Genomic DNA, 212,697 nt, shown 5'->3' with positions numbered 1-212,697 from the left:
TCTAAATTCCATGTGTATGCGTTAATATACTATATTTGTTTTTCTCTTTCTGAATTACCTCACTCAGTATGACAGGCTCTAGGTTCATCACCCTCACTAGAACTGACTCAAATTTGTTCTTTTTTATCGCTAATATTCCATTGTATATGTGTACCACATCTTCTTTATCCATTCATCTGTTGATGGACATCTAGGTTGCTTCCATGTCCTCAGGTCAGTCGCTCAGTTGTGTCTGACTCTGTGGCCCCGTGGACTACAGCACACCAGGCTTCCCTGTCCATGACCAACTCATGGAGCTTGCTCAAACTCATGTCCATTGAGTCGGTGATGCCATCCAGCCATTTCATCTTCTGTTGTCCCCTTCTTCTCCTGCCTTCAGTCTTTCCTAGCATCAGTGTCTTTTCAAATGAGTCAGCTCTTCCCATCAGGTGGCCAAAGTATTGGAGTTTCAGCTTCAACATCAGTCCTTCCAATGAACATTCAGGACTGATTTCCTTGAGAATGGACTGGTTGGATCTCCTTACAGTCCAAGGGACTCTCGAGTCTTCTCTAACACCACAGCTCAAAAGTATCAATTCTTCAGTGCTCAATTTTCTTTATAGTCCAACTCTCACATTAATACTGCTGTGTATATTGGGGTACATGTGTGAGTCTGATAGGATTTTAAAGTTTCCTTGACTATCTTCTAATGCAGTGGTTCTTGGGTCACACTTTAGTCACCTGGGAGTCATGATTCTAGACCAATGAAATAAATCTCGAGGGGTCATGGGAGGAGAGGGAATCAACATATTTTTTTCTAAGTTCCTCAGTGATTCCAGTGCAACTTTAAGGTTGGAAGCCACAGTCTGCATTTCACATGCTGACATACTGATCACAGATCCTAGAGAGGCCCAATGGGTCAGGGGCAGCTGAAACCCCGGGACCTCGTCCAATGACCCCAGTATGCCATATAAATGCCCTTTTCCCCCTCTATAAGCTAAAATGTGTAAAAGGTTGAGAAGCTCAGAATAATGAATTTGTGTACCTAGCTATTTTTTTTAGGGGGCCACACCCTGAAGCACTGGGGAGCTAGCTCCCTGACCAGGGATCAAATGAGGTCCCCCTGCTTTGGGAATGCAAAGTCTTAGCCACTGGACCACTAGGGAACTTCCTAACCATCTAATTTTGATGAATTGCTTTACCAAAGTGATAATAAAATATATTTGGGTTTATTATCATTTAAATTATCTGTTAACTGTCTCAAATTACTTTACCAGCACATGGAGTGTGTTAGCAGTACTCAACTTGTATCATTGAAGAACTATATAAGAACTTTTAATTAAAAATTCTTTTTTGCTTTGTTACTATTTGGGCATTAAGGAGCTTCCCAGGTGGCTCTAGTGGTAAAGAACCCTCCTGCCAATGCAGGAGACGTAAGAACCACAGGTTTGATTCCTGAGTTTGGAAGATCCTCTGGTGAAGGGAATGGCAACCCACTCCAGTATTCTTGCCTGGAGAATCCCATGGACCTCAGAGGAGCCTGGAGGACTACCATCCATGGAGTCAAAAAGAGTTGCACATGACTGAAGCAACTTAGCATGCCTGCGTGCACACAGGGGCATTAAAATAAGACACATCTTAGATCCACTGATCTTAAATCTGATTTTGAATTAATTGAAGACCTCAGCAGATATGTGGTCAGGTTGGGATCACAGCAGATATGTACTCATGGGTACACAAGAAAAGTGAAAGACGTGAAAAAGTTTCTTATACCTTTACCTAAAGTATTAATATGGTTGGTCATGTGAAGATATGAAATGCTTAGAAAACTGTAGTGGGTGGCAGAATAAACTACCTCTCTCAACTTGTGAGACACGCACAAAGCTATGTGCCCAGCCTACCTGGCACAGGGCATGAGCTAACAGCAGGAGCCCATAAAGCCCATTTGAAAGTCATTATGAAAATGTGCTAGCCTCTGAGTTGTGTCTCTTTGTGACTCCACGAACTGTACCCCACCAGGCATCTCTGTCCATGGAATTCTCCAGACAAGGTACTGGAGTCGGTAGCCATTCACTTGTCCAGGGGATCTTCCCAACCCAGGGATCAAACCTGGGTCTCCTGCATTGCAGGCAGATTCTTTACCATCTGAGCCACCAGGGAAGCCCCAGAGTCATTACATTCAGAATAAAATTCATGATTCCTTCTGTCCTTTCCGACTTTTCCTTTCCTCACTCCCTCCTTTCCTTCCTCTCTCTTTCTCTCCCTCCCTCTCCCCTTCCTTCCCCCTGCCTTCCTTTTGTTGCAATAGAACAGTTCCAGTCAGTGTGGGCAACACTTCCACAAAGTTCTACCTGAGAACATTTGAGGGTAGTTTCTACTTCTCTCCTTGGAACTAATTTTGGTGTCTGTGCCTTCCTCCATTTGTTCTTTCAGCTTTCCCTTTCCTACTAGTGACACCTAGTGGTAGCCCTGGCAAGGAGTTTTGTTCCCAATCACCACAAACACCTATTTCTCTGTCATCTTGCCCCTCAATATCTTTGTCTATAAATACTTTCAAATGTCCCTTCCCACCTTTGTGAACGCCTTGCTTTTTTTAAAAAAAATTAATTAATTTATTTGGCGCTGCTGGGTCTTATTTGCGGCACATTGGGTCTTCCATCTTCATTGTGGCATGTCAGTTCAGTTCAGTAGCTCAGTCGTGTCCGACTCTTTGCGACCCCATGAATTGGAGCACGCCAGGCCTCCCTGTCCATCACCAACTCCCGGAGTTCACTCAGACTCACGTCCATTGAGTCAGTGACGCCATCCAGCCATCTCATCCTCTGTCGTCCCCTTCTCCTCCTGCCTTCAATCTTTCCCAGCATTGTGGCGTGTAGGATCTTTTTTTCCTCAGTTGGGCCATGCAGGCTCTTGGTTGTGACACATGGGATCCAGTTCCCTGACCAGGGATCGAACCTGGTGCCCCCCACCCTATCCCCACCCCTTGCATTGGAAACACAGGGTCTTAACCACTGGACCACCAGGGAACTCATCCCCTACTCTTGCTCTTAGGATCAAGCTGTTTGTAGGCAAGTTTTTCTGAGACCAAACCTTTCTTTCTGAGAGGTTCAAAAACTGCCTTCAGTAATAATCCAAAGTTCGTCTTGCAAGCTAGTGAGAACTTTGTATGTTGCTAGCAACAGCAGCAGCAGTATCACTACAGGAAAATTTGAAGAGTACCCACCAATTGAATTTGCTACTTTCTTCAAACCAGAAAAGGGTGATAACACAGCCTGTATTTGGCCATTGGGATTATGATCATGAGATAGTGACGATGACTTTATATACCACCTATCTGCTTACAACTCCAAAATGAAAGTTTACACAACATTCATTTCTGCGGATGTCTGCATACTTTCCCCACCTGGATATTGTGCCAGAAACAGTGGTGTCTCTCAGATATCCCATCTCCTAGCCCGCACTGCCCAGCCCCCTTACAGTCAGTTGAGGCTGTGTGACTAGTTTCGACCAGTGTGCTGTGGGTGAAAATGCAGAGTGTCGCTCCCAGACCGAAGCATAGGAAAGCAGGTGTGTCTTTTTATATAACAACTGAATTTCTAGATGGTGGAGTCTCCATCAGTCACCACCCCAACACACTCTCATCAAGCCATAAAAGACATGTAACTTATGTGAGAGGTGAACTTTTTTTATGTTAAGGCACTGACATTTTAAGGTTGTTTATAACTGCAACAGCATAGTTTAACCTGATATCCCATAATCAGTTGTCTCCAATTTTATATGTTCAAAATTGAAATATTAAAATTCTCCCATAAATCTGTGCTTCCTTTGTCTCCTCCATCTCTGTGACAACACTGTATGTTGACATGCTTAAGGTAAAAACTTAAATACCATACTTGAGATCTCCCTTCTCCTCACTTCTCCTGTGCAGAACAGTTAACATATCTGACCTGAGACTACTATCCTTAAAAAGCTCTGCTTGCAAGATTGATCCTTGGCTGGTGTCTGGTAACTTGGCTGGTAAACATCTCCTACACTTATGTAAAAATTTCCCTAAGAAATAAAGGTGACTCACCGTACCTAAATTGTACAGACAATATGCTTTATGCTAACCATGACCTGGGCTTCCCTGGTAGCTCAGCTGGTTAAGAATCTGCCTGCAATGCTGGAGACCCTGGTTCAATCCCTGGCTTGGGAAGATCCCCTGGGGAAGAGATAAGCTATCTACTCCAGTCTTCTTGGGCTTCTGTGGTAGGTCAGTCAGTTAAGAATCTGCCTGAAATGCAGGAGACCTGAGTTTGATCCCTGGGTTGGGAGAAGGGAATGGCAACCCACTCCAGTATTCTTGCCTGGGAAATCCCAGGGACAGAGAAGCCTGGAGGGCTACCATCCATGAGGTTGCAAAGAGTCAGACATGTGACTTACCATGCAGATTTGAGTGGCTTAAATGTGCAGCCAAATGGACTTGCTCACAGTCTTCTGGATTTAATTTACATACCCAAACCACTGCCTTCTGCCTTCAAGGTGCTGCCTTGAGAGGAAAGATGAGATTGTACTCTGCAGACATACAGATCTGTAGAAAGGAGGAGGGGGCTGAGCTGAGCATACCAAAAAGGGAGTGAAGGGTGGTGATTAAGAAAAAATTAGAAGGTTTCTTGTTCACTTTTGACTTCTGTCTTCCAGGTAGAATGCCAAGTCCTGGGCATGAAGCAAATGATATGTAAGCCAGCTGTAAGTGGTGGGTAGAGAAAGGAGTTTGGTCACTGAATATCAGATAGTCTGCCCTGAGCCTCAAGCAAAACACTGGCCGTAAGTACCAAGCCAGACTTGGCAAATTTGTGAAGCGTCCCATATTTTTTTAAGAGGCTTCCCTGGTGACTCAGATGTTAAAGAGACTGCCTGCAATGCAGGAGATCTGGGTTCTATCCCTGAGTCAGGAAGATCCCCTGGAGAAGGGGATGGTAACCCGCTCCAGTATTCTTGCCTAGACAATTTCATGGATAGAAGAGCCTGGTGGGCTACAGTCCATGTTGTCTAATGAGTCAGGCATGACTGAGTGACTAACACACACATGTTGGGCTTAGCAAATATATGTAGAGCTATGTGGGCCCAGCAAAGGCACAACCCAGAGGGCCTTAGAATGCAGACTGTTGCTCCTTGACTTTGAACCTTGTTCAGAACACATTCATTCCACTGCACTGGGTCTCAGCAGAGGTAGGGAGGCTGCAGAGACCTCAGAAATCCTTACTTAAGGACTAAATTATAGGAAAACTATCTTGCTTCATTAGCTTTTCAGACAACACTAGATAGAATATTGCCTGCAGTTGGAGGCAGTAAAGTTAATGAAACTTAACTTTCAGATCCCCTCACATTTGTGGGCCATTGCCAAGGTCCTAAGGGACCCTGGTAATGAGTTCACATGGTCATCCTCTGTATCATTTTAATGTAATTTGGAAACATACAAAGTTACAGGAAAGTAATACAGGGAATTCTGTTCCCCAACAACCACTGAGGTTATGCTGCCAATCTGATGCTCCATCAGCTCCTAGTGCTTTAGTGTGTGTTTCTTCCATAAGAGGATACTTTTCTACAGAACCACAACACAGCCCTCAAAATCAGGAAGTAAACACTATCTAATTTCAACTACTAAGCCTCAAATCTCCTCAAATCTAGTTCAGAATCAAGTTGGCCTTAGTTGTCTTATCTCTGTTTTTTTAATTTTTATTGGAGTGTAGTCGCTTTACAATGTTATGTTTAGTTGTCCTGTCTCTTTCGCTTCTTTGTCTGGGGTAGTTCCCCAGGCTTCCCTTAATGTTCATGACGTTGACATTTATTCTATGGAATGTCTCTCAGTTGAGGTTTGTCTGGTGTTTCCTCGTGATTAGATTCAGATCATGCATTTGAGGCAGGAACGTCAGAGAGACCGAGCTCTAAGCCACTGTAGGGCCTCCCATCCACCCCCTTCTCTCTCAGCACAAGCGAGACTCACTCCACCACCATGTCACTATCTACAGCACTCTGAGCCACGAAGCATCACCCCACTCCTCCAGCCAACTAGCATGTCTCTGCACTGCCCTACTTGCTGGCTTTAGGAAAAAGCTGTTCAAGAAGGAAAGAGAAGAGGGAAAGGAATAGTGGTCATATGCTTCTGTAAAAATGTACAAAAGTAAGGTGATCTCAGTGGATTGAGGCCATTGTCTCTTTCCCTTCAATCACTCAGGCATTTCAGGGATTTGTCTTGGATCTATTTATATGATTTGCATCCAATTCTGTGTATAGCTATGTTTTTGCTGGTTGTCCTAGTGTAGAAATGACTCCAAAAGTGGCTCTCACAGTCCACTGTGATGACTCTTCGGTCATCTTTGCTGACATGGAGGTCAGGGGTAAGGTTCTATCAAAATGTGAGTATGTGCTGTACTGTCTGGCTCAGAAAGCATGGGAATCCTGGAGGAAAAAAGTTGACTTGAAATGATAGAGCCAGAAACTACTCTAAGGAAAATTCTGTCATCAGCACAGTGTTCTTTTCTCATAGACAGAGTACACATGGGATATGCTCAATAATACAGCATTTAAATTGTGAATTTTCACCATACACCTCTCTTGATGGGAATCATAGGAAACAGAATTTATCAGAACTCCTATGAATATACAAACCTGCATTAGCACTACAAACTGTTTTATGCTTCCTGTCAATTGAAAAATGCTTAATGCGAATCAGGACCACAGTGTACTGTCACCTTATACCTGTCAGAATGGCTATCATCAGAAAGTCTACAAGTAACAAGTGTTGGCGAAGATGTGGAGAAAAGGGAACCCTTGTGCACCGTTGGTAGAAATACAAACTGGTGCAGCCATTATGTAAAACAACATGGAGGTTCCTCAAAAAGCTCAAAAATAGAATTACCATATGATCTAGCAGTTCCACTCCTGGGTATATATCTGAAGAAAAATGAAAACACTAATTTGAATAGATACATGGATCCCAGTGTTCATAATTGTGTTATTTACAATAGCCAAAACATGGAAGCAACCAGGGTCCCATTGACAGATGAATGGATAAAGAATGGTATACCCCACACACAGTGGTATACTACTCGGTCATAAAAAAGAATGAAATTGTCTTGCAACAACATGGATGAATCTAGAGGGTATTATGCTTAGTGAAATGACAGAGGAAGACAAATACTGTATGTTATCTCTTATATGTGGAAGAAACAATGAATGAATATAAGAGAACAGAAACAGGTTCACAGATACAGAGAACAAACTAATGGTTACTAGTGAAGAGAGGGAAGGGAAGAGAGCCAAGTTGGTGGTAGGGGATTAGGAAGCACAAATAACTACGTATAAAATAAATAAGCTACAAGGATAAGTTGTACAGCACAGGAAATACAGCCAATGTTTTGTAATGATTTTAAATGGAGTATAATCTATAAAAATTTTGAATTACTATGTTGTACATACTTCAGCAATACATGAACCATGAACTTCCTGATGTTCAAGCTAGTTTTAGAAAAGGCAGAGGAACCAGAGATCAAATTGCCAACATCCGCTGGATCATGGAAAAAGCAAGAGAGTTCCAGAAAAACATCTATTTCTGCTTTATTGACTATGCCAAGCCTTTGACTGTGTGGATCACAATAAACTGTGGAAAATTCTGAAATAGATGGGCATACCAGACCACCTGACCTGCCTTTTGAGAAACCTATATGCAGGTCAGGAAGCAACAGTTAGAACTGGACATGGAACAACAGACTGGTTCCGAATAGGAAAAGGAGTACGTCAAGGCTATATATTGTCACCCTGTTTATTTAACTTATATGCAGAGTACATCATGAGAAATGCTGGGCTGGAAGAAGCACAAGCTGGAATCAAGATTGCCGGGAGCAATATCAATAACCTCAGCTATGCAGATGACACCACCCTTATGGCAGAAAGTGAAGAGGAACTAAAAAGCCTCTTGATGAAAGTGAAAGAGGAGAGTGAAAAAGTTGGCCTAAAGCTCAACATTCAGAAAACGAAGATCATGGCATCTGGTCCCATCACTTCATGGGAATAGATGGGGAAACAGTGGAAACGGTGTCAGACTTTTATTTTTTGGGGCTCCAAAATCACTGCAGATGGTGATTACAGCCATGAAATTAAAAGACGCTTACTCCTTGGGAGGAAAGTTATGACCAACCTAGATAGCATATTGAAAAGCAGAGACATTACTTTGCCAACAAAGGTCCGTCTAGTCAAGGCTATGGTTTTTCCAGTGGTCATGAATGGATGTGAGAGTTGGACTGTGAAGAAAGCTGAGCGCCGAAGAATTGATGCTTTTGAACTGTGGTGTTGGAGAAGACTCTTGAGAGTCCCTTGGACTGCAAGGATATCCAACCAGTACATTCTAAAGGAGATCAGTCCTGGGTGTACATTGGAAGGACTGATGCTGAAGCTGAAACTCCAGTACTTTGGCCATCTCATGGGAAGAATTGACTCATTGGAAAAGACCCTGATGCTGGGAGGGATTGGGGGCAGGAAGAAAAGGGGACGACAGAGGATGAGATGGCTGGATGGCATCACTGACTTGATGGACGTGAGTTTGAGTGAACTCCAGGAGTTGGTGATGGACAGGAAGACCTGGCGTGCTGCGATTCAAGGGGTCGCAAAGAGTTGGACACGACTGAGCGACTGAACTGAACTGAACTGAACACCTGAAACTAATATAATATTGTAAGTCAACTATATTTCAACTAAAATAGTTTTTAAAGACTAACTGCACTATAAGAAAAATTTAGTTATCTATTCTTTTTTATAGAAAATATTGTCATAAAATGTGAAGCAATGGCTAAAGAATAGGTAGACAGAAAATGTAGGATAAAAGTATTTTAGAGGTATTTCTGGCAATTGATTAATGAATGTTTGCTATTTTCATGTTTTAATTTTATATTTTTATGATTATCTGCCAACTCTAAATAAATATTCACTTTCATACCTGATTTTTAATTATTTTGTGTACCCAGTTATGATGTGGATCTTTCTTTAACTGCATTTAATCTAGAAGGCATCTGGCCCTTCACCTGTTAAAGACCACCAAAGGGCCTTTTAACAGGAAATTGGCCATGACAGGCATGCGTAAGGTGGCACTACATGGGCTGCTCCAAATTCCATTTTGCATTCTGGCCCAGAGAGGGAAGCATGAAGGGATTTCTTGGATTTCTGTAGGATGTCACATGCTCAGTCACTCTGCAACATGCAGAGTCAAGATGCCTCTGGAGAAAGCCTGCCTAGAAGCAGATTGCTTCGCCAAAGTCACTGAAAACAGCTGCTGAGGCAAAGGACTGGAAACATATGTTCTAAGAGAGCCCCATGACATGATGGAGGCCCTGCTCAATCCAGTAGGAGGGCTCAGAGTGGAAATCGCCTTGAAGAGATCTTTAATCACTAAGAGGGAGACTGAGGCCTCTACAGTACTTTTGTACATTTCTAAACTTGCAAGAAGGCAGGAGTGATTCAGTTCCGTTTGTCTCAGATAACCGCATAAATGCATAGATGGATCTTCCTCTCATCTGAGGTTTTTTAAACATGATGCCAAGTAAACCTCTAATGAAAAGATTTCTCCTAATTGAGTTTACCTTCACAGTTGGACCATCTGCATTGACAAACTGACAGCCAGTCTGGGAAGCTGAGACCAAGATCTTTCCTTCTCTCAGATCCTAAGTCTCTGCTGGAAATCTCTGAGGACACCAAGTACTTGATTCTGGGAAAACCATTTTGTTTAGCTATTATTCTATGGGTGGGAAGTGCTTTGTTTCCTAATTTTGATAAGTATATGAGGGGCCATGCTACAATAATATTCTGCTTCCTCTTAACACTTCAAACTCTTTAAAAGAATGAGACTCATCAAAATATGGGAACTGAACAGATGGAACCAAAGAGATCCTAAAGAACTGACTTATTCCAGGAAGAGAGGAGCTGCAGCTGACTCTGCTGAGGGACATACAGCTCTCCCTGGCTTGGGAACACCCCCAGAAGAGACTACACGGAGTTGACATTCAAGGATGTCTTTTAATTTTTTTCAAACAAGGGCAAGGCATGTGCACTTTAATTTTTTGGATTTTGTTATCTTTGGGCTTTATCAGAGGGTTTCATCCCTGAATTTCATTTTCTCCCAAAATATTGGTTTAGAACACACATATGGAAAAGGCTTTTTGTTTGTTTGTTGTCAGTTGGGTCCCTCTAACCCCAGCAGGCTCCCCACATGGCACTAGTGCTAAAGAATCCGCCTGCCAGTGTAGGAGATGCAAGAAACGTGGGCTCTACCCCTGGGTCAGGAAGATTCCCTGGAGAAGGAAATGGCAACCCACTCCAATATTCTTGCCTGGAAAATTCCATGGACACAGGAGCCTGGTGGGCTACAGTACATGGGGTTGCAAAGAGCTAGACGTGACTGTATGTGTGCGCATGCACACACACACATACACACGCTCACACAACTCCAACAGGGGAGAAAGTCCAATAGTGTTAGTCTAATTGAAATCCCTTCACATGAGACCCATAGCTTAGGGGCTGTGTGTTCCCTACTAACACCCTGTCAAGCCCACAGTTCCTGTCATGCATATGCTGCGTGGTAGTGGTGGTGGGGGGCTCTGTATAGTGTCAAGGTCTCCACATCACTTGTGAACAACATTTTAAATCTTGAACACAGTGGCTGACTTCACCCTTTCTTGTTAGGGAATTGGTTAGGTTTATGCAACTTGCTTCCAGGATAACCCAGTATTTCTCTCCTTCTTTCCACCTGGAATATCACGTGTCCACGTTTCTGACTTTGCTGTTGCTTCTGAATCTGGCTTCCCCAGGTCTTTGGGAGCCAGACTGCCTCTGCCATCTGCTTTTTAAGACACTGCCATCCTCAGGTATGCAGGGTCCTGGGCTTTGCATGGCAGGATATGTCTTCAGTACTTTGGTCCCCTCTGCTGTGTCCTATTCCTTCTAGGAAGGCTTGGTTGACTTTCTGACAGTTTAGCTTCCTTCTTACATTAACCTCTTTCTTTCTCTTTGCCATGTGTCTGCCAAACTGAGTGCCTTCCTTGCTCCCTTTTACTTTCTTCTGTTTTCTAGCCCAGACTTTTTTTTCTGAGTCCATACAAATAATGATCCTCTGTGCAAAAACAAACTTTTCTTTAGCCGACTGATCCCCACAGGAAATAACTTTCCATCAAATCAACATATAAGCCAGACCTGACCTTGTCCTGCTGTGTTCAGCCTGGCTTTATCTTTGTTTGTGGCATCTTGGTCGTGTCTTCTCTAGGGCTCTAACTCAGCACATTTTTCTTACCTGTTTCCTTAAGGTGTGGCCATTACCAATATCTACAGCTACAACTGGACCACAGCCTTGTCTAACTCAATGAAACTATGAACCATGCTGTGTAGGGCCACCCAAGATGGACGGGTCATGGTGAAGAGTTCTGACAAAATGTGGTCCACTGGAGAAGGGAAGGGCAAACCACTTCAGTATTTTGGCCTTGAGAACCCATCAACAGTATGAAAAGGCAAAAAGATAGGACACTGAAAGATGAACTCCCCAGGTTGGCAGGTGCCCAATATGCTACTGGAGATCAGTGGAGAAATAACTCCAGAAAGAATGAAAAGATGGAGCCAAAGCAAAATAAACAAAAACAAAACAAAACACCCATTGTGGATATGACTGGTGATAGAAATAAAGTCCAATGCTGTAAAGAGCAATATTGCATAGGAACCTGGAAAGTTAGGTCCATGAATCGAGGCAAATTAGAAGTGGTGAAACATGAGATGGCAAGAGTGAATGTCAACATTTTAGGAATCAGCAAGCTGAAATGGATTGGAATGGGTGAATTTAACTCAGATGACCATTATATCTACTACTGTGGGCAAGAATCCCTTAGAAGAAATGGAGTAGCTAACACAGTTAGCAAAAGAGTCTGAAATGAAGTACTTGGGTGCAGTCTCAAAAAATGACAGAATGAGCTCTGTTCATTTCCAAGGCAAACCATTCAGTGTCATACTAATCCAAGTCTATGCCCCGATCAGTAATGCTGAATAAGCTGAAGTTGAATGGTTCTATGAAGACCTACAAGACCTTCTAGAACACCCAAAAAAGGATGTCCTTTTCATTATAGGGGACTGGAATGCAAAAGTAGGAAGTCAAGAAACACTGGAATAACAGGCAAATCTGGCCTTGGAGTACAGAACGAAGCAGGGCAAAGGCTAATAGAGTTTTGCCAAGAGAATGCACTGGTCATATCAAACAGCCTCTTCCAACAACACAAGAGAAGATTCTACACATGAACATCACCAGATGGTCAACACTGAAATCAGATTGATTATATTCTTTGCAGACAAAAATGGAGAAGCTCTATACAGTCAGCAAAAACAAGACCGGAAGCTGACTGTGGCTCAGATCATCAACTCCTTATTGCCAAATTCAGACTTAAATTGAAGAAAGTAGGGAAAACCACTAGACCGTTCAGGGATGACCTAAATCAAATCCCTTACTATCACAGTGGAAGTGAGAAATAGATTCAAGGGATTAGATCTGATAGACAGAATGACTGAAGAACTATAGATGGAGGTTCATGTCATTGTACATGAATCAGGGATCAAGAGACAGGGAGACAGGGATCAAGATCATCCCCAACAAAAAGAAATGAAAAACAGCAAACTGGCTGCCTGAGGAGGCCTTACAAATAGCTGTGAAAAGAAGAGAAACAAAAAGCAAAGGAGAATAGGAAATATATACCCATTTGATATACACCCATTTGAATGCAGAGTTCCAAAGAATAGCAAGGAGAGATAAGAAAGACTTCCTCACCAATCAGTGCAAAGTAATAGAGGAAAACAATAGAATGGGAAAGACTAGAAATCTCTTCAAGAAAATTAGAGATACCAAGGGAACATATCATGCAAAGATGGACTCAATAAAGAACAGAAATGGCATGGACCTAACAGAAGCAGAAGATATTAAGAAGAGGTGGTACCGAGATCCAGCCCCGGTAGATCCAGGGAATTCGAAGGGGAGACGGCTTTGGCGATCAGGATACGATAGAATTAAAGATATAAAGAGTGGTTAAATAAGGATAGCTCAGTGAGAAAATTCAGTGAAGAAAGAGGCTGAATAACTTGGTTTACATGGAAAGCTAATAAAATTCCAAAATAAGGAATTTGCATCACCTACATAGGCCGCAGGCGTCCTCCCATTCTCCTGAAGAAGAGGAGACACTAAGGCCTCCCTGGTCAGATCTTAGAAGCCCAGGCATAATTAGTAGGCTTGATGAGCCTCCACATCCCAGATGAGAATTCAGCCAGAAGGTGAGAGAAAGAATGACATGAGGAGACCAAGTTTCGGTGAACAAGGCCCACACTTTATTTTCCAAAGTAGTTTTTATACCTTGAGTTGTGCATAGAGGATAATGGGGGAAGGGGTAGAGTCATGCAAGGACAGCAGTCCTTGATCCCTATCAAAGCCAGGAGTTCAAACTTATCATATGCAAAAGTTTAGATGATTTACATCATCTTCTGGCCAGGGGGCTTGTCAACATTTTAAGATCCTTTCTTCAGAAAACTTATTTTTCTCTAAAGGTGATTATTCTAAAGTCAGGCGCCACCCTCCGAAAGCATTAGATAAAGTTGCATTCCTATAGGGCAAAGGTGTGGTGGGCTATAACAAGAAAAGAATTAACTCAAGGGTCCAAGGTTACAAACATTAAAGCTACTACTTACATTCCTATACACCAATTATATTAATCAATACACTCCCAGGGACACAGTAGGTAAGGGATATGGAAACTTAGCAGCAAACATTGGCCCAAAAAGTGAAAAACCCTTCACCAATACAATTTATAATCAATCTTTTAACTGCTCAAAGGAATCTGTGTTTAGACAGTTTAGAACATCTCCTGCCTCTCACAGTTGGGAGGCTCTGAACAATCACATGTGGCCAGAAGAACCTATTCAGGCAGGCTAGAGGACTTCCAAAGGAGTTTGTAGGTTGAAACACTCTTGTCATGCCCAGGAACTTTATTAACTGGAGCTGTAAGTTAACTCTTGTTCAGAAAGAGGTGGTGGGGGACAGCCCCCCGTAAAGTCAGAGGTGTAGGCGAGAGCACAAAGCAGTAAAGTAGGCAGACTCTGGTTTGGGGGTAGATGCTCGAGAATTTCCAGGGGGACTCCTGAGGCTTGATCCCGCCTTTGCATATGCCGAGCCTCTTTCCTCATGACCTTTGCTACGGGCGGAGTTCCTCATGCTGGCTCCCGGCAAGGTGGCAAGAATACACAGAACAACTGTACAAAAAAGAGCTTCACAACCCAGATAATCACGATGGTATGATCACTCACCTAGAGCCAGACATCCTGGAATGCAAAGTCAAGTGGGCCTTAGGAAGAATCACTACGAACAAAGCTAGCAGAGGTGATGAAATTCCAGCTGAGCTATTTCAAATCCTAAATGATGATGCTGTGAAAGTGGTGCACTCAATATGCCAGCAAATTTGGAAAACTCAGCAGTGGCCACAGGACTGGAAAAGGTCAGTTTTCATCCCAATCCCAAAGAAAGGCAATGCCAAAGAATGCTCAAACTACCGCACAATTACACTCATCTCACATGCTAGGAAACTAATGCTTAAAATTCTCCAAGCCAGGCTTCAGCAGTACATGAACTGCGAACTTCCAGATGTTCAAGCTGGATTTAGAAAAGGCAGAGGAACCAGAAATTAAATTGCCTACATCTGCTGGATCATCAAAACAGCAAGAGAATTCCAGAGAAATATCTATATCTGCTTTATTGACTACACAAAAGCCTTTGACTGTGTGGATCACAATAAACTGTGGAAAATTCTGAAAGAGATGGGAATACCAGACCACCTGACCCGCCTCTTGAGAAATCTGTATGCAGGTCAGGAAGCAACGGTTAGAACTGGACATGGAACAACAGACTGGTTCCAAATAGGGAAAGGAGTTCGTCAAGGCTGTATATCATCACCCTGCTTATTTAACTTATATGCAGAGTACATCATGAGAAACCCTGGCCTGGAAGAAGCACAAGCTGGAATCAAGATTGCCAGGAGAAATATCAATAACCTCAGATATGCAGATGACACCACCCTGATGGCAGAAAGCAAAGAAGAACTAAAGAGTCTCTTGAGGAGAATGAAGGAGGATAATGAAAAGTTGGCTTAAAGCTCAACATTCAGAAAACTTAAGATCATGGCATCTGGTCCCATCACTTCATGGCAAATAGATGGGGAAACTGTGGAAACAGTGACAGATTTTATTTTTGGGGGGCTCCAAAATCACTGCAGATGGTAACTGATTGGAAGAAAAGTTATGACCAACCTAGATAGCATATTAAAATGCAGAGACATTACATTGCCAACAAAAGTCCATCTAGTCAAGGCTATGGATTTTCCAATAGTCATGTATGGATGTGAGAGTTGGACTAAAAAGAAAGCTGAGCCTCGAAGAATTGGTGCTTTTGAACTGTGGTGTTGGAGAAGACTCTTGAGAGTCCCTTGGACTGCAAGGAGATCCAACCAGTCCATCCTAAAGGAAATCAATCCTGAATATTCATTGGAAGGACTGATGCTGAAGCTGAAACTCCAATATTTGGCCACCTGATGTGAAGAACTGACTCATTTGAAAAGACTCTGATGCTGGGAAAGATTGAAGGTCAGAGGAGAAGGGGAAGACAGAGGATGAGATAGTTGGATGCCCTTACCAACTCAATGGACATGAGTTTGAGTAAGCTCTGGGAGTTGGTGATGGACAGGGAGGCCTGGCATGCTGCAGTCTATGGGATTGTGAAGAGTCGGGCACGACTGAGTGACTGGACTGAACCGCTACAACAACTATAATTCTTTCAAACTCACCATTAATACACCCTAATTTTCCTAGTTTCCCCTCTTAAATCTGTCAAAATTTCTGTAACTTCTTGTCATACCTGCCCTAGTCTTTTAGGAGGTGATTTTGATGTAGTAGCCCTGAAGATGGAGTTATGAAGTCCAGATGTGACTGCTGGAGGACTGAGTGTGTGTGTGTGTGTGTATGTGTGTGTTGGAGGTGGGGCCATTTCCCAGACAAAGAGATATTGTGATGACAGAGGCTCAGAAAAGGTGCCCATTAACATGTTGAGGACTCTGAAAGGTACCACAGTAAAGAAACCTGGTTGGGAAGAGAGGAACAAATTAGAAGGTATTGTGAGGAAATACTCAGAAAAATTAAGAATGCGTGATATCTCGTGAGTCAACTGGCTTGGTCTCTTCAAAAGCACAGTATCTTTTTTTTTTTTTACAGGTCAGTGAGAATATTTTAGAATAAAAGAGACTAAAGAAACAATGATCAAATGTAATTCTATTTTGCTTCAAAAGAAAAAAATCTGTTCAAGTATATTGAGGGCAAAAGGGAAGTTTTGAATCTGGACTGGGTATTAGGTGATACTAGGGAATTATGGTTAATTTTTTGGTGATACCTTTATGGTTATACAAGAATGTCTTAGGAGGTGCACACTCAAGTATTCAAAGGTGAGGTGTAATGGTGTCATAATGTCTGCAACTAAGTCTCAACAAAGTCTCAAAAAGTCTCTGCAACAAAATCAACAACAAAAAATATGTATCAAAGCAAAGAAGGCAAAATGTTAACAACTACTGAATCTCAGTGGTGCATATGTGGGTGTTCTTTTGTGTTATTTTTCAAGTTTTCTATCTACTTTATAATAAAAATTTTTAAAAAAAGAAGAAGAGGGAAACCTATTTAACCTAGTGTTCCAAACGTTTAACTAGGAAACTCTTTTTTCCTTTAAAATAGATTAATATGGAAGCATCTGGTGCTTCACAAAGTACACTTGGACATGTTGGCCTCGAGCAGGCTCTCATTTTAAAAATATACTCTGATAAATGCTCAGTAAAGAGTAAAAATTTCAAAATATGTGTTAAAAGCTCCATCCAGCTAGCTGATGAAATGCTTGCTATATCACTTACAATGGGGCCATTCCAATGCTCTCAGCAATGGTATGACTTCACTGGCCAGAGAAATGAAGGTTACAACTTGCACAGTGATTCTTTAATATCCAGTATGTGTTACTCAAATCCTTTGTCTTAGGGTAACCTTAATGATGATAGCACAGGCTAAATTGTCAATCGTCTGTATCCTTCTGTGCTTAAAGAATTAGATGAAGTGATAGATCCATTAGAGCACCTTAAGGAAGATAAACAAATCGCATCATAATTGATGATTCTTAGTAGGGATTAAGTTATAAGGAGACCCCATAGTTTCTTGTGACTGCCTAGATATTTGGTTAAATATTTCTTTGTGTGCCTGTGAGGATATTTCTGGATGAGATTAGCATTTGAATTGGTAGAGTACAGCAGATTGTCCAGTGGCCCCCAGAAGCTCTTACCTCTAGTTTCATTGTCCAAAACCAATCAACTAGTAGGAAGACTGGAATTACCTTGGTTCTCTTGGATATATATCCCAGAGCTAGGGATAACATTATCCTGGTGGATGGCGTGGCAATTTTAAAATGTAACTAAAAATTCTTTGACACCTCATTCCTTAGAAGGTAGGGTTTCTGTTCTCTGCCTTTGAATCTGGGCAGATTTGGGGCTGCTTCACAGATGATATGCTTCTGTGAGACTTTTGAGACAAGACTGCACAGAGCCATGGGGCTTATTTGTTGGGGGCCAGAGTGAGGTACTCCGCCTGTGACAAAGGTCATGAGGAAGGAGGCTCGACATACGCAAAGGCGGGATCGAGCCTCAGGAGTTCCCCTGGAACTCCTCGAGCATCTACCCCCATAACCAGAGCCTGCCTACTTTACTACTTTGTGCTCTTACCTACACCTCTGACTTTACGGGGGGCTGTCCCCCACCACCTCTTTCGGAGAAGGAGTTAACCTAGAGCTCCAGTTAATAATAATTCCTGGGCGTGATAAGAGTGTTTTAACCTACAGACTCCTCTGAAGGTTCTCTAGCCTGCCTAACAGGCTCGTCCAGCCACATGTGATTGCTCACAGCCTCCCAACTTGAGAGGCACAAGATGCTTTAAACCCTCTAAAAACAGGTTCTTTAGAGAAGTAGAAAACTATTAGTATAAGTATAATGGGCTAATTAGAAATTGTGTTGGTGAAGGGTTTTTCATTTGTTGAGCCAATGTTTGTTGCTAAGTCTCCATATCCCCTGCCCTTACACACATTAATGAATATATAGAATTAACCTTTGATATTAATCACGTTAGACCTTAGGCTAAGTAAATTCTTTCCTTAACTAAAACCCACTACACCCTCACCCTGTAGGAATGTAACTTTATTTGGGTGGCGTCTGTTTTGAGAATAATCAGCCCTGGAGAAATAAGTGTCCTGATTGACTGACCGCTGTCACAAGCAGAGGGTCGTAAATTGTCAGCAGGCCCCCCTGGCCAGAAGATGATGTAACACCCCTAAGACCTCTGTATACATTTGTATGAAGCACCTGACTTTGATAAAAGTCAGGACTGCTGACCCCGCGTGACTTTTGCATAACATCTCAGTGTATAAAAGTAGACCATGGAAAATAAAGAATTGGGATCAGTTTCTCGAAATACTGGTCTCCCCATGTCGCTCTCTCTCTCACTCTGGCTGAGTCTCCATCTGGAGCGCGGAACCCGCCATGCTTACTTATTATGCCTGGGCTTCTAAGATCCGACCGGGGAGGCCTCAGTGTCTCCTCTCCTTCGGGAGAACGGAAGGACGCCTGTGGCCTACGTAAGTGGTGCAAGCTTCTTGTCTTGAAGTTTTATTGGTCCCCCGCGTAAACCAAGCTACTCAGCCTCTTTTCTCCACTGAATTTTCCTACTGAGCTATCCTTATTCTATTACTCTTTATATCTTTAATTAATATCTAATTGAAGCTATCGTATCCTGATCCTCGCCTACGCTGTCTCTCCTTCGAATACCCTGGATCAGCCGGGGCTGGTCCCCGGCACTTATTCACTAGAACACTTGCTCTTGGAGACTTGAGCTGCCTATGGAGAAGTTTGACTACTCTATGGCCATCATGCAATGGGAAAGCCAAAGCCACATGGATAGCAATATGCAGGCACTTTGGCTGATGTTCCTGATGAGTCCAGTTTTGAATATCCCAGCCAAGGCATCAGACATATAAGTAAAGAGGAAGCACTCAGATGATTTCCAGCCCTGTGAACACAATCAAGATTCTTCTAGTAGGAAAGAGAATAAGAAATGTTAATGTGGGCACCCAGAAGGCCTGCCGCATTGTGGACCCCTGCTTCTGGACTGATGTCCAGAGACATGAGGTTTCTCTGACACTTTCAACTTTTAGATTAGAAAAAAAGAAGTGTTTCCTGAGGTTAGGGACTTCTTTTGGAGAAAATATAAGATGTATCCCACAGGCATGATTTGGCTCAGACATCTTAGATCTCTGAGGATTTCACATTCTAGACTTGGTTCTGCTTAAATTCACACCAAACTCCCCTGGAAACACGGGGCCTAGGGAACAGAAAACTAATGAGCAAAACCAACCTAGTCTCATTTAGTACAAGATCAATATATTAATTTCTGTCTAATTTAGCTCAAAATATTAGTTGCTGTAATAAACATTTCAGTGGCTTAAAGAAGACAGAAACATATTTCTCTCACATAACTCCCTGGCCAGTTTAGGTTGTCTGTGCCCCACAAGATCCTGAAGGAATCTCTAGGATGTTGTTCTCATCCAAATGGATGAACCTGATCATTGTCGCTTCATGTGACTGTCACCTCGTCTTCCAACCAATAGGAAGAGGGAAGAGAGCATGCAGGAGCACAAGCCCTATGTCTCAAGGCCCAAGTCTGGAAGCCACACATGCCACTTTTGCTCACGTTTCATTCCCAACAACATGTTACATAGATGTACCTAGCTGCAAGGGAGACTGGGAAATGGAGTCTCTGGCAGGATAGCCACTTAAGAAGGGGAGAATAGATTTTAGTGAAAAGCTGACAGTCTCCTCCATGCCTAGCAAGTGAGTTCTTCACTTGGATAGTTCAGAGGCTGAAATGATGAAACTCTCTGAAATAATCATATACTGGTTTTTCTAAAACACATTTCACTCTTCTGGTAGCCATTTTTTTTACCCCACATCCATCACCCCTGTCCCCCGCTTGCGGATGATGAGGAAAAAAAAACCAACCAAACAAACAAACCCCTACAGCTCTGCCACTTACTAGCTTTTTGATCTTGGGCATGTTATCATTTTTAGCCCCCATTTCCTTATCTGTAAATTGAAGGTGGTTATGATACTTTCCTTTTAGTTGTTATGAGGGTTAAATGAATTGGTGCTTGTAAAGTGCCAAGCTTCATGGAAATTATTTAATAAATTTTAGCTGTTATTATTGTTGCAGTCCCCATTGTTTATCTATGAGCATTTTGAAGGCAGACAATAGTCCCTTGATAGTAAAACCATACCCAGAACTGCCAGGGTTTGGCCATAGAAGATTTCACCTTTTGGAAAAAGGATTAGAGCTGGGGCTCTAATTCTGTTCCCTGAGCTTGGAGTTCTCTCACTTCAAGCTTGTGTGAAGCCTCATCAGATTATATGGTAAGCAGTTGAATATCCCAATTTGACACGTGGTAGGAGACTAGAACCCAGGTCTTATGATATCTGGGCCTTTTGACTTTCATTTTTAATGCATTCAACACTACTTTACTACTCCACCCAGGTTTTAGTTATCAATTGCTGTGAAGCACACCACCCTAACACTATGATTTGTTATTTCTCACAAGTCTGTGGGTTAGCATGGCAGCTCTCCCTTTGCTCTCCCCTGGGCTTACTAATGTGAGTGCAGTTAGCTGGAACTGGGCCCCGTTAGAATGGCTGAGTAGCTGGCTTTTACTCTCCCTGTAATCTTTCATTCTTGGCTGTTTCATGGCATGGTTGTCTCAATGCAGCTTTTCTGAGAAGGCAAGCCCTGTGCATAAATGCTTATCAAGAGCTTGTCTGTGAAACATCTGCTGATGTCCATTGCCAAACAAGGATACATGGCCAAACCCAGACTCTGGGAAAAGATTACACAAGGGATGGATATCAAGAACAGTGACTCTCTAGGGGCCAATGTACAGTAATATGTGTCTCTGTGTGTGCGTATGTGTGCACGCTCAGTCACTCAGTCATGTCTGACTCTTTGAGACCCCTCTGTCCATGTAATTTTTCAGGCAAGAATACTGGAGCAGGTTCTTACTTCAGGGGATCTTCTGGACCCAGGAATCAAAGTCATATCTCCTGCATTGGCAGGTGGATTCTTTACCACTTGAGCCACCTGGGAAGCCCTACCTCAGCACATTTAGGGTCGTCACTTCCAGATCTGGTCAAAGAAAATATAGTAATAGTTGGCCTAATTTCCCACCCAAAACCTAAACTTTAAATGACATATATGTCTGTGATAAGTGATACAGTATCTTGCACAAGATAGATCTTTAATTAGTAAATACCAAGATGAATGAATGAACGAATAAATCAGTAAAATTACCAATGGCAAGAATTTGCAAATTTTCTAACATTAATAGTTACAGGTTGAGATGTCTCAATAAAGTTCTTAACATAAAAATTATATTTCTTCATAGAATATGAATTCTTAAAATACAAGAGTTACATCTTTGATTTTCTTCCATCTGTCCCACTATGCCCAATATGAGTCCCTCAATACCTATTGGCTAATGAACTATATAAAATTACACTTGGAATGTTCCTATTTCTTTGATAACACACAGTAAGAGAATCAAATGAGATACTTCTTCTTGCCAGACTTCTTCACTTAGAGGCTGCCTGCTGCTACAAATAACAGAAAATTTAGTTTAACTGCCTTGAGCAATAAGAAAATGTACAGGTTTATTTAACAGGACCTGCAGAAGGTGTGCCTCAGTGGTGTTTAACATGACAACTCAGTGAAGTCATTAAGAATCTTAAGTTCTTTTCATCTCGTCACCCTGCTGTATCCTGTATTGGCTTCATCTTACAGCTGGTGCCCCTCATGGTGAGAGGTGGACTGCCAGCTGCCAGCCACACATCATGCTCCCTCATTTAATGTCAGTGGGAGAGAGATGGAGAGAGCTTGCTGGCTCCCATGGCTCTCTCAGAAGAGTTAAGGACCCCCTTCCTAGATGTCCCTCAACAACCCTTCCCCCAAGTCTCGTTGATCTTAACTGGATCACATGACCATTTCTGAGCAGGACATGGTGGTAAGCGGGGGTGGACTTATTTTGATGTGCTTAGATTCATTAAGGCCCAGTCTTGGAGTGGGAGAGGAATCAGCTTCCCTAAAAACATGACTGTTCATAAGAGGCATAGATAATAAGAACCTGAGCACAGCTAGAAAAGAAAAAAATGGATTCAAGGAAGGCAACTGACAATAACTGTGGGCATACTACCAGCTGAAAGGCCTGATTTCTCTATTACCATGTAGCACCATTGAGTGCATTCATCTTACATAGATTCTCCAAGATCTCTTGCTTCCTTCCAGGTAATATTACTCAACTGGCTTTTATTCCTCACAGCCCAGAGCTGGAGAATAACAATAGCTATGGTATATTGAATACTAGGGTGAATCCAAAGAGACAAGCTGGCAGGACAATCCCCCTACCCATCAATCAAGTATTTTACATACATGAGTCCTAAGAAGTAAGGTAATGAAAATATCATTGTATTGATGAGAAAACTAAGACTCAAAAATATTCATCAAACAGACCAAAGTCACAAGCTGCTATGTTGTAGAGATGAAACAAGTCCACATCTTTAGACTCCAAAGACTCTGCCCTTTTCATCATGTTACATTGCCTCTCAACTTTGCAAAACATGTTTCACTTAATTAAACTATTCATTTGTATTTGTATTTTATTAATATCTTCCCTTTAATTGAGTCAGAACATTTTAGGAATGAGAGAGAAACTCCTCAAATTTTCTACTTCCTTTAGTGTTTCCTAGGAAGTGGCTTAGATAAAAACATGTTTTAAATCTATCTTCTCTTTCACAAATGAGCTAGACTGTTGTATTTTTAGTAAATGATTTATAGCCAGTTGTTTGGAGAAGGCACTGGCACCCCACTCCAGTACTCTTGCCTGGAAAATCCCATGGATGGAGGAGCCTAGTGGGCTGCCGTCTATGGGGTCGCACAGAGTTGGGCACGACTGAAGCGACTTAGCAGCAGCAGTGGTTTTAGTTATACTCCTGGCTGTTTGCTACATACTTTCTGCTTCAAATTATGTAACCGGTCTTGTTTACTTATTTTAGCTGTATGTTACTGTGTGGCTAGCTCTTTTTAACTGCATAGAATACTTTTCAGTATTCCCCAGTGGCTCTATGATAAAGAGTCTGCCTGCAATGCAGGGGCTGCAGGAAATGATCCCTGGGTTGGGAAGATCCCTGGAGGAGGGCATGGTGACCCACTCCGGTATTCTTGCCTGGAGGATCCCATGTTCAGAGGATCCTGCTGGGCTGCAGTCCATAGGGTCACAAAGAGTCAGACAGGACTGAAGCAACTTAGCATGCACATCTGATGGGCCACCCCCCTATTCTCCAGGCTCTCAAAGTTGTTAGATGTTCCTCAGTGCCCTGGCACCCTTCCTGGAACCCCTGTTAAATTCCATCTGACTGTATTTGTGCTGAACTTGTCAGATTGTCTTCTACATATGATTACAAAGTCTTTGAGGGAAAGATGTGTCTTATTCACCTTAGCGTCTCCAATGCCTAGCAGGTTGCTTGGCACAAATAAGTAGTAAGTGTTTATTAATGAATAAAAGTAATGCTATAACCTAGATTTAGGTTCATGAAGACAATTGTGTTCTTTTCTCTTTAGGTGTCTTATTCTTGGTATATTGCATGCCTCAGCAGGATAAGAAGGATTAAAGAGGGGAAGGAAAATCTGTAACTCTGTAACATTTTTGGACATGATTTTGGAGGGAGGTAAGCCAAGTTTAATGAACATATCTTTTTGTAAATCTTTTATTCCAGTCTATCTATGCCTGACTCATATGATGATTAATCAACAAATGTGTTTTGGGTGCGTACTATATATCAAACATTGTCTAAGAGTGTGAGATTCATCAATGATCAAAACAAAGAAGGACCTCAAAGAGCATTAGCTCCGCCAGTGAACTTTACCAGTCATTTCCTCTTTCTGAATCTTAGTCCTGCCTTTGTGCAGGAACCCGAAACACTGTAATGGAAAGCTTGCAGATTCTCAGATGAAAGACACTGGTAAACACATGGATATTTGTTCATCAGCGCTGCTACTTCTCTCTAGAACCAAGGACAGTTAGGAGGAGAAGGAGGTCACTGACTAAATCTGCTCCTTGACTTTGTCCTCAGCAGTCCACATTAGTAGACACTGCCTTTGTTAAAAAAAAAAAAGAGAGAGAGAGAGTTTTATATATCCGTGCAGCATTGGGAGGTTGCAGCTTTCTTTCTAGCTGCCAGTCTCCCTAAAGCTCCACCTGGGACTGAGCCTCTCCCCTATGCAGCACCCAGGTACTTCCCTTCTCTAGTCTGCTAGGGTTTTTGTGCTGAGAGTCTCCACCTGTTCACAGCATCGCAGCTGTAGAGGCTGGTCTGGACACAGGAACCATTTCCTACAGAAACTGGGCGTCTTTGAAAGATTCCAAGGGAAGCTTTTATGTCTCCCTCCTACAATCCCAGCTTCTCCTTAGTGGAAGCTAGACTAAAAACAAAGACCACGCTGATTTTTTTTTTTCTCCTGAGAAAACACAGTACCATGGTTTTTTTTTTTTTTTTTAAGTCCTAATTGCTTGGTGGGAAATGTTTTTATTTCACAAATACTCTGTGGCTCTGAAGTGACAGCAAGATTACATTTCTGATAGAATCACCGGTACAGTTTCCAGGCTCCCCAGGGAGAACAATGTGAGGCTATTCCTCCCGGAACTAGAGGCGCCTTCTCTGGTCCCGACGGTACAGTTAAACACTATCCCAAATAAGTGAAAACAGGGGGTGGCACATAAAAGAATGAGAGCTCGGCACTTGAGCTAAAACCAGTGATCTTAGCCAGAAGACTATGGGAGCAAAAAAGAACTGCAAAAATAACTCTTAACTTCAATTTTTCAAATTCCCAACGGGTCACTCTCTCGTCTCCAAATGGGGGACATGTGACAAGGAAAGGAGAAAACCTGGAAAAGTGTAAAATGTAAACAATACATAAAGAAATTACAATAGGGGAGTGGAGGGCAGGGGCAGCTTCAGGGTGAGGCTCTCAGAGACCCTCCTGCTGGCTGTGAGCTAGAAAGACCCGGGCCGGCCTCCTGTTGCGCGGAGGCGGCGGCGCAGCGACAGATGACCCGTCCCAGGCCATCGAACAGCCTAGAAGACGCTTTCGCAGGAGCAGGGCGGCGGCCGGGGGCGCGGCGGCGGTGGGCGCAGGTAACCCTGTTCGGGCTGCTCCCGCCGGGCGTGGTGGTAATGCGGGTGGGGCCAGCGGTGGCGGTGGAGCGCCTGGTGGCCCCGGGTCCCCTCCTCGTCCTCCGCGACTCCCTCCGGCGGGCAGCACAGCGCGCCCAGGCGCCTCCGCAGGCGCCGCCGGAGCCGACAGCCGCCCGCCTGGAAGAACAAGTAGACGAAGGGATCGAGGGCGCTGTTGGCCACCCCCATGAGGCGCAGCGCCACCGCCAGGTCGTCGGTCTCCCAGTCCCCCACCGGTCCAGACGACCACGTGGCCGCCAGCCGGGCCGCGAAGTAGGGCAGCTGGCACCCCACGAACAGCAGCGCCAGCACCAGGCTCATCTTGAGGCTCTGCACCTTGGCGCGCGGCAGCACGTTGGGCGCGGAGGCCTGGACCGGACTGGCCGACCTGGGTGCCGCCGCCGCCGCCGCGGATGGGGCTCGGGGCTGGCGCGGCCACCAGGTGCGGAGCAGGCGGCCACCCGCGACGCTCATGACCGCGGCTGGCGCCGCGAAGCCCGCCAAGGCCTCGTAGAGCGCGTAGAGCATCAGGTGCCAGCGCGGCAGTAGCGTGAAGATGTCGTGGCAGCGGCGCTCCCCGGGCCAGGCGCGGGCGGGCGGCGGCGGCGAGGGGGCGCCCCCGCGCACCACGAAGGCGGCGGGCAGCGCCAGCAGCAGCGCCAGCAGCCAGCCCAGGGCGGCAAGGGCGCGCGCGGGCAGCGGCGGGCCCTGCGGACGGCGCACGGCGCGCTGGCGCTCGAGGGCTATGAGCGCCACTAGGTGGGCCGAGGCGGCGCGGCCGGACGCCCGCAGGAGGTGCACGCAGCGGCACGCCAGGTCTCCCGCGGCCCGGCGCGGCTCGCCCAGGAGTTCCCAAGCCAGCTGCGACAGCGCGGTGCCCCCGCCCGCGTACAGGTCGGCCAGGGCCAGCTGCACCAGCAGGAAGTCCATCTTGCGACGCTTGGGACCCGCCCAGGGCCCGCCGCCGCCGCACAGGCGACACAGCACCGTGGCGTTGCCGGCCACAGTCACCACCAGGATAACCCCCAGGAAGACCAGGCGGACGCGGCGGCTGGGCAGCCCGGACGGCGGCGGAGGTGATGGAGGTGGGGGTCCTGGGATGGGGGCTTCTTGTCCGGGGGCTCCCTGTCCGGAAGTCAGGTTGAGACCCCAGCCCAGCGAGATGGGTACGGAGAGGTTGGGCGCCGGCGACGGAGTTGAGGGGCTGAAGGGAGCCTCCATCCTTTGCCTGGAGGAAGAGGAGGTACCAAAAAGGGCAGGCAGGGCGCGGGAAACCGAGGTGGAGGAGAGGCTGCGCGGAGTTCCCAAAGTTAGTTGAAAACGCACACGCGCGAAGAGGGAGATGGATGCGGGCAGCTTTGCGCTTAGTTGTTTTTATAGGTTGTCCTCGTCATTTGTCACTCAAATGGGGGTTGTACACTGGAGGAACACACATGATCCCTCTTCTCCACCTTCCTCTGCGCGTCTCCCCTCCCAATCCGGGTAGATCTCCTTCCAGTCTCTGCCGCAGCCCCGCGCTGCCCTCGCGGGAGTCGCAAAACCCTGGGCTCTAGGAACCTCTCCTGTTGGCTGTTTACATAGAACTCAGCCAGACACGACTTAGAGACCGAACAACGAACAGCCAGACAGAAGGTCGCTTTGCCCGGCCATCGTTGACCTGGACCAGCACCCTGGGGAGGAAGGTCCTAATTGAGGCTATACCCCACAAAATGGTATTAGATTGGCAGCAGGAAAAAAAGTAGAAAAGGCACTGGTTTTGATTAAAATAAAAAGAGAAAGATTTGAAATGCAATGGGATCTGCACTAGCGTGGGAAAAACAGGAACACAAGAAACCGAACAGCGTTTTGAGCTGAGGAGTCCAACAGATAAATCTTCCTCTGGCCAACAGCCAGAGTGTTTTATTTGGAGAGAGCTCAAGACAAGGGTATTGGCTGGCAATTAGGAGTAGCAGTGGTTTGCAGATTGTTTCAAATACTCCCCATTACTAGAAACAGCAGATCACAGCTGTTCTCCTTGATGTAAAATTCATGTCATTAGTCTGAACAGGGCATTAATAGGTTTTATGCAAATAGAGTAGTACATTTATTGCTTTTCTCCTAATATTTTCACTCAGTGCTGGATATCTCATCATGGCTCTTCATTCTCTTGATTCTGTTTTTCAGCAGATGGGAGGTTGCTAGGAATGAGTACGCCTCCAATAAGACTAGAGAAAAGGTGACTAAGAAAATGATAAGGCGGCCAATTTTTTAAAAAGACATCCAACTCACAGGAAATGGTTTAGATTAAATGCTATCTCTTTTTATTTCAGCCCTACCTCCTCACAAATTTTAGTTTTCCTGTTGGAAGCATCAATTTGTCTTTTATGCACCCTCCACACTAATTAGGGTGACAGTAGACTTCCTGTGCTTCCTGGTCTGGGTGTCTGTTGGGGTTCATGTTTCCAGGCTGAGATGTGCAGGATAGGTGGATTTGGTGGGTGCTGCGGATGTCTCTGCCAGTTGCAATGGGAATCTCATTTCCCAAGCCGTTGTCCTTTGACCAGAGAACTTTGCCATTTTTATTATATCCCCAGTGCCTATCACTGGACCTGACATATGGTAGGTGTCAGTAATTTTTTTTTGAGTTGATGAATTAATGGACATGTGATGCATTTCAGAAAAATTTGAGCAATGTTTCTACCTTGATTATAAATCTGTCAACCTAAGGGGAAAATTGCCTGTTATTCCTATGCCAGTATGATCCAGAAGAGCTCAGGGAAGCTCTGGGGAGGTATAGGAATAGCCATTATTGTTGGAACATTTAGGAGGTAGGGTGATAGGCTTGGGAAACGAAACTCCTGGTTTAATTTCACATTCTCCCCTCAGAGGAGTTTGCCCATGACCTCTGTCTGTATCACATACATCATATTAGCTTATGAACCACTTCTTCCAGGGAGCTGTCTCTGAGCAATACTCATAACTCAGTGATTCTTCTAGCCAATATCACCTTAATATTTCTCAAGATAATTCTATAGTTTGTCTCAAATTTGTTGAAATGCTTTCATACAGCAAAAGAAGATTCTACCAGAAAAATTACATTTTACAGAACTTTGCTAAGACCTGATAAAATATTGATATAAAAAAACCCAGTTCTTCAGGAAATTCTTCAGGGAATTCCCTGGTGGTCCAGTGGTTAGGACTTTACGCTTTCACTGCTGAGGGCCTGGGTTCAATCCCTGGTCAGGGAACTAAGATCCTGCAAGCCATGTGGCATGGCCAAAAGCTTTTAAAGAAAAATTAAAAACATAGATTCTTCTCAAAGTAATACCTGCACATAATTGGAAAATCAGCTAGAACTAGATGGCTGGTAACAATGTGAAGTTTCCCATCCACACATCCTCACGTCTCCTTCCCTTCTTCTAGAGAGGAGCCAATTTAGTTCTATTTCTGTTCTGGCATTTACTTAATTTCATGATTCTAAATAGTAAATGTACAGTACTATTTATTGCTTCATTGATTTTAGACATTATCTGTTGGTTTCTCATTAGGTAAGGACACAGATTTAGCTCTCACACCCTTTCCCCATGGTTTCTCTTTTTCCATACTGTTAATACAGTAGTATTGTAATTTTAGGTTAGATCTATATTCAGTTTTCACATTATTTTGAAATGAAAATAATGAATGTTGTAATGTACTATGAGTATCATCATTTTCCCTTTACATTAATAATTACTTTTTCTTAAATTTCTTTATTACAATAGGTAGGTCTTCCTGTACCTTAAGGATTCCCTCAGAAGCTAGTCCCTTGTGTATAATTTCCACAAGGTGAGTTTCATAACATGATATAGCACCTCCCCGTTTTTTCTTGGAAACCTTCTTACCAAAGACCTCCATTCCTCCCAGCATGGGCTGGTTTCTCTCTAGGCCTGCCGCCTAATGATAATCCCAGAAATGTCCCTTCATTGTCATCAGAGAAACTCTCTGCCTTTCTCTTCAGTTGGAGTTCCTGTTTCTTGGATCTCCTTTCTTTTTCCTTGATTTCTTCCCCTTTGGTAGAACACAGCATCCAATATGTCATAAAGTTAAAAGACTGGACAGAGGCTGAGGAGAGAGCAGAGAGAGCCCTCAATGTACCTGTTACTTGAGTCACATGGATTCAATCTGGACAGGTTGCCTTCTGGTCCAGATGCGTCTGGGCACCTCCTTCACCATCACCCTAGAGACTCACTTAGCTTTGGTTACTTCTCCTGCTTTCTAACTTCATGTGTTTTCTTCTTTATTGGTTTATTTCTTTTCTTGGGTAGAAAGCATCCCTCAGTGGCTTCCTGAAAAAGGGTAACTTTTTGGGACCTCGCATGTCTGAAAATTTCTGCCTTTAACCTTCATGCTTCGCTGATGACTTGGATGTGTTTGCAATTTTATACTGGAAATATTTTCTTTCTAAATTTTGATGGCATTTCTCAATTGCCTTCTCTCTTCTAAGTGTTTGTGTGTAAAAGCCTAAAGTCATTCTGACTCTTGGTTTGGATGTTTTTCCATTCTAGAAGCTTCTTGATTCTTCTCTTTGTCGCTGATGAATTTCACAAAGATGTGGTTTGCAATGAGTTTATTTTCATTCTCTGTGCTTGACACAGCCAAAAATCATGAATTATATTTGATTGTAATATTGCTCTAGTGGTCGTTTATCCAGAACAGTTTTTCCCAGACTTTCTTTTTCATTTTATGACACACAGGGGTCTGAAGGGCCCATGACAGATGTTTTGCAGAATGTCTGTAAAGTTGTATTTGTTTCCATAAAATTAAATCTTGATTAGACTTCTGGGGCTGAAATAAGACATGTGTAGTACTGTGTCATCAGTGCATTGTTTGTGGGGCACGCGGTTTTAGTTTGTCTTAATAGTGGTGATGTTAAACTTGACATAATCTTTTTAAAATAAAATATTTTTATTATATAAATAGCACATATTGCATAAAAATTAGACAATAACAATCACTAAATATCATCCACATATAATACTTAGATATAAATCCTTCAGACTATAGTGACCAGGTCTGTTTATTTACAGAAATATGTCATACTATATACAGTATTTTATATCATGCTTCTTTTTCCAGTTAACATTGTATTTGGACAGTTTTCCATGGCCGTCATTAAAAATGTGATATAACTATCTGTTTAACATGAAGTGAATTGCAATTATTTAAATAAACCCTTATTTTGGGACAAAGGTTTTCCAGTTTTCACTTTATAAATAATTCTGTGAAGAACATCTCTTCACGTACATCCTTGCACACATATTCAATTATTGCCTTAAGGTAAAATCCTAGGATTGGAATTGCTAAGGCAAAGCATGTGCATTTTTGAAGCATTTTAATACATGGTGCTGAAATGCCCTTGACAGAGGGCACAAGCAATGGATAGTCTTTTAATGCCTAAACTTCTTCCCCATAGTCTTTGCAAAAATAAGCCTAGTTATTGTTTTAAATTTTTGTCATTCTCCTGGATGAAAAAATGTTTCACAGTTAGTTCATCATTTTAAACTTCAGATACAATTCACAAACCGTAAAATTCAGCTTTTAAAAGTGTACAGTTTGGTGCTTTTTAGTATTACATAGTCAGAAGTTTGTGCAACTATCAGTTCAGTTCAGTCGCTCAGTCGTGTCCAACTCTTTGCGACCCCATGAATCGCAGCACGCCAGGCCTCCCTGTCCATCACCAACTCCTGGAGTTCACTCAGACTCACGTCCATCGAGTCAGTGATGCCATCCAGCCATCTCATCCTCTGTCATCCCCTTCTCCTACTGCCCCCAATCCCTCCCCAGCATCAGAGTCTTTTCCAATGAGTCAACTCTTCTCATGAGGTGGCCAAAGTACTGGAGTTTCAGCTTTAACATCATTCCTTCCAAAGAACACCCAGGACTGATCTCCTTTAGAATGGACTGGTTGGAGCTCCTTGCAGTCCGAAGTACTATCTAATTCTAGAACATTTTCACCATTCCCAAAAGAAACCCTTCACACATTGCCTTCATCCCAGATCTCCTGGCAATCACTAATCTACTTTCTGTCTCTATGGAGTTGTTTATTCTGGACATTTCATATAAATTTAGTAATAATAGTATGTGGTCTTTGGCTTTTTTCACTTACCAACATGTTTTTAAGGTTCATCCATATTGTAGAATGTAACAGTACTTCATTCCTCTTGATGACTAAGTACTATCCCATTGTACAGATGATACATTTTGAACTACACAAAACCATTTATCTCTTAGCAGCTGTTGGATTGTTTCCACTTGTTGAATATTGTGCACAATGCTAGTGTGAATATTTGTGTACAGCTTTTTCTGTGAACATCTCGCTTCCATTTTCCAGGATAAACACCTAGGGGTGGAATTGCTGGGTAATATGGTAATTCTGTGTTTAACTTTTTGAGGAAATTCCAAACCATTTTCCAGAGCATACCACTTTATATTCCCACCAGTAATATATGAGTGTTTCTATTTCTTGCTTGTGTAGATACAGATTTCCAAATGATGCCATATTCCTTCTGCTTAAACAAGGTCCTTTAATGTTTCTAAATAGTTCAGATCTGCTGGCAACAAATTCTCTCAGCTTTTTCTTCATTTTTGAAAAATTTTTACTACATATACAAAATTCTAGGATGACAGTTTGTCTTTGAAGAAGCTGCACCATTGTCTACAGTTTTCAGGTTTTGGTGAGAAATCTGCTTTCTTATCTTTGTTCCCTCGTACAGAATGTTTTTTTCTCCCCCTCTGGTTGCCTCCAAGATTTTTCTCCTTGTCTGTTTTTCAGCAGTTTGAGTAGGATGTGCTTATGTGTATTTTTGTCTATATTCTTTTTGGGCTTCTGTAAACATTTAGGTTGATTTGTTATCTTTTATTAGTTTCAGAAAATCCTCAGAAATTATCTTTTCTATTTCTTGTGACATTTTCCCTCTACTCACCTTCTGTTATTTCAGTTGCACTCATATCTTTTCATATTGTCCCACAGTTCTTGGATGCTCTGCTCTATTTTCCCTCATTTTTTCTTTCTTTTTTTTTCCATTCTTTTCTTTTTTTCCTATCCCATGTCTCCTCAGAGGAGTTTGTTACCCTATGAAATTCAGAAATTTATTCTGAACAATTTCTTTTGGCCTGTATTTAAGTTTACTAATTCTTTTTTTCAAGTTTACTAATTTTTTGTTTTGTGTTTGGGTGGTTGCTAAGTTATTTGAAGGACTTCTTCATCCATGATAGCATGTTTTTCATTCCTGGTAAATCAATTTTATTCCTTAAAAAAAAAAAAAATAGTTTCCACTTCGCTGCTGAAATTCCCTATCTGTTCATGCATGTTACCCACATTTTGCTCCAGATCCTTCAATAGATTAATCATAGTATTTTCAAGTGACTTTTCTCATAGATCCAATTTCTGGGCCATCTCTAAGTCTGGTTCTGACTATGTCTTCAGAATGGGTTTTTTGTTGCTTCTTTGCCATGTCAGTTTGAACACATGCCAGACATAAGTTACGGAGGTAAATAGTATTTACTCCAATGGGCATGCCTCTTCAGCCGTCAGGCTTAGGGTGGGGGTTGACTAAATGTAGGCAGTAGCTGAGCTAAGTTTGGGTTTTGATGTTGCTGAAGTTATCGTTATTCTACTACAGACCTCAGACCCCTCCATCCTGGGGCTGTTCTGCTTTAGTGAGAGGTCTGGAACGCTCGAAGTTTTTTCTCAGTGTTCCTGCTTCACCCCTACCTTTCAGCACACCATGGCCATGCGGGGCGGGATGGGGGGTTTCTCTCTCCATGTTTCTTACCCTTCTCTCAGAAGTAGTGACACCTAGACAGCATAGTAAAAAGCAGGGACATTACTTTGCCAACAAAGGTCCATCTAGTCAAAGCTATGGTTTTTCCTGTAGTCATGTATGGATGTGAGAGTTGGACCATAAAGAAAGCTGAGCACCAAAGAATTGATGCTTTTGAACTGTGGTGTTGGAGAAGAATCTTGAGAGTCTCTTTACTGAGAGTTTAATGCATATAATTGTAAGCATCACACACACAAACGCAGACAATCTAACCAGTGTAGAAGGGATCAATCTGTTTTCCACATTGAGCTTCTTTCACCTACTTTGTAATTATCTCTCTTTTTTGCTCATGGCCCCTCATCACCAAATTCTAGTTTGATTCAGTGATTTACAGTATGCTTTAATAGCCAGTAAGGATTGTCCGTGGAGAAGGCAATGGCACCCCACTCCAGTACTCTTGCCTGGAAAATCCCATGGACAGAGGAGCCTGGTGGGCTGCAGTCCATGGGGTCGCTAAGAATCGGACACGACTGAGCGACTTCACTTTCACTTTTCGCTTTCATGCCTTGGAGAAGGAAATGGCAACCCACTCCAGTGTTCTTGCCTGGAGAATCCCAGGGACGGGGGAGCCTGGTGGGCTGCCATCTATGGGATCGCACAGAGTTGGACACGACTGAAGCGACTTAGCAGCAGCAGCAGCAGCAAGGATTGTCCGATCTCAATATTCTCTCTCAATAATTTATTAGATACTTCAGACATTCAATGTTCCTTGAAAACCTTAAGATCATTTAGTCCAATGAAAGAAAAACCTTATTGGGATTAAAAGCTGTATTGTGTGAAATGTATGCATTAATTCTGGAAAAGAGCATTTTAGTATTAGATCCTACTATCCTGAAGCGACTTAGCAGCAGCAGCAGCAGCATCCCAGAACATGCTGTCATTCCGTATCTATATCTTGTTTGTAAACTTAATAGAACTTTATAACTTTTTTCATCTAGGTTCATGCCTCCTGTTAAACTTTAAACTGTTTTGTAGAATGTCATATTGTGAGTGGAATATTTTTCCTAATTTCCATTTTTATCTAGTGATTGTTCTTACAGATGACATTCTTACAGATAGGTATTGATTTTTGTATTTGTTTAACAAATCTCACCTCAGCTATTTAACAGATCTCATCAATTATAGTAGTTTTTAGTAAGATCCCCTGGGTTTTATGAAATGGAAAACCACAAACAGTAGAAAGAATACAGATCTACTTTTTTTTTTTTTTTTCCTTTTTACAAAGAGAAATAAAAACATATAAAGCTTCCAATTGATGTGGATGCTTCTGGTCCAAGACCATAGTTCGGATAACAAGGTTCCAGACCCATGGTTCTTGCATTTTGCTGCACATTAGAATCACCTGGAGAGCTTTAAAAAATCTCAACAATTGGAGGTGGGAGCCAGGCATTAATAGTTTTTAAACATGCAAATTGCAGCAAGCTGTGAATCCTTGTTCTAGACTAGCAGTTAGCAATCTGTAGCCCACAGGTCAGATCCTGTGTTTTTGTAAACAAGGCTTCACTGGAATATAGCCAGGCTCATTTGTTCACGTATTGTCTGCTTTCATGCTGCTACGGCAGGATTGAGCAGTTGTGAAAGAGATCCATATGGCTCACAAAGCGTAAAATACTTAGTATCTGCCTTTTTCATAGAAAAAGGAAAAATAAAGAGGGGTAGAGTTCCTTCGTCAAACTCTCCTCTGCAGGCTTTTGCCAGAATTTACTCTTTCTAGAAGGCTCAGCTTTTTTGAGCCGTCTACTCCTTTTCACCCCTTGCCCGGCCATGGACAAATGGGTTGGTTTTCTAATACAGTGTAATATCTGAAAAACTCAAATTCCTAGCATATCAATTGAACAAATATTTACTGAATTTCTACTACATGTAAGGTCCTTGGGGTACTTTAGGAAACAAAAAAGGACCAAAGGCCATTCCTGTGCAGAGCCTCCATTCTAGTGGGGTAGGAGGGGTGGGAGACAGAGTCAACAAATGGTCTGCAAAACATACACTAAGCTGGAGGGTAATGGTTTATATTGCAGAACAATAAAGCAGGTAAGCCCTCGTGATGAGGTTAACATTTTAGCAATGACCTGGAGGAGATAACAAAGTGAGCCCTTTTGACATCTGAGAGAAGAACTGCATTCTAGGCCAAGAGAGTTGACAGGCACAAAGGGCTTGAGATCATGCTTGTCTGACATGCCTGGGAAAGGACAGGGAGGCCAGTGGGGCTGGAGCAGAGTGAGCAAAGTGGAGTGCGGGAGCACAGGTACAGCGAGAGGCCAGATCACTTAGGGCTCTGTAGCCAACCAGTCCATCCTAAAGGAGATCAGTCCTGAATATTCACTGGAAGGACTGATGCTGAAGCTGAAACTCCAATACTTTGGCCACCTGATGCGAAGAGCTGACTCATTTGAAAAGACCCTGATGCTGGGAAAGATTGAGGGTGGGAGGAGAAGGGGACAACAGAGGATGAGATGGTTGGATGGCATCACTGACTCAATGGACAAGAGTTTGAGTAAACTCCGGGAGTTGGTGATGGACAGGGAGGCCTGGCGTGCTGCAGTCCATGGGGTTGCAAAGAGTCGGATGTGACTGAGCGACTGAACTGAACTGAGGCCACTGTAATGACTTGAGCTTGTGACCCAGAATGTCACCTGATGTATCAATAAACAAAGGATGTTATGACCATCAAGCCATCAGCCACCATAGTTGCCCCCACTCCCTGTGCATCCTGAAGGTATTCAGGATCTAGAAAAATAGGATACGGGCCCTAGATAGTTCAAGTACGTATCAAAGGAATGATGTCATTAAGCCCAGGTTCTTGCATCTCCCCATACATAGGCCACCTCACCTGTCTCCTGAGAAACCTGTATGCAGGTCAAGAAGCAATGGTTAGAATCAAACATGAAACAACAAACTGGTTCAAAATTGGGAAAGGAGTGTGTCAAGGCTGTATATTGTCACCCTCCTTATTTACGTATATGCAGAGTATACCATGTGAAATGCTGGGCTGGTTGATGCACAAGCTACAATCAAGGTTGCCAGGAGAAATATTAACAACCTCAGATATGCAGATGATACCACTCTAGTGGCAGAAAACAAAGAGAAATTAAAAGAGCCTCTTGATGAATGTGAAAGAGGAGAGTGAAAAAGCTGGTTTAAAACTCAGCATTCAAAAAATGAAGATCATGGTATCTGGTTCCATCACTTCAAGGCCAATGGATGAGGAAAAAGAAACAGTGACAGACTTTATTTTCTTGGGCTCCAAAATCATTGGGGATAGTGACTGCACCCATGAAATTAAAAGATGCTTGCTCCTTAGAAGAAAAGTTATGACAAACCTAGATAGCATATTAAAAAGTAGACAAAGGTCCAAATAGTCAAAGCTATGGTTTTTCCAGTAGTCATGTACAGTTGTGAGAGTTGGACCATAAAGAAGGCTGAGTGCCAAAGAAGTGATGCTTTCGAATTGTGATGCTGGAGAAGACTCTTGAGAGTCCCTGGGACTGCAAGGAGATCAAACCAGTCCATCCTAAAGGACATCCACTCTGAATATTCGTTGGAAGGACTGATGCTGAAACTGAAGCTCCCATACTTTGGCCACTTGATATGAATAACTGACTCATTTGAAAAGTCCTTGATGCTGGGAAAGACTGAGGGCAGGAGGAGAAGGGGGTGACAGAGGATGATATGGTTGGATGGCATCACCGATTCAATGGACATGAGTTTGAGCAACCTCTGGGAGATAGTGACAGACAGGGAAGCCTGGTGTGCTGTAATCAGTGGGGTTGCAGAGTTGGACATGACTGAGCAACTGAACAACAACAACAGTACATAGACAAGTGCTAAATTTATTAACTTAGAATGTTGTTTTTCTCTAATTAACATGTTCCTACTGCCTGCTTTTTTGTTGCAAAAACTCCTATATAACCTGGCTCTTCCCTTATCTCTTTGGGGCAGTCTCTCCTTCAGAGCTATCTGAGAGGCTGCTTGCTGGGCTTAGGTCCTCCACAAGTCTGCCAATAAAATATAATTCTCAACTTCTAGGCTGTGCTTTTTTTTTTTCCCAGTAAACAGGTCTTTACAAAGTGAGAAACCAGTGGAAGGTTTGAGTATCCATCAGTGTGATCTGCTCTATCTTAACAGAATCACTCTGACTGCTATGTTGAGAAGAGACTGAGGAAAGCCAAGGGCAGGCTCAGGGTGACCTCCTAGGAGGCTATTGCAAAACTCCAAAACAACAGATGGTGGTGAACCGGAAGAGGGTGGTAGCAGTAAAAGATGAAGCCCGAAGATTGTCCTCAATCCAGCTATTGATGAGTGTCAGGTCCTCTCAGACTCTGGCACTAGATGATTTGTCTTGGTTTTGCAAGTTTTTCTTTTTCTTTTTTTGCTTTCTTGGTTGGTAAGATACCATTTTGGATTAGATACAGTCCTAAAACATAATTTTACCTAATTATGATCCTATGTTGGTGGTGGTGGTTTAGTCGCTAAGTCGTGTCTGACCCTTGTGACCCCATGTAGTTCATCAGGTCCCTCTCTGCGTGGGATTTCTCAGGCAAGAATACTGGAGTGGTTGCCATTTTCTTCTCTGGGATCTTCCCAACCCAGGGGTCAAACTTGGGTCTCCTACATTGCAGGCAGTTTCCTGCATTGAAAGCAGATTCTTTACCAACTGAGCCACCAGAGAAGCTGTGTTGAATATGATTATAACATTGTAGATGCTTGGTAAATTCTAACAGTGAATGCATCTTAAAGGGTTTGAATAGAATGAGGTGGATTATATTTATCTTTATATGCCCATGTTTTCAGAATCACATTTCTACTATTATTGCTTTATTTTTCCCTATAATAACATATATACTACACGTTAGATATTTTTATATCCCTTAGGTTCCATTAGGAGATAGGAGGTAGATTTGTATATTTTAATTTTAACCTCAATAATCTAGTACTGAAATCTTTCTCTTAATAGTTTTACTTCAGAATACATCTGAAGTGAAATTTATTTCTGAGAAATTCATACATAAATGCAAAGATAAGCTCATATAAATTCACTGAAGAACAATAAACAAAGGAGATGAACTGGCTCATGAAGAAAACTTCTAAGACAGTTTGAAAAGGAAAGTTAGGTTAAAAATAAAAAGAAATTAGGTAAAATTGTTATTTGCAGATAGACTTTTTACCTGAAGAATATAAGATACCAACTGGAAAACTACTGGTACAAAAATATATTGTATTGTTGGCATAAAGTAAATATATAGACATAGAGTTTGCATATATAACTAACTGGTTAGAAGCATCTATTTAAAATATCACAGATGATAAAATACCATCAAATGATAAAATAGCTAGGAATAAAGTCACCTCTGGCTACACATTAGGGTCATCTGCTGGGTGGCTTAACAGACAAAACAGCAGCAAGAACAAAACCACCCAGGTGCCATCCTGGAATTCTAATCCCACTGCTGTGGGATGGGGTCTGAGTGAAGCCGTTTCAGTCATGTCTGACTCTTTGCGGCCCCATGGACTATAGCCAGCCAAGTTCCTCTGTCCATGGGATTCTCCATGCAAGAATACTGGAGTGGGTTGCCACGTCCTTCTCCAGGGGAACTTCCCAACCCAGGGATTGAACCCATGTCTCTTATGTCTCCTGCGTTGGCAGGCAGGTTCTCTACTGCTAGTGCTACCTGGGAAGCACAGGGATGAGGCCTAGGTGGCATTTTTTAAAGGTCCTTACTTTCTAAAAATGTCTATGAAGAAACTGATTACATGAAGAAAACTTAGAATACTATTGAGTGATATAAAGAAATCTTAAAGGGGAAAGTATACTATATTCTTTAGAATAACTGAATATCATAAAAAATTCAGTTCTAATTTAGGCTATACACTTAATATGATATCATAAAAAGACTACCAAGATTTTTCATTTTTGGAACTAGACAGGTTGATTCTAGATTTATATGAGAAAAATAAATAAGTAAGAATAGCCCGGACAATTCTGAAAAAGAAAACTGATTCACAGGAAACCGTCCTACCAGATATTGCCTACCCCACTTATAAACAAAATAGAACGGTCCACTGCAAAGTAAGAAATGTTTTGAAAGGACCCAAATGTCAGTGTGACTTGTATATAATAAAAATGTCATTTCAGATCAATAGACGAAAAGATCATTTATTCAATAAAAGTTGTTATATAGCAAAGTGGCATTTTCTAACTGATGGAATAAATATTACTTTTCTCAGTAAGAGGTCAATTGGGTGGTCATCTTAAAAAACACAAGCTAAAGTTAGATCTCTAATATGTAATACATTCCTATGGGTTAAAAACCTAAGAGTGAAAAATAAAACTCTAAATGAAGATAGGTAGGAAAAGCCAGTCTAAATATGACACAAAATCCCAAAGCCATAAAAGCAAGGATTCATAAATCGGACTGCATGAAAATACCAATTTCTACATGTCAACAAACACTAGGGCACTAGTCAAAATACAAATTATGAAAAGGAAAAAGATATTTGCAGCTTCTCTAACAGACAGAGGGCTAATATCTAAAGTATGTAATAAAAAAGACAAATACCCAACAGAAACTAGGCAAAGTATAGAAATAGAAAAGGTCATAGTAAAGAAAATTCCAATGGCTATTAAACATATGAAAATATGATCTACTTTACACATAGTGAGGAAAATAACAATAAGATATCTTCTATCTGCCCAATTGGCAATAAATGTGAGGACACATGTTTCTAGTAGGAGTATAAATTGATATAATGTTTGTAGGGATAATATAGTAGTGTCTAGAGTGATTTTGCTAGATACAGTCTTGCCCCAGCGATTTCACTTCTAGGTGTCTTTGTTAAAGTGAAGAAAAAGAGAGCAAGCTGTGGAACATTTTGCATGGTATGCTGCCATTTGTTGGGGGTGGAGGAGTGCTGTCTCTCAAAGGATATATAGGAAGGTTGTTACAGCAGTTGTCTCCAAAAAGGGGAACTGGATGGTTGAGGGATTGGAAAAGAAAAGAGGCTTCACACTCATTGTTAACCCTTTAGTACCTTTTTGAAATTTATACCTTGTGCATATATTTTGCCTATTTAAAAAAATAAAATCAGCCATATCCATGGTCTGTGTCCCATAAAATACTCCAAATTCTCCCATCAAATACATTCAAATGACCTATGTCCAATCAGATAAAAATAACTCATCAGACACCATCAGATACTCAAAAGTAACTATTTTATGGTTCATAAGTAATAATTTTAATAATTGTTACAATATTCTATATTCCATAATATTCAGAGGAACACAACTTTATGTTCTAATATTTGTTTCCATCCTTTTAATACTCCCATTAAGTTGTTAGAAGTTGCTAAGAATAAGGTCTTGATAGTAATCACTTGGCACCCCACTCCAGTACTCTTGCCTGGAAAATTCCATGGATGGAGGAGCCTGGTGGGCTGCAGTCCATGGGGTCGCTAAGAGTCGGACGCAACTGAGCGACTTCACTTTCACTTTTCACTTTCATGCCTTGGAGAAGGAAATGGCAACCCACTCCAGTGTTCTTGCCTGGAGAATCCCAGGGACGGGGGAGCCTGGTGGGCTGCCATCTATGGGGTCGCACAGAGTTGGACACGACTGAAGCGAGTTAGCAGCAGCAGTAGAAGTAATCATTTTGAAAATATATTATTTTATAATGATTGGTATCTTATTTTAAAAGAGTACATTCTTTAATTTAAAATCAGTAATTATTAAAACTGACATTTAAAATGCATAATGAATCATGATTTTATAACATATTTCTATATAGCTCTAAAACATTCTTTTTTTTTTTCAAATTGTTTTTGCATCAGAGTGGGATTTAAGCCACTGATCGATGGCATTTTCATACTTCTTTGGTTTTTTCAGCCAGTCCTGGTGCCACCTAAGGTTTGCTATGACATTTGAATAGTTTTGCCCTATACTTTGTTTCCACTTGATAAACTGCTCTTTATTGTACTGGTGGACAGAAGCAGAAACCTTAGGGTAGTTAATAATGGAACGAAGCTTCTGATCCAACGAAGAAGTAACTTCTGGAAACTTTGCAGCAATATTTGTTAATTCATCTGGATCTGAAGAAAGATCTGAAAGAAAAAAAAATTGAATAACTGTCAAAACAGTTACCTGCTTAAAAAACATATTTTAAATGTCATTACTCTGTAACGGATAATGCAGTATAGTTTATTTTTCTTTTCAGTTCTTCTTTTTTTTTTTTTTTGCAGATGAGCCGGCAGGAATCACGCAGCTCAGCAGGCCCTGATCACGTGACTCTGCAGGCACTGACCACGTGGCTGATCAAGCACAGATCACGTGACTGAGCATGCACTGATCTTCAGTTCTTCTTAGTGTAGTAAGCTGAAGGGTGGTATAAATGGAAACTTAATATACCAAGAGTTAAACACCTTTCTAAATGTAGGTCTCTTCCTTCTTATCATTATCCTTCTATCACATTTTCCCCTTTATTCTTAGATGGCAGAAACAGTCAAACTAGTAGGCTGGCTTAGCCTCAGTGCTTTCTGTTTTTGATACTTTGCTTACTTTGACGTGCAAAAAATATATATATTAATGCTTATATTGTTACATTTCAACAGGCCCAAATGTTCCAGCTGTAGAATTCTTTATGTAGCCAAGTCATTTTCTTGCAACTTCCCTTACTCCTAGGTTTTCTGTTTGCTTTTAAATACATTTGCAACCCGTGCTTGGATTTTTGAAAATTACATTCAGTGATACTATTTGAGCAAATAGGCATGGAAATAAGAACTCTCAATCACTACCATCGAGAAAATAATGATAAACATTTCAGATAACATAAACACTCCTTTGACCTACAATGTAGGAAGACAGAGGATATAACTAGAATGCCAACCTAGTTGGAAAAATAGCAAATTGAAGCTCTTATGACAATTTGCCTGAGACAGTAAATGAACAATGAGTGCACAGTGAGGGAAAAATCCCTGCAGGCTTATTTGAGTGCATTAGCCAGAAGATTGCTGATGACACGCATGATTTTGCTGGGTGATTTCAGATGGCACCTCTCTGAGAAAGGGAAGCCAGTGAATAAACCCTAGAGAATATAGGAAAGGCAGGCTCCCCCACTGATTCTTTTCAGTCACATCTGCTTTTTGCAGAACATAAACAATGAATGAACAAGAGATGTCCATTACTCAACAGAATGAAAACCTAAGTACATTTTTGAAGCCAAGAATCTCCTCCTTTTAGAGTTAAGGATGGGTCGATCAATTCAGCCTATAAAGAATTATTTTGAATTAATAATTTTGGCATTTATAACTGGGAAAAAACTTAGGGAGAAAGGAATATTAAAAATAGCTTTAGCACATTTTATGTGCAAAAAGGTGTCAAAGAATAAGTAAAACCATAAATCTAATAATGCTGCTTGAAAACACATTCAGAATAGTGATTCTACCACGTTTTTGTAGGGGAGAAGGAGCATAAATTTTGGAGTCAGACGTGGGTTGAAATCCCAAGCTTTTCCACTTCTTAGCTATGAGACTTTGCATAGGTATCTGAACCCTAGTCTTCTCTATAAAATAAGGATGATAATATCATCTTGGAGGGGATTCCCCAATGGCTCAGCAGGTAAAGAATCCATCTGCGATGCAGGAGATGCAGGTTCAATTCCTGGGTCGGGAAGATCCCCCAGAAGAGGTCATGGTAACCCACTGCAGTATTCTTGTCGGGAAAATCCCCTGGACAGATGAGCCTGGCGGGCTACGGTGCATGGGTTGCAAAGAGTCAGACACAATTGAAGCGACTGAGCACACAGCACATCATCTTGCAGGGCTGAGGGGAACGTTAAATAATAAATGTAGGATGTCAGCCTCCATAAGATAGGAGTTAATCTTCCAGAACAACTAAATCTGAGGTACAATGAGAGGGCGCTGACTACTGATTGGGGAAGATAACCATGAATATCAGAAGACACCTTGATCAGAGAATACAGCCGTGTCAGTCTTGAGACCCAGATCAAAAGCCTTAGGGCACTTGCTTTGGAATTCAGATGCTGATTTTCAAAGAAGCGGCTTCTCTCCAGGGCAACATTTTGTAAATCGACCCAGTGTGAGAAACTGCAGGCATTTATTTACTTTAACAAAGATTTGGTTCAGTTGCTCAGTCAAGTCAGACTCTTTGAGACCCCATGGACTGCAGCACGCCAGACTTCCCTGCCCATCACCAACTCCTGGAGCTTACTCAAATTCATGTCCATCAAGTCGGTGATGCCATCCAACCATCTGAACAAAGATTATTGGCTCCCTTGAGCAAATACTGTATAGGTCAACTCATTAAAAATAATCTCTACCTAAAAAATAATATCAGCAAACTTACCGAAGAGTTGAGGCAATACTGAAGCACCATCAGAGTAGGCTATATACTTCCATTGGTTAGTTCGAAGCATGTAGGTGGAAGCATTTACATTGCATCCATGGAATTCACTCAGAATCCATGGTGGGTGTAGGTTTTTAAATTTTTGTTCATTCTTAAACATTTCTGACGATGATGGCAGCAGAGAGTATCCGCTCAGGTTCTGAGGCAGAGGAATTCCAGCAATATCTACATGACAAAAATAAGACTTTTTTTTTTTTTAATTGCATCCCGTAGCATGCGGGATGATCCCTGACCAGGGGGTGGAACCTGTGCCCCCTGCATTGGAGTCATGGAGTCTTAACCACTGGGCTGCCAGGGAAATCACAAAATAATACAGGATTTTAAAATAAGTCATTCTTTCATTCGTTGAACGTTGATAAATGACATCATTAAAGGTCACAGAGACTAGAGATTATATATAGATTTTGTAAATTGCCTAGATTCAAATGCTTACTTCCCAGCCTTGTGACTTTGGGCATGTTGTTAACCATTTGAACCTCAGTTTCTTCATCTGTAAAAGGGAAATAATAATAGTGCCTGTATTTCACAGATCTATTTTAGGTTTAAATCTGATAACTTACGTAAAATTCTGAGAATAGTGCCTGACACATAGGAAACCCTCAATAAATATTAGTTAATATCATAAGTCCTTCATTTCTGAATGATTAAGAGATCACAGGTATCTCTCAGATTTGTTCCACAGAATATTAACAAAATGTATATGAGAAAGGAGTCTAGTAGTTACATATGTTTGCCAACAATGGTTAAAATTAAATATATAATTTTTTTGTAGATGTAAATTTATTGCTGATATGTATCATAAATCTTCAAGGTATATATTGTGCCATGTATCCCAAAGTTATCTGATGACAGAATTTCTGTTTATTCCTAAGTAGCATCTTGAGGGACTAATATTTTGCAGAACATATGTTGGGAAATCCTGGATCATACTGATTTAGAGAAAAATAATCTATTTTTTCCGTATCAAATATAGACGACAGCCCACCAGGCTCCACTGTCCCTGGGATTCTCCAGGCAAGAACACTGGAGTGGGTTGCCATTTCCTTCTCCAATGCATGAAAGTGAAAAGTGAAAGTGAAGTCGCTCAGTTGTGTCCAACCCTCAGTGACACCACGGACTGCAGCCTTGCAGGCTCCTCCATCCATGGGATTTTCCATTTGCTTGGAATTCAAGCTATCTTTTTCCTATAGAAAAATAGGGAATTCACTGGCAGTCCAGTGGTTAGGACTCTTGTGATTTCACTGCCATGTACCCAGGTTCAATCCCTGGAAGGAAAACTAAGATCTTGCAAGCCATGAGAAAAAAAAAAAAATACTGTTAATTATGGCTGGGGACTTGGGGTGGTTCCAAAAGGAATCTGCAGTTGCCTCCCCCACAGTTTCTCTGGTTTCAATGTTCCATGTTTTTAGAAACATTAATTTAGAAATAATTTCCAATGAAAAATAGAAAGTAATATATCTGCAATGCTAGAAATTAAACAAAATTGAATAATAAAATTATTTTAGCTTGACTGTACATATTTAAGCGAGCTTCCCAGATGGCTCAGTGGTAAGGAATTCACCTGTCAATGCAGGAGACCCAGGTTTGATCCCTGGGTTGGGAAAATCTCCTGGAGAGGGAAATGGCAAGCCAATCCAGTATTCTTGGGTGGAAAATTCCATGGACAGAGGAGCCTGGTGGGCCACAGTCCATGGGGTTGCAAAGAGTTGGCCACAACTGAGCCCACACATAAAGGTATGTGAGGAAACAGATTAATTAAAAAAGAATAAGGAAGTAGACAAAGGCCTCTAATATAAATCTTCTAAAGGGACTTGTTTTACATATGAAAGTGAAGTCGCTCAGTTGTGTCTGACTCTTTGCGACCCCATGGACGGTAGCCTACCAAGCTCTGCAGTCCATGGGATTTTCCAGGCAAGAATACTGTAGTGGGCTGCCATTTCCTTCTCCCAGGGGATCTTCCCAACCCAGGGCTTGAACCCGGGTCTCCCGCATTGTAGATAGACGCTTTACCGTCTGAGCCACTATAACTTAATTAAAAAAACTGTATCTTCCATTTCCTTGGAAGGGGCATATTACAAGTCCTAATCTTCTGCCAATCATCCATCATCAGGGACTTTTTTGAGAAAGAATGACAAGTAAAGAAAGGAAGAGAAATATTTGAGATAACTGGTTAATAACAAAAGAAGTAGAAAGAGCAAAGATGTTAAAGAGAGAAAATGCACAAGATGCACAAGAGAAAAGATAGCCCAGGACTTCCCCGGAGGTCCCACGGTTAAAAATCTGTCTGCCAACCAGGGGATCTGCATTGCTTCCCAGGTAGGGGAAGATTCCATGTGCCACGTGGCAACTGAGCCCCTGTGCCACAACTACTAAGCCCGCATTCTAGAGTCTGTTCCCCGCAACAAGAGAAGCCAAGGCAATGAGAAACCCATGTGCTCACTGCAACTAGAGAGTAGCCCCTGCTCGCCGCAACCAGAGAAGGCCCTGCACAGCAACGGAGACCCAGTGAGGCCAAACTTAATTAAATCATTAAAAAAATAATAATAATTTAAAAACTAACAGGATGGCCCAAGATGAAACTAACTGAGCTGCAAGACAGTAGGCCACTTCCTGTAAGGGTTACTGTAAGAAGGGGAGAAGGAAACGGCACCCCACTCCAGGATTCTTGCCTGGAAAATCCCATGGACGGAGGAGCCTGGGGGGCTACTGTCCATGGGGTCACAAAGAGTCGGACACGACTGAGTGACCTCACTTTCACTGTAAGAAGAAAGTGGCCCGGGAACAGGCTGGGTCAGGCTGGTCAGTGTGCCAGCCGTCAGCGGGCACCACTGGGAGGCAGAGGAAGGGAGAGGAGGGCTTTGGAGACGGCTGGAAAGCAGGGGCCAACTGGTATACACCCATGACTGGGGAGTTTCCTGTATTTAGCATCTTAGTCAACTTTATACTTAGAAATGCCTTATTTCAGGTCTAATCTTAGCCTAATTTACTAAAGAAACTTGTTAGACTAAAGAAAATTTAAATAATGCTCTTGTGTTTATTTGTGTTAAGCTGGGATAAGAATCCATTTAAGTATATATATATATATATAATTTTTTTTTTTTTTTCCCATTCATCTAACAGGCTAGTTGCTATTCCAGATGTAGGGAAACAACAGTGGACAAGACAGGTAAGCTCTCAGACTCTAAGAGCTTACATTCTAATGTGGGGAGACAGATAAATCTGCTAGGTGGTAATCAGTGCAACGAAGAAAAATAAAGCAGGGTACAAGGGCTAGAGAGTGATGGCAGGAATGTGTGTGCGCGCCGTGTTATACAGGATGGTCAGGGGAGGCCTCTCTGATGAGGAGAAAGGGCTGCGGAGAGCCCAGCAGATCTCTGGAAGTGGAGAGGAAGGGCATTCACCCAGGGAACAGCACTTGTAAACACCGAGGCAGGAAGCTGCTTCATCCCATCTGCTCCCCAAACACTAAGGCGTCCAGCATGGCTGGAGCAGGGGACGTGACGGTAGAGTTGTTTGAGATGAGTTGGGGGAGGAAGAAATCACGCTGGACTCACAGGTCTAATCAAAGATTCTGGATTTTACTCTAAATGATTTTGAACAGAATCATGTCATGGTTTAGATGGTAACTACTGCATGGTGATGCAGGAGATGTGGGTTCGATCCCTGGGTCAGGAAGATCCCCTGGAGGAGGAAATGGCAAACTCACTCCAGTATTCTCACCTGGAGAATCCCATAGACAGAGGAGCCTGGTGGGCTGCAGCCCATGGGGTCACAAAGAGTCAGACACAGCTTGGTGACATTAATATAAAAATATTAAAAAACATAAAATATTAAATAATATAAAAATATTAATGTTAATAATATCTCACATTTAACCATTTACCATTTTCCAGTCATTGTTCTAGGCCATGGAACAGTCACTGTTATTTCCATTTTATTGATAAGAAAACTGAAGACCAGACATGTTAAGTTTCTTTCTCAAGGGTATACAGTTGGTAAATGCTGAAGGAGGTATTTGAATTTAGGCAGTCTGACTCTAGGATCTCTGGAGTCTTCAATACTGCTCCACAAGCCTGGATCTACTGTAGTTATTCAACTTTACAGTATTTTTCAGCCAATTAAAAACAAAATAATCTATGTAAAATGACCCTCCCAAACCTCCACTAAGATCCTGTAACAAGGAAGATTTTGCAATTTAAATCATTAGTATTGAAGCATTCTTTTAAACACAACTGCATTTCTATACAATTACATTTTCACAGTTTAAACATATCCCGAATTTATCCTTTATGTGAAAAGAAGGCAGGTATTTAAAAAAAGGCCAACTATTAAATGAAAAAAATTCACATGAAAATAAGTTTAAAAGAGAATGTCAAGACAATTTTCATTTAAAAATATTATTTCTAACTGAGCTAAAGGATGCTGATATTAGATTATTTGAGAAGAAAATATTTTGGGGAGTAATTATTTTAAAAAACTATTTTATTGAAGTATAGCTGACTTACAATGTTGTGTTAATTTCTGCTGTATAGCAAAGTGATTCTCTAATACTATATATACACATTCTTTTTCATATTCCTTTCCATTATGGTTTATCACAGGTTGGGGAGTACTTTTTAAAGCATAATCTCTGAATTAATGATATTAACTTTATTACAGTATAAAGAATTCCTGTTCAGAGAGATGGCACTTTTCTGCCAGTCCTAGAAAATGACAATGGGATAGGGCCTACAACGATACTTAGACTAAAAGAACTCTTCCTACTTTATCATCAAACATCATTTCATAGAAAATAATCACTCTTCCAAAATATCTTTAAAAACTCTTTATAGACACTTTATCAAAATCTGTATGTTTATTAAGCTTAGATAGAATACACTGTCTCATAGGTCTAAATTTAGAGTTATTAATCACTACTAAAAGTAGCTTTAAACTCTAAGTACTTTCATTTTAAAAGGCTGAATTAAACATCAGATTAAACCCAGACCATCAGAATTATCTTTGCCTTGTTGACTGGAAAGGCTGTTTAAACAAGGCAACAGATTCAGTTTATGCTAATCCTGGTTTAATTGTTAATAGTATTCTTTTACTCTAAAAAAATGTGCTGATTTGGACAATAAATTAGGTTGATACTTTATCTCAATAACCAACAAACCACACCAAAACAAAAAATTATTTATATACTTTAAAAGCCTACAGTTTTCTTTTCAATAATACAAGGGGGCCATTGTCATTTATCATTTCACTTTTTAAAATAAAATTGACTATTTTTTACCCAGTTCATCACTACTAGATATTCATACTGTTTCTAATTCTTTAATATAATGTAATATTATCCATGGAGATAAATCTTTGTGTGCATCTATAAGTTAATTTGGACATGGAACAATAGTCTGGTTCCAAATCAGGAAAGGAGTACGTCAAGGCTGTATATTGTCACCCTGCTTATTTAACTTATATGCAGAGTACATCATGAGAAATGCTGGACTGGATGAAGCACAAGCTCGAGTCAAGGTTTCCAGGAGAAATATCAATAACCTCAGATACGTAGGTGACACCACCCTTACGGCAGAAAGCAAAGAAGAACTAAAAAGACTCTTGATGAAAATGAAAGAGGAAAGTGAAAAAGTTGGCTTAAAAATCAACATTCAGAAAACTAAGATCATGGCATCTGGTCCCATCACTTCATGGCACATGGATGGGGAAACAGTGGAAACAGTAAGAGACTTTATATTTTTGGGCTCCAAAATCACTGCAGGTGGTGACTGCAGCCATGAAATTAAAAGACATTTGCTCCTTGGAAGAAAAGTTATGACCAACCTAGACAGCATATTAAAAAGCAGAAACATTACTTTGCCAACAAAGGTCTGTCTAGTCAAAGCCATGGTTTTTCCAGTAGTCATGTTTGGATGTGAGAGTTGGACCACAAAGAAAGCTGAGCACCAAAGAATTGATGTTTTTGAACTGTGGTGTTGGAGAAGACTCTTGAGAGTCTCTTGGACTGCAAGGGGATCCAACCAGTCCATCCTAAAGGAAATCAGTCCTGAATATTCATTGGAAGGACTGATGCTGAAGCTGAAATTCCAATACATTGGCCACCTGATGTGAAGAACTGACTCATTGGAAAAGACCCTGATGGTGGGAAAGATCGAAGGCAGGAGGAGAAGGGGATGACAGAGGATGAGATAATTGGATGGCATCACTGACTCAATGGACATGAGTTTGGGTAAACTCCGGGAGTTGGTGATGGACAGGGAGGCCTGGCGTGCTGTGGTTCATGGGGTCTCAAAGAGTCAGATACTACTGAGCAACTGAGCCGAACTGAATAGGTTAATTCCTAAAATTGGAATCTTCTAGGTCAAAATATATGCATATTTCTAAGTAATTTGGAACATAATGCCACATTTGCCTCCAGGAAATCTGTGCCAGTTTATACTCCCAGCAGCAGAACATGAGAAGGCATATTTCCAATATGAGCTTTTCTGCTTTTTAAAAGAATCTTTGCAAACTCTATGTGTGAAAGAAAAATGGTGTCTTCTTGTTTTAATATTTTTCTGACTACTGAGTTTGAAGCTCTAAAAATATATTGGCCATTTATATGTCTTCTATTGTGAATTGCTTATTTATATATTCTGGTCAATTTGCTTATAGGGTATGTCTCTTTTTCATAGACTTGTGAGAGTTCTATTAATATTAACCTTTTATCACTTATAAAAAGGTTAATTTTAGATAAATAATGTTACATGTTGTTTCCCAGCTCCAGCAAAGGTTCTTGGTTTTTTATTTTTTGGCCTTGATGTGTGGCACGTGTGGGATCTTAATTCCCGGACCAGGGATCAAACCTTCACCCCCTGCAGTGGAAGCACAGAGTCTTAACCAGTGGACCTCTAGGAAGTCCCCTAAGGCTCCCCCTTGCATCTTTCTGTTTCTACCTTATCTCTGATTAACATCTGGTTAATAGGATGCTTCAGTGTTTTATATAAAGTTCCATGCCTAGATATTCTCTTCATTCTCCTCCGCCAACCTTATAACTGTAATTTTTTCCCTTTTCATAATAAAAATATTCGTTATGAAACACATTAAGCCTTGAAGATGTTAATTTTCTGTTTAAAACTGGAGAGACACTGATCTTTGGCTTTACTTACTTGAGTTGGGCAGGTCTGATCAACACACGATGTAAATGCTGTTAATACAATATATTCTGCTGGGAATGTGACTCAGAAGGAGTCTATTAACAAACTCCAAAGTTAAAAACAACAAAAACCTATGCAGACCTATGAGTTTTTTTAAAACTGTAATAACTGACCAATTATAGAAAAAAATCTACAATTTCAGGGAACTTATCATAATTTCCAGAAGGGTATGGAAGAAATGCAAAGGGGTTTCTGGGAATGTTTTGTTTGGCTAAAGAAATGCTCATTGTCATGTAACATAAAATAGGCAGGGATAGGAAGGTGTCCCCGTAGGTGGATAAAAGACAATTCCCTCATTCCAAACAACTTTATTTAGTATTTTCTTAAATAAACTGTTAAGATACATACATTGTGAAATCTTCCAGTTTGCAGATGATTTTTAACTTTTATGAGGCTGGCAAGTAGTGATAATGGTGTATCAGACTTGTAGAGAAAATTTGCATTATAGGCAAATATAAAACAATATTCAAATAAAAATGATTTAAACAGTGCCTATTAATTAACTAACACATAAAGTGATAGAATGACTAGAAAGAGATGAGAACTCATCACAGACGGCTTCCTACAGATACTGGACTATTTAGCTGCTAAGTCAAAAAAGACAAAATGCCAAATATCACTATGAAATACATTGAGGGAAAACAGAAAGAATCATCCCAGCCTTTAACAGTCTTTTGCAGTTCTGATCACTGTACCTCAAGAAAGCAGAACAAGGGTAAAAGTTCAGCAAATTTGGGTGGGGAAAGTTCCATATGAGAAAAAACTAGGGGAGGAAACTAAGGAAATGCCACTGTAAAGAATCATTCACATAGCTACATCTTCATACAGCTACAAAGACGATAATAAGGGAGACACTTCAAATATACATAATCACACACACACATTTTTGGATGAAAAACAGAAGTGAGGAAAAGTAATAGGTATTGCCCGGAAATTGATGGAGCCAGCAAGTGGCAAAGATATGACTGTGTGATAATTGCTTTGGGACAAAAGGGAACCAGAAAATGATGAGTAAGAAACTGAAGAGATTAAAAATACACACCAGGCAAAAGAACAACAAAGAAGTGTGGTCAAATACGCAAGTGATGTGAAAGAGAAAAGAAGGGCACTGATTTTTTTTTTTTTTAATTTGATCGTGAGGCTTGTGGGATTTTAGTTCCCCAGCTGAGGATTCAACCTGGGACCTTGGCAGTGACAGGGAGTGCAGAATCCTAACCACTGGACCACCAGGGAATTCCCGGCACTGATTTAAATGCACAGTAAAGAAATTTAAGACCCCGTAACAGTCTTTAATTAAATAAAGATGAAGATTTTGTAGCAGAAAAAAAAAGGAGATAATAAGATTTTTCTTATTTAATTTCCAGATGTTTGTTTCACATTTTAATTTATACATATTAAACACATATATCTTATGCTATGCACATTTTTCTTTCACCAAAATCTATTTATAAATTGATGGTACTTTTTGCAATCGATGGTGCCTTAGACCAGGGTTTTTGATGTTACTGAATTTAAGGGCCCCTAATCGGAGAAGGCAATGGCACCCCACTCCAGTACTCTTGCCTGGAAAATCCCATGGACAGAGAAGCCTGGTAGGCTGCAGTCCATGGAGTCGCTACGAGTTGGACACGACTGAACGACTTCACTTTCACTTTTCGCTTTCATGCATTGGAGAAGGAAATGGCAACCCACTCTAATATTCCTGCCTGGAGAATCCTAGGGACAGGGGAGCCTGGTGGGCTGCCGTCTATGGGGTCACACAGAGTTGGACATGACTGAAGCAACTTAGCAGCTAAATTAGAAGCTAACAGTTCTATATAACTTCTTCTAAATTTATGATGGCTTTATTCTAGTATGTTTAACAAAAATTGCTCAATACCCACATCCAAATGTTGCTGTTCGAGACCTATGGTTACGCTTATAGACATTGAGAAGCTAGTAAAATAAGTCATACAGAACAATCTAAAGGTTCTGAGGAGAAATATGCACAGAGCATCAACATTAAGGGACATGTAACATTGTGAAAATTAGTAGTTTCAAAGTGGATGGAATAATCCAGAAGGGAAATGCTTACATTTTAGGTAGGGGATGGTAGAGAATCAAATGATACACAAATCATATCTATAAAGTTATAGAAATGAAATCTTATTGGCTTACTTTATTGTCATATCCTGGTTGTGAATCTTTTGGAGGAAGAAGGACTAGAGGAAGTGAAGGCCAAAGGAACCTGAGGAATATTATCCTCATTTTTCAGATACAGATTTGACTCACAGTTAAATCAGTTGCTCAAAGTTATGAACAAGTCAGCAGGGGCCCCTAACCTATCTTGTTTATTCATTTCCCAGCATTATTACAAATAAATATTCACAGAATGGCATTACTTACCGAGCATAGTAGGGTAAATATCCACAAGAGAAACCACACTTGATACTTGTAGGTTGGCCTGAATTCCCGGCCCCATGATCAAGAGTGGGACATGGGAGCTAGCTTCGTACATACTCATCTTATAAAACTGTCGGTGTTCCATGGCCAGCTCCCCATGGTCTGAGGTGTATATGACGATAGTCTTCTGGAGAAGACCTAACTGGCGCAGAGCCAAAATGATTTCACCTGCAATATATATAGAAGTAAATCTTAATTAGCTTTTAGCTCACTTTTTTTCTATCATAATAAGCTCATAATGATTCTACCCTCTAAGAATTTGTCAGGATGTTTTTTAACATCTGAATGTTATCTACTGTTTTTCAATAAATAACTTATGCCAGATTTCATGTATCTGCTTCTCAGTGAATGGACTAGAGAGAGCAAGGAGAAAATGCAGTACCTAAGGATAAGTTCCTTTATTTGGAGGTCATCCTGGCTTGCTTTCTGTGTTTCTGTCAGGGAGTAGGGGAAAACATTACCTCCAGGGACTTGAATGAGAAAAGAAAGGCATGAGTGGGTATCTGCACTGTGCATGTCTCAGGAAAGGATTGGTGTCACCATCCACCCACAACTGCTGCCCAATGGGAGGAGATAAAAGGGGTCAGAACTCCTCCTCCTGATACCCTTTCTCTCAAATTCCCCATTACTAGATCATGCCCATGAAGCCGGCTGAGTCTTACAGAAATCCCACCTTTAAAAAAAAGGCTGGAAGAAGTACAGACGATATATGAATGTGATTTGGCAACTCTTGGACACTAAAATTCCTCTGACCAGTCCTGTCTCTAAGGGACATGAAACTTCCTCATTTTAATTAAGAGAACACAGTAAGACACAAGTCTAGAGAGAAGCATCATTTCTATTTTGGCAGCTCCTGAATCTGGCCTGCAGGGGTCTGTATTATTTAAAAACAAAAAAAAAAAAAAAAAACCATAGGCAATTCTGAGGTCCAGTTGGATCTGAGACCCAGTCTCTGAGGAGTTATTTATGGGGTGCAGACCATCAGAATCTTTCAACTGGACAACTGTACTTGCTTCCTAATTGGTTTGCTTGCCTCCACTCCTTTTTCCCCTTCATAATAATCTTTCTAAAATATCTGATCATGTCATGCCAGCTTAAAACTTTTCCGTAGCTTCCCACTGTCTCACTCTTGTATAAGTTTAGCACCTTCAGCTAGCTGCCCCTTAAGCCTTTACTTTTCACAATCCTGAATGACTGACAACTCCCTGAATGAATAATAATCAGCTTGTACTTCCTTGCCTTTGTATACACTCTCTGCCTTCCGTGTTGGATGCCCTTTCGTCCACGCTACATGGCAAATCCCCATTCTTCCTTTATGACTCAGCTCAAGCATCACCTCCCTGGTGAAGCATTCCCTGTTCCTCCAGGTAGAATGAAGTCCTCTGTCCCCAGGACCCTATAACTTGTATACTGCTGTAGTTACACCACCATGTTATAACTGCTGATGTTTATACTCATTCCATAAATGTTTACTGCCTTTTTACCTATGTGCCAGGCACCATGGATGCAAAACTGGGCACCTCGGATGCAATGATGAATGAGAAGGAATGTCTCTCCCCTCATGAAGTCCACATTCTTCAAGGGAAATGGACAGTAAAGAAGTGAGTAGACAAAATCATTAAAGATTATGATGTAAACAAACAAGATGATATGGGATAGAGTAAGTAAGATGATGGAGCTGTTATACTAATTTAGAGTGGCTGGGAAGATAGGATAGCCCAGAGAAGGTAATATCTGGGCTGACAGCTAAAAATTGAGAATACTTAAGGAACTCCCTGGTGATCCAGTCCTTAGGACTCCACACTTCCACTGCCAGGGGCCTGGGTTCAGTCTCTGGTCAGGAAACTAAGATCCTGCCAACAGTTTTGTGGGGCCAAAAAAAAAAAAAAAAAAAGCCAGCCATGTAAAAAAGCAAAGGGAAGGGCATCCCAGGCAGTGCTCAGATGCTCAGTCATGGCCGACTCTGCAACCTCATGGATTATAGCCCACCAGGCTCCTCTGTCCATGGAATTTTCCAGGCAAGAATACTAAAGTAGGTTGCCATTTCCTTCTCCAATCCCAGGCAGAAGGAGCAGCAAATATAAAAGCCTGAGGTGGGGTAAGAGGTTAGAGTGCTTTTAATTTCTTAATAATATTCAGCTTAGTACTACCAGTGCCCAAAGTAATGTGAACAGTACATGCTAAGTCACTTCAGTTGTGTCCAACTCTTTGCAACCCCATGGACTGCAGCCCGCCAGGCGCCTCTGTCCATGGAATTCTCCAGGCAAGAGTACTGGAATGGGTTGCCATGCCCTCCTCCAGGAGATCCTCCCAACCCAGGGACTGAACCCATGTCTCTTGTGTCTCCTGCATTGGCAGGCGTGTTCTTTGCCACTAGTGCCACCTGGGAAGCGCAATGTGAATGGTAATGAATACTATTCAGGGACCAGACTAGTATAGGTGTAACAAAGAGACACAATATAGTCCATGAATTTTGTAACATGAAGTGAACTGTTGCATCTTTTTTCTCTTAAGAGACTTAAAGAGGTATTCCCACACTGCCTGCAGCAATATTTTATGTACATATAATATTTCATTTTTGTTGATCTGGATGAATGGATAGCTGCAAACTTTCAAAAGTGATTTCCAGTGTGCAAATGAGTGAATATTCATTAATAATAGAAAATATTAAAGTACATTTCAGTAACTGTATGGATTTATGATTGAAGAAATTCATTTAAAATCTTATTTGTATTTAAGATTGAGTACTTGGAAAGTTCTTAGGACTTTTAAAACATATTATACTTGCTTTATTATAGTTTATCTATAGGGCTTTTTGGCTTTCTTTTTTATACTTTCTATTTTTGCTTTTTAAGAAATAGCCATTTATTTGTTCATTCCCAAGGTTTACTTTGTTCAGAAGAAGTGCTACCCACACTTCACTAATTATAATTCTCCACTCCAAAGTGCAGCAAAATAAATGATATGGTTTTATAAAAATAATTTGTCCTAAAATGGAGATATTTTAAACCAGGGTTTTTCCACATCTGAATGGGAAATTGCCATAAGTCTATAAGTGGACAAGTAAAACATTATCTTGATGGTTATCTCATGGAGGCAGGTTTGGTTTTGAGCTGAGTTAGGGAAGGAAATTGAATATAATTCTGGACCATAATGTACACGGGGAAACGGATTTCAGTTTAAGTCTTGCTCTCACTGGCCAAGGAAGAATGGATGTATTTTGCAATTATTACAAGTCTGGGAGAACTCACAAGATTTGCAATTATTACAAGCCTGGGAGAACTCACCAGATTCTATGTCTAATCTGTTTCATCTCCTAGAACTGAAGTTGCCTTAATTCAGGAATATGTCTTGTTTCCAGCAGATTATAATTTTTTATGATCTTTTAAAAATATATGAACAAATCTAAGCATCTGTGAATTTATGAATAATTAAAATAGAAAAGACTTTTATTCTATTAATAATACAAATTACCCAATTTTTATAGGTATCAGGAATCTTTCTAAGTCTGAAGTATCTCAGCAACTGTTGTAAGAAATTATCTGAGGATATTCATACAGGTCACTAACCAGCATGATCACAGTTTGTTGGGAAAATATTATACTTTTTCCTCATCTAATTGCATTTTAATTGTACTACTTACCAAGCATAGCATCTGTCTCAGCACACATAGCATAATAAAATGCTCTAATATTCTTAATTTCCTTTTCTGTAAACTTCCCGGTGCAGTTTTTGGTATATGAAGAGTAATAATCTACCGGGTGCATTTCTGACAGAGGTGACCACTTTGGGATTTTGATGGCATCATACGACACCTAAAGGGGGAGAAAACAAGTTGTAATAATCCTTCCTTCCAACTAGAATGTAAGCTACACCAGACGTTTCTTTAATTAGGTTAGCAGAAAAGAATGGTTATGAATTATGTAAAGAAAACAGCAAATCAAATGCCTAAATTAGGAACAGATTTTTAATATTCCCACTAACAACAAATATCAGTACATCAATTTGTATACATGGTAAGACAGCTGTGAAATTATTTTAAGGATTATACGTGTGGAGGCTGAATGGAGGCCCAAGATGGCGGCACGCTGGGAGCGCAACATCTGCGTTTCTAGAGTCTTCCCAGTGCAGGTGGCTTAAGACCCGGCAGTTGTAGAACCCCATAGACTAGTCGTCTGGCAGGAACTTTGACCTCAGAGGTAGCTCTGAGTAAATCCATGTATGCAAGAAATAGATACAAAGACAAACCTCCTGACTTTGCATATCGGGCACCAAATATCCGGATTTTAAGCAGTACATTCAGATAAATCTTTATGGAAGAGTGAGTCTTAACTTTAAAGACCCTAAAGCAGTGAGAGCTCTGACTTGTACTCTCCTAAGGGAAGATTTTGGACTTTCTACTGATATTCTGCTGGAGAGAATAATTCCTTCAGTTTCCTTGAGACTCAAGTATATTCACTGGGTAGAGGATCTGGTCGGTCATCAGAACTCTACAAAAGTACTCTCTGAAGAGGAACTGACATCTGTACTGGGACATCCTGCATCTATCCTTTACTTGGAACAACTTTAAATGGCTGGTATTTCATGCAACAGAAGTAGATGATATGCGATATCAAGTATGCAAAGAAGAATGTGGAATGGAATAACTTATCTGATTTTATAAAGGTGGTAAAAGTACCACAGAAGACACTCCTGATGGATGCTCTTAAGGAAGAATCTGAGATAATCTGTGACTTTTGCATGTGCAACCCTCTCTTTTTTGCCAGTCAGTTGGAAGCCAAGGTAAAATATCTTCTCCTTTAAAGTAGTTGAATATTTAAGTTTTCCTTGTTTGCAAAAATAAGAGCAGCTTTTATTTTGGAAGTTGTATCAGTTAGTGTGCTTCTGGTATCAAGCACCTGAAAATCCAATTCCAGATTGACTTCACAAGAAAGTTTACTGGTTTATGTATTTGAGAAATCCAGCAATAGCATGGACTTCAGGAACAGTTTGATCAAGGAGTTCATCATAGTATCAAGGCTGAGACTGTTTTTTCCAGGTTCCCCTTGGCTCTGACCTGGCCCTTGGTTGTGTCTATTCTCAGGGAGTAAACGCCTGGAATCCTTGAAGACCCCTACCAAGTTCTGTAAATACAGGAGGTATCACAGAGATCGTGGCAGAAGGAGGTGAATTAGAGTTTGTTAGAAGGATCATCCATGACAGTTTACAACTTAAAGAAAGATTAAGGTGGTATAACTGTATGCTGAGAAAGAAATGCTGCCTGGCTCCTCTGAAGGAAGAATTTTGCATATAAGGGGTTCCTAAAGTCACTTACTCTGCCAAGGTCATTGTCTGCCAAGGTCAGACAATGAGATGGGCTTTGGCTTGGAGTTTTTATGATGATGTAACAGTACCATCACCACCAAGTAAGCAAAGAACATAAGAGAAGCCAAGGAAGCCCATTACGTTCGTTGTACTGGAGTCTGTGATGAAAGAACTAGCCCTCAAGCATCATCTCTGGGCTCTGAGACAGTGGAAGGCATAGTGGTGTGATGACATGGATTGAAAAAAAACTTCTCACCGATCTGAAGGTCTAGAATAAATGAGTTCCCCGTGAAAAGGAGGAAGTTAGCCCTTTTCTTCTAACAGCCATAGAGATAACTTCTGGATTCACTAAAGGAGGAAGAAAAGAGACTGAGTAAGACGACTGAGAGGTTCCCCCTGCTCCCAAGAACATCACTGAAGCCTTGGAAGAGAAAAAGTCCCCCTTCAAAAAGTCCAGCAGTAGCCAACATGTGACTCGGGGCCCCCAGGAGAGTGCGCTGGGAGAGCTTGTTCCACGGGAGGTGAGACTACCACTGTGGAGGGCCGCGGCAGACTCTCCCTGGAGGAAAACCCAGAACCCATGGAGGGTGAAAGGAGTGAGGAAAAGGGAGAGACCGAGGTTCTGGAAAGGCGTAAAGGCTCTAGCAATGGAGCCCAGAACCACAAGGCTTCTGAGCAGTTCAGCAACCCAGGGTCTGAAAAGGAGAACCATCTCCAAGGAATGGCTGGACATTACCTATTCAAGTGTCTGACAAACGTTAAGGAGGAGGTAGATGATGCCTTAGTTGAAATGCATTGGGTCCAGGGCCAGAACAGGGATTTGATGAACCAGCTTTGTACTTATATACGTAATCAAATTTTCAGGCTTGTTGCTAGTTAACTCCAAAAGTTTTGCACAGTTGGAAAGTTCTATAAGGCAGCTTGCTTTGGAGTGTGGCCTGTGGGGTGGCAAGCTGAATTCCATCATTAGCTCACTGGTAGCATTATGTGGAATTATCTTAAAAAAACAAATTAGTCCATTTTTAAATATCCCTCTTCTATTTTTTAAATTACAGGGCATTGTAGTATGGCAGTTCAGTGGAAGAATTGTGTTTATCAGCATCAACAAAAAGCCATTGGTAAACTCATAAGGGATTTAAACCTGACTTAAGCTGATCACCTTGACTTCAGACTGGTTTTCTGAGACCAGAAGGATAATTTTTGTAGTCTGATTCTGATCAGAACTTACAGAGCATCATGCCCTCTATGTCAGCCTTGCTTGCTTCCTGAGGAGGGGTGACTTTCTCACTCCTGCCCCCCATGGAGGTGGTGTCAGGGTGAACAGCCCTGTACCCTCTTCTAAAATCATTCTTAAGACTGAAGACTTTGGGTACATATGATTGATGACCCCTGTATCAATTCAGAGAAAGGAACTGGCCCACCTAATGGTGGGAAAATCAGGGAGAGAAAACTCAGTGATGCCAGGAAGAAGGGCTGGTATCAGGGAGCGCCTGGAAACGTTGGAGACATCGGCACATTCCTGACTCTTGTCTGTTTTGACGTTGCTTATTTCAGAAACAGAATTAGGTAAGCAAAACTGCCAGATGTGATTGAGATACAGCAGAATGAAGCCATACCCCTACCTCTGACCTGTTTAAAGTAATTTTGTAGCAGTTAAAAAAAATTATATGTATCAGTGAAAAACATGAGCTATATTAGACAGTATTCTAATCCATAATAAGCGTCAATCACTTTGCTATAGTTGTGTGATCAATTCAAAACTTCAGAATCAATAACCTAAGAATCCAAACTCTTTTTTCCAGTAGTTCACTAGTAAAAATGCCAATATCCAGTGAGATAGCCAAATATTGGTTAAGAACAAATACAACTTTTTAATATATGTAAATGCTTACAGTTTGGGTGAAAAATCATTAAGACCAGACTTAAGTCATATATATCTTCCAGTCAGATAGCTTTAAAAAATTCAAATATATACTTAACTGTTTACTTAAAAACTATTTGACTCATTTCATTAGGCTAGTACTGACTCCTGACAAGTTTTTCAACATAGAGCCAGCTGGAACTTTTTAAGACACAAACTTTGACATTATTTCCTTTAAAACATAGTTTCTGGATAGAGGTTTTAAAGTAACTTAAATTTGATTTAAGGTGACACATTTCAAAACACAGGCAGTCCTCACTTTGCATAACTCAGGTATGCACATATATTAGTTACCACAGTTTAAATATTAATAATATCAGTTCCCCTATAGCAAGGTTCAAATTTCAGCTACTGTGAACCAAAATTTCAGAAATGGAGACCTGATTGAAATAAAAATGTGTTTATTTGGGGTTTGCACTTTCCAGAGTTTCACAGGATTACAAAATGGGAGAGGCTTATAAAGGCAAAAAGCTGCAAGGCCACGGTCAGTTCCATGAGTTGTTTATCAAGAATTGTAATTGGATTTGGTGAGCAGTAAGGATGCTTAGGTTGTTTGGGGTTTGAAATGACTGCATAGTTACAAGCGGAGACCTTGGGAGCAGAAGGCTGCAGCTGGCCCGTGTTGTTCTGAATACAGCTGGTCTGCTGCTGCTGCTGCTGCTGCTGCTAAATCGCTTCAGTCGTGTCCGACTCTGTGTGACCCCATAAACGGCAGCCCATCAGGCTCCCCCGTCCCTGGGATTCTCCAGACAAGAACACTGGAGTGGGTTGCCATTTCCTTCTCCACAGTTCAAAGACAGTTCAAGTTTTCAGTGGTGCAGAGACATGTCTGAGACCAGATCCTCAGTGGCTGCTTGACTCCAGTTTGTATGCCTGACTCTGATTTGACTACTCTATTATAATATCAATTTGTCATCATTACCATGGAGAAGGCAATGGCACCCCACTCCAGTGCTCTTGCCTGGCAAATCCCATGGACAGAGGAGCCTGGTAGGCTGCAGTCCATGGGGTTGCTAAGAGTTGGACACAACTGCAGCAGCAGCAGCAGCAGCATCATTACCAAGGTGTATTGACTGTGAGTTGCCTCATAAAGAAGAAACTTTCACATTCATATCCTGCTAGTTCTTTAGTCTACAAATCACGATGTAGATTACATCTGTGTATCAGTGATTAATCATGTCATTTCTTTCTGCATTTGTCAGTGACTGGTTACTGCACATCTTTTATTCCGTACATAAACAGACTGCAAAGTATGTAGGTGGTCTGCTTCCTCATCTCCCACTGATACATCCATGTGACATTAAAATGGATAATCAAAAGAGGAAATTGGTCAACAAAGATGAATATATAGTAAAGAGATAAGCAATAACACTGGAAGTGAAATTCTAATCAAACATTAACTGGAGTTATAGACAAAATAGCTGGAAATGCTGGCCTTGCCACCATTCAGTGCACTCAAGATACACAGCCAGAGGAATTCAGTGAAAACATTGACATCAATGAGGAAGGTGTTTATGGAGAAAAGGATGAACATGACCTTGAGGAAGTGACACTAGCAGAAATCTTCACATTAAAGGAGCTCTCCGAAATATGAAAGTACAAGGGTCAAATGTTGGAGGGTGACCCAGATTTAGAAAGAAATATGACAAATTCCCGAGACACAGAGAAGATCTTGCTCTATATATTAAGTTACACAATGCGAAGGCAAGCACTGTTCAAACTACTCTTGATTTGGATTTTTTTACAAAAACAAAAACATTTTAATTCTTAATGTTTCCAGTGTTTTCAATTGCAGTGCATTAAATAAACATCAGTTTTACTATGTTGTCATTTCCCTATACATTTATAATCCAAAAGAAGAGTTTTAAATGTTTTGACTAAATGTTTTTTAGTGTCCTAGAAAAATGGTCGTTTTCCCAAATGACTATTAAGAGCTCTTTGTACAGTTTCAGCTTGCACAGTCATTATTACTCTCCTTAGCTGTGCAAAGCGAAGACTGCCTGGACTTCCTAGAGAAGGTCTTTTAAACATATACGTGCAATGCATATAACAGACGTATTATATTCAATGTGTTCAACTCAGAAGCAGTTTCTGAGTTTTAACACATCACATTTTTGTAAAATGGTCCCTTTAGTTTTTGTCAAGTTAGATTTAAGGTGATTATACAGTTTTCAAAATTTTCTGTAAAATGATAATAAAAGAAACAGTGGGCAAGTAACAATAACATATAGATAAAACGTTAGCTTATACTTTTGAGGACACGCAGTATACACCTACCTTTTTAAGCCAATAACGAGATGTGTGAAAAGTTGAAGATCCAAAATTTTCTCCTGAAGATGGTGAAGGATACGGGTGTGGTAAATTTAATCCCAAGTACAGAACAAATGGTTGAGTGGAATTACTTGCCTCCTTTCGTAACCACTTTACCGCTCTGTCTGTATTCTTCCAGTCCACTTCCATCACTCTTACTTTAGTCTTTTTAGGGGCAAGATTAGCCATAGGCCTGCCTTCCTGTCTGAGTAAGAAAGCAACATCTCTTGTCCAGGCTTCCACACGATTGCTGAGGGGCCAAAAGAGGACAGATACATTGTAAGGTGTTTGAAAAGTTTTTAAAACTAAGTACTCTTGCCTGGAAAATCCCATGGACGGAGGAGCCTGGTAGGCTGCAGTCCATGGGGTTGTGAAGAGTCAGACACGACTGAGTGACTTCACTTTCACTTTTCACTCTCATGCACTGGAGAAGGAAATGGCAACCCACTCCAGTGTTCTTGCCTGGAGAATCCCAGGGACGGGGGAGCCTGGTGGGCTGCCGTCTCTGGGGTCGCACAGAGTCGGACACGACTGAAGCGACTTAGCAGCAGCAGCAGCAAGCATAAATATAAGAGAGCAATATGGAAAAGAATTTTTAGACTTGGTCATGTAAATGTTTGGACTGATTGTATGAGGTCTCATTAAGAAAGATGCTGAGCACTGCAAATTCAAAAACCAAGAAAAAAATAACAAGAATCAAATATTACCTTATATGTTCTTCAAAATTAAGAGAGATTATTTATGAAAGTTACTTTTTCTCTTAACATAATATTTAGTAAAATAACAAAATACTTCAAACTCCTAGTATTGCTTCTGAATTTTAACATTTTTTTCTTGTTAGAATAAGAAAAGTAGTATTTCTGACCAAAGCTACTATAATTTCCTCCTATCACCAAATCCTTATATTTATAAAATTCTTACCTCCCACGGGTACCTTATGTGTTTCTCAACTCTCATGTTCTACATTGTTTCCAGCCCTACCTTTTCTTACTATGAGAACAATTTTGAATATGACTAATGGCAGCCCACTCCAGTATTCTTGCCTGGAGAATCCCATGGACAGAGGAGCTGGGGGGCTACAGTCCATGGGGTCGCAAAGTGTCGGACATGACTTAGTGACTAAACAACAACAAAGCTAACTAAGCCAAAATGTCATGCAGATTTCCTGTCCATGATCAACTAGATATGTTTTCTTTACCTGGTAGTTCAAAAGCTAAATGATACGATCAATTAAATTTCTTCAAACATTTTATCTTATCACTTGATAAGTAAGTAGTAGTACTACTACTTTTTCTCAATCAATATAGATTTTTAGTTGGCATAACTGTTTGAGTTCAGTTCAGTCACTCAGTCGTGTCTGACTCTTTGGGACCCCATGGATTGCAGCACGCCAGGCTTCCCTGTCTGTCACCAATTCCTGGAGTTTACTTAAACTCTTGTCCATCCAGTCGGTGATACCATCCAATCATCTCATCCTCTGTCATCCCCTTCTCCTCCTGCTTTCAATCCTTCCCAGCATCAGGGTCTTTTCCAATGAGTCGGTTCTTCACATCATGTGGCCAAAGCATTAAAGTTTCAACTTCAGAATCAGTTCTTCCAATGAACACGCAGGACTGATCTCTTTTAGAATGGACTGGTTGGATCTCCTTGCAGTCCAAGGGACTCTCAAGAGTCTTCTCCAACACCACAGTTCAAAAGCATCAATTCTTTAGCACTCAGCTTTCTTTATAGTCCAACTCTCAATTCCATACATGACTACTAGAAAAACCATAGCTTGACTAGATGGACCTTTGTTGGCAAAGTAATGTTTCTATTTTTTAATATGCTATCTAGGTTGGTCATAGCTTTTCTTCCAAAGAGCACTTACCTCAGTTCAGTCACTCAGTCGTGTCCAACTCTTTGCGACCCCATGGACTGCATCACGCTTGGCTTCCCTGTCCATCACCAGCTCCTGGAGCTTGTGCAAACTCATGTCCATCAAGTCAGTGATGCCATCCAACCATCTCATCTTCTGTCATCCCCTTCTCCTCCTGCCCTCTATCTTTCCCAGCATCAGAGTCTTTTCCAATGAGTCAGTTCTTTGAATCAGTTGGTCAAAGTATTGGAGCTTCAGCTTCAGCATCAGTCCTTCCAATGAATATTTAGGACTGATTTCCTTTAGGATTGACTGGTTGGATTTCTTTGCAATCCAAGTGACTCTCAAGAGTCTTCTCCAACACCACAGTTCAAAACCATCAATTCTTCGGTGCTCAACTTTCTTTATGGTCCAACTCTCAGATCCATACATGACCACTGGAAAAACTATAGCTTTGACTACATGGACCTTTGTTGGCAAAGTAATGTCTCTGCTTTTTTTCAAAGCTTTTCTTCCAAGGAGCAAACATCATTTTATTTCATGGCTGCTGTCACCATCTGCAGTGATTTTGGAGCCCAAAAAATAAAGTCTCTCACTGTTTCCATTGTTTGTTTTCCCATCAATTTGCCATGAAGTGATGGGACCAGATGCCATGATCTTAGTTTTTTGAATGTTGAGTTTTAAGTCAAGTTTTTCACTCTCCTGTTTCACTTTAATAAAGAGGCTCTTTAGTTCTTCTTCACTTTCTGCTTAGGGTGGTGTCATCTGCATATCTGAGGTAATTGATATTTATACCAACAATCTTGATTCCAGCTTGAGCTTCATCCAGCCTCGCGTTTCGCATGATGTACTCTGCATATAAGTTAAATAAGCAGGGTGACAATATACAGCCTTGACATACTCCTTTTCCTATTTGGAACTAGTCTGTTGTTCCATGTCCAGTTCTAACTGTTGCTTCTTGACCTGCATACAGATTTCTCAGGAGGCAAGTCAGGTGGTCTGGTATTCCCATCTCTTTCAGGATTTTCCACAGTTAATTGTGATCCACACAGTCAAAGGCTTTGGTATAGTCAATAAAACAGATGTAGATATTTCTCTGGAATTTTCTTGCTGTTTTGATGATCCAGCAGATGTAGGTAATTTGATCTCTGGTTCCTCTGCCTTTTCTAAATCCAGCTTGAACATCTGGAATTTCATGGTTCACGTACTGTTGAAGCATCATTTGGAGAATTTTGAGCATTACTTTACTAGCGTGTGAACTGAGTGCAATTGTGCAGTAGTTTGAGCATTCTTTGGCATTGCCTTTCTTTGGGATTGGAATGAAAACTGATCTTTTCCAGTCCTGTGGCCACTGCGGAGTTTTCCAGATTTGCTGGCATATAGAGTGCAGCTCTTCACAGCATCATCATTTAGGATTGGAAATAGCTCAACTGGAATTCCATCACCTCCACTAGCTTTGTTAGTAGTGATTCTTCCTAAGGCCCACTTGACTTTACATTCCAGGATATCTGGCTCTAGGTGAGTGATCACACCATCGTGGTTATCTGGTAAGATCTTTTTTTGTACAGTTCTTCTGTGTATTCTTGCCACCTCTTCTTAACATCTTCTGCTTCTGTTAGGTCCATACCATTTCTGTCCTTTATTGTGTCCATCTTTGCATGAAATGTTCCCTTGGTATCTCTGATTTTCTTGAAGAGATCTCTAGTCTTTCCCATTCTATTGTTTTCCTCTATTTCTTTGCACTGATTACTGAGGAAGACTTTCTTATCTCTCCTTGCTATTCTTCGGAACTCTGCATTCAAATGGATATATCTTTCCTTTTCTCCTTTGCCTTTAGCTTCTCTTCTTTCCTCAGTTATTTGTAAGGCCTCCTCAGACAACCATCCTGCTTTTCTGCATTTCTTTTTCTTGAGGATGGTCTTGGTCACTGCCTCCTATACAATGTCACAAACCTCCATTCATAGTTCTTCAGGCAGTCTGTCTATCAGATCTAATCCCTTGAATCTATTTCTCACTTCCATTGTATAATCATAAGGGATTTGATTTAGGTCATTCCTGAATGGTCTAATGGTTTTCCCTGCTTTCTTCAATTTAAGTCTGAATTTGGCAATAAGGAGTTCATGATCTAGGCCACAGTCAGCTCCTGGTCTTGTTTTTGCTGACTGTATAGAGCTTCTTCATCTTTGGATGCAAAGACTATAATCAATCTGATTTTGGTGTTGACCATCTGGTGATGTCCATGTGTAGAGTCTTCTCTTGTGTTGTTGGAAGAGGGTGTTTGCTATGACCAGTTGTTCTGGAAAAATTCTGTTGGCCTTTGTCTTGCTTCATTCTGTACTCCAAGGCCAGATTTGCCTGTTACTCCAGGTATCTCTTGACTTCCTGCTTTTGCATTCCAGTCCCCTATGATGAAAAGGACATCTGTTTTGGGTGTTATTTCTAGAAGGTCTTGTAGGTCATCATAGAACAGTTCGACTTCAGCTTCTTCAGCATTACTTGTTGGGGCATAGACCTGGATTACTGTGATATTCAGTGGCATAACTGTTCAGGAAGCAATTTCTAAGAAGCCTGTTTTTTATGAGTTTTGTTAAGGCAAACACCTCTGAAATACATTATCAATTAAGAAAAGAGCTTAAAAAATTCAAACACCAACATAGAAATAAAGACTTTTTAATATTAAAACATAACACTCCACATAATGGAAACTTCAAACCACACAAAGTAGCTAATGGTTCATAGGTGAACTAAATAGAACTTTTATCTGCCTCTTGAAGACAGATAAATAAGTTTAAGCAACTGTAATAAAAACAATTTTTCACAGTAGATACTCAGTATCATGCTTAGTCACTCAGTCGTGTCCAACTCTTTGTGACCCCATGGACTGTAGCTCACCAGGCTATGAAATTCTCCAGGCAAGAATATGCTAGTGGGTTGCCATTTCCTTCTCCAGGGGATCTTCCCTACCCAGGGACTGAACTCATGTCTCTTGCCCTGGCAGGTGGATTCTTTATTACTGAGCCACCAGGGAAGCAGATATTCAATATAGTTTGAGAAAAGTAATGAAAACCAGAATCTCAGCAGAATTACATTTAAGAGATTCTAGTTAATTCTGTATAGCAAATGGAAATCCCTAAAACAGTAAGTATGGTAAAAGTTATCACACTACCAAACAATGTAACAGTTTCTCAATCTTTCGTTCATATCATTGCTGAATGAGAAAACCCTGTGTGATCATTATTATTGCAGAAGAGTGGGATGCTAGGGGTTTATCACACCAGCAATACTTGTGGTAGAGCTCTACGATTTTGTGGTAAGCAGAAATAGCTCACTGAGATTCATACAAGCTGTTTAGGAACCAAAGTGCTTTCTTTTCAACCAAGGAGTATTATATGGGAACAAATGGCTGAGAAATGATTACAGGGAACAAGGAAATTACAGGAAACCTTCTAATGCAACCTAATTAGTTGTCCAGTGTGATATTGTGATTTATAATGAAAAGTATATATTTGGTTTCCATCACTGATTCTGATACAATTTCCTAAATTCCTCAGAATTTTCTAAGAGATGAAACCAACCAAAGTGTCTTCTGTTATGTTAATGGGGTTACTTTTGCACCTTACCTGAGTTGGGGCCTGTTTGCCCTAAACAACAAAGAGATTAGAGGGTTGACATTTTTAGTCCTATTGCCTGCCTCTGACCTCCAGGGAGGGAGGAGATTGGAGAGGGAATCGAAATTGATTTCAATCACCAGTGGTCAGTGATCTCATCAATCACGTCTCCCTATAAGGGCTTGCCAGGTGGCGCTGGGGTAAAGAGCCTGCTTGGCAATGCAGGAGATGTAAGAGACACTAGTTTAGTCCCTGGGCTGGGAAGATCCCCTGGGAGGAGGGTATGGCAACCTCCATTTTGGTTAGAGAATCCCATGGACAGAGGAGCCTGGCAGGCCACAGTCCATAGCATCGCAAAGAGTTGGACGTGACCGAAGTGACTTAGCATGCACACACACCTCCCTATAAAATCCAAAAAATGAGAGGGTGGAGGGAGGGGTGGAAGAGGGGTGGGCTTAGAAGAAGGCATGAAAGCATCATGCCCTTTCCCCAGGCATCTTTTACATTTGGCTGTTTCTGAATTATATCCTTTTATAATAAACTGGGCTTCCCTGGTGGCTCAGACGGTAAAGCATCTGCCTGCAATGCAGGAGACCTGGGTTCGATCTCTGGGTTGGAAAGATCCCCTGGAGAACAAAATGGCAACCCACTCCAGTACTCTTGCCCAGAAAATTCCATGGATGGAGGAGCCTGGTAGGCTACGGTCCATGAAATTGCAAAGAGTCAGACATGACTGAACAACTTCACTGGTTCACTGGTTCATAATAAACTGGTAATCTAGTAAGTAAAATGTTTCTCTGAGTTCTGTGAGCCACTGTAGCAAATTAACCCAAGGAAGAGGTCATGGGACCCTCTGATTTTACAGTTGGTCCAGTCACAAGCATAGGTGGCAGACCTGGACACGTGATTTGTGTCTGAAGTGGGGTAGTGGGGGCCGTCTTGTATACTGAACCCTCAACTTGTGGAACTGAGCTAAATTTTAGGACACTCTGGAGTTGGGGGCAGAGCCCTGAATGGTGATCAGAGCTTCCACTAGGCTCTGGATTGACACAGGTGTAGACTGTTGCTCTGGTCGGGCTAACCAGCCTCCTCAGTCATGAGTGAGCCTATTACATCTCAAGGAAAGATCGTGCTTGAAAGATGGCTATATTGAACTCAGATTGCCATCTTTTGCCACAGCAATGAGTAAGTGTGATTTCATTTAATCCTTCTGGCAAAGTTATGCCCCTTTCTTTTTTTTTCCCTTTTAATAGTTCTTTGTTTCTAAGGTTATTTTTGGCCCAGGTTGGTCCCCTTACAGATAAAAAGGCTTAAATCAACTTAATTTTGGCCCAGTCATACTATTACAACTAATTTCAAACTTAGCTCCATTTTTGCCATTTTTTCTAAATAACATGTGATTTACCCTCCTATCTTAGTGGCATCTTCTTTTGTCTGTTTCTGAATGTGTGGGCTTTGGGCATGATTCCTGTGACTGCTGGAAGTGGAGTATAACAATGCTTTCATCATTACTAGGGCAGCAGAGACAGGATTATGGTTGAAGGTAAAGGTTCCTCTGTCCTAATTTTCCCTTTTGCCTCTTTCTGGCTATCCCAAGACTCCTGAGTAACCTAGCTGATCAAGAGGGTAATACTTTGATTGATTAGTTGACCCATGTTCAAGCATTGTGCCTAAGTATAAAATAACAACTTTTTTATAACTTAAAAAACATTTAGCACTTTTTATATATTCAATACATATTAATGCATGTGTACATGATAAGTCACTTCAGTTGCGTCCAACTCTTTGCGACCCTATGGACTGTAGCCCACTAGTCTCCTCTATCCATGGGATTTCCTAGGCAAGAATACTGGAGTGGGTTGCCATTTCCTTCTTCAGGGGAATCTTCTCGGCCCAGGGTTCGAACCCGTTGCCTCCTGCAGGCGGATTCTTCACCGCTGAGCCACCAGGGAAGCCCAGTACATACTAACAGTTATAATCAGCATTGATTCACCATTCACTCTCACTGCTCCCTGGGCCAGCCTGGGCCCTTGTTACGCGGATGCGGTATAAGCAGTAGGTGGTCCAGGAGCTGCACCTCTCAGTTCAGAGTCCCTTTTCCCAGCCCAAAGTTCCCTTGGCAAGTAACACTAATGAGGAAAATAGGGAAAGACAATATGAATATACAACTGCATCCATTGACGGCAATGACTGTGACAGAACTGCCATCAGCACCTGAGAGCTCAGTAGGGAAAGAATCTGCCTGCAATGCAGGAGACCCCGGGTTGATTCCTGGGTCAGGAAGATCCACTGGAGAAGGGATAGGCTACCCACTCCAGTATTCTCGGGCTTCCCTGGTGGCTCGGCTGGTGAATAATCCACCTGCGATGCGAGAGACCTGGGTTCGATCCCTGGGTTGGGAAGATCCCCTGGAGAAGGGAAAGGCTACCACTCCAGTATTCTGGCCTGGAGAATTCCATGGACTGTAGAGTCTATGGTGTTGCAAAGAGTCAGATGCGACTTTCACTTTTTCACTGTGACAGAAAGATAACTCTTAAAGTTATAATTTTCTCTACTAAACAACCAATGTTTTCATTCCTCTTTAACCGGGTCAAACTGTTGCACCAGGAAACATTATGTTTTGACCATGTGCTTAGACCTGCTTTGTCTTACTGCTCAGCATGCCTCCCCTGACCTCCTACTCTCCGTGACTTGCTATAACCTCCTCGAAATAGAAAACTTTCTCATTAGTTGCTCACTGGGGGTATTTGGGACAAATTTCTTTTCATTCCATTTCTGTGTACTTTGTCTGGAATATTAAGAGTGTGCTTTCAATCAGGACAATAATAATAATAATAAAAAGGCTTGTATTTATGGTGAGGAATGAAAACTACCTGTGCTTTAGATCAGCAGTCCCTAAACTTTTTTTGGCACCAGGGACTGATTTCACAGAAGACAGTTTTTATACAGACCAGGGGTGGGGGCGGGGGGATGGTTTCAGGATGATTCAAGCACATTACAGTTTGCACTTTATTTCTGATCTCATGCTGCCGCTGATCTGACAGGAGGTACTAGGGGAGCTTGGGGATCCCTGGTTTAGAGACTTTGATTCATTGACTCCTCTCATTATAAATTTACACTCTTACTTTGGCCACCTGATGAGCTGACTTATTTGCAAAGACCCTGATGCTGGGAAAGATTGAGGGTGGGAGGAGAAGGGGACGACAGAGGATGAGATGTTTGGATGGCATCACTGACTCAATGGACATGGGTTTGGGTGGACTCCGGGAGTTGGTGATGGACAGGGAGGCCTGGGTGCTGCAGGTCATGAGGTCGCAAAGAGTTGGACACGACTGAGTGACTGAACTGAACTGAACTTGAAAATAGGCACGAACATACAATGTACAGTTTCCTACATGCCAGCATTTCTTAGAGTGTGGCCCAGCCATCTCTGGGAGGTCCCCAAGAAGCTTTCAAGAGGTCCACGAGGTCAAAACTATTGTCATAATGATAGTAAGACTTTTTTTTGGTTGCTTTTTTTCACTCTCCTGGGTGTACAGTAGTAGAGACAACTGTAATGAAGCCTCACGTGGGAGCTTGGATGTGGAATACATCTATCTCAAAGGAAACTGTTCTCTATAAACTTAGGCTTCAATGAGTCATTTTGCGCATGTATACCAAGTGCCTCTCCTAAGTGGTCCAAAGTTTATTTTACCTCTTTGAGGAAATGCAAGTGAGGCTTCTCAAAGGGATACAAAAGTAACCACGTGTTTCTGATAAAGGCATTCACAATTGACTATACCTTGGCTTACCTCCCTCTGAGGTCCAGTTCCTTATATCTTTGCTACTTCAAGCAGCATCAGCATCACCTTGTTAAATAAGCAGAATTTCGAGCCCCGTCCCAGACCCACTGAACTGGAAAGGGCATTTAATGAGGTGCCCAGCAGATCTGCATGTATGTCACATTTTGAGATGCACTGCTCCACATAACAGTGTACCAATTTTTATGCTTAAGAGCCTCAATTTTTAGATGAGATAATTAAAATAGTTTCCATAGTAGCCCATGAATAAGAACTGGATCTATTCCAAAAAACAAGGTGATGGCTAAATGCACTGTCCAATGATCAGCAATTTTATTAATTCTTTTTTAACAGCAAAATCTCCTAATATGGATGGAAAATAAAACTAACATATTAGCAATTAATTATTGCATAACTCTGTATCTATGCCATTGTTGTGTGGGTTTTCTGTGCCAATGTGCCAAATTCTGCCACTGCAGTATTGGATACAGTCAGCCCACAGGTAGCACTGGGTGAATTTACATAGCAACAATAACCTTTGAAAAAATATCACACATTAAAATTGATGAGAAAATAACAGTTTTCTTTCAAAATGAATTAGGAGGCTAGGCATAAACCTTCAGCTTCCTAAGATTACTAAATAATTAAAGTGTCTCAGACTTTAAGAATTATATGGAAATGGATCTCTTTCTCTCACACAAAGAATCATTGTTCTTGACAGGGCATTAACAGCTAATGTGTCTTGAATAAGTCTCTTGCATGGAAAAATTACAATTCTGAATCATGTCCTTGCAAATTTCACTATCAACCTAATAAATTCAATGAGAGAAAATGGGATTCATATTCATACCCATTAAATGTTCTTCTCTCAAAGTTGAGAAACACACCATTTTTTTTAAAGGGACTCACAAGGCTGTCATCTATCTTTGCATATATTCATCATCACTCACAAAACAGTCTGTTTTAGTTGAGTGAATAATAATAGTTATTAATTCTGTGTTATTTTATTATATATTTATTGTAAATACATTTATGCAATTATACATTATTATACAATTGTATAATAGTAAATAAATTTCAAACAAAAGGTTTGTTTCTCTTGATGTTGGGGGGCACTCAGGGGTTTCATGGACTTGAGGTTGTGAACTTTTTTGTAACCATTTTCTAGTCTGTTAGTGAATTCATCACTGTGGAAGCATCAATTTTTAGAACTTTGAATACCTAGGTGACAGTGACTGTAGCCCTTAACAGAATATTTGCTGCAGTTTGGTTTCAAATAAAGACAGGCTTTTTGATTTAATTCAAGAAATAGTTACTGAATGTCTACCATGTGCAAGGCATTGTGCTAGGCTGGAACTTGAGGTAACTCCCTTAGCAATCAAAATAATACTACCACCTCACATCTCCTCAAGCATAAACTCCTTCTACTACTATACTTCACAAAATTAAAAGACGATTTGCTACCTTGCGGAAAAAGCAACTGGGATAAAATAGTTTAGTTTTGATTATACCTCTAATGGTTTAGATCACATTGACTACTTACATCAGATAAGGAGGAGATTTTCATTACACTTTTAGAGTAATTTAACATCTCAACTTAAGTGACTAACATTTAAAATTTTTTGTAAGCTGTTGCCTTTCAGTATTATACAGAAAATACAACCTGGACAAAATGTCATCATATACGAAAGATAAAGTGGGTGGATTATCCCCCAGTAAATCTTTCATTAATAATTAACTAAGTAGTCTCTGCATTGAACATGTTACCATGTCCACAACCCTTACTGAAGAGGTGACCCAGATGACTACACTGTGTAGGATTTAAGGTTTCTCCTATCTTGTCAACTGGCCAGGGGTGGGCACCTGACCTGAGGACCAGACCCTTGGGTCCTTAATCTGGTCAGTGATTATGATGGAGTCTGGGATGAAACATGTGTTGAGCCCATCATCCTTGTTTATAGAATTTGAATTAGGAAAGAAAAACAGGTAACTGGTGATTCTCTAGAATGCAGCTATGAGGTTGAGAAAGTCAGTAAAAGGAGATGGATCTTGAGTCAAAAAGCATCGTGCAAGTCAGAGTTCTAGCTGGAAGTAATGTAGCTGAGAAAAGACCCAGAGCTGAGGAGACAAACAAGTCATAAGTTAACAACAGAGAACCAGGATAAAGTTCTCCTGACTCCTGCTTATTGAGGTCCTTAAAGCTGTATTAGAATCAGAATTATTCCCAGTTCCATCTTTTGAAGCTTCCCTGGTAGCTCAGATAGTAAAGAGTCCGCCTGCAATGCAGAACGCCTGGGTTCGATCCCTGGGTCAGGAAGATTCCCTGGAAAAGGAAATGGCAACCCACTCCAGTATTCTTTCCTGGAGAATTCCATGGACAGAGGAGCCTGGTGGGCTACAGTCCATGGGTTCCCAAAGAGTCGGACATGACTGAGTGACTAACACATTCATTTATTCCATCTCTTGAGATCAGTGTTAACAACAGTCCCTGTTCTTAGGCTGATAATCCAAATTCCTTTTCACTGCATAATTAATCTTTTGATCCATTTGCAAACCTTCAATCTATGTTTCTGAATATATGATTTACCAAGCCTATGAAGATACACAGTGACTTTTTTGGAAATATTTTATCTTAAACCTAACGCAGGGCCTAGAAGGTAGGAAGAGCTTAATCATGATTGATATCATTATCCTCTAGGTCACTCTGATCAAATAAATTCATTTAAACTGGGTAACTTTCATGGTAATGGGGGTATGAATGACATCACTGTGGGAATTATTTAAAATCTCCTGGGTAACTAAAACTTGGCAGATTAGCTCAGTGAGTTGCTGGACATGGTATACTAAGACAGCCAAGTTGTTGCTGTGATGTTTTCCAGACCACCTGCCCTTGTGTGGACAGAATTTCCTATTATGTGGGTTCTAATGAAAGGGGAAATGCCCTTGTCCATTACAGAAGCTGAAGTGTGGGTGATAAGCCCTCTGGCTATGACCCCAGGCACCTGGGGAGTAGGCTAGTGACCTGGGTTGCCCATTTGACACCCAGGTCCTGGGATTCTGAATCTTGAGAGTGACAAAGACATAGGATCAGCTAGAGATGCGTGATAGCAGCAGTGCCATAGTTGCAGTGATCTGACCAGCCTGTTTCTGGGCGTGACTTTGGGGTGCTCTCAGACTTGGAGCCTTTTCTGATTCCTGTTTTCTGAGTCTAGGTCTCCAGCTTGGTTGATTCTAAGGATCGAGTTGAGTGACCTAAGGATTTTTTGTTTTTGTTTTTTTTTATTTCTTGCTCAAGACTCAGTAGAGGGTAACCTAAGATTTTAGTGGGCAGTTTCTAACATGAATACTACCTTAGAAATCTTGTCATTTGGGTTAAGTGTCAGCACAAAACTCATCCAAAAAAGTAGTTGTTTTTTTTTTCTTTAAATTACTTTGTTTATTTGGGTCTTCCAGGTCTTAGCTCTGGCATGTAAGATCTGGTTCCCTGACCAGGGATGGAACCTGGGCCCCTTGCATTAGGAGTGCAGAGTGCCAGCCACTGGACCACCAGGGAAGTCTCAAAAGTTCATAGTTTTATAAAGTGGATCAGTATTTTTATCTTTGCATCTACCTATATATATATATATATATACACACACACACACACACCCAAAACTGCTTAAAAAATCAATTTATAGAAACAACAGTCAAGCTCAATATAGAAATAGGCGCTAAACTTCGGAGGATCCAGCAACTTTGTGTAGATATTCTGAGACAGTTTTGCTGTCGTAATCCTCCACTTCTTTTGAGGCTTGATACCCATAAATAACTTTACAAAACTATTACAAAATAGGATTGACATTTTCTCTAGTGCAAAAGGTACTTTTAAGAGTCTGTAAGAAATGTCAGGGGAAGGACTGGACATACTGTCCTCTTAAAGGCATACTTTCAGAGCTTGAAAAGACTAGATTCTAATTGGAGCTTTTGTATGCAAAAAAAAAGAAAAGAAAAAGTACTGCATATAACAATGAGAATTCTGAGAATTCTTATAGAAAAAAGCTACAAGTGATCTCAGACTGAAACACATTACAGGAATTGCTGCTTGAAGGCGTTTTTTTTTTTTGCAAGTAAAGAAATTTTAATTTTTAGTAATTCAAACATGGATATTTCATATGCTAAATATTCAGTTTCTCAATATTCAGCTTTCTCACTTTGGCATTTATTAACCACAACTCTTTATTACTTTGTGAATTTTACAAAGATGGTAAATAATATCTGTTGTGATTCTCTCGAAATTCAAATATCTCCAAGGTTTGATTACAAAAATTTGTCCTTGAAACAGTTACTTTTTGGTTTATTTTCAGTCCAGTTCTATAAGTCTAAGTGCATCCTCTAATTCTTCCAACTTTCCAAGCCAGATCTATCTATAAGGTCATGGTAGGATATTTCTCAATCAGATTTGAGAGAATTTATTAAATTCCCATAATCTTCTCCCAGATCTCTTTCTGCAATAATTTTTTGTAAAAGTTCATTAGGAAATTTAGGAAAAAAAACTGATTAACAAAAAGCAAATAAAAATCACTAATTCTACTACAGATGGACAACCACTGTAATATTTTGGCATGTACCTTCCCAGTTTTATCTAGTGTGTGTATGTACAATATATATTTCAAAAAAGGACATGCAACATACTGTTTCATAATTTTTAAATTAAATTATATGTTTTTGGAATACCTTTGTGTCAAATGCCATTAGGTATTCTCTATCAGTTTTTAATTGCTTTCTAATATTTTACTGTGTATATATCTACCTCAGTTTATTTAATGAATTCCCTGCTCAATTTTTTAAACATGTGTTAAGTATTTGACACTTAAGATTTGGGTACTTTTAATGAAATAATGAAAATAATAAAGTAATTTTTGAAAATAAATACATTTCTTCAAAATGTTTTATAAAAGCATATGACAGAAATAAATATCCTTTGCCACTGATTATAAAATTAGTTCTATGGAGGTCATGTGGGGCCAGTCATTTTTAGAAAGCTGAATTTTCCTGCAGCTTAGTTTCTTTAAAAAACACACAAACTCCCTCACATAGTTAATAATTTGGGTTACCACTGTACTTTGCTTCCTAACTACTTTAATAACTAAGGATTGTCATGATGAAAACAAGCTATTATTCTGGTTTATAATATTTGCCCTTAGACTAAATTAGATCTCAATTTTTTTGTAGTTCTTTTGTCTGCCATTAATGAGTTTTGTTCTTCCTGTGTTGACAGATACCAACTTTTAATTCCTCATCTGCTTAAGCAATATTCTTGCACATAATTTTTTTAAAGCACATTCTTGTCTTGCTTGAGTCTAAAGAATACAGTAGATACTGTGGTTGTTGCTTTATTTTTAATATTAAGAGTGCTGATTTACCTATGTACTTCCAGACATTTTAATATTCTTCTTTAGAAACTGTAGGATGAGTTAAATTTTTAATATATTCCTTAGAGAGTAAGTATCTTGCTTTTTCTATTTTTTTTTTTATACCTTACTTTTGAAATTCTGCATTCTGGCATCATATTAGAAAAAGAGCCAGATGCTTCCTGGCTAACTGGAATAGGATGTAGTCAGTGAAAGAGCCAAATGGCAGGATGGAAAGACTGCTTAGAAAACAAGTGAAACGTGAAAGGAGACAAGTTGGATCAATCAAGTAATTACACGAACTCCAAAATCTGATCTAAAATCACCACGGGACTTGATTGGAGGGCAAGAAATATGTTCAAGGATGAAAAGAATAGAACAGAACTACTCCAAGGTTAACTTTTTTTTTTTTTTACAGAACAAAACTTTTATGGAGATTCTCATATTCAGCTTCTCTGCTGAAACAGGCAGGCTGTTTTCTGCCAGTGCCTCAGCTTGTTCAAGTCCTTCTCACATATTAAAGTTTTACCTTTCATGGCTTCCTTACAGAAATTCGGGCTTATCCAGTGTCTTCCAAAGGGTTTTCGGTTTCCTACTTGGTTGCATTTGTTCAGAAGTCTTCTTCCTGTCCTCCACCTAAGCCTATTGATGTTCTACTTTTGCAAGTTTATCAAATCTAAAAGGCTAGTAATATGAAATGTACTCTTTTGAAAAATATATACTATTAAGAGAAAACACTCCCAAGAAGACTATAACAGAATTTTGTAGTCATCAATTGTAAGATGCATTGCAACTTCAGATATGTTAAATTGTGGGGAAAAAAGTGTGCACCGTAGAATAGACAAAATGTAGTACTTTACAGCTTTTTCTCCCACCCCTTGAAAAAAAATCTGGATGTGTTTGCTTCTTCCTTTAAACATAACTCACCGTATTTTGTCCTATACTGTAATTTTTTTAGACTTTTAAAAAAAAAATCTCATGTTTTAAACCGTAAGTCACTTTAGCCAGGTCATATCTGGCTAATGCTAATGTTAAATTAAAAAGTGAAATCTCCACCTTATTAGATATCTTCAGGTTCTTTGAAAAGTAGATTGGAATAAATTCCACGAATGGTCAGCACTGGCAAAAGGGCCCCCCCTTTTACACTTCACTGAGAGCAGCTATACACAGGACCTTAAACTTGAGTAATTAAATGGGAAAAAAATCTAAGAATCGTAATGAAATTGTAGACTTAGAACTATCACTGGTATTCCAAGAAACTGGCATAGGAGTTATGGTAGAGAGCATTCTGAAGATAGCCCCAGTAGCTGCTTCAACCAGAATTTGCTAGATATCAGAAGCAAGGGTTCTGGAGCAATAAAATAAAATAATAGCAGGCTTTTTCACTATCAGCAGTCATTCTGGCAATGTACTCAGACTAATGCAAGCTGTTTTAGATACTGAATTTCATTAAAAATGACAAGGTATGTAGCTGTGGGGTTCTAAAAATGCTTCTAAAATGACCAGAGGAATGGATATCTTTTTCCATTATAAGGAAAAGAATAAAATACACTCCTCTTTAGTATGGATAAATCTGATCTAAGTCAGGTAGGATCCTGTTGTTATTGTTCAGTTCCTAAGTTGTGTCCGACTCTATGACCCCATGGACTGTAGCCTACCAGGCTCCTCTGTCCATGGGATTTTTCAGGCAAGAATATGGGAGTGGGTTGCCATTTCCTTCTCCAGGAGATCTTCCTGACCTGGGATCAAATCCAGGTCTCCTACATTGGCAGGGAGATTCTTTACCACGGAGCCACCTGGGAAGCCCCACGTACGATCTTAGATTATACAGTTAAAATAAAAGTAGAAATGGATGAGATAAACACAGACTTATTCATTGGGCTGCAGAATTGAAAGGGACCCTATGGTTGCTGTTCGAGTTCTGCTGCTTCCCTCTTGGCCACTTAGGTTCTAGTTAGAAAGCCTGTGCTTCTGGTCTGGAGGCCAAGGGAACAAGAAGATGTGAGAGCAGCCCATGGTTTGCTGCCTTTTGCCGGTTGTCAAGCTCAAGCTAAAAAGTTTGCCATAGCAATTGTCTCACTTGGGAAGTAGGCTTCTAATTTTTCATTTGTCTCATGGGATTAAGTACGGCCTATTGTGACAGGTTTCAGAAACACATTAAGACACATGAATTGAGAACATTTATGCAGTAAGATGAGAACAACAGGAGTAAGATGAAGTGCCAGGGCATCTGATTTTAGCTTTTAAACTTTTAGCTAGGAAAGATAGGACAGCAGTTTGCTTATATTTGCTCCTGATTTGCTTAAATTTGCCACTAGAGTATAAGTTCCATGAGGCTAGAGACTTTTGTGTTTTGATCACTACAGTATTCCCATCACTTAAAAATAGCATCTGGGACTCTGTAGGTGGGTTAATAAGTATTTTCTGAACGGGTGTTCCATACATGATTTTACCCTTGTAACTTTAGTAAGGATCATCTTAGTCTTAGTATTTTAAGGAATGTTACTTAATGTTTACCTTCTTTAATGTACTGATCTTAGAAATCTAGTTTTTAATATATCTATAAAAATCAATTACTCAAGACCTTCTAATTCTATACACTTCCAAATTAACATTTTCTTTGATTTTGTTGATTCTAAAAAAAACTGAAATACTACTGTTTAAGTGGATCTGAACCCTTAGAATATGGGACAATAAATAAAATTCAAAATGCAAGCTGGTGACTGCAACCATGAACTTAAAAGATGCTTGCTTCTTGTAGAAAAAGTTATGCTCAATCTAGACAGCATATTAAAAAGCAGAGACATTACTTTACTGAGGTCCATCTAGTCAAAGCTATGATTTTTCCAGTAGTCATACACGGATGTGAGAGTTGGACTATAAAGAAAGCTGAATGTTGAAGAATTGATGCTTTTGAACTGTGGTGTTGAAGACTCTTGAGAGTCCCTTGAACTCAAGGAGATCCAACCAGTCCATCCTAAAGGAAATCAGTCCTGAATATTCATCAGAAGGACTGATGCTGAAGCAGAAGCTCCAATACTTTGGTCACTTGATACAAAGAACGGACTCATTGGAAAAGACCCTGATGCTGGGAAAGATCGAAGGCGGGAGGGGAAGGGAATGACAGAGAATGAGATGGTTGGATGGCATCACCGACTTGACAGACATGAGCCTGAGCAAGCTCTGGGAGCTGGTGATGGACAGGGAGGCCCGGCATGCTGCAGTCCAAGGGCGGGCAAAGAGTTGGACATGACTGAGCGACTAAACTGAACTGAAAATGCCAGTGATGCCTTGCAGTGTGACATTCCTAAGGCCATGATGATGAGTATAAAGTATTTAGCTTGAGATCATGGTTCCTCGCCCTTTGCACTATTGACGTTTTCAGCTTGTTCGTTTTTTGTTTGGAGAAGTGGGTGCTGTCCAGTGCATTGTGGGTTGTTTGGCAGCAGCCTTGGCCTCTACCATCTAGATGGCAGCAGCATTCCCCCTGTGCTGTCAACCAAAAGTGTCTGCAGACACTGTCAAAAGTCTTGTGGGGGTGTCAAAAATTGCCCTTGATTGAGACCACTGTTTGAGACTTTGGGGATGTGATGATGAGAGGGTAACAGGCAGGAAGGCCAGGGGTCTCCAAATAGAGGAAATAGCCTGCAAGTGTCAGACATTTTTATCTCTCTTAAGCGGCAGGAGGAAACAAACTAGCAATATTTTTTCCTTCTCTATACAAATTTAAAGAGAGGTTTCTCTTAAAATATTGTGTTGCCATAATGACACCCGGTTTCGCCTGAAGTTAGCTATTCTCGAGTCTAGAGATAACCAATGCCTTTTTCTTATGGAAATGTTTGTCTTAAGCTATGCTAATGTACTATGCCTTTACCCCAAACTCTGTCTCCAAGTCGGTTCCGCCTCTTGGCCCAGAACCTACTTGACAAACCAGTATGGATATTGTTCCCCTAATCTATGTAAATGAAACTATTTGTATGGTGGTCTGCCCTTCTTCAAGATTCAAGTTAATCATTTTATGGCCCAGGATAAACCATTTATCCCAAAATGCATCTTATGGGTGAGGGGCCTGGTGCCATTCTGAATTTTAAGACATTGCTTTCTTTCATTGACAGACTGCTAGTGACTATATAACATCCAGCTGAAGACTAGCAGGGGGGTATTCTTTCTGCCCCCTTCTGATGCCTATGTCAGAAGCTTTCTCTATCTCCTTTATACTTTAATAAAACTTTACTACACAAAAGCTCTGAGCGATCAAGCCTCGTCTCTGGCCCCGGATTGAATTCTTCTCCTCCGGGGGGCCAAGAATCCCGGTGTATTCGCGTGATTCAACAACAACCTTTCAATGACAAAAGCTTTACCCCATAGAGAAAGTGATCAAAACACCTTAAGAATTAAGTACACGTTTCCTTTCAATTGCTAAGAAGATACAGAAAATTTGAACCTAATTAGACTTATTATGAGCACAACACCTATAATGTGAGAGGGCAGATTAATATCAGGATTTTATAAACCATGTAACCGTACTCCAGTGAGGTCATAGAACTTCAGAAAGAAAGAATTTTTAGAGTCATCTAGTATACACTCGATGGCACCCCACTCCAGTACTCTTGCCTGGAAAATCCCATGGACGAAGGAGCCTGGTAGGTTGCAGTCCATGGGGTCGTGAAGAGTCGGACACGACTGAGCGACTTCCCTTTCACTTTTCACTTTCATGCATTGGAGAAGGAAATGGCAACCCACTCCAGTGTTCTTGCCTGGAGAATCGCAGGGATGGGGGAGCCTGGTGGGCTGCTGTCTATGGGGTCACACAGAGTGACTTAGCAGCAGCTTAGCAGCAGTGTACACTCATTCAGTGAAACTGGCATCCTGAGTAGATAAATAACTTGCCCTGGTCTTATAGTTAGTGTCATCTTAACGAATGGTACCACCAACACGTGTTTAACAGTTATCTGGAAGAAACAAGCATGTAGCCTTTAAAGTTCCCAGTCTGATGTAGTGTAGTATATACAGGAAGGGACACATAGCTGGATTAGTGTCCCTAAACTGGTACAAGAAGAAAGCATCACATGATGTCGAGAAAAGAAAGAGAATTGGAGCAATAAACTAAAGGGACTTGTAATCCTGGCTGAAAATACAAACAGGTTCAAAAATTGCTTTACCACTTTCAGTGGTAAAGGTAGCACAATGTTATAAAAACTAGTTTTGAGAGTCAGTCTATCAAAAAACACTGAATGCACCTATTTATGATGTTTTATAGTGAGAGACCTTTTTTTAAAATTTATTTTTAATTGAAGCATAATTGCTTCACAGTACTGTGTTGCTTTCTACCAAACATCAACATGAGATATGTTTTCCCCCCCTGAAACTCGTCTTTAAACTTGTACAGAAAAATCTGAAAGATACTGTGCTGTAACTCATGCAGACATGCCATTCACAGCAGCCTTAACCTATGTGTCAGTCAAGTGCCATATGTGGGCACATACAGCAGGAATACAGTCTTGACAGTTTATTTAAGTTTCCTAAGGGTCACAAAGAGTCGGACACGACTGAACGACTGAACTGAACTGAACTGAACCTAGATAGCATGTTAAAAAGCAGAGACATTACTTTGCCAACAAAGGTCCGTCTAGTCAAGGCTATGGTTTTTCCAGTGGTCATGTATGGATGTGAGAGTTGGACTATGAAGAAAGCTGAGCACGGAACAATTGATGCTTTTGAACTGTGGTGTTGGAGAAGACTCTTGAGAGTCCCTTGGACTGCAAGGAGATCCAACCAGTCCATTCTAAAGGAGATCAGTCCTGGGTGTTCTTTAGAAGGACTGATGCTAAAGTTGAAACTCCAGTACTTTGGCCACCTCATGGGAAGAGTTGACTCATTGGAGAGGACTCTGATGCTGGAAGGGATTGGGGGCACGAGAAGGGGATGACAGAGGATGAGATGGCTGGATGGCATCACCGACTTGATGGACATGAGTTTGAGCAAGTTCCAGGAGTTGGTGATGGACAGGGAGGCCTGGCGTGCTGCGATTCATGGGGTTGCAAAGAGTCGGACATGACTGAGCAACTGAACTGAACTGAACTGAAGCTCTGGTGAGAGGATCAGTAAATGAAAATATGCTATAAGCAATTATTACACTGAAAACCATCTTTGATTTCCCAAATATCAATGTTTAAGTAGCTCTTTTCCTTTTATTGATTTTAACCCTAGGTAAAATAGAATATCATTGTTTATCAAATAATAAGCTATAACTTTTTATTCCATTCATTTATTCATTAACCAAAACATTTAACTGTGTGTCTACAATGTACAGGCACTATGATGGCAGTGGGAATAAAGTAGTACAAAGGAGAAACAGGATCTGTGCACGCCAAGAAAGATTATCCCACTGAGGAATAACACTTAGATCAAAGTTTAACCATCTCACACAGAGTGCGACAGTGATACGGAGTACATTGCGTTCAATCTTAGATTCTTTTTCATTATTGGACTGACTGAGGAAACAACAAAAACAAAAAAAAATTTCAAATATGATAATATGAATGGGTGTATCTGACTTTGGATTAACCTTACTTTCTAAAAAGTAGAAGGATTTTAAAGAGAAACTGGTAAAACTCCATGAAATGAGCACATACTATTTCATTTAGAATTCACCACAAAGAAATTTAAATAACATTATTTAATATTTAAATTTTATTTAAAAATTACTTAAATTTAAGGAAGTTAGCTTAAATAATAGCCCTAAAATTATACTGCTGGTTAGTAGTAAACCAAGAAACTAGGATTCATAAGTAGGCAATCTGATTCTAGATTTCTACTCTTACCGCCTATGCTTGGTTGCCTAATTTTGAGGACTGAGTAAAATGAAAGAAAAAAATTACAACAGAAAACTAAACTTGGAGAGAACTGACAAAAGCAAGTAACAAGAAGATTATAGTCTATGAAACAAATTTTAAAGTAAATAAAGCAGCCATTGTATATATAAATCAAAATAACTCATGGACTACACAATTTTATAGACCTTTAATGTTTAAAGAAAACAAAATTACTAGCGTATAAGTAATTTCAATATTTTAAGAAGGTTAAAGAAAGCTAAAGATTTAGCCAAATTAACACAATCTAGAGGTTAAGAGATTTACTTTCAGCTTTGCGGAGAAATAACAGAAGTCAAAAAGGGTACATGTATGTATTACAGTAGTGGGCTGTCTATGAAAATCATTTTTTAAAACTTTTAATTTTAGATTAACGTATAGCTGATCAGCAATGTAAAGATAGTTTAAGGTGGACGGCAAAGGCTATCAGTCATATGTATACATATTCATTCTCCGCCAGAGAATCACTTTTATTTTATTTTTTACCTGATGGAGTGATGTCCTGAAGTATAGTCCAGTTTTCCAAATTTTTGTGTTCTGTAGCCATGCTTCTCCATGACATCCATCCATGTTGTATAATTTGGATCTAAGCCCTTAAAGTTATTCCAAGATTCTGTTAAGTGAGTGAAGAGCCCACTCCACATTGCTGGTGGAAAAAAAAATGGGATCAGTGTAAACAAAGCTTAACAATTTATTTTGATGACTGAGACAGTTATACCAAGAGAGAAAAGAGATGACTAGTTCAGAGCTCAGGCTCTGCAATAAGATATACCTGCATTAGGTGTTTTACCTAACATTTTTGATTGTTACCTCGTTTTATTCAGGGGAAAACTGAAATGAGTTCCTATTTCCGCTTTACAGGTGAATCTCTAAGGCTTACAGGTCAGGTTGTTTAAGGTAAATAGATGGAATTAAATATAAAGCCTATCTTACTTGAGTTTCTTTCAATCATAAAAATAATCACTATGTATTTATTGGTCAACTTTCCACGTTGGTCAAATGAAGTACAGATCTCATTTTCCCAAAATTCCCAAGGATTTTCCTTGTTTCTTGTCTTGTTACCGGCTTGCCACAAAAAAGTTAAGTGTACTTTTTAGTTATGTCTTCTCTCTTATTTTCTACAGCTATGATTGTTTAGTCAATAAATCTTTTCCCAAATATTAACAGGACTAAACGGAGAAATAGACACAAATACTAGGGGACTTCAATACCCCCACTTTCAACAGCAAATAGATCTTTCAGACAGAAAATCAAAAAGGAAACACTAGACTACCTGTTAGAACAGATGGACTTAACATTTTCAGAACATTCCATCCAAACACACAGAAAGTACATTCTTTTCAAGTGCAAATGAAATATTCGCCAGGAATATCATGTTAGGTCATACAACAAGACTGAATAATTAAATTTACTAAGACTTAAATTCTTAAGAATTTAAGAAATTTAAAAATCAATCAAGCATCTTTTCTGACCACAATGATATGAAACTAGAACCAATTACAAGAAGAAAAATGGAAAACTCACAAATATGTGGAGATTAAGCAACATACTCCTAAACAACCAATGGGTCAAAGAAGAAAAGAGAAAAAACAATTTCGAGACAAATGAAAATGAAAATACAGCACAGCAACACAAATGGCATGCAGCAAAAAGCATTTCTAAGAGGGAAGGTCATAGCTATAAATACCTTTCTGTGGTATCAGTAGTAATGTTTCCTCTTTAATTTCTGAGTCCTTTCTTTTTTTTGGAAAGTATAGCAAAGGATTTGTCCATTAAAAAAAAACACCTTAGTTTTATTATCTTTTCTGTTGAGCTTTTAGTCTCTACTTCATTTATTTCCACTTTGATCTTTGTTTGTTTTCTTTCTTCTACTAACTTTGGGCTTAGTTTGTACTTTTTAAAAAATCACTTGCTCTGCAGCTATGTTCCAGTCATTGACCTTGGTCCTGGGGACACAATGTTAGTAAGGCCCCAGTGTGTGGGGCTTAGCTTTGGTAGTTACCTCATTGTTGCTGCTTTTGTGGGAGGTAGCACTATGGCTATATGTTGCTATAAGTGCTGTGTGATGCACATAAACCTGATCTGACTGATTCAGCTCATGAAAATGTTCTTATTCTCTCTAGAATATGGTGTATACCTTAAACTAACACAGTGTTTTATGTCAATTGTATCTCAGTAAAGCAGGGAAAAAAAGCCTTTTCCCTTTTCTGTGTACACATGTAGTAGTGTTGAATCCTTTTCTCATCTAACAAAATGCTTTCTTCATGAGAAGTGGAATAGGGTATCACCTGGCATTGAATCCCAACACTGCTAGCCCTTTGATAAGTTATATAACCTTCCAGTACTTTAGTTTTCATCTGCAAAATGTTTATAACACAATTTCCTCTTTGTGACAATGTGGATAATTATATAAATTAAGACCCACAAAGGCAGTTAGAATATGGCCAGGCACGCAGTAAGAATGCAATACATGTGAGTTTTTATTACGATTATTCCCTTCTCTTTGTTCTAACTGTTCAAAATAGACTTCTTCCAGGAAAAGGATCACCTAACATTTCTGAAATCTTTAGCGTTCCTTCAGCACTTTTAAAATCCATTATCTCACTTGACGCTAGAACAGCTCTGTGAGGGACACAGCGCATACAGCATTCTGCGATTAGGAAACGGAGGGGCGCGCCTGACATAGTCCATTGAGGACCGGAACCCAGTCCTCACCTCACCCCAGTACAGCTCTCATTCCACTTGCTCAATAAAGAACAAAAAGTGAACAAAAGTGTTTGTAATACACCTGGTCCTTCATCATGGAAACATCATTTATAATACACTTTAGGTTTCTTTTAATCATCAGTGATTATATAGTTGGTAGTGCTGAAAACGTAGTCACAAAATAAAAACATGTGGCTCAAATCATGGAGAATATGATGTCAGGAACTTAACGGACAAAAGAAAATCATTGGGTGCTATTTATGAGTTCCAGTGCAAACCATCATAAAGTGGAAGAGAAAGACAACTCTATCAGAGAACAGAATTTATAAAAATGTCAATTTCTTCTTTTTTTCAGTTAGTCATGACTTAACTGCCTATTTCTTAAATTACTATAATAAAAGTAAACAGTTAGATTTGGGGTAGAAGTGAATTGAGACCGAAGGAAAAAATATCTAATCTGCAATAATACGGAAAATTCCAGGTATACCTGAGAAGTTTTACTACTTTGTAGCTCAGATGCTAAAGAATCTGCCTGCAATACAGGAGACTTGGCTTCGATCCCCAGGTTGGGAAGATCCTCTGGAAAATGGAATGGCAACCTACTCCAGTACTCTTGTCTGGAGAATCCCAAGGACAGAGGAGCCTGGTGGGCTACAGTCCGTGCGGTCGCAAAGAGTCAGACACAAGTGAGTGACTAACACTCCTTCAGTTCAGTTCCTTAGTATACTTTACAATCCCCTCCCAACCACTTATCTCTTACTGAAAAATTGAAATGGAACTCCTCTGGGAAATATAAGCATTTCCGAATTTGCCTGGAGAGCTGAGATTCTTAGTCACAAGTCATAAGGAAATGAAACAACAGATTTGAACTAAACACCATTTTAGGTGATAAAATTTCTACTCTTAAAAAAGCCCAATACCCAATGTTGTTGTTTAGTCACTAACTCACGCCTCACATTTTGCAACCCCATGGAGTTGCATGCTCCTCTGTCCATGTGATTTCCCAGGCAAGAATACTGGAGGGGCTGCCTTTTCCTTCACCAGGAAATCTTCCCAAGCCAGGGATCAAACTCACATTTTCTGCATTAGGAGGCTGATTCTTTACTGCTGAGCCACAAGGGAAACCCCAATACCCATTACATACCCTAAAACACATCTCACATATATTCAAAAATTTTTATTAGATGCCAAATACGATTTACTATCCTATTTTGGAGTATAATCTTTTAAAGTGTGAAAACATTTTCAGGGTGGGGCTACTTCCAGTAAAATTAAGCATGTTCGTACCTGCACGCGATGGACAGCAGACTGGAGAGTTTGTGTAGGCATTTAGAAAGGAAGTGCCATGTGCCTTCATGAAGTTGATAAAAGGAAGTTTCACTACCTGACTTCCTGGATAAAATGTTAGCCTTCCATCCTGGAATAAAGAAATTTAATTGTTTATGAAGCATTGATTACATCGCAAAAGAAGAAAATAATTTCCTTTAATTTAATTTAATTTTTTAAAATTTTATTTTATTTTTAAACTTTACATAATTGTATTAGTTTTGCCAAATATCAAAATGAATCCACCACAGGTATACATGTGTTCCCCATCCTGAACCCTCCTCCCTCCTCCCTCCCCATACCATCCCTCTGGGTCATCCCAGTGCACTAGCCCCAAGCATCCAGTATCGTGCATCGAACCTGGACTGGCATCTTGTTTCATACATGATATTTTACATGTTTCAATGCTATTCTCCCAAATCTTCCCACCCTCTCCCTCTCCCTCAGAGTCCATAAGACTGTTCTATACATCAGTGTCTCTTTTGCTGTCTCGTACACAGGGTTATTGTTACCATCTTTCTAAATTCCATATATATGTGTTAGTATACTGTATTGGTGTTTTTCCTTCTGGCTTACTTCACTCTGTATAATAGGCTCCAGTTTCATCCACCTCATTAGAACTGATTCAAATGTATTCTTTTTAATGGCTGAGTAATACTCCATTGTGTATATGTACCACAGCTTTCTTATCCATTCATCTACTGATGGACATCTAGGTTGCTTCCATGTCCTGGCTATTATAAACAGTGCTGCGATGAACATTGGGGTACATGTGTCTCTTTCCCTTCTGGTTTCCTCAGTGTGTATGCCCAGCAGTGGGGTTGCTGGATCATAAGGCAGTTCTATTTCCAGTTTTTTAAGGAATCTCCACACTGTTCTCCATAGTGGCTGTACTAGTTTGCATTCCCACCAACAGTGTAAGAGGGTTCCCTTTTCTCCACACCCTCTCCAGCATTTATTATTTGTAGACTTTTGGATCGCAGCCATTCTGATTGGTGTGAGATGGTACCTCATAGTGGTTTTGATTTGCATTTCTCTGATAATGAGTGATGTTGAGCATCTTTTCATGTGTTTGTTAGCCATCTGTATGTCTTCTTTGGAGAAATGTCTATTTAGTTCTTTGGCCCATTTTTTGATTGGGTCGTTTATTTTTCTGGAGTTGAGCTGTAGGAGTTGCTTGTATATTTTTGAGATTAGTTGTTTGTCGGTTGCTTCATTTGCTATTATTTTCTCCCATTCTGAAGGCTGTCTTTTCACCTTGCTAATAGTTTCCTTTGATGTGCAGAAGCTTTTAAGGTTAATTAGGTCACATTTGTTTATTTTTGCTTTTATTTCCAATATTCTGTGAGGTGGGTCATAGAGGATCCTGCTGTGATGTATGTCAGACAGTGTTTTGCCTATGTTCTCCTCTAGGAGTTTTATAGTTTCTGGTCTTACGTTGAGATCTTTAATCCATTTTGAGTTTATTTTTGTGTATGGTGTTAGAAAATGTTCTAGTTTCATTCTTTTACAAGTGGTTGACCAGATTTCCCAGCACCACTTGTTAAAGACATTGTCTTTAATCCATTGTATATTCTTGCCTCCTTTGTCAAAGATAAGGTGTCCATATGAGCGTGGATTTATCTCTGGGCTTTCTATTTTGTTCCATTGATCTATATTTCTGTCTTTGTGCCAGTACCATACTGTCTTGATAACTGTGGCTTTGTAGTAGAGCCTGAAGTCAGGTAGGTTGATTCCTCCAGTTCCATTCTTCTTTCTCAGGATCACTTTGGCTATTTGAGGTTTTTTGTATTTCCATACAAATTGTGAAATTATTTGTTCTAGCTCTGTGAAGAATACTGTTGGTAGCTTGATAGGGATTGCATTGAATCTATAAATTGCTTTGGGTAGTATACTCATTTTCACTATATTGATTCTTCCAATCCATGAACATGGTATATTTCTCCATCTATTAGTGTCCTCTTTGATTTCTTTCACCAGTGTTTTATAGTTTTCTATATACAGGTCTTTAGTTTCTTTAGGTAGATATATTCCTAAGTATTTTATTCTTTCCGTTGCAATGGTGAATGGAATTGTTTCCTTAATTTCTCTTTCTGTTTTCTCATTATTAGTGTATAGGAGTGCAAGGGATTTCTGTGTGTTGATTTTATATCCTGCAACTTTACTATAGTCATTGATTAGTTCTAGTAATTTTCTGGTGGAGTCTTTAGGGTTTTCTATGTAGAGGATCATGTCATCTGCAAACAGTGAGAGTTTTACTTCTTCTTTTCCAATCTGGATTCCTTTTATTTCTTTTTCTGCTGATTGCTGTGGCCAAAACTTCCATCACAAGCACGGAAATTGAAACTGTAATCAAAAATCTTCCAGCAAACAAAAGCCCAGGTCCAGACGGCTTCACAGCTGAATTCTACCAAAAATTTAGAGAAGAGCTAACACCTATCCTGCTCAAACTCTTCCAGAAAATTGCAGAGGAAGGTAAACTTCCAAACTCATGCTATGAGGCCACCATCACCCTAATACCAAAACCTGACAAAGATGCCACAAAAAAAGAAAACTACAGGCCAATATCACTGATGAACATAGATGCAAAAATCCTTAACAAAATTCTAGAAATCAGAATCAACAACACATTAAAAGATCATACACCATGACCAAGTGGGCTTTATCCCAGGAGGCAAGGATTCTTCAATATCCGCAAATCAATCCATGTAATACACCACATTAACAAATTGAAAAATAAAAATCATATGATTATCTCAATAGATGCAGAGAAAGCCTTTGACAAAATTCAACACCCATTTATGATAAAAACTCTCCAGAAAGCAGGAATAGAAGGAACATACCTCAACATAATAAAAGCTATATATGACAAACCCACAGCAAACATTATCCTCAATGGTGAAAAATTGAAAGCATTTCCTCTAAAGTCAGGAACAAGACAAGGGTGCCCACTATCACCATTACTGTTCCTTTAATTTTAACCATAAAATTCCCAAGTAGATGGGACTTCCCTGGTGGTCCAGAGGCTAAGACTCCATACTCCCAATGCAGAGGGCCAAGGTTTGATCCCTGTGCTGGGAACTAGACCTCACATGCCACAACTAAGAGTTTGCTTGCTGCAACTAAGACCCGGTATAGCCAAATAAATAAATATTTAAAAAAATTCACAAGTAGCAAAAAACTTCAATATGATCCTAAGAACCTTCAAATAATGAAAACAAGTAGAGAAAGTGTTATCATTCTCTGGCTCATAATAGTGCAAATTCATGTTGTGTGAGACTTAGATCCATTTGAATACAGAAAATAAATGAAAGAAATTAATGGAAAGTTGGATGGACTGACTGAACCAATGTTTGTTGAGTATTTGGTATGTGCCAGGCACTATGAAAGATCTGGAGATACAATGGTGAATAAAAATAGAGTCCCTGGCCTCATGAAGCTTATAGACTAGTGGGAGAGGCAAAAAACATCAGTTCAGTCACTCAGTTGGGTCCGACTTTTTGTGACCCCATGGACTGCAGCATGTCAGGCTTCCCTGTCTATCACCAACTCCCGGAGTTTACCCAAATGTCCATTGAGTCAGTGATGCCATCCAGCCATCTCATCCTCTGTCTTCCCCTTTTCTTCCTGCCTTCAATCTTTCCCAGCATCAGGGAAACCAAGAATAAACCAAGAATAATTACAATACCATTACTGTTATATGGCCTTAAAAAAAAATCTAAAGATACAGAATAACAAAGGAAACCTTCTTGGTAAGAGTGAACAGGGAAGGCTTCTCTGGGAAGTGAGAGCTGAAGAATGAGGAGGGTCACCCATTCAAATAAATTAGAGACGTCTGCAGGACTTAAGTGGAGATACCAACTAGGCAGCTGGAGAGATGAGCTGGAAGACTGGAAGAGATGTTTAGGTTGGAGATACCTATTTTGGAATTGAATTGAGAATTGAAGAACTCTTCTTGGTAAAGAGCAAAAAAGAGAAAAAAGAATGTTCCAGTCCTGGAGTTATATCTATTGTATGTTTTCAGTGTAGTTTTGTAAATAAAATACAGTTTAAAAGTGAGCTAATCCAAAATACAGGACATACATACATCTTTGAGATGTCTGAGATTTCCAAATGGAGATATAAATTAGGGTACAGATAGGAATCTGGAGCTCAGAGAAGTCTATCCTAGTGAAACAAGGCTTTAATATATCCATGGCATTGAAAACTGTGAGACAGTGAAATCTTTTAGGGAGAGAGAGAAAAGAAAGAAAGAAGCCCTGAGGAGTCCCAGGTAAGAAGAGAAGGCAGAGTGGGAAACTGAGAAAGAATGACTAGTGAGGGAGGAAGATATCAGGAGACTGAGTCTCATGAAAGCTGAGGGAAGACACTGTGTCAAGAGAGATGGAATAGCTGTGTTGAGAGGGTATGTAAATAAGGTCAGAAAATGCACATTGGAATTGGTGGCTGGTGACGTTGACAGGAGCACTTCCAATGGAGTCGTAAGAATGGACACCTAAAACAGAAAGGGAAGAGAGAATGGGAGGTGAGATGGCAGGTGGAGAAACCACTTCTAAGTATTTTTTTTGCAAAGGAAAACAAAACAAAACAAAAAAAATGGGATGGATGTTAGCTAATAGAGGGTTAGATACAGGAGAAATGTGGGATTAAGGTCAGGATTTTTTAAAAGATGGGGAAAGTTAGAGCATGCTTATATGTTGAAATAAATACCACTTCTAGCAGAAGTAATCACTGAATACTAAGCAAGTAACTCCTGATTTCCTGAATGATGAGCAAGGGAGCCCAGGACAAAAGTGCACACTCTACCCTTGTAAGAATTTCACTAAATCCATAAATTCAAACTCTCGGAAACTTATCTTGATAAAACCCAAATGCCTACAGGTCTTATTCCTTCAATCTTTTGGACATGGGGGATGATAACCATTTGTGGCCACTGGATGGATTCTAGACAACCCAGCCACCCAGGTTCATCCTTTTGGAGGGATGGAGCAGGAGGTCTTGTAGCAGAAGCACTGGGATGCCATACAATTCAGACAGTGAGGCTTGGACTCCAAGACCTGCAGGCTAGATTCAGACGGGTGTAATGACCACTGAATGGATACGGCAGTGTGTCTGTAATTCATGTTAGCAATTTCTTGACTCATTTCCATGGAAAGCAGACGAGAAAGCAGGTATCTTTAAATAGCAGAATAGCAAGGATGGCAAATGGGGGAGGGGATAACTACCTCACTTCGGGAAGTTTCTAGCACAGAATATGTAAAAGGTGGTCCATGTAAAGATTACTGCCTGCGATATAAAGGCACTCAATAAATATTCAGTGAGTGAAATGAAACAAGTCTTTAATTCAGAGCTGTATAATTTACAAAAGACAAATTCAATATGTTCAAAATTCAACACTGCATTTTTGTAAAACTTAATAAACCTGGATTATGTGCATCAATGGAATGATTTATATTTGACTAGGTTCTGAGAAAATATTTAAATTATGCTACACATATTCTCAAGGTCAAAAGCATACTAATACTTTAAATGAAGATCAAAACTATTTTATTAGAGAAGATATTGAACATTTCTAGAAGTTTTGGCTTTTTAACTTCATGTAGTTTTTACACACTAGCAAATACTTTTAAAAAGAGGCTAAAGTGGTACCACTGCTCATGGTATCGATGGGAGGTGGTTCACATAGTAATTCAATCTGAACTGAAATGGATCTTAACATGGTTAGCTGATGAAAACCACAGAGAAAGTAAGTTTTCCATCGTGTGGTACTGTAGTTCACAATGAATAGTCAGGTCTAAGTACAGTTCTAGCACATTTTAGTTGGGAGAGAAAATCTTCCAGAATGGTTTTCAGAATAACTTTCATTATCTTAAGGCCATTCCTACTGTTTAAACAAATAGAGTACCCTAAAACTGGGCATTTAAAAAAGAAAAAGAGACCCACTAATTGGCTTTCTGAGCACCAAAGAATTGATACTTTTGAACTGTGGTGTTGGGAGAAGATTCTTGAGAGTCCGTTGGACTGCAAGGAGATCCAACCAGTCCATCCTAAAGGAAATCAGTCCTGAGTTTTCATTGGAAAGACTGATTGATGCTGAAGCTGAAACTTCAGTACTTTGGCCACCTGATGAGAAGAACTGACCCTGATGCTTGGAAAGACTGAAGGCAGGAGGAGAAGGGGATGACAGAGGATGAACTGAACTGAATTGGCTTTCTGCATAAAAGTGTCAGAAATGATACCAATTGCCTTTTGCCTTAGTTTTTGAATTCTGCTATTATTCTTGACTCTCCTGGGAGGCAGGCATTTCCCGCCTTGGGATGGATAAGCTTTTTGGTAGATATAATTCTGTGATCTGGATTGCTCCTTCTAGAGCCATGACTTGGTTCAGTTCAGTTCAGTTGCTCAGTCGTGTCTGACTCTTTGCAACCTCATGGACTGCAGCTCACCAGGCTTCCCTACCCATCACCAAGTTCTGGAGTTTGCTCAAACTCATGTCCATCTAGTCAGTGACGCCATCCAACCATCTCATCCTCTGTCATCCCCTTCTCCCACCTTCAATCTTTCCCAGCATTAGGGTCTTTTCCATTGAGTCAGTTCTTTGCATCAGGTGGCCAAAGTATTGGAGCTTCAGCTTCAGCATCAGTCCTTCCAAAGAATATTCATGACTTGGTATGCAACTCCTTATTCTGGGCCAGGGAAAACCAGTGATGTTTAGATTTCAAGACATCAATCTAATGAAGAATATAATAGTAATCTTAACTGTCTGATTTATTATCAAGCAAGACTGTTTAGAGCATTCTTTTCAGATCTGTTCATCAGACTGAATGAGAGCCTCACTAGACACTACTACACAGTCCTGTGTATAGCACTCCCGAAACCTCATGAAAACTACAAACAGCACAGGTGCAGGGGTGAAGGAGGGAGGCAGAGAGGATGCTTATGCCCTTATGCCCTTAAGACTCAGGCTGAGGTGTTTATTTTCTCTTTTAAAAAATGGGTTTATTAAGATATAATTCACACATCATGCAACTAACCCATTTAATTTATACAATTCAGTGTTTTTTTTTTTAGTATATTTAGAGAATTGTGTAAGCATCATCACAATCGATTTTAGAACATTCTCATCATGTCCAAAAGAAATCTAGTATTCCTTAACTGTCACCCGTTAATCCTCCTGTTCTCCCGAATCTAGGTAACTGTTGGTCTGTCTCTAATTTTTGTCTCTGTAGATTTGCTTTCTTTGGACAAATGGAATCATACAGTATGTTGTCCCTTCTGAGTAGCTTCTCTCACTTAGCATAATGACTTTAAGTTCATCCACGTTGCAGCATGTATCAATACTGCATTTTTTTTTTATTGTTGAAAAATATTACTAAATTTTATTTGCCCATTTATCACCTGATATATATTTGAGTTGTTTTCACTTTTTGGAAGTATTAATATTTATGTAAAAGTTTTTGTGTGGACATATGTAGTGGACATATGTTTTTTATTTCTTTTGGATATATACCTTGAAGTAGAATTGCTGGATCAATGTGAAACTCATGTTAAACATTTTTGGAATTGCTAGATTGTTTTCAAAAGTAGCTACGCCATTTTACACTCCCACCAGCAGCATATGAAGGTTGCATTTCTCTCATATTCTCATGGCTCTAGTGTGTCTCTGATTATAGTCATCTTTGTGGATGTGAACTGGTGTCTCATTGTGGTTTTGATTTGCATTTCCGTATGATTAACAATATTGAGTATCTTTTCATATGTTTATTGACTATTTGCATATCTTCTTTGGAGGACTGTCTGTTCAGATCTTTTGCCCATTTTTAAATTGCCTAAGAGCTTGCCAGGAGAAGGCAATGGCACCCCACTCCAGTACTCTTGCCTGGAAAATTCCATGGACGGAGGAGCCTGGTAGGCGGCAGTCCATGGGGTCGCACAGAGTCGGACACGACTGAGCGACTCACTTTCACTTTTCACTTTCATGCATTGGAGAAGGAAATGGCAACCCACTCCAGTGTTCTTGCCTGGAGAATCCCAGGGATGGGGAAGCCTGGTGGGCTGCTGTCTATGGGGTCGCACAGAGTCGGACACGACTGAAGTGACTTAGCAGCAAGGGCTTGCCAGGTGGTGCTTGTGGTAAAGAACTGGCCTGCCAATGCAGGAGACATAAGAGACTCGGATTCCATTCCTGGGTCGGGAAGATCCCCTGGAGCAGGAAATGGCAAACCACTGCCTTGAGAATCCCATAGACAGAGAAGCCTGGCAGGGTTGCAAAGAGTCAGACATGACTGAAGCGACTTTGCATGCATGCAAACTACCTAATCCAAAGTCACAGATTTGCACCCATGTTTTTTTCTAAGGGTTTAATAGTTTTAGCTTTTATGTTTAATTCATCAGTTCACTTTGAGCTACTTTTTAAAAATGGAGTGAGACATTTTGCATGTGGATAATCAGTATTCCCAGCATTATCTGTTGAAAACACTATTCTTTCCCCCATTAAATGGTCTTTGCATCTTTATTGAAAAATCAAATGAGAGTTTGAGAGTTTATTTCTCTACTTTCAATTCTATTCCATCGATTTATATGTCTATCTTTATACCAGTGACACACTATCTTGATTACTACAGTTTTGAAGTGAAGGTAAGTTTTGAAGTTAGAAACTTTAAGTCCTCCAATTTTGTAGTTCTTTTACAAGACTGCCTTGGGTATTCTGGGTCCCTTGAATTTCCATATGAATTTCAGGATGGTTTTTTTCTGTTTCTGCAAAAATGTCATAGTGATTTCTGAAGAGACTGCATAGAATTTGTAGATCAATTTGATGATTATTACTATATTAACAATATTAAATCAATTTCATAAACATGCTTATCTAGGTGTTCATTAATTTCTTTCAACAATGTTTTATAGTTTGATTCAGAGTATAAGAATTGAACTTCTTTGGTTATATTTAATCCTAAGTATTTTATATTTTGGATACTATTTTAAATAGAATTATTTTCTTAATTTTATTTTTCGTTTGTTCATCAATCAAAGGTATAAAAATACAATTGATTTTTATGTATTGATCTTACATCCTACAGCCGTGTAGACTAACTTATTAGTTCTAAAAGTTTTGCAGTAGATTCCCTAGGATTTTCTTTATACAAGGTTATGTTATCTGCAAATAGAGACATTTTTCCTTTCTAATCTAGATGACTTCTATTTCATTTTCTTGTCTAATTCCCTTCCTAGAAAACTGCCAGCTTAACTGCTGAATAAACACAGTAAGAATGGACAGCCTTGTCTTGTTCTTGGTCTTTGGGAGAAAACATTCAGTCTTTTATAGTTAACAATAACATTAACTGTGGATTTTCTGCAGGTGTTCTTAATCAGGTTGAAAAAATTCTATTTCTACTTGGTTGAGTGCTTTTATCATGAAGGGTTATTGAATTCTGTCAGATGCTCTTTCTGCATCTATTGAAATGATCACCTGTTATCTGTCCTTTATTCAATTAACATGGTCTATCACATTGACTAGTTTTCAGACATTAAACCCACCTTACATTTCAGGGATAAATCACATTTAGCCATGGTGTATAACCCTTTCTATATATATTTGAATTTGACTTGCTAGAATTTTCAGGACTTTTTCTTCTATATTCATAAGAGATATTAATCTGCATCAAAATTTACATACACACATATAGAAAAATCTATGTGCTTATACTATACTAAAAACAAACAAACTCCAAATATTTCAGTCATCTTCGGAAGTTTCCAGGATGTTGTGACACACCACGCAGATTCCCTTTAGAGTGAAAGATTGCCTCTGCTGACGGTAGTTTGTCTTGCTCCAAATGGTGCCCCATTCTGGGTGCATTCCACAAATAATGGCCATCCAACATGAAAGGCCTGGTCTCCTCCCCCAAACTGGAAACAGCTCTGAAGCATCATGCTAGTTTGAGAACTACGCACAAGATCAGCTGAGGCAACAGTCAGTTCTCTTTTTGCAGGATCCTGCTTCCTTCCTTTCCCTTTAATCTCAAGAGCACTGATAATAAACTCATTCTTGTTACTCTCCAAGATTGCCTGTTAGGATCCTAAGTTTAGATAATCATAAAGATTACTTTAAGTAATATTCTCAATAAATTCTAGGGGTATATCCAGATTACGTAACTTTAATCATCCTGGGTTATTTTATGAGGAAGGCAATACAACGTAATGATTAAAAGTGCTCTTTGCTGCCAGACATACTTAACACCAACTATCTACCTGACCACAGTGACACCCTGTCATAATAAACTAACATTATATTTAGTAACCAAACATTTGTCCAAGCAGTAGTTTTAATATCATGGATAATACTAAAAATATCAGGTAATGTTAATATTTGTATCCTTTTTAGTTGATGGTTTGGGAAAGTTACAAAAAATGTTTAAGTTTGGGATTAAACAACAACAACACATACACGCATACAGTTTATCCGGAATATAGGAGAATGGGTCAAATTATGTCAACTAACGAACATAAATCAACACTAACAGATTATCAGACAACTGGGTAATAAAAGTACATTGATCGCTGGAAAGCTAACAGGCTTTTACGTTGATGCAGAATGTTATTTTTCCCCACAAGTGAATCAAGCGGGGATATGGACTGAAAATTTATTAGTAATTTAATGGGCCAGCAAAGAAAAAAATTTTTTTGCTAAGATGCGAATCGGACTGCGTCTTACTAAAGCATGTTTTTATGTGTGTTACATGCATATCTATGTAGTGCACGTAGGTCTGTACGGGGCGTCAAGGTAAAATGCATTTCTTGCTTTGCATCAGGATAAAACGTGTTTGAAAGTCTCAGATTCTGCTCCCCGAAGCCTGCAAGCAGGGCAAGGGCTGGGCCAATCGCGGCTGTGCAGCAGGGCGCCCCCTCCCCTGCCTTTCCATACTTACGAAGGAGTCGCTCACGACTAGCAACACGTTAGGAGCATCGGGCCAAGCCTGAATTGCTCCCCGCCTCTGCCCACCTGCCCCGGGAGCTGGTGCTGCCAGCGCCGAGGCTGCAACCACCGACACCCACAGCGGCAGCATCTCCGCTTACTGGGCCTCCGGGCGCTGAACCCCCTCCCCCTCCCTCTAGGAAGTTCCTCGGGAGAAGAGGAGGGCGGGGATTGCTTTTACCCACAGAACTACAACTCCCATGAGGCTCGAGGGGAGCGCATGCGAACAGGAGTAGCGCCCGTCTCTCAACTCTCGTTAAGACCTTTTAATCAAATACCGAGAGAACTAAACTTCCCCCGGCCACTTCCAGTCATGTGATCGATGGCTGGGGGTGAAATGCGCATGCGCTGTGCTTTGAGCTTGGGCGTTTTGTAGTAGAGGAGCATCTTTCTCAGGTGGGGTTTTTTTTTTTTTTTTTTCCTTTGGTGGCTGTCGCCTTTTGCAGAAGTTGAAGCCGGTCGGCCTGTGGAATTGTTACCTAGAGCGAGAAAGGATAGGGTGCCGGGGGCTGCCGGTTTGGCGCCGGGCGAGCCTGGCAGAGTGTCAGGCGAGACTGGGAGACGGTGAGGTGGCAGCCTGTCTGTCACTGAAGCTAAACCGGGCGGTTCCTTGGGCGTCTGTCTGTCTGTCTGGACCGCCTCACGCGGGATGCGGGTCCCGTGAGGCGCCTCTAACACCTTCTCCCGAAAAGTATTTCTAGCCTGCCTTGTCCTGTTCCCCGCTTTTCCCGTGCAGTGATGTGCTCCGGAGGGGTGAGGGTTGCGGCCTACTAAGACAAGTTTCCGGAGAAGGCAGTGGCACCCCACTCCAGTACTCTTGCCTGGAAAATCCCATGGACGGAGGAGCCTGGAAGGCTGCAGTCCATGGGGTCGCTAGGAGTCGAACACGACTGAGCGACTTCACTTTCACTTTTCTCTTTCATGCATTGGAGAAGGAAATGGCAACCCACTCCAGTGTTCTTGCCTGGAGAATCCCAGGGACAGGGGAGCCTGGTGGGCTGCTGTCCATGGGGTTGCAAAGAGTCGGGCACGACTGAGCGACTAACCCACACACAAGTGCCCTTAATTGTTCTAGATTTAAAACAAAATGTAGAAGTAGATAATATTCTCTTCTGGCTCAGTTTTTTACATTGAAGTCAGTGTATTTTGAGTTTCTGTAATTTTTTCCAAATGTGATTGCTTATGGAAGTTTCTTTTGTCACCTTGAGGCTATGGGGACACAGTTTAGACCAACTCAGAAATTTGGAAATTATAATTAATATCTTTTTGGGAAAGAAAGAAATTGGAAAATTGTACATAATTATTTCTCATGTTTTAAATTATAAATTATGAAAATTGAACCTGAATCTGATGTGTTAAAAATTCAACATGTTTTGGGTGGTGTATGTTACCTTTTTCATGTGCCTAACTATCCTGTGTTTTACTTAATCTAGATGGATAAACATTTAAGGAACAATCTGAAACTCAGTTGACAAAGAAGATAGTTTGTGATAATAGGTAAAAGGTAAGTGTCTAGAGTGCTAAATCTTAGGCAGTTAGACTCTGCTTTTACTCAATGACTGATATTACCGATTCTTTTGAGAAGGATGGTTAAATGGTGTGGGTTATTATCCCAGACTATAGGTCATCACAAAGCACCTTTACACTTTTGTAATTAGATTTAAAGGTGTCATTTTTTTGCTTTTCTGTAATTAACTTCCATTGTTGTTATCGTTACTATTTTTTTTTCTTCTTCTTATTTTTGCTTTGAGGAATGTTTGTTTCTGGCACTGCTGAATGTGGCTTCAATTTTCATAGCTTTAGCTGGGGTGTGTAGGACATATCAGTTCATCTACCTGTCATCTAAATGTTAGTTTTGAGGTATATCATTGTCTTTTGGCATGGTTGTCACTTTGTAACTTTTTATTAGGTGCAGTTGTTGATTTTTATGCTTGATATGTTGAATCAAAACCCTTTTAGTGGTAGTAAAAAAAAAAACCCCCTTCATTGAGTGAGAATGTGCTAAATATACACTTTTCTTGAGATTGAGGATAAAAAATGGGAGGAGAGGTATAAGGATAAAGTCTGTGGGGCTATGGAAGAATACTAAAGACACTTGTAAAAGGGCTGGGGTTTTCTTTGAAGTGTTGAAAATGCTTGGAATAGAGGGAAGTATCCCAAACAGAGGAATATGAGGTTATGTGGAATCCTTGTGAGTAGTAGGTTTTTACTCTGCAAAATGGGTAGATGATTAGTGCTCTATAAAGCTTTGTGAAGAAAATGAGTGAATGAGCCTCCTCGTTCTCCATAACACTTCCTAAAAAAGAGGAAAACATTTTCAGGGCTAGAAAGAGGGCTAGAAAGGCAGATTATTTTGTTTTTCAGAAAAATATAATCCCCTGAAACTAATATTTGTTTATATATATGCATTATATTTTGGTGAAGAGAGAAGGTGTTAGTGCTATCTTGTTATGCTAAATGCCAAATCAAATGAACAAGAGATAGGAGGAGAACAGAGGATTCCACTGCAGCAAGTTGGTTGTTCAGTCGCTCAGTTGTGTCCAGCACTTTGTGACCCCATGGACTGCAGCACACCAGGCTTCCCGGTCTTTGACTGTCTCCCAGAGTTTGCGCAGACTCACGTCCTTTGAGTCGATGATGGCATCCAACCATCTCATCCTCTGTCATCCCCTTCTCCTCCTGCCTTCAGTCTTTCCCAGCATCAGGGTATTTTCCAGTGAGTCAGGTCTTCACATCAGGTGGCCAAAGTATTGGAGCTTCAACTTCAGCATCAGTCCTTCCAGTGAGTATTCAGGATTGATTTCCTTTAGGATTGACTAGTTTGATCTCCTTGCTGTCCAAGAGTCTTCTCCAACACCACAGTTTGAAAGCATCAATTCTTCGCTGCTCAGCCTTCTTTGTCGTCCAACTCTCACATCGTACATGACTACTGGAAAAACCATAGCTTTGACTATATGGACCTTTGTCGGCAAAGTGATGTCTGTGCTTTTGAAAACACTGTCTAGATTCATCATAGCTTTTCTTCCAAGGACCAGGAGTCTTTTAATTTCATGGCTGCAGTTACTGCCCATAGTGATTTTGGAGCTCAAGAAAATAAAGTCTGTCACTGTCTCCATTGTTGCCCCATCATTTGCCATGAAGTGATGGGACCAGATGCCATGATCTTCATTTTTTGAATGTTGAGTTTTAAGCCAGCTTTTTCACTCTCCTCTTTTACCTTCATCAATAGGCTCTTCAGTTTGTCTTCACTTTCTGCCATAAGGGTGGTGTTATCTGCATATCTGAGGTTATTGATATTTCTCCCGGCAATCTTGATTCCAGCTTGAGCTTCATCCAGCCTGGCATTTCGCATGATGTACTTTGCATGTAAGTTCAATAAGCAGGGTGACAATATACAGCCTTGATGTACTCCTTTCCCAGTTTGGAACCAGTTTATTGTTGCATGTCCAGTTGTAACTGATGCTTCTTGACCTGCCTACAGGTTTCTCAGGAGGCAGGTAAGGTGGTCTGGTATTCTCATCTCTAGGAATTTTCCATTGTTTGTTGTGATCCACACAGTCAAAGGATTTAGCATAGTTAGTGAAACTGAAGTAGGTGTTTTTCTGGAATTTCCTTGTTTTTTCTGTGATCCAACAGATTTTGGCAACTTGATCTCTGTTTTCTCCCTTTTCTAAATCCAGCTTGAACATCTGGAAGCTCACGGCTCACGTACTGTTGAAGCCTGGCTCGGAGAATTTTGAGCATTACTTTGCTAGCGTGTGAAATGAGTGCAATTGTGCGGTAGTTTGAACATTCTTTGGCATTGCCCTTCTTTGGGATTGGAATGAAAACTGACCTTTTCCAGTCCTGTGGCCACTGCTGAATTTTCCAAATTTGCTGGCATATTGAGTGCAGCACTTTCACAACATCATCTTTTAGGATTTGAAATAGCTCAACTAGAATTCCATCACCTCCACTAGCTTTGTTTGTGGTACTGCTTCTTCCTAAGCCCCACTTGACTTCATACTCTAGGATGTCTGGCTCTAGGTGAGTTATCACACTGTCATGGTTATCTGGGTCATTAAGACCTTTTTTGTTTAGCAAGAGTAGATGTAATTACCTGTGAAGACATGTCAGGCTATAGAAGGATATTGAACATTCGAATTGGCCCCCAAGAGAAGAATAGACTTTGTCTCGTATGGTCTTTAAAAATAACCCACTTCGAGGCATTTGACAGATCTATGTTGGCTGCTCCATTTAAGTCCAGATTTGTCTGTCTCATTTTCAAAGTCTTATGTAAACTGGTGCTCTACCTACCCAGCCTAATTTTCTTCTGTTCTTCAACAAGTCCTTCCTCTTCCATTCAGTCTGGCTTCCTTATTGTTTCCTACACAATCCACAGTCATTCTTCTCTCTGCGACTTTGCTAATGCAGTGCCTCTGGCTGTAGTAATTGTCCTTCTTCCTCCATTCTCAGATCCTTTCTCTACCTCGTAGCGGTTGATTATTTCACATCACACTTCTGTCTTCTACACTCCTTTCGCACTTGCACTCATTAGCCTTAGTTTAGAGTTTGATTCTTCAGTGACTCATGTGCCTGAGGTCTTTCTCTGGATTGAGATTATATTCTTCAGAGCAGAGGCCTTCCTTTCTGTGTCTTCTGTCAAAGGCAACATATGGCTTGGGAGCTGCGTGCTGTGTTAGTGCTGCTTGGTTCTGCTTTGTTCAGAAGTGCTTTTACTTGTATGTTGGGTGATAGAAAAGATGGTGATCTTTGTCCTGGAAAAGTTGCATTCTTCTGATTGCTTTTGCTTGGTCTTATCTTGAAACTTTTTTGTTCTTTTTTAACTTGGGTATCTCTTGATTTTTTTTTTTTCTTCTTGGATGTCTCTTTTTATCCCTTTCTGTTGGTCCAGATTAGTTGTCATCATCCCTGTCATTCTCTTCTTTCAGTCTGCAGGTTTATCTACCAAAGATAACTTAGGTGTGAGAAATATAATGTTGCATCAGCATACAGACTTGGTTGCTTCAAGCAAGATTTGCAGATTGTATAAAAATCCTTCTGATGTTTTACATCTGTAAATTTATGCCAATATCATTTCAGCTAACAGAGCAGTGTCCAAAATAAGAGCACATGAGATATGTTGCTTTAATTGTCTAATTATTGTAACTAAGCAAAAAAATCCTTTTCTATTTAGGAAGTCTCGTTTTGGCTATAGATAAATTGATATTTTAATATTTTAATTTTTGTATTATTTGAATCTAAAATTCTTTAAGTCAAAAGGATTTTTTTTAATTCTCTGGCTTCTTAAATTTCTTTCATCTTACGCTTGTGCCTCAGCCTGTTTGGATGTAAAGAACTGTCAGCTACCATGTCTGTGAGCCATCTTCTTTGTTCATTTTGCTACCTTGAGCATCAGTGATCTATAATTACCTAGTGAGCCATCTTCTTTGTTCATTTTGCTACCTTGAGCATCAGTGATCTATAATTACCTAATATGTACATAGCTTTGTTTTACATTCTTGAGGTTAGAGTTCAATGGAATTGGCAAAAAAAAAACAAATGTTTCTTTTTTCAAGATCAAGTTGTGATTGAATTTGGCTGGTTTACTGGTAAATGGAATAAGTTGTGACATCTTAAAATATGTTAGTTTATTTAATATTATACTAATATATCTTCAGTGAATATTTTGTGTACAAATTGAAATATCTATGGCTAAAATTAGTATACAGTCTTCTTGAATATTCCTTTCCTTTATTTAAGTATAAACATTACGTTTACTTCTCTTCAAAGAATATTATATTACAAGGAATACTAGACTACTGTCATCCTAAAGAAATCCTTACTGTGAAAAAAGTTAAAATCCTGATTTATATTTTATAGAAACTAACATCAAAACAGAATGCTTTCTTAAACTTACATCATAGTTACCGAAATTTATTTGTGTTAATGTTTTTACTCTGTGACTTGGATTTATTTTAGTACTTGCTTTGTATAGAATTCTATTGAGATTGGTGTGTGCTTTGGGTCCTGGCCCATAAGATCATCTGTGTTTTAGCCTACTATACGGAGAATGCATATAATTCAAATACAATGCAATTTCAGCAAATATTTATTAATATATACAGTTTGTCAGATACTAAGGATTGAGGATACAGCAGTTAAGCAACAGCAACAACCCAACAACAGAATAAAAATCCCTGCCTACATGGAGCTTATATTCTGGTGGGGTTGGGAAACAGATAATAATAAATAAGTATATAATATATTAGATGGTGTTAAGTGCTCTGAAGAGAAATAAATGCAGTGTTAAAGAGATAGTTAGGGAATATTGAGTGGTTGGGAATTGGAAGAAGAAAGTGTTAAAATTTTAAATAGCATGGCCAGGGAAGGTTTCATTGAGGAAGTGACGTTGGAGTAAAAATCTGAAGGGATGATCTGACTTTCTGTTTTTTAAACATAATAAAATATGTTTATTTTAAGGGGAAAGAATGCTCCATGTGGAAGGAATTATGTGTGCCTTTTTCAGAGGTTAAGTTTGTTCAATTTGTTGGAACTGTTATAGTTAGGCAGGTATCATTGTAGTTTCATTCAGGCTGAAATTAGTATATAGTCCTCTTGAATAGTCCTTTGCCTTTATTTAAGTATAAACAGGCTTTTTGTTTTGACAGAATGTCCAGCAAGGAAGTAAAGACTGCTCTGAAAAGTGCTAGAGATGCAATCAGAAACAAAGAATACAAAGAAGCTTTGAAACATTGTAAGGTAACTAATATTTTTTTTTTCCTTCCAGGACAGAAAAGGTCACAGCTGTAAGCACCACTGATTTGTAACATGTGAATCATTTGTGTCTAAATACAACAAAAGTGGTCAGGCCTGTTAGTAGAACCATTAGCGTGGTTGTGCCAGGATAAGTTACTTCTACCACTTACTTTTGTCTTTCTCTCTATTGGTAACTTGTCAAAGCCAAGTTCCCAAAACCCGAATGTGTCTTAGCTGTCTTTTGATGGATTGTACTATGGAACACTTAAGTTTTCCTTCTTTAATGGTATGTCGTCGGGAGAATCCGCTTGGTGTGTGGTTGTGAGTATTAGGATTCTAAAGGTCCTTTCTGTGCTGAGGGAAATGTTTGTGTCCAGAAGGAGGAACTGAAGGTGCAGGAGAGATGCAGGCTGGCAGTAGGAGAGCACTCCCTGGGAGGGTGAGTGAGGATGGGGTCCAGAGCTTGAGAGGAGGGCCTTTGACACTTTTTCTGTCTAAACAGCAGGGAAGATAGATACAGATCCACAGCCATCAGGTTTGTAGATTGGGTGGTGGTGGTGGGAAGATAAATGTCCCCCTCTGATGGCTCCTGTCTCTTAGGGATAAGCTGAGAAGGTATGATATGGTTGTCATTCGCCATGAGAGAAGAAATTTATTAGTAAGGATTAGCAGGATTACTCGACTGTAGTCAATGTCCTTTTGAAAATTTCATGTTACTAAAGTGAGATTGGTGTATTCAGCTGTGTAGTGTCTTCCTTCATGTCACCCTTCTCAGGCTTGGAGATGGACAAGATGAATTCAATATATAGGTAGTAAGAAAGCTGAGGGGAAAGAGAGGCAAAGGAGTTGAGGATGTTTGCAAGGGAATGACGACAGTGATGTAAGCTGGTATAAGCTGGGACATGAGAGATGAGAATTGAGAAGTAGGGTGATGGTTGGAGGGAGGTGAGATTAGAAAAAAGTTGGTCATAATAGAGGTTAAAGAACTGTTACCATTGCAGTAATTGAACTGGGAGGCTAGGAGAGGTGCATGCTGGAAACCCAGGTTTTGGATGGCTGAGTACTGAGGGTAAGTAACTGAGAGGCCTTGACATTCATTGGGTCGTCTGCATGATTGATAGAATGATTACTGGAATTGAAGTGGAGAGGAGGGATACCCTATTTTCACTGAAGGAAAGGGGATTCCTAGGAGGTTGGTAGATGGTAGCAACAAGAAGGATATTTTCTAGAGTATAGCTGGTGGTTTGATCTTCAAAGGTGCTGGGGTTTTTAAAGGAGGAGGGGGAGCAGAAGAAGAATATATTACAAGTGACAAGTGTGAGCAACGGAAACCCTTGTCTTAGCTCCTGGCCTGTGATATGTGGGATGAACGTGAAAAGAAATCAGCTGCAGCATGTAAGATCTGTAGGGCCACAGCCCAGTTTCATTGCAACAGAACTTGGTGCAGTTCAAAGAAAGATTGAACCTAGGGACCTTGGCTGTTCACATCAGGAGTGTCAGCAGTTGCACTAAAGAGTTCAGGACAGTGGGAGGGAGAGAACGGAGTAAGCCTGGGGGAAATAGATAGCAGTATAGAATGAGAGTCTAAAGGGGTGAAGGATGCCCTTGAGAGGTTAGGTTTCTAGCGAGCCCAGCAGGGGTGGAGGCCATGGCAGAACTAACCCTCATACAGAAGAAGGTGGATGGGCTCTTTAGACTCACAGTAAGAAGGAGGAGGTGGCAGGGGTGCTGGGAGGGGTTGTTTCCTTCAGCACTAGACTAATACACGTGTGAATCTGTTTCTGTTAATATATACAGAAGTACTGCAGCCGTCTTCTTTCTGATTCACATATGAATGCCACCAAGCAGTTTATAATTTATACCTGAGAGACTCAGCTGGAAAGCCAAAGATGGGGAACTAGTCAGTGGCAAATGTGTGACGACTTAACGTGTAGTAACCTAGAATGTTGACATTTTAAGAGAAGTTGCTCCTTAGTGTATTTGCTGTGTCTGGTCTGATTTATCACCTCCTCTGCTGGTGCATCTGTAACTCAGTATAAGCATGCCTTTAGGCAGCCTCGTCTGACTTGTTCGGATGGAGTTGGGAGTCAGGTACTTTTTTCCTTATCTCAGAATGCCATACCTGCTTTCACTGCACTGTTATAAGTATTTCTTAAAAGTCTGTTTCCAATCTTGAAAACCGGTGATTAGGCAGACAACAGGTCCTTACTGACTGTGGGTTGATTGTGGCATTTATCGTTTGCTCTGCAGTCGTATGCCAGTCATTGCCCTTGGTGTTGGGAACACAAACGTTAATAAGACTTCAGTGTTTGGAGCTTAGCTTTGGTGCTTACCTCATGGGTGCCGGTTTTTTGGGAGGTAACGTTATGGGATAGAATATTGGTGACATTGCTAGAAGTGTCATGTGGCCGCACGTAAGACTAATAATCTGCCTGCTTCAACTCGGAAGTGTTCTTCCTTTTCTCTAGAATATGTAAAACCTTAAGAGCTAATTTCATTTTAGCTAGTAGTTTTGTGTTCCTTTCACTGGAACATCTTTGCTTTCCATTTCAAACTGTTTTACCTTAGCAAGTAGCTGTTACTTCTGTAAGCAGTAGCTCTCTGTATAATTTTTGTTCTAGTTGACAGGTGTTGTTTAAACATTCATTGCCACTATTTCTTTTGAACATATTTGGTACAGTCACAGTGAAGTCAAAATACTTTCCTAGCATATAATTTCAATGAAAATATCTATCTGTTTAATGGATTAAAGACAATCTCTTTAACAAGTGGTGCTGGGAAATCTGGTCAACCACTTGTAAAAGAATGAAACTGGACCACTTTCTAACACCATACACAAAAATAAACTCAAAATGGATTAAAGATCTAAACGTAAGACCAGAAACTATAAAACTCCTAGAGGAGAACATAGGCAAAACACTCTCTGACATACATCACAGCAGGATCCTCTATGACCCACCTCCCAGAATATTGGAAATAAAAGCAAAAATAAACAAATGGGACCTAATTAACCTTAAAAGCTTCTGTACATCAAAGGAAACTATTAGCAAGGTGAAAAGACAGCCTTCAGAATGGGAGAAAATAATAGCAAATGAAGCAACCGACAAACAACTAATCTCAAAAATATACAAGCAACTCCTACAGCTCAACTCCAGAAAAATAAACGACCCAATCAAAAAATGGGCCAAAGAACTAAATAGACATTTCTCCAAAGAAGACATACAGATGGCTAACAAACACATGAAAAGATGCTCAACATCACTCATTATCAGAGAAATGCAAATCAAAACCACTGTGAGGTACCATTTCACACCAGTCAGAATGGCTGCGATCCAAAAGTCTACAAATAATAAATGCTGGAGAGGGTGTAGAGAAAAGGGAACCCTCTTACACTGTAAGTGTAAGTGTGGAGAACAGTGTGGAGATTCCTTAAAAAACTGGAAATAGAACTGCCTTATGATCCAGCAACCCCACTGCTGGGCATACACACGGAGGAAACCAGAAGGGAAAGAGACACGTGTACCCCAATGTTCATCGCAGCACTGTTTATAATAGCCAAGACATGGAAGCAACCTAGATGTCCATCAGCAGATGAATGGATAAGAAAGCTGTGGTACATATACACAATGGAGTATTACTCAGCCATTAAAAAGAATACATTTGAATCAGTTCTAATGAGGTGGATGAAACTGGAGCCTATTATACAGAGTGAAGTAAGCCAGAAGGAAAAACATAAATACAGTATACTAACGCATATATATGGAATTTAGAAAGATGGTAACAATAACCCGGTGTACAAGACAGCAAAAGAGACAGTGATGTATAGAACAGTCTTATGGACTCTGTGGGAGAGGGAGAGGGTGGGAAGATTTGGGAGAATGGCAATGAAACATGTAAAATATCATGTAGGAAACGAGTTGCCAGTCCAGGTTCGATGCGATGCTGGATGCTTGGGGCTGGTGCACTGGGACGACCCAGAGGGATGGTATGGGGAGGGAGGAGGGAGGAGGGTTCGGGATGGGGAACACATGTATACCTGTGGCGGATTCATTTTGATATTTGGCAAAACTAATACAATTATGTAAAGTTTAAAAATAAAATAAAATTAGAAAAAAAAAAAGAAAAGAAAAAAACTAAAAAAAAAAATATCTATCTGTTTAATATGGGGAGATGCTATCATAGGGGAAAGAAAATACTGGAGTTGGATAAGGGAGTTGGATACAATATGGAAAATAGTTTTGTAAGTGACTAGTAGCAGTGTGCCGTGGAGGGTGGTAAGAATAGTCTTAATTGTGCTCTTTATACTTAGTGTTATTCTCAAGGGGCAGAGGGAAGCATTTGGCTGAGGCACGAGGATTACTTGGGCATCTCTGTAAAATATGCCTCATATTTCAGGCCCCCCGCAGTCACTGGTCCAGTCCAGCTCCCCCTGTCCTTGAGGAAACCGGGGACCAGAGAGGTTGAGTGGTATTCTAAGATCACCAAGTTAGTGGTAGATCCAGATTTCCTGACTGTTAGGTAGACTGTCTTTGATTGTTGTTTGTCCACAAGTTTCTAAAACGTAACGAACGTCTCTTTTAATTTTTTTAACCAGACAGTGTTAAAACAAGAGAAGAATAACTATAATGCCTGGGTTTTTATTGGCGTTGCTGCAGCTGAGCTAGAACAGCCTGATCAGGCCCAGGGTGCCTACAAGAAAGCTGCTGAATTAGAGCCAGACCAGCTACTAGCTTGGCAGGTATGTATACATTCTTTTTTTTTTTTTGACTATGTTATAGGAAAGAACGTTTTTCAAAATACAGGTGACAGCTTTACAATAAGCATTTAGACCTCCATTTCCCCAGTATGAGAGAGAAGAAATTAAATTTATTGATCTCGTAAACTTGAAAGTTAGTTGGTGCCAAGGATGCTGTTTGCTACTATTTAACATCTAATCCAAAGGATTATTTCCAAATGTTAGGACAGAAATTGAAACATGATTATATAAATCTCCAACTTAATTATGTATGCATATGAGAGACTTATGAATAATATTCTTTATGCTTATCTGAGGGAAAAGATGGTATATTAATGTGTTTTTTAAAAAATAATATGAAAAAATTTGAAATTCCTATCTGAGTATGAGTTACATTCTTTTTTCTTATTTAATGGTCTCTGTTTTTTACTTGGCTTCTCCAGCTTTTTCATGTTTAATGACTTTGTTTCGTATCTCAATCACATCTTAGAAACTGTGATTAATAGGAGGTAGAAGACTCTGGAGAACGTGAACCTGTTTGTCTCAGGTTCACATGAACAAGAACATGAGTAGGTTGTCTGGTAACATCTCTCTGATGCCAGCTTTTATTGTGTACTGATTGGTTTAGGATATCTATCTTTATTTGAAGCAAAAATGATAATTTCCACAGAGTACTTGGATTTCTTTCTTTTGACCATGTGAAAATAGTGTTGTATGGTAACATCTTAAGAGTTAAAATTGCACAAGAATTATTTAAGAAGTATTTATTATTGTGAAATACATTTTCAAAAGTAAAGAGAATGATGAAATGAACCACTCTGTGCCCATCATCCAGTTTCAATAAAAACCTACTCACGGCCAGTGTTTTTTCATCTGTACTTTCACCCACTCCCTCCTACCCCCAATTATTTGGAGGCAAATCCCAGGTGTTTTATTTCATCTGTAAACTATAATAATCTCTGTCATAAATAATCTTTACAGATTGTCACTTTACTTAGCAAAACAAATGTGAGCACACTGGATGTCTTTGGAAGAGTAATCATTGCTGTTTCCTCTTCTAGGGGTTAGCAAGTTTGTATGAGAAATGTAATCACATAAATGCTAAGGATGACTTACCTGGTGTTTACCAAAAGCTCCTGGATCTGTATGAAAGGTAATCAGTACGTGGCGAAAGGCTCGTTTCTGTAAAGGCTTGAAGTAGAAGAAACTGGTTAAAATTATATACAAGTACTTCAAACATTTACTGGGAATTGGAAATCATTTTCCTTTCAAACTATTGTTACAGAATCTCTTAATTGTGATTGAAACAGTAATAGTAGGCAGGTTGACTAATTTGAGAACTTTGATATTATTTTTAGTCAATGTAATAGAAGATAATGTTTCTTAAACCTTTATTTTTTATGAGAGGCTCATTTTATGAAATTTTTCTGTAGTGTGATAGAGGATATGTTCCAGTAGTATTATTTTGGTGATATTTTAATTTTTGTGTCTTAAGTCCTCAGTTTTTTTCATTAATCAAATTCAAAATCCTCTTTTTCTATTCTAAGTGTTGACAAACAGAAGTGGTGTGATGTCTGTAAGAAACTGGTGGATCTGTATTACCAAGAAAAGAAACACGTAGAGGTCGGTTAATGATTTGCTTGGGTAGTAAATTTCTTTTAATAAAACCATTAGTAAAAGGAAGCTTTCATTTAGCTTAAGGACACATTTAAAAATGAACATATGATACAGCATCAAAACAAATTGCAGTGCTTTGAAAACTGTAACTTGGAATTCAGCTATCATAACTTCCAAACTTTTTTGAAACTGGGCAGGGATAAATAAAATAAGTAAAAGTGTATCATCTGTAGAATTCAGTGACTCATTTGTGGTGTCCCACTGCTGATGCTGTAAGTTATGAAGACTGGGGCATATAGTCATTCCTGTATGCACTCTGGTATCTCAGTCATACTTCTCATATAAGGACTATGTGGGTTTGCCCAGTCATCCTATGTTTTTTATGGAATTCATAATAGATGGAGCTCTCTGCTTTTGCAGTTTTTATGTATTAGTAAATAAAGATGTTTTTATTTATAGATTTAAATGTTTTTAATAGCATTTCAGTATTTTACATATAGTAACCATTTTAAATCTCCTTGATAGGTGGCCCGAACATGGCACAAATTGATAAAGACACGACAGGAAGAAGGTGCAGACAACCAGGAGCTTCATCAGCTGTGGAGGAAATTGACTCAGTTGCTGGCTGAGTGCACTGAGGACCAGAATAATGAGACCCAGCAATTGGTACTGAGTCGTGTACTGCCCACAGTTTGTATCATGAAAGTTGATCATTCAGTTGAGTTTAGAAAATGGAAACATGATATAATATAGAAAAACACTGTATGTCAGACTAGATATTTTAAATTCATAGATGCTCTTCCTGATAAAGTCAGAGTTACAGGCCTGCAGTTTCAAACTAAGTCTGGACAGAGTGGAAATGGTATTCAGGGTATCAAAATTTTACATCCCTATATTCACAAGAATTCACACTATATCAGTTACTTAATAACTGTGAAAAAGAAACTATGAAATTGACTTTTACAAAACTGCTGTTTCTAAAAAATTGTACCTTAAAGGTATGTGTCTTCATATTTCTGAACTAAGAGTATTAAATTGCTTTCAGGTTTAACAATTAGAGTATTTTATTTTTTTATGTATTTAATTTTTATTAAAGTATTATTGGTTTACAGTGTTGTGTTCATTTCAGGTGTACAGCAAAGTGAATCAGTTATTCATGTACATACATCTACTCTTTAGATTCTTTCCCCATGTTGGTCATTAAAGAGTATTCAGTAGAGTTCCCTGTGCGAGACCCAGTAGGTCCTTATTAGTTATGTATTTTACATGTAGTACTGTGTATATGTCAATCCCAGTTTCCCAGTTTATCCCTCCCCTGCTACTTGCCCCCCTGGTAACTGTAAGGTTGTTTTCTACATGTCTCTTTTTCTGTACCATTTTTTAATAGATTCAGCATGTAAGTGATATCATATGATGTTTGTCTTTCTGCGTCTGACTTTGCTCAGTACGACGATCTCTGGGTCCGTCCGTGTTGTCGCAGATGGGTTATGTCATTCTTTTTATGGCTGCGTGATAGTCCATTGCATGTATGCCTGCATCGTCTTTGTCCACGCCTCTGTCGATAGACATTTAGGTTGCTTCTGTGTCTTGGCTATTGTAAACAGTGCTGCATTGAGCATTGGGGTGCGTGTGTCTTTTTGAATTATGGTTTTCTCCAGATATATGCCCAGGAGTGGGATTGCTGGATCACATGATAGTTCTGTATTTAGTTTTTTGAAGGACCTTCCATGCTGTTTTCCATATGGTTGCACCATTTTACATTCCCACCAACAGTGTACGAGGGTTTCTTTTCCTCCACACCACCTCCAGCGTTTGTTGTTTGTAGTCTTTTAGATGATGACTGTTCTGACCGGTGTGAGGTGATACCTCATTGTGGTTTTGGCTTACATTTTTCTAATAATTAGTGATGTTGAACATCTTTCCATGTGCCTCTCGGCCATCTTCTTTGTATGTCTTCTTTGGAGGAATGTCTGTTTAGATCTTGCACTCGGTTTTTGCTGGGGTTATTTGGTTTTTCTTTTTGTTGTTGTTGAGCTGCATAAAGTATTTGTATTAAATGTATTTTGGAGATTAATCCCTTGTCAGTAGTAGACTATTATATTTAGAGTGTTTATATTTAGTATCTGGATTGCTTATTCCTAGCAGTATTCCTTTTTAAACTGCAGCTTTTCAAGTAATTGAAAAGAATTTTTAAAAGACTATTAAAAAACCACTGGTTTTGAACTGTAAATGAAAAATATTTTCATCATTATATTTTTTGTAAGTTTAAAGGTAAACTTAATTTCTTATTATAGTAAATAAGCACTCAATGTACACTTGTTAAATTGAATAGAATTTTAAAATGTTAACAATTATAGATTCTGCGTAAGATTGGAAGCTCTTTCTTCATTTGTTCACTCACTCATTTGTTCCTTTAATCAGAAAGTATGGGGAAACTATTACTGTATGTCAGGCAATGTCCTAAGTGCTAGGAATGAAAATATGAGAATAAGATTTTCATTCATTTGTATATTGGAGAATTAATCCTTTGTCAGTTGTTTCATTTGCTATTATTTTCTCCCATTCTGAGGGTTGTCTTTTCACCTTGTTTATAATTCCCTTTGCTGTGCAAAAGCTTTTAAGTTTAATTACATCCAATTTGTTTATTTTTATTTCCATTACTCTAGGAGTTGGGTCATAAAGGATTTTGCTGTGGTTTATGTCAGAGAGTCTTCTGCCTTTGTTTTCCTCTAAGAGTTTTATAGTTTCTGGTCTTACATTAAGGTCTTTAATCCCTTTTGAGTTTATTTTTGTATATGTACTCTATATGTTTGTAGGAAGTACTCTAATTTCATTATTTTGCACATAGCTGTCCAGTTTTCCCAGCACCACTTGTTGAAGGGACTATCTTATCTCCATTGTATATATTGATTTACTGGTATATAGATTCACTTGTAGAAAGAAATTGAATGGTGACAAAATTAGGTGATTTATTGATTTCTCTTAAATCACATCTTCATATTTGACTTCATTATTTCTTTAAAATAGTATAGGTTACCGGAGTATCAGAGACATGCTGAAATAAGTAAAATTTAAAAAAATCCATACTGTACTACTTCAGGGAAGAGAATTAATTATACTTGTCATTTTAATAATTAATTTCTAGCTGTTAAAAATAGGATAAAAGTATTGGGGGGCAGTTATTTTCAAGCTGAATGCTAGTGATACTCTGCTTCATTTGTGTTCAGAGAAAAAAATTTGTCATATATTTTACATATGGATTAATTTCTTTATTATGTTTTTGAACCTATTGTGCATGCTTGACTTTGTTAGGCTTCTTTTTTTATTTTCTTCAAGATCATTAACTTTATCAGAGCAGTAAAATTTTACTTACTTATACAGACTTCACGTCATCCTTTACAAAAAGAATTTGAGATGGTGAACTGTATTATGAATTTTCATTATACAGTCATGGAAATTCATTGTGAAAAATGGAAACTTATGTAACCAAATGAATGGTACTCTTTAAAAGTGCTTGCCTTGGATTCAGGTATTGCTGTTTTTGCTGAGGAAACATTTAGAAGGCTTCTTTTGGAATTTTCCTCAAAGTCAGTTAATAGTACTGTATAAAGGAAATGATCTCATTACAGTTCAGTCATATCTCTGATTTTCTTTTATCAAAAGTATGACTTCAGAAACATTTTGTTTTTGAGATTGAAGATTTGCTATTATGAAGATGTTCCAAAGACTGTACTGGTGATTTCAGAAGGGATGTTTTAAAAGTGATCTGGGCAATAGAAGCTACACTGACATATGAGACTACACCTCTTAACTCCTTAGTAGAGAGCAGCAAGCACTTAAGGGAACATTTCATTACTGTTGTTAAGCAGTTTATAGTTGTCCCTCAGTTCAGTGCAGTCTGCTGGCCAGTTGGAGTTGGGATGTATTCCAAGCTTATACATTTTTTCCCCTCATTGAAATTGTCAGGGCCAGACAATAAACATATTTGCAGTTACTAGTTGAGGGTGTCCTTTGTATAAGTGAGTCTTCTGTGTTCAACTGTTTGTTACATTTGTCACTTAAGTAAACTACAGATGATAGTTTTTTTGTTTCTTTGTTTCAGCTTTTAACTGCTTTTGAGAATGCATTGGGCTTATCAGATAAGATTCCTAGCGAAGATCACCAAGTGCTTTATAAACATTTCATTCAGTGTTTATCCAAAGTAAGTTGATTTTTAAAATTTCTAATATGACTTTTCTATTCTAATGAGGAACGTATTCATAAATATATTTTACTGCTACTCAGTTTATTTTACTTTTTTTTTTTCAAGTTTCCTCATGAGACTGCTAGGTTGAAGAAGGCCTGTGAAGGAATGATAAACATCTATCCCACTGTACAATATCCATTAGAAGTGCTTTGTTTACATTTAATTGAATCAGGTAATTTCTTCTTTATTATATTGTGTGTCCTAGAGATCTGAGAGTAATGTTGATGTCAATCAAAAATTGCTTTATTGCCTATTGCTTGTAAAGTATTATTTCAGTATTTCTGGACATGAGAGGAGGTATGATAGTTAGTCTTTATGCACATGAAAAGGCTAAGAAATACAGGAAAGTATAGTGACACAGGGAATTGTGAGCCACCGAGTTCATTGTACAATTGCACTCGTCTCACATGCTAGTAAAGTAATGCTCAAAATTCTCCAAGCCAAGCTTCAGCAATACGTGAATCGTGAACTTCCAGATGTTCAAGCTGGTTTTAGAAAAGGCAGAGGAACCAGAGATCAAATTGCCAACATCCACTGGATCGTTGAAAAAGCAAGAGAGTTCCAGAAAAACATCTACTTCTGCTTTATTGACTATGCCAAAGCCTTTGACTGTGTGGATCACAATAAACTGTGGAAAATTCTGAAAGAGATGGAAATACCAGACCACCTGACCTGCCTCTTGAGAAACCTGTATGCAGGTCAGGAAGCAACAGTTAGAACTGGACATGGAACAACAGACTGGTTCCAAATAGGAAAAGGAGTACGTCAAGACTGTATATTGTCACCCTGCTTATTTAACTTCTGTGCAGAGTACATCATGAGAAACTCTGGGCTGGAAGAAGCACAAGCTGGAATCAAGATTGCCGGGAGAAATATCAATAACCTCAGCTATGCAGATGACACCACCCTTATGGCAGAAAGTGAAGAGGAACTAAAAAGCCTCTTGATGAAAGTGCAAGAGGAGAGTGAAAAAGTTGGCTTAAAGCTTAATATTCAGAAAACGAAGATCATGACATCTGGTCCCATCACTTCATGGGAAATAGATGGGGAAACTGGAAACAGTGTCAGACTTAATCTTTTTGGGCTCCAAAATCACTGCAGATGATGACTGCAGCCATGAAATTAAAAGACGCTCAATCCTTGGAAGAAAAGTTATGACCAACCTAGATAGCATATTCAAAAGCAGAGACATTACTTTGCCAACAAAGGTCTGTCTAGTCAAGGCTATGGTTTTTCCAGTGGTCATGTATGGATGTGAGAGTTGGACTGTGAAGAAAGCTGAGTGCTGAAGAATCGATGCTTTTGAAGTGTGGTGTTGGAGAAGACTCTCGAGAGTCCCTTGGACTGCAAGGAGATCCAACAAGTTCATTCTGAAGGAGATCAGCCCTGGGTGTTCTTTGGAAGGAATGATGCTAAAGCTGAAACTCCAGTACTTTGGCCACCTCATGTGAAGAGTTGACTCATTGGAAAAGACTCTGATGCTGGGAGGGGTTGGGGGCAGGAGGAAAAGGGGCAGATGGAGGATGAGATGGCTGGATGGCATCACCAACTCGATGGACGTGAGTTTGAGTAAACTCCAGGAGATGGTGATGGACAGGGAGGCCTGGCTTGCTGCGATTCATGGGGTCGCAAAGAGTAGGACACGACTGAGCGACTGAACAGAACTGAACTGAATTCATTGTTGATTAGTAAGGTCTTTTGGAAGGTGGGAATTGGAGAAGGTCTTGAATTTTCCATAGAAATTAGATGAACAGGAGGAGGTGAAAGATACTCCCCATGGCATGAGCAGAGGTATGGAGCTAGGTGCAGTTTGGGGGAATAGTAGAATAGTTTTATTTGCTGTAGTAGAAAGACTAAGATCTGTTTCAGTTAAGTAGTTTAGACTGTATTACATAGGGATATAAATGTCCTGGAGAAGATTTTGTTAATGATAAGCATTCTCAGTGTTGATGTTATGTCGTATGTCATTGTCACACAAGTACATTGTTAAATATGATAAAGTAATGAAGTTTGTGAATGATCTGCTTTTTCAATAAAACAGAGCAGAATTCAAGTCAGATAGTGTGTCTTAGTGTGTGCTCAGTGCTCTTGCTTCGTTGTGTGCTTTCTCTGGGGGAAGAGAGAGAGGTGATGACAGCTAGCCTGCTGGGAGTTGCCACAACTTGCAGCTGTAGATGTCTTGTGCCTATCAGTTTACAGAATGTTGACTATATTGGTTTTCATAGCAGCTGCTGTCCTTTTTTGCCAGGGTCTGTGCTGAACAGGTGCTTTAAAAATAACTTGAATATCACTCCTGTCCATGTGTGTATTCACCTGATACAAATAAAGTTCATTGAAGTCAGTCATTGGGATGGAATTAACAGTACCAGTACCAGTGTGGTAGTGATTGTGAGTTGGTGCAGAGCTTTCCTAAGCTAAGTTTTTTCACTTTGTTGCTAAATGAGTATACACTTGGGAATGCTTTGTTTGTTACTGACCGTCACATATTCCATAATTGAAAAATGGTCGAAAATTACCGCTAAAGATAATTGAGGGAAAATTCCTATTACAGAAATCTCATTATACCAATCTTGACTCTGCCTACTCTGACTTCCCCTTCTAAGTCCAACTTGTATTTTTTCCCCTCTCGTGCCTGAGTTGAAGTCCTGAACTCTTACCTTCAGTCTGTGATTTTTTTATGGTGAGCAGTAAATGGATCCCCTTCTCCTTACTTTAACTGAGTCCAAGATAGACGTGGAAGAGCACTTTGCTCTAACGTGAGAAAAGCAAACGTTGTAAGTGTTGTGCACGCTCAGTTGTGGCCGATATTTTGTGACCCCTTGGACTGTAGCCTGCTAGACTCCTCTGTCCAGGGAATTTTTCAGGCAAGAATACTGGAGTGGGTTGCCATTTCCTCCAGGGGATCTTCCTGACCTAGGGATCGAACCTACATCTCTCGCGTCTCCTGCATTGGTAGGTGGATTCTTTGCCGCTAATGCCACTCGGGAAGCGCAGAAGTGTCGTAGTGAGTAGCTTATGAAGTATAAAGTCTCTAACTTGGTTTGCAGGATATATTGTACAGAAAATAGACTAGATTGGATAGAATAAGTGATACTAAGAACAAATGAACTGTAGGAACGAATGAACTGGGAATATGATAGCAACTGAAAGTAACAGGTAAATGAAGACAATAGAGATTTTTTTAGAGGTGAAAGGAGGGAGAAATCAATTTTAATTTTGGGCTTTCCTGAAAAGTTGTACTAATATGGAATGATGGTTTGTACAAAGGTAAGTTGTTGAGAGGAGGTGTTAACGGGTGTTCAGAGGGGAATGCTCATCAGGGTTTACTCTCGAGAGAGCAGTACAAAGGCTAGTTTTAAGGCTTGGACACCATTTGCGTGTAGGTGAAAGGGAATGGAGTGGACGACTTCAGAGGATGCCTGAAGAGCAGAAACATGTATAATGTGCCTTGTGTGGAAAGGGAGGAAGAGGGGGAAGAAGGAAATGGAGGACAGAGAAGTGAAGAGGTCAGAGAGGAAAGAGGGGGACCTCGATAAAAAGCAAGACAGAAGGCAAGGAAAGCATTTCACAAGGGTGAGCTGTCGTGAGAGATTGAGCAACTAGTTTTATGATTAAGAGGCCTTTAGTAGGGCTGTCTTTTTTAATCAAAGTGAGTGAATTGAAATTTAGAATACATGATGAGAAAAGAGGAGGAAGAAGTGGAGAGCAGGTATAAAGGGAAGCAATCCAGGGACAGACTGACTTCATTTAAGGGACGGGAGGAGGAAGTGTGAAAGGGGATAATAGACTTTTAGAGGAGAAGGGGAATTGCAGTGGTGTCACCTGGAAGGAGACTTTCAAGAAGAAAGAGCTAGTTAACATTATGGGCGTTGCCTTGCGGTCAAGGAGGAGGATGCCTACTGAGAGACTTTCAGTACCAGAAGCATGCTTAGAGCTTGTATGTATGGTTTTTATTTTGTTTTGCTCTAATAGGAAGCTTAGTTCTAAATCACTCAGTTTCTTCAAACTTTAACTTGAGGCCAGTGTGTTCCCAAGATAAGCGGACTGGTTTTCTTTATCGTGTAGCCCCTGGTATCCATCTTCCAGCCATTTTTCTGTGTTTACAATTGTGATTGATAAATTAATGGCTGGAGTTTACCCTTTTGTTTCTGTTCCTGTTCAGCTATTCATTCTTGACCTGCTCACATGAAGATACTCTGACATTTCTTTTTGAAAACTAATTAAACGTTTTCTTAAGAGGCACATATAACCCTGTAATGTGAATTTGTCGAGTAAATATGCCTTCATATCCCCAAAAGCCTACAAAATTGTAGAAGTGGGATCAACAAATAGTTTGCATGTAAAATACTTATCCTTTAATTAAAAATGAACTAAAAAACAAAACCAAAGAAAAAAAAGTAGTCTGCAGACTTTTGCCTGTAAATTCAATACTTGACAAAATATTTTAGTAAAGAGATAGCAAAGGGGTTATGCCGTTTGATTAGAGAGGGTGTTGGTTTATGTGAAAAAAAAAAAAATCATTCTCAAAGAGGTTTTGAGGATGGGTAATTTGCAGAGTTGAAAGAGAGCTCTATATCCTGGCAAAGGGGAGTGGGTTGGTGGATATTTATCCATGTGGGACAGCTTCTTTCCCTGCTGGAATGTTCGTTGTGAGGGTTTTCGGAATGGAGCAGTGCAGACTTGGACACGTTAAATACAGGAGGTGTAGCTGGCAACCCACTCCAGTGTTCTTGCCTGGAGAATCCCAGGGACGGGGGAGCCTGGTGGGCTGCGGTCTATGGGGTTGCACAGAGTTGGACACGACTGAAGTGACTTAGCAGCAGCAGCAGCAGCAGCAGCAGCATTATTCTGGGGTGAGAGCTTAATTGTTAAGGCAGGACAGTAGGAAGCTGTGCTTAATGGTTTCTTTCTTTTTCATATTTTCGTTGCTCCTTGAAGCTGAAGTTTCTGTATATTAAGAACTTTTGAAAATCTGGAAGGCCTCCTAAAGGCTGATCTATCCTCCCCCAGAGTACTTCAGTGCCTGCAGAATTTGCTACTTCAACAGCAGTTAATCACTGAGTTCTTTTCCACTGAGGACAAATAGATCCGTTCTCCTTTGTCCTCCTTTGCATGTTGAGGCTTGAAGATGTGTTTTCGAAATGACTCTGTTTATAAAGCTTCACATAACAAGTAGTGAATAGCTTTCGCCTGATGAAATGTTATTTCATGCTAAATGACCTTTTTTGATTTATTTTGTTTTGCTTTATTGCTGAAATGGGGGAAGATAAAAAAGGACTTGGTTCTTCAAACAGAAAAGAGTGTAAGGTTTTGTGTTCTAGAAATATTAGAAAATCCAGGTGGAAATAAAGAAATGAGTACATGCTGTTTTTCTCCCTCCCAAGCTAGGCTATTTAAAAAAAAATAAAGTTCTATGGCACTGATGGATTCCTTTGGGATGTCAGAAATAATATAGTTATTAAAAAAAAAACACCTCTTGCCTTTTTTTGTGATAAACTTTAGAAAACAGAATTCTTACAGCTATTACTTAGCACCTGCTCTGAACCTTTTCAGAACATCTTTTATCAGCTCCATGTCTAGCTTGCCCTGTTTATTTTTTTATTTGGCTGTGTGGGGTCTTTGTTGCAATGTTTGGGATCTTTAGTTGTGGCATGTGGGATCTAGATCCCTGACCAGGGATCAAACCCGGGTCTCCTGCACTGGGAGCACAGAGCCTTAACCACTGGACCACCAGGGCAGTGCCTCTTACTTGCCTTATTGATAAATAAAGGTAATATGGCCAAACTGTTTTAAAGTCACTGAATCTGGAATCTTGGAATCTTTTAAATGTTAAAAAGAGCAGATAAGTAAATGATTTTCTATTCAGATTAATGAAGTCTGTTTCCTCTCTGGTTTTGTCTCCAACATTTGTATAGGTAGTATTTTCAATAAGAATTAGTATGGAGAAGTGGATTGAGAGTTGAAGCTGGAATATTCCTTGTGTCGTTATTACTGTTGATGGTTTTTGTGAACACTGTAGAGAAATCCTCTAAGTGCCACTTGATCATATGTAGAGAGTATGTTCTTAAGGGCTTGACGTGAATATAGTTTCCTCAAATCTCATTTTGTTTCTATAATTGTGCTCCCAGATGTTAACAAAGGGAGTATGTTAGAAAAATTTACCTTCTTTTAAAAGGTTTTCATGTTCCTGGACCTTTTGGAAACCCTTTTCATCTCTTAGTCACACTTTGCTTACACTCAGTGTGGATGTTCATTGGAAAGATGCCTGACTGGCTTGTCTTCTTTTCATCTTAGGTGTGTTTTCTGTAATCAGGGCAGTTGTGATAGCCAGGATAGCCTGTCATGAATTGTGTTTTTATGGAGTAAGAGAGTTTTGACTCAGTTGAGTAGAAATTGAAGATAAAATTTTAGTAGCCATTTTATTTTCTTTTTTAGAATGGTGACTGTTTTTAATTCTCCATAGTAATTCTCAGCCATTTGCCTATTCATAGACTCAGCCTTTTGGGACATCTGTTATTACGGTATTAATTTTTTTTAAGTTTTTCCCTTTAGCTGTGCTGGGTTTTCGCTGCTGTGTGGGCTTTTCCCTGGTTGCAGCGAGTGGGGGCCACTTCCCAGCCGCGGTGTGAGGGCCTCTCTTGGTGGTGGTGTCTCTTGTGGAGTATGGGCCCCAGGACACCTGGGCTTCAGCAGTTATGGCATGTGGGCTTAGTGGTCACATCTCCCAGGCTCTGGAGCAGAGGCTCAGTTGTTGTGACTCATAGGCCCTCTGCTCCACAGCACATGGGATCTTCCCAGCCCAAGGACTGAACTCATGTCTCTTGCACTGGCGGGGATTCCTCACCGCTGAGCCAATAGTAAAGCCTCGTAATGGTATTTTTAAAAGATCATTACAATATTTAATGAATGTCTGCCATGTGTAAGATACTATACTAGCCCCTATCTTTCAGAAATGACTGTTTAGTTACAGAGACAGCAAAGGCAGGGTATACCTGTCATAAAGCTAGTAATACAGTGGGCATATGGTATTGGCAAATACTGTAGACTGGTGGTTCTTAAAGTATGATCTCTGGACCAGGAGTATCACCTGAGAACTTGTTAGAAATGCAGATTCTCAGGGCTAATAGCAGACCTGCTGAATCCTGAATCAGAAACTTTGAGAGTGGAGCTCAGCATTTTTGGTTTTAAAAAGTCTTCCAGGTTATTCTGATATCTGATAGTTTAGACAATACCACTGGATAAAATAGAGGGGGGGACCCCATTGGTTTGCTTTTGGAGGATGCAGGGTGTATGAAACTAGGCATGTCTATTCTTGGAATTCATATTTATAGAAGCGATAGAACATGTTGACAGAAGGAGAATTCTTGTGTAGAATCAGGCTTCTTCTTTCTGGCTTAGTAACCAAAGTAATATTTCTTCCAATTGATTCTCACATTTCACCAAATAGTATTGAAATTTTAATTCTTTAGCCATTATGAATTCTGTGAATCTTTGGCGCCAACTTGGACTTCTAAGTTAATATGTAAAATATTATTTAGGGATTATGCATTGTTGTATGTTTGGTTTTGAAAATTTTGTGTAAATATGTAAGCTAAATGGTATCATGCAAAGAATTCACCTTTAATATCTGTTGCTGAAACAGTGGTTCCATATGTGGTTTGTGACTGTTTTACATAAATACATAAGCATCAGGTCTTTTTTCAGTTAACCTGTTTTTATTTATTCCCTTGTTTATTGCTTCAAGTTGTAAATTACTGTCTAAATTACTTTTTAAGAATTTTCTTATGTGATTAAACAATTTATTAAAGTGGTGAATGGTATTCACAGTTTATTCTCAAAACAGAAGCCTTCTTTTCCACCTGTTTTTCTGCTTTTCTGGGAACAGGAATCTTGGGATTGATTGTGGTTTGAGAAAATGGAAATACAACAGAACCTACAATGTTTTCTAAGCTAATTATTTTTACCAAAATAAATTCAAAATGCAGACACTGAATGATTACTACGTAAGCTTAACTGTTAACTTACATAGGAAAAGGAAGTTTTGAAAGAATGCAAAAATGTAGTGCTGAACTTGTAAGCCTGAGAAGAACGTGACTCAGTCTTTGTATAGGGTGCCGTGTGCTGGACGAGTCCACTGCATCTGGCACCTTGGGTGTCTCATCTCTGGCAGTACATTGTTGTCCAGGGAGAAATTAGCGAAGATTCTGTCCTTTGACAAGAATTCCTTCATATAACAACCAAAATTGTACTGCTGAATAGAAAAGGGAGACCTGGTGGCAAGCGGTGGCTGAGTCTTAGCATTATGACAAGTAGCCATAGGTTTCTTGTGTGAAACCCTTGAGTATGACAGCAGGTTTGGTTTACTGATACTGCTGTGAATAAAGTGGTTTCTACTTCTGGTATTTAAGAACAAGAAGGAACATGATTTTTTTTTAAATGAAATGTTAATATTTTCTAGATTTGTTGATCTATTTAAGTTTTGAATTCCTGGAATCAGAATGTGGAGGTGTTTGTAAGAAGCCAGCTTTTGAGATTTAATTTTTCAAAAACTTACATCTTAAAAAGATTTATGGTGCGTAGGTTTTGGCACATATTGGTATACGTATGCTAATAACTTTTTCTTTTAATTCCAGGAAGTCTTACTGATGAGGGAGAACAGTATTGTTGTAGACTAGTGGAAATGGATCCCCAAAGTGGTACAGGTCTCATAGGTTTAGGCATTAAAGCATTACAAGACAAAAAGTACGAAGATGCTGTTAGGAACTTAACAGAAGGTAAGTGTGTGGGGTGCAGAGTATAACATGAGGTATAGGTGTCAGTCAGCAGTTATTTATCTTTGGGCCTTTCTTTAAGGAATGTATATATTTAGGATAGAAGCAAAAAAAAAATGTACATACATATTCTGGAGTCTGCTTAAGTTTGAATTCCAACTCTGCCATTCACAAATTTCAAGACCTTAGGAAAGTTCATTAAACTCTTTATGTCTTATTGTTTTTATCTATAAAATAAAGATAATGTCTCCATCCTTAGGAGGCTTTAGTTTAGTCTTGCCCAGTATGATGTTTCTGGATGAACTTTGATTCAGATTGAGATCTGAGTGACAGATAGAAAGCCTGGTGGTGGGGAGGGTGCTGTGGGCTGAGAGTTGAGATGGCCTGAGGCGAGAGAAAAGCTGGCATTCGTGGCACTCCTGGCCATTCAGGGAGATTGGAAAAGGAAGTATGAGAACGATTGAGGCTGGAGAGGGGCCTTGCAAACCTCATTAAGGAGTTTGTGTGTTATCCAATTGGGAACCATTGGACGTCTTAAGTATAGGGATTTCATAATCCCATATGTATTTTTAGAAATATTCTGACTACAGTGTAGAGAATGAATTTGAGTAGAGGGCAAGCACTTGCACTGATCTGGGATGGGTGATGGAGATCCCAACTGAAGTGATGGGCATGGAATCAGTGTGACTTTGTGACTGGTCAGATGGGTGACAAGGGAGAGGGGAGGAGACTCATTTGGGGAGTGGGTGGCAGGGCTGTTCACCTCAGTAGTGATGGAAACCTTGGACTTTGTGATTGCTGTTATCTTCTTAGGGATAAAGGAAAGCCCCCTCTGCACAGCTGGATGGTATCATCTAGCAGAAGCCCAAGTAAGAATGCATAAACCTAAGGAAGCTGTTCTTTCATGCAACCAAGGTATTCTTGACATCTTTAAGGGTGGTCAACCCTGCTGCTTCTCGTCTTAAGGAAGAACGATGGTGGTGCTTTATTTTGTATTCTAAGTTGACAGCTAATTTAAATTTTACTGGGGAGATTAAAAACCCATCAGGAGAGGGGTTCAGGATTGGGAACACGTGTACACCAGTGGCAGATTCATGTTGATGTATGGCAAAACCAATACAATATTGTAAAGTAATTAGCTTCTAATTAAAATAAATAAATTTAATTTAAAAAATTAAAAAAGAAATAAAAGTAGAAGTGAAAAAAAAGCCCATCAAGTCTGTATGCATGTCTACTACTATATTTATTTTTAAACCAACAGTGAGTATTTTTCCAAGGTTACTTATAGTTGGAATTTTGATAAAGCCACTTTAGGCTTACGTGGTGATGCTGTGTGTAATCGGGAAGTTTCTGGTGTGTTCTACAACCTTCACTCCAGTGTAGATTCTTGATTCCTCTAATGTAGATAATAGACAAAGAAAGGTATCTTAGAGCTTATTTGAATATGTTCACATGGGTCAGGTGTGGGTGTCAGAAATCAGGAAAGCGATTCACTGCTCTTGACCTAGTTGGTGACCTTACTTCTGCAGCTGAGAAATAATTTACCGTGGTTCATCCTAATTCAGCTTCTTTACCCTTCCCTTATCTTTAATGGGCTATTTCTGTGATAGATGCTTTGGCTAAGGGTTAACCTCTGCTATATAGCAGATATAGACAGCCATTGTTGTGTTTCAGGATGTTCAGTTTTATTATATGTTATGTGAAGATAGCAATTTTAAATTTTGATCTGTTTTAAATTCAGGTATTTTCATAAAGAGTTCAGGGAAAAATTTATATTTAGCTTTGAATTGTTCTTCATGTATATTGTTTCAACAGTTTATATATCTGTAATTTGTTATGTTACCCTTAAGAAATGAAAGTGAAGTGTTTTGGTTGTCTTCATTTGGCTGTCCTTCCTTTTGTCAGCTCTGAAGAATATAGATAATCTTGGTGTGTCTGGTGGCAGTCTGCATCAGAAGAATCTTTGTCTTCGTTTGAAAGCAGAGGCTTTGATTAAACTCTCAGATTATGAATCTTCAGAGGAAGCAATTCGTACTCTTGATCAGGTAGTCTTATCATTGAATTTTCCCTTCGTTATTAATATTTAGTTTCTGGTCAACCGGGCATCAACCATTCTCTCCTTGCCACAAATAGTTACTTAGGAAAACTTTGTGTTAGAGGTATGAATTCACTAAATCTGCACTTCTGTAAGTTATTTACACACTTGGAAACTCCTCAAGTTATTTGTTTGCTTCTTGGTTAAGTGCTTACAATGTTTTTCATATGATGCAGTTTCTTTCTTATTCTTGCTCTTATCCTCCTTTTCACTGTTTGCCCTCTGGGGTTATAACTACTTGATTATTATTAATTTGAAATTCTAAATTTTGCCCTTCAGATAATATTTCATAGATTATTGACAAGAATTGTCACTTATTATTGTCTTATTATTGAAGACACTAGTAGTTTCATGGTGCCTTTAGAGATATTTTTCAGATAAAGGCTATTTTTTGGTAAAACTGAAATTATATCACTCAGTATATTGCAGAGTTTTTAATTTTTAGAAAAAAAGTCCTTGTTTTATATATTTCAAAGGGCTTTGCATTTCATAGTATTTCTTTAAAATTAGAACAGCTGTCAGAATCCTTCAAAACCTAGTATCTTATTTTCTTGTTTCTACTTGTCTTCTTGTCTTCATCAACAGTGTGTTTTGTGTAGATGCTTTGGAGAGGTCTTTCCATAGTTTTCTTTTTTACAAAAAAAGATGAGTTTCTGGAAGAACTGGTGGAATCCAAGTCTGAGACAGAAAATGTACAAGAAGAGTCCAGAACATCTTATAATGCAAGAAATCAAAAAAATTATAAATGGCTATAGAATTATCTCAGAAGGGTTCAGGAGCTAGCATGAATTGATTTTTGCAGACTAAAAAGGGGATGCTTTGGGAACTAGTAACTGCATTAGATTAAAATACATCATTTATACTTAAATCCTCATGTTAATGTTGATACCAAAAAAATCAATGAAACATGCTTAATAAAGTGAATCTTTGAAGGATGCTAAGGGACCAGTTAGAAAGAAAAAAGTACCTTTTGTGTCTTTTATGAACTGTTCCTCAGAATAATCAAATAGATACTGAGAGAAGAATCTTCTCTTTGTTGAATTATGCCACTGAGTAAGGAAAGAAGGAATGATAGAATCGGAAAATCACTATTTTCCAGTCTGAAATGGATTAAAACATCAAGAGAAAAGAAACAAGTAGACGAAACCTGGAGCAGGTACACACGAGGTATTCTTGCCAGAGCATCAAACCTAACAGACCAAACTTCTAGACCTACTGATTTATAGAAGATACAGGGGATCAGGTAACATGTCAGTACCATGAGAACACATTTATCAAATGCCAGACTCTGAGAAATGATGACAGTAGCCTGTATTTTCGATAGTAAGGGATCAAAAAAAAAAAAGAGATGGAAGAGAAGTCTATAAATTAAAAGAAACTTAAGAGACATATCAACCAGTGGAAATTATGCCCCTTATTTAGATTTGATTAAAACAAATTGTTTAAATATTTTATGAGACAAATGATAAATTTGAATACTGGCTAATTATTTGATGATGTTAAGGATGTATTATTGCTTTTGCATACGTGTTTATGATGGTAGTGTATTATGTTATTAAAAACAAATTTATTAAATATAGATACTGAACTGTCAAGTGAAAATTTATAATTTGGGGATAATCTAAGCAGGAATTTGATGAAATGGGTAGAAATACAGATGGTAAAAGATTGGCTTTGAGTTAATAATTTTGAAACTGAATGATAAGTAGATGTGGGTTTATTATGCTATTCTCTAACTTTCTGATATATTTGAAATTTTCTTTAATGAAAAGATTACAAAGAATGAAAGTGTTAATAGTGATAGAAATCAGGACCTCTATCTGAGTCTTTATACTTTGGTTATTATTTAGTTAAAGTAAACTCTGCTGCACTGTGTTGTGGGAGATTTATAGCAATTCTTTAAATTATTTTCTAGGTTTCTGATGCAAATAATATCCCAGGACTTTTGGTTCTCAAAGGCTTGGCCTATCTAAACAAGGGCTCATTAGATGAAGCTTCAAAGGTTGGTGTTTTCATTTAAGCTGGGTTTTTAAGTTAAAAATTATATTTGTCTGGATATGGAATTGATAGATGTATACTTTATAGATTATGGAAGACCTTCTCTCTTCTTACCCTGACCTAACTGAAGTGCATGCCCTGGAGGCTTTGATTCATTTTACCAAAAAGGACTATCTACAAGCAGAAAAATGGTGAGGATATATTTAGATTGCTCATAAATCTAGACATGTCTTAATTTATTATTTCTTGAAAATTCGAACTGAAGGAATCTGATAAAGATTTTCATTGTTTTTGTTGTTGCTAAGCTGTGTCCAACTCTGTCACCCCATGGATTGTTGGCTCCTCTTTTCTCCACTCTCTTCTGGAGTTTGCTCAAATTCATGTCCAGATAAAGATCTAGTTTTGCATAAGTTTGCTCTTTGTAAGCTTTACTATTTTTTAAAAATATATTTTTTTTATATAGCACAGTAAATATGGAAAATTTCATGGTGGATTTTTGAAATCTCATTAGCTAATCATATGGTCAATAAGTATGTGTAACTGTTTGGTTTTAAGTTCTTCTTCTTTTTTTTTTTTTTCCCTTCATGACCTAAATCCTAAGTCCCAGTATTAATTGCTTAGTCATGTCTGACTCATTGCAACCCCATGGACTGTAGCCCACCAGGCTCCTCTGTCCATTGAATTTTCCAGGCAAGAATACTGGAGTGGGTAGCCATTCTCTTCTCCAGAGGATCTTTTGGACCCAGGGATCAAACCTGGGTTTCTGGTACTGCAGCAGATTCTTTACCGACTGAGCCACCAAGGAAGCCACAGCTTGTTTCTAATTTGGCGTCTTTGAATTACTCAAACTTTTAGTGTTCCAGTTAGGGGTCTTCTAATTTTTTTAATCTGTCTACCTGCCTACCTCCCTATCTAAATATGCCATCCTTCCCTTTTGTGACTTAGTTTTCAGCAAGCTCTTGAAAAAGATCCTGAAGTTGCTGAATATCATTACCAACTTGGGTTAACATATTGGTCCATGGGTGAAGAAACAAGAAAAGATAAAACAAAGGCTCTGACCCACTTTTTAAAGGTGACACATTCTATCATTTAGTTCTTAGTTGGAATGGATTTGTTATAAAATAATAAATATTGATAACCAAATAAGTTAGGTACTTCAGATTACTCTTTACTGAATTGTTTGTTTTGTGTTTCATCTCTCACGCCTAAGGTTTTGTGAGAATGTTGTATGGGTTTTCTAGGAGAAAATTAAACCATAAAATTGTAAAAGTTACTGATTTAAGAAACATATGTTATAGAAAATGAAACATAATTACCTTTGGAAAACAATATTGCTTTTAGGTAATTCTACTCTGCTTTTATCAGTGTATGAGTCTTATATACTTCTCCATGTTTAACATACATTTTAGGTGTGTAACATCTACAAGTTTTGCATCCCTATCTTGATTCATATAGTCAAACTGATGAAATAATAAGTCAATTTCACATTTTTTAAAGCAAAGAAATAGTATTTTTATGCTTACTTTTATGTAAGTAGTGATGGCCAGCTTTCATGTCTGCTTTTAATCTTATGTTAAAGGATGTTTTGGTATATTGTATATTTAATTTTTTTCTCTAATCTGTGTATTTGTGTGTATGTTTTTAAAGGGACCCATCCTAACAAACTTTAATATTCTGTAATTATAAATTTTTTTTTTCAAAGGCTGCCAAACTGGATACATACATGGGCAAAGTTTTCTGCTATTTAGGTCATTATTACAAAGATGTAGTAGGTGATAAAAACAGGGCCCGTGGATGTTATAGGAAAGCTTTTGAATTGGATGACACCGATGCTGAATCTGGAGCTGCAGCAGTTGACTTAAGTGTCGAGCTTGAAGAGATGGTATGTCTAATAATTTAAACACTTTTGTCTTTTATTTTATTCTGAGTATGGAAGTAGAGATATATTTTTTTGTTATTCTTTTTTTTTTTTAATTTAATTTAATTTTTTAACTTTACAATATTGTATTGGTTTTGCCATATATCAACATGAATCCATACAGGTATACACGTGTTCCCCTTATTTTTAGATGCTATAGAAGTATTTGTGCCACTGCTTATAAATTGAGTAAATTTTTATTGGCAGATACTGAGTTGCTTAATGTTGAAAGTGTGGTTCAGTATATACCAGTTTAAAAAATCAGAAGTGGTAAATGAAAATATATCTGTTTACATAAATGTTCAGTATTTTTTATAATATTTAATATCTCTAATATTAGTCTTTTCTTTTTATTAGGAAACTGCCTTAGCTATCCTGACAACAGTCACTCAAAAGGCAAGTGCTGGGACGGCAAAGTGGGCCTGGCTGAGGCGAGGCCTATACTATCTGAAAGCTGGTCAGCATTCCCAAGCAGTGGCTGAGTAAGGCGCCTTTCTGTATTTAACTTCTGTTAGCCTAATGCTTCCTTAAATTAAACACCATTTATATCCAAAATGAACTGACAAGTTGCCGCCCACCAGATTGTATTTTAATCGAAGAAGTAGCAAAATTTATTTATGGTTTATTGGCTGTTATTATCTGCATGCACTAGAATTACAAAACTGGATTAACTGATGTCCTTGTGTTAAGGAGAGAGAGAGACGTCCAGTCAAGTAAAGTCTTAATAATATCATGTATATAGTTGGTTCTTAGAATATATTTAAGGAGTGATAATAAGCCAAGGTCAGTATCTTTGTTTTTCTTGCACCGACAAGCATTGTTTTGGGGCAGGAGAGATATTAGTAGCTTGAAGGGCATTTGGGGCAGCTCATTTTTAGTAGTTTGGCTTGAACCGTGTAAAGAAAATGTATTTGATTCAAAGTTGTTTCTTATTTATGTTAATACATAGAATACAGGCATTTAAAATTTTCATGGACATGGAATTTTATCTGAAATTAAAAGTATGCCTGTTATTCCCATTTTTCAACTCTCATATTTCTTGGTGAGGGCTTATAGACTGATGTTCAGATGTATACCTGTTCTGGTAGGATAGGAAATTGGAGTTCTCCCACACAGTCAAGGAAAAGAAATTTTGGTGGGCATTGCTTCAAAAAAGATCTTATTATTATTCATTCCAAAACTACAATGACATTTCTTACTATTAAAAAATTCACATCATAAGAGGGACAGGTATACCTGCTTTAAATAAATATGGGTTTTCCCTTTTATCCATAAGGGAAACCATGGATATGTGTGATTCAGTTACATTACTTTGTATTTTCCTTTAAGGTGTGGAAATAGTTTTATCACTTTTACTTTTCTTTCTCTTTCTTGAAATTCTTAGTTTACAGGCAGCATTAAGGGCAGACCCGAAGGACTTCAATTGTTGGGAGTCATTAGGAGAGGCATATTTAAGCAGAGGTGGCTATACAACAGCCTTGAAATCCTTCACAAAAGCCAGCGAGCTGAACCCAGAATCCACATACAGTGTGTTTAAGGTGGCGGCAATACAGCAAACCCTCGGCAAATACAAAGAGGCGGTAGCTCAGTACCAGCTGATCATTAAAAAGAAAGAAGATTATGTGCCTGCTCTGAAAGGTAATTGCTTTTTAATAGCTCCTTTGACTTTTTGTGATGCCAAAGTATAAAATCCTTGAATAAATTTCTAAATGTATTGAGTAACTTGAAAAGAACTTCTTTAGTTAATCACATGTGTCCAGTAAGAACCTTTTATAGTATAGCTTGTTACATAGGTCTGAATCTAGAAAGGTCAGATTTTGTTTTGTGACAGTTAATAAATAATAATGTGATAGAGATACAGCTTTTAGATAAATAGCATGATAGGTACTGGATCTAAAAATTAGATCTCTAAAACAGGAATTTTCCTACTCTTGTATTTTGATAATTAATTCACTATATCCTCAGAATATCTTAATAGGTTTTAGTTACTTTGTAAGTTATAAAACCTCATTTTTTTCCATTTTTGAACTTTAGAGGCAACTTTCATTGTTTGTAATCATCTAATTTTAGTTCCTTTATAGGTATCTATTCCTTCTTATTTTTGTAATTTAAAGTAAAACACCACCACCCATATTTTATTACTTTTTAAATGATTATTTCTAACCATTAAAAAAAACACTGGAGTTCATTGTATTTGCTTTCCTCCATTTCCTTTTCCTTTTTAAAGAATCAGTGGGGAGTTTAATTCAGAAGTGTTGTATGTCATAAGTGACATGTAACTTAGACCATGAAACCCTTTAAAAAAATATTTTATGAAATTCCTTAACAGAAGAAGAATTCACATTTATTAAACGTTTACTAGGCAATTTAGGAAATTGCTATTTCTTTTAATTTTTATATTATGAACGTGAAAGTCGCTCAGTCATGTCTGACTCTTTGCAACCCCACGGACTGTACAGTCCATGGAGTTCTCCAGGCCAGAATACTGGAGTGAGTAGCCTTTCCCTTCTCCATGGGATCTTCCCAACCCAGGGATTGAACCCAGGTCTCCCGCATTGCAGGTGGATTCTTTACCAGTCGAGCCACAAGGGAAGTCCAATGAATGTTTTGAATGTAGAGAGATCAAATCTTGTTTCACGACACCAGATGATAATACTGTGATAGCAGGTAGCATCATATTAGGTATTTATTAAGTAATATCCCCATTTTCAAAGAAGATTTTAAGAGGTAAGTAATTTGTTGAAAATCATGAAAATTCGTAGGTTCCATAGATATTATCTTTCAATACATGTTTACTCCAACAGAACTCTGCCATTTGAATTCTTCAATAAATGTATGCAAGACCATGCTTAAAGATACTTTTTATAAAATACCATTAAATTTTGTCTGTAATAGTACACCAATAAATTTATTTGATGTTCATTTTCAGTGTTTCTTTTACATATTTTAACATCTTCAAACTTACCTGTTTTTAGGTTTGGGTGAATGCCACCTCCTGTTGGCAAAAGCAGCTCTAGTCGATTATCTTGATGGGAAAGCTGTAGACTACATAGAGAAAGCACTGGAATATTTTACTCGGTTAGTATTATTATTTATTGTGTTTATTTTCTTAGTATTATAATAAAGTCAAATTTAGAAAATCATTCTCTGTTTATCCTATTAGCTACAGCAGTCATTATTCAGACTTGCAAACGTAAACAATGACAGACTAACCAATTAATTCTGCAACATACATTTGTATTGATTTTACACTGGGGAACAAATATAGTTTCTTGCTTTTAGCAGCTGAAATGCTGGATGCATAGAGAAGAGTGGGAAGGAAGAAGTAGCTAGTGTAGCAGCAGCTTGGGTACCACTGTTTCCGTGTTCTCTTTTAGGAGACCTAGAGGTACGAGCACCTAGTTGGAACTGGTTGGTAAATGGCACTTTAGGTGTACAACTGGCTTTACATTCAGTAATTAGAGCCTGTGTTAGACTTAAGGGTAGGACTAAAGGTGAAGTAGCAGTCTGATTGTTCCTGGAGAGAATTTGTGTAGGAAAAAATGTGGTATCTAATACCAAGAAAGAAGACAGAAACGTTTCAGCAACTCTGGTTATTTTATGGAACTATATTCATTATTTAAGTGGAATGTTATTTGTGATAGATGGCTATAAAAGGTACACAAGTTAGGTGCAGAATTAATTTTTTTGCTCTTAAACATCTTTATTGTGCTTTACTTCCTTTCTTTTCCTACTTGCCTTCTCCTCTGTGTCTGATTGATTTCCTTGCTCTCGAATTGATTTGCTTTGAATATGAACCAAATTTGAAGTGAAAGCTTCATTTTTTTTTCTCCCTCTGATTTGTGTAGTTTCTTTTCAAGTCTTTCATAACACTTAGAACTCTTTCCATAGAGGATGGTATTGTGAAGAGGGTGTAATTTGTTTGAACTAGCGTTTAAAGGTAAATGTGAGCCTCTGATTGATGATGCTTCAGCTCCAAATACTGCCTTTCTGAGTGGAGAATTTTGTTCTGGATACCATGTAGCACTCACAACTAATTACAAGCAGTTATATAGAACTTTTAACGTGATAGCCCCAAGTTTGTATTTAATTCTATACTTGAATGTTCACATAACTTCAATTCTTGTGTGAGGGCAATCGAAGTTATTTCACTTTACAGATATTTTAGTTTTTACTGAACTTAAAAGGAGATAAGAGTTTGGGTTGTTAAAACTGCCAGTGATTCTCTTCTTTTTTTCCTCTCTGTTTTCATCTTTCATGCTGTCAATTTTGGAAACTGCACTGAGATACTTAGGCAAAGGAGCAACAAATAGTGTTGCCCTTCCTCCTGATCCTCACATTGGGCTTTCAGTGATGACTTCAATAATTAATCTTGTTTCTCAGAAAGACATTGGAAAATGATTTTTGGCTGGACTCCATGAGTAGAAAAGGCTATGAACAATGTTCCATCTGCTTGTCCATCTGCCAGTAACATAGCTGTTTGTGATGGCTGATTACCAATACTTGGCTTAATTGTGCAATTGCTGTGTTTTATTTATAAGATTTTGAGAAAAGTGAAGAGAAATGAATAGCTGAGATTTTCTCATTCTAAAAAAAAGTGCCCTTTGCCACCATAGTTAATATTTTTATTTATTTTTTGAGCTTGTCCACTGAGTCTTACTTCCTTCAATAAATAGGGATTTTTCACGCTTTCATATTTAGATTTTTGGTATCCTTGAACTCAGAAAGTAAAACTCCTTTGGATTACCAGATATATTTGCTATGTTATACATTTGCTAGTTCTTTTTTTTAAATTTGAGGGAGATCAAGCAAAACCCTAATTTATGGTAATCAACTAAGAGAGATTTACTGACTTTAATGGTTTGGTTTTTGTTTAAATAGACAAACACAAAAAGCATAATTTAAAAGATCCAGTATTAAAGGTAAATTTTAATGGTCCTGGATAATTTATTGATTTATTTATGGGATTTCTGCTGCTTCTAAGAAAAATGATAAAGAGTACCAAAGAAATGTTTGCACAGTTTCTGTCACTTAAAACAATTCCTTCTCCTTCCCCTCTTCCTTTCTTCTTAAAAAGGAGGTAATAAGATTTAAGATGGTTAGTAAATTCAGTAAAGCATTTGCTGCATTTAATTAAGGAACTAAAGACTGTATATATGTACACTTTCCTGTTTTAATTGTATGTAGTAGTGAGGGAGATAAATGCCATGCTTTTTGGAAATAATTTTTAAGCATCGCAATTTCTTTTTTTAGGGCTCTGCAGCATCGAGCTGATGTGTCTTGCCTTTGGAAGCTAGTTGGGGATGCTTGTACCTCTCTGTCTGCTGTCTCACCATCTAAAGTGAATGTCAGTGTCTTAGGAGTTCTTCTAGGTCAGAAAGAAGGAAAACAAGTATTAAAGAAAAATGAGCTCCTCCATCTTGGAGGAAGGTAATTTACAAAGATGGTCATTTGATGACATTCAAATTAAATTAGAACGTCATAAAAAAATATAACATTCACTTTTATATTTCCATAGATGTTACGGTCGTGCATTAAAACTGATGTCTACATCTAATACGTGGTGTGACCTTGGAATTAATTATTATCGCCAAGCGCAACATCTAGCAGACACAGGCAGCAACTCAGATGACCTTCAAGAGTTACTGGAGAAATCTATGCATGTATGATTTTGAGAAATTTTTTATAAACTTTAAAAAAAAAACTAAGTTATTTTCTAAAAGATGCTTTTGATAAAGTAAATACTAGAGTGTTTTCACATAAACTCACAGTTATCTGTATATAAATGCTGATATTCCGAGAAATAAAAATGTATCTAATTTTACTTTTCAGTGTCTGAAAAAAGCTGTGAGACTTGACAGTAATAATCACTTATACTGGAATGCTCTTGGTGTAGTTTCCTGTTATAGTGGTAAGAATTGAGTTAACACTTCAATATTTTTAGATTGTTTTAAACAATAGTTGAGTTTTATGAAAGTCTGTATTTTTCAGGTATTGGAAATTATGCCCTTGCTCAGCACTGTTTCATCAAATCAATCCAGTCAGAACAAATTGTGAGTGTTCTGTGTCTCTGTCTATGAAAAAGAACATCGAAATGTCGTGTTAATAATTTTCTGAGACTGCCATGTAGACAAGGGGCCTAATTTTATTTGATTTTTTAGAATGCTGTTGCATGGACCAACTTGGGAGTGTTATACCTTGCAAATGAAAAAATTGAGGTAAATACTATATTGTCTGCTTTGTTGTAGTCTAAGTAAATAACATTTTCTGTGTATGATCTCTTCATAATAATTAAGCTTCTTGTGGAGAAATACTTTGCACATTGTTAATTTATCTAGTGTTCTCGCTGATATGCTAGATGTTGGATAGCATTTACTTTACTATATTGAACATTGAATGTGTAAGATTTGTTTTCCTTTCCATGTCCCGAGAAATTTCTGGTTTTATAATTACATTGTATTTTCATTTAGAGGTTAAAACAATTTTATTATGAATTATTTGGGTGTTTTTCTTTTTATCTTTCATACATGTCTTGGGCGGGATGATGAAGTAAGGGCAATGATTAGTACGCTTTAGAAACTTAAATTTAACCCTTGCTTTGGTGATTTAGATTCACCTTTAACAGATATTAATCCCTTTATATGTACGGTGTACTTTGTCATACTCGAACAGGTGTATGTTAGAGAATTGGAGTACATTAATGGGGAGCCTGTTTGTGGGTCTTGTTTGCTTCTCTGATGGCTCAGTTGGTAGAGAATCCACTTGCAATGCAGGAGAGCTTGGTTTGATTCCTGGGTCAGGAAGATCGCTTGAGAAGGGATAGGCTATTCACTCCAGTGTTCTTGGGCTTTCCTGGTGGCTCAACTGGTAAAGAATCTGCCTGCAGTGTGGGAGGCCTGGGTTTGATCCCCACATTGAGAAGATCCCCTGGAGAAGGGAAAGGCTACCCACTCCAGTGTTCTGGCCTGGAGAATTCCATGGGCTGTACAGTCCATGGGGTCGCAAAGAGTGGGACACAACTGAGCGACTTTCACTTTCAGAAGTTTCCATGGATCTGTAGATAATAGCAATCTATACTGTTTTGTGTTTCAGCCAGTATATTGAATACCATCCTTTAAAAATAGCTCAGTGATATTCTCAGGGATACATGAAGTCTCTGCAAAGACTGCTTTGGAAGACTATAAATAAAGTGAAGAAAAATACTAATTTGGATCTTAAAATATGTGAAAATATTTTTTAAAAATTTAAGCAAAGCCAAGTCTTATTAATAAGCTATGACTATGGTTTTATGGTTAGTGTTGCCTGTGAGCCTACGTTCTCGTAAGGAAGAAAAGACAATATCAGCCATGCAGAGATTATTGGGAAAACAGTGTAAAGCAACATATAATAAGCTATTCTTCGTAGCAGAAAAAAGGAAAAAAACATGTGATTTTAAGTGTCTAAGTGAGGTGTCTTGAAAGTTTCCTAAATGCTTAGTGCAGATTTATGTTGGCCATTCCTTTACACCCACTAGCAGTTCTCAGACCGCGCTGGTTGTTATTAATAGTTTTATGTTCCCAGTTAAGTCAAGGCAAGGGGAATAGATACAGTCTTCTCTAAGGATTTCCACTAAACCTGTGTTGTGGTAGTCGCTCAGTCATGTCTGAGTCTTTGTGACCCATGGACTGTAGCCCTCCAGGCTCCTCTGTCCATGGGATTCTCTAACTAAGAATACTGCAGTGGGTTGCCATTTCCTTCTCCAGGGGATCTTCCCAACCCAGGGACTGAATCCAGGTCTCCTGCACTGCAGGCAGACGCTTTACCGTCTAAGCCATCTAGGAGGCCCTCCATTAAACCTGTGGATTAGCAAATATCCGGGTGATTGACTGAAAATTTTGCAGACAAGAGGTAGACACCTGCGGAACTCCCAAGCCTGTAGAGAAATCCGTTGTATCCAGAACTCTTTTGCACATGCTCAGTCGCTGAATCGTGTCCAAGTCTTTACAACCCCATAGACTGCAGAGTGCCAGACTGCTGTCCATGTAATTCTCCAGACAAGAACACTGGAGTGTGTTGCCATTTCCTCCTCCAGGGGATCTTCCTGACCCAGGGATCAAACCCATGTATCTTGCATTATCAGCCAGATTCTTTACCACTGAGCCTCCTGGGAAGCCTGCAGAACTCTTTTTAGGAGTAGGCATTTAAGACTTGTTTTAGTGTTGCTACACGTGCACGTACGAATTGTGCTTAAACAGTGGAGTATTAGTTCTCTGTTTCATTTCTATTCATGTTTACAAGTCTGATTTTTCTTAATCTCTTATGCTTTTTTAATATAAGCGATTTAATATTAGATTTATAAACTGACTATTTTTTGTCTTTTTTTCCTAGCAAGCTCATGAAGCTTTCAAAATGGCTCAGTCCCTTGATCCATCTTATTTAATATGCTGGATTGGACAAGTAAGATACATAGCATATGGTTATTAATAACCTGTGATACAAATAACCTATTAATAGAAAGTGGTATCAGTTCAGTTCAGTCACTCAGTCATGTCCGACTCTTTGTGACCCCATAGACCCAAAAAGTTTAGATTTTGTACTGCCAAGTAGGAATCAAGTTACTAGTCTGAGTCTGTCATAGACTAATTGTTTTAACTTATCAACTGCTGGATTTCACTTTGCACACCTGGAGAAGAAGGGGATTGGTCTGAGTGGCCTCCTGGGTTTCGAGTCTTTCAGTTCAGAGAATAGTGGGAGCATCACCCATATTAGAAAATCAGTAATCAGTGATTCAGTTCAGTACAGTTCAGTCGCTCAGTCATGTCTGACTCTCTGTGACCCAGTGGACCACAGCATGCCAGGCCTCCCAGTCCATCACCAACTCCCGGAGTTCACTCAACCTCATGTCCATTGAGTCAGTGATGCCATCCAACCATCAAATCCTCTGTTGTCCCCTTTTCCTCCCGCCTTCAGTCTTTTCCAGCATCAGGGTCTTTTCACATGAGTCAGCTCTTCGCGTCAGGTGACCAAAGTATTGGAGTTTCAGCATCAGTCCTTCCAGTGAACAATCAGGACTGACTGATCTCCTTTAGGATTGACTGGTTGGATCTTCTTGCAGTCCAAGGGACTCTCAAGAGTCTTCTCCAACACCACACTTCAAAAGCATCAATTCTTTGGCGCTCAGCTTTCTTCACAGTCCAACTCTGACATCCATACATGACTACTGGGAAAACCATTACCTTGGCTAGACGGACCTTTGTTGGCAAAGTAATGTCTCTGCTTTTTAATATGCTGTCTAGGTTGGTCATAACTTTCTTTCAAGGAGTAAGCGTCTTTTAATTTCACGGCCGCAGTCACCATCTACAGTGATTTTGGAGCCCCCCAAAATAGTCAGCCACTGTTTCCACTGTTTCCCCATCTATTTGCCATGAAGTGATGGGACCAGATGCCATGAGCTTCGTTTTCTGAATGTTGAGCTTTAAGCCAGCTTTTTCACTCTCCTCTTTCACTTTCATCAAGAGGCTTTTGAGTTCCTCTTCACTTTCTGCCATAAGGGTGGTGTCATCTGCATATTTGAGGTTATTGATATTTCTTCCAGCAATCTTGATTCCGGCTTGTGCTTCTTCCTGCCCAGCGTTTCTTGTGATGTACTCTGCATATAAGCTAAATAAGCAGGGTGACAATATACAGCCTTGACGTACTCCTTTTCCTGTTTGGAACCAGTCTGTTGTTCCGTGTCCAGTTCTAACTGTTGCTTCCTGACCTGCATATAGGTTTCTCAAGAGGCAGGTCAGGTGGTCTGGTATTCCCATCTCTATCAGAATTTTTCACAGTTTATTGTGATCCACACAGTCAAAGGCTTTGGCTAGTCAGTAAAGCAGAAGTAGATGTTTTTCTGGAACTGTCTTGCTTTTTCTATGATCCAGCGGATGTTGGCAATTTGATCTCTGGTTCCTCTGCCTTTTCTAAGACCAGCTTGAACATCTGGAAGTTCATGTTTCATGTACTTTTGAAGCCTGGCTTGGAGAATTTTGAGCATTACTTTACTACCATGTGCGATGAGTGCCATTGTAGAGTAGTTTGAGCATTCTTTGGCATTGCCTTTCTTAGGGTCTTGGAATGAAAACTGACCTTTTCCAGTCCTGTGGCCACTGCTGAGTTTTCCAAATTTGCTAGCATATTGATTGCAGCACTTTCACAGCATCATCTTTCAGGATTTAGAATAGTTCAACTGGAATTCTATCACCTCCACTAGCTTTGTTCGTAGTGATGTTTTCTAAGGCCCACTTGACTTCACATTCCAGGATGTCTGGCTCTAGGTGAGTGATCACACCATCGTGATTATCTTGGTCATGAAGATCTTTTTTGTACAGTTCTTCTGTGTATTCTTGCCACCTCTTCTTAATATCGTCTACTCTGTTAGGTCCATTTCTGTCCTTTATTGAGCCCATCTTTGCATAAAATGTTCCCTTGGTATCTCTAATTTTCTTGAAGAGATCTCTAGTCTTTCCCATTCTATTGTTTTCCTCTATTTCTTTGCACTGATCACTGAGGAAGGCTTTCTTATCTCTCCTTGCTAGTCTTTGGAACTTTGCATTCATATGGGTATATCTTTCCTTTTCTCCTTTGCTTTTCGCTTCTCTTTTTTTCACAGATATTTGTCAGGCCTCGTCAGGCAGCCATTTTGCTTTTCTGCATTTCTTTTTGTTGGGGATGGTCTTGCTCCCTGTTTCCTGTATAATGTCATGAACCTCCGTCCATAGTTCATCAGGCACTCTGTCTATCAGATCTAGTCCCTTAAATCTATTTCTCACTTCCAGTGTATAATCGTAAGGGATTTGATTTAGGTCATACCTGCGTGGTCTAGTGGTTTTCCCTATTTTCTTCAATTTAAGCCTAAATTTGGCAATTAGGAATTCATGATCTTAGCCACAGTCAGCTCCCGGTCTTATTTTTGCTGACTGTATAGAGCCTCTCTATCTTTGGCTGCAAAGGATATAATAAATCTGATTTTGGTGTCGACCATCTGGTGATGTCCATGTGTAGAGTCTTCTCTTGTTTTGTTGGAAGAGGGTGTTTGCTATGACCAGTGCATTCTCTTGGCAAATCTATTAGCCTTTGCCCTACTTCATTCTCTACTCCACGGCCAAATTTGCCTGTCACTGCAGGTGTTTCTTGACTTCCTACTTTTGCATTCCAGTCCCCTATAATGAGAAGGACATCTTTTTTGGGTGTTAATTCTAAAAGGTCTTGTAGGTCTTCATAGAACTGTTCAACTTCAGCTTCTTCAGCATTACTGGTTGGGACATAGACTTGAATTATCATGATATTGAATGGTTTGCCTTGGAAACGAACAGAGATCATTCTGTCATTTTTGAGATTGCATCCAAGTACTGCATTTCAGACTCTTCTGTTGACCATGATGGCTACTTCATTTCTTCTGAGGGATTCCTGCCTACAGTAGTAGATATAATGGTCATCTCAGTTAAATTCACCCATTCCCATCCATTTTAGTTCGCTGATTCCTAGAATGTCGACGTTCACTCTTGCCATCTCCTGTTTGACCACTTCCAATTTGCCTTGATTCATGAACCTAATATTCCAGGTTCCTATGAAATATTGCTCTTTACAGCGTCTGACTTTGCTTCTATCACTAGTCACACCCACAACTGGGTGTTGTTTTTGTTTTGGCTCTGTCTCTTCATTCTTTCTGATTTCTCCACTGATCTCCAGTAGCATATAGGGCACCTACTGAACTGGGGAGTTCATCTTTCAGTGTCCTATCTTTTTGCCTTTTCATACTGTTCATGGGATTCTCAAGGCAAGAATACTGAAGTGATTTTCCATTCCCTTCTCCAGTGGACCACATTTTGTCTGCTTCTGTTAGGTCCATACCATTTCTGCCCTTTATTGTGCCTCATTTTACTAAAACTCAAAACCCAAGGAAGAGCGTGAGGTGAACATTCTGAGTACTTTAACGCATGTATGTCTTTAATTTTATATTCATTCATATCAGTGATTCGTAGTCAGTGATTAGGTATCTTCTGTTGTATTTTGGCTTTTGGGTCTGATTCTAGTTAATTGAATGGGTGAAGCTCCCAGAGTTGGAAAAGGCAAACTCCTGTTCCCATTAGCTGTGGTAGCTTTTGAGAACAGTGGCGTTACCACAGTAATCTCTGTGTAAGGTTTTGGGCCCTGGGGGCCCGAGAATTTGCATTTCTAACTACTCCCAAGTGAGGACAATGCTGCTGGTCCAGGGACTTCACTCTGAGTAGCACTGATGGAGGTCAGTAGATCTTAGGTGCTCCTCAGAGTCACTTAAGTATTTTTTTTTTTATCTTTAAATTATTTTTGGCCTTACAAATAATTTGTTTCAGGAGGTAACTAGTAGATTTAATTAAAATGATAATGATAGAGTGAAGCTTAATATTAATTTCTTAATTAGTAGTGCATGATAATTTAAAAAACCCTGCTTTCTTATAAAAGATAGATGAGCTTGAAATTAATTTTAACTATCATAAAGTCTTACTATTTGAAATCCTGAGGCAGTTTTAAAAATAAACATGTTGAGACTCTACCCAGATCTATGGAAGCTAGATTTCTAGGGGTGAGATCTCCTTTTTAAAAAGTTTTCCAGTTGAATCTTAGGTGACCCTGTGATTAACCAAGTACCTGTATGAATTGATGGGCCGGTGCGGGGGCACGCTGGGTAGTGAAGGGAGAAGGTAGCATAGCTTTATCAGGATTCTGAAGAATTTCATGTGGATTATTCCACCACTGTCTGATTGCAATGGAGTTCTTCAGGTGTCTATCAGCTTAAAGGCTCATTTAGCAAGTCATTCTGGTCCTCTGAGCCATGGAATATGGTAGTCAAGATTGAAAAAGAAATTAACTTTGCTTTTAAGCACAGTTAGAAAAACCTTTGGTTCCTCCAAAAACTTGCTTATTGTTAGTAGTAGTAGTAGTATTCCTTTTGAACATATTAAGATCCTCTTTTTTCCTTTTATAGGCTCTAATTGCAGAGACAGTTGGAAGTTACGACACCATGGATCTGTTCAGGCACACTACAGAACTCAGTATGCACGTAAGAATTTGAGCTTTCTTCAGAATTCGTTAATGAATAAAATTTTAATTACCCTTGTTGAGAAAACAAATACATGGTGATGTCAGATGCTGATGACAGCAGTTGTCTCTACTCTTTGTTCTTTCTTGAAAAATAGATAAACTCTCATTAAAGAACTTCAAGAGCTGATGAAGAAATGACTTTGGAATCTAATAGATGCAGTAGTCATGCAGAATAGAAACAGATTAAAAAAAAAGTAAACTGAGACAAACACTAGACTTAGTTGACATTTTTAGATTATTTATGAAAGCGTTTGGAAATCTTTTGATTGGTCATTATTTGTTTGACCTAGGGGAATGATGTTGAGAATCATACCAAACCATCAGGACAGTCTCTGTTTTCTCCTCTTTATTTATCCCACTTATTCCTCTACTTAGGTTTGAGGCAAGTGATTTAAATATATTCTTAGTTGTGTTGTATCATAGTGACCTTTTATTTAAAGGCACGTAATAGCTGACTTAGAAGACGAAGATCTGATATTTATTGTATTGAAATACATTGTTTTGTTTCTTAATTTTTCTTGGCAGATTTATTACTCTGTGTCTGCTTATTTGGCTTTTCTTACAGACTGAGGGAGCAATAGGTTATGCGTATTGGGTCTGTACAACATTGCAAGATAAGAGCAACAGAGACACAGAGCTGTACCGGTATAACATCCTCCAGATGAATGCAATTCCAGCAGCACAAGTGGTCTTGAGTAAATACGTGGGTACGGCACCTGTTATATAGCAAGATATATGAATAATTGTTGAGATAATTTAAAGAATTTAAAGTTAATTCCAAATTAAATATTAGTTCTTAAGACATGAATTTGCCCTTTTCTCCCATGAACAAGTATGAAGAAATCAGGTAAACTGAAAACCAGAAGAGAAATGCAGCATCATTGTAATCTGCAGGCTGGTAATACTCTGCCTGCACTGAGCCTGGGACACTTGAGGATAAGGCGGTCCTTTGTAAACGTCAGCACTTTGAGACATTAACGTGTTATGCAGTGTGCCCAAATGAGTGACTTGAATGAATACCTCCTAGAGCCTTGCTGAGAAAATGTAGGATCAGAGATTTTACTGATAGGTTTCCTTACAGAATGGGAAACATTTGTGAAGGATTTTACATAGAGGTAAACTGATGCTGAAGCTGAAACTCCAAAACTTTGGCCACCTGATGCAAAGAACTGACTCATTTGAAAAGACCCTGATGCTGGGAAAGATTGAAGGCGGGTGGAGAAGGGGATGGACAGAGGACGAGATGGTTGGATGGCATCACCGATTCAATGGACATGAGTTTGAGTAAACTCCGGAAGTTGGTGATGGACAGGGAGGCCTGGTGTGCTGCAGTCCATGGGGTCGCAGAGTTGGACACGACTGAGTGACTGAACTGAACTGAAACATTTAGCTTTCTGCAAAATTGAAATGCCTAGAACAGCGAACTTTTTCTGACAGTTGTACATAGCTAGGTTTTTGAGTCTCTGAGGGAGCTGTGTCATATACTCATTTCGCAAATTCAACTATATGTGCTTGGCCAAAAACTATATTAATTTAGAAGCAGAAAGGTGAGAAAGCGAGGATAAGAAAAATGGAGATAACATCTGTCACTGACTGTTGGCTTCAGCGTGAGTCCAGGGCCTGAATCTCCTCATTCACTTTGACTCAGTTTGGTTACCTTCTCCTTGTGAGATGACTTAAAAATTTTTCAAGAATCACTTTGTGTGATTTTCATCTTATACTGTGAACCTAACTATCACATAAGATGGGATTGTGCTCCACTTTGTTAAACAGCTCAATAAGAGATTTGAAGGCTTGCTTCCCAGCACAAATTAAGTTAAGTAGTTCATAATTCAGGTGCATTTCTTTTTCCTTTGTATATTTCCTTTATAGTTTTATGATGTTTTTTGACATTAGAATTTAAAATACTGCATTGGAAGTGCCCAAATCATCTTCTCTTTCTAGTGCACAACACTGATTGTTTTTTTTTTTTTGAAAAAAAGTGCATAGAAATTGGAACAGAATCACCAAGATAAATTGTTGCTAAATCTAATCAAGTAAGGTTTATGTGATTAGCCAAAGAACTGAATTTCCTTATAATTTAGATGACTAGTTTTAACATGAACTCTGATTTTAAATTGTTATACCTTTGGGAATAAAAATGTATTTAAACTTTGAAACATGAATAGAAGCCACATGTAACTATAGATATTATTCAATAATTTAAAAGAGTTATAGAATGATTACTGGTATTTTATAGTCAAGATAAACTCAACTTCTATTCTTAGCAATGCACATGACCTCAGGAAATAATCTACTGTTTAAAGTATCGAAAAACTTGAAAACAAAAGTAATGTTTTTACAAATACAACCATTACGCACATATTGAGAAAAGATGTTTTTGGATTTCCAGAGAGAATTCAGAATTATGCTCCCGCTTTCACAATGTTGGGTTACTTAAATGAACATCTACAGCTGAAGAAGGAAGCAGCAAATGCGTACCACAGGTAAAGGCCCCTTGAATTTAAACGTGGTCCTTCTTGGTCAGTTGGCCAATGGAGCCTCATTTTCTTGAAGAAGGTACAAATAAAATGTTCTGATTCCTTTCCTGACCTTTCATTATTTATTATTACTACATTTTGAAGATGAAAAAATACAGTTCTAAATTTTCAACTGTGTTTTGGTTTCTGTTGCTCAATCTGAGAGAGAGAGAAGAAAAAAAATAAAACCAAACAAAAAACCCTCTCAGATTTGTTTTAGAAAAATCTGTCCATTTATAGTTTGTCTTGCTTTATTAAATACATGGATTTATTCAGATAAGAAGTGAGATTTCAGAAATGGAAAGAAATTATGTGTTTGTTTAAATCATTTTAATGTTGACTACATAGTGTTAATTCATTCAGTAAATATTTGTTGAACTCCTGCTGTGTGTCATGCAGTGTCCTTGGCTGTGGCAATTTAGCAGTGAATTAAAACAAACGTAGGCTCAGTTCTCATGGAGCTCATTTCTGGTGGGGGTGAGGTACATGGTAAGCTAATAGACATCTGTGATGGTAACAGTTGCTAAGAAAGGAAATCAGAGAAGAGTAAAAGGCTAGACAGTGGAGGGGCAGTGGATTTGAGGTGGGTGTAAGAGGTAAGTTTCCTGAGCAGGCAGTTGAGGTCTGGCCTCGTTGAGGGTGGCCATAAGTCATTTGGTCCTCAGGGAGAGAGTATTCCAGGCAGAGGGAACAGCAGGCGCAAGTGTTCTGAAGCAGGAGCGGCCTGGACGTTGGGGAAACCAGGACAGTGTGTGCGAGGGAGACGACCAGCCCGGAGAGTGATGGGAAGTGAAATTAACGTGAGGTTTTTCTTCGCTGCAAATTCACTCATCTGTGAATGAGAAAATCACACTGATCTCATGGGTACTAGATGAAAAGTTAAAAAAAACCCTGAATGCCTAACTTCTGAGGTACATCATTGCCCTAAATCAATAGAAGCCTGTCAGATAAAAAATAATCATGGTATCCCAGATGCTTTGCCGTCCTTGTGTGGCTCTCTCTGTAGTTCACAGAAGTGGTCACTAGATGGTACTGAAGGCTGTGGTTATTTTGCCAGGTGTGTGCAGGAAGGTGTGTGTGCAGGAAGGTGTGTGTGCGGGGGAGGTGTGTGTGTGAGGAGGTGTGTGTTGAGGGGAGGTGTGTGTGGGGAGGTGTGTGTGGGGGAGGTGTGTGCGGGGGAGGTGTGTGTGTGGGGAGGTGTGTGTTGAGGGGTGTGTGCGGGGGAGGTGTGTGCGGAGGAGGTGTGTGCGGGGAAGGTGTGTGTGGGGGAGGTGTGTGTGTGGGGAGGTGTGTGTTAGGGGGAGGTATGCGTTGAGGGAAGATGTATGTGGGGAGGTGTGTGGGGGAGGTGTGTGTGCAGGGGAGGTGTGTGTATGGGGGGGAGGTGTGTGTTGGGGGGAGGTGTGTGTTGGGGGGAGGTGTGTGGGGAGGTGTGTGCAGGGGAGGGGAGGTGTGTGTGCGGGGGAGGTGTGTGTGCTTAGAGGTGTGTGTGCTTACAGGTGTGTGTGGGGAAGTGTGTGTGCGGAGAGGTGTGTGTGTGGGGGGAGGTTTGTGTGTGGGGGAGGTGTGTGTGGGGGAGGTGTGTGTGGGGGAGGTGTGTGTGTGTGGGGGAGTGTGTGTGTGGCGGGAGGTGAGTGTTGGGGGGAGGTGTGTGTGTGAGGGGGAGGTGTGTGTGTGGGCGGGAGGTGAGTGTTGGGGGGAGGCGTGTGTGTGAGGGGGAGGCGTGTGTGTGGGGGGAGGTGTGTGTGTGTGTGTGTGTGTAGGGGGAGGCATGTGTGTGTGGAGGGGAGGCGTGTGTGTGGGGGAGAGGTGTATGAAAACCCACAATACTATTTCTTTCACCACTGCAGTAAAGTTACCAATAAAGTAACTGTAGAAATTTGATAGAATACAAGGAACAGGATTTTTAAACAGAGAAATATGCAGTGCTATGTCACTTCAGTCGTGTCCAACGCTTTGCCATCCTATGGACCGAAGCCCACCAGGCTCCTCTGTCCATGGGATTGTCCTGGCAAGAATACTGGAAGGGGTTGCCATGCCCTTCTCGAGGGGATTTTCCTGACCCAGGGATGGAACTCTGGTCTCATTAGGTCTCCTGCATTGGCAGCCCAGTTCTTTACCACCAGTGCCGCTTGGGATCAGATTAGTTGCTCAGTCGTGTCCCACTCTTTGCGACCCCATGAATCGCAGCACACCAGGCCTCCCTGTCCATCACCAACTCCCAGAGTTCACTGAGACTCACGTCCATTGAGTCAGTGATGCCATCCAGCCGTCTCATCCTCTGTCGTCCCCTTCTCCTCCTGCCCCAATCCCTCCCAGCATCAGAGTCTTTTCCAATGAGTCAACTCTTCGCATGAGGTGGCCAAAGTACTGGAGTTTCAGCTTTAGCATCATTCCTTCCAAAGAAATCCCAGGGCTGATCTCCTTCAGAATGGACTGGTTGGATCTCCTTGCAGTCCAAGGGACTCTCAAGAGTCTTCTCCAACACCACAGTTCAAAAGCATCAATTCTTTGGCGCTCAGCCGCCTGGGAAGCCCCTTGTAAATGGAGGGGTAACCATTCCCTTCTCCAGGGCATCTTCTCGACCCAGGGATCGAACCTGGGTCTCCTGCATTGCAGGTGGATTCTTTACCGTCAGAGCCACCAGGGAAACCAAAACAGAGAAACTAGACAGCTTTAGAATGCTTGCTCCTTTTTCTGGTATACGTTTTAATCACAAATATTGCAAGTCTAACATTGGTTATACATTTGGCTAAAATGGCAACTCCACAGTCACCTAGGCTTCCCTGATAGCTCAGTTGGTAAAGAATCCGCCTGCAATGCAGGAGACCCCAGTTAGATTCCTGGGTCAGGAAGATCCACTAGAGAAGGGATAAGCTACCCATTCCAGTATTCATGGGCTTCCCTTGTGGCTCAGTTGGTAAAGAATCCGTCTGCAATGTGGGAGGCCTGGGTTCAACCCCTGGGTTGGGAAGATCCTCTGGAGAAGGGAAAGGCTACCCACTCCTGTATTCTGGCCTGGAGAATCCCATGGACTGTATAGTCCATTGGATCACAAAGAGTCGGACATGACTGAGCAACTTTCACTTCACTTCACAGTCACCTGGATATACACCACTCATTCTTAACTTATACCACTCTTGTTTTCTGCCTTAAACAAGTGTTTGTGACTTGAAATTACAAATTAGGTAATAATATAACTGCAGGTATAGTTTTTACTATGACAGGTAGTTTACTATTACTATGTCTATAATACTGCCTTGTTTTTCATGTAATGTCAAAGGCATTAAAAGCTTTTCTTGGGTATTTCTTCCTGGCTAATCTTTAAACAGAAAAACAGAAAAAAAAAAAGTATTATTAAATATCCAACTCCTTTAATTGTTGAGACACTTTCCTGCTTGCCCAAAGGAGACTGAGCATGAGAAGGTAAATGGGCTGTCAGCATGTTGTTACATTATTCTAAACCTCTCAGGACTCCTGATGACTCATTCCCTTCTCTGAATTCAGGATTGCCTGAATGTCTTTCTGTACGTAACAGGTAAAGGCACATGAAAGCACTCAATTTCCTAAGTCCCTACCTTGAACTACTAGTATATAAATAATTTTAAGAGTGTACTATGTACATCAAATTCTGTGTACTTCAAACGTGTCAAAACTTTAAAACATTGACACAATTGTTTCCCACATTTGAATTAAATTTTCCGGAATATTTAAAACTCAAGTATGATAAGTGATTTCACATATCAAGAGGCCATTTCATTATTAACAGTCTAAAATCTATTAAGTGCTTTTGTGGTACCAATTTAATAAAATATAAATAAGCTATTATGGAACTAGTTAAATAATTAAATGAAAACAAAAATCTGTAGATTGTTAAGGAGGAAGAGTGAAAGAATGCTATTGCACGTAGATAATTTTAAATGCTTTGTCCTTTTTTTTTTAAAGGGCAATTTTGTTGTTACAGACTGCAGAAGACCGAGATGCTTATTATGTTACAGTAAGAAATTATGGCAGATTGTTATGGTAAGCATATTTTTCCCCATTGATTTTGTGGATCTGTTAGGTTTTTCTGGTGAAGGCTGTGGAGCTATTGAGTGATGCCCAGTCTCTAAAAGAGTGGGGCGAGTGTGAATGAGCACAGTGATGACATCCGCCCAGGGCACATCATTCCCACCGTCCCAAGCTGTGTTAACAGTTTCCAGTCCCAGCCTCAGTGTCCTTTGGGAGGAGCAGGTTCAGAACTGAGGGATGTGAACTAGACAGAAGAGGCAGTTCCTCTTTCTGATAGCAGAAGCCTAGTTAATTGAAAGTGGATTAGATTTATTCTGATTTGATGTCTGTTCTTAAACTGGGAGTGGGATTAAGGGTCCAGAAACCCTTTTGAGATAGTACACAAAAATTTTTGTCTGTGCATTTTGAGGATGGCGAGGGAGCAATATAATTTTCTTTAGATTCTCAGTGACTTCTGACTTCGAAAAAGACTTTTAAAAAAGGTGGGAAACCAGTTGTTTCAGAGGTTAGAACTAGGTCTGGACAATAGGACTGTTAAGGGGAGGATGGTTTGGGGCTCAAGTTAAGGAGACTCACCTCAAATTGAGAGCTGCCCCCAAAACTGAATGTTCCTGTTTGAAACACCTTATTTATTAGACCTATAGTTTGGTATTTTGGTATTAGTACCTACATCTTTTTAAGGAGCTACACAGTAAAAATCAGAGGTAGCCAGTTCTCTTATAACCATCTAACTGAATCATACCTGGTACCTGTAGATAGAAAATTTTCCCCGTTTTGATTGTTTTTCCTTTTAATTCCTTTCAACTGTGTGTTTAGGAGTTGATAGAACTGTCACTTCCAAGATTTTGTTGTTAGAAGCTGTATGGAACAAAGTATCTGTTTGCTTTACTTAGATGGTTCATATAATGTAACTATTTTAGAGGAAAATTTATACCTCCCATCAAAAATAGGTCCTCTGATTTCTTTTTAACTTGTTTTTATTATGAAATATATTAAACATGCAAAATACAGTATATGGAGCATGATTCGGTGAATAGTTACGCTTCAGATAGCACAGATCTTAAAATTCTGTTGATAGGCTTCAGGTTTCCTTAAAAAGAAAAAAAGTTACAAATAAAGTTGAAGCCCTTGTGTCCTCCAGTCTTTTCTCTATAAAAGTAATCAAATGTTTGAAGATGGTGTTCATTAAAAAAATATTTTTAAAATACATGTGTGTATCCATAAACACCTAAGGTAGTTCGCTTCCCTTCATTAAATATTTGTCAAAATTTGCGTTTGATTTTTAAATTCTTTTACCCTCATAAAATTAATTTTAGAAGCAAATATTGCCCATATTTTTAGCTCCCAGCCACTCTTCCAAGATTAAAAAGATTTCCAAAAACACATTAAAAATAGAAGCAAGCTCCTGAATATAGTGACACGTACCAGAAATAAGAGTCTCAAAGGTACAGTGTGTCTATTCCAGGTGGTGGCAACATCTCTTTATTTTTAAAGAAACAAAAGGTTTTTTTGTTGTTGTTATTAAAAGGCATTCTACTTTAGTATTATATGTTGCAGTTTTTACTTTAATTCATATTAAATACAGAGAAGATAATGTTTGATTTTGTCTGTGGAATTTTAGTATATCTATATGCCCTTCAAAAAAAATGGATGTGCAGTTTACACAAAGGCTGGGCTTGATTATGACTTACTAAGCTTCTCAAAGATGCTAAACCCATGGTCACAGGGTAATTTTTAGCTAATGTATTAAGCTTAAAAATTATTGTGAAGGTCAACTGGAAATTATTTTTATAACTTAAGAGTTTAATTCAAGTTTATTTAAAAAAAAAAAGACCAGTTTATTTATTTATTTTTCTTTTTTTTTAAATTTTATTTTATTTTTAAACTTTACATAATTGTATTAGTTTTGCAGTTTATTAAAAAAAAAAAACAGTTCAGCAGAGCTGTTCATTTTCACATATAATTTAAAAGAAGCAAAGTGTGAAGTTAAATCCCTCTGGTATATCCTATTTGAAATAAGTGATATGCCTTCTATTTTAATATAAGTCTTTTCTGCAGCTTTAACACTGAGAGATGAAGTACATTAAGTTGTTAAAAGAACCTTAGTATAATTATATTTCTGTATTTTGATGATATAAGCCAAAATGATTTTTGATATTAAAAGTAAGTTATGTTTTGCTTCTTAGTTCCATTGGTGAATATGATAAAGCTATCCAGGCTTTTAAGTCAACACCCCTTGAGGAGTTAGAAGACATCATAGGTTTCGCATTAGCTTTATTTATGAAGGGTCTGTATAAGGAGAGCAGCAAAGGTAAGTATGTTGTGTAAAGCTTAAGGATACATCCTACTTTTCCAGAGCTGAGAATTTCAATCATAATGAGCTTATACATAGAAAGGTATAATTCTAAGATGTTGGTCGGGATTGTAGTGTTTATTAAAAATCTGACAAGAGATATGATAATAGGTACTTTTTATCTGTTCCTTCATTTAGTACATGATGATGAATAGTTCTTTTAGCAGTGTTATGAACTGAATGTTACCTTTATTATTTAAATGAGGAAACTGAGACCCAAGATCACAAATGGCCTTCCCTGATAGCTCAGTTGGTAAAGAATCCACCTGCAATGCAGGAGACCCTGATTCAATTCCTGGGTCAGGAAGATCCCCTGAAGTAGGGATAGGCTACCCACTCCAGTTTTCTTGGGCTTCACTGGTGGCTCAACTAGTAAAGAATCCGCCTACAATACAGGAGACCTGGGTTCGATTCCTGGGTTGGGAAGATCCCCTGGAGAAGGGAAAGGCTCCCCACTCCAGTATTCTGGCCTGGAGAATTCCGTGGACTATACAGTCCATGGGGTTGCAAAGAGTCGGACACAGCTATACACTACACTATACACACGACTTTCACTTTCACTGAAAGCAAGTATTTACTACTCCACAGTGTTTCCGGGTACTTTTCTGGTAAACAAAGACCTCAGACATTGTTTGTGATAATATATTAATATTTTGGTTTCTCCGAAAATGCTTTTGAGTGCATTTCCCCGTGTATGGGCCCAGCCTATGTGTGTGTGCAGCTCATTGTAAGAACTGCTTAATGGAGTTGCTTGTTTCTTCATGGAAATTTGGGTGAAAGCTCAATGACTGTAGGCCTCCACTTCTTTTGAAGATAGTGACTCAGACTTGCCTATAGATTCCCAAGATGAGAATTGAGGAATATCACATGATAATCTTAATGATATTCCAGAATCACCTTGGAACAGTTAAACCAAGTTAGATTATTACAAAATTTTATTCCGTTCACTTGAGATCAAGGACATAATAAGATATAATTTTAGTTAGACCGTTTTAAAAAATAGGATTAGGCAAGGAAAAATCCCATTATTTGTCATTCAGGATTGCTTTTATATTGTTTTGTTTTTGTTTCCAATTCTGTGTAACAGCGTATGAGAGAGCCTTGACTATTGTTGAATCGGAGCAAGACAAAGCTCATATCTTGACAGCTCTGGCAATAGCAGAGTATAAACAAGGAAAAACGGACGTAGCCAAGACATTGCTATTCAAATGGTATGTATAGTCGACATCAACACTCAAATGACCAGATACTTAAAAATATTGGGTTAAAATTGGAAGCAACGTAAAATGAATTTCTTAATGTTTTAGGAACTTTTTGGTGAACAGAAGGGATCAGACCCACCTGGTTAGCTAGAGATCATGGCTTCATTCAGTTCTTCAAAACCATCCTGTAGTCTGTGTGTATTATTTATTTTTTTAAAACAGTAATTGATCAGCTGTTCTCTTGCTGCTGCTGCTAAGTCGCTTCAGTCGTGTCTGACGCTGTGCGACCCCAGAGACGGCAGCCCGCCAGGCTCCCCCGTCCCTGGGATTGTCCAGGCAAGAACACTGGAGGGGGTTGCCATTTCCTTCTCCAGTGCATGAAACTGAAAAGTGAAAGTGAAGTCGCGCAGTCATGCCGACTCTTAGCGACCCCATGGACTGCAGCCTACCAGGCTCCTCCGTCCATGGGATTTTCCAGGCAAGAGTACTGGAGTGGGATGCCATTACCTTCTCCGAGCTGTTCTCTTAGGATTATAAAATTTTAATGAAGGCAGTCATAACTGGCTTGTTTTCAGCCCAGTGGGTTTCCAAAGAGATTGTGTTTCCTCTTCCCTTTTCAGGTTAACCTGATAAAGTTAATTTAAAGTTGTATCTAAAGAAAGTATATATACCAGTATAACTTGTAACTATTTCTGTATTTTGGAGATAATTTAATAAAATAGTAGTCTCTGATATACGTGGTTTATAAGGTACTTTTTGACTTTTTGAAAATTTTTTTGAGAAAGTTGACCTTAATCTTTAAAAAGCAGTAGATAATTAATGTATGCTATTGGCCAGTGGTTATCAGTGAGTGCTCTATTGACATTTTTAGTACAGATTCTTAGTACAGATCTTCATAATACAGAAATTTTCCACCCCTTGTAGGAAGATCACATCTCTGTTTCCCATCACACTAATTGCTTTCTTCGTTCATTGTGAAAACCAAAAAAGTGCCTTCATGAGTCTCCAAATTATGCTCCCCTACAAAGATAGGGGGAAATGATTATTAGATGGTAACTAGGTCAAGATGACTTCTTATAGGATAAGGTTTGTTTTTGTTTATTCATTGTGATACTTTTGTCTCATCCTGATTAAAGTAATTTTCTTGTATAATAAGTAAGCAATTCATTCTCCTTCTCTTAGCTATTTTGAGAAAACCAGTCAGAATTTAAAAAATCTTGTCACTTTACATGGATACACTCATGTTCAGAAGACCCAAATTTTTAAATAGCTTGGGAAAAAGAATTGTGTGTGTACTAAGTTGCTTCAGTCATGCCCAGCTCTTCAGACCCCATGGATTGTAGCTTTGCAGGCTCCTCTGTCCGTGGGATTCTCCAGGCAAGAATACTGTAGTGGGTTGCCATGCCTTCCTCCAGGGGATCTTCATGACCCAGGGATTAAATCTGCATCTCTTATGTCTCCTGTGTTAGGAAACGTGTTCTTTACCACTGATGCCACCTGGGAAGCCCCCAAAAGAATCATAGATGCTAATATATTGCTGTAAATTATCAAGAGCAAAAGTAACCCCAAATTAGATATGATTACATTAATCTTGGGCTTCCCTGGTGGCTCAGTTGGTAAAGAATCCACCTGCAATGCGAAAGACCTGGGTTCAAACCCTGGATTAAGAAGATCCCCTGGAGAAGGGAATGGCTACCCATTCCAGTATTTTGGCCTGGTGAATTCCATGGACTTTATAGTCCATGGGGTCACAAAGAGCTGGACATGACTTACTGACTTTCACTCAGATTAATATTGGGTTACTATTTAAAACAGTAACAAAAACAATTTTGAACATTGAAGGAAGTAGAGAAAAATAATAGAATATTATTCTTTTCTCATTCTCTTGTGAGGGAAGGCCTTTACCTCCTTTTTCGTGTGTTACTGAATCCCCGACTAAGTAGTTTATATGATCTGTGTTTCTTTCTTTTTGGTTCTCTGTGTGTCATCTTTCAAACTGCTCCCTTTCCTGCCCCTTGGATTCTGTTCTCTGACTGACATTCTGTGAAAAATTAAGATTCCAGTTCTTTATTGATCTTGTTTGGCATTCATATCTTGGGAACTAAGCAGTGTCCTAGGTGCTTAAGGGGAATAGGCATAAATTCAATATATAAGGGGAAAAAATCCGATTACCAGCATCATAGAATTTATGATATAAATAATTACATGTAAAATCCATAGCACGTGGTACAGGACAGCTTGCAGGTCTGTGCATTCAGCACATGTGAGCCTAATGGGATGTGGTCATTCCAGTAATAATGTAGATTTTGTATATTAAGAAATATTAGAGTAGTAAGGGGTTTTCCCTTTTGAACCAAGACACAGATTAGAATGTCTTCTTTTGTTGTTAGTTGTTGTTCAGTCGCCTGGTTGAGTCTGGCTCTTTGCAATCCCATGGACTGCAGCATACCAGTCCTGTCTGTCCCTCACCATCTTCCGGAGTTTGCCCACGTTCATGCCCATTGCATCAGTGATGCCATCCAACCATCTCATCCTCTGTTGCCCCCTTCTCCTCCCACCTTCAATCTTTCCCAGCATCAGGGTCTTTTCCAATGAGTCAGCTCTTTGCATCAGGTGGCCAAAGTATTGGAGCTTCAGCTTCAGCATCAGTCCTTCCAATGAATATTCAGGACTGATTTCCTTTAAGATTGACTGGTTTGATCTCCTTGTTGTCCAACTTACAGTTTGGGTTATTTGTATTGATGGAAATGACTTACTAAATGATACCATTCCATATTCGGATGCTTCCATTAACCTTTATGGTAAAAAGAGTTCCTGTGGATTCTTTTAAGTTTAATCCAGAGCTGCCCGTGAAAATTCATGATTTTGTACCTATTTTTCAAAGTCAGATTCTAAACAATTTATCCTCCCACCCCAATAGAAAGGCATAGTGGTAGGTGTGTGATATTTTGTAATGTTGTAAGTATTTCTATTATATTTTAATGAATTTTAACAGATTTTTAAAAATTCCTTTGTTTTGTTACAGTACACATTCATAATTATTATTAGAAGTTCTATTAAGTTTGTAAAGAGCTTGTTTTCTTCATTTAAATTAATAAGGATTCCTAACATTAGTGACTTTTACCTCCATAAAATTTCACAGTTGAAGAAGGAAAAGAAAAATTGGATGCTTACATACAAAATTTAAATTCTCCTTCAATTATAAATATGCTCGCTTAGAATATGGTGGATATAGGTTGTATTTGTACTTACATATACTAGCTCTGGTTTCAAATACCACAGAGCAGCAAGACAGACTGTTTTTGCAAATGATAAAAATCAGATCTTAGATTAAGGATTTTTCTTTATTATTCATACCTTTTAGGATTTTACTGAAATCAAAAGATTTTAGCAAATTATTTTAATTATTTACCTAGAACTGTGAGACCCAAAGAGACTGTGCTGTGTATTTGTTTCTAAATGTAGATAAAATGACCAGAAAAGAAATTTGGCTACTGATGCTCTATAAAGGCCCTTGGTACCTTCTAACTGCTTTAGAAATTCAGGGAAGTTATGGTTCCTAGAAACCATGGAACTTAGTTTTATATTTATCATAGAGCTGGCCCGTAGTTTGGTGAATCTATAAGTACACTGTTTTTTTCAGCTGTTCAGTGTGTTCTAATAGCTACAGAGTATTGTACTCATGGCTAATAGGCAATTAAAAATATATTTACAGCTCTATCTTAAAGGAACCAACAACGGAAAGCCTTCAAGCCCTGTGTGCTCTCGGATTGGCAATGCAGGATGCTACACTGTCAAAGGCTGCCCTTAATGAGTTACTGAAGCACAGCAAACCGAACAGTGACTATCAGAGGAGCCTTCTTACATCAGCCATCTGTGCCCTGCAAGGCCGCAGCGTGGCAGTGCAGAGACAAGCGTCCAAAGCTGTTCACAGGTAAAGTCTGCACTTGTGAACTTGCTGTCCCGTTGTGCTTGATGAGATTGTCTTTGCTGTTTAGACCTTACTAAGATTATTTGCGTGCGTGCTAAGTCACTTCAGTCGTGTCTGACTCTTTGCGACCCCATGGACTGTAGCCCACCAGGCTCCTCTGTCCATGGGATTCTCTGGGCAAGAATACTGGAGTGGGTTGCCATGCCCTCCTCTGGGGGATCTTCCCAATTAAGATTATACAACAAGGTAATTGAGTATATTTGGAAACCAGGTTGTGGTTTTATGAAACTGTATATTGGACCAGGTAATTGACAGTTTTTTCATGTGTAGTGATTTAAATACAAAATTCGGTTGATAAAGAACAGAAAATTTTCCTTTATTCAGATTAAGGCCCAAATCTTTTTTTGTATGAAAATCCTTACAAACTCTCAAGTTGGTGATATTGTCCGTTTGTTATTTGATACTGTTCAGTTTAATGGTTTTAGGAATTTTTTGGCCACTCAGCATTCATTAATATATTGAAAATTTGGAAAATAGAAAGCTTTTATCATTAGTCATAGTGGTTATTTGTTTTATTTTCAACAGAAAAGTGTTATATCTGTAGTTTATTTTCCTTCCATAATTCTGATCTCTGTTTTCTTTGAATGTGACATATTAAATTTCTTTAACCTTTCCTGATTAGATCTCATGGCTCTGTATTCATCACATTGCTGATTTTTCTTTCTTATTTTAATAAAGAGATAAAATATTCTTTCTAAAAATTCACACACTTCCAACCACATGTGAACAATTAATTTGAACTTGTTTTAGATGTTTAAAAGATATTTATTTTTCTGGAATTGAGCTGCAGGAGTTGCTTGTATATTTTTGAGATTAGTTGTTTGTCAGTTGTTTCATTTGCTGTTATTTTCTCCCATTCTGAAGGCTGTCTTTTCACCTTGCTTATAGTTCCTTTTGTTGTGCAGAAGCTTTTGATTTTAATTAGATCCCATTTTTTATTTTTGCTTTTATTTCCAATATTCTGGGAGGTGCGTCATAGAGGATCCTGCTGTGATTTATGTCGGAGAGTGTTTTGCCTGTGTTCTCCTCTAAGAGTTTTATAGTTTCTGGTCTTATGTTTAGATCTTTAATCCATTGAGTTTATTTTTGTGTATGGTGTTAGAAAGTGTTCCAGTTTCATTCTTTTACAAGTGGCTGACCAGTTTTCCCAGCACCACTTGTTAAAGAGATTCTCTTTTCTCCATTGTATATTCTTGCCTCCTTTGTCAAAGATAAGGTGTCCACAGGTGCATGGGTTTATCTCTGGGCTTTCTATTTTGTAATAAACGATCCAATCAAAAAATGGGCCAAAGAACTAAATAGACATTTTTCCAAAGAAGACATACAGATGGCTAACAAACACATGAAAAGATGCTCAAAATCACTCATTATCAGAGAAATGCAAATCAAAACCACAATGAGGTACCATTTCACGCCAGTCAGAATGGCTGCGATCCAAAAGTCTACAAGCAATAAATGCTGGAGAAGATGTCGAGAAAAGGGAACGCTCTTACACTGTTGGTGGAAATGCAAGCTAGTACAGCCACTATGGAGAACAGTGTGGAGATTCCTTAAAAAACTGGAAATAGAACTGCCATACGACCCAGCAATCCCACTGCTGGGCATACACACTGAGGAAACCAGAATTGAAAGAGACATGTGTACCCCAATGTTCATCGCAGCACTGTTTATAATAGCCAGGATATGGAAGCAACCTAGATGTCCATCAGATGAATGGATAAGAAAGCTGTGGTACATATACACAATGGAGTATTAATCAGCCATTAAAAAGAATACATTTAAATCAGTTCTAATGGGGTGGATGAAACTGAAGCCAATTATACACAGTGAAGTAAGCCAGAAAGAAAAACACCAATACAGTATGCTAACACATATATATGGAATTTAGAAAGATGGTAACGATAGCCCTGTATGTGAGACAGCAAAAGAGACACAGATGTATAGAACAGTCTTTTGGACTCTGTTGGGTGGGGGATGATTTGGGAGAATGGCATTGAAACATGTATAATATCATATAAGAAACGAATCGCCAGTCCAGGTTTGATGCAGGATACAGGATGCTTGGGGCTGGTGCATTGGGATGACCCAGAGGGATGGTATGGGGAAGGAGGTGGGAGGGGAGTTCAGGATTGGGAACACGTGTACACCCGTGGCAGATTCATGTTGATGTATGGCAAAACCAATACAATATTGTAAACTAATTAGCCTCTAATTAAAATAAATTTTAAAAAAAGATTTTTAACTTAGGTACTAAATAAATTGTTGATTTTTTTTTTTTTTTTTTGTACTTTTTGTGGTTAAAGTAACTCCCATCTCTAAGCTCTCTGCTTTTGATGATTGTTGCAGTAACCCAGCTGATCCTGCTCTTTGGTCCCTGTTGTCCCGAGTGGTTGCCCAGTATACTCAACGAAATGCAAAGGTGAGTAACGTTCTAACTTCTGACCAAAGGTAAAGTAGCTTAGTTTGTAATATGTAATTTTAAAGTATTGCTGTTATCATTCTGGAAAATAATTAATATAGCGAGGGAGTTCTGTTATTTAATGAAGTTGTTTATTAGTTATTCAGCAAGTAGTACACTGAGTTTCTTCCATGTACTGTTGTGCTGCTGGGGTGTTATGGAATATACAAAGAAGGAGGTGGGCTTTTTTGAACATACATAGATTAAGTTGGGCTTTCCTGGTGGTTCAGACAGTAAAGAATCCGCCTGTAATGCAGGAGACCTAGGTTGAGAAGATGCCCTGGAGGAGGGCATGGCAACCCACTCCAGTATTCTTGCCTGGAGAATCCCAATGGACTGAGGAGCCTGATGGGCTACAGTCCATGGTGTCTTGAAGCGTTGGACACGACTTATCGACTAAGCACAGCTCATAGTTCAGAAGCATTGCTATTGTGTTTCAGAATACCCCCAAATAATTTTATTTAAGTTTCTTAAAGATAAGAAAATAACAACTAGAACAGTGCTTATGTCTAAAAATATAAGGCTAAATATGAAGTCATTGATGTTCCATAAAATGGATTTTCACTGTTGTTAGTTCTTAAGAGCAAGGTATTTTCAGGAGTCAGTAAAGTATTTTGTTAATTTCTATAGTTAATATGGCCTTTTATACTTTACACTAGTTAGTAAACATAATACTAGTAACTACTATGTTTTGAACACTTACTACATCTAGTAATGCCAATATCTGAAGTCTAGTACATCTGTTTTTGTTTGTTATTTCTGTTGGTTTCATACTGGCCTTGTTTGTTGATTGACTGTGTAAACTTGAAGATTATTTGTGGAAATAATTTAAGGCCTACCTAGTATTAAGGTACGCTTCTGTAGAAAGAAGTTGTACTTTTTAATGCCAGTACTTGGGAGCTGCACCAATCTGGAACCACCTTAAAGAAGGTTTATAGCTTGAGCTTTCTGGACCATACAGGCTACTGTGTGCCTGGGTTTTCAGAGTCATTTGAATCCTGGTCTAGTTCTGATTCACCTTAAATCTGAGTGCATAGCCCCTTGGCCAGGAGTGGGGGAATCTCAGCTTATTTTGATGCAGGTTTCCTATATACTTGCTCCTTGTGTGAATCCTGGGCTCTAATTTCTCACCTACAAGTCCTTCAAACTGAAAATTAAAATTGTTTAGGAACTGCAAACTGACTTCCTTCACTTATACCTCTGTGGATTTCAGTTTTCCCTTTTAGTTTTGGCTTGAAAAGTCCTAAATATCTTGTCAGCTAGCCAGTGCTTTTAAGAATACATGCTTCTTATATTTTATCCCAGTGCTTATTAAACTTTAATATGGAATGAAATTACCCCATAATTTTGTTTAAACCTAATTCAGTAGATGCGGGGTGGGGCCTGATATTCTGCATTTCTGACAGCCTCCCAGACAATGTCAGTTCTGCCGGTGGTATACAGGTCACACTTTGAGTAGCAAAGTTTTATCCTACAGTTTGTTATTTTCAGTGAATGTTTTGTTCCAAGAACCTGAAAGACCATCATTATTAGACTCTGGAATGAAGCATTTATATGCCAACTACTGTGCTTGGCATTTTTATCTGTCTTGTCATTTAATCTCAAAAGCATTATGAAGTAGCTGGAATTAAGTTCATTTTGTAGAGGAGGGTCCTTGAGACATAAAGATTCAATAACTTGAGCAAAATCACAGTTAGTAGTTGTGGTGATGAATCATTTCAGACTTTACTTGAACCTTCTTTTTTTTAAATTCATCTTCTATTTGTTTTATATTGACATGTTTTTTAAAATATTTGTGATACACTTATTTTAAATAAGTGTAAAATTTTTAAGTTTAAATTTAAATTAAGTGTAAATTTATTAAGTTTAAAAATAAATTTTTAAATATTTAAAAAAATATTTGTGATACACTTAATGATGTAAAATGAAATATACATTAGAAGTATACTTCTAATTTAAAATGAGATCATTCTTACAACTTACTTTATCAGGTGAAACATCTAATTGAATTTTTAAAAATTAAGAATTTCAAGCCAACTTTATGAAACCTAGGATGCTGCATAGATTTTCCTTATTTTTAGTATTGAGTAGATTATTGAGGCAGTGATGAGTTTCACGATGCTCTGAACTTTAATTACCTATTTTGCTAGGGTCTATAGATGTTTTAAAAATACTATGTTTTCTTGGAGTGAAGTTATATTAGTTTATCTTAAAATAAGTTTTGTGGAATCTCCACTGAGTCTTTGTTTCACAATCTTGTATATTGTTAGAAAATTGTATGTTTGTTTGTTACCACTGTGAAATCATGTAATTCTTGGACCTTTAATGAAAATTGTAAAAGAGCAGAGTTGAAATTCTCATAGTAGAAAAGATTTTCTTTTATAAAAATATTAAACTAGTTTTTTGAAACAGTGGTATTAAGTTGGTGCTTAGAGAGCTTAAAGGCTTCCCTGGTGGCTCAGCGGGTAAAAGAGTCTGCCTGCAATGAGGGAGACCTTGGTTCGATCCCTGGGTCGGAAAGATCCTCTAGAAAAGGAAATGGCAACCCACTCCAGTATTCTTGACTGGAGAATCCCATGAACAGAGGAGCCTGGCGGGCTACAGTCCATGGGGTCACAAAGAGTTGGATATGACTGAGTGACTAACACTTTCACTTTCTCAGGAAGTTTAAAAGTTAATATAAATGTGATAAAACTGAACCTTTCAAATGATTTAATGTAAAGATTCTATCAGTCTTAATTTTTACTTTTTCATGGAAGTTTATGCATTTATCTAAGTAATCATTTGTTTACTATTATAGGGAGGTGCAGTGGCAGGAAACGTGGCTCATATTCTGGACTCAAATCATGGAAAGGTTAGTTTGCCCCACTTCAGGGCAATGTTTTACTTGTTAAATAATATTATTGATGAATGAGTAATTTTTTTTCTTAAGCTCAGGAGTCACATCATATTCAGTATAGTACTATTTTTCATCACTTTGAAAGTCAAGGAGCTGTAAAGAGAATTGGTTAACACTCTCTTTTCTCTTATGTAGAAGGCATTACTGTACACTGCAGTAAATCAGTTGGCTATGGGAAGCAATTCAGCAGAAGATGAGAAAAATACTGCACTAAAGACCATTCAGAAGGCAGCTCTCCTTTCTCCAGGTGAATATAATATAATCCATTTCATACATAGGATTCTGTTCATCTTACATTTGTGAAGCAAAGTTTGTACTTTTATGAAATGAGAGAATTTTAAAATATTTTAAGATCTTGCATATTATTTGATTATCTGCATTCAGCTACTGATACTTGAGAGATAATTAGTTACTGGAGTAGGCTCAGAGGAATATCTCTTTAAAGATAGGTCATTAACCATTATTGAAAATCTGAATTATATACTTTCAAGGAGTAGTTTTATGTCTGTTTTCCTATCAGTCAGGTTTAACGAGGTTTATCTATAGCTACTAAATTATTTAATAAACATATTTAGTTACGTTTATGTATAGTTAGTTTCTTGAAGAGTGGATATATGTATTCTGTTGTAACTGTTAGAACTGACAGGGTGCTGACCTCACCTGAACTAACCTCTTCTCAGTTCTAACCAGAATTATGTGTACCATTGATCACCAAAGGCCCGAGGAATTGCTATAAATGGCATCAGCTTTCTTCCATTACTACTACTGGAAAAATGCTTTAGAGAACTGGAAAGTCTGGCAAAGTAGGGTTATGGGGTATATTTTTACAAAATATTGTTTTTAATATAAAACATAAGCTTTAAACAATATATTCCACCAGAGCACTTCAAACATTTGTTTGATCAGAATGCTATTGCTTTTGGCCAGGGACTGTGGGGAAACATTGTACAAAGAACAGATTTGATGTCATCCTCACAATAAATTATAAAGCTTGTAACTAAACTTCAGAGATTATTTTATAAAACAAGTAGACAGACCTGTCCTTGTTTATTTTTTCTTTCATTTTTGAAATAGAATAAAAAGGAACGTAAATATTTGGTTTTGTCTGTGTTACATGTTAGGTAAGTGTCTGATTTTTAAAAGTGTTCTCAAGCAAGTTATTAGGTATAGAATTGCTCTCAAGAATTCTTACTGTGGATCTAGAATGATTGATGTAAGTCTTTGATTATGTAAGTGAGATACACTTAAGAAAGGTAAGATTGCCCAGGAAAGTGAATGTAATTGTAGTTATGTGTAGTGGCTGTATACCTAGGCTTTATTGATCTTGAGTTAAACAAAGTTTTGATAGATGGTACTCCAAGGAATCTTTTCAGAAATTTAAATGTAATCCCAAGAATTTAGAGTCGAATAGAAAGAAATCCAATGTCTGTTAGATTAATGATTCTGTGATATTAAAAGATATGTTTAGCCAAGTATATGAAAAACATTAGATTTCTAGTATAATATATGTATATATGTGTGTATATGTATACATATTTGTAGATATGTATACTAATTATCACTTTGTTTCATAAGGAATTTGAGTTGCTGGTTATTTCTAGAAGAGAAAACAACAATTCTTCTGAACTATTTATGGCAAGAGAAGTTGCTTCCAGCTAATGTCTATCCCTCCCCCCAAAATCTAAACTATACAGTACCCTAAGAGCCTTAAATGAGTTGTTCATTTAATCTTAGAAATATAGAAATTGAGTCCACTTCAGTTGAAATTACAGAATATTACACCTCAGGGCACCTGAACTGTCATTTAATTTAGATGCCTTGTTTTATAAAAGTGTGTGTTCCAAAGGGAAGGTGGCTGCACAGTTCATCAGTGGCATTGTTAGACCTAAAACCCCAGGCCTAAGACTCAGTCATGTGCCTTTCATTATATAGTGTTCAGATCGCATCATAAATTCTTGGAAATGGTCCCCATTTTCTTATTCTGGATTTGATGTTCTATGATATTTAAAATAAGCTAGTCATTATCTTCACTTTCATGCATTGGGGAAGGAAATGGCAACCCACTCCAGTGTTCTTGCCTGGAGAATCCCATGGGTGGGGAGCCTGGTGGGCTGCCGTCTATGGGGTTGCACAGAGTCGGACACGACTGAAGTGACTTAGTAGTAGTAGTCATTATCTGGGCAGAAACTATTTTGTAATATCAAGGTAACTACTTAATTTTTTGTAAAAATTTTTGGTCTGCATAACATTTCTAATGATTCCTGTATAATCTGTAAATGAAATAGATCTACTTCAGACATTTGATAGACAGTATATGTTGGATGGGGCAGTTAGATAAGAAAAAATTAAAATCTAGAGCTAAGGAGTATGTTTAAATGACTGTATTGTTAACTGGAACCTCTTGTAGAATTTTAAAATTATCCATTTTTTCTTTAAGGGTAAACGGACTGAAAATATTAACCTGTAAAATATGATTTGTGAAATACAAGACCAAGCAAATAAAAAAACCTAAATTCCAAGTCCGAGTGTAGCTTTCTGTTTTCACAATTAACTCTTGAAAAGAGTCTGTACTCATAATCTCTTTTATTACCTCTCAACTCACCACTATCAAGGTGTGAAGGAAGGAAAAAAAGATCAAATAAATGAAGGGATATATAATCAAAATTGCTTCACTTGGAATGATAAAGTGACTTTCATGTTTGGCTGTTAGAACATAGGTAAAATGGAGTTGTCTTGAGGTTTTCCTTTGCTTCAAACTTTTTTTAAGAACTGAGAAATTGTGTTACCTCGCTTTTCCTGTGACTGAGCCTTTAGTATAGGGACAGAGTGATGAACGCAACTGAGACTTGTCCTTGGAATTCAGCGAATGTGACTGTAATTAACCTTCCACAACAGCGTAGCACTCTAGGCACTGCTCGTGTAACCAGCAGTGGAAGAAGAGTTTAATAGGATATTTCTTATCCTCTGATGTGTTTGGAAAAAACGGCAAATCTTGAAGGATGGATATAGTATTGTGTCTTATGAGTTAGTTTTTCTTTAAGAAAATAGAACTTTTCTGTAGATAACATTTTTTTATTTTATTTTCTGGTGTTTATAAACTCTTACTTTCAGTTTTGGTAGTTTTTCAGCAGCATGTTGATATCGACAAGCCTCCTAATTGTATTTCTTATGTCTAGGTGATCCTGCTGTCTGGGCTGGGCTGATGGCAGCTTGTCATGCTGATGATATACTGGCTCTAGTGAGCAGCACTCAGCCAAAGAGGATGGATTTATACTTGGCACTGTTGTCTGCTGTTTCTGCTTCAAGTAAGTTTGAAAAAAGCATTTAATACATGATATATTCAAGATAAAGTATTCAGAAGGATATTGCCAAAAGCTAATAGGCAGAATTAGCCGTGCATGAAAGGCTATTATATTCTCATCTAACAAAGCTTAAGAACAAGACAAAATGGTCAAATCATTTTTAAGGAGTTCATCTGCATTCAGAACAAACCTTAAGAACATTATAGGAACAGAACTATCCAGCATTCAGCAAGGTAAAATTCACAATGTCTGGTATCCAGATAAGACTTGATAAGCATGCAAACAAGTGGAAAAATACCACCCATGATGAGGAGGAAAATCAATCAATAGAAACAGATCAACAAAAGACATAAGGTAGAAATCTCTTTAACATGTAATTAGCTGTTTAAAGCACATACGACAATAGCACAGAGGCCAGGAGGAGAAAATGGAAGTATTTTTTGTAAAGGTTTTATACTGTAAGTGGTAAAATATTACAGTCATCTGTAAGTATTCAGGGGGATTTGTTCTGTGACCTCCCTCAGATATCAAAATCCACTGATGCACAACTCTTATATAAAATGATGTATAATAGTTGACTCTGCTTGTCCGTGGGTTCCATATCTACAGATACAGACGGCCAAGTGTACTTAAAGTTAGATGGTGACAGGTTGATGATAAATACGCTAAACTTTAAAGTAGATACTAAAAAAAAATAGTTATAAGTTTGCAATAAGCCACTGAAGTAGAAAAAAATGGGGTATAAAAAATAATCCAAGAAAGGAAGAAAAGAGAACATTGAATAAAGACAGAACAACAGCACAATAGAGTCTAGTTCAGTTCAGTCGCTCAGTCATGTCCGACTCTTTGCGACCCCATGAATGGCAGCACGCCACGCCTCCCTGTCCATCACCAGCTCCCGGAGTTTACTCAGACTCAAGTCCATCGAGTCAGTGATGCCATCCAGCCATCTCATCCTCTGTCGTCCCCTTCTCCTTCTGCCCCCAATCCCTCCCAGCATCAGAGTCTTTTCCAATGAGTCAACTCTTCGCATGAGGTGACCAAAGGACTGGAGTTTCAGCTTTAGCATCATTCCTTCCAAAGAAATCCCAGGGCTGATCTCCTTCAGAACGGACTGGTTGGATCTCCTTGCAGTCCAAGGGACTCTCAAGAGTCTTCTCCAACACCACAGCTCAAAAGCATCAATTCTTCGGCACTCAGCCTTCTTCACAGTCCAACTCTCACATCCCTACATGACCACAGGAAAAACCATAGCCTTGACTAGACGAACCTTTGTTGGCAAAGTAATGTCTCTGCTTTTCAATATGCTATCTAGGTTGGTCGTAACTTTCCTTCCAAGGAGTAAGCGTCTTTTAATTTCATGGCTGCAGTCACCATCTGCAGTGATTTTGGAGCCCAGAAAACTAAAGTCTGACACTGTTTCCACTGTTTCCCCATCTATTTCCCATGAAGTGATAGGACCGGATGCTATGATCTTCGTTTTCTGAATGTTGAGCTTTAAGCCAACTTTTTCACTCTCCACTTTCACTTTCATCAAGAGGTTTTTTAGTTCCTCTTCACTTTCTGCCATAAGGGTGGTGTCATCTGCATATCTGAGGTTATTGATATTTCTCCCGGCAATCTTGATCCCAGTTTGTGCTCCCTCCAGCCCAGCGTTTCTCATGATGTACTCTGCATATAAGTTAAATAAGCAGGGTGACAATGTACAGCCTTGACGTACTCCTTTTCCTATTTGGAACCGTCTGTTGTTCCATGTCCAGTTCTAACTGTTGCTTCCTGACCTGCATACAGATTTCTCAAGAGGCATGTCAGGTGGTCTGGAATTTCCATCTCTTTCAGAATTTTCCACAGTTTATTGTGATCCACACAGTCAAAGGCTTTGGCATAGTCAATAAAGCAGAAATAGATGTTTTTCTGGAACTCTATTGCTTTTTCTATGATCCAGCGGATGTTGGCAATTTGATCTCTGGTTCCTCTGCCTTTTCTAAAACCAGCTTGAACATCAGGGAGTTCATGGTTCACGTATTGCTGAAGCCTGGCTTGGAGAATTTTAAGCATTACTTTACTAGCATGTGAGATGAGTGCAATTGTGTGGTAGTTTGAGCATTCTTCGGCATTGCCTTTCTTAGGGATTGGAATGAAAACTGACCTTTTCCAGTCCTGTGGCCACTGCTGAGTTTTCCAAATTTGCTGGCATATTGAGTGCAGCACTTTCACAGCATCATCTTTCAGGATTTGAAATAGCTCAACTGGAATTCCATCACCTCCACTAGCTTTGTTCATAGTGATGTTTTCTAAGGCCCACTTGACTTCACATTCCAGGATGTCTGGCTCTAGGTCAGTGATCACACCATCGTGATTATCTGGGTCGTGAAGATCTTTTTTGTACAGTTCTTCTGTGTATTCTTGCCACCTCTTCTTAATATCTTCTGCTTCTGTTAGGTCCATACCATTTCTGTCCTTATCGAGCCCATCTTTGCATGAAACGTTCCCTTGGTATCTCTAATTTTCTTGAAGACATCTCTAGTCTTTCCATTCTGTTGTTTTTCTCTATTTAAACCCAACCAAATCGATAATCAAGTTAAGTATAAATGCTCTAAGTACCCCAGTTAAAAGGCAGATTGACAGGTTGGATAAAAAAGCAAGAGCTTTTACTGCTTAAAGGAAACATAGCAAAATATAGACCTATATTTTAAGACAAAAGTAATCTCATGCTATCTATAAAATAGATAAGCAACAAGCACCTGCCATATATAAAATAGGTAAAAAAGGACCTGCCTTATAACACAGGTGAGCTATATTTATGTCTTGGGCATGTGTGCTTAGTCACTTCAGTCGTGTCTGACCTTTTGCGACCCTATGGACTGTAGCTCACCAAGCTCCTCTGTCCATGGGATTCTCCAGGCAAGAATACTGAAGTAGGTTGCCATGCCCTCCTCTGGGGGATCTTTCCCACCCAGGGATTGAACGTGGGTCTCCTGCATCTTCTGCATCGCAGGCGGATTCTTTACCACTGAGCCACCAGGGAAGCCCTTTAATAACTTGTAATAACCTATAATGGAAAAGAATCTGAAAAAGAATATATATGTTTTATATATATATACGTGTGTGTGTGTATATACACACACATATGTAGATAGGTATAACTGAATCACTTCTTTGTATACCTGAAACATTGTAAATCAGCTATATATCTATTTAAAAAAAGATTTTAAAAAAGACAAAAATGATCTAACAAATTAGAGAATGGTAAAAGACTCTTGCAAGTCCTTTGGACTGCAAGGAGATCCAACCAGTCCATCCTAAAGGAGACCAGTCCTAGGTGTTCATTGGAAGGACTGATGCTGAGGCTGAAACTCCAATACTTTGGCCACCTCATGTGAAGAGTTGACTCATTGGAAAAGACTCTGATGCTGGGAGGGATTCGGGGCAGGAGGAGAAGGGGACGACAGAGCATGAGATGGCTGGATGGCATCACTGACTCGATGGACATGAGTTTGGGTGAACTCCGGGAGTTGGTGATGGACAGGGAGGCCTGGAGTGGTGCAGTTCATGGGGTCGCAGAGCTGGACATGACTGAGCGACTTCACTTTCACTTTTCACTTTCATGCATTGGAGAAGGAAATGGCAACCCACTCCATTGTTCTTGCCTGGAGAATCCCAGGGATGGGGAAGCCTGGTGGGCTGCCGTCTATGGGGTCACACAGAGTCGGACACGACTGAAGTGACTTAGCAGTAGCAGTATCATATTATGGAGGCTTCCTTGGTGGCTCAGCCAGTAAAGAATCCGTCTGCAATGCTGGAGACCTAGGTTCGATCCCTGGGTTGGGAAGATCCCCTGGAGAAGGCAGTGGTTACCCACTCCAGTATTCTGGCCTGAGAATTCCAGGGACTGTATAGCAGTCCATGGGTTTGCAAAGAGTCAGACATGACTGAGCAACTTTCACCACTACATCGTATTATGAGCCATTAAGCAAATCTAAATAAATTTTAAAATCATACAGAGTATGTTATCTTAATACAGTTGAATTTAAGAATCAATAACAATAAATCTGGAAAATTCTCAAATATTCAAAAATTTAATAGACTTTCAAATAATCCAGGTCAAAGAATGAAGCAGGAGGGAAATTAGAAAGTATTTTGAACTGAATGAAAGTGAAAAATCAATATATAAAATCCTGTGATGCTACTCAAGTACTGCTTATAAGAAAATTTTAGCACTAAATGTCTACATCAGGAAATAAGAAGGGCTTCAAATTGATGATCTCAACTTCTCCCTTGAGAAAGTAGAAAATAGAGAGGGAAATTAAACCAAAGTAAGCAGAATAAAAGAAAATAGAGTAGAGATCTGTGAAATAGAAAACAGAAAATCAACAAAAGCAAAACCTAGTTCTTTGAGATCAATGAAATTGATAAATCTCTAGCTAGGCATCAGGAAAAAATTGTCAGGAATGAGAGAAGATACATCTCTATAGCTATTAAAAGGCTCATAGTGAAAGTGAAAGTGGCTCAGTTGTGTCTGACTCTTTGCAACCCCATGGACTGTAGTCCATGGAATTCTCCAGGCCAGAATACTGGAGTGGATAGCCTTTCCCTTCTCCAGGGGTTCTTACCAACCCAGGGATTGAACCCAGGTCTCCCACATTGCAGGTGGATTCTTTTACCAACTGAGCCACAAGGGAAGCCCAAAAAGGCTCATAAGAGAATCTTAAGAACAGTTTTATGCCCCTAAATTTGGCAATGCTGATGAAATGGATAAATTCCTTAAAAGACAGAGAGCTTACTTAAGAAGAAATAAACTGAATAGCTTTGTATCTATTAAAGAGACGGAATTTACAGTTAAAAATCTTATATAGAAACCTCCAGGGCCAGATAGAATTCTACCAAACACTGAAGTAAAAAATAATACCAGCTCTATACAACTCTTCCAGGAAATTGAAAAGGTAGTGACATTTCCTAACTTCTGCTCTGAGGTCACCATTACATAAATACCGAAACTAGAGAAAGGCATTACAAGCAAACTACGAAAACTACAGGTGCGGACATTTATAACAAAACTTTCACAATTCAAATCCAGTAACACACAAAAAAGATAGTACTACATCATGATCAAGTGGGATTTATTCTAGGAATGCAAGGTTGCTTTAATATTTGAAAATGAATGTAAAATTTACCATATTAAATGCTATAAAACATGCCAAAGAGTTTATCCTTTATGGTTTCATTTATATGAAATTCAAGTAATACAAACTGATCTATTGTGAGAGAAAATAATGAGTGAGTGTCTGGGGACAGAGGGAAAGAGGAGAGGTGGGTTGGGGACAGGAAGGATTACCAAGGAGTAAGAACAAGCTATTCATGATGGTGGATGCATTTATTATCTTGATAGTCGTGATAGTTCATAGATAGATGCTTATGTCAAAAGTTATCAGATTTATAGTTTGAATATGTACAGTTTATCATATGTCAATTATATTGCAATAAATCTTTACTTTTTTCATTGAATTATTTTCAGTTTTACTGGAGACTGATTTTTTTTTTAATGAAAGTCACAAATATAAAAAGTCTTAAGTTATTCAGCCACAAATATTCCTACTATGAAACTTTTCGGAAATCTGTCTCATGTTGAGATAGTCTGTGATATTCCAGTGGTATGTGTAAAAGTTGTATTGCGTGGTAAGTTTAATTGTCATACTTAATAACTAATTACTTCTCAGAGAACACATTATAAACTGCAGAAAAAAGTTTTAACATTAACTTGTTTTATTGTAGTTAAAGACAGAGAATTCTTTGAAAATTACAACCAGTCTCTTGAAAGGTGGTCTCTCTCTCAAGCTGTCACTGGTCTAATAGACACAGGAAGAATATCCAAAGCTGAAGCCCTCTGCACAAAGGTATTTTTATGGAATTGAGACTCGTGAATTCTTATCCTACTTGGAAAATAACTTCAAAAATAGAGTGCACATTATTTAGAGAGCATTTGGTTGTGATGGTGGTGGTGATGATAATGAAGATAATACCCAGTATTAACTGAGTACTTACTATAGGCTAGTTAATACATTTAGCAGTTTGTATTTGACCTTCACAACAATCCTGTGATTTAGGTATTTATTATTATCCCCATTTATACAAAAGAGAAAACTAAGGCTTAAAGAGTGTAACTAATTTGTATAAGAGTTCACAGGTAGAAATTGACAGACTTGCTGTTTAAGGTCACATGTGTCTGACTCTTGAGACTCAAAGTTGAATTTATTTGGGGTGTTTCTTATGGAAGTAGTATTTTCCTTTGATTTCTAATTACTCTCTTTAGAATGCTATGTTTTCCAGCATCCCTGCATTTTCCCAAAGTTCTGAACCATATAGAATGACCGTGGGGACTATTAAGTGGGTGACTGAAATTACTGAGTAATCAGTTTTTACCTACCTGGATTGTAGTCTCTGTGAGTAAATTCTTAGACTTTGCCTGACCCATAGTAGAGGCTCAATAAATATTTATTGAATGAACAAATCAGTTTTATAAACCTACTCAGAAATAACTTAATGAATAAGGAGAGATTTAGACATCACTTTTCCTGAAAACACCTTTTTTTTTTTTCCCATAAATACTTACCCGGGAGATTGTGTTGTTTTTCTAGAAATGTTTTTGAAAGATCACTATGAATTTTACAGAGAGAGAGGAATGGATCTTTGAAGATCCCTTTGGTCCTTGAATTCTCTGAAAAGCAGAATCATACATTATCTCTTTTATTTAAGAAATTCCATCTAGGTTCAGGACAGTTCAGTATAATACAGTGACTGTTTAGTGAGCGTAAATTGGCAGTTGCTTCTTACTCTCTCTGACAGAGTAAGGGATACTTTTATGAACCTTTCCTCATCATTTTAAGGTTCTAATCTCTTACTTAGAAGAAAGCAATCACATACCTTTCAGAAATAAGGACATTTAGAACTATGACCTAATAGAAGATAAAGAATTAGGTTATTGAGAGACAGACAATAAAGAAAGATATGTCTAAAACAATAGTGGAAGGATTTGCTTGGAGAACTAGCCTTAACTTCTTGTATGTGTATATTATGGATATATATTACATATATTACATATACATATATATATTGTATATATAATTATAATACATATATACATATAAACAACATATACATTTATAAATATATATATATATACACATATACACACACACACACACATACATACAATACTTTTATGTCTATGTATGTGTTTTAAGGTATAAATAAATGGCTTAGGGAAATATGTATAAGAAGTCTGTGCCTGGAGGAAGGACAATGTGTATCTTTATTAAGATGTTGAGAAAGGGAAAAAATTATAGCTCTTTCCTTCTTACATAGTATGCATATGCTCAGTTGCTTCAGTCATGTCCAACTCTTTGCAACCCTATGGACTATAGCCCTCCAGGCTTCTCTGTCCATGGGATTCTCCAGGCAAGAATACTGGAGTAGGTTGCCATGCCCTCCTCCAGGGGACCTTTCTGACCCAGGGATCAAACACGTGTCTCCTGAATCTCTGGCATTGCAGGCGGACTCTACTTCTGAGTCACCAGGGAAGCCCCTCTTACATAACACAGTTTCTTCCAAATAAGCGATAATACTAGCCTTCACTGTTAATTTTATATTTTCTTAGTTCAGCTATTTATATGCAGACTCTAAATTTTTCAGGCTATCACCTAAGAATAAACCATCAAAGGAACGTACTAAATCTAAGAGTGACAATTTATAAACTACAGTAGTAGTATTACTGATTTTAGAGTTTACTTAAGTATAGAGTTTGATATTCCCAAGATGATCAGTGTTCTTTTTTTACTTTTGCTGTTATTTTTTAATAAGAAAAGGTTAAATTCAGGTTTGTTTTTTTTTTCAGTATGGAGAATAGCTTAATTGCCTTTTACATTTAACATTTCAGAACCTGTTTCACGAATTTCTGTTTGGGGTTTGATTTTTAGAATTTAAAAAGTAACCCTGATCAACCAGCTATTATCTTACTCTTGAGACAAGTTCAATGTAAACCACTCCTGGAGTCACGAAAACCTCTCCCAGACACTGTACTTGAAGAGCTGCAAAAAACAGTCATGTCCAACTCAACCTCTGTTCCCGCTTGGCAGGTAAATTTTCTCTTTTGTTATGTGAGTCCTGGGGCTGGTGCACTGGGATGACCCAGAGGGATGCTATGGGGAGGGGAGGTGGGGGGGTGGTTCAGGATTGGGAACACGTGTACACCCATGGCGGATTCATGTTGATGTATGGCAAAACCAATACAATATTGTAAAGTAAAAAAATAATAATAATAATTTAAAAAATTTTGTTAAACTATTATAAAAAAAAATGCTCTGTGATGTTCAGTGAGGTCAAGGGTATGCCCCACTTTTGTCTTGCCTTTAAACCCACTGTGTCTCTCGTTTTCACATAGTAGTTAATATGTGGTTAATATCTCTCATTAACCACAATAGTTAGAGAAACTAAAGAAGTTGATTATTCATTAAGGATCTGCTGCTGCATGGCTTTAAAGCATTTAAAATCGCTGGTTATAAACCTTTCCATTTAAAACAGTATTGAAAATAATGTCTTTTATAAGGAGTTGATGTAAGAGAGCTAAGTGTTACAAACATAATAAGCTTGCCATAGTGGTGCTTAACTCTCCCTTTAGAGGCGATGTGTGTAGCTTTTCCTTAGCTTCTTTACAGGTAACCTGTATCTAAGATTCTAATGGGTTTTCAGTGCCTTCAGAAATAGTTATTTTCAGGATTGATGCCTGAATCCCTAAGCTGTCAGCCCTTTTAGCTGGCTCTGCTTACCACAATGACAAGTACATAATGATCACTACCTACTTTATTCTTATTGTTACTAAAATACAAAAGCATATATATTGCTCAACTTGTTACAGTTCTTTCATGCCCTGAGACAGTATCAAAGGGACTTTTTGACACAGGTTTTACAGAAGTTTGTTTTACTACAGTTCTTCATTTGATCTTTTGTTCTATGAATGTTTTGATGTCCTGCTTAAAAAGATTATCTAATGGTGTAAAATAGTTGGATTATGCACATTAAGCTTCCTTTTTACTCTAATCCTTGAAGAAGGATGGTGCTTTTATCCCCCTCTCAGAGTAAATATGCCATATGAGACTTAACATACTTTAATTCTAAGGTCAACTGGATATTGATGATCTCATGTTCTTTATCAAGGGGAAAAGCACTTTGTCAAACTAAAAGGGAAAAATTAAGGGATAAATTATGCAGTAAATAAAGTCTTAAGAGATAGCATATGTGTTTTCTTTTATACCATGATATAATTCACAAAGAATAGAATGTAAAAATCTTACTATATATGTAAGTAATTTTAACCATTACTTACATCAAGATGTAGGGATTTCCCAGGTGGCTCAGTGCTAAAGAATCTGCCAATGCAGGAGACACAGGAGACTCAGGTTTGATTCCTGGGTTGGGAATATCCCTGGAGAAGGAAATGACAACTCAGTCTAGTATTCTTGCCTGGGAAATCCCATGGACAGAGGAGCCAGGCAGGCTACGGTCAGTAGGGTCACAAAGAGTTGACACGGCTTAGCGACTGAACACACACGTCAAGGTATAGAGCAGTTCCTGCAGCCTAGTGGCCTCCTCCTCCGTTGTTTAGTTGCTAAGCGTACCCAACCTTTTTGTGACCCCATGAACTGTATCCTGCCAGTCTCCTCTGTACGTGGGATTTCCCAGGCAAGAATACTGCAGTAGGTTGCCATTTCCTTCTCTGTGGGATCTTCCCTACCCAGGGATCAAACCAACATCTCCTGCACTGGCATGTAGCTTCTTTACTGCTGAGCCACCAGGGAAGCCCAAATAAATTAATGCTAGAAAGAATGATTGTCAGGATAAACTAAAGATAAGGACAGAGAACCATATGATTAATTGTTAGAATTCACTGCCACTACTTTATACCTTACCTTTATACTTTTAAAATATTTTACCTCAACAAGGTTTGAAAGAACTTAGCTTTAGATATAGTGGAATATTAAGCAAGTGTCAGGTTATATCTTAAGATGCTCTGATGTTTTCTTCTGTTGACAATTGAAGGCAAATTGTCTTGGTTTCTGAATTAATCTGGCACTGAAATGTGTTAGTTTCACAATTGTGTATGATTTTAGGGAAAAAAGGAATATTGCAATACGTGATACTGGTGGCTCAGACGGTAAAGCATCTGCCTACAATGTGGGAGACCCAGGTTCAATCCCTGGGTTGGGAAAGTCCCCTGGAGAGGGAAATGGCACCCTACTCCAGTACTCTTGCCTGGAAAAATCCCATGGACAGAGGAGCCTGGTAGGCTACAGTCCATGGGGTCACAAAGAGTCGGACAGGACTGAGTGACTTCACTTTCACTTTGATAAATGTGGTGTTAGTCTTTTTCTCTAGCAGTACAGGACTGAAGACACCTTGGAATTAAGGTTGGGTATTTCTAACTGGCCATTAAATCCTGTACATATAAAGCCCCTGCAGGAAACCATAAAAGGCAATAAGAATTAATAGGATTCTAGAAAAAAAATTCTGCCCACATCCCTACTGAATAGGCACCTCAGTCATACTACCATTTTGGAATTGGTGTACCTTGCATGAAGGCCAGGTGTGTAACTGCATCTGCAGAGTCTTCATTTAAGTGTATTCTACTGCCGAAAGATTGGACGTGGTTGCTGGTATTAACACAAATTGCTAACAAAAAGTTTTCAACTTGAATATACTACTAACTGGTTATGTGATTTTAGTCCAGGTACACCCACTTCAGCTCCAGAGTCTTCATCTGAAACATGAGAGAGGAATTTTAGATAATATAATTACTGTAGAAGTCTTTTAAAAATTATCAGTAAGTATTCACTGTTCAGCAGTTTAATGGAAGTACCATATAAGCAGTGGTACATTGTTGAAATAAGATCATGCTGAAGATCACTAATTGGTTTTAAGTACAGTCCTTACTTTACATACTGTTCACCTCTACACTATTAGACTTCTGTGTCTGCTTTACAGAATATGCCACATGCCATGGCCAAACTCTCCCTATAACTATTACATCTAATGGCTCATGAACTGCTGCCTTCAGAATCTGTGCTTTGTTGTTCAGTCACTAAGTTGTGTCCGACTCCTTGCAACCCCATGGAGTGTAGCACGCCAGGCTTATCTGTCCTCCACTATCTCCTGTGCTAGATCCAAACAGAACTGAAACCTCAGATGAGGTTTCTGTTCCATATTGAAGTAGTTCCAGTTCATGGTCTCCTAGCTACCACTTCTCCATAACTGCAAACCATTTAAGATCTGACCTGCTATCCTGTTTGGCCCTCTGTCATCTTCGGGCATCATAATTTCTGTGACTTCCTGCAACCTAGCGGCTTCCCCCATGCCTCTCCCTTTGTGACTCCCCCTGTGTCAAAAAAAGAAGGCGGCAGAACCACTATTATGCCTTATATCACTTCTGTCTAATTTTGCCTGTTTTTAAACTTGATATATATGGAATATCTTTTTGTATGTGGTTACTTTCATTCAACATCATGTCCATGAAGTTCATTTAGTTGTTTCATGTAGCCATAGTTTTTTTTTCACTTATTTTTATGAATAATATACTGTAAGATATCCCTTTTACTGTTGATAGACATTTGGATTACAGTTGACCCTTGAACAGCATGGGTCTGAACTGCATGAGTCCTGTTATACATGGCTATTTTTCAGTAGTCCGTGGTTGGTTCAGTGCTTGCAACCATGAGTACAGAGGCTGACTGTAAGCTACATCCATGTTGTTCAAAGGTCAACTGGGTTTCCAGGTTTTGGCTGTTATAACACTGCTGGGATATGCCCTTTGTTGGGTGATAATTTCGTGAACAGAGAAGCCTGGCAGGCTATAGTCCACGGGACTGCAGAGAGTCAGACGACTGAGCTGCTAGCACTTCTGCTTTTTCTTTTCGTAGTGAAAATGTATTCACTTTAGTAGATCCTGTCCAGTGTTTCTTTAAAATGGGTTGTCAATTTATGTTTCCACCTGCAGATTATAAGCCTTCCAATTGCTGATATTGCTAGATGGTGATTATTATTTTCCCTTTTCAGTGGATATGTAGGTAATCAGATCAGATCAGATCAGTTGCTCAGTCGTGTCTGACTCTTTGCGACCCCATGAATCGCAGCACGCCAGGCCTCCCTGTCCATCACCAATTCCCGGAGTTCACTGAGACTCACGTCCATCGAGTCAGTGATGCCATCCAGCCAATTCATCCTCTGTCGTCCCCTTCTCCTCCTGCCCCTAATCCCTCCCAGCATCAGAGTCTTTTCCAATGAATCAACTCTTCGCATGAGGTGGCCAAAGGACTGGAGTTTCAGCTTTAGCATCATTCCTTCCAAAGAAGTCCCAGGGCTGATCTCCTTCAGAATGGACTGGTTGGATCTCCTTGCAGTCCAAGGGACTCTCAAGAGTCTTCTCCAACACCACAGTTCAAAAGCATCAATTCTTCGGCACTCAGCCTTCTTCACAGTCCAACTCTCACATCCATACATGACCACAGGAAAAACCATAGCCTTGACTAGACGGACCTTTGTTGGCAAAGTAATGTTAGGTTGGTCATAACTTGCCTTCCAAGGAGTAAGCATCTTTTAATTTCATGGCTGCAGTCACCATCTGTAGTGATTTTGGAGCCCAGAAAAATAAAGTCTGACACTGTTTCCCCATCTATTTCCCATAAAGTGGTGGGACCAGATGCCATGATCTTCGTTTTCTGAATGTTGAGCTTTAAGCCAACTTTTTCACTCTCCACTTTCACTTTCATCAAGAGGCTTTTTAGTTCCTCTTCACTTTCTGCCATAAGGGTGGTGTCATCTGCATATCTGAGGTTATTGATATTTCTCCCAGCAATCTTGATTCCAGCTTGTGTTTCTTCCAGTCCAGCGTTTCTCACGATGTACTCTGCATATAAGTTAAATAAACAGGGTAACAATATACAGCCTTGACGAACTCCTTTTCCTATTTGGAACCAGTCTGTTGTTCCATGTCCAGTTCTAACTGTTGCTTCCTGACCTGCATACAAATTTCTCAAGAGGCAGATCAGGTGGTCTGGTATTCCCATCTCTTTCGGAATTTTCCACAGTTTATTGTGATCCACACAGTCAAAGGCTTTGGCATAGGCAATAAAGCAGAAATAGATGTTTTTCTGGAACTCTCTTGCTTTTTCCATGATCCAGCAGATGTTGGCAATTTGATCTCTGGTTCCTCTGCCTTTTCTAAAACCAGCTTGAACATCTGGAAGTTCATGGTTCACATATTGCTGAAGCCTGGCTTGGAGAATTTTGAGCATTACTTTACTAGCGTGTGAGATGAGTGCAATTGTGCGGTAGTTTGAGCATTCTTTGGCATTGCCTTTCTTTGGGATTGGATAGTATCATATAGTGGTTCTAAGTGGAATTTGTGTGGTTAGTTGCTCGGTTGTGTCCGACTCTTTGTAACCCTGGGGATGATAGTCTGCCAGGCTCCTCTGTCCATGGGGATTCTCCAGGCAAGAATCCTGGAGTGGGTTGCCATGCCCTCCTCCAGGGCATCTTCCAAACCCAGGGATCAAACCCAGATCTCCTGCATTCCAGGTGGATTCTTTACCATCTGAGCCACTAGGGAAGCCCAAGAATACTGGAGTGGGTAGCCTATCCCTTCTCCAGTGGTTCTTCCTGACCCAGAAATTGAACCAGGGTCTCCTGCATTGCAAGTGGATTCTTCCCAGCTGAGTTACCAGGGAAGCCCTGGCAGCTAAGTGGAATTTACCTAATGAAAAATGCTGTTGAGCCACTTTTCATATGTTTATTGGATCTTGAATATCTTATTTTTAAAGTAGCGTTTCTTTACTGTAGTTTTTAATGGGCTGTTATCTTGCTGAATTGTTGAAATTCATTATATTTTCTGGCTACAAGCACATTTTTGGATATCTCTATTGCAAATATTTTCGTAATGTTATTTTTTGATGAGTAGTTCTTAATCTCAGTGAAGTCCAATTTATTATTTTTTAATGGTTAATGTTTTACCGGAGTGTTCTACTTTAGTTCATGAAGATTTTTTTCTGTTTTTCTTTACAAACTGTTGTTCTGTCTTTCATATACAGGTCTATGATCCATCCTGGATTAATTTTTGTGAGTGTTGTAGGGTCAAGGTTCATTTTTTTCCTGTATGGATGTTAATTGTTCTAATACCATCCTTCAAAAAGACCATTATGTCCTCCACTGAATTGTCATGATGCTTTTGTTATAAATCAGGTGACTGGGTATGTGTGGTTTTTAGGGCTCTTTATTCTTTTTCTCCTTTTTCATTGATCTATTTGTTTATTATTGCTTATAGCTTTATAGTTTGTTTTAATGTGTGGAGGAAATATTAGGACCTCCAAATATTAAGACCTCCATTTTTGTTTTCCTTCAAGTTTATCTCAACCATTTTAGGTCTTTTGCATTTACCTGTGAATTGTCAGTTACCCTTACTCTCCCCGCCAAACAAAAGTCCAACTGAGGTCTAGATCGGAATTACAATCTATAGTTTAAATAAATAAATAATAAATTTTTAGTTTAAATTAATCTATAGTTTAATTTGGGAAAATTAACAAAGTATTACTGTTGAGTTTCTCTATTCATAAATGTGTTATGGGGGTGGTGGTTTAGTCGCTAATTCGTGTAGCCTGCCAGGCTCTTCTGTCCCTGGGATTCTCCAGGCAAGAATACTGGAGTGGGTTGCCATTTCCTTCTCCAGGGGATCTTCCCAACCCAGGGATCGAAGCCAGGTCTCCTGTATTGCAGGTGGATTCTTTACCAACTGAGCTGTTATAGTCCTTATTATTTAAGTTCTAAATTTGTCTCAGCAGTGTTTTAAAATTTTAAAAAGATCATAGAAATACAGTTGATTTTTATATTTTAACCTTCTAGCAGCCTTGCTAACTTATTCTTTTGAAATAGTTTTGGGTTTTCTGTATACACCAATATTTCCTTTGTGAATAATTTTTACTTTTTCTTTCTAATAATTTTAAGTTAAAATTTTTCTTGACTCATTGCACTATTTAGAGTCTCAAATACAGTGTTAAACAGAAGTGGTGATAAGGGAACATACTGGTCTTATTCTCTGCCTCAGATAGAAAGCATTTATCATTTCAGCTACAATATTTGCTTTAGGTTTTTATAGGCATTTAACAGATTCTAAGGGCTTCCCAGGTGGTGCTAGCAGTAAAGAACCTGCTTGCCAATGCACAAGTTCTAAGAGGTGCAGGTTCGATCCTGGGGTTGGAAAGATCCCCTGGAGAGGGGCATGGCAACCCACTCCAGTGTTCTTGCCTGGAGAATCCCGTGCACTGAGGAGCCTGGTAGGCTACAGTCCATAGGATTGCAAAGAGTTGGACACCACGGAAGCAACTCAGCATTCATGCATGCAACAGATTCTAAAATGGCTGTCCAGTTTATCTTTCACATTAAGGAAATGCTTTTCTGAGTTTGTCGAGAGATTTGTTTTTTATCATGAATGAGTAGATTTTGGGGGGCCATCTGTGAGAATGGTTCTTTTTCTTTATTCTGTTAATATGGTAGATTGCATGGATTTTCAAATATTAAACCAACCTTTCGTTCTTAGAAGAAGCCCTGCTTGGTCATATGTATTGTTCCTTTTATATGTTGCTAGAGTCAGCTTGTTAAATGTTTGTTTACAATGTGAATACCTATATTCATGAGAGAGATTGGCCTGTAATTTTTCAGTCTCATAAGGTCATTGGTAGGTTTTGCTATCTCTGTTATTATTCCATTTTTCTTTATTTTTCTGAAAGAGTTTGTGTTATAATAATAAATAAATGTAGTAATTATTATACAGTAATATATTTATTATTACATATAAATTATTATAGAAATTATGTATAATTATAAAAATAAATGTAAGGACATTTATTTCCTTAATGTTTGGAAGAATTCACTATTGAAGCTATTCAGACCAAGAATTTCCTTTATGGGAAAGTTTGTATCTTTTTAAATTCTGTGTTAAATTTCTTTAATACATATAGGACTTTTAAGATTTCTTGTTTCCTTAGCATTTGTGAGTTGCAAGAAATTTGTACAGAGTATCTCAATTTCTTAAACATGTCGTTTAAGTCAAGCTGGTTAATTATGTTTAAATCTTCTATATCCTTATTTATTTATTTGTCTGTTTCTGTTATCATTGCTGTGATAGGTGTGTTGAAATCTCCAATTCAGATTCTGGATTTGTCTATTTCTTCTTAAATTTCTATTTTTGCTTCATAAATTCTATGTGATTGGGATATAAAAATGTAGAAATGTTATATCTTCCTTTGACTGACTCTTTCATCATTATGAAACAGCCCAGTTTCTCTCTTAACATCTGTTGTCTTGAAGTCTACTTTATTGGGAATTAATACAGTTATGCTAACTTTTGGTTAGTGTTTACATGATATATCTGTCACATATGAACAATCATTGTGTGTTTTGATTTTGTTCCTGACTTGCTATCTTGAGAGACTTTTTAAGACTTCAGACTAGATGTGGCCAGTATGCTGTTGCTAATGGAATGTGCAAGATGGCGGTACATATGTCCTCTCTCTCTTAACCTCCCTCCCGCTTCCCAAGTCATCCCAGCCTTCTAGGCTGTCACAGAGCACCGGGCTGAGCTTCCTGTGTTACACAGCAACTGCGCACTAGCTGTCTGGCTTACATATGGTAATATATGTGCTGCAGTGCTGCTTTCTCGGTTCATCCCACTCTCTCCTTCCCTCTGCCCACCATGTTCATAAGTCTCTTCTCTATTCCTGCCCTGCAAATTGGTGCAACAGTACCATTTTTCTCAATTCCACAATATTTATTTTTCTCTTTCTGACTTATTTTACTCTAACAGACTATAGGTTCCTTCCTATAGTCAATTCCTTCCCTTTTATGGCTGAGTAATATTCCATTGTATGTATGTACCACAACTTCTTTATCCATTCACCTGCTGATAGACATCTAGGTTGCTTCCATGTCCTGGGTACTGTAAATTGTTCTGCAGTGAACATTGGAGTACACGTGTTGTTTTGAATGACAATTTTCTCAGGGTATATGCCCAGTAGTAGGATTGCTGGGTTATATGGAGCTGTCCCCTTTCTTAACCTGTGATTTTTGTTTTGGGGGCACAAAATTCATCAATAATTAAATTAAAATTTTTAACTCCAAAGTTTATTGAATTTGTTGGAAGTAGACTGTGCAGTAAACTAAAATTGTTTGGGTCCTTTTCTCTTTCTACTCCTCAGTGGCTGGCACATATATATCAGTCCCAAGGAATGATGGGTGCTGCAGAGATGTGTTACAGGAAGAGCCTGCAAGTAGCATCCCAGCAGGGCAGCTGGAGTGGGAAGCTCTCAAGCCTGCTGAGGCTAGCACTGCTTGCACTGGAAGTCTGCATGGTAAGACCTTGTTATAGTTATGATGTGGGAAACTGCTTCTTTTATTTTTCTTTAAGATAAAAGCTTTTTACATAGTGATATTCCATTCAGTTCGTATCGTTTCATCACCTTCTACTGGGGCTCCTCGTAGACGTTGATGGGAATAAAGTAACATAACATAAACTCATAGTCTCTAGCAGGACATTGCCATCATTTAGGAGGAAAAAAACAAAGATCGCAACTTAAAAAGCTGAATTATGACAGAATATATATTTTTGTTTCTTGGTGACTTGTTAGAATTAACCCAGCTACCTGTTAGTGACAAAGATGCATTTCGTCATTTCTCAGTTCAATTTGATGTTCTGTAAGAGGGATTCCTAGTAATTTCTGACTTGATATATTTTCTGATACCAAGTTAGGTGTGTTAATCTAGAGGTCTTATAAACTCTTCTAGATAAATATTTAAGTGGGTGTCTGGAGGAGGAAACCCCAGAAGAGCGTATATGGTGCCCTATTTGAGTGTATATATGTGTAGTATGTAGTTTCGAGAAGGTTTATCTGTAAAGACACTGTGTACATGTGCATGTTAAAAGACACACAGAAGATATGGAAAGACACAAAAGAAACAATGGCAGTTACTTTGGAGAATGGTATTAGGGGTCTTTAAGGAATGGTGGAGGAGAACTTTTCGTTTTCTATCCTTGGCTAGTGTTTTAATTTTTTATCATAAGCAAATTACTTCTGTAATTAAAAGATAAAATGTAATTTTTTAAAAATTTTCCTAGACAGGACTGAATGAACTGTTGCTTATGCCATGGTACTCCATTGCCGACTTTATTTACTTGCTTTCACTGGGCATTTTAGCAAACAAATACAAGATTTAGGAAGTGTGTTTAGCTTTGGTGCTTTACTCTGGGGCACATTTCAGAGCTTCTTAGGTTGGGGCCGTGTTTTGCTCTTGGTTGTGTTTTGCTTTACGCTCTGCCTAAGACCTAAGGGCTCCTCCGCCAGTAGTTTTGAATGAACGGGCGGGTAATAGTGGTAGTCAAATTTGAGATAATTTGGCTGGAAAGAAATGGTGGTTAATGGTAACTGTGGGCCACTGAAGATGTTATTTTGTTTGTCCCATATTTATGTTTAACAAAAGTCTCTGTGATGCTGGTAGCTGGTGGGCTGTGGAAGCAACATGTGGCATCTATAACTGTTCCTGAATGTGTGGAGAAGTCTAACTTAATTTTTGTTTTAGCCCTTTTACTCTTTTTTAGGCCTTTTAGTCTAACTTATTATTTAGCCCTTTTAGTCTAATTTATTAATATGTTCGTTAATAAGAATTATTTTGTGATGTGTTTTTTGTTTGTTTGTTCTTCATGCTGGGAAATTAAATCTGACCTGGAATAAAATAAAAACAGCAATAATAATAGCAAACATACAGAACATTTAGCCTGTGCTAGGTTCTGTTCTAGTGCTTTATATGTATTAACTTTATTAATATTCATAAGAATCCTATTTTTCAGATGACGAGATTGGATTCAGATCAGATCAGATCAGTTGCTCAGTCATGTCCGACTCTTTGCAACCCCATGAATCGCAGCATGCCAGGCCTCCCTGTCCAACACCAACTCCCGGAGTTCACTCAGACTCACGTCCATCGAGTCAGTGATGCCATCCAGCCATCTCATCCTCTGTCGTCCCCTTCTCCTCTTGCCCCCAGTCCCTCCCAGCATCAGAGTCTTTTCCAATGAGTCAACTCTTCGCATGAGGTGGCCAAAGTACTGGAGTTTCAGCTTTAGCATCATTCCTTCCAAAGAAGTCCCAGGGCTGATCTCCTTCAGAATGGACTGGTTGGATCTCCTTGCAGTCCAAGGGACTCTCAAGAGTCTTCTCCAACACCACAGTTCAAAAGCATCAATTCTTCGGCACTCAACCTTCTTCACAGTCCAACTCTCACATCCATACATGACCACAGGAAAAACTATAGCCTTGACTAGATGGACCTTTGTTGGCAAAGTAATGTCTCTGCTTTTGAATATGCTATCTAGGTTGGTCATAACTTTCCTTCCAAGGAGTAAGCGTCTTTTAATTTCATGGCTGCAGTCACCATCTGCAGTGATTTTGGAGCCCAGAAAACTAAAGTCTGACACTTTCCACTGTTTCCCCATCTATTTCCCATGAAGTGGTGGGACCGGATGCCATGATCTTCGTTTTCTGAATGTTGAGCTTTAAGCCAACTTTTTCACTCTCCACTTTCACTTTCATCAAGAGGCTTTTTAGTTCCTCTTCACTTTCTGCCATAAGGGTGGTGTCATCTGATATCTGAGGTTATTTATATTTCTCCTGGCAATCTTGATTCCAGCTTGTGTTTCTTCCAGTCCAGCATTTCTCATGATGTACTCTGCATATAAGTTAAATAAGCAGGGTGACAATATACAGCCTTGACGTACTCCTTTTCCTATTTGGAACCGGTCTATTGTTCCATGTCCAGTTCTAACTGTTGCTTCTTGACCTGCATACAAATTTCTCAAGAGGCAGATCAGGTGGTCTGGTATTCCCATCTCTTTCAGAATTTTCCACAGTTTATTGTGATCCACACAGTCAAAGGCTTTGGCATAGTCAATAAAGCAGAAATAGATGTTTTTCTGGAACTCTCTTGCTTTTTCTATGATCCAGCGGATGTTGGCAATTTGATCTCTGGTTCCTCTGCCTTTTCTAAAACCAGCTTGAACATCAGGAAGTTCACGGTTCACATATTGCTGAAGCCTGGCTTGGAGAATTTTGAGCATTACTTTACTAGCGTGTGAGATGAGTGCAATTGTGCAGTAGTTTGAGCATTCTTTGGCATTGCCTTCCTTTGGGATTGGAATGAAAACTGACCTTTTCCAGTCCTGTGGCCACTGCTGAGTTTTCCAAATTTGCTGGCATATTGAGTGCAGCACTTTCACAGCATCATCTTTGAGGATTTGGAATAGCTCAACTGGAATTCCATCACCTCCACTAGCCTTGTTCGTAGTGATGCTTTCTAAGGCCCACTTGACTTCACATTCCAGGATGTCTGGCTCTAGGTCAGTGATCACACCATCGTGATTATCTGGATCATGAAGATCTTTTTTGTACAGTTCTTCTGTGTATTCTTGCCATCTCTTCTTAGTATCTTCTGCTTCTGTGTACCCGTGTATACCTGCCTCCATCCCCCCACCACTGCTGTCACCACAAAAAGTGTTTTCTCTAGGAGCTTTGGTTCTGCCTATGAAAACTTCAGCCAATTAAGCTGTCTAGAACTCCCCTCCTAACTTGTTTGATAATAGTGGATATGGTAATAACTACTTTGCCTAGGGTTGTTAGGAATGTCAAATGAAGTAACACAAATGCATTTGTAAACTTCAAAGCGCTGTTCACATTTGATTTGCTTGTTATAAGATTTGATACCCAGCAGTTTTTGTAAGGAGATGTCGTATTTCTCTGGTAAATAGCTGGCAGTGTATGGAGGACGTGTATATGAAAATTAGGGTGTTTTATATGTGATAATATATGAATAGATTGTTAAACTGAAAGGTTCTGCTAAGATATTAAATATCTTAGATTCCAAAGAGAGATAGCAAATCAAGATACAGATTTCTGAAGCAGCTGGAAGACTTAACCCATAAGGAAGCTATACAAAGATTAGGAGAGTAGAGTTGGAGGACTGTGAAGAAATCTTTCTGGAGAAAGCTGTTGCCTCCTCATCATCTCCCTGGCACATTTCCACACACACAGGTGCCCCCCAGGCAAGAAAGGCAGTGCCGCCAGAGAGAGGGAGGCTGTGACGTGTGGCCTCAGAGGTCCTGCAGGCGCGTGTCCAGAAGCATATGGACAGGTGTCTGATGCGTGCCTTGAAAACTGCAGCTCTCCACCTGCTGGGAAGAGAGTTGGTCATGGTTTGGAAAGTGACTGCCTGCTTCTGGGAGAGTGGTCAGCAGTGGTGAATCCCAGATAGTTAGGAATGCACGTTTGGCTACAAGATGCCCTCCATCTTACTAAAGAGTTGCTGCAGTGTGAGTTGCTCCAGCACGCCTGGAGTTCATTCGATCCAGGAATGGATGATGCCACCTGAGCTGGTGGACTGGCATTGGAATTATCTTAGGTCCTGACATGCAGAGCCACCTAGAGGAGTGATGGAATCTCAGCAGAAAGGAAGCTGGAGGTCTCCAGATTGCCAGAGCATGTGAAGAGAGGAAGTGGAACAGAGTCCATCCACCCAGCTTAGTGCAATTGTGCGTCCTGCCCTGTGCACAGACCTCCCACTGGGTTTAGTGCTCTGTAGTCACCATGTTGACATGTTTAATCATTTTTTAACAAAGGGCCCTGCACGTTTTATATTTTGCATTGAGCCCCACAGATTTCAAAGCCAGTTCTTCAGTAAGAGACTACCCACAAAGCTGGGAGTCTCTGATAAAACCAAGAAAATCCACATGAAGAGACAAAGATCTTTAAGTGTCTATCAGGCCTAAGGAATCAGACATCACCTTACAATTGAGAAGGAACTCTTAAAGTTGCTCAGTCGTGTCAACTCTTGTGATCCCATGCATTTTAGCCTTCCAGTCTACTCTGTCCATGGAATTCTCCAGGCAAGAATACTAGAGTGGGTTGCTGTTTGCTTCTCCAAGGGATCTTCCCAACCCAGGGATTGAACCCTGCTCTCCTGTATTGCAGGCAGATTCTTCACCATCTGAGCCACCAGGGAAGCCATCACCTTACAATGACACCCACCAAACTTCTGATGTTTCAGTTGAGGCTGGAAACTACAATTAGCAAGAAAAGGTGGGAGTACTGGGCAGAGGAACAAGCCATGTGCTGCTGCCTGTAAGCACACCCTAGCTAGGAGCTGAGGAGATGGGAGTAGGGTGTAAATACCTGTGTATGAAGGTTGAAGTTTTGAAAAGAAGAGAACTTTCTAATTAAGACTCTGAATGGATGTCAGAGTCATGTTTCTTGTTCAGTCACTCAGTCGTGTCCAACTCTTTGCGACAACATGAACTGCAGCACGTCAGGCATCCCTGTCCTGTACCATCTCCCAGAGCTTGCTTAAACTCATGTCCATCAAGTTGGTGTTGCCATCCAACCATCTCATCCTCTGTGGTCCCCTTCTTCTGCCTTCAGCTGTTCGCAGCATCAGGGTCTTTTCCAATGAGTCAGTTCTTCACATCAGGTAGCCACAGTATTAGAGCTTCAGTTTCAGTATCAGTCCTTCCAATGAATATTCAGGACTGATTTCCTTTAGGGTGGACTGGTTGGATCTCCTTGCAGTCCAAGGGACTCTCAAGGAGTCTTCTCCAACACCACAGTTCAAAAGCATCAATTCTTCGGTGCCCAGTCTTCTTTATGGTCCAACTCTATATGGAGTTGAAAATGACTTCTGGAAAAACCATAGCTTTGACCAGACAGACTTTTGTTGGCAAAGTAATGTCTCTGCTTTTTAACGTACTGTCTAGGTTTGTCATAGCATTTCTTTCAAGGAGAAAGTGTCTTTTAATTTCATAGCTGCAGTCACCATCTGCAGTGATTTTGGAGCCCAAGTCAGTGAAGTCTGTCACTGTTTCCATTATTTCCCCATCTATTTGCCATGAAGTGATGGGACTGGGTGCCATGATCTTCATTTTTTGAATGTTGAGTTTTAAGCCAGCTTTTTCACTTTCCTCTTTCACTTTCATCAAGAGGCTCTTTAGTTCCTCTTTGCTTTCTGCCGTAAGGGTGGTGGTGTCTGCATATCTGAAGTTATTGATATTTCTCCCCGAAATCTTGATTCTAGCTTGCACTTCGTCCAGTCTGGCATTTCTCATGATGTGCTCTGCATATAAGTTAAATAATCAGGGTGACAATATACAGCCTTGATGTACTCTTTTCCCAAATTGGAACCCCAGTCCATTGTTCCATGTCTGGTTGCTTCTCGACCTGCATACAGATTTCTCAGGAGACAGGTAGGGTGATCTGATATTCTCATCTCTTTAAGAATTTTCCACAGTTTGTTGTGATCCACATAGTCAAAGGCTTTAGTGTAGTCAATGAAGCAAGAGTGGATATTTTTCTGTAATTCTCTTGCTTTTTATATGACCCAGTGGATGTTGGCAATTTGATCTCTGGTTCCTCTCCCTTTTCTAAATCCAGCTTGAACATCTGCAAGTTCTTGGTTCACATACTGTTGAAGCCTCTCTGGAGAATTTTCAACATTACTTTGTTGCGTGTGAAACAAGTGCAGTTGTGTGGTAGTTTGAACATTCTTTGGCATTGCCTATCTTTGGGATTGGAATGAAAACTGACCATTTCCAGTCCTGTAGCCACTGCTGATTTTCCAAATTTGCTGGCATATTGCATGTGGCACTTTCACAGCATCATCTTTGAGGATTTGGAATAGCTCAGCTGGAATTCCATCAACTCCACTAGCTTTGTTCCTTGTGATGCTTCCTAAGGCCCACTTGACTTCACACTCCACACTGTCTGGCTCTAGGTGAATGATCAAACCATCGTGGTTATCTGGGTCATTAAGACCTTTTTTGTATAGTTCTTCTGTGTACCTCACAGACAGAGGAGCCAGTCCATGGGGTCGAAAAGAGTTGGACACAATTGAGTGACTTCACGCTCACTTTCACTTTTTCTGTGTATAGTTCTTCAGAGTCATGGGACCTACTGTAATTTACATCCTTATTGTATAAGGAAAAGTCTCCCTCATACAATAAGTTTAAAACCATAAGGGGAAACATAAGTAAGTGCATCCTAGGGACTTCCCTGGTGGTCCGGTGGCAAAGACTCCATGCCCCCACAGCAGGGGATCTGGGTTGCATCTCTGGTCAGAGAACTAGATCCCACACACTGCAACTAAGGGTTCACATGCCAGAACTCAAGATCGGAGATCCTGCATGCGGCAATTAAGACCTGGTGCAGGGAAATAAATCTACGTATATATATATATTTTTTTTATTAATTTTATTCTATTCTCAAACTTTACATAATTGTATTAGTTCTGCCAAACATCAAAATGAATCCACCACGGGTATACATGTGTTCCCCATCCTGAACCCCCCTCCCTCCTCCCTCCCCACACCATCCCTCTGGGTCGTCCCAGTGCACCAGCCCCAAGCATCCAGTATCGTGCATTGAACCTGGACTGGCATCTCATTTCATACATGATATTTTACATGTTTCAATGCCATTCTCCCAAATCTTCCCACCCTCTCCCTCTCCCACAGAGTCCATAAGACTGTTCTATACGTCAGTGTCTCTTTTGCTGTCTCGTATACAGGGTTATCGTTACCATCTTTCTAAATTCCATATATATGCATTAGTATACTGTATTGGTGTTTTTCCTTCTGGCTTACTTCACTCTGTATAATAGGTTCCAGTTTCATCCACCTCATTAGAACTGATTCAAATGTATTCTTTTTAATGGCTGAGTAATACTCCATTGTGTATATGTACCATAGCTTTCTTATCCATTCATCTGCTGATGGACATCTAGGTTGCTTCCATGTCCTGGCTATTATAAACAGTGCTGCGATGAACATTGGGGTACACGTGTCTCTTTCCCTTCTGGTTTCCTCAGTGTGTATGCCCAGCAGTGGGATTGCTGGATCATAAGGCAGTTCTATTTCCAGTTTTTTAAGGAATCTCCACACTGTTCTCCATAGTGGCTGTTAGAAGTTTATTCCAATCACATTGTTTAATATACTGGTTACATATAGAAGGGCTTCCCTAGTTATTTAGCAGTAGAGAATCTGCCTGCCAGTGCAGGAGATGCAGGTTCGATCCCTGAGTCAGGAAGATCCCCTGGAGAAGGAAATGGCAACCCACTCCAGTATCCTTGCTGGGAAAACCCACGGACAGAGGAGCCTGGTGGGCTCCAATCCATAGGGTCTCAAAAAGAGTCGGACACAACAGCAACTAAGCATGCACAGTATGCACATATAGAAAATATTATATAATAATATTGGGTTGACCCAAACGTTCATTTGGATTTTTTCATAACATAAAAAAACTCAAACGAATTTTTTGGCCAACCTATACGTGCACTAACTTTACAAAATACTTTATATGAATTCTTGGAATTTAGACAGTGCATTGTAAAACCACCCAGTGAGAGTTTTGTACTATTGGCTTTTTAAAAAATGTACTAGGAATAATTTTATTAGTATGGGCTTTGCCTTACATTCTTTGCCGGGTGGGAGCAAGTTCTCATTGCTCCCATCTTTATGGAAGATGTCTCACAACCTCTGGTCTCTATTTTCAAATTCATTATCCCTATGACTTCCTCTTCCTTGATTATACAAATTACTGTTGGCTGTGCTGAACTCAGAGTTCATTGCTCTAACATTTGAAAAGAATAATTTTATTATTTGAAAGGAACTACAGAGCATGGGGTTGCAAAAAGTCGGATACAATTGGGCGACTGAACTACAACAATGTATTCACTTATTATATTGACTTTATTAAAATGTGTATTCTAGACACCTGTTATTAGGAAATCTTGGTTACAATTTGAGGTTTTTAACAAAAGATTTTAAATGCATATTTTTCTTCTTGTATAATTCAGTAGAGTGTTCACCATTTTATTTTCAGTTACTGTTTCTTAGGAAATACTTAATCTATGTTATTTTTGTACTCAGTACATACTATAAGAAACTAAACTTTGCAACTGAGTAATCTTACATTTTTCCCCATATAATGAAGTTCTGAATAAAATTTTCAAAATTGTTGACTTTGATTTCAGTTCAGTTCAGTTCAATCACTCAGTCATGTCCGACTCTTTGCGACCCCATGAACCGCAGCACGCCAGGCCTCCCTGTCCATCACAAACTCCCGGAGTCCACCTAAACCCATGTCCATTGAGTCGGTGATGCCATCCAACCATCTCATCCTCTGTCGTCCCCTTCTCCTCCCACCCTCAATCTTTCCCAGCATCAAGGTCTTTTCAAATGAGTCAGTTCTTCGCATCAGGTGGCCAAAGTATTGGAGTTTCAGCTTCAACATCAGTCTTACCAATGAACACCCAGGACTGATCTCCTTTAGGATGGACTGGTTGGATCTCCTTGCAATCCAAGGGACTCTCAAGAGTCTTCTCCAACACCACAGTTCAAAAGCATCAATTCTTCGGTGCTCAGTTTTCTTTATAGTCCAACTCTCACATCCATACATGACCACTGGAAAAACCATAGCCTTGACTAGATGGACCTTTGTTGGCAAAGTGATGTCTCTTCTTTTTATTTTATTTTTATTTATTTATTTTTAAATATAAATTTATTTATTTTAATTGGAGGTTAATTACTTTACAATATTGTATTGGTTTTGCCATAGATATCATGAATCCACCACGGGTGTACATGTGTTCCCCATTCTCTGCTTTTTAATATGCTGTCTAGATTGGTCATAATTTTCCTTCCAAGGAGTAAGCATCTTTTAATTTCAAGGCTGAAATCACCATCTGCAGTGATTTTGGACCCCAGAAAAATAAAGTCAGCCACTGTTTCCACTGTTTCCCCATATATTTGCCATAAAGTGATGGGACCAGATGCCATGATCTTAGTTTTCTGAATGTAGAGCTTTAAGCCAACTTTTTCACTCTCCTCTTTCACTTTCATCAAGAGGCTCTTTAGTTCTTCTTCACTTTCTGCCATAAGGGTGGTATCATCTGCATATCTGAGGTTATTGATATTTCTCCTGGCAATCTTGATTCCAGCTTATGCTTCCACCAGCCCAGCATTTCTCATGATGTGCTCTGTATATAAGTTATATGCAGGGTGACAATATATAGCCTTGACGTACTCTTTTTCCTATTTGGAACCAGTCTGTTGTTCCATGTCCAGTTCTAACTGTTGCTTCCTGACCTGCATACAGGTTTCTCAAGAGGCAGGTCAGGTGGTCTGGTATTCCCATCTCTTTCAGACTTATTTATCTCTAACTGGCTTTGCACTTTTTTCCTATATTGGGATTTTGTTAACATATTTCTCTTTTGGCTTTCTTCTCTCCTTAGGTAATTTTTGAAATGTGGAACTTTATCATTACCAGTTAAAGAATTAAGTTGTATGTATTTGGTAGACCAGGAGCTTAGTAATGGATAGATTTCATTCACCCATAGAATAGTGTTTCTTCTTTTAGCAAATATTTTAGTGTTTTAAAAATGGTATCTCCTTTTTGAATCTTTCCTTAATCCCTGTCAGCCTTGTTTTGTAGTTCCCTAAGGTCAGGAATCAGTTCTTAGTAATTTTGTAGAATTTCACCCCCTATAGCATTAAATGGCAACTTGGACACTCAACAAGTAAGAGCTGATTGTATTTTTAAAGTAAACATGTCAAATGTCTAATGATTTAATGTTTAGTCTCTAAGTCACGTGTAACTCTTTGAGACGCCACGCATCCCTATCCTTCATTACCTCCCGGAGTTTGCTCAAACTCATGTCCATTGAGCTGGTGATGCCATCCAACCTTATCATCCTCTGTTGCCCCATTCTCTTGTCCTCAGTCTTTCCCAGCATCAGGGTCTTTTCCAGTAAGTCAGCTCTTCGCATCAGGTGGCCAAAATATTGGAGCTTCAGCATCAGGCCTTCCAATGAATATCCAGGGTTGATTTCCTTTAGGATTGACTGATTTGATCTCCTTGCTGTCCAAGGGTCTCTCAAGAGTCTTCTCCAGCCCCACAATTTGAAAGCATCCATTCTTTGGAACCTAGTCTTCTTTATGGTCTGGCCCTCACATCCATACATGACTACTGGGAAAACTATAATTGTGAATATACGGACCTTTGTTGGCAAAGTAATGTCTCTGCTTTTTAATATGCTGTCTAGGTTTGTGATAGCTTTCTTTTCAAGGAGCAAGTGTCTTTGAATTTCATAACTGCAGTCACCATCCACAGGGATTTTGGAGCCCAAGAAAATAAAATCTGTCCCTATATCCTCTTTTACCCCATCTGTTTGCCTTGAGATGATGGGACTGGATGCTATGATCTTAGTTTTTTGAATGTTGAGTTTTAAGCCAGCTTTTTCACTCTCCTCTTTCACCTTCATAAAGAGGCTGTTTAGTTCCTCTTTGCTTTCTACCATAAGGGTTGTGTCGTCTGCATATCTGAGGTTATTGATATTTCTCCTGTCAATTTTGATTCTAGTTTGTGACTCATCCAGCCTGGGATTGTACTCTGCATATAAGTTAATAAGCAGGGTGACAATATACAAGCCTTGATGTACTCCTTTCCCAATTTTGAACCAGTCCATTGCTGCATGTCCAGTTGTAACTGATGCTTCTTGACCTGCATACAGGTTTCTCAGGAGGCAGGTAAGGTGGTCTAGTATTCCCATCTCTTTAAGAATTTCCCATAGTTTGTTGTGATCCACACAGTCAAAAACTGTAGTCAATGAAGCAGAAGTTGATGTTTTTCTGGAATTCCCTTGCTTTCTCTGTGATCCAGCGGATGGTGGCTGTTTGATCGCTGGCCTTTTCTAAACCAAGCTTTTACATCTGGAAGTTCTGGATGTACTGCTGAAGCCTAGCTTGAAGGATTTGGAGCATTACCTTCCTAATGTGTTAAATGAGTGCAATGATTTAATATTTGTGTTTATTTTTATAGGCTAATGTTTCCAATGATCACTGGCCATCCTTGGTTCAAGAGGCTACAGCTGAGGCCCTGAAACTTTGCTTTTGTCCACTGGCTGTCCTTTTACAAGCTTTGTTACAATTCAAACGCAAAATGGGAGCAAGGTATAAAGAGTCTTTGTTCATTTTTTTCTTAAAATGTTTCTTCACTTTTATTCCTTCTGGGAAACAAAAGTTTAGAATGAATTTAACAAACTTTGATGTTATTCATATATATATTTCTACGTTGGAAAGGCTGATTCTAGTAACCCAATAAGGAAGAAAATAAAGTCTTACAATTTTTTTAAAAAAGTAATTTGGTACACAGATATAGAATATGAGAGATTTGCATGATAGCCTTTCAAGTGAAGAAGGCCTTGGTATTTTTGGTCTTAAGTGTTTTAGGATGAGATAACAGTGTGAATTCTAGTAACAGGCAAACTAGTGGATTCTAGTAACAGGCAAAATCCAAAAGGCTCAAGTTCAAAGCTAGATTGACATAAGTTCTTGCAGAGCACAATAAGCTATGAAAAAGTAATAAATATTGAAAAGGCAGAGACATTATAAACAATGTGGTTTTTAATACCTAGAAAATCCAGAAGCTTCACAGAATTAAATGTAGAAATTTTAGCTTCCAAAATCTTATCTTTGGAAGGCGGGGATGAGGTCAGAAATAAATTTGAAGAAAATCACTTAAGCGTTATATGGATGAAAAAACAGGCAAGAATATTTTGAAATTCTGAGAATAATATCTAGTCTAATGGATATCACGCATAATACAAAGCATAAGTAAAACAGTAGTTTAGGAGCATATATTACTGGAACAGAATTAGGTATTGTAGACATAGAGCTTAACACACAAATATGTGGCAAAGGTCACATCAACACCACGAAATAGGAGTGAAGGAAGAGTTAAAGACCTATGACTGATTAGCAGTCCCATCTTCATTTCTGTTATATATTTATTTTGCCATTTTTTTATATGACTAATTTTACCAAGAAATGTTTTAGGCTATAATTTGAAGTTCCTAATGAACTCTTTCTCCTGAAGCTCAGTACACATCACTTCAGTTCAGTTCAGTTCAGTCGCTTAGTCATGTCCAACTCTTTGCGACTCGATGGACTGTAGCACGCCAGGCCTCCTTGTCCATTGCCATCTCCTGGAGTTCACTCAGACTCACGTCCATTGAATTGGTGATGCCACCCAACCATCTTGTCCTCTGTCATCCCCTTTTTCTCCTGCCTTCAATCTTTCCCAGAATCAGGGTCTTTTCAAATGAGTCAGTTGTTCACACAGGTGGCCAGAGTATTGGAATTTCAGCTTCAGCATCAGTCCTACAAATGAATATTCAGGACTGATTTCCTTTAGGATGGACTGGTTGGATCTCCTGACTTAGAGAGCCTTAACCCCCAACCCCCTGTAATCTCTGTGAGCAGCAGCCAAATTCAGCTCAAATAAACATACTGCTTTACTATTGATTCCTATGTAAACACATCTTAAAAACAAGTTCTTTAGCTCCTCCTTCTAACCAGTTGCTACTTACAAAATCTTCTTATTCAGCAGTTCTGAAGTTAACACAATTTGTGTTATTTCTACCCATATAGAAGTCTTTGGAGTCATAAATATTAGTAAAATTGGAAGAAGAAATTAGAACACAACTCTAAATCAGCCTGTTACTACATAAGTTCACATACTATACAGGTTTAATACATAAAAGCATATGCTAAAAGTCTGATATTCTACACTTAGCCTCTATTGTAGATGTTAAATATTTCTAATTGTTCCAGTGTATATTATCTTTGTATCATTTATTTTCTGCCTGCTTTCAAGAAGGATTAGAAATAGAGCAGTCAGAAGTGCTCATAAAACGAGTCATTTTCCCAATTTTTTTGGAAAGGGCCTTATTTGTCTGCAAAATGAGAGTAATAGCAGCAACCAACCTTACAAGGTTGTAAATGTTAAGTGTGACCATATGTGTAAAACATTTGGTATACTACTGCATAGCACATAATAAATACTTCATAAATGTTAGCCATTATTATTACCCTTTTTGTTACATGTATAAAAAATTTATGAAGTAATCAGCACATCATCTGCAGAAGAATGAGAAAGATAATATGTGTGTGTGAGACTAGTAGATGACGCATCTTAGTTTATATGCTTTGGACTAAAAGTGAGTATCTTTTTCCCAGAGAGACACGACGACTTTTGGAGAGAGTTGTGTATCAGCCTGGATATCCCAAATCTATTGTTTCAACAGCACGTTGGTACCTTCTGAGACACTTACATGCCAAAAATGACTACGAGCTCATTGATGTAAGACCCTGATTTTATTAAAAGTATTTCACTGTGGACCTTTGTTGTATGAGGGCTGAGTGTTGCTTTGTCCTGGGCTTTGCATCCAGAGGCTAGGTTGCCTAACCAGCATCCCTGACCACTGGATGCTGATAGCAGTGTCCTCCACCCAGCTTACAGCAGCTGAAAATGTCCTAGACATTGCCAAATAATACCTCAGGTGTCATCACCGCTAGTTGAGAACCCCTGATTTAACGTGTAGCATAAGAAAAGATAGACGAAGTTTCTGGGTTCTGGTTGTAGTATTTCTTATAACCAGTGCAGAGGAGGCAATAGAGAGGTTTGGAAGTAGCAGAAGTTAATGGGATATTCATATTATCTTTGGAACAGTTTGCTTCTTGTTGTCCTTGCTATAAAATGCACATGACAGTTTCTGCTCCGGGTGTCATGGGATGGCTCTGGTTTCTAAATATGTAAACGTATACAGTTGACTCTTGAATGCATATTTAAACGGTGTGGTTCCCTTACACTCAAATTTTTTTCAGTAGTAATTACTACAGTGCTCCATGATCCTTGATTAGTTGAATTTACGGATACCAAGGGCCTACACAGGTGGCTGACTATAAGTTGTATGTGAATTTTTGAGCATATAGAGGGTCTTCATCCCCAATCCACATGCTGTTTAAGGGGCAGCTGTTTAAGGTGTGTGTGGATTCTTTTTAAAAAGAGTATGTAAGACATGTATTGGGTCAAAATTCTTACAACTTCAGCCAACAGTTTTAAAAACAATGAAAACTAATGAGAAGCTTTTTTTTTTTAACACCCACAGCCTTGGGAGAAGAGATAAATGTCTCCCTAGAGCACAGAGTAGGCATGTTTACTGCCAATTATAAGAGTCAAGTCTCCTAGGCTCAGGGTTCCCCTCTTGTCATGCAGCTCACTGTGTGTGGGGAAGCCATGTGCACCCATCCACATCACCCTGTGAGACTTACAGGGTGAGGGGAATGGATGCAGATATAATGATACTCATGTTGTTTGCTGCACCCTGAATGATGAAGATATTTGCCTCTGACCCACATGTCCCATATCTTCTGGCAATATTTGTGAAACTGTGGCAGGCTAACTTGTTAGCTTGCTAATAGAGCAACAGCTCAGAGACCTTCTCAGCGTTTGAAAATGAACAACCAAAAAATGTGTTAGTAATCGAATGAGCAACAGAAATCAAAGCTTCTAGTTTGTGGAATTGGTGAAAATTATGGAAAGGTTCTTAATGGAACTTAGACCCTCAAGGCTTGATCTTAAGCTGTGGTTTTAAAGGAGAGCAGTGTCATTTGGACAGCCCTGTGCATAAAATGGTCTTTGGGGTATGGGTTTAGAGGTGACAGTGTTGTAAAAAAGGCCTCCAATCAAAACCTTTAACTTCATGCGCCACTGTCAGTGGTAACAATCAGAATGTTGACATCTCTACTATTGAGTATTTGAATAAATAGTGCTTATGTGATGTTAGCTTTGAAATTCATTTCAGCAAAAATGACTGAAAGGTTGCACAGAGTCAGTTCTTGTTGTGTAGTTTGATGTTGCCAACTGCCCTATGGCTTACTTCATTTCTAAGAATCTAGATATAGGTATTGTTAATAAAGAGAATACTGATGTTCCTGTCTGTGATTTCCCACAGGTGCTGGTAAACAATGCCAAAACTCATGGAGATACAAGAGCATTGGAACTGAATCAGAAGTTGTCCTCAGAATAACAGTGCTTTATTTTATAGTAAGCAGGCAAAGAAAAAGCTATTAGAAAGAATGAAACAAAGAATCAAGACTTTTCCCCAAAGCAACATTTTAAAAAGCTATAGTTATAATCATCCATTCCTTTTTAAAATGGAAAGACCTTTAAGTTCTTAAGCTAGGGATGTGATTTTCCATAAACTCTTAATATAACTTTAGTTTGAAAACATTTTTTGATTTTGAGAAGTCTATAATGAAAGGAAAAACCATGATTCCCTTAGTTGTTCGTTAGTTATTTGCGAATCATTATTTTCTGTATCTTGCATGGTGCACAATAGGGCTTTTTTTTTCTAATCCCTTACAATAAAGCCTTAATAGCCATTTGCTAAATTATATGCAAAATGAGATTAGCACAGTGCAGAATTTTATTTGTTAAAAAACAAATTAAAAGTTTAAATTCCTTCTGTGAATTCTAGAGTTCAGCAGACCAATTCATCCAATATCCAAATAATCTTATAATCTGTTTTATTAGTGGTTCATCTTGGGTTCTGTTGAAGAAGTATAATGTAAATGTTAGGTGAGTCCTAGACTGCTAATTGGGCTTCCTTGGTTGTTCAGACAGTAAAGAATCCGCCTGCAATGTGGGAGACCTGGGTTTGATCCCTGGGTTGGCAAGATCCCCTAGAGGAGGGCATGGCAGCCCACTCCAGTATTCTTGCCTGGAGAATCCCCATAGACAGAGGAGCCTGGTGGGCCGCCCTCCATGGGGCTGCAAAGAGTCGGACATGCCTGAGCGACCAAGCACAACACAGACTGCTACTGGATATGTTTATAGAATTCAAAACACTCAAATGTAAGGCTGCATTGAAAAAGTGCGTGAACATTTTTCAAAAATAATGCTGACAATATTTAACTGATCATGCAATTCCTTCATTTATGCTAAAAAGACGAACTTTTCTTAAATAAAAACAAAAATGGTGTCTTGTTTTCTTTATAGTATCAATTTAGATATAATTTCAGAATTTCAAATTTGAAGATTTGAAAGTATAGTTTCCTATTTTATTTTTTCAAAAAGCCATTTATATTAGTTTGAAGAAGCTGTATGTCACTTGCTTTGGATCTTTGGTTTTAAAGTGTTTGATCTATTTACATAAATTATTGTGTGAAAATGGGTGGTATAATTTATATATGTAGCTTTTCTGAACCATCAGCTTCACAGTGTTACTTTGTGAGATAGTACAAATTGATAATATCCTGTAATTAAATTTTACTCCACAGGTTAATCTTTTGAATGCCTATATTTGGCTGAATATTATCATCATTGAGACCTATTCAATCTGAATCTTTAACGATGGGGGCTAGGACTCTGCATTTTAAAGGCATGCCTAAGAAATTCTAATCTTGGGCCATTGACCCTCGTGAACCACTGGATTAATGCAATGATGACCCTGCCCTTTACTTCTTTCTTTCATAAGACCAAGCACTTGCCATTCTCTGCCCATGTCTTCCTGTCCTCACAGCTGTCAAACCGATTTGTGCTTTTAACAGCGTGGTCCTTAGACCTGGCAAGGCTGTGCTAAAGAGGCTGCCCACACAGCCCCATGCCCACACCCTCCTGCTTCCTCGAGGGCATGTTAGCCTTCACCCCCACAGTGGACTCATCCGTCTGCTTACACGTTTATGAGTCAGTTCTTTTTTTTTTTTTTTTTTTGGAGGCTAATTATTTTACAGTATTGTAGTGGTTTTTGCCATACGTTGACATGAGTCAGCCATGGGTGTACATGTGTCCCTCATCCCGAACTCCCCTCCCATCTCCCTCCCCATCCCATCCCTCAGAGTCATGCCAGTGCACCAGCCCTGAGCACCCTGTCTCATGCATCGAACCTGGACTGGCAATCTGTTTCACATATGATAATATACATGATTCAATGCTATTCTCCCAAATCATTCCACCCTTGTCTTCTCCCACAGAGTCCAAAAGTCTGTTCTTTAAATCTTTGTCTCTTGTGCTGTCTTGCATATAGGATCATTGTTACCATCTTTCTAAATTCCATATATATGCGTTAATATACTGTATTGGTTTTTTTTTTTTTTTTTCTGACTTACTTCACTCTGTAAAATAGGCTCCAGTTTGATCCACCTCATTAGAACTGATTCAAATGCGTTCTTTGAATAGCTGAGTAATATTCCATTGTGTATATGTATCACAGCTTTCTTATCCATTCGTCTGCTGATGGACATCTAGGTGGCTTCCATGTCTTGGCTATTGTAAACAGTGTGACATGCAGACACGTACATACATGCAGATGGCTAACACATGAAAAGATGCTCAACATTACTCATTATCAGAGAAATGCAAATCAAAACCACAATGAGGTACCATCTCATGCCGGTCAGAATGGCTGCTATTAAAAAATCTACAAACAATAAATGCTGGAGAGGGTACAGAGAAAAGGGAACCCTCTTACACTGTTGGTGGGAATGCAAACTAGTACAGCCACTATGGAGAACAGTGTGGAGATTCCTTAAAATGCTTGAAATAGAACTGCCATACAACTCAGCAATCCCACTGCTGGGCATACACACTGAGGAAACCAGAATTGAAAGAGACACGTGTACCCCAGTGTTCATCGCAACACTGTTTACGAGTCAGTTCTTGTTCTCCACTTGATTTCTGGGCTGGTACTGCTTCACAAGGTCACTTTCACCGACACTGTGGACTTGGCTGACTTTTGTTCCAAGCCTGTAATCAGGGAGTAACCTTTTGACTCCATTACCTAGTTCTGGCCTCCAGGAACTTCAAGCTCAGATTTTTTAGAAAATAAGAAAGTACTCTAGTTAATACTATCTCAGGTAATTCTCTCTCTCTCTTTGCATAGCTGTATATTCATCCTATTTGTTGCCTTCTCTTCAAATTGCTCCTCAGTTACTGTGAGCCTCAAATCATTCCTAACCATATATAGAACTGACTTTATGCCAGACCTGTGTGAAGTGTTTTAAACATAATTATTTAATCCAAGTTGGTAAAGAAGAGTGATACTAAACAGCATACTTAAAGCAGAGAAACTATGAGTTGAATCAGTGTTACCTGATTCTAAGAAGTGGCTGAATTTTCAGAGTTTATATGTAAGTTTAATTAGAGTACATTAAAATTATTTCCTGACATATCAATATTTAGCATTCATATTGTTTCATTATTTTTATCTCTGAGAAGTAGAGTGCATTTTCTGTGAATTCTTACTACCATTTGCTATTATTAACAATTGTTAGTCAACTTGATTAATAATAATTAATTAATGATTAGATGCACATAGGCTAGCTTGGCATCTAATAGTCATTTCTGGTTGGAAAGTCACTTTAGCTTATGAGTAAACTTTTGGAGCACAGTCTGTTTGGAATCACTTGTCATAGTTCTTAAAGTGCCCCTTGTGTTAAAAACACACAACCTTAGTTGATTAAAAAAACAACCTTAGTTTTAAATTACTCTGCTCCTTTTTCACTTTACAAAATGAGTTGACAAGCTTCATTTAACCTGACACTCGACACAAATCAGGATTGGTCAAAAATACTCATGTTGTATATTACAGGAATTAATGTGGTTATTTAAACTGGTATGAAACTTTAGGTAAATAAATATTTAGTATTAAGTCATATACAAATATGAAAAGATAACACATATTTGATTTCTCCACAGAAAATTAGTTACCTGCTTCAGGGAAATTTTATAGGAACACAAAAATGAAGTATATTTTATTTATGAATCAGTGTGTCTTGCAGATTCATTTTAATTTTTGTGCATTAAAAAATGTGGAAACTTTGTTTTGACAAAGTTGACCCTTGTCTCTGGACAGGTCTTCCTTTTTCCCACTTTAGTTTTATTGGATAGAAAACTTCTCAGACTCCCAAACTGTTTGTTATAAGATACAGCATTCAGCCGTTGATTATAAACTGACCTTCAATTTGCAGGAGAGGTTTTTTGTTTTGCCTTTGTTTTGTTTTTTGTTTTTTGTTTTTTTTTACTTTAGAAAGATAATGTATCAGATACAGGTAGAGTGGTCATTTCATGTTTAAGTGATATGTGTTTATTTTGCATGTGTGCTCAGTCTGCTCAGTCGTGTCCAACTCTTTGTGACCCCACGGACTGTAGCCTGCCAGGCTCCTCTGTCTATGGAGTTTTCCAGGCAAGAATACTAAGTGGATAGCCATTCTCTTCTCGACTGGATCTTCCCGACCCAGGGATCAAACCCGTGTCTCCTGTGTCCCCTGCATTGGCAAGTGGGTTCTTTACTACCAAGCCACCTGGTACTTTTTATACAGATAAACTAGAAAGTCCATAAGGAAGGCTGAGCACCAAAGAATTGATGCTTTCAAACTGTTGTGTTGAAGAGTCCAACCAGTCTATCCTAAAGGAAATCAGTCCTAAATATTTGTTGGAAGGACTGATGCTGAAGCTGAAGCTCCAGTATCTTAGCCACCTGGTGTAAAGAGCTGTTTCATTAGAAAAGACCCTGATGCTGGGAAAGATTGAAGGCAGGAGGAGAAGGGGATGACAGAATGAGACAGTTGGATGGCATCACTGACTCGGTGGACATGAGTTTGAGCTAACTGGGAGATGGTGAAGGACAGGGAGGCCTGGTGTGCTGCAGTCCATGGGGTCGCAAAGAGTCGGACACAACTGAGTGACTGGACAACAGCAACGAAAGTAAAAAATCAGAAAATACCTTTATTTATGCTATACACAGAACTTCTGGTTTAGAAAATGTAATCACTTAGGTCTGTTGGACCTAAAGACCACTTACAGTGTCTAGCTGTCCACATACTATATAATAATGGGTTTTTCCTCTCTTTGGAGGATTAGGAACTTTTTGAATAACAGTATTTATTTAAAATTCTGATTACCTGAACAAATACCCTTATACAACTCTTAGTTTTTTTTTTATAAATGCTATTTTTAAATTTCACAGTGTTGTGAAGAAATTTAGAATCTCTTAACAGTGTTATGAAATAGTTAAAAATTTTTTCTTGTATTTTAAGCTTAGAATTGAAATACCTGTTTAGTGAAGGGAAATGATGCCAGGAGAGGGATCATTGAAACTGGAGTGTCCACTGAAAAAAAGGTGTTGGATTACATACAGCATCACCGGACTGTTGAAATAATTTGTATGTCATGATCTTGCATGAGTTTGAATCAGTACACAGGTTCATTTGGGCTTCATGATTTACCACATACTTTCCTTATATATAATCTCTATGACAAAAATACTTAAGTTATATTTATTCTGGAGAGAAGAGAGGTAATGAAAAAAAAGCTTATCTTATTATTATTTCTGTTTGTGGTAGCAGAATAATGGCCCCCTAAGATGTCTGTGTCCCAACCCCTGAAATTTGTGAATACGTTGCAGATGTGACTTAAGGTTTTGGACCTTGAGATGGGGGGAGTATCCTAGATTATCTGGGTGAATCCAGTTTACTCATAAGAGTTCTTAAAAGTAGAGAGCCTGTCAGAGGGACGTGCCAGCGGGAGGTCAGAGAGATTCAGTGTTGGCGGCTGTGAAGATGGAAGAAGGGGCCCCTATAAGGGCAGCCTCCAGGAACTGGAGAAGGCAGGACACGCTGTCCTGCCGAGTTCCCGAAAGGGATGCGGCCCGGCTAATACTTTGATCGTAGCCTGGTGAGACCCATGATGGACTTCTGACTTACAGAACTGTAAGATAATAAATTTATATTTTTCAGCCACCAAGTTTGTGGTAGTTTGTTAGGGCAGCAATAGAAAATCAGTACATTGCTCACTGTGATAGCTGTTAAAATGAATACTCGTACCTTTGAATCTGAATTTCACCAGATCACTACAGTTGAGGATCATCCTCTAAATTGTTGCCAAAAGGGGTGGGGGAGGGGGGGGTGGTCATCAGATACAAGATAATGAGTTATTAAAAATGGTTACTGTGAAAAGTACCTGGCTCTTAGGAATATGTGGCTGTTTATTTCTGTAATAAATGTCTGGACTATTCTCAACAGTCTACTTACAACACAGTATCACCGACTTAGCTGATTACATATTATACTTCTCAATTCTCTTTAAAAGAAACTGCACTGGATTATACTCACAAAACCTAAGTGATATATTTCAAACTCAGTTTCAGTGTTGAATGGGGATGTGCCTGCTGCTGCTGCTGCTAGGTCGCTTCAGTCGTGTCGACTCTGTGCGACCCCATAGACAGCAGCCCACCAGGCTCCCCGTCCCTGGGATTCTCCAGGCAAGAACACTGCAGTGGGTTGCCATTGCCTTCTCCAATGCATGAAAGTGAAAAGTCAAAGTGAAGTCGCTCAGTCCTGTCCGACTCTTAGCGACCTCATGGACTATATACTAAATAATGGTAATTAGAATCCTTACCTTTGGGCTGCTGTTTTTACTATTGCTATCTGTACAATAGCATGAGGAAAGCATCTTACAGTTCCAGAGCATAATGATGTATTTTGTGTATTTTCACTCAATTTCTTATGTGCCTGGATAAGTATATCTTTTTTTAATTTCTCTAAAACCTTATCCAGAGTTACTCACCTCACTGTTACTAAGGTGTGCAGTTAATGCTCTGTGTGGTGTTACTAGAACTGCCAATTGCCAGCAATGGACTATGAGAAAACCCATTTCCTAAAAACCCCGAAAGTTAAGTTACTCTTTTTAAAACAGCAAACTCCTAAAACCTGCAAAAGTATGCATGTGCCGTTTTCCCATCAGTCTTTAAATCTGAAACTAGATTATTAATCTATATCAGTGGTGGTTAAAATGAAGTCATTTTAACAAATTATGTAAATCAAAACACCACCAGTTGATATGAGTATTTTACAAACACTACATTACATATTACCTTGCAATCTGAATCATTACATCTCATATTTGTGTGTTTATTTTCGATAATTGAAACTTCACAGAATTCAGCAGCAAATAAAGTATAAAAAAAATAGTTCTGTACATTCAGTTCAGTTCAGTCGCTCAGTCGTGTCCAACTCTTTGAGACCCCATGAATCGCAGCACGCCAGGCCTCCCTGTCCATCACTAATTCCCGGAGTTCACTCAGACTCACGTCCATCGAGTCAGTGATGCCATCCAGCCATCTCATCCTCTGTTGTCCCCTTCTCCTCCTGCCCCCAATCCCTCCCAGCATCAAAGTCTTTTCCAATGAGTCAACTCTTCGCATGAGGTGGCCAAAGTACTGGAGTTTCAGCTTTAGCATCATTCCTTCCAAAGAAATCCCAGGACTGATCTTCAGAATGGACTGGTTGGATCTCCTTGCAGTCCAAGGGACTCTCAAGCATATTCAAAAGCAGAGACATCACTGCCAACAAAGGTCCGTCTAGTCAAGGCTATGGTTTTTCCTGTGGTCATGTATGGATGTGAGAGTTGGACTGTGAAGAAGGCTGAGCACTGAAGAATTGATGCTTTTGAACTGTGGTGTTCTGTACATTAGTTCCAACTGTTTTACAACCTATAAGGCTTATGTCATAGTTCACCACCAAAAAGATCTACAGAACTTCCTAACCCAGTCTTATTCATTTCATGTGATAGTTTTTGTTGTTGTTATTTTTAAGGTGAAAGTCTGAGAAAATGCTTTATATATTCTACTTTCAGACCTTGAGGAGTGAAATACTTTTGGCTGATCATGTGTTGTAAAAACTTGAGTTGTACCTTTTAGTTTTTTTTTTTTTTTTTAAGCAATAAGTGATATTTTATTTCTATTTTTGGCCACATCATTTGGCATGTGGGATCTTAGTTCCCTGATCCAAGGATCGACCCCACACCCCCTGCACTGGAACTGTGGAGCCTTAACCACTGGACCACCAAGGAAGTCCCTGACCTTGTAATTTTTAATGTGAATGTGTGAAATCAGGGCCTTGAGCTAGATTTCTAATGGAAGCATTCCATTATTCTAAGGCTACCCAAGTTTTCCAAGTCCAAAGTGACCTAAAGCAAAACACTGATGTAAACTGACTAATGCAGCACAAGCAAAGCAGCAACTCTGGTTTTCAGCGAGCAGCCCTGCTGCCCCTCCCCCCAACCCTCTTCACCAGTGCTTACAAACCTTCTTAGGGTAGAAGCCCTTTTCAAAGATCCTCACTGTAGGAACGTGGCTCATCAGTTCTAGGTACACGAGTAGACCTTTACTTTGAAAGTGACTTAATAGAAGCCAGTCTCTATAAATACTTGAATGGAATTGTGTGTGCAGGCGAAAAAGGCTATACTTTATTCCTCTCTGTTGTTCAGTCCCTCAGTCATGTCCAACTCTTTGCCACCCCATGGGCCAGGTTTCCCTGTCTTATCACCAACTCCTGGAGCCTGCTCAAACTCATGTCCATTGAGTCGATGCCATCCAACCATCTCGTGCTCTGTCATCCTGTTCTCTTCCTGCCTTCAGTCTTCCCCAGCATCAGGGTCTTTTCTAATGGGTTGGTTCTTCATGTCAGGTGGCCAAAGTATTGGAGTTTCAGCTTCAGAATCAGTCCTTCCAATGAAAATTCAGGACTGATTTCCTTTAGGATGGACTGGTTGGATATCTTTGCAGTCCAAGGGACTCTCAAGAGTCTTCTCCAACACCACAGTTCAAAAGCATCAATTCTTCGGTGCTCAGCTTTCTTTATAGTCCAGCTCTCACATCCATACATGACTATTGGAAAAACCGTAGCCTTGACTAGATGGACCTTTATTGACAATGTAATGTCTCTGCTTTTTAATATGCCTTCTAGGTTGGTCATAACTTTTCTTTGAAGGAGCAAGCATCTTTTAATTTCATGGCTGTAGTCACCATCTGCAGTGGTTTTGGAGCCCAAGAAAATAGTCTATCACTATTTCCATTGTCTCCCCATCTATTTGCCATGAATTGATGAGACCAGATGCCATGATCTTCAATTTTTGAATGTTGAGTTTTAAGCCAGCTTTTTCACTCTCTCACTTTCATCAAGAGGCTCTTTAGTTCCTCTTTGCTTTTGGCCATAAGGGTGGTGTCATCTGCATATCTGAGGTTATTGATATTTCTCCCCGCAATCTTGATTCCAGATTGTGCTTCATCCAGCTTGACATTTCACATGATGTACTCTACATATAAGTTAAATAAGTAGGGTGACAATATACAGCCTTGATGTATTCCTTTCCCAATTTGGAACCAGTCCATTGTTCCATGTTTGGTTCTAATGTTGCTTCTTGACCTGCATAAAGATTTCTCAGGAGGCAAGTAAGGTAATCTGGTATTCCCATCTGTTGAAGAATTTTCCACAGTTTGTTGTGATCCACACTGTCAAAGGCTTTAGTGTAGTCAACAAAGCAAAAATAGATACTTTTCTGGAACTCTCTTGCTTTTTCCATGATCCAGCAGATGTTGGCAATTTGATCTCTGGTTCCTCTGCCTTTTCTAAATCCAGCTTGAACATCTGGAAGTTCATGGTTCACATACTGTCGAAGCCTCTCTTGGAGAATTTTCAGCATTACTTTACTAGCATGTGAAATGAGTGCAATTGTGCAGTAGTTTGAACATTCTTTGGCATTGCCTTTCTTTGGGATTGGAATGAAAACTGACCTTTCTAGTCCTGTAGCCACTGCTGAGTTTTCCAAATTTGCTGTCATATTGAGTGCAGCACATCAACAGCATCATCTTTGAGGATTTGGAGTAACTCAGCTGGAATTCCATCACCTTTACTAGCTTTGTTCACAGTAATGCTTCCTAAGGCCCACTTGACTTCACATTCTAGGATGTCTGGCTCTAGGTGAGTGATCACACCATCGTGGTTCAGTTCAGTTAAGTCGCTCAGTCAGTTATGTCCGACTGTTAGTGACCCCATGGACTGCAGCACACCAGGCTTCCCTGTCCATCACCAACCCCCAGAGCTTGCTCAAACTCATGTCCATCAAGTCGGTGATGCCATCCAACCATCTCATCCTCTCTCGTCCCTTTCTCTTCCTGCCTTCAATCCTTCCCAGCATCAGAGTCTTTTCCAATGAGTCAACTCTTCGCATCAGGTGGCCAAAATATTGGAGTTTCAGCTTCAGCATCAGTCCTTCCAATGAATATTCAGGACTGATTTCCTTTAGGAAATGGACTGGTTGGATATCCTTGCAGTCCAGGGGACTCTCAAGAGTCTTTTACAACACCACAGTTCAAAAGCATCAATTTTTTGGTGCTCAGCTCTCAACATCCATACATGACTACTGGAAAAACCATAGCTTTGACTAGAAAGACCTTTGTCAGCAAAGAAATATCTCTGCTTTTTAATATGCTATATAGGTTGGTCATAGCTTTTCTTCCAAGGAGCAAGCTTCTTTTAATTTCATGGCCACAGTTACTATGTGCAGTGAATTTGGAGTCCAAGAAAATGAAGTCTGTCACTGTTTCCATTGTTTCCCCAGCTATTTGCCATGAAGTAATGGGACCAGATGCCATGATCTTTGTTTCTTGAATGTTGAGTTTTAAGCCATCAAGTTATCTGGGTCATTAAGATCTTTTTTCGTATAGTTCTGTGTATTCTTGCCACCTGTTCTTAACATCTTCTGCTTCTATTAAGTCCATACCATTTCTGTCCTTTATTGTGCCCATCTTTGTATGAAATGTTCACTTGCTATCTGTAATTTTCTTGAAGAGATCCCTAGTCTTTCCCATTCTATTGTTTTCCTCTATTTTTTGCATTGATCACTGAGGAAGGCTTTCCTATCTACCCTTGCTGTTCTTTGCAACTCTGCATTCAGATGGATTATCTTTCCTTTTCCCCTTTGCCTTTTGCTTCTCTCTTTTTCTCAGCTATTTGTAAGGCCTCCTCAGACAGTCATTTTGCCTTTTTGCATTTTTTTTTCTTGAGGATGGTCTTGACCACTGCCTCCTGTACAATGTCATGAACCCCCAGCCTTAGTTCTTCAGGCACTCTGTCTATCACATCTAATCCCTTGAATCTATTTGTCACTTCCACTGTATAATCATAAGGGATTTGATTTAGGCCATACCTGAATGGTCTAGTGGTTTTCCCTACTTTCTTCAATTGAAGTCTCAATTTTGCAATAAGAAGGTCATGATCTGAACCACAGTCAGCTCCTGGTGCTGTTTTTGCTGACCGTATAGAGCTTCTCCATCTTTGGCTGCAAAAAATATAATCAGTCTTATTTTGGTATTGACCATCTCGTGATGTACATGTGTAGAGTTGTCTCTTCTGTTGTTGGAATGGGGTATTTGCTATGGCCAGTGTGTTCTCTTGCCAAAACTCTGTTAGCCTTTTCCCTGCTTCATTCTGTACTCCAGTGGACCCCCATTAAGTAGAATATGCATGTTGTCCATCTGACTCCCAGATGGCTTAAATAACTTGAGTGCCTACAACTGTGCCTGTTTAATGCTCTTTCCTTCCCTTTGATCATATAAAATATGGTCATTGCTTAATCTCTGTGGGGAAAAAAAATACCGCATAGTATCAGGAGAGTGGAAGTTATTTTGGAAAACCACCACACCTGGTTTAAAAGTTTTAATCTTAATTGTCTTGTCCAATTTAATAGCTCAAAAGAAGGGGAAATAGTGTACAAATAGTTTATTTTTTCTTTATTGATCTGTACTTGGCTGTGCTGGGCCTTTGCTCCTGCATTTGCGGGAGTGGCAGCTCCTCTTTGCTGCTGTGCATGGCCTTCTCCTTGTGGCGTCTTCTCTTGTGGAGCAGAGGCTCTAGGCGTGAGGACGTCAGTAGTTGCTGCGTGTGGGCTCAGTAGTTGTGGCACCTGGGCTTGTTTGCTCTGCAGCACGTGGGGTCTTCCCCACCAGGGGGCAAACCCATGCAGCCTGCATTGGCAGGTGGACTCTTAACCACTAGACCACTAGGGAGGCCCTAAATAGTTTTAAAAATATTTCCTGCTCGTAGAAGTTTGGAAATTATCCCGCGTGCTCACGCACGCGCGTGTGCGCTCTCTCTCTCTCTCTCTCTCTCTCGGAGTCTTGGATTCTCCTGCTATCTTCTAAATAAAATGGAGCTGTAACACTGAAAAAAAAAAAAGTTTGGAAATAAGCCTGTAAAGAAGTCAGGTGGTATGGAAAAAAGGCAATTGCAGGTTATATGTTGGCAGAGTGAGTTATGTGGGATTTCTTTTTTTTTTTTTTTTTTTCTTTTTGTACTTTCCTGGCAGTGTTGATTTCCCTTATGTTTGACACACAAGGGTCTCTAGGCATATGAGAAAAGCCAGATGGAGCAGAAGTTTGTGTAGAAAGAAGATTAAAGAGAAAATCACTGCTGAGAAATCAAATGTATATTGTCATAAAGCAGCTTCAATAAGGTGGAAACACATATATTTCAAAACTGCCTGAGGTCAGCCCTATATTGCCTCAGAGCTAGTGCTCTGTATGTGGTT

At 39.3% G+C, this 212,697-nt stretch overlaps 3 protein-coding genes and 1 pseudogene across 5 annotated transcripts; 2 read left to right on the top strand and 2 right to left on the bottom strand.

Moving 5' to 3' along the window:
• Positions 1-24,558: 24,558 nt before the first annotated feature.
• GPR150 (G protein-coupled receptor 150) lies at positions 24,559-26,762 on the bottom strand. The gene has a single exon (XM_070373154.1). The coding sequence runs from the start codon at positions 26,637-26,639 to the stop codon at positions 25,320-25,322; it is 1,320 nt and encodes a 439-aa protein (XP_070229255.1). The 5' UTR covers positions 26,640-26,762; the 3' UTR covers positions 24,559-25,319.
• A 12,668-nt stretch (positions 26,763-39,430) lies between these two features.
• ARSK (arylsulfatase family member K) lies at positions 39,431-99,495 on the bottom strand. The gene is made up of 8 exons (XM_005899304.3): positions 99,305-99,495; positions 88,341-88,470; positions 84,834-84,993; positions 62,811-63,093; positions 56,952-57,123; positions 53,252-53,476; positions 43,614-43,838; positions 39,431-41,353 (listed from the first exon to the last, which is right to left on the bottom strand). Exons 1-8 carry the CDS (start codon positions 99,440-99,442, stop codon positions 41,064-41,066), a joined length of 1,623 nt encoding a protein of 540 aa, XP_005899366.2. The 5' UTR covers positions 99,443-99,495; the 3' UTR covers positions 39,431-41,063.
• Positions 57,386-59,492, top strand: LOC138988461 (RNA N(6)-adenosine-methyltransferase METTL16-like; annotated as a pseudogene).
• Positions 99,496-99,668: 173 nt separating the features above from the next.
• SKIC3 (SKI3 subunit of superkiller complex) lies at positions 99,669-201,313 on the top strand. 3 transcript variants are annotated; one of them, XM_070373152.1, is made up of 42 exons: positions 99,669-99,747; positions 100,785-100,855; positions 106,002-106,092; positions 110,684-110,827; positions 111,886-111,977; positions 112,372-112,447; positions 112,967-113,107; positions 116,544-116,642; positions 116,751-116,859; positions 125,321-125,461; positions 126,272-126,373; positions 127,364-127,503; positions 129,469-129,555; positions 129,639-129,742; positions 130,497-130,623; positions 131,254-131,433; positions 131,827-131,951; positions 132,854-133,107; positions 134,445-134,547; positions 136,723-136,899; positions 136,988-137,132; positions 137,302-137,380; positions 137,461-137,522; positions 137,631-137,687; positions 139,837-139,905; positions 144,455-144,529; positions 145,136-145,277; positions 146,963-147,056; positions 151,035-151,112; positions 153,287-153,411; positions 154,541-154,664; positions 158,371-158,589; positions 160,993-161,065; positions 163,905-163,958; positions 164,139-164,250; positions 167,180-167,308; positions 173,078-173,199; positions 175,279-175,437; positions 184,597-184,749; positions 196,309-196,439; positions 198,507-198,630; positions 200,285-201,313. In XM_070373152.1, exons 3-42 carry the CDS (start codon positions 106,003-106,005, stop codon positions 200,357-200,359), a joined length of 4,692 nt encoding a protein of 1,563 aa, XP_070229253.1. In that variant the 5' UTR covers positions 99,669-99,747; positions 100,785-100,855; position 106,002; the 3' UTR covers positions 200,360-201,313. The 3 variants fall into 3 exon arrangements, with proteins under 3 accessions (XP_070229253.1, XP_070229254.1, XP_005899367.1); XM_070373153.1 differs by lacking the exon at positions 99,669-99,747 and adding an exon at positions 102,581-102,717; XM_005899305.3 differs by lacking the exon at positions 99,669-99,747 and having other exon boundaries at positions 105,985-106,092.
• Positions 201,314-212,697: the final 11,384 nt, after the last annotated feature.

This window comes from Bos mutus, chromosome 7 (genome assembly GCF_027580195.1).
Source record: "Bos mutus isolate GX-2022 chromosome 7, NWIPB_WYAK_1.1, whole genome shotgun sequence".
In the NCBI taxonomy this organism is placed as follows: Eukaryota; Metazoa; Chordata; class Mammalia; order Artiodactyla; family Bovidae; genus Bos; species Bos mutus.
This window is presented reverse-complemented; position numbering and strand designations above follow the sequence as displayed.

What these genes read in the sequence shown, in the direction of transcription:
- GPR150 (XM_070373154.1), bottom strand. Translation starts at nt 26,639, where the DNA reads ATGGAGGCTCCCTTCAGCCCCTCAACTCCGTCGCCGGCGCCCAACCTC.
- ARSK (XM_005899304.3), bottom strand. Translation starts at nt 99,442, where the DNA reads ATGCTGCCGCTGTGGGTGTCGGTGGTTGCAGCCTCGGCGCTGGCAGCA. An exon ending in TCAGGACATCACTCCATCAG is followed by an intron (nt 63,094 to 84,833) that starts GTAAAAAATAAA and finishes TTGGCCCCTCAG; the next exon opens with CAATCGTGTGGAAGCCTGGA. An exon ending in AGTATTGCCTCAACTCTTCG is followed by an intron (nt 41,354 to 43,613) that starts GTAAGTTTGCTG and finishes TTTTTCTTTCAG; the next exon opens with ATCTTTCTTCAGATCCAGAT.
- SKIC3 (XM_070373152.1), top strand. Translation starts at nt 106,003, where the DNA reads ATGTCCAGCAAGGAAGTAAAGACTGCTCTGAAAAGTGCTAGAGATGCA. An exon ending in AAGAAAAGAAACACGTAGAG is followed by an intron (nt 112,448 to 112,966) that starts GTCGGTTAATGA and finishes TCTCCTTGATAG; the next exon opens with GTGGCCCGAACATGGCACAA. An exon ending in GGCAGCTCTCCTTTCTCCAG is followed by an intron (nt 164,251 to 167,179) that starts GTGAATATAATA and finishes TCTTATGTCTAG; the next exon opens with GTGATCCTGCTGTCTGGGCT.